Source organism: Astatotilapia calliptera, chromosome 7 (genome assembly GCF_900246225.1).
Source record: "Astatotilapia calliptera chromosome 7, fAstCal1.2, whole genome shotgun sequence".
In the NCBI taxonomy this organism is placed as follows: Eukaryota; Metazoa; Chordata; class Actinopteri; order Cichliformes; family Cichlidae; genus Astatotilapia; species Astatotilapia calliptera.
The window spans coordinates 13726222-14014579 of NC_039308.1; the positions used below are offsets into that span (position 1 = coordinate 13726222).

At 39.1% G+C, this 288358-nt stretch overlaps 2 protein-coding genes across 5 annotated transcripts; both read right to left on the bottom strand.

Annotated features, from left to right (window-relative positions):
• Nucleotides 1-4913: 4913 nt before the first annotated feature.
• tnfrsfa (tumor necrosis factor receptor superfamily, member a) lies at nt 4914-28739 on the bottom strand. The gene is made up of 10 exons (XM_026173233.1): nt 28432-28739; nt 17919-18102; nt 15291-15422; nt 10160-10271; nt 9902-10032; nt 9698-9796; nt 9563-9609; nt 8423-8698; nt 8292-8328; nt 4914-7213 (listed from the first exon to the last, which is right to left on the bottom strand). Exons 1-10 carry the CDS (start codon nt 28462-28464, stop codon nt 6912-6914), a joined length of 1353 nt encoding a protein of 450 aa, XP_026029018.1. The 5' UTR covers nt 28465-28739; the 3' UTR covers nt 4914-6911.
• Nucleotides 28740-45910: 17171 nt separating this feature from the next.
• On the bottom strand, nt 45911-227692 carry LOC113025470 (netrin receptor UNC5D-like). 4 transcript variants are annotated; one of them, XM_026173236.1, is made up of 19 exons: nt 227289-227692; nt 128729-128764; nt 115783-115989; nt 91732-91875; nt 91417-91520; nt 79986-80166; nt 78438-78605; nt 76584-76748; nt 76242-76274; nt 73136-73321; nt 68163-68312; nt 67053-67271; nt 66180-66264; nt 58434-58605; nt 55410-55640; nt 51200-51349; nt 49793-49957; nt 49383-49561; nt 45911-47249 (listed from the first exon to the last, which is right to left on the bottom strand). In XM_026173236.1, the coding sequence occupies exons 1-19, from the start codon at nt 227371-227373 to the stop codon at nt 47051-47053; spliced, it is 2859 nt and encodes a 952-aa protein (XP_026029021.1). In that variant the 5' UTR covers nt 227374-227692; the 3' UTR covers nt 45911-47050. The 4 variants fall into 4 exon arrangements, with proteins under 4 accessions (XP_026029021.1, XP_026029019.1, XP_026029023.1 ...); XM_026173234.1 differs by having other exon boundaries at nt 78438-78656; XM_026173238.1 differs by lacking the exon at nt 128729-128764.
• Nucleotides 227693-288358: the final 60666 nt, after the last annotated feature.

Genomic DNA, 288358 nt, shown 5'->3' on the forward strand with positions numbered 1-288358 from the left:
AACACTGCAAAGAGAGACTCGGAGGAACAAAGATGTTTGCTTCAAGGCATCCTATGGTTCCAGGTGAACTGCAGACAGACCCTATCAGAGACGATGACAACAGCCGACGTAATGATGAAGAAAACGAACACTTCTATTATTTTGATGGAGTTCTCAAAAGAGTTCAAAACAATTTTTACCCTCACTACAAGAGTGGCGTTCCCGCAGAGAGACAAAAAAGAGACACTCGTGAAAATCTTCTCAGTTATATTCTGCGACTTACGTTAAGGAATAGGGGTCAGTGACTTCAAAAGATTAGGTGCTGAAGATGATTTCTAGAGACATGATCAGTAGTGTCTGAAAATAAGTGAAATCCACAAGGTGACCAAAGGACCTGAACGAAAAAGTATGCAATAACAAGAGCTTTATCCACAGGACAACAAGTGGAAAGCAAGTATGCTGGATCATTCAAAACTTCTAACCAGAGGTGGGACCAAGTCATTGTTTTGCAAGTCTCAAGTAAGTCTCAAGTCTTTATCCTCAAGTCTCAAGTCAAGTCTCAAGTAATGTCAGGCAAGTCAGAGTCGAGTCTCAAGTCACTGGTGTAAAAGTCCGAGTCAAGTCACAAGTCTGAAACTTTGAATTTCAAGTCCTTTCGAGTCTTTAAAAAAAAAAAACGAAAAAATAATGTTGCAGTTATGCTAAATGTAAATGTTAGACCATGTAATTTTAAAATCTGTGTTTTTCTCAACACATGACAAAATAGTGAACTTAGAAAATATACACAAATTGTGAAATTGCACCTCTTTAAAATGCAGCTCAATTAAACCTAGCTCCAAGAATAATTTTCACCGACAGTTCTGAGATAAGCTGCATGTTATTCTTGGATGCGGTTGTAGGACCGGCTTTAAAATCGCATGACAAAAATATCATACACATTAAAAAAAACTGCATCACCAACGTAGCCTGGACAACATTTGCTAGTTAGATGAAGTCAGCTATCTCATCGTAGCATATTTATATGCATATTTATAATTATATGGTTCTTGGAGTGAGCGCATACACTCGTGAAGTTTAGTAACTTCAGGTCACTGCAACAAGCCCAGGTACAGTTTACCGACGGATGGGTGCAGGACCTTGAAATGCACCGTGTAGAAAGTAAAGACCATCGTACGTATCATAAGTTTACCAGTCTCACAAATCGTCTTCATAAATACACATTCGTTAACAGTTTATTAATATAACCTTTGAGCTCAAGGGTAATTAATTAGTAGTGGAAATAATTTCTGGTACGCGTTACAGAAATGTAGCAGTGACAACAATATTGTATGCTGTAATCGTACTGGGCAATTAGTGATACAAAACAACTGTTTTATCCTGTGAATAAAAGTATATGTTTTTGTCAATGTACCATAATAACAGAAGCGAAACGCAATATTGTGTCAGGACAATTCACTATTTATGCACAATAAATAAAGGAGCATAGCGCAACAATTTCTGTTCAGCGCCAGACTTGCTTGTAACCTATATCACCAATTATGTTATGAAAATGACGTATTAACTACTAAAAAACTCTGACCTTCGTGTAAATGCTTGGAGCAGACTAACCTGTGAGCTGGAGGGTTCTGGGACGTTATATTTGATCTTTGAATGGCTGCAATCCAGGCCATCTGTCGCCTCTTTGTTACTTCGGAAACATGGCTCGAACAATTTCTCTTCAACGACTAATCCGATAACAACCGATCTCTTTACCCGTCGGCTTCCCGTGGCTGTCATGCGACCGGCTATTGCAGTTAATAATACAACAGCTTCTTGACATTTTTGTGTTTCTTTTTATCGCTGTGTGACTGATTTCAATTGAAAGCCTGCGTGCGCTAGTACCGCTTGCCACGAGTTCCCAGAATCCTTTGCGGTTCTACCCGTGACTGACGTCACATTTTCAATCTCTATATATGCATGTTAAATTTTATATTTGGGGTAAAATATCAAGTCTTTTCAAGTAAACCGGTTCAAGTCCAATTCAAGTCCCAAGTCATTGGTGTAAAAGTCCAAGTCAAGTCACAAGTCTTAGAACATTTTTTCAAGTCAAGTCTAAAGTCATAAAATTAATGACTCGAGTCTGACTCGAGTCCAAGTCATGTGACTCGAGTCCACACCTCTGCTTCTAACTTCTCTTTATATCCAGTTAAATACTGACAGTCTGAGGAACTAACAGGACAGAAAGTGAAGTTCACAGTGAAGATACTGTGAACCTGAATTTTACTGGTTAAAAAATGTATTTCCTACCTCTGAATATAACTTATAAGAATGTAGAGAGATTTGCCTAAACGTGTTCACATTTTGACTTGATGCACTTAATTGTGCACAAGCCAAGAGGGCCTGAAGTTTGCACTATGTATTATAAAAGACTTCACAGAGTAATTCTAATTCATATAATATAATTAATCAGCCTTTCTGTTTAGCAGAACTAAACAGAGCATTTATTTTCACCACAGCCTTTGTACATGACTTGTGGTTTTGATATTTTACCTGTAGTGATTGAATGTACTGGGAAAGTGGGAACACAAAATAAAACAATTACTGTGTATAAATTGTCTAGACTGGATATTTCTAGTATTTGTTGGCTGAATTTGGAGATTTTTCTGTGAACTGCGAGTTTGTGAAACATGTACAGTTAGGTCCATATGTTTTTAGACAGTTTTGCCTCTGTACACCACCACAGTGGATTTCTATTGAAACACTCAAAATGTGTTTGTAGTGGGCTTAGTTTGTTTATTTATTTATTTTTTTAATTCTTGGAAGAAAATGCTTTTGGAGTCAGTGAAGCACCGAAGTTAGAATCCATGGGCATAACAAATTGTTCTTTCCTCCCTTAAGATGCTCTGCCAGGCCTTTACTGCAGCCAGGCCTTTGATTTGGCCACTCTCAAAGTTTTTGCTATCTTTGTGACACATTTATTTGAGTTTTTCAGCCTTTTGGGGATCTCCTTTGATGTCATCAACATCTCTTTGGGCCTCATATTGAGAGTTTCAATGAAGGCAAATTCAAGTTCAACTGGAATTAGTGCCACGTCTTTTATTTGCTTACTCTGTCATAGACTGACAAGAGAAAAGGCCTCATCTGTTAAACCTCTTCAGTCAAAATCTACATGAAAAACTGCACTTTAGTCACATCTTAATTGTTTGATAGTTTTATTTTAACCTCCTAAGACCCAAACTCTTCCACGGGATGCATTTTTAATGTCCTCGTAAGTGCATATCAGGCCCATGTAGAGCTAAATTGAGTATTTTAGTCTAAATAATCCAATATGTGATGTCCACATATGTGGACACAGGGTCCTAGGAGGTTAAAAGTGGTGTACAGAGACAAAAATTGTGTAATTTCCTGAAAACATCTGGATCTAACTGTTTGCACACAGTGAAACAGGTTTCCCTCACTATGAGGATTCCTTCTTTTCATATTGGCTATTACAAAATGCAAGAAACAAGTTAATTTAAAGCCATGAGTGTCAGCAATTTGACTACAATGAAGTAATTAAAAACTACAGCCTTTCTAATAATAATTTGCCCCCCCCCCCTTAACTGCTCACTCAGCTCGTAAACGCTGTCTTAGGATTCACAAATGTATTTGTAATGTTGCGTGTCCTTCATGTTTTTTACTGAAAGTGTGTTAAAGAAGATCTATGAACAGGAGGCGTGATTACAACAAGAAAAAGATTTAATATCGGCCTTAACATCTGTACATGACTAAGAAAACCTTAATGTCTTTTAAGTACTGTATTTCTATTTCACTCTCACCTGGTTGGCGAAATGAAACACCTTAATGGTCGGGCGTCTTTAATGGTGTTGTGTATCTCCTAGTCAAACTGTCCATAAAAAATAACTATCATGTTGTTTCACTGCTACATGATGACTACAAACATTTCTATTTTGGATTAATGAGTTAATGATAATGCATAAATTCAGGCTGATCATATTCAGTCAATGTAGTATTTAAAGAGGGCTACCTCCAGGGTCATGTCTAGCGCTTTATTTTAAAATAAAAGTGTTTAGGACTTACATGCATCACACTATTGATAAAATCCACATAACTAGATTGTACTAGATTTTAATTCTAACATAGTTTGAAATCAACACTTTTGACACTCAGCAGCTGCGTCTTGCTGCTAGGTCATCCTAAATTACAGACGTATAGACTCCAGAGGGCTAAAAGCCCACTTTCTTCTGATTGGCTGTCCTCTGGAAGCATGATGAGGGGGAAGCACACGATGCTTGTAAGCTGAAATACTGGTAATTGTTTGCCAGAGTGTGCTAGGTGACCATAGTCTGAAGCCAGGATTTATATGTAAATGCTGTATTATGACTTGAAAAATGTAACATAAAAATTTTAAGTTGTGACATTATGAGCCTGATTCACCAACATAGGGTGAATTTTGGGTTAAATAAAAAGGACTGAGGGTATTTACAAAAAGAGTGCAGTAAGAGGTGGGAACTTTTTGCCACTGACCCCGGTGCATACGTATTTCCTTTGTCAAGGCACAAAGTATGGCGCAGTATGGGGAAGATAATGTTTAAATCAAGTGCAAAAATGTATTTACTGTTTGTTACACACAGTTCGCTGCCGGTTACACCGATCTTTAACGCCAACAAATTCATGCCTTACTTTTTGAGCTTGTTAATGAAACGGCTTGCACTGGGTGTTTAGGAAACAGCACAACTTTAGTGAATGACCCGTGAGACTAGAGCTCTTTAAAGTAATGTATCGTCAGATCAGAAAAAGTAAAAATGATGAAGACAGAATTTACACAATCAATGAATGACTCATAATAAAAAAACAAAAATAAAAAAAAAAAAACATGCAGATCCCCGAAAGCCACACTGAGCCATTGCTGTAAAAACAAAACAAAACAATGAAAACATCATTTCAATGTCTGTACAAAACATTTATTTGAAATAGACATAAAAACAGCTTTGATGTATTTGCATCATTCATATCTGAAATCCACGACGAGCAAACAATAACTAAGGAGACATGGCTTAATGGAAATCATGAACAGAATGGTTTTTTATACAAGGAAGTTTTGTGAACAGCTTAGGAATTGCAATGAAATATGTAAAACCACAGAAATATTACAAAAACATGATTTGTCTTAGTAAACAGAACATCCACTGAAGCCTATTCACTGCTATACAACACCAGGAAAGGCTGAGGGGGATTAAAAAAAGAACTAAAATGTTATCAGGTGAAAAAACTGGATCCAAATGGAGCATGAAAAGGGCGTACAGGGTCCCTAGAAATTGATGCAGGCTGTATTTTCATTGTCTTTCAGTAGATGGCAGTGCCAGCACTGTAGCATCATTCTTTAGCAACAATATATAACTCTGTAACTCTTTTCTTTATACATGAGGAACTGCAGAAAAATGGGCGAAACAAAATCTAGTTAAAAATATTTTTTTTATCCTCAATAACTTCATACGTCACTATATTCATTTTAGTCTGTTAATATAGTTGCATATATACATATATATAGTTTGTGAGACTTCTATGCTCTCTACACATATACATGCGAGAAAATTGGGGGGGAGGAGTCTTCTTTTTGAAACCAGAAAAGGTTTCCTTCATCTTGTGAGACAAAACAATCCGTACCTGCACCCTGCGTCACTGCTGATATGAAGGGACTATTTGGTCAGTCGGCTCACTTTGAAAAGACGCATTCAGCGTTGGGCATCACGGACGCTTCGACAACGTGCCCAACGCGGTCTCGGTGGAAGAAATGGCACCGAATCACTGACACGCCCGCAGCCGAACGGATTCTAAGAAAACACTACGAGCTGAAACTACAACCTGAAACATTTGTTTTCAGTCCTTTTGCCCTGGTGCTACAAACCCCGACAGCACTAATACTGCGTGTGTATTCCAGGGGTCACTTTGGCAATGGCATTAAACAACAAGAGATAACTATTTATTTATTACAATAAATATATCAATAAATAAAATGACCTTTTGAAATTCTCCAAGTTACAAGGACACACTTTTTTTTTTTACTAAGCTACTCGTCGTCGTCCCAGCAGAAAGAGCTGGTGAAACTCCTTCTTCAGCGTTATGTGTGAGTAGTAACACCGAACAGGACTGAATGACGAGGAAGGCCATTTGTGATGTGACCAGGTCGTAGAAAACAATAACAAAAAGACACCTAAGTAAATGTAGGTATTCAAACAGCGCAGCAAAGGTCAAGCTTGTGATTAGTAAGGATGCAAGTTAACCTTTGTTATAACAAACGGAGGCTATCTTCCAATCATTAGTCGGAAAAGTGTTCATGGACTAATATACAGAAGTTGAAATCAGCACAACTGACAGAGCGTGACTTTTTTGCTTTAAATCCTACATGTGCCTGAGGTCAGTGCATCGATACGGCACAGTATTTGTGACATAGCTAATGCCACTCCTACAAACCAGTGTATATATCCTTGTCTCGCGCTAGTGTGTTAGCATCCGGGCGGATGACCAACACAAAGCCAGAAACGTCTTAGCTTTCAGTACTTGGCTACGCTTCTCTACAGCTTAAACCATGCAGCCGCAGCGCCTGCGGAAGATGACAACTTCATGTTCTTGTGCTCTTTTTAAAAAAAAGAAAAAATTTAAATTGTTACACCAGGCTTTTTGTTTCCATGGTTACGCTTCAGCATTTGGCAAGAGGTTAGCATCCTCAGACCGTTCATCAAAACAGCTTGACTTTCCCCTTTTTTGCTTTTATCTTTTTTGTCTTGTTTTTTTTTTTTTTTTTTTAAACTACTGGCTTTTGAATACGTGGCCGATCAGCCACAAAAGAGGTAAGCCTGTTCATGAGACACAACGTCCACTGGCAGTGTCTGTGTGCTGTCTTTTTGTATTAAGTACTTTGTGTTTACTTCATTTGAAGTCCCCGCTGCTTTTCAGGGCGTGTCTGCGTGTTTGTAGTAGCCCCTTCGGAGGGCTTCGGAGGCGATGCTCTCGGCTGAACGTCGCTGGTCCATAGTCAGCAAAGTGTTTAGCAGGTCGTTGATGTCGGCTCGGAGTCCCTGCCTCTGCATCCAGTTCTTCAGCAGTTCATACACTTTATCGCTGGAAGTGCCGCTCTCCGCAAGCCGAATGTGGTTGTCACTGACTCCAATCATTCTGAAGAACTTGTTGTGGATCCGCACGTCCAAGTACTCGTCGAACAAATCGAAGCTCTTCCTCAGGGATTTTTCAGAACCTTTTGGGGGAAAAAAACCAAACAAAACACACAGATGAGACAGGGAAGAATTTCGACTGTGAAAACAGAAAGCCACAACGTGTAAAATGCATGTGCATCTTGTTATTTTACAGACTGCTCCTAACAGACTGTGAACACTAGCGTGCAAATCATAACAGTATAGGCATTGTTCCAACAAAAGGAACAAGCAGCAAGTTTCAATACATTTTCTGTCAGGGGAGGCATGTATAATACTATTAACAGAGGATCAAACAAATCAGTTAAGCCGTGTCCTCTTTAATTCACCATGAGAACAAAACAACAGTAAAAAAGGCTGTATGTTCCGAAGCCCTAGAGGCTCAGATATGGCCTGACTATCATGAGATTATAAATCTATCAAGCAGCAAAGATGAGCTCTGGAGGAGATTTTGTGACTTCCCTTTGGATTGCCATGAACAGCATTAAACTGTACTGTTTTTATGTAAAGCTGTCTGGCTCTTAGGGTAAATCAAGTGGGGAAAAAAAAAGTACTGCAGAGGGTCATCAACACAGCCCAGAAGATCACTGGCTGCTCTCTGCTCAGTCTGGAGGCCATTGCAAACTCTCGGTACCTCAGCAGAGCTGGCAATATCATCAAGGACCACTCTCACCCCAGTAATCAACTGTTTGAACTATTACCGTCAGGCCGACGGTAATAGTTCATATAAAACCAGGACAAACAGATTCAGGGATAGCTTCTTTCCCAGAGCTATCACTGTAGTAAATAAGCACAAAACAATTGAACCTGCTTAACTATACCATACTTGCCATTGTCACTATATTATGCTGCTATTCATACTATCATTATATTAATGCTGCTATCCTGTATATATCGTACTTATTATTGTCTGAGTACTTTGGTTGTTTTATTGAACTTTTTATACTTACATTTATATTTATTATTGCATTTTGCACCAAGGGAGTGGCACTCCAATTTCGTTGTACTTTGTACAATGACAATAAAGGCTATTCAAATTCAAAAGAGCTCTGTGAAAATGTTTCTTAAAGTGGACACCCCCCTTCCCCCCTCCACACACACAAGACTCTGTGTGAATCTTACCTTGTAGTGGCACCAGTCGACATCGCAGAGGATCATCCTGCAACACGAGACAAAATAGAAAGTTTAAGGCGTGATGAAAATTTTAAAATACAGTGTGACCCATTTGAGCTCATTCTGACTCTACTCCTCACCAGATCTGCAGGCAGCTGTCTGAAGGTAGCGGGGCTCTGGTGTGGGGTGTTGGAAACCGCCGTGGGAAGGGCTGACAGGCTAGTTTGAGAGGAACTAGTGGTGTTGGGCAAGCTGTCCCCTAATCCTCGGTCTTCATCTTCGAGGGGCGGGGAGGCCTTGGTCATCCCAGCCTGGGTCTCCTGCAGGAGCGGCCTTGAGTCTGGACGGGACTCCTCGCCTTCTAGACCCGCGTTTTGATCATTCTGTCGCTCCTCTGCTGTGGCTCCACTCTCATCCTGAGCAGGAAAAAGGAAATGTATAGAAAACGTGAACACAACAATGGTATATGTTGTCCAAACAGTGTAATAAATGGACAGAGTTGAAGATTGACGCATCAAAGTTTTGATTAGTGGATGAAAAGCTCGACTGGTATTTAACTCCAATAAATGCTTTAAATCTCATTTCACTGACAGACACAGGGTGTACTATCGTATTATCAAATCTCCTTACATGAGGCGTGCCTCAGGGGTCCATGCTTGGCCCAGGCTTTATCATGCCATAATACTAATAATAATGACTCATTTTACTTTTCCATGAGTGTGTTCTGTAGATAGATTTCACAGGCAGAATTAAGCCCCCCCCCCCCAAATCTTTGATAAGTTTTGTGAAGTAAAAATCTGCTAATGTGAAACACTTGTGAATCTTGTTATGAAAACATATAAAACAGTGTTAAAGCATTTCTCTCTTTTTTCTTCACTGACTTTAAGACACAATTCATGCTTTTATTTTATGTCTATTTGATTACTTTATTGTTGTCATTTTTCAGGTGTCAGCCTGTCTTTACGTTCTTGACTGGAAATGGTCCAAATCACCCCCTCGCACTCTTAACAGGCACTTATAAGAGAGATCAACTACGTTAGCTTTTCCTTGTTGGCTCCCATTCAGTTTTAGAATTGATTTCAATATTTGTTTTTAAGTCACTGAGTGGAGTGGCACCACTTTAACTCCCTGATCTTGTAACCTGCTCTATTCATGCGAGATCACTGAGGTACACTGAGCAGATCCATCTGCTTTTTCTTCCTTCAGCAGCACAGCACTTTGTTCAATGTCCATTTGAAATGGTTTGAATTAAACATGTAAAATAACAACAAACAACTTACAATGGGAATCTTGACAATTTCACTGGACTCGCACTGGAGCTTCAAGCCTATTTTGGAAGCAGGAAAATAGCATTAGGAACACATCTGATGAGCAAAACATTAACTGCAGACGCACATTACTTGATATCAACTCACATGGTATTTCACATGAACGCTGCTTGAAAATGAACCACCACAGAGCCAGTGCGATAATGATGATGATAACGATGGCCAGGAAAATGCACAGAGGTACAACTGAAAGAAACAACAACAAATGCAACGAACACAAAAAATTTAATTTAAGCAATGATAGCTAAAAAACTTTCAGCAGCAGAATCTGAAACTGATAGTGAAACTTACCGATGCTCGCCGGAGGATCCAACGTGGGCGAAAGGGACGGAGTGATTCGTGTGGGGGACAGAGGGCGTTTTCGGCACACTGTGTTAGAAAACGGTGTGCACTTTTTTACCTCCTCCTCATGAGGTTTACACCTGCAGTTTTGAAGCACAGAAACATTTTAAGTAACAGTAAAACAGAGTCCCAAATTTTGACTGTAGGGTAAACGCAGACGCAAAAACAATCCAGAATAATTTCAGGAAACAGGTAAGTGACACTCACTTGACACAGCGCTTGCAGACTTCGCAGGCCTGGTCCGGAACACAGAAGGTATTCGGTTTGCACTGGCACTTGGTGTCTGCAGTTGTGGTGCAGGAAGCAATTTCCTCCTGATCTGTGGACAGTTAGGAAAGTTGTGAGACAAAGAGGCTTCTGTAGCACCTTTCAGAACAAAGTCAAAAAGTGCCTAACAGGACACGATGGGAAATAAACAGCTAAAAAAAAAACAATTAAAAAAAGAAATTCAAGACATGGCATCATGTCTGCTTTTATTTAGCAAAGCTCAACTCTGAATGTTGCAAACTGCGTAAACAGCTACAGACTTTAACAAGTGAACTTCTAAAAAAACGTATTCCCACGACCATCAGCATGCATTACATGATGGAACAAATAGAAGACCTTCAACTAATTGGTTGGACACTGGCAATTATGTGGCAATCTTTTGCAAAGAAAAAAAAAAGATATGTTAGATAATTAGGTTACTAATTTTATCTCCCTCTGAGACATATTTTGCTTCACTTTAACGGGATAATAAGGAACGGAGAATCTGCCACGGTTCATTTCTTAAAATGAGACCTAAATAGATGGTAGCCCTGGCCTTTAGGATACGATCAAAATTAATAATAATTAATAGCCAGCGGTCCAACTCCACAGGATGCCCTTTCATATAAAATCTCATGTTCATGCTTGCCAATTAAAGAAAAATGGCTTTGTTAGGTTGGTTTGCAAAATGTGTGCACACTGTCTTTCACACTAACCTTCCTATCGTTTTATACAGGCGATTAAGCTCATTCTATAGCAAGCTATGGATATTTTAAAGAGTTTTATAGAACTAAGTAAGGACGATTTTTTTTCGTATTCACTGCATATTTTAATGTGATCCAAATAAAGGCGACTTTCCCACAGGTGACAACTGCCACCTTCATCAGGTCACTGATGATGTTTCTGCTGGTGCATTTAGTTGCAGTTATTTAAATCACAGAATACTAAACAATCGTGACTAATCTAAGCTGGAGTTGAAATGGCACAATTATTTTCTGTTTGCTTCAACACTGCCCATAGAGGCAAATGTGCGTTCTGCCGTAAGTGTTAATGATGATCAGTGTAAAGATCATAATGATCTCCATGTGATTAGGCAAGAAAAAAAAATTACCTTACCCTGATGCAAGACTGCACTCATTTCCCATTTCATTAGTAATAACTTAGTAGTACTATTATTGTACGATCTACTGTACAATATTAAGCGCCTTGAGGCGACTACTGTCATGATTTGGCGCTATATAAATAAAACTGAATTTCATTGAATTACTAGTTTGGACCCTCTTTTGCTTTCAGAACTGACTTAATTCTTCATGGCATCGATTTAAGAAGGCGCTGGAAAGATTTCTCTGAGATTTTGGTCCATGTTGACATGACTGCATCACACAGTTACTGCAGAAACCCCTGTTTAATGATTGTATGAGTCCTTGTTTGAGCTACCCTTGCTTTCCTATCAGCTCGATGTAATCTGACAATGCAGGTTTGCATTGGGATTTTTTTTTGGGGGGGGGGGGGGCGTACTAGAGATGGTTGAGCGGGAAAATCACAGCAGATCAGCAGTTTCTGAAATACTCCAATCGGCTTTGTCTGGCAGTAACAACCATGACATGTTTAAAGTCACACAGATTTCATTTTTTCCCCCATTTAGATGCTCACTTTGACCTTCAACAGGTCTTATTGACCGTGTCTACATGCCTAAATGCACCAAGTTGCTGTCGTCGATGAGTCGATGGCTCAATGCAACAACTTGGATTGTTTGCTTCACGTATTTTTTTCCATTTATGCAAGACAAGTTGGAAAAGTAAAGCTGTCAGTCGAGGTTTGGATTTCCAAACCAACAAACAGCTTTTTTGTATTTTAAGCATTTCTCTGATTAGAGTCTGAACACAAACAGGCTGCTATTTTAGTTTAGTACATCTACTCTTACTTATTCCAAGTATGTGGGACAACAGGCTTCACTGTTATTATATTAATGACATGTAACAATCAAAATTAAATTACAATTTTCCAATACAGAGCGACACGGGTTCTGTTTCATTCCTTTCTAAAGGCAGGGCACGAAAAAGACACTGGTAGGATATCATTTGCTGCACGCTTGTTAAACACTAAACCCCACGGCACACTAGAAGCTTTGATTCTGGCAGAGCACACAAATATTTAAAAGGGATTAACTGTGAAATTATGTAGCATAAAAAGAACTATCAAAGATTTTTACGGTCTTAACCTTTTCCTGTTAAAGAAGAGAAGTTTTAAAATGAGTTGAAATACAAAAGCAGCTTAAAATGGTGAAAATTTATCTGTGTTTCTTGTCGGAGTGAAGTGTCATAATTGCACAAAGAGTGACACAACTATCAGCTGTGAAAGCCCAACTGCACAACCAAAACAAGGTATTAAAAAGCCTGTCTATTGCCACTTTACCAAAATTGACTTTGTTGCACTTTAAACAAGTTGGTGATGGGGATTTTATCTGATATTACACTTTATATGTGGCTGACAACAGAGCATTAGGGCTGCCACGATTAGTCGACTAGTCACGATTACGTCGACTATTAAAATCGCTGACGACTAATTTAATAGTCGACGTGTCGTTTGAAGCTTTATAAGATCCCAAAAGACGCAGGAATAAGTAGTAGGATTTAAGAGTGTAATAACGGACTGAAACAGAAGATGGCAGCACTGCATGTACAAGGATGCCAGCTGCCATTAAACCCCGAAGAAGAAGCTGTGTCCCAGAATTCATAGCGCGGCCCAGAGCAGTTGGCAACAATGGCGCACCTAGTTAGTTTTAATATTACTCTTATTATTCTTTTTGGGTCACAAAATAAAGTTTAACATATTTTCAGACGAGAATGTAGCTGTGTAAACCTCAAATATCTGCTCAGTTTATCAGGACACCACATATTTTCAAAAGCGCTCCGACGTTTTCAGAGACGTCTGTTACCCACTAGCTCGATAGTTAGCCAGGGTTCAAGGCTCACTAGAGCCGGTGAGAACACCGGACTCCCGGCAAATCGTCTTTCGCTAATCAGATTAAACATGTAATATAAGTCACTTAGATAAATTAAAAATGTTATTGTTTGGCTTTTTTTTTTTTGTATTTTATTTGTTCTTGAGTAAATCAGTTTGGCTGAGATTAAAGTTATAGTTTTTACACAGCTGAATAAACCTCAAACAGACAGCTGATTATCAAAAGTGTGAGATGCTCGAGAATATACTCCGGTGTCCTGTTATATTTTAGATAGCAAGGAGCAGACGAGACTGAGTTTATTAAACTCCACCGAAACAATCTGCAGATTTCATTAAACTTTAATAAACTATCAGCTTGTCTTTATTTTTAGTTAGCACATACCTTAAACACTTCAAGCTGTAAGCTAATGATAGTTATATAAGAGCAGATGCTGCTGGTGCAGTAAGCTGTACGTTTTACATCCAATAGATGCATGATCTGATTAGTCGACTAATGGCAAAAATAATCGGTGACTAGTTGACTATCAAAATAATCGTTTGTGGCAGCCTTACATAGCAGTCGCTGTTGCTGTGGCTAATTTTTTCCATACAACAATGGTGTTGTAGTACCTCGGCATAGTGACAGATCATCACATACAAAGGAGATACGAGGAGATATTCCAAGCCTAAAATAGACCAAGAGGCTGGTGATTTCTCGATTTTGGTTAATTCATTAAACTGGTAACCATTTGTGTGAGTCTGCGCCACAAAGTCAGATAGAGACATGGGTCCAAACTGACTATTAAAAGCTTACCCTACAAAGGGAAGGGTCAAGGACACACGGTCAATTTGCTATAAATTATAAAACGGTGCAAAAATGTGGCCATTTAAGCCATTTTTTGCCTGTAGAGGATGCTTGGCCCTATAAAAAAGTTTGATAACCCCTGATTTAAACGATTGCATAACATCTTTTACTTGTGCGATAACTTTTACAGACAAAAAACCAAACTGCGGCCTCCGCTCCAAGCAACTTAAGTTCCATCTTACTCCATAAATGATTCACTGAACCAACAGCAGCCTTGTCAATATGAAATATTTTCCGACCAGCAAGTTCTAAAGCGTTCCAGATAACACTGCAGTTCATTTTAAGTAAAAGTAGTCCAACAATAGGCATCTTTTAAAAATTTCATTCACATTTCCTTTGGCGTGTTCCTTTTAATTGTTACATGGTCATAAATAAGTTAAAACTAGAGCAAAACAAACCCATCCACACCCACACATATTAAAAAAACTCTCCTAAAACCGCAATGAATGAGCACAAAGCACATCCTATGTAACAGAAGTCTCTTTTCTGCAGCTCCTGCCTTTCATTGGACACAAAGACAGCAGTGTGGGAGACAATGAGATGCAGCCACACCCAGCTCAGTCAGGTAAGACAGACACACAGGCAAATCTCCTGAGACGTGGAACACACTCACATTCAGCCCACGAAAACAAAAACAACAAAGACACGCCCTGCCACTTGGTGTAACATCATAAGATCACATTGTCATGAGTGGCTCTGAAAGGCGGGGGCGCAGACAAAAAGGTATTAAATTTCCTAAAATGATATATCCGACCAACTGGATTACAGAACACTCGACTTTTATGTTTGTTTTAAGGTTAAAAAAAAAAGCCTTCTGTATTTATTTATAACCTCAGATTTATTGTCAGTACTCAGATTTGACTATTCCATTTCCTGGTACCCGACCTGACGTCATGACTGTGTGCAGCTGCTGATAAACATGTCTTAGATAAGCGGATAAACGGTCAAGCAAATGATTAGTAAAACGTCTCAGTCAATAATAGTTGAGTATTTTGTGATATTTACAGGTACATACAGACATATATATGCCCGTGTTGGTGTTGTTCCTATACCATCATAATAATGTTGGCCCAGGATCAATATTGTAGTTGACCAATAACATTGTCTAAGCATTCAGTATTATAATACTGCAATTAATATTATGAAATTTTTACAATATGTAAAACATCTATGTGGGAAAACAGTGTAGACCAAAAAAACCAATCTATATACAAAGTATACTTATAGTCTATATACAAGTAATGACCTCACTATTGATTTATCAGGGGAGGAGAGTCTCATTACCTGAGCGGCAGTGAGTACACGGCAAGCAGCGGAACATCCCATTGTTGTGCTCTGTGTGGGTCTGTCCATGTTCACATGGAAGACAGATCCCGAGTTCTAGGTCTCTTTCACAGGGCTGATGCACATATGTTCCTGCAAATAAAGGAGAAAAACATCACATAACTAGCCCAAAACATAAACGCTTTGCATGCCCATATAAACAGCATATTTAATATGTGAATGCCAACTTTTAGTGGCGCACTGCGTTTCCTGCCGACGTCAGAGCAGAACAAAGCAACGCGTTAGGTTCATAAAGCTGCAAACCAAAGGAGGCATCGTCTTAGAAAAAAACAAAAAGAGCTTGACCCAAGCCCCAGAGACTGATTATCACTATTTTACATTTCTGCATCATTTTTTCCTGGAATTCGGAGGAGAACAGATTTGCTGAACTGCAGCGAATCAAGTCGATCTCCTTTACTCGCACACTGTCACGCTTTGCAGTTTTAGACTTGATTCATGCACGCTATGAGTACGACCACTTGATTCTCATGTGTTTTCAGGATTTGTTTGCTGCATGAATGGCAAAAAAACAGCAGGAGGAAAAAAAATCAATTAAAAAAAAGTAAAAAACATCTGTGGTTGGACTTTCTAAGCATCTAGTAAATAAAGCCGTTGTATTGTGCTTAGGTTTAGAGACAGTGCAGTCCGTTTCACCCATACTTAACTGGATCCAAAACTAATTTTTGATTTAAAAAAAAATCTATTTGCTCGTAAATAGGGCTGCCACGATTTGTCGACTAGTCACGATTACGTCGACTATCAAAATCGTCGACGACTGATTTAATAGTCGACGTGTCGTTTGAAGCTTTGTAAGATCGCAAAAGACACAGGAATAATAGCAGGATTTAAGAGTGTAATAACGGACTGAAACAGAAGATGGCAGCACAGCATGTACAAGGATGCCAGCTGCCGTTAAACCCCGAAGAAGAAGAAGCAGCTGTGTCCCAGAATTCATAGCGCGGCCCAGCTTAGTTTCCAACAATGGCGGTAGCTAGTTAGTTTTAATATTACTCTTATTATTCTTTCTGGGTCACAAAATAAACGTTTAACATATTTTCAGGAGAGAATGTAGCTGTGTAAACCTCAAATATCGGCTCAGTTTATCAGGACACCACATATTTTCAAAAGCGCTCCGACGTTTTCGGAGACGTCTGTTACCCACTAGCTGATAGCTAGCCGGGGGCTAGGTCACAAGCGCCGTGAGAACACCGGACTCCCGGCAAATTGTTTTCAAACCCACCGCCGTCTTTCGCGACTCAGGTTAAATATATATGAGTCACTTAGATAAATTAAAAATGTTATTGTTTGGCTTTTTTTTAGTATTTTATTTGTTCCTGAGTAAATCGGTTTGGCTGAGATTAAAGTTATAGTTTTTACACAGCTGAATAAACGTCAAGCAGACAGCTGATTATCAGAAGTGTGAGATGCTGGAGAATATACTCCGGTGTCCTGTTATATTTTAGAAAGCAAGGAGTTTATTAAACTTTACCGAAACAATCTGCAAATTTCATTAAAATTGAATAAACTATCATCTTGTCTTTATTTTTAGTTAGCACCTTAAAAGCTTAAAGCTGTAAGCTAATGATAGTTATATAAGAGCAGATGCTGCTGGTGCAATAAGCTGTAGTTTTACGTCCAGTGGATGATGATCTGATTAGTCGACTAATCGCATAAATAATTGGTGACTAGTCGACTATCAAAATAATCGTTTGTGGCAGCCCTACTCGTAAATAAAAGTTTATACTGACAAGAAGAAGCAGAAAGCTATCATTCCACACCATTAAATGGTTACTGTGGCTTTAAAACATGTGGTAACAGCTGAGCAACTGGGATAAAGAGGAGAAAACACAATAATGCATGAGGAAGGAACATCACACATTATTGAACCAAACACAAGCAAGCCGAACAGTGTCAAACAATGACGACCTCTTATTACTATATTAATTAACTGTGAACTGATAATCTATTAACTCTTACTTCAAAGTGGCAGGCAGTGATGATTACATTTGCAGCTTTTTCACAAGTAATCATTTGTGAATCTCTAAGTTCATGTAAATAAACAAAAACTGGAGTTGATCGAATATTTAAAAAAAAAAAGGCATTTCTTAGAATCCACTGTGGCAAATAAAATAATTCAATCAGTTAGCAGAACCATGCGGTGCTTGTGTCTCAGCTAAACGCTCAGACTTAAAAAGAAACAAAAAAACGACAACAAAAAAAACGGCTTTATTGAATTTTTTTCATAATAAATTAAAAGGATTAGTGCTTTTAAGGACTACAGCTTTAAAAATAACCTCTGCGTCACACCCCGCACATTTCACTTCACGTTTTGCTTCACTCTCATCTGCTGAGACGGAGCGGTTCACACATTCTTTCCAGATCAGGCTGGGGGAATATTTTAAAAACTAGTTTGGGATCAAATTCAGCTTATGGCTTTGACATTTACCTTGAGTTAGAAACAAAAACAAAGAAGACACCATGCCAATCTAAACGTTGGCTACAAACTGCCCTCGTGTCAGTTTGTCTTATGTTTGTATCATTTTTGTAGATATAGTGACACGGGAGTGTAACTCCTCTTATCCGCCTTACCAGCATTGCAATTGAGGCAGCAGAGTCCCTGGTGCAAGTACTGTTCATTCTCCACGCAGGATTTGTGTAGTCGAAGTGTTCGGTTTACGTATGCTTCATTGGACCACTGAGCTGCTGGAGGTTCTGCTGCACGACACACAACCCAGATGAAGAGTGCTGCCACCTTCACCTGCATCGTCAAGGTCTGGGAGACAAACAGGGAGGAAGAAGAAAAGATGAGATTCGGGTTATTTTTGTGCATCCACAGTAGGCCGACTAACCCGCAATCAAACTCATAAGATAAAGGAAAGCAAAGAGGAGAATCTATCTTCATAGGAAACCTTGTGTGAGCAATCTACATCTTAATTTGAACCATCTGATCTCAACATCTGCCGTGGGAAGCAATTAAGGGAGCTGTGCAGCCGGTCAGAACTAGAGGCAACACAAACTCGTGTGTGCAGGATGCAGAGCTACACGTTAACTACATGCAGCGCAACAGGCAGCCAAACTTAATTAGGCCTTGATCTGGTTTTCCTCTAGTTCAAAAAAAAGGAGGGGAAAAAAAGGCAGAGAATCTGCTTCCTCTGCTGTGGATGTAAAAGACAGAGTTTGATAAGGTATCTTAACTAACAGCAGCATGATGCCCATATCAAATGCGGGTTCAGAAATCCATTCATGGGCTGGATAATAACAGGCTTGTATAGGTGGGGTACTGAGAAGAATACAGCCGAAACACTTTAGTGCGGCCCCCGGGCGATGGTGTTTATTCACACGCTTTTCACCGTGTCAACGTGAGAAGGCCCCATTCACTGGCAAACAACGCACTTTAGTGCCTCTACTTCAAATGACCCACATTCTTAAAGCCAGACTCTTTGAATGCCGGGACATGCGACACCGACATGAAGCGCCTCGAATGCAACACGACACCTCGTGGGTAAATGAAAGTCCTAGATTTGGAGGTTTTGTCTTCTCCCGTGTGCACACCCCCACAACCACCCCACCCCGACCTCTGTTAAAGCAGGAGAGAGAATATGGGACAGGCTGGGTGGAAAGGACTGAGTAGTGAAAGGGGGGGGGGGGGGGCAGAAACTGTAGACAGCAGGTTGAAGATGGGATGTTCTACAGGGAATAGGCACTCTAAAAAGGACAGTGTGGGAGAATGAGGGAAATAAAAGCTGAGAGCACATAGGCAGAGGTAGAGAAAGAGGAACGGGGAAGAGACCGACTCCTGACGCTAGACTTGACTCTCTGGAGGGCCGCCATGCCTTGTTGTTCAAAGGAACTTTCCTCCCTCTCTCTTTCCCTCTGCCTTTTCCCTTCTTCCTCTCCCTCTGCTCACGTCAGACTTTCCAAAGACGCTGAGAAGCAGACGTGGAGTTACAGACGGCCGGCAGAGCAGTCACAATCACACCATTTACATCTATCCAAACATTCTGGGGAACGGGGGAGGCAGAAGAGAGAGGGAGAGAAAGTGAGAGGGGGGGAACTAACAGCTTGCATGACACAGGGTGAGTCTTTAGACTTGAATATACTGTGTGTAAGACTGTGGGCTGGGTGGGGATGTGGAGAGACGGAGAAAATCTGTGCACAAGCGCACGCTACAGACAAAAACAGTGGAAAGAAAACAGGAAACTAAAGAAATGAAGGAGCTGCGCTAAAGGTAATCTTATACCCCACAACGCAGGCACAGACTGTGAAGCTGTGCTCGGTATTCAGGAATATCTTTAATAGAGTGTCTTTACAGAGCACAGCCCATTGAAGGGTGCCTCTCTGACAGTAAACATGAACGGACAGTGCTGATATTACATCATTTCCAGGCTTTGTTCGTTTCAAGGCCTGCGATTCCAAACACTCCCAGGTGCAGCCGTTCTCAGTAGCTAACCTGTTATGATCGGCAAGGTTACGACAAGAAAAGATGCAACATTTCTTTTTTTAAACTGTTGACTCTGCCACTTCATTTAATTTCACAGTCCAAACAAATGTCTTGCTTCTTTACCTTGCTTCTTTGTCTTACTGGTCTGATCGCAGTTGCGTAAAACCGAGAAAATAGCTAACTCTTACACTGAAGTAGCTCTAACAAATACATTTATTCACTGATTGTTGCTCAGCAAACCATAAAGGGTTTAAATGACGGAATCAAAAATATAATCTTTTCTCTAAAGTTGGATCTATGGCCCTGCACTGGTGCAATTGTGGGGTTTCAGATAATACAGAAGCTGCTAACATGCACTTACAGTACATGCGCAGTCCCAACAGTGATGGTGCAGTGCGTCAGTCAAATATTGACTGGTTTAAAAGTTAGCTTTACCAGGAAAGGAAACCATAGTGGAGTTCACCATGAGGAGGAAGAAATGCATAAAGGAACATCAAATACCAAAGAAAAGCAGTTTTTAGTGTTTAACACTTTTTTTTAGTCCACACTACAAAGATGTTCTTTGTCTATTATGACTGCTATCTTCTCTGCTGCAAGCTAAAGGACCGGCAACAACACAAACGCATAACTTTCATAGCAACCCAAGTGACAGCAGAAAGCTCCAACGTGCAAACATGGACCTACAGAGCGTTGCACCTACAGGACTACAAGCACAGCACCATGAGTCTTGTGGTATTTCTTGAACACAGCCTTACTTGCACACAAGGAAAAGAAACAAGGCCACACGTCCACACTAATATCCTAAGGCTTCTGAACTACGCTGGCACAAAAGTAGAGCATATACAAACACTATGGGCAGCCACAATGTGGCTTGGTTTAACCTCCACAAACCAAGTGAGGAGGAATAGTGGAGTGACCGTAACCTCAGCGTAGCAAGCCCTCCAAACCCTCCAATTCCTGGAAACACTCCAACTTCAGCAGAAGTGGCCCAGTCCTTCTCTCTCCCCTGCCAAATGAGAGAGCTTGGCTACAGATAATTTGCTAAAACAGTGTCCTATTGTTATACAGTCTGCATGTATGATAAGTTAATACTCTACATGGGTGGATGCAAGTTAAACTAATAAGTAGCAATACAATAATAAGGGACTTTCTGTGCATCGACAACAGGAGCAACACTCCACTTCCTCTAAGCACCCGGGTTCCTCCAAATTGCCTTGGCACAAACTCTGCACATGCCATGTACACTGAGAATGCGTTTGTGACTAAATGACAGGACATCCTTTCAGTTTTGACCCAGGTTATCAATGGGCCATTTAGACGGCTGTGATCACCCTGTATTCCTGAGGAAATTACAGTAAGCCCCTTTATTAAAGAAATAAAGATGGGCAGAAACAGAAAATGCGAGGGTCTCTCTCTCGCCCCGTCTCTCACGCAGACATGCACAATACGTACAAACAAACTAAGATAGCGTCTTCATTTCATATCGGACAGATGATTTCAATCATAGCCAACTGATAAGCAAAGACATCATGCACCTCATTATAGTCCTGCATCCAGAGCAGGACCTGATTTTCCATATCATGCTTTTCTTATTAGAAAATAAATTTCTTTCATCAATTAAGGGACAGCTTGGACACCGCGCAGCCGACGTCACACTACATGCACAAAATACGGCTGACGAGGAAAAGAGTTGAGATTAAAAAGCACAGTTATGTTGTTACTCATAAAACACACACCTTTAAGTCAGCCGCCTACACTTTTCTTTGGTGTAGTCTAAAGGAAACCAGTTGTAGTTGTCACTTCATATCACTTCAATCGAAAGTTGTTGTTGTTTTTTTTACAGTAACTTGCACTGATTTGTTGATCTGCTTTTTCTCCTTAGACTTTGACAGTTAACACCCCCCCCCCACACACACACACACCCCATGGCTGCCTGATGGTTTGAGTAATTCTCAGATCGAGTCTATCGCACTTCTTCCAAGCACTTTGCAACTTGTTCTCTATTGTGTTCTCTACTTGTTCTCCTGTTTGCCATTTATTTCTACTGTCATTCTATTTCTACTTTATTCCTGCACAGTTGGTGTGAAGCACCCACAACTTCGTTGTTCATGTAAAATGACAATAAAAGGTTATTCTATTCGATCTGATAGCAGCCTAATCATCTGATTGGATTATCGACGCTCAGCAGCCGGAGGCTCTGAGCAACTAAGTAAACCAACACTGATTATCAACCACCACTCCTTTATTTCCATGTTGAATGCAGGAATTTACTCATTTCACCCTGACAACGTTTGAGAACCTCAGCACGCGACAGCCGAGGCTCTGCAGCACATCAAAATTGACTCAAACATTAATTTAATTTCATATTTCAACACGTGGCTTCTTCTGCCCTTTACCATCATCCACTACTTAACAAGCCACTCCATTTACCACAAAGAATATCAGTCAGATTTATGATGATTCAACTACTTCTGGTTGTTTTTTCCCCAATTTATTCAAATTAAGTGATTAATTTTCCTAGCTCTGTAGTTGGTTTCAATATGACTGCAAAAGAAAAAAACAAACAACTAGAAAAAACCCCCAAAACAATAAAATGGGGTTAAGAGTTCAAGCTAACCAATTCACTGTCTCGTATGTTTTAAACATATTTCTGAAGGAATAATGTATTACAGTGGTGACCAAACCGGCCAAAAGATCATATGACAATTTTTGGGGGGATAGAACCACAATTTTCCCCACAGATTTAGCTGAACTCATGAGATCACATGATTAGCTGTGCATAGGGTTGCCTTACTAAAAAGCTTGTCATTTTGGCTCAAGGCTTAAGAGGACAAAGCTCCAGCTAGACTCGGAGCACAACATGGCGCATGTTTCGCCTTGTTGTTCTATATGGTGCGACTGTTGACCTCTTAAGGCTTTTTCTATCTGCTCAATTAACTTTGGAAGGAGTCAAATGTGTGCCAGAGACCTACTTCTGCTTTAGCTTCAGGCTTATTTTTGGCTCCGATTCCTGTCTTAATATTCTGACTGGAAGTGGAGGTCTCTGCATGTAGCTCGTTGCTTGTAGCTTTGTCCGTCAGTTGCCCTGCGATGCACCTCTGCTGCGTCTAGAGCGCTGTCCTTACTGTATGACGAGTTGCACTTTTGTTTAGCTCATGCAGAAGAACTTGAAAAGTGCTTTTATTTAGTTAATGGCGATGAACTCAAAAACATGTGATCTACCAGATCAAGAGATTGTGTAATTCATGATGTCTGGTGTTACTCTGTCATCATGTAGTCATTTAAGAACTGAAATACTGATTTCTTTTGTAATGTCATGAGTATATAATTGATAATTATCACTCAAAATATGTTTAATGTGATTTCATTTCCTAATTTAAGATGAATCTTCACGTATACTCTGTCCTAAATTAAACTTTATTTAATATGTTTTACATGTTACAATAAGGGGTTCTGGGTCTTAATGAAACTGTTTTGTATTGTACAGCTCAAATCCCCCACGACTGACCTTGACATGACAGTGAACGCTCTGTGCTTTACAGATAAATCCTGGCATTGCCTGGAGAAAGGGGGTTGATCATGCACAACTTTCCTTGAGTGATAAATTACGCTGACATTTTGGGTTAGATTATGAAGACAAGTACAGCCCAGCTTCTGTCAGGAGAAATAAGTCTGACACTCGCTGCATGGCTGTAAATAAATTCAAAGTTCAGCCAAGCTCGCACACATTCATCATTATAAAGCTGAATGATAGAAAATAAAGAGAATGGCTCCCGTGTCAGTGCAGTACAGTTAAGAACAAGAAGGCGCTAACAGTTTCAAAACCACATTGTTAGGTCGCATACGCAGTGCACGCACGCACGCACGCACGCACACACACACACACACACACACACACATATAATATAGCACACAAGCACACATAGAGTGCATGTGTGGGGAGCGTGTGAAAAGCGGCTGCCCCCTCCTCTCAGGGAGCACAGGAAGCTCGAGACAATACAGAGGCTTCATGCAGGGTTCAGCTCCAAACTGTTCCCTGCACAGCAGCCTGCCTTAGAGCAGGCCCAGCACCCGATTAGACCCACAGCATATCCGCTAGGTTGGATATTTATAACTCAGGGAAGCTGCTGCTCCATAGCACAAATTCTTGAGTTTCCTCAGGAGGTGCGCTCCACTGATTAGATGAGGGTGACAGTGTGTCACAAGCAGGTTTGGTGACATTTACCAGGGGAAAAAGAAAAAAAAAAAAAAGGAAAAAGAACGATGATCCGCGATGACGACAGCTGTATTGAATTTCCTGAGAGACTCTTGACCACAAGTTGTCAAAATTACTGATACCCTGACGTTGATGTTTACCGCAAAAGAATGGCTGCATTGTTTTGATGAGTGAAACAAAGTGGGTTGCTGAAAGTTCAAAAGGTTCCACGCAGTTGTAAGCAGGTGCAGCGTGGCGCTTCTTTAGTTTTTCGTTCGAATCATTTTGTTGCCAGGTCGATGTGGTCTCGGTGGTCTGTAAAGGTTGACTGCTCGTACGTGTACTCCACGTCATTGTAACTCATACAGAACGTTACGGACATCCAATTTGAATGTCAATCCACAAATCACATTTGTGTGCTGCCGGGCGATTAACTTGGCCTTTTCAAATCGTGATTAGGCCTGTCACAGGAAAGCTAAGCGGTGAATCACAAGACAACTCCTGCAGGGAGGGAATTAAAAAAAAAGAGAGCAAAGAAAGGATGACTAACAGATTTAAGAATGAGCAGGAATCCATCACCTCGCTTTAAAGACAATCACATTAGCTTCCCTAAAGCTCATCTTTGTGTAAAAGGGAGGGGGGCAGTTTGAAGTGCTGGCGGTTTATTGAGTTCTCTATAAACACACCGCTGCAAAAAATGTAGAATATGTGACTGGTGTAGCGGGTCAAGAAGGACTTAAGTGACCATCAATGGTTGGAATTTGCACCAGATTTATGTCTTTGTAAACAGACTTCCATTTTCTAGACAAAGGTTGAGCTTGTTCCGAGACTCAACACTTTTATTATAATCTGCTCATTCATTCCAGGAGAGCAGGAAATCAGAAGATACAGCACCGCTGCAAAACCTTTTCCTGATCTGGCTTCATGGTATGTCAGGTTTGAAAGGTGCCTTTAGGCCAGGACTGTACTTTTGACTACGTTAATCGATTATTATTGACTATTAAGGAAAGGAAATCATGGAATAATTCAATAATCAAAAGGAATGCTGTCAGCTGATATCAACCTTGATATTGGCTTATCGGCAAACAAGTAAAAGAAGTAAAGAAATAGCAACAGAAACATAGTAAACAAACAGAAATAAAAATATGAGTTAGATCAGTCGGGATTTTCTTTAAAAAAAATTAATAAATAATTTTACTCGGGGATTTCTCTGAAATTCAAAAAATAATTACAGTGTAAAAATTTTTAACACGAGACCAACAGTGGCACTATTAAAAAATAGAATAGTGCACAATGATTCTTTATACTCGGTGGAAGCCGAAAATTGAAAATAGAAGTATAGCAATTTTCGAGCTTTATTTAAACCAGTACAAAACCAAAAGGAATCACTAATCAGTAATACCAAACTGTCCGTCACGCCACAGAAGCTAGGATCAGGGACCATGTGGAGCTGTGTTTAAAAAGTGACTGAAAAGAGCAATAAAACAGTGGAGGAGTAACTGCATGACTGAGTTATCCATAATGAAAATTCCAAATTTGTGTTAGCAACATTTGGAGAGAGACACATCACAGTGCTGCTTTCACTTCATGATGTTCTTGTATATATGAACAGCTACTTATGTGCCATGTGCTCATACAACACACTCTACTCTTTTAGCTATTTTAAGCCATGTTCTCACTTGAACTCCAGACAGTTATTAGACTCAGATGAGGACATTGCCTTTTCTAATATGCAGCAGGACATAGCCCAGGGGTCCCCAATCCCAGTCCATGAGGGCCGGTGTCCTGCAGGTGTCCTGACATAGCCTTTTCCAGGGTTATCCTTACTAATGAAACACTGCGTTTTGTTTTGACTGCCTCCGTAGATGACACAGGTTATCCATAATAAAACTTTGTCTCTGTGCATTCATTGGGCCATTACATGTGCTATTCTCAAACAGGCATAACTAAACATCACATGGATATGGTGGCAAATAGCGGCCTGTCTCTGAGCCTGGTTCTGCTGGAGGTTTCGTCCTGTTAAAAAAATAGTTTGTCTTTCCCACCGTCACCAAGTGCGCGCTCGTCTGATTGCTGGGTTTTTCTCTGTATTATCTTAGGGTCTATTGTAGGGATCTGTTGTTGTGATTTCTTGCTATATAAATAAAAATGAACTGTTTTAATGGGCACCTATATCAGGTAAAGTCTAGAAACAGGCTTCTATGTCCACAACAATCCTTCGTAGCACTTTCTGACATGAAAAAAAGTGACTTCCAGTAAAGATTACCTTTTAGCACTCACAATGTGACACAGGGTTAGCCAAAGGAATGTTTTCCATGTATGAAAGATGTAATTAGTAGCTAACATAGCAAACTGAAACTAGATGAGGTTATTCTGTTTATCTTGATAGTGGGGATGTTTGACACGGAGTCAATTATCTCCACTTACTTCAATTCGGGACCAGATGTGAGCGGTGACTCGTCTCTGTTGGTATGCATCACGTGGGTAGGCAGCACCTGAACAGGTGGCACTCCCTCCATGAGTCAGCGAGTCCTTTGATAAGACTAGGGTGATTCACCTTAGCAACTGCAGGTCCACACAGGATAATCAATTGACTAACAATAAAACATCCTGGGCTCTCTGAAGAGCCCACACTAAAAGGCACAGACGCCACCTGGTATCAGACACTGAGTTGCGCTGCATTGCATCATTCGGCCTCTCTACAGCTTCTCTAAGCCACAGGCATGGTTATAACTGTTCACATGGTCACCGAGCAGAGCGGCAACAAGCAGTGTCTACAGTATTAGGAACACTAGCGTTGCCGACCACTGCTTGTCCCCAGTGTCATAGTTTGGCCTCCGCTTGTCCCAGATGCCTGTCCTGCCCTTGTCTGTGTAGTCCACAGAGACGGAGAGGACTATTTCCTGTGTGAACCAACACCCAGACACACAGTAAACAATCACAGATAAAAATCTAGTGTACATTTGCATGGGCATGACAATTCTAAGAAGTAAATTGATGCCACTAATATCAGCAAATCTGTATACTCAAGACAGGAAGTTTACTGGACGGCCAGGCACGTACACTCGGGCAATTTGGAGGGGTGGTGTGTGTGTGTGTGTGTGTGTGTGTGTAGGGGGGGATTAGAGAGGTGGGGAGGAGGAGATGAGGAGGGGCTGAAGTTTCCTCATAGTCCCTTAGCAACAAGGCCTGCTGGCGAGGCCTCCAGAATGTACTGTGGTTTACAAAAGAGATAAACATTGACTTTGCCACCCGGAGAAGTAAATCGGATTTCAGTAATGGAACACTGCATGACTTAAAACGCAGATCAGACAACTGGGAAAACAAACACTGGAGCTCCAGGCCCATCAGAAGATATTACATTTACTTTTAAACAGCTCCATGTACAGTGAGCAGAGCGACAGTGGGCATGTGTGATGAAATGCCACTGACAAACGCCACTACCCTCATCAGCTAAACAAGATGCCAACGCTTGATTTGTTCCGTCATTAGGAACTCATATCATTTTCCACATCTTATCTCGTGTAGCGTTATCCTGGTGTAATCCAGTAAACTGTGACAAAGGAAGTAGATCTCCTCTAATTCAAATGCGTATTTTGCATTAATCAAAGTACTTTTAATGCAGGACAAAGGCTTCCAGTCTGCTCACAGTGCTGGTAGTATAGGCGGCACAGTTGGAAAAAACAACAGGGGAGGAATGAAAAGACGTCTCTGTGAAGGTCTGAGTGGAATAAACTCTAAGAGAGAAATAGCTGAGAGTTGTTATGGACTAACTGATAAGGTGAATTCTTAGCTTTCTGATTACACATTCAGTCATGCTTCTCACATTCTACACAATTTGATTTAAAGCTCGTTTGAGGCAGCAGGCCCACGGCCGCACAGCTCTCATTAATAGCGGCTAGAGGGCCAGCTACATCCGCTGCGACAGACCGAGAGCCGTCATATGCTGAATGTCTGAGGAGTGTGACCGCATGATGTCCAACACAGATGGTGGCTGTAGTGTTGGAAGAGAGAGGGGGGCGAGCGAGTGAATGATCCAGCACATGCACTGAAGAGAGCAAAGACACAAAAACCAAAGTATTTCTGCATTTTCTCCAGAAATAAACACTTTAATAATTAACAACAATAAACACAGTGTTGCTTCCTGTGCCTGGGACAATGCACGGACTTGTTTCATCTTCAAGTTCACAGGCCTGGACGTGATTTCAGCTTCCACGACACTCTTATCTGTGTCGGCTCTTCGCTTTAACTTAATGAGACAGAAGCCTTTTCTTAAAAAATATATACTTTTAGATTATAAACGTTTAGCGGCAGCTTGAATTAAGAGGCTACTTTGGTAAATGATTTTTATAGAAACTATCAAGTTAGGAGCGTCAATGAATCAACAATCCACTGGACACACGCAAATAGAGTGGTAGGCATTCAACAAAGAGCGTATTTAGAAAGCAAGTGTCGTGTTTACTTACATGAAGTTTCCCGACCACCGGATCGAAGTTCATCTCGGGAGCTTCGCGTTGAGAGACAATCCCAGAGAGCTGGAAAGTCGCTTTACAAAACCCAAACTACTCTGAAGTCTTTAAAAAACCCCACACATACAGCGAAAAAGAAAACAGTGACACGAGTTCGACCTACGCTCGCTCCTTCGCCCGGTTTCTTTCATGAGTTTAACTCTTCTTTTTTCTTTTAGTGTTTAAACTTTACGGATTTTTCCTGAGAGAGGAGAAACAGACACGGTCTGAGCACCAGCGAGGAGCTTTTCCTTTTTTTCATGCTTCGAGCACTTCGCGTGACGTCAGACTGCGAGCCAATCACAACCCGTCCCTTAGAATAATAATGAAGGAGGAAATTGCGAAGCTTTGCAAAGCAAAGCAAAACAGCAACATTTTAACGCACTTCACTGCGTTGCTCGCTGAAGATCGTGTGTTGTTACTGGGTGAAGTGTGTAACACTGTTCCATGCAAGCAGAGGGAGTTTCTCAGAAGTCTGCAAATCATCACGCCACGAGACTTTGATCAGCGTGGAGTGGCATCACACTCCAGCTACATTAACCTGGGTATGTAATGTGTAACTCACTAGTAACAACCGGCTAATGTGCAACAAGTTGGAACTCAAGTGAAGAAATGAGTGATCCCAAAGTGTGACACCCTCCATGCGTGCAGAGCACTGAAGTGGACTCGCTCTTATTTCTGATGATTAATCAGAAGGTCTATTAAACCTACAGTTTAACGGTTGTTTACAAAAAGATCAGATGCACTGTCACATGGAAATTTTACTAGTAATTATTTATTTGCACATCATAATAGGATAAGGACTCAACGCTTGGAAAAGTTATGGAACGCTGAAGAAAACATCTGGTGGAATTCCCCCCCCCAACTAATTAGTAAAATGACTGGGAATAAAAGAGCATACCACAGAGGATGAATCTTTGAGAAGTAAAGCTGGGGAGGGGTTAACCAAAAGACTTGGCCAGCAAATAGTTTATTCTTACTCACCTCTTTTTGCCATGTGTGCATACACCACTTTGCATTTAATTGTTAGTTATTATTAAACTCTTGATGTCTTTCATAGTGTATCTTCAATCCTGCACACGCAGCCCCCCACCAGCTTGGTTCTTCCTGTTAAAAGGGAGCTTTTCCTTCCCACTGTTGCCAACTGCTTGCTTATGGGGGTCATCTGATTGTTGCTTTATACCTTACAATATAAAGCACCTTGAGGTGACTGTTGTCTGCTATATAAATAAAATCAAACTGAAATAGTTTTGTGGCAATTTTTGTCATGTAAAGTCAACCATAAGATTTAGAGAATGAAAAGAAATCCTTGTATGCGAGGGAAAAGGCTGAAAAGCAGACCTGCATAGCTCTGGGTGACTCTGCAGTCTGCATGGGCTCAGGAACAGTGGTGGAAATGAACAAATGCTGCGTCTGAGAATGCAAATTAGAACTCTGCAATATAAGAAGAGAAATAAAACACATTAAGTTAGCTCAAGAAGAGCTGGAGCCTTCTCTAAGCATCTTATTTTAAGTAGGCTGATGTCGAAAACTGTCCTGTGGACTGTGAAAATTTGAAATAGTTTTTAGATATCATGGACACTGCTTCCTATGGACAATCAGGTTTTTTTTTTTTATCAGCTTGTAGTTTAAAAGCAAGCATTTGTGAGGCAGTAAGGAAATATAGGCAAAGATAAGGTAAAGGAAACATTTAATACGGAGTTAATACGAAATGATACATACAGGTTTTGTAGCAGCATATGCTATTATCCATCATCTTTCTCAAAGACGGCTCGCTCATTTCAGCCAAAGCATGCTCTGCATGATGGACGGGACTCAAAGAACCCTGCTGCCCTCCTGAGAACATTTGGCACGTAAAATAAAGATGATCTTAGCGGTCTGAAAAACAGCAGCACAATCATAGAATAAACGAAGTACACAAAATACTCTTTTTTCAGAACTATGTCAATAGGTCCTGAGTTCCTACATGCTCCCAGAGAGCTGTTAAAAGAAAGTTTGATGGAAATAAAATGTGAACTATCAACATGTGTGACTTTGAAATGTTCAACTGGCATCCAAATCCATACGAGGATATGGAGTAATATATTATGGAAACAGGGATGTAATACAATGAGGCGAAAAGAAACCCAAACAGTGCTTCAGTTTATGGAGAAAGTCAGCTACTTTTTAATGACAACATAACATTTTTCCACCATTTAGACTACATCACAACAATAAACATCCTCTCAAATGTGGTTCCTGCTGACAACATCTTATCTGGAATGGGGTTGTGGTCTAAAGCCTGATGTCTAGGGAGCGGAGGGGGGGGGGGGGGGGGGGGAGCAGAAGATATCGAGGCGTACCTACATTAGACCTTGCCGGGTTAATTTGCAACACATACAAATAAAGAAACAGAGCCGAACAACTAGTATAAATAAATCACATGCCCTCCACTCACTCAGACAGGCATGTGACGAAAGAAAGATTGGGCAAGTTCTAGAGACATTTAGAGTGAATGCTGTGTGGCGTGTGTCTCACTTCTCATTCACCAGCGGACAGACCGATTGCTGTGTTTTGAAACATTACAGTGACTAATTAAATGTCTTGTGACCAACGGCGCACTCGTGAATTTTACAGGAAAGTAGGGAGCCGAAAGGAGATTTTTGGTTTAAAAACAAAAACAAAAACCGCTTGGGTAAATTAACTGCTGATTAAAAACTGAGCGATCTGGTCACAGATGAGTTCTCACGCCTGGCAGACCATCTGAGAAAAAAATACAGAATTCACAGTCCTCTCCCAGCTGTGTTGTTTATTCACAGGAAGCTGCTGAAAAGTGGTGAGACTTAAAGCTCCAAATGGAAGCATATTTCACTGTGTATAGACAGAAACATTAAATAAACACGAACTATCAAATAAACCGTGTAGTTTTCTCTAGAAGTTGATCGGACTTGAAACTCAATCACAGTAACAGGAACAAACAGCATAACACTCATCCAGTTGTCCAACAGATGCAACTTATCTGCTCCCCCAACGTTCAACATGTGTTTCAATTAAAACTGTCTAGGAAATCTCTATCTGTATCTTCCACTTGGAGCACATCCTGTGCTCCTCCTTCTGAGGTCACAGGCTACGTGCTGAAAAACAGGAAGTGTGTGATTGAGTTATTTGCAAGCTTATCCTGAGCGAGTCTGTATTAATGGCTACTGGGTTGATTAGTTCACATAGCAAACTTGTGGAAAAACAGCTTTTCTTTTCTTTACAGCTTGTCCAATTTGTCATCTTGAATTTAAGGGAGAATCTCTGACCTCTTCAGAAAGGGATCTTTGCTGGATAAAAAGACGTGCAGCTGAGGGATCATTTGCATAGCCTGTGTGGGAGTAGTGTGATATAGCACTTCTGTTTTTACAGTACCGCATAAAAGTCTTGAGCTACCCTTCATTTCTTTATATTTTGCTATAGGAAAATTGGAAATGGGTGGAGCAGATAAAACATCTGCAAACACAAATAAACATACAGGATATAAAGCAAAAACACCATTTGTACAAGTCTAATGAGCTTAAAAGTCAGTATTTGGTATGACCACCTTTATTTTTCAACACAGCCTTTAATTGGTCTTCAGAAATAGGTGTGTTGGAGCCAATCAGATGCTTTCCAGATGATATTACATGGTAGATTAAAAATTGACAATATTTTCAGCGTTCATAATTGCATCAATTTCAACAAAATCCTGAAAAGCAGTCCAAACCATGACAGAGCCTCCACCGTGTAACAGATGGCTGCAGACACCCACTGTTGTTGCTCTCTCCTGATCTCCTCTGTACATATTGATTTCAACCAAAAATTTCAACATTTTTCTTCCTGTTTCCCTTCCTTAAAAATACCTTCTTGGCTGCCATCCTTTCCATTGAGACCCTTTCTGATAAGGCTTTGGTAGATGGATCAGGTGAAGTGCATCCTCAAATTTTTTGAGGACGCACTGCAAGGCAAGTGACGTGCTTTTGTAACAAAGTGCCTAAAAATACAATTACAGTTGTTTCTTTGCTCAGTTGTCTGTTATGTGTACATACAACACTGATTCATCCCTTGAGTTATGTGTCTTTTTAAATGCTTGAATGACTCATAGGTCAGTGTTAAGTGGCTTAACAAAAAAAAACCCAAAAAAAAAAACAGCTCTGAAAATGGTCATGTACAAAGACTCGGTGAGTCAGTGTCCAAAATAAAACTTTGTAAGACCTTCAAAGCTAGGGATCACTTTAAAATGAGAAATTAAAGAAAATCTAACTTTTTAGAAGCAAAATATAAAGAAGTGAGCAATGCCCTGTGCACTGTATTGCATATCTGTAGGTGTACGTATGCAACAGATGAGGTTTGTTTTTTTCTTTTTAAGAGAAGTGACCTACGGGTGAAAAAAACGAAAAAAATAAATAAAGGGAAGGGAAACCTTCCTGAGCGTCAGTGACTTATCTTGTGACGCCATTGTTGTGCATTGTTTCAATTGTTGTTTATGAGGGATGAGCAAAAAAAAAAAAAGTGACAAGGAGCTGAAATAGAGGATGTAAGCCTTGTGAAGATGACTGAGATCAGATTATTTGAAAAGCAACAGAAGAGCTGTTATGTCACTGCAGCATGACTGTTGCCGTGTCCTGTAATTGTTTCTGATTTGATTTTGTTATAAACTTAAAAGAAAAAAAATGCATAGCAGCGACTTCTGGATACAGAATTGTCTAAAAATGTGATCCACATTCTTTGGAGAGCAGAGACATGCGGCCTTGCATCACTTCTTATTTGTTATACTGCACATTAGAACATCAAACTTAGTTTAATCATTTAATGGTGGACTTTAACCCCTGACGCCTGTTATATAGATTGAATTAAGACAAATAAAGCGTTCATATTTGTAAGAGAGGCTAGCATTATTAAGGACTGCACTCTAAACATACAGTGGTGTTCTTTAAGAGCTTTCAGCATGAGCAGCAACAGCCAGAGGGTGGTTACTGTGTTCAATCAAAGCTGAAAGTTTGTACTGTGAATGTTGTGTTTATGTTCCCATCATCTGTGTGGAGGATTGGAAAATGAACTTCATCTATTACAGTCCTCCTTCTCATTATAGACACAGCAGTGGAGAAGAAATGCATTCACACAAATGGTGTTATGTATTCAAAACACGTTAAGAAATGAACCTGCTATAATCTATGTTACACATAAGAAAACATACCAGGATTACTTTTTATATAAAAGGGTTGTTGTGGGGGAAGAACAGTCAACCAAAAGTGTGTTGAAGCAGCATATGGTGCTGTCTAATTGCATTTTAGGGACACATTATGCACGTTTTTTAAACAGCGTGGCTTCGTAGTACCAATATGACTGCAGTTCTGGATCGTAGCTCATTGATCATAGCTCATCAAAACCACGACATCTAGTTTGGGCATCCTCGTGAATTCAGACACTCAACAAATGAACTTGACTTACCGTTAGTCAATTATTTTGCGATAAGATGGCTAAACTATTTGCCACTTCAGCCTTGCTCGAGTCACACCGGACGAGTTAGGAGTAATAGAGCTAGATCGGGGTGTAAATTAGATGCCTACCTACCAAGTTTAATGGCAATCGACCTGCTAGTTTTCACCTAACCCTAGTCACAGACTGGAAACCAGGTAAAGAAAACCTACTGATTGCATGATTAAGGCAGAAGCTCGGCTGGTGATAAAACTGGTAGAAATAAACAGTTTATGTATCAAGAAATCAGCTGATTTATTAGTGCTGTTCCCAAGTCATCCAAAAAAATCAGTTGTCGCAAATTTAATTTAGATGAAAGCAGTGTGCTTTAAAAAGACTCAAGGTTTTTCCCCCACACATAAATGCTGGGCAATGGATATTTAGGCATATTTCAATGTCCAGCACAAGCATTCTTGAATGTGAGGTTTTTTGTTGTTGCTCAAAAAGTAGGGGTAAGGAAAAAGTTTCACCTTGAGAAACTACAGACAAAATGTGTGTAGGCCTTGACTCCAACACTGACACTGACAATGTGAGCTTTGCAGGAAGTATAGCACATCACACAACATATGGACGAAAAGTACTGGGCCACACTTTTAATTTTTGAATTTGGGTGTTTTCAGTCTTATTGCCTCAGATGCATGCTGCCCAGCGCCATTTGTGAAATAAGGGATCACGCTGAAGTGCTCAGTGAATTTGAGTGTGGCACTGTAACAGGAAGCCATCATTGCAACAAGTCTATTCATGAACTTTCTTCCCCCCGATATTCCACGATCAGGTGTAAAGTGGTATTATAAGCACTGAGGTGCACAGTCCGTAAATGTCTCCTGCAGTCTGTTGACTCAAAGAAACTCTTGGCATTGGTTTGCATGTATGACCACTTCCTGGATGTAATGTATGTCCCATGAAGTAGATTTACATAAAAAAGGACAATTTATTCTATTGCTAGTAATATTTGATACAAGATTAGACTGCAATAGTGAGGATAAGTAAGGACACGGGTCTTGTGAAAATTGCCTTTGTGAATCAATGTCCTCTTAGTAGTGCCGGAAAAAAAAAATCAACTCATGCCAAATTCCTAAAGTCATTTGACAAAAACAGAAGACACGTCGTGTGGGAGTTCCTGGCAAGATACACTGGAAATACAGTGTCAAGTGCCTTTGTGTCAAACCAATTAACACTTTGCTTGAGTTAGAGAAAAAAAGGGTTAATAGTGGTGCCGATGAGGGAGAGGGAGGGGGCGAAATAAAGGAGCTGTCACAGAGCAAAAAGGAGGTGTGAGAGAAAAGCGTCCGGACCGGTTTTGTCTGGTTAAAGACGAGCCGTATATGAAGGCCGCGGATTATGACTGAGTGAGGAATGCTCGTCTTTGTTGAAACCTTTGCCCATGATGTCATCAGTACTTTCCCTGGCACCACCTGTGGCAGGATCCACAGGAGGAGGCCAGTTTAAAGCAAAAGCAATCACGCTGTTGTAATGCGCCCCAAGTAGTCACCTGAGTCCGCTTTTGTTTTTACATTTTTATAATCGCATTTCGACAGAAGGCAGACTTCACTGTGTGCAAGGCCACGAAGATTAGCTGAGTGGTGAACCGTGTAAACCCTCCGACAAATGTGGGTGTTTGTCTGAGCCGCGTTATAGGAATGTGTGTGGGTGTCAGGGTCTGTGTGTCTGTTGTATATACTTTGCGATTTGAGAGAAAAACGGGGAAAAAAATGGCAGAGAGTGTGAAGTTGATTAAAAATAGAGGCATGGAGAAGAGCACGCAAAAATGAGACAGAGCGTCGAGAGAACTCCAGCAGACAGAAAAGGAGAGCACACTGGAAAAAGTGAGAGGGAATTAAAGTGGGACTCGTGGCAGAGCCCACAGTGCTGATGTTAGCTGTCTGATCCACTCAGAGACAGTTGGCAGCAGCCTGTCTACCAGCCGCAAATGTACAGTAATTCAAAGCATGCGACGTGACGCCGTTCCCTGCTAGCTGGAGCTGCAGTCACCCACCCACTCATGCACACACACACACACACACACACACACTGAAGCAGTACACCCTGTAAAAGTAACAAATGCACTGAGTGCTCCATTCCACGTGATGCAATTATTCACAGTTCCATAGCAAATTTTGGCTGAAGCTAATCTCATAACTAAAAGGCATGGCGCCTTTTGCAAAAAAAAAGAGAAGAAAAACCCAGATCTTCCAAACAACTGCGAGGAATTCATCTGGCTTCCTATCAACCAACGTTTAGGACAGTTCAATAAACTTAATATGTGATAATCGCTGTGCACTACATTTAGCAATGTCCAAATCAGTCTTTGACAACAACTTAACTGAAGCTTCTGTTTGAGGCTGTTTGAGATGAGAGAAACATTTTGTACCAAGTTGAAGCTCAAAGTTCAAAAAAATGTTCTTTAAAGTATAGATGGAGCTGGCATATTAGCAGCAAATAAACACATGTGAGATTAAGAGCCTGCGGAGGGTGAAAAGAGTTGGTAAAAGGAAAATAAGATTCCAACTTTTGTAGGTTAGTTCTCATGAGCTTCACATGACTTGCATTTAGCCCCCCCCCCCGCTCCTCTCTTCATTCCCTTCTTTCTCCCTCTGTGCTGAACGCTCACCCCCCTCCTCCCATCCCCTTTCCTCTGTCACTCCCCCCCTCCCCTCGCCCTCCCCTTCCCCTTCCCTAGCCCCTTCTCAGCGCAGCACATAGACTTCCTGTGTGTCCTGGCCTGAATGGTATGTGCATGGAGTGGGTGTCTGGGAGGCCTTTCATCCAGCATGGAAAGAAAAGAGAAGTGGAGAGAGGGGCTGAAAAAAAAAAAAAAAGAAAGTGCGAGAAGAGAGTCATCTTTAATGACTTTGAGTCAGAGCAGTTGTCCAGAGACACAGAGTGGGTGGGGCATGGTATAGAAGGGGTGAGAGGGCTATGGCTGTGCCAGGGATTTGTGTGCGCGTGTGTGTGTGTGTGTGTAGTGTCTGGAGGGGAAGAGAGGCCTGCTGGGAAGGCCTGCAGCCTGCCTGTTTGCCTTCCTGGGACAGATGACATCCGGCCGGGAGATCGCTTGCATGGCTGAGTGACGATACTCAACTAGAATAGATAAAAATTAACTTAGAATTCGAGCTCTGCTGTGGGAAAGTATAAAGTAATGCAGATCAAGCAGGATTTGCAAGGACAAAGTGACACTTGTGCTTCACAGAGTCTTGCAGTTACTGCAGCCTCTTGGGTGAATGTTCCACTGCTGGTGTTGGCAGACAGGGTGTAGCTGCCTGCTGACTGCCAGGCCTGAGCAGACCTTACCTACACTGTGAAGGGGCACATACAAGTGAGGCTGCCTCATGTCATGGAAACAAGCTACAGTTGTCTCTGTGTGCACATGCGCACACAGAGAATGTTGAGGCATGTCTAGACAAGATAACCTTTAATAGGAAGACGGCATACAGTGCCATCTGCTGATTGGACTGAGGTTTGATTGTTGCCATTGTTGGCATTGATTTAATTCATATAGATGGATCATTTTTTGGTTTTTTAATTTAACAGTGATATGTAATATTATAAAGAACCTAAAATATCAGAGAATGTCAATTATCTGATAATCCAGCTGTTGGCAATAATGGGGAGGAAGAACTTCTTTTTAATAAGAACAGACTTCCTGAAAGGAAGAGAGTTCATTCATCAATGGCAGTAGACAAATTTTAGTTCTAGTCCAGCGTTCCTTTATTTATTTATGTTATTGTTTATTGCAATTATGTAGATGCAGAACTAAAAGTAATGCATCACACTGAGCTCAGCTCTCAGCTTTCCCGTGTTTCATCCTACCTGGTGCTTGGCGGAGGCGTTAGAGCTTCCTGCAGCACAGTGAGCTGCGCATTGCTGCAAATTAATTTGCCACTAACTACTTTTTTATAAAGTGAAAGTTAGTGGGCTTATAACAGGGTATTCAATCATCAAACAGCCATTATTTGAACCAAGTAGTTATTAGAACAAACCTGTGTTTTAGAGTAAGGGGAAAATCATTAGCACCAAGATGCTTTTCATAAAACACAGTAAATCCTTTACATAACTAGGCTTCTATATTAAACAGCAGTGTTTAATGTTTAATATTAATGTTCACAGCAGAGGTATATAGGTTTTAAATGAATTCAGACTTTAATTTCAGTGTTATGGGAGCATGAGTTCTCATTCATTTACCATTTTCAGTATTAGAGCTATAAACTAGCATCAGTAGTCTCAACTCAGTATACTCAAGTGTTACTCATGGTTGTCTGCTGAAGCTCTCAATTTCAACACTTTATATTTATGTAACCGTTACAGTGCAGTACTGAGTGAAAATGATTTACTGGAATTACCCCTGAATTTCCATCTTGTGCTATTATACGGTCAAGGTTTATCCATCTGTTCATTTATTTCATAGTGATTAGCAAATGCTACCAAGCTATGAAGCTAAGCAAAGTTAGCGGCTATTTGTTCCAGAGGTGTGGACTCGAGTCACATGACTTGGACTCGAGTCAGACTCGAGTCATTAATTTTATGACTTCAGACTTGACTTGAAAAAATGTTCTAAGACTTGTGACTTGACTTGGACTTTTACACCAATGACTTGTGACTTGAATTGGACTTGAACCGGTTTACTTGAAAAGACTTGATATTTTACCCCAAATATAAAATTTAACATGCATATTATATAGAGATTGAAAATGTGACGTCATTCACGGGTAGAACCGCAAAGGATTCTGGGAACTCGTGGCAAGCGGTACTAGCGCACGCAGGCTTTCAATTAAAATCAGTTATACAGCGATAAAAAGAAACACAAAAATGGCAAGAAGCTGTTGTATTATTAACTGCAATAGCCGGTCGCATGACAGCCACGGGAAGCCGACGGGTAAAGAGATCGGTTGTTATCGGATTACGTCGTTGAAGAGAAATTGTTCGAGCCATGTTTCCGAAGTAACAAAGACGCGACGGATGGCCTGGATTGCAGCCATTCAAAGATCAAATATAACGTCCCAGAACCCTCCAGCTCACAGGTTAGTCTGCTCCAAGCATTTACACGAAGGTCAGTGTTTTTTAGTAGTTAATACGTCATTTTCATAACATAATTAGTGATATAGGTTACAAGCAAGTCTGGCGCTGAACAGAAATTGTCGCGCTATGCTCCTTTGTTTATTGTGCATAAATAGTGAATTGTCCTGACACAATATTGCGTTTCGCTTCTGTTATTATGGTACATTGACAAAAACATATACTTTTATTCACAGGATAAAACAGGTTTTTTGTATCACTAATTGCCCAGTACGATTACAGCATACAATATTGTTGTCACTGCTACATTTCTGTGATGGGTACCAGAAATTATTTCCACTACTAATTAATTACCGTTGAGCTCAAAGGTCCTATTAATAAACGGTTAACGATTGTGTATTTATGACGACAATTTGTGAGACTGGTAAACTTATGATACGTACGATGGTCTTTACTTTCTACACGGTGCATTTCAAGGTCCTGCACCCATCCGTCGGTAAACTGTACCTGGGCTTGTTGCAGTGACCTGAAGTTACTAAACTTCATGAGTGTATGCGCTCACTCCAAGAACCGTATGATTATAAATATGCATATAAATATGCTACAATGAGATAGCTGAATTCATCTAACTAGCAAATGTTGTCCAGGCTACGTTGGTGATACAGTTTTTTTTAATATGTATGATATTTTTGTCATGCGATTTTAAAGCTGGTCCTACAACCGCATCCAAGAATAACATGCAGCTTATCTCAGAACTGTCGGTGAAAATTATTCTTGGAGCTAGGTTTAATTGAGCTGCATTTTAAAGAGGTGCAATTTCACAATTTGTGTATATTTTCTAAGTTCACTATTTTGTCATGTGTTGAGAAAAACACAGATTTAAAAATTACATGGTCTAATATTTACATTTAGCATAACTGCAACATTATTTTTTCGTTTTTTTTTTTTTAAAGACTCGAAAGGACTTGAAATTCAAAGTTTCAGACTTGTGACTTTACTTGGACTTTTACACCAGTGACTTGAGACTCGACTCTGACTTGCCTGACATTACTTGAGACTTGACTTGAGACTTGAGGATAAAGACTTGAGACTTACTTGAGACTTGCAAAACAATGACTTGGTCCCACCTCTGATTTGTTCAGTAGTACTGCAGCAAAGTTTTTTCTTGCTGCTCTTGTTGTTGTGCATGTGAGGATCCAGACGTTAGGATGTAGCATGCAGCATTGCTGTGTCTATCAATAAGCTTGTTTACAAATGCCTCATACTTTTTTCTATGTTGACTATAAAATCCTTCAAAACAAGTTTAATTGTGAAAGAAAGCGAATTTCTCCTTCTCTGTAAGCTCTTCCTGTCATCGTCCTCAGGTTATTTGTTGTTTTGGCGGTTTTGAATTCTTTGCGAATTGCTTTATTGTTATGCCTGAAGTTTTGATTTTGTTGGATTTCTTGGTTCCTTTTTGGATTTCTTTTTTTTCAGGTGATCGCAAGCTTTATTTCCAGTGACACCTTTGAAGCTTTCATTTCTGTTTTTAACTTGTGATTATTCTAGTGATGAGTTTCAGTTTTGCTTATTTGAGTACAGTGAACTCAGAAACCAGTTTGACATGCCTGGAGTTCTGTGACATGACAAATAATTGTGCTGCAAGCAGCCATCAGGAGATGGTTATACTCAACACTGGTCATAAAGGGATGGCCTTGGCCAACAGAAATACTCGGCTAGGCTGTGATACATAGTTGGTGCTAAAGAGCCAAAGACTGCTGTTACAAGGTGGACTGGATCCATGCTTTCATATTATAGATGCCAAATTCTGACCAGGCAAAGTCTCCAATCATCTGTTGTCCAATAGCCTCAGCTTCCTGATGGTGCCCGGTGTGGTTTTCTGCTTCTGTAGCCAATCTGCTTCAAGATTTGATGTGCTATGTATTTAGAGATGCTCTTCTGCATAAATCGGTTGTAACAAGTGGTGATTTGAATTTCTATTTAACCCAAATCACAAATCTGCCTGGTCAGTCTGTGGCATCACCAGGGGATCTTTTACCCAGTGAACTGCCGCTCGCTGCATATTTCCTCTTTTTCAGAGCATTCTGTAAACTGTAGAGAGGTTTATGTGGAAGTAGATCAGCGTCTTCTGAAATACCCAGAGGAGTAGTAGCAGAAGTAGAGTTGCTGCTACATGATTGGCTGATTAGGTACCTAATAAATTGGCCAGATTTAGGGCAGTTTAGCTAATCTGAAAGGAAACTGATTGTATCCTAGAGCAACAACAAATAATACCGTTTCACTGCATATTTATTTCAACACAATACAGTATATACAGTTTGAAAATTTTTGCAAAACTTTGAAAAAAAATGGGAAAAAGGACAAAGAATTGGCCCATAGGAACATCACCAGTGACTGTTCTCAACATTAACATTCATATAGCACTTAACTCAACTGTTTAGCACAGAAAATGCATTGAAATGTTTCCAACTAAACATACAGAAAATGCAATAAATTATATACAGAACCTTCTGAATAGATACTGAACATACCCAGCTGTTCGATACAATAAATAGATTTGTAGGATGCTCGAATTTTTAAAGGCAGCAGCAGAAGTAAAAAAAACAACCGAAAGAAAAAACAGTAAAATGAGAAAGTTTTGATTGAAACTGTCACCACGTTTCATGAACTCAGATCATTTTACTTAAGTTAGCATCTGTTGTTTTTCTCCCAAAGTGTCGATCTTAAGATAGTAGGCAGTAAAAAAAACCCCAAACACTTTACATCACACTCTGAACAAACTGAGATGGTAGCACTACTATAGGCTGGATTCTCCAAGGACACGTTATACAGCTTTTTAAAGTATACACATAACTCTCTTTCACACTGTCGCACATGTACACTCTGAGTCATTGAGTTTATGGAAAGGACACTGATGGGCACAAAGCGCATCCTCAATCTCTAGCTAGCTTATCGCCACTGCACGTCTTAGCATCGGAGCTAGCAGGTTTGAATGTTTCAGTATTCTCTGGAAACACCTCTGCAGTGTATATAAGATGTATGCGCATGGCATCAAACAATACAGCTTGCATATAACAAATTGCAACTAACAAATTAGTTCCTTTGATATGATGTATTATAATAATAATAATAATAATAATAATAACAATAATAAAACATTCTGGACAGATTTTTCCTATGACACCAAACCCACACAAAGAGGCACAATTAGTTAGAAAACTCATTTTTGTGATGCACAACACGGGTAACTGTAAAGCTTCTCAGTTTTGTTGTGACTCCTGTATGCATGTGTATACGTGTGCATATGTAGGGCGAGAGGGAAGCTGGCTTGAAGTAGTAAAAGAAGATGGAAAAATTTGGCATTTGAACATTTTCACTAAAGAAAAATCTCCAAAGTTCAAGGTATGTGAGACACTGAGTGGACAATCTGGGAAAAGGGGAACATTTGGCAAAGCAACACCTTCTTGTCCAAATCTTGAGCCAAAAAAAGTCTGACAAGTTTCCTCCTTCTGCCAAAAAGAAAAAAAGAAAAAAAGAAATTCTGTTAATTTCCAGAAACAAAATCCAAATGTCCAAAGTCATTTTTAATTCAAGCAGTGTCCACAAAATCTTTGCGAGGTGGCATAAATCAGAGAGTTGTCACTGTTTGTTAGAGAGCTGCATAGCATCGTGTGGTTCCTTCCCTGACTAGAAAGCTCACTGAAAACTAGGGAGAGCAGAGTAATGCTGATTCCACATGGAGACAAAATGACTTAATAAAGTATCTTCCACTCTGATGTAGAAAAATGGATACTGCCCATTGGCAGGTGCTCGGTGGTTTTCTGTGCTGCCAGAAAATACTGGCTATATCCCGTCTTTGTGGGTCAACCTTTCAATCAAGACTCACAGTCCTTTTCTTTGAATACAATTTGGTTGCTCAGTAGACCATCAGCTTTCACCCATCCACTGCAGCATTCTCAAGATGCTCAGCTTGGAGAAATGGCCTTTTTCAGGCTGTTTGTATTACTGCTAGACTTTCTGATATTTCCATAATAATAATGTGTAGGGTGGAGCAGCAGTACCAGAGCGACTGACTGTTTTCTTTATAAAAAGGCTCATCTCTGGCTGTATTTCTCATCAATTCAAGCACACATATTTTTGCATGCCCTCCTTCCCTTTATGCATTCTTCTCAATGTGATGTTTTTCTCCCAGTACTTGCCCTATAGAAGGCTGTAGATGGCTGGAATGGTGTGTATTTCTTGAGATCTAAAAAGACCCGAGCTAAGATACATCTGTAAATACGGTAAAGAAAAAAAAAAATCATAAAAATTGAAAGCTAATAGAAATGATTTGCCACACAGCAGCTTGCAGAGGATGCAGGGCAGATCCAGCCTTTCATCAGAAGTCATTTTCAAGGAGTCAGCTCAGGGAATGATGATGTATCAGTGGGGTATGTGTTAGATTATTTTTTTTGCTCTTTGGTGAGCAACTGCAGAAAAATGTTTAGCAACGCAGGCCAACGGTGCAGCTCTGCTGGAGATCCCCTGCACCAAACTCTGAATAGGTAAGATTGTTCTTCCAGATGATTCCTGCACTCCCATATGTGAGCATGCTAAAAGTTGGCCCCGTTCGTGTGGCAATGGAAAGTATCTCCTGATGGCAAACAGAAGAAGCAAGTATGGGAATAATGCAGCTGCTGTAGAAAAACAGCACTGCACGGACCAATTTCTTTTCCTGTTCATACATCAGTTTCTATTACTTTACTTGTTCACTATTGGGACCTGATTCTAATTTTGAAACTCTTTATATTCCGTCGTAAGTTTGACAAAAATCTGCTCCATGTAGTTTTCTCACAATTGAGAAAACCTGTTTTGGAGTGAATGGAGTTCAGCTGTTGAGCTGTAGCTGATGAATCAAGAACTCCACTGCTGTTAGTCCTCATTCAGCAGATATGCAGGTAATAGATGTCAACAGCATTACAAAGACATGAAAAATACATTACGATCTGCCTTTAGTCAGCATGGTGCTGACTAAAGGCAGATCGTAATGTTATTTTGCTTTTCACACTTTTTATAAACTGGGAATGGGGGAATCTGAATGGGAAAACTGAAAAGACAGGAACGGACACTTTACACTCTTCAGAAGATACATCCAAGAGTAAAATATAGATATATAAATATATATCTTTACTGTACTGTGAGCTGTGTTTTTAAATGCTATGTTTAGATCCTGACTAAACGTAAGAGGTCTGACTCAGCATGCGACTACTAAGAGGGCGTCTGTCAATAAATTTCCTGCAGTCATGACTGCATTCCAAACTTTGGTCAGCAACTTTTTAGCTAATAGTGGAGAATCAGTCCAACTTATTCTGTGCTGTTCTTTGATGCAGACAGATAGAAAAACAAGGTTTGGATATGTTTGCTAACTGTGTACAGGTTTGCATTATTTTCAGTGAGCAGTCGTGGGTAACTGAAAACAGATTCCCAGCAGTTATTGAATGAACTGCATGTCTTTGTGCTATTTCCACGATGGCACGAATCAATAAGAAATAAATTTTTTAGTATGAAGCCAGCATGAGCACTTCAATCTGCATCTTTTTCTGCCAGCTTGACCACAAAGTTGGGAGGCTAAATAGAAGAACTGTTCCACATGTTGAGAAATTCACTAGATTGCACACTAGTTTGTCTGTGGAAGGATACAGCCAACGTGGATCAATAGCAGACCATGACAACTGGATGGTTGTCAACTTTGCCTCCTCCCAGCAGGGGGCTTTCGGCTCAAATCACTTCCCAAACACCCTATACATATTTGGAAGGATATATGCATAGTAGTAGGCATTTTCTCTTGGTGCCAAAGTGGATAAGTAAAATCACCACACAGTAGGAAAGCTGACTGTGAGCGTACAGTATTCTCAACACGTTTTCGTGTGTTTTTGCAATATTTGACTAGGCGCATGCTAGCTAAAACTAGCTGCACAAGCTGAAATGATCTCAATTTAGTTTCGGGACCTGACCTGACCTGACCTCCATAGGCCTGTGGGTTCAGTGTCCTCCTTAGTCATCCTGGTTACCACAAATGCGTTTTTCATTACCAAATTGGATGAATTAGTTGAGCAGTTGAAGTATAATTGTGGAATTCAGCTGAGGGGACACAGCGACTTTACTAGGTAAGCCTGGACTCCCAGAACCTAATGTTGATGCTGGCTACAGCTAGCAATAAACTTAGCCTTTAGCTTAAAGATACATGGTGAAGCGATGGCATATAGTCCTGCATGTAATCTAATGTTTTTATAATCAAATTTTACAGGTAGGTACTTGAGATTTAGAGGTACCTTTGGGCACATGCTGTTACTCCTATGCAAGCCTTGCTATTTCTCTCCATTTTCAGCTGTAATGCTAAGCTAAGCAACTACCGGCTGTAGTGTCAAATTTTCAACATTCTTGGCAAACTATGTGCGATGGCTGAATTTCTCAAAATGCCAAAGTATGCATCAAAGTAAGAAAGAAAGCAGTGCTCTTTCAACATGCTGCTTTTTAAAATGTTTAAACCATGTCAAACTTTGTGGAGTGCCGTGGAGCACAGGGTCTTACTGAGCAGACGAACTCTGCTGAAAGTCTTCATTAAGAATTTAAATCCATCAAGAGTTTTAGGCATTTAAAAATATTTGAGCCTTTCAAGGGGGGTTACTAATTTAGGCAAATTTGATGGGTTAGAACCAAGAGACTGTCAGATATTTCTCTTCAGATGGAGTTCAAACAGCTGCATGATGCAACACCAACATGGCAATGATCTGCTGTCCAAACTCAAATAGTGCATATGTATATATTTTACACCTTTCTGAAACTCTGCTTAATCTCTTATCTGAGTTTTTGAACATGGACTGATTTCTACCACTGTGCAGCATGTGGGCTGTCTGGCCTTTCAGAATTCAATTCATTAAGCACATGAAAAGAGAGTGCCAACGCAGAGTTCAACACAAAGTCACTTTATTAAGTTGAGGGGGCAGCTGGAGCAACCGAATGTGGGAGCTTCCTGATCAGGATATCTTTTTTTTTATCTTCTTTTTCAAGTGGATGCTGCCTCTGCTTGGGAAGATCAGACAGGAGTAGAGGGAGTAAGAGATGGCAAAGTGTCTCTGAATAACCATTTCCTGGTATTTGATCATCTCCATGCTCCAGAAATCTTTTTTGTTTTCGTTTTACACACTTCTGTCCCCACTGTCTGCCTGCTATGAGGTCACTCACAGTAAAACGTAATTTTCCTCCAAATTAAGAAAAGAGACACTCAGGGATGGACCTCTGGCTGCATTGCTATATGAGGCACAGATCAGTGGTGGGTGAGTTACCCTCCTCTGCTGTCGGTGCTTTGACAGTGGACTCTGTCTGTTGAGCTGAAAAAAGTGTGTAAAATGACTCTCAAAGGCATTTAAAAAGTAATTTCTCATAAATCTCCATCTCCTTAGGATGTGGACTCCAGGTCCTTTTATATACTGATCACTGTGGAATAAGATGTTCTGACAAAATAAAGAGCCAATATTCATTTTTTCTTTGTGTTTTTAAAAAGCTTCAGCAGAAATATGTGCAGAAAAGAAAAAAAAAGCATGAGGTGTCAGTGACATAAAGAAAATATGGCATTACACTAAACATTTTGACAGCCCAGATGACTGTTTGAGGGCAAGTACCGGCACATCCAATCCTGGGAGGTCACGGCACCAACCTGATTGGCAGCTTCCTTAAAACACACTTTGTCTTCTTTTCACAGGCTTCTGTAATCCTTCAACACAGGGTATCAAATTGGTCTTCAGAAGTATCAGAAGTTGACATTTCTCAATGAAAGATGAATGTGTGTGTGTTTGTGTGTCAATTTGATATGCCTTTCCAAAGTTTCTTGGTGCCTCCTAATAACACATCTCTTGGTCATTTCCTGATTTCCTTCTGCCTCTATGGTTCATTTGGTTTAACAGAGGTGTTCCTTTAGTAACAGTCAATAATTAAGTTGCCCTGCTGGCCTCTGTGCATCTCCTCCACCTCACTGTAGGTTAGCTACTACACCTGAACATAAATGTTCATGCAGTAAAGGTTCATCATTTTCATCTGATGTACAGCCACTCTACGCCAGTTTTGTGAATTCAGAGTCCCGTTCCTCTTTGCTGCAGCTCAGAGAGACCGCCTTAGGGGAATGAACCTTGCTGATTTCTTCCAGGGCACTGGCCAGAGAGTCCAGGTCCCCAGAATCCGGGTGCTGGGCTTCCCATAGAGTCAGAATCACTGATGACGGGCTCTCCTGACATGCAAAGTAGCACAAGTTCCTGCAGAACAGGAAAAATCGAACATTATAATATTGACGATGGATAACAACCAAGTGAAGTAGTAATGAGGCGATCACTTTGCAGTTATTATGCCAAAGATGCCAATGCAAATCACTGAGGTAATTTTGCTTGTTCTAAGTACATATTTTTTTAAAAAAGGCACGATGAACAAAAGATGAGACTAAAAAGAGGAGTCAAAGCTGCAGGAGCTGGGATATCCTGAACTTTGTGCCTGAAATTGGTACAGGGATTTGTGAATATTCAGTCTAATCTTTCAATAGACCCTTCTTGCCTTCGAAATGGCAAATTCCTTTAAGCTTGTGTTATTTACAATTGAACATATCAAACATATCAAGTGTTCAAACTGTGCATTTTACCATCCATTGATCCATCCATCCAATTCAGGGGCTGGCACATCTGAAAAGGCACCATCAGTGCTAAAAGGTATGTACAGCTTTTAGAGGAAAATATGCTCCCGTCTAGGTTACAACCTTTTCAGAAAAGGTCGTGCATACTGCATCTATACATCACAACTTTGTAGCCTGCTTGCATTTCAGACCTTTCACCAACTGAAAATATTTGGATTTGATAACTATTATAAATCCTCTATCAGACAAGAACAGATATTTAGATAGATATTTACAGACTGTTAAAAGAAGAGGGGATGCTACAAAATGGTAAACATGGCCCTGTCCACACTTTTTTGTCAAAGTGAGTCAAAATGAGTCAATATTTGTCTTAAAATGGCACATTTCATATGTTTTCTATGTTCCATTTTTAATAACACGGGCTTAAGAGAATCATTGCATTCTGTTTTGATTCACATGGGTTTGTACGATCCTTTAGGGGTCGCTACAGCAGATCATCTGCCTCCATCTCATCCTATTTCTAGCATCCTCTTTTGCCACACAAACCCTCTGCGTGTCTCCTTCAACAACTCCATGAATCTTCCTCTTCAAGTCCAGCCTGGCAGCTCCATATTTACCATCCTTGGATAAATATAACTCTTATTTTTTAAACAATGGTAACAATCAATAAAAAAAATAATACAACACACCAGTAGAAGAATAAAATTAAGCCACACTTTGTTGTGTGGTTCATGAGAAAACAGGCTTTAAATTCAATCTCCACTTATTTTCTTCCTCTGATGTTGTTACAGCACCTCTCCAAGAGAGTGCACTGTTTCATTACAATGGGATTTCATTTGTTGCCTTCTCCCTGTCTTTGCCAATCTACTTCCCACCTCTGTATGCTGATGTTCCCACACACTCAGAGAAATAATTACAAAAATCAGCTTAACTAGGTAGAGACATTCCCATTAGATGCTTCCTGGTGTGTTTGGCTGGGTAGAAAAAGCTCAGAAATCCTTTTCCCCATTTCTCAGTCACAGGTGTTTGTTTTCAGACTCAGCTGAAGCGAAATTCCATAATCACACAGTTTCCCGTCATAGCTTCTTAGTGAACTTTTTCCCTCTCATGTGTCTCCAACTGGCAAGATGGAGAGTGTACTCACTGTCAGTACTCTCTTCCTCAAGTACTTGATGGAGCTGGGTGCACAGATCTAAAGTCTTCGTGGCTATAAGCACTTGATTATTGACTTCTCCTTTGAAGCACAAATAGAGATCACCCCATCAACAAACAACTGAAATCCTGCACAGCCTACGCAAATAACTGACCTGGCACAACCTCTCGAGAGGCTGGAGGACGGAGCACATGCAGAGATGCTGCTAATGAGAAGTGCTAACATGAACACATTTTCTTGCCAGAGGCTGGCCTGTCAGCAGTCAGAGACCTTTCTTCAGATTTCTACAAAACACTGCATCTCTTCTCTACAGTATTCTGGCTGTGCCTAACATTTCTCCCTTTCTCTGCATGTGTTTTACGATCTATAATGAAACTGGCGGTGTGGCATGTTATTGAAGGCTGGAGAAGATAATTTCTGACGTGGTGTCTAAATTTCAGATTTAAACAAAAGTCTTCACAGTGGGAACAGTGTTTACATTATGGAACATTTTCCATTTTCTTCCTCGGACCTAAAGAAAACATACCTGCTCTTTTATTTGACTCAGCAGTATGTAAATGGCAGCTGAGGCACGAGAATGAAATGCAGCATTCAGAGTATTAAAACTCAGACCTGTCTATGTGGAGCTTTTGAGCCAGGAGCTGCCAGTCCTTCCCGTTGGCATTTGCGGTGTCAAAGGTGGTGCTGATCCGCTGACGGATGGACAGGGGGATTTTAAAGGCCCTTGACCCTGTCTGGGAGGTGATGGTACAGTCCGACTGCGTGAAAAAGGGAACCACTCCCTTTTCATTCTAGTAGCAAGACAAAAAGTAAGAGATGTCAGGGTGATTTGATGCAAAAAGTTTCTCCTCCTCAACGTGAAGACAAGGACAAGGACTTTGCAATCTATAGATGAAAAGCTCCCTGAGAGGCTCATTAAGCAAGCTCTTAAATCAAATCAAGAGTTATTCAGCGCAGTAAAAGAACCTATTAACAGGCCGCATGACTGCCCACACACCACGCCTTCTCTGAGTGCTACTCACCTCCACTACAGACGTGTAGACCTGTAGTATCTGCTCCTTGCCCGTGACCTGTCGGATGCTGATCTTGCAGGAGAGCTGAGACGAGGAGTGGCTGTATCGCTCCAAAGTGAAGGCACACTGCAGGGGATGCTGGTTACTGGCCCACACCTGAGAAAAGGAGAACTCCTGCGGAGCAAGGAGAGACGGGAGGGCGGACAGGATGAACATAATGATGAAAGGATTAGGCTGGTGGAGACAACACACTCATTAAATCCCCACTAAAGACATTTGTTATTTGAATCCTGCTTTGCCACCCGCTTTGCTGTTTACATGATTAATTAAGACTGAACGAGCGGCCTCTTTAGCCAATCGATGATGTTGCCTAATCAAGAAGTCTACCCATCAGAAGGAGCACCGGTGGGTGTTAGAGCCCTCAGGATGTAAATACATTCTGCTAACCACGTGTAAAGGCTACAATCATTAGTGCAAAAACTTAACTACTGCTTGAGAAAAAAATGGTTAAGTTACAAATGCACGAGCATTCTTAATAAAGCAACTAAATACCAAACTTACCTGAAAGTCCAGAGATGGTCAACATAACGACACTACTGACATCAAACACTTCATTAACTTATTTTTAATTTTCCACATTTTAATACTCCTAATACAAAACCCATACATGTAACTGCAACCTGTTGGATCAGGAGCTGTGCTGTGCTGATGGTATTAGGGCAGCTCGCACTACATTTCCTCCAAATAACTGAAAAAACTAAAAGTAACAGAGCTATGCAGTCTAAAAGGTCCATTTCACCTTCAATTACTAACTACTGTGTAACCCAGACAGTGGTGCAGTAAGAACAGGTCAAAAACACTGTTCTACAGATGAATCATCCTCTCTTCAGATCCATCAGACAGCGGGACAAACTCTTATAAAAGCCTCCTTTAGACAAGAGTAGTGTCTGAATGAAAGCCTGTCGTCGTCTTCCCTGCAGCACCCTCTCACAGCGGCTCTTCCCTGAGAAATCCTAGTTAGTATACTTGGGGCATTATAACAGGCTAATTCTGCTAATAGGATGTCACTGGTGGGATAAACATCACGGGGGAGAGCAGAACATGCAGCATGGAGACCCCAAGGAAGATAAGCATGATATGAGAGTGGGTGTGTGTGTGTGTATATGCCTTGCCTGGAAGTCATAATTAAGTTCGTAAGGGTGTGTGTGTGGGCGAGATAGCCAGCCATAGTGATCCCCTGCTGTGCCCTTGCTGCTGTCCTCTGGCTTTGATGTGACCAAATAAAAAAACAGGGAAGCTGATGAAGGTGCACAGCTTCCTTCATTGTGCATGACCGTGACAAACACTGAACATGCACACGCAGTTAACACATGTCCTGCTTTTGACTCGAAACGATAGAACACAGGAAGTGCCTACCTGGCAGGTGGTGAAAGGCTTGATGCTCCAGAGCAACTGTGGGACATCCTGGATGGATACCTGGAGGCTGAAAGTGTTCGCCTTAAACAGCATCATTTTAGGCTCCTCCAGCAGCCGCCCGCCCCTGCTGCGCTCGCCCACTGCCACCTCCTGATAAGGAAAGGTGTGACATGTTTTTTTTTCCAGTGGTGGGGTACGGGTTAGCAAAGTACAGGAAAAAAAGGTTGTTAAGTGTCAGTGTGTCAGGAAAAAGACATAAAGACAAAAGAGCACAGATTTGAAAACATGCACCAATGAATCAGAGCCAAAAGTTCAAGTTGAAAAAGGGAAGAATGAAAGAAACTGAGAACAGCTCAAACAATTAGTTGATTGAAATTAATCATCAGCTACATCAGCCTTAGTCTTTGTCTTTAACACTGAATTAAGTCACTGTGGATTTTGAACTGTTGGTTGGAGAAAATGAACAATTTAAAGAAATTTGTGAATATTTTCTGACAATTATTGACCAAACAGCAATGGTCTGATGAAAGTAATACCCAGCATTAACAGTCAGATTTGAACTAGAACTTTTCAGCTATTTCCCTAAAACCAGTCTGAAAAATGTGACCAAACATTATATTTATTTTTCAAATGGAAAAAAAAATGGAAGAAAAACTCTGTTTTTTCCCCCCCTGCCAGACGGGCTTGCACTCTTTTAGAGCAACTGTGACCATGAATGTAAAAACATCATTTTTATGCTTTCAAAATGTGCCCAGACTGAGTGGGTACTAAAAATACTAAAAGCTCCCTCAAAGCAGAGAGAAAATTCACAATAACAATATTAATATGCAGAGTGACAGGAACTTACTGTGCTCCACAAAAAAAAGAGAGAAAGACTGCGTAGGTTCCCCATTTATTTAGGTGTGGATAGGTAAGTTAACAAATGAATGGTCGAGGGAAATAACAGTGGGAATGTCTAGTGCATAGCCCTGAGACGCAATGACAGCCGCTGACATAACAAATGCTTTTCTAAGCTTTCAAAGCAACTGCCTTTAGCTGATGTTTGTTACAGCTGCTCTCTCTTCAATCTTCTTTCTCCAGGTAAAATGCCCAAAAGGGTTTCAATCTGGTGAGGTCTGAGTTGTCACTGATAAAAGCTTTGGTTTCACAGCCAGTGTGTTCGGTGGCCACAGTCTTGTGAGACTGGGAGAGCTCCTTTGTACGCAGCCAAACAAAATTTATCTTCAGATTTCCTCCTGCTGCTGCCGTCATCTGCTGCATCATCGATAAAGGCAAATGAGCCGCTTCCAGAGGCAGCCATGCTCTGACATGATCCGTGTTATATTGATGCAGTGAAATAGTTTGTCTTTCTCCATACTTTGGCTTTCCATCACTTTAGAAACAGTTAATTATTGATTGATTGATTGATTTTTGCAAGAGGCTCCTTGATGCTGCTTTCACAGTCTCCTCTGAGCAGATTGTGATGATGATGATTGTGCCACTGACCACTGTGTCGAGGTTTTCGTCCGCAATCGCTGTTTTTGTGGGCAACCTGTTTATTAAGTCCACCACAGCTTTCCTTTCCGTTTTTGTCTTAAGACCTTTCCACAATTGATCTATTGCATCTGCTGTACTCCTCAACATTTTTTTTGTTTTCTCTAGTTATAGTGTATTTTTTTAAAAGTCATGGAGCATTTTCTGGGTGCTCACATTGATGTATGCCTCCCAGCATTCTTAACAGATAAAAAGACAGAGTAAAATGAAGGGTACACAGCTGCTGCCACCTTTTACGTGTTAACGATGCATGTAGTTGGAAACATCCGGGGCAGCGACTCACAGCTGACTTTTGCACATATGAACAGAGAGACATTAGAATGGCTAATTGTATAAAATTACTAAAATATTCAGGAGCTTTCAGAGCCAGTCTCTGGAAATTTATTCGCCTAAAGCAGCAAAAGCATCAAATTTCACTCTGTTGTTGAAGGGCTCTGTATGCGTGCATGTGCTGGCGTGTGCTCGACTTGCATGTTTGTGTTTACATCTTCTGTATCTTGGATTTGCAGGGAAGGGTGGGAAAAAGAGCACAATGCAAACGACACAGGCTGCCTTGAACCTGATCGATTCCTGCTTCAAGCTCACAGGGGAAATTATTTGTCGTATGGAGCACAAACAAAGGCAAAAAAAAGAACAAATGAACAAATAACCAAGTCTGACTGATGGAGAGGTGGAGTAAATTGGCTCTTGGCACCTACATCCAATTTCTCTTTGTTCACTTGGAATTCTGCCTCTGGGGTGGAGCCAAAAAATTCAAGCAGGCCGAGCGGCTAAGGGACAGCTCTCAGCACAACTTCAGAATAATTGAATTAAAACAGCAAAGAAACAATCATTGAAAAAGTCGTGTTTTAAACTGCAGCATCTTTTAACAAAGAGGTACATTTGTACTTTTGAGTCTGGCTTTCGCTGCGAGGAGAAAGGCAAACTTTTCATCACTCAAGAGCACACCAGTGAACTTGTGCACCATCTCAGACTGTGTCTGATTCTAAGACTCGTCACATGGAATGCAATACTGAAACACATTTAATTAACAGAGAGCAAATTAAATTACTTAAAGAAAGGGCAGAGACGCAACCTTGAAGCATCTGTTGTCTTTGTAATTAAAAGTCCCTCTTTGTCTCTTCAGGCATCTCCCAGCGGCTATGTTACAGAACATATCTTCAGTGGAGCACAAAAAAACTCTTCCAGACAGCAAATCTTCTAGACAAAACCACCAGCAACTTTCCAACTTTAAAAATGGCACCTTCTTTTAACTTACAATTAAAATACATTTAATCTCCAGACCTGATCCTGCACCATTAGAAGATTTGAATTTCATCAAAGGGGGAAGATTTTTATTAGTGGGACACCAGAAGGCTAGGCTCATTAACTCTTTTTTTTATGAAGGGTACTATGCTGTCATGTGTGATCATGCTATAAAGATTCAGGCATTTTATTTGTTTAAAAGGCAGTGAGAGTTAGAGGTTTTTTAAAAATCATCTTTTGGGCTTTTTCTGTTATTACATAGTACATTGAAGAGGAAGCAATAAAGAGAGAGGGAGCCACCGAGGGCTAACAGGTCAAAGTGGAACCCAGGCTACTGCATTAGCTTTGCAGCATATTTTACATCTTACATAATCTATTCAGACTTCATTATACATCATAATTCTAAGGAAATAATATTGGTCACCAGGCTAGCAGCATAACTCTGTGAATGTAGGTGTAGAGGTGAATTCTCTGCTCTTGAACTTTTCCTGTAGTACTACCACTAACTTTACAAGGGAAATACTTTGAATTTGTTACTTTAGTTATAACTCTGCAGGTCACCTTTAATCTGGTCAAAATTTTTGATTCTCCAACGCTCTGTTTAGCTAAATATTAGCATATTGCAATGATGACATCAGCCTTAAGCTAAATCACAGCCGCAGTGATGTTCAGCAGCCTTTATATGACTTCATGTGTACCACTGAGACAAGTTTGGCCATTTCAAACAAAACAGAGTTTGTCCTTCCTTTGTGTTTTCTTTTTTTTGTGTGCTTCTCTTGATGTTGCATGAAGGGAAAATCATGAATCTATTTTGTTTTTGTGAAGTTAAGCAGTCTTTTTACCATTTGAATGCAGTTCAATGAGTATGTCAATGAATAAGTGAATACGTCACAGGTCAAAGCGACTTCAGTACGTACAACAGGAGGAAAATGAGTCAACCTTCAAAGGCACTTTCGCTTTTTTTTTTTTTTTTTTTTTAGCAATAAGTGAAGGCATCACTGTTCATTTTTGATGTGGTTTAGGCTGCCTTCAGATCAGTAACACATTCAGCCCTTTACTAGGTGGAACTGTCACTTTCAGTTCAGAACAAAACTAGCCTGCACCTGCACAGGAGCTTAATAACTCAGCAGCAGGCTGTTTACATCAGACTTATTAGATTGTTTCTGTCACTTTCACAGTCTTTAAATAGACAAAGAAGACAAAAATGGAGCATACTGTGTGTCTTTGTGGAGCATCCAATGGCGCTCTCAGCCAATAGTTAGTGGTGCTCCACTGATAAAATCAACTGAGTAATCAAGTGGCAAATGTAAGTATGTGAGTATGCTAGTACGAGTTGAGGTTTATTGATAAAATTATTAATGTAGGAAACACCTACATTCATATAATGACCAGGTATATTCCTGATCTTCATCATTTCTCTCTTCCCTCTTACCTGAAATGCATGGGGTGTGTCGTCCACACAGTAAACCCTGAGGGTGAAGCCCAGAGAGTTGCTGGCATCCGGACTACCAAACACAGCCAGCCTCAGACGCTTGCCTGCCTCCTGATTCAGCGGCTCCCCCACCAGAGCGTAGCGACCTGGATGCTCCAACAGCACATGGCACTTCTGGGCCTCCAGCAGACAGTAACAGGAGGTGCTCTCCTCGTTTACAGACATCACTTCCTTTGGTGGTAGGGACATAAAAGGAGACTAATTTAGGTCCAGGATTAAATGTAATATGCTTTTTCTTACTTTGGTTATATTATGCATATATGCACACATGATCCGCTGCATTGGTGAATACTCACATTAAACACGGCCAGAGTTTCAAACACTGATATTTGTATATCTTCAAGTAAGCCCTGTGAGCCAAATGCTCTGGCTACAGAATGTTTGAACACTCCAAGTCAGACAGGTTTTTTTTGACTCTTGGCTCCGTATGATGTCAATGAGAGCAGATAGCTCTGGCTGTGAGTAGAAGCCTCACCCACCTGCTGCTCAAACCCTCTGTTTGCAAGGGGCAGTCAGTCGGAAAAAAGCTTGCTTAAAGGAAAAGTGGAGGGAGCTAAAACAGCTTGTTTCAGACAGAGGATTAACTGAGGGGCTGCAACGAGGCACAGTATAAGTTAAATAAGTTTATTTTAAGCTGTCAGTCATGCACAGGAACTCTAGTAGAGTCCAAGGATAAAAATATGGAGGTGTTAAGTATAACGACTTCAGTGGCTTAGTAATTAATCATAAGAACACTGTAATATTGGAATTCTGTCATACTCGTGATTTTTGATGCATCCTGAGTGATACTGTTGTTGAAAACGGGTTTCAGGAGGTTGAAAAAATTCTAATGTGTCTGTCCAGTACAGTCTGCTTTTTATTTTTTCTCTCTGTTGGCAGGCACCTGCCTTCAGCGACGCATCTTTCGATAGCTTCATTTTGAACAATGTGTCTGCTGACAAATTAAATCTATATAAATGTCACAAGGCCTGAAAGGACCCGGCTGGTAGCGCGTCACAGACCCCCAAGGTCAAGCAAAGGTCTTAGTGGCTCCAGGGCATAGTGCTCTTAAATTACTCTCAGCTTTTCAGTAATGCATTTCACTTGTTAATATGAAGACACCACTTGACTCTGCATCACTGTGCTCAGCTGTGCTGCAATCATGCATGCTATATGTTCTTTAGTAGTGCTGACTGTAATGCACATAACTGCATTAAAAACCTGCTTTAAGTTTACAAACTAAAAGCTTAACCACATCCAGCCTGTATTGGCATGATTAAGGCAATAGTTTGTAAGCTGACTGCTTGGACATTATCTCATTGGCCACCATTTCCTGTAGAAAATAAAGACAAATAAAGACTTTGAATGGTCATGCAGTTAACCAACAATTCACGGGAGCCACTGATCAGCGTTTTTGCATTGCTGTTAGGCATTTTATTAAGACACTTTGCAGACAGTAACTTGGAATCTCTCCCTCGTACATAGACTTAAACAGGACCAGGAGCTGTGCAAAGCTGAATGACGGCCAAATGAATAATGACACATCTCACTAAACAGATGGGGATATAGTAACACTGACAAAACGGATTAGTGGGGCGCAGTTGTATCCAACGGCCAATTGCTACTCATCTTGTGCTCAATTCTCCCTAAATCACCTTTGGAACATAACTGTGACCCACAGGTTCCCTCTGCATATGGCCTGGCTGAGGCATATAAAGCAATGTAGGGTAATTTAGTGTCCCATAGCTTCCTAAACCTGCCCCATTAGCGCTGGAGCAGACATGAAGGATCTCCATGACATAGCTCATCCCCGCCAGGCAGCCAGGGAAAAATGATAGAGTCAAAATCTAGTGTACCAAAGTGCAGACTTTAATGGGAATGGCACTGAGAGGCAGACACAGTGAAATAGAAGCGGAGGTGGAAGAAGGAAAGAGAGAAAGAAAGAGTGGAAGAGGAACCTCCATCTCCCATTATATCACTAATTCCAGAGATTAGATTTTGAGTAAGCATCCTGTCTGAGATAAAGGCCTCATTATTTCTCAGTGACAGAGATGGTCCACAGCTTTACATTCAAAGAATCTCTCTGCCGTTCTGCCAGAGTCTACCTCCCCCTTTCTGTCTGTTGAGTCCTTACTCTTGTTTTCTCTCCTCTCTGCTGGCATATAGCTCCCACCAGTGATGGGTCTTTTGATAGCTTCCTTTTGAGAAATGCGTGTGCTGACAAATTACATCTGTGTAAATGTCACGCAGAGTGAAAGGACCCGGCTGGTAGAGAGTGACAGACCCCCAAGGTCAAGCAAACTCGGTGGCTCCGGGGGTCGCTCTGCCTCAATGAGGTTCTTAGAGGTCTTTGATGAGGTTAGTTAAACATTAAAAAGATCTTAGATAAGATCTCAGATGTGTGTACTCTGCCAAGAAAACACAAGAAAATGAATAGAGGGTGTTTGGAGTGGAGGTGGATGTCTGAGTGTTCTTCTGTGGGTTTGTGAAGTAGCTCTATAGGGTGGAGTGGAAGGGCTTTTCAGAGAGGTTATTACACTGAAAGACCTAAATAAATGGGAAAAAAAATCCAAAAAGTAGCTATCACAAGAATAACACATTTAGAGCAGCAACGTCTTAAATCTTTTAAAAAGCACCTTTGCTGGTTTTTATCTGGTTTTGACCTCATGTTGAGGTATCTGTCTTACATCCAAAAGAAATGTCAGACCAAATGCAAATGACGCATGAGGTAGAGCTTGAAAGGCTAAATTTTATGCAGAATGACAAATCTAAGCTGGCAACCCTGAAATCAGCTCCTTGCCTGCATGACTACAGTTCAGGAAGAAAATTTTCATCAAAGTAGGTCGAAGCAGTTTATCTGATCCTATTGATATTCTGGGCACTAGCGGGAGATGTGTGCTTGTATTTGTTAGCGTTCTGCACTTGTGCCACAGGAGGAAATTCAAACATGTTAACTACAGGTGAAGGGTAACAGAATTTGCTCACCTCCCACTTGTTGTCTTGGATGTGTCTCTTTAGGCGGATGGTCCAATTATCAGCAGCAACTTCTGCACAATGGGCTATGGTCATGGCTATTGGATAGGAGAGGTCAAGGCCTGGTGGGCCGTATGTCACTGCAGGGCTCAAAAAGATCTCTGACCCATCGTCGGACGCAGTACTGTAGAGGTAGAGAAACATATGATTAGAAAACATTTATGGTAAACTTCATGTTTGATCTGTGATCGTGTTAATGAAGCTGGATGGGTTCGTTACAAGTTTTTTAACAAAAACATGAATCACTGCTTCAACAAGCTTTCAGAGTGTGACCCTTGCCTATGAACAAAGTAAACTCAAATCCTTGGACACTCATAATGAATCAATTGCTGACTAGATGACACACATACACACAGATAGAAGGAGATTAAAGCACCAAGACTAATGGACAGTGAGGCTGGGGAGGACAGGCTTTAGCACAGTGCGTGTAAGCTTTGTGGGTCGATGGAGCTTATGAAGCCTGCTCAGGCCAGTCCAGTGACAGATGAGCCAGGCCAAGCTGCTCTTGGCCAGGAGCCCAATCTTGGCTGGAAGCCCCGAAGACTGAGAGTAATCAATGGGACCACCATCAGTCATGCAGCTGCCCTGGGTGGACACCTCACATACACAGGACACGATATTGGTGCTGTTGTCACAGGCACAGCGTGGATATTTCTCAGGGTCATTAATACAGCTGCAGCGAGGAATGACCATGACAAGCCAACACAGATGCATTACTAATGTGTAAGGCGTGAATGGGGCACCACACATCTGTACAAATATGGAAAACACCAACACACACTGAAAGTACAATTTCTATGGACGGCGCCTCTCATGTAAACACATGAGCTACAATGGCCCTCGAGTGCAAAACACTATGTCAAAAAAACAAAACAAAAAACACAACAATGGAACAGAAAACACAAGATACAGTGGGGCAAAAAAGTATTTAGTCAGCCACCGATTGTGCAAGTTCCCCCACCTAAAATGATGACAGAGGTCAGTAATTTGCACCAGAGGTACACTTCAACTGTGAGAGACAGAATGTGAAAAAAAAATCCATGAATCCACATGGTAGGATTTGTAAAGAATTTATTCGTAAATTAGGGTGGAAAATAAGTATTTGGTCACCTCAAACAAGGAAAATCTCTGGCTCTCACAGACCTGTAACGTCTTCTGTAAGAAGCTTTTCTGTCCCCCACTCGTTACCTGTATGAATGGCACCTGTTTGAACTCATCATCTGTATAAAAGACACCTGTCCACAGCCTCAAACAGTCAGACTCCAAACTCCGCCATGGCCAAGACCAAAGAGCTTTCGAAGGACACCAGGAAAAGTATTGTAGACCTGCACCAGACTGGGAAGAGTGAATCTACAATAGGCAAGCAGCTTGGTGTGAAAAAATCAACTGTGGGAGCAATCATCAGAAAATGGAAGACATACAAGACCACTGATAATCTCCCTCGATCTGGGGCTCCACGCAAGATCTCATCCCGTGGGGTCAAAATGATCATGAGAACGGTGAGCAAAGATCCCAGAACCACACGGGGGGACCTGGTGAATGACCTGCAGAGAGCTGGGACCAAAGTAACAAAGGTCACCATCAGTAACACACTACAACGGCAGGGAATCAAATCCCGCAGTGCCAGACGTGTTCCGCTGCTGAAGCCAGTGCATGTCCAGGCCCGTCTGAAGTTTGCCAGAGAGCACATGGATGATACAGCAGAGGATTGGGAGAATGTCATGTGGTCAGATGAAACCAAAGTAGAACTTTTTGGTATAAACTCAACTCGTCGTGTTTGGAGGAAGAAGAATACTGAGTTGCATCCCAAGAACACCATACCTACTGTGAAGCATGGGGGTGGAAACATCATGCTATGGGGCTGTTTTTCTGCCAAGGGGACAGGACGACTGATCCGTGTTAAGGACAGAATGAATGGGGCCATGTATGGTGAGATTTTGAGCCAAAACCTCCTTCCATCAGTGAGAACTTTGAAGATGAAACGAGGCTGGGTCTTCCAACATGACAATGATCCAAAACACACCGCCCGGGCAACAAAGGAGTGGCTCCGTAAGAAGCATTTGAAAGTCCTGGAGTGGCCTAGCCAGTCTCCAGACCTCAACCCCATAGAAAATCTGTGGCGGGAGTTGAAAGTCCGTGTTGCTCGGCGACAGCCCCAAAACATCACTGCTCTCGAGAAGATCTGCATGGAGGAATGGGCCAAAATACCAGCTACTGTGTGTGCAAACCTGGTAAAGACCTATAGTAAACGTTTGACCTCTGTTATTGCCAACAAAGGTTATGTTACAAAGTATTGAGTTGTATTTTTGTTATTGACCAAATACTTATTTTCCACCCTGATTTACGAATAAATTCTTTACAAATCCTACCATGTGGATTCATGGATTTTTTTTTTTCACATTCTGTCTCTCACAGTTGAAGTGTACCTCTGGTGCAAATTACTGACCTCTGTCATCATTTTAAGTGGGGGAACTTGCACAATCGGTGGCTGACTAAATACTTTTTTGCCCCACTGTACATGTGACAAAATATGGGTGCCTGTCAGTGTATACCCCTCAGTCTTTTAGTAGATGCATGTATGGTATACAGCTGAAACGCCTTTGTGATTCTCAGAAAAGCTAACCTCTGACCTTCACCTTGAGGTCATCTGGGATTTTTAGTAGCTGCATCTATGGAATGAATTTGAAAGTCTTTTGTCGCCTTGTTCTTGAGATATTCTCAGACTTGGGTGTCCACACAGCCCACCAGCCTGCCCGGCGACAATACCTACAACTTTTTGGCCAAAGGGTAAAAAATTATTTCGTTTTTGAATGCTGTTGAATTTTGTCAATTCTTTTGTTGTTATTGTGTTTTGTGTATTGTGTGTAATGTAGTTTTCGATCTTAGCAGCAACCGACTCGTGTATAACTAAGCAAAAAGCTACGCCCAAATTATATTCTGATTGTGAGCAAATATTTTTACAAAGTCTTTTTTAGAAGCAGGTCTGGGCACTTGGCAGGCTTCTTGAGGTATTTATTATTATCTAAATTTGAAGTGTAAATCTACTTTCATGCATGTTTGCTGTTTTTGGGGTTTTTTTTACACCAGATGCCTTCCTGACACAACCCCAAGGGATCTCCTCCTGGGATCAAACCTGTGACTTTTTGCTTGAGAGGCAAATTTGTCAACGACTACACTAACATAAGTTGTCCCCCCAGACAGCATGTAAATGATCATGAATCATATCTGAGGCTTTTTTGTTCCCACTCCCACTACCATCTCTACTGTCGTATAAATCTGCTACATTAATTCAGGATCCTCTGAGCGTCATGGCCCCCTCACACAGTGTCTCTGACTTTTAGGATGCAGCTCATAGTTTTGCTCACACAATCACAGTAAATGTCAGTGCAGCGTAGAAAAAAAACCCCTCACTAGATATCATACAGTCAGTCTTGTTTCCCAGTAACCAGATTTTCTCAACACAAAATGCACTTTTAATTTTCAAAGGGTGCTCTTGATTGTAGCGCCTGACACAGAAGATGATGATGTAATGGCACTTCAGAAAACATCTATTACTTTTTTTTTTGGAACATTTAACTGGCAGCGGCATTGCACAGTTTAAGCTGACTTCTCATCTTTAAGTGTTGAGCGTATGCACTGTTAGCAAGTAAAGTTATAATGAGCATAATTTAAGCCACAGAAACAACAAGTAAATTTAGTTTTCACAGATTTAATTCAAAAAACAGCACCTGAATTTTTGTTTCTTTTTTAGTTTTCCAGCCTGTCCAGCAAATTACCTGTAAGATCAACCTTTTTAGGTGGAGCATGGTGTAAGACGGTGTGTGTATGTGCCTGCATGCAGACAGGGTATGATGTGTGGTTGAGACTGTTCACCTCCTGTTATATTAACAGTTTCTGGTGCAGTGTGATGTGTGAAGCTTTTTTCAACCCTCTCCGTTATGCTGTTACCAATCAACACTAAAAAAATTAAAGAGGTTATGATCTGGGGTCTAAAAATAAAATCACACATCGCAGTAGCACCTTGGCCTGCAGCTGCACTTTCGTGCTAATCAGCCCTTAGCTATGAGGAAACCAAGGTTACCTACTGCTGAGACTAATTATCTGGATTGCCTGCGAGCAAAGATTAAAGATGGTTATTTAGCAACTCTGATTGTTTATATGCGAACAAAGAAATATCATTCCATGATGATGGTTGTGTGTATTTTAACAGTGGAGCCTTGTCTCATACTCACTCTTCTTTTCCTGTTTTGTTTTTTTTTGGTTTAAACAAAACAACATCCAGTGTAATGCATCTTTTTTTTTTTCTCAGGTCACACTTGCAAATCATATTTTCACAATTCCTTGTTAGTGTTTGACAGTCTTTCTTTCAAGCTGTCACAGCCGCATGCCGTTTGACGGAATTGCAGAAACAGAAGTGTCCTCATTAGCTGGAATTTTAGCTAAAGGAGGCACTCTGTGGAAAATACAAGCAAGTTGTTATCGGATCATGCAGATTATTTTTGTTATAGTCAGAAAAAGTATTTGTGGTAAAAATCTAAAATTAAAGCTATGCAATGGCTGCATGTATACCTAGTGTGCAGTGCTAGTGCAGTTTTACAAAATGGTTTTTATGTTTTTTTCCACATCTACTATAATATTCCTCACTATAAAACCATCAGATGTTAAAGGTAGGAAACCAAGTGAAAAGTCACAGGATAAGGAAAAGGATCTTAAAGTTTTATAGAAGAATATATAACAAAAGGCACTGCTGGAAGGAAGCAGGAAACTCCACGTTGAAGATTAGAAGAAGCAGGAACAAAGGTAAGTAACACAGTGATGTGACAAAAACACACAGACAAAATGCACAACATGAGAAAAGTGGTAACAAAGCACAGGTGAACTCAAGTAGGCACTAATGAGGGCGGAAAGAGATCTAAGGGAGGATGTGAAAATAATAAACCTAATGATGAAAAATTAAATGAAAATTAAATACAAGGATGTAATTTAGGCTAACAAACAAGATGAAGCAGAGAAAGAAAGGAAAAAGGAAAAAACTCAGAAACCAGAGAAAAGTCAACCAGAATGTCCGTGTGTAGTAGCTCATCCAGCTCATCATCCATCGCAGTTCATAGGTTACTGCACTAAAAAAATGACAAATATGTCATGTCTGTGTGAAGGTAGGCAGGAAAGGTGGAAAAGTAAAATAAAAATAAACAGCTTTATTGCAGGTTGCTGACCAAACAGAAGACTAACTATACTGGGGGAAACATAAACTAACGGGGAGGCAAACCAGGTAACAGAACACACAGCAACCTGAGGGTGCGCAGACGTTAATGACACAACAGACAGCAAAGGAAAACACAGGGCTTATATACACTGGGCGTAATCAGGGAATGGGAAACAGGAGGGAGACACAGCTGGGAGAAATTAGACTAACGAGACAGGGGAGAAGTAAAACTGAACACACTGACATCAGACTGGGACTATCAAAATCAAACAGGAAACAAATCACAAAGACGCAGACTTGACACTGAGAGGCAGACTGAAAGAATACAACACATGGAACCCAGAGACGACAGAGACTTAAGGAAGAATTAACATCAAACTGAACTCATGACCAGAACCCAACTGAAACCTAGAATAAAAATAAGCAAAACAGCGCATCTCAAGAATTAGAACATAAATCATAATCTAGAAAAACACCACAATATAAGAAACAGAAAATGCTGGGTCAAAATGACCCAGAACCGTGACAAAATATGACTCAGACCTCCACACAATCTTAGGCCTTCGATAAAAACCCTGTAGGTGACCATGGTTTGAAAGTTAGCCAGACTTGGACAATGACATCTTGCCAAGGCATCAAGTTCATCAGGATGTAAAATTAAGGTAACAACGGAAGCCATGACAAAGACTTCAAGATTTAAGGTAATGTGAATCTCCTTTAATATTTTGTGCAATGTAAGTGTATTAATGCCAGAAAATGTAAAAACTTAAAAAAATACTTATTTTTCTGACTCCCACTCTGATTAGAACGGTTTTCATCAGCTTTACCATAATTACTCATTGTCAGAGTCAGTGTGAAAAATAAAAAGGTTAAAATCCTAAAATCCACATTTCCATCTTGCATTAAAAATAGTAATGCATGATGGAAATGTGGATTTTAGGAAAGAAGGAAGAGGGAAGGATCATTAGGGAGGTCTGAGGGTGAGTTTTGTAGGTCGGGCTGTAGGTTGTAGATACGCACTGGTAGATCGACTCAACCAAAAACAAGTGCCAATCAATTTTAAAGTTTGCGTAGTCTGATGTAACTGACACCAGAGCAAAAACTGCCTGCCTCGTAAATATGCTTGAAACTTTTGCAAGATGCAGAGTATCAGGTGCATTTTGTCCTTGGACAACTCACTGTCCCCTGCTGAGCTGAAGAAGATCACACACAAAACAACCTCGTGAAGCCCAGAGGATGGATGGCAGCTCTCGCGAACACATGAAACTGAGCCCCAGCTGATCGATTCCTATTCTTTGCAGAGGAAAGCATCGTCTTATGTAGATGGCTAAGGTTTGAATGGGGAGAAAGCATCCAATTTCTCCCCTGGACTCTGTGGCTGTCAGAAGATAGGCTTTGAGTGACAGCTCAGTGGTGCACGGCTCCTGCAGCTTCTTAAGCGGCAGCCAGAGAAGTAAACAGCATCGGGCTTATCAGAGCAAAGCAGGAGCTTGGAGGGCAACAGTCTGGCTGAATTGGGGAGACTTAAGGCGGGGGAGTGTGCAACCAGTCTGCTAACTGAGCTCTGTGCCACAACCTATATGTGACCTTTGATATGCTCCCTCTCCCACGTGACCCCAGGCACTAAATGGGTGGGTGGAAGTAAGGTGAAAAGACAGCTGATATTTAGATGTCACTTATGATTCCCCCTTGGACGTAGAAATCCAATTTCATCGAGAATCACTGGTGGTTAGCGGTGTGGTTGGGGTGACAGCTAGCTAGCAGGGCTTCACGCAGTCATACTGACATGTTGATACTGTCTGCTGTGAATCAAGAACATGTCCAAACACTGACATCTGGTTGTCAGATAGCATCCAAAGCTCTGCTGCATGGAATCCAAAGGTATTACAGCCCTTTTGCACCGAGTTATTATCTATCAAGCCCTTTTTTTCCTCAAGTGATAGCTTTGCGAGAAATAAGAAAGTTACAGAAATAGATTTCTGCTTGCAGGTAATAGTCACCCAAATTCTGACACATGCCCATGACTCTATCTCTGTCTGCCTAATCAATATAACCCATCATCATGACTTCACTAAGTTCATCACTCTAACCAGTCAAAATGGAGAGAGATATTGTCACAGTTACGTATGCAAACACAAAACGGTCTACTAGAGTCACGGAGCGTATCTTCTTCTGCTATGACAGTTGCTTAAGGCAGTAATGCAATCTGTCTACAGCTGCCAATGTATTTTGTGACACACCATGTCCTCCCCTGTAGTGTCTGTGAGATAAGCAAGGACCGCATGCCGTGTGGGAACATGTGCATGTGCATGTGTACACTACATGTCACAGCGTAGCCTTCATAAGAAAGGTTTTGTGTTTGTGGCGCTCATTCGGCAAAGGGAGGAGGAGGAGACGAGGTGGCAGGATGAGGGATGAGGAATGTGTTGTTGAAGGATTAAAAGAGAGCAGACTAGGAAGCATACAGCACCACCTCAGTGAGAGTCCCTCACCTGCTGTCCTCCTGGTTGATGCTCATGTACATCTCCCAGGTAGTGTCTTCTGCAATCCCCCCGTGAGGCACCAGCAGGCTGATACCTGCAGAGAAGGAGGCATGCTGATCAACAAACAAGCAGACATGCACACTTATGACACACACCTGCTCAGCTGTCAGGTCTGTTTAGTGAAGGTGACAGCCAGAGGGGTGACGGGCCCCAGAAAAAGGTCGCCAGAGCAAGTCCCCTTGTGATTCGATGCTGGCAGCGATCTCTTATTCACAAGCATGCACAGAAGCAGGCATCACAGACATCCTTTCCTCTTAAACACAAAGACATATGCATAACATTCTACTGTATCATAAACAATTACTGCCAATCTAGCAGTACATAAAGCCCCTCAGGGGACACAATGATGAATGTAGGCCACGAGAAAGAGCTGCCTGCATAATGCAATAGACTGAGCAGCACATTAAATACACTTGTTTATATTTCTTCAGCACGCATTAGGTGCTTTAAAATGTTCCTAAAATGCTTTAAAAAAAGTAATTTATTTGAGGAAAAAGTTTAGTATTTTTTGTGATCAAAAACATTTTCCATACTTTGCAGGGTAGGAACCGATTGGCTAAAAATGCTAGTGCTTTTTAACTTCATCATTTTGTAAATAATATTTCCATAATCATGTTGCCTACTCAGTATGTGACTTTTTTCCTCATTTTTGCTACCGATCAACTCTGACAAGGTTAAACAACTTAAAAAGTGCAAATGAGAACAACTTGTTTTTATAGTTTCTATCCTCTGTGAATGCTAGCTGAATTTGGAGGAACTGAAGTCGACACATGCTCTTCAGCAGGAAGATATTGAATGATAATTGCCTCATCGTACACTCACCTGTGTTGGGTACCACGAGCCTGCCTCCAGCATGGCCAAACACTGCAGTTGCTCTGTGCAGAGGCAAGCGGGGAGTCAGAGAGACGTGTGGACTGAAAAGGTTTTTGCCTCTTCTGCCCAGTGTTGTCCCCACTGCAACCCCTCTATAGTCTGGAGCCAGTCCCCTTGGAAATGTCTGAGGGTGGGACATGACGTGGTACTCTGCCCTTTCCGTCACCCCTGAGGATACAGTGAAAGCTCTGTGACATTAGAATTTGTGTAGCTTTAACACATTTTTTCAGGTCCAACAGTCAAACATCCAACAGTAGGAAAACAGCCCTTTAAAGCTTTTTAAAAGCTTGCTCTTGACTGCAAAACCAATCACTCTGAAACTGTTTACTAAACCCCTGCTCTAAACAGTAACTGTCCAGCCAAAGCTTAGTGAAAACCCAACTAACAAGTCTCAAGAACCCTGTCACTGTCAAGCTTTTTGCCTCAAGGTAAAAAGTGTATGCCTGGGGCTGTAGTAATTGCAACACTCTGCACTTAAATGAGTTCGGGGGGTGGAGTCTTTCATTTATCCGGAACAAACCCATAAAGACAAGAGCAATGGGGTTTAAATTGTGTGTCTATCTGCTGTAATGTAAGCTGGCACAGTCTTCTGATCATCATTAGCAAATTCTGATAGTATGTAGGCAGCCAAATGGAGATATGACTTTAATAAGAATATTTTTCTTTATAAAATCACACTAAGTACAATAAAAAGGCTCTTGTTTTTCGACATTTCTGACAATGACTGTATTGGACTAAGCATCTACTTTTTTATACACTGTCTAAGTTAAGGACCAATTATTTCAAAGATCACCTTAATTTTGAATGCTAATCATGCCACCAAGGGAATAAAAGGCAGCAACCAGCACTAACAAACAACAACATGAAGTGTTGAGTGTCTAGTTCGTGATGCACTGAAAATTGACTTTCCTAGAGACTGCCTTAGGAAAAAACAGATCCAAAGTAAGATTATCTGCCCTAGTGCATCCACAGAGCCGTTCACTTCTCTGTGAGACTTGCCCTTTCAAAAGTAACTGAGTACCACAGACATGGACTTTCATAAGAGTTCTGTTTTCTAACCTTTAACCTTAAGATCAGGCAACGGGTCAAGGAGTGAGCGCTCAGCCATTAGCTCCTTGTCAATGGAGTCCTGAAAACACATGGGGCTGGTGTAGGTACGTGACACTGTCAGATCAGGTTGCATGGATGAATTAATAAGCAGAGGATTTGCTGAAACACACACAGAGAAAAAGCAAATGAATGTCAGCAATTACACATGAGAGCCCACATCATCAATAAAAAAACAAAACAACCTGAAGAGTATGTCATCACAAATATGTTTTCTCTGTCCGTGGCTGTTGCTGTAATACAATGAAAAAAAGACATATATCTTAGTGTGACTCACTTAGAAGTGACACTGTTATTGATTTTTTCTATTCATTTTCTACTGATAACCCAATTTACAGCTAGCTCCATAGATTTGTGGACAACACCTCAGTGAATTTTGAATCAAACAATTAAGATGTGACTGAAGTGCAGACTGTGAGCTTCAATTGAAGAATCAACTGTTTAGTTAAGTAATTACAATGATTTTTTTTTTTAAATACATATACTCCATTTTGAAAGGCTAAAGTAATTAGACCAAAGTAATTAGATAACTGACTGACAAACCAGGTCAAGTAAGACATGTCCCCTCAGTTTTTCCAAGACAAATTATGCAGATAATCATCTTAATTATGCAGAAGATGATTTCAAATGCTGAAATTATGTTTGGAACTTTCCAGATGAGGCCCCTAAAAGACTTTGATGTTATTTAAGGTTGTCATTAGGTTGAAAAAAAAAACCAATAAAAGAGAAGGATAAAATTTTTTTGTGGAATATTATTAAACACAGCAAAAGGCCTCAAAAAACACAGAAGACATTTAATGCGGATCGTAGAATTCTTTCTATGTTTAAGAAAAACATTGAACCAAATCAAGAATATTATCAAGAATATTATAGAGAAACCAGGCATCATTGTCCAGTTAAACCAGTTAAAACCACTGGTTCACTCAAGAACAGGAAGGCCAAAATAAAGCCAAAATTAACTTGCACAAGAATGATGGGATTAGTAAAGTTTGGAAAAGAAAGCAAGAGCTGGATGCAATTATGAAATGGGCACGTATACACATGCTTTAAAGCTACTGAAGACAAAACTGAAGTCACAGAGACCACAAACAAGCAGCAAGTAAATAACTTATTCAGAAATTCTTAAATCTGCCCCTAAAAAACACCCACCGTATTCTAATAGTTAGACTAAAACTGAAACCGATGGAATCTAAGCTAAAACTAAACTGACAACACTGATCTGACTCTACAATCTAACTGAAAAAAAGAATAAATAACAGAGATGTTCTCACACTGGTTACTTTTCAGTGCTGTATATAAACCGACTGATTAACACACATCACAGTTATATGGTACTGTGTAATATACCTGTATGTCCCAGTATTTGGGATAAAGGAAGTATGTCTTATTCTTCTTATGTCTATATAAGACATTAGAATATATTAGATACTTTAATAGCAATAACTGCTGCATCAAACAAAGCAGCATTTTTGATCAATACACGAGCAACAACAATAATACGATTTATCGGCTGTGTTAATGAGTTTAAATAAAGGCCTGTGTGAGAAGAATTTCTGTGGACATTTGAATCAGTCAGTGTGACAAGTGATCCAGCTGTGCAGCATGTTGCTGATGTAACTAACGCTGCTTAAAACTGACTCTAAAAGTACGGATTTCTCATATGACAGCTATGGCTCCTTCATTCTCACATCTTCTCTTCGCATCTCTCTCTCTCTCAGATCCTCGCTGGGAGGAACTAAGAGGAGAAGAGATGAAAGTAAAGAAAGGCGTGCAGAGACAATGCCATAATGAACAGCACCCATTGACAGCTGCTTCCAGCAAGCATTAAATAAGACCTGAAGACACTGAGTACACAGTGTGTGTATCTCCTGATGAGCAAAGTACTGTAAATTGGCCAATAATTTTAATGGGTGAGCTGTTATTACAGTTACTCATAATGAAAAACGTGACTGCAAAAAAGTATTGAAATGAAATGATCGTGATGAAATGATAACTGCAGCAGCATACAGCAGGGCGCAACGTGCAAGGAGGGGAGGACATGCAGAATGTTATGGAGGCTTGGCTGTTTTAGCGCCTCTAACACAGTGAACAGGGACCAAGATTAAAGCTTTCCCTGCCTCCTGCTGTGTTATCAAAATGAACTTTATTATGCCCTGCTGAGGGCTGCCGCTGTGGCGACCCATAATGCCAGCCTTGCAAAAATATGCCTCAATCTGCCGAGTAAAACAGCATGCTACGGCGCTCTGATGTTTCTTCGTTTAGTAACACGGGACCGCAAACGCTCCATTGTGGTGCTCAGCGAAAAAAAGAGATAGCGGTAATAAATTACATTTTTAATTTTGCAGACGTGAATTATTAATTGTGGTTTTGTAATAAAATACAATACCAAAAACTGAGACATTATCTGATAACTTTTCAACTTCCTTTCAACTAACTTTTCAAGTTATGGTACTTAAGAGGAGGCCTGAGTAATAATAGATAAGAGTGAAATTATACATTTGTTTAGAGTGCACAATCTGCTTGTTACCATAAGTTTATTGCTTGCTGAATATGGATGTTTGCAATAAAGTAATAAATGCAATGCATGTTTTATAGGTTAAGCTGTAAATTATTGGACATTTATTGCACTACAGCACAGACAGAAAAAAAGCTTGAGATGGCTAAAGCAAACAAACAGATAAACTCAGTTCTGGCCCCTAAAGCGTGTTAATAATTAATGCATATATATCGTACAAATAAATGTATTCATATTTCATAAAGATGAATAAATACAGATACATAGAAAACTGTATGGCTTGCATAGATCTTTGGTGTTATTTACATAGAACCTCATTATATAACTATTCTACTTGCTTTAGATGTAATTTTTTGCCTTTCTGTTGTTAGAATTTTTTCATAAAGCACTTTGCAGTATTTCTCTTACAAGGTGTACCAGAAACAACATTTTACATTATTTTTATTTATTACATTATTATTTATAATTAAATAATAAACTAATTCCTATTCCAGTTCATCACCATTGAACTTTTGGGGGTGTGTGTTCAGTTATAATAGCCAGCTAAAACGTTAGCAGCAGAGTAAAAAAGGAAATCAAGGGTCATCATCAATAGTTGTGTCCTAAGCAGCTCTAAAGATGAGGTAAATACAACCTGAGATAAGCAACAACTCATGACATATTACACAGTGTCATTATTAACAAAAATTAAACACCTTTTCTGCTCCTATAGGAATTACGAAGGTAAGGAACCACCCAGTGCTACTAATGAAAAGCATTTAATTGACTGACAATCAGGAAGGGTGATCTCCATAAAAGCAGCAGTTTTGGAAGTTTTCTGCTCTGCAGCTTTTAGGTGTTAATACACCTAAATGCTGCCCATGAATCTGGGAGAAAGATAAACAGTGAAAAAAGTGGAAAACAGACCACCCAACGACCAGAGCATGCAATGCTCATAGAAGCTACACAAAACCCAAGAGCTATGTCTAAGACTCCACGGGGCTCAGTTAACATATCAAATGTTAAAATACGTGACATTGTAATTGGCTTGTTTAGAAATGTTGCGAGGAGAAATCTTCTTCTCTAACTGGAGATATTTGACCAGAATATACAGTGCTATATCTGATAAAACCAAACACCGCAAAATAGCACAAATACCTCACACCAACTGTCAACCACGATGGTGGAGGGTGGATGATTTGGGCTTGTTTTGCAGCCACATGGAACTTTGCAGTTTTTGAGTCAACTTTGAAGTCCTCTGCAAACTAAAGTATTCTGGCTGGCCCAGTCAAGGTCCAGACCTCAAACCAACTGAAATGCTGCAACAGGACCTTGAGAAAGCTGTGTATATACAAGTACCTCCAACAACTAAAGTTAATGACATGGTGTAACATGTCATGTGTTGTTCATCAGAGGCTTTATCAACACAAATTTATAACCTGGTGAGGAACAGAGGACTCTGTATTATGTCCTAATATGTAAAATGTTAGAAATGAAAGAGGATGTACTTTCCTTTTTACATGATTGTATGTCTATGTCGTATTCTTTTTCTGTGTTTTGCTTTTATGTGTGTGTTAGAATGGCTATTAATGTCAAAGACAATGCCAGCTCTCTGCACTAGCAGGCAACAATTGCAGCTTTAATTTTTAGGGCTTTCTTTGTGGTCTTTTAAACAGCCAAACTGAAATAAAAAATAAAAGTTAAAAGCAATAAAAGCACATGCAAAATAAAAACATAAAAACAAGCTATTTTGACGCTCTGGTTTATAATGTGATGCACTTTTAATTGCACATCATATTTAACTGTTGTGCATGTTAGCTCCATCTGTGGCAGGGTGGGTGTAGAGGTGTCACAGAGATTTTGTCAGTTGTTATAAACTGCCTTTTTAAGATCTTACTGCAAAGTCCAACAAACAATTTTTTAAAAATATCTTTACATGGAGATAAGGCTCTTCAAGAGCAAATAAACAGTGTTTACATATTGGAGTTTCTCTGAGTTTCCAATTGCATTGTGTACAATTTGTCTGTGCTTTTAAATGACAAGTTAAAGACTGTGCATATCTTGTGTAGTCTTTAAATTCTTCTTTAAATAATCATAGCTGCAATAGACTTCAACAAATTAACTTCTGCACACTGTTAAGCTAGTTCACATAATGTGCATACAGTGAAATGTCAAAACGCCAAAAAAGATTTCCAACACAACATGAATCCTCAATTTTTACAAGGAGCTTTATAAAGGATGCATACTTGGATTTAAAACCAAATTCAGTTGCCTTTTGCAGGAAAACCCCCAAATCCATCCATTCTTTGCTGCTTTTGAAAATTTCACGTTTAGATTTTTGTACAAAGTTCTCATTTGGATTCAGTGTTTTATGACACAATTTCGAGGGCAAATTGTCTCTGATATTTGAGAGCCACAGTTAATGACTCACCTTGACGAGAGGTCTTGAAGCTGAAGGACTGAAAGCCTCCGGTGAGGGCGGAGGAGTCAATGACATCCACACCGTACTCACTCTGGCTCCTTCGGTAAAGAGTGACAGCGACGATGAGCAGTACAACTGTCACCACCCCTGCAGCCAGGCCTGAATACAGGGCAACATCACTGCTGTTCTCCACACCTTGAAATGTCAGAATGAGTGAAAAAAACAAACAAACATGATTTTGAATGTCCATATGAACACAATCAACTTTTTGGGATTTCCTTATCTGGATGATTGAGCATGCATCAAGACTTCTTATATTTGCTTTCGGAGTCTCTGTGGTTAATTAGGATGCTTGGAGACATTCTCTCCCAAAATAAACTGGAAATCTGTGTTGCTTAGTAGCGCTTTTATGGAAGTCTACCTTGGTTTCATGCTACTTTAGTGCATTTTTTATTTTCTGTTCTTTCCATGATGCACAGCTTCATTGTTCCATTCCTCAGTGTTAAAGTTACTAATGAGGAACCTTGGAAGGAAGGCGATTATAATCAACCCAGCACCTGACTGTCATTTCAAACACTGCTTGGCTCTGGTGTTGGAGGCACTCTGTGTTCCACTGGGATAATGTGACAAAACCAATTCATTAAATTAGCTCATCGGCAGCGATTATGCTCTATCTGGTCCCACCAGTATTGCGGCGTCCAACTCCACAAAGCAAACGAATGAGTGGGGAAATAAAGGAGCTGCTAGCTTGTTCTTGAAAGATAATGAGATCTGCACTAAAACAGGACATGCTGAGAAATCCTCTAAGTAGCCTGAAGCTCAAATCAGGAGAAATTGACAAAATATGCAAAGCGGTATTAACAGCTACAGTAGCAGGTTAATTGAGGGCTTGGGAAGTTTTTGGCAGCCTGGTCGCATTCTTTTTCCCATTCCTGACAAACAAGAAGACATAACTATGTGAAAGGACAAGTCAGGAAAACATGGGCAAATTGATTTTTCTCTGTGCAAGCTACGCAGTAGCATTTCCCTACACAGCAATAATGCATAAAGCAGTGGATTTACAGTGGTCAACCGCAAAGAGCTCAAACTGAAACACAATGCCCGATATAATCAAAAATAAGTAGAAGTGTACAGCATCATTAATGTAGGAGTGAAACTGAGATAATAATGGCAATAAAAGCTGGGACGTTTGATACAGCTTGTGTTATTTTTACAGAGACTTGGTAACAATCCAAGTCAAACAACATACAGCATGTGGAAACGGATGCAGAGTGTAAAGAACACAGCAAAAGTCACAATGCACTTTATTTAAATATTTCAGGAAATGAGATAAGAAGCATCAATGACAAATGTTTGGTTAGGGAAACAAACGGCTAAGCCAAACAACCTTTAGAAATGAATTTAATTTGCCATTTGTTAATATTAATCATCATTATTCATTCACGTGTCATTTGATGTGCTGTCTGTTCGTCAAAACATATGTATTTAAATAAGCTAATTCACAGTGAGTCATACAGCGTTATTCTCTATGGCCACACCTGTGATTTACCACTTGGCAGCTTATTGTTCCTATTTCAGGGCAATTCCCTCTCTGAGGGCAACATTAGTAATTTGTTAAGCTTAACCAGTGCCAGAACCAAATGGCTGCTGATGAGCGTGGTGTTTTCTTGTAACTATTCTTGTCAGCTAGAGAATTTCTGTCACTCCAACAGTGGGATTATGCAGCCAGAGCCAGTCTCTTCCTATAAATGCCATTAATGACATCGCACCAGTTTGCTGCTATCAGCCCAGAAGGTGTTTACAAGACAAAACTCAACTAGGTGTGAATGGAACTACCCTCTGAAAATAACTTATTATACCTGCATTTAACAAAAAAAGCCTAAATTATACTTTAGTTTTAGAAAACATATTGGGCTTCGTAATACCATCAGTACATGTAATCAGTACATCAGTACATTAAAATTACATGTAAAACTGAGTAAACATATTGAATACTTACTGTAATAGCAATGCAATGGTAATGATATTAATAATGTTCCATAATCAGCAGTGTTATAATTGATATTCATCCATGTTATTGGTTTAAGTATGAACAATTGGCGTCTCAGAGATACTCACAATGTTTCCTGCATGAATGGCACATAATAATGTGTCAGGTCTTACCCATAACTCACTGTATTTTAATCTAAACTATCATTTGCCTTCTACCTAACACATTAGTATTGGTGCTATAACCTAAACAAACAGTTAAAACAAAACTGAAAACTGAGTGAAACATCAGTTTTAACCTTATAATAGACATTCAAATGATATTTAAAGGTACACTGCATATTATAGTCGGAAAATGTTTTTAGAAACAAACTCTTAACCAATATGTAAACAAACAACCACTTTGCTTACTGGTAATCATATATGTGTTGGTGTAAAATAAAGATGTGGTTGTTTTTCTTTTTTTTAAATAAATCTTTCCATTTTTTCTAAACTTCCACTTTTATTTAAAACAAAATAATTGGGAGTGTAGATTTTTTTGCTACCTCGTGAAGCTCTACCCATCTATCCTTCAAGCTCTTGCTTTCAGTTTTCCTTTGTACTACCCAATCATATTTACATTTTGCCAATTAACCTAATTAGTTGAAAATTTGTCTCTTCGTTGTTCAGCTCACTTTTCCAGCCTTTTGTTAGCCTCAATTTAAACTTTTGATATGTGCATATAAAATTTGAAAATCATTGTATTGTGTGTTCATTTACATTTTACACGGCTTCAAAACTTTTTGGTTAAAGTGAGGATGCTGTCTGGGTAGAGCAGACAGATAATTAGGATGTTGGACTTGCTAATGTAAATTCAGCAATTCTTATTATTGTAGTATATGTGGACTTTGTGTCAGGGAGGTTCAGGTTAAAGGGTGTTTAAAAATGCCTAGTTTGAGTTGTTATATACTCCTCTGTTGGGTTTTGTTTACAAAAGTTCAGAGTTGCAAAATGTGTGAAAAAAACTTTTGGTCACACCTTTTTCTAATCCCAATCCCTAATCTTGCAATCGTCCAGGTCACGGCTGGAGAGAGTGATATCTTTTAAATAAAACATCAGCAAGAAATGAAACTAAACAGAAGCTCACCTTGTGGCTTGGCATCATGCAGCAACTTCCGATCTGCAGAAACACACAATATCATTTAAGCGTTAGCTGATTCAATCACTGCCTGCGTGCAAATCCACGCTGGTGCACACTGTGTGTGATGTATGTGAAACAAAGTGTTTGAATAATGAAGACGGATGAGGGCGTTGCTAATGAGCATGATTATCATGACGATCATGATCTAGCCCACACTGCCAAAAATTATGAACAGTAAGTCTATGATGACACAGTCAATGAACACAATGGGACTGACAGTAATGGTGCTAAACCACTATATCTTTTTCTCCTTTTTAACCAGTGAAGTGTGGAGCTGATGTTACCCACTCTGTGTACAGAGGCCGCCTGTGCAGTTTTCTGTAGCCACTGCCACCCCGTCACACAGTCGCCCCCCATGCTTGGGCTCCGGAGCCGTACACTCTCTGCTGCGCTGCCTCTCGCAGTCCGAACTACACGCTGACCACTCACTCCACTCTCCCCAGCCGCCATCCACTGCAGGGGCAAACACAAAGATAGAGCCATTGAATGTGAATACATGCACATGTTACTGTATAAAGAAATGCAATGAAACACAACAGGAACTAAAAAATGCATGCTACTCATACTCCAGGTTTAAGTGTATTTTTTTAATAGCGCTGTGGAACTTTACAGCAAAACACTTTCAAGGTAACAGTTGCGCAACTAAAAATAATGTCCCACTTAAAGTGTCAAAAACATGTACAAAGCTGGTGTTTCTGATCTGGAGCATAAAGAGACTCCATCAATTCGCCTTTCCCCCTCCATATGGTCTAAAAGATCCCCTCTTCCTGCTAATCTGAAAGCAAATGCATCCTGTTTATGCTCAAACCCAGATGCAGAGAAAGAATCCGTCAGAAGGAGACATTTTTGCAAAGAGGAGATAATGTTTGGAGGAGTGCACTGTACTCGACTGATAAATTTTTTTTAAACTTAAACCTGATGAGCGTTTTTCTTTATACTCCACTGTGGTTGAAATCATAAATTTGGGCTTGTCTATAAAAGAAAAAAAAAAACACACGGGTAGAGGCACAATTTTGATAACTCCTACTTCCTCTTACAACCTGAGATTCTACTCTTAGCTTCTCTCTCATGTTATCTTCACCCCTCTCCATTTGTGCATCTTTCTCCTCTTGCCAGACATTTCCCCTTCATTAGTTGTTTCACAGGTGCACTGCATTTGATTTCAGATAGCAACCCACTGTCACCAGTGCATTGCAGATGCTTTCACAGTAAAATCTCTGAGGTTGAAAGAAGACTAGTGCTAACTATAAAACCTACCCAAAGCTTTTAAGACAAGTGTCATGGCATATGTTATATCTAATTTCTGTAGAAAGATTGAAGGATAGCAGCAACAATTTGTGGTTAAATAGTGGGTCTTGTGCTGCACAAAAATTATTCAACTGTGTAGCTCCTGCAAAAACACAAATAATAGTATTTAGACTGAGCTTTCTGGACCAATTAAACAATGTTTATGGTTCATCACTGAGTTTTTGGTTATAATTTTTATTTATTTATTACAAAACACAAAGTTTCAGTTTTCTCCAAACAGAGACTGAAAAAGTAAGCCAACTATTTTTTACATTTAGACCAAATAATGAAAAAGAAGTGAAATAAAGACAGTATTACTAAACTATTTATGCTATTATATGCAATCTTGTGTATTTGTGCTAATGATATTTACATATTACTTAGGTATATTATATTCACAAGGATGTTATACAAATAGTACGTAAATATAAATACATTTTGTACAATGACAGATGAAGAGTTTTGTTAGCTTCTTGTTTTGCTAGCTGTCAGTCCAGCAATTATTCCAGTTTCTATTCTTTGTGCAACGTAAAGTAAAGCTAACCATCTACAGAAATCTAGATTTTGTTGCAAAGACACAGGTGCTGTATTGTATTGATCTTATGCAAATATTCTCATGAATGCAAATAAGTGCATTTTCACAATAAGAAGTGATTTCTGCAGAAAAAACTACTTGAACAATACAGACTTTCAACTGTCATAAATCTAAAATTTGCACATCTTATCTGGCAACTGTAAATCTTTTATTTAACCCATAGCTGTAAGATGCAAGGGAAGCTTCAAAAGGTCAAAATTAGTAACACTAAAACATGCTCTTTATCACTAAGAGTGAAAAGAACATGCTATTGCTCTTACCTGGACACACTGTGTTGCAAGTACTCTTCTGTACTGACATGCCCTCACAGAAGGCTCCACCATTGAGAGGCGCCGGATTTGTGCAAGTGCGAGAGCGTTTTTGCACACCTCGACCGCAGCGCACGTTACAGGGAGACCAGTCCGTCCAGGATGACCAGCCGCCATTCACTGCACGTGTCAGAAGAGGAGGGTATGAAGAACCACTAAAGGAATTCTGGCCTGCATCACAGTCAGAGGATTCACTCAAAGACGGTAATGAACATCAGAAAAAAAAGATCAATAGTGTCTTCCCTTCTGTCAATGTACACTTATTCCTCGGATATGTCTCCTAAAGTAATGTAGGATGATTGACTAATGAGCTCATTTGCTGTCATAGGAAAGGAAGAAATACTACTGTTCCATTATTGTACATCTGTTGGAGGCTATCGGGAATAGTAAGCTTGTCAGGGACTTCATTAGCATTATGGAAATTAATGATTGATGGACCGGAGCAATGGGATGTCAGAAAGAATGAGATGTATTCCTGCAGCAGTTAAATGCCTTCTTTAAAAGAATAAAAATAACAGGATGAAAGGTCAGCAAAATGAACAATGAGACACTTCATTTAAGGCTGCCCTTCAGTCTAAAAGGAGTTTTTACTAGTATGACACTATTTCACTCTCTACAGCCCTGATATTTAGTGCAATTCACAACAAAAGTCACCTCAAGGCACTTTATATTGTAAAGTAAGGACCCTACAACACTACCAAGAAACAACAACAATCACATGACCTCCTATGAGCAAGCACTTGGTGACAGTAGGGAAGAAAAACTCCCTTTTAACAGGAAGAAACCTAATTAAACTATACTTAGACTTTTTTGAGCAGTTTTGAAGGAATAGGGTATAAAAGGCACATTGATGGTTCAGAAGGATAAATTACTGTGACCTTAACTCAACAAGGTTTATTGGGGAGAAATAAATAAGAGGTAAATATTAGCAGTTAAGTGTTAAGTTGCTGTGGCATAACTGCGGGACAGCTGTGAATCTATTTTTTTCTCTCTAATTTTTAAAATCTTGTCTCTGAAGAAAGTCATTTCTAGTTAAGGTTAAAAGAATGAGCTCTGACTATTTGTCAGCTTGGCTACAGCGCTGAAAAGAAGTGTGTGGTTGTTCCCATTTTTCTCAATCAGTGACAAACAGTGAGGTGTCCTAGCTTTAAGGAGGACTTACAAAATGAAGTAACAAACCATTTTTCCAGCCCAAAAGAATGCAGCACTATTTCCTTTCTGACTTGCATGTTATCTGCTTTAAGGCAGATTTTACTATCTAACGAGCCACAATTTCCAGGGTCTTATGCACTGAGGATCTAACACTATTAACAAGATAATCAACCTCGGTGGGAGTAAAGCTTAGTTAGCCGCTAACTGAATACCATACTAGTGAAAACTGATATTCTGATGTAGGCAAGACTATTCTTCAACACTACTGTAATAAGTTACCAGGCAAATCTACTCTCATGATTTTTTGTCAGAGATAAAATTGCAAAATTAAAAGAACTGTAATCTTACCATAGACTATAACAGTAGCAGTGGCACTGCGTCGCTTGGCCACAATGTTGCTGGCAACACAGGTGTAGTTTCCAGAGTCAGACAGCCGGGCCTCTGAGATGATGAGGTTGTGGTCACCTTTTTTCTCCATGATATTACCATCATCAAAGCTCAGGTTTTCCTCATTTTTCAGCCAATCCACCTGAAAACAAAAGTATGTCAATTTCATTCAGGCAGACAAACATCTGACAACCGGACAGGTGTGAGTGATAAAAAAGCAAATACACTTAACAACATCTGGTGGAATGTTTCAAAACATATCAGAGTAATTTAAAAAAGGTCAGTAGTTTGATAGAGTATCACAAAAGGCTTTCAGAGATAAAGTGAACTTCACCCAAAGTTACATGAGAAAAGTTCAACAATTTGAACTGAATATAACGGCAAAGGCTCTCTTTCATCATCTATGGTACACAAAGCGTTAAAGAGACTGTACTCAGTGCAGGAGAGGCAGGGTAAAAACTAGTAATGGCCGTATTCTTGAGGGCATCAGGTGGAAGTGCATTAAAATTATTTTATTTCTAAGTGCTGTCAGTCAACGGTCTTGTTGCTCACCAATGAAAATTAGTCTTTAGAAATCATGGACACTTTGTCCCGTGGGCAAAAGAGAGATCGTCGGGTTTGTTAACGACTGTACTATAAAAAGCCAGTATTTGTGATATGCACAAATGGCATATGGCATTAGTAAGAGAGCCTTTGAAGGCACCATCAATAGTAAATGATGTGATACATGAAGCGTTTTTCTATCTACCTGTTTAATTAAACATTACAAGAACATTTTTAAGAGTCCCTAATATTTGAGGGAGAAAATTTAAGACAACAATTCATTACCTTTAAAAGTTATATTATTCCCATTTAGTACCGGTAATTTAATTAAAACTGAATATATTTCCCCACACTCACATGCCTGGTAACTGGTTCAAAATCCAGTTAGTTATGTGCAGGTCACTGTAGTATAACAGTAGAAAAATTTTGCTACAATTGTTCCTTTGAGGATTGCGTACAGTTCAGTATTTGCTAACAAATGCTTCACAGTCGTGCTGATTGAAGCGTGCATTTTGCATTTCATCATGTAAAGAAGTCTCTGTTCTCTCTTCTTGGCAAAAAAGGAGAGGACAAAAATTGAAACACGTCCCTCACTACATTTATGAAGATATGTAAGGGGACACATTTTGATTGCAAGATTAGGGGGTTGGGAAGCACAACACATCTGACAACAGCTCAGAGTAAAGTGATGTAGTAGGTAGGTCACATCCTCCAGCGTTACCAATTCAGTGGCCATGTAGTGAGCGAAACCAATAAGGAATTACAAAATAAAAGACGCTCAGTTGATGCTCCTCTCCTCGCATGACTGGCCCTGTAAATTGCTATTAATGTGCCAGTAGCTTGAGCTTTTCATTCAGAGAGACGAGCTAGGGCACTTGGATTGCGTTTTGATTTATGGCAGTGTATTTGAGGATTAAAAACTCCGCCCCACTGGGAGAGCCATGTGTTTGTGCATGGGGTTGTACTCCAGTGTGTGAGTAGCATGTGTGTTTGTGGATAGTGTCCATTTGCCAAGGGAATGTAACTACAGCCAACAAACTCAGAGATTGCTTTGCTCTGTCAAAGCACTCTAGATGAAAAAAAAAAAGAGCTAGGAAATCAATAAATCTGGAGTCATGTTGTCACAAGCGTTTTTTGCTCCTTTTGATGGCCCAAGAAGTCTTTCATCATGTAGCTTTTTTTCATGAATTGGCTCCGCTGCTTTCAAGACATACAGTACCAAGTGCTCATACTAGTGTGCAACATTGCGCCTTCATCAGTTCTTTCTTTATAATTCACTCTTTCACAGCCAGTGTCTAATCAACCCCAGTGTTTGTCATGGCTGGTCAGTCTTGTCAGTTATGAAAGCAGTCAGTTTTGACCTTCTACAAAATGGAGCAAATATAATTGAATAATTTCATACAAAATGAGCCCATTTTACAAGCTTATTCATGTAATCACAGTATTTTCTTGTAGTCTGCTTTATGCAAGGATTGACAGCAAATAGTGACCCTTACTTCTCAAACAGTAATAAATGAGTTGAAGTGATTGATTGGTGAGCTTTGTTGTTTTTGCTGGGGTTAAAAAACAAAGCCACCGTGGAGTTGCAAAAACGGCAGTTCTTCAAATGGTCACTTGACACTGGCTTGCACCCATCTTTCAATTAGTCTGCAAGCCTACAGTAAATGAAAGACAGGTACTTAGATAGCTGCTAAGCTTCACATCAGCTAATTCAAACTGAAATGGAAGACTCGACCATGTTTGTAGTGTTGATGCCTAACTAACTAAATGACTTGTTGCTTGTTAAACTGTAATGAGATCCCATCTCAAAGACCAATACTGTATGTCACCATGAGACATTAGGTTTATAAGATATGCACTTATCTCACCCCTTATTTCAGAAAATAGCTGAACTAAAAACGGTCTACATTATATTACTCACTTAATGTATATTATAGTCATATAGTGTGGAATATATGACTATATCGAAGCTTAACCTCCAGTGCTTTGTTCTCATATTCAGATGGGATGAATATTTAGAGCAAAGTGTTGAAACTGAGTTTGACAGGTACCAAGATGTAACTATTACACTGTGTAAATTAAATATATTTCAATATTAAGTGGATAATATGTCACCACTGGAAACACCGAGCAAAACAAATTGCATTGTTTAAAATAAGAACTCACATCTGCATCTTTTACATAACACAATGACAAACCTAATTTCTTCCACATGCAGGTAGAAATTTTTCATAAATTAGATATCAAAACGATGGAGGAAAGCATTTTTCCCATTTACACCACATTTAAGTAAAAAAAACAATACAAAGGTAAATCACTGCGGTGCTATAACTGGACTAAATGACAGGACTATATGACAACATGATACATTTAAAACAGAACCACATTCCTCTTGCGTTCAACTCAAATGTAAGATCCAAAATCTGAAATAAAAACGCAACTCAACATTAAAAGCTCCAAAATTTGCATTTTTTGGCACAGAAATGACACTGTATTATATGATACTATATGTTACCCTTCCCCACCTTTCCCTGTGTTTATTGTAGCTCTCTACCTATGCAGATGATAAATTATACATTACAGTTAAAACAAAAAATCTATGAAAGATATCCATGAAATGCCAGAAGATTTGCTGTTTAAGATCAGGGTAATTGAAATGATGCTATCTTTCCTAAGTAGAGTGAGCTATCAAACATTCATGACTTTTTATTTCTTCTACTCTAACCACTGGGAAATCGGGAATTATTGAAAATGTAGGTCCGATGGGATTAGCCCCTTGCCAGTAAAGAAGCACTTTGATGCCAGAGTCGTCCTGGAGAACATTTCAAATCGACTCTTGGGGCTTTTTACTCAGCAGCGTTTCATTTAACCTAATTTGTTCAACTTGACAATGAAAACTTAATTACTTATTAGGGTTTCCAGGACACACTGTAGGTATGTATTTGTAGATATAGATGGCTAGTTAGCTGGTTGAGGTGTTCTGTGACATAGACTGTAGGTAAAAGTCACTGTGACATTAACAGTTCATCTGCTATAAAACTTTGAGGTTAGCATTTAGGCTTTCCCAAACTTGGTGTGTTGAAATTGGTCGTAAAAAAATCCTGTCCTAAGACAAATCCTAGCTAATCAGTCCTTTAGAGATCAATTTAAAACCAGGAAATGCAGAGGAACCAAATATTCAGTAGCTGAAAAAAGAAGCCAAAATGTATTCTCATAATGACATTGGCAAAGAAACTATTTATTTACTATTTATTACGCATTAGTCATGCAATGGTACCAGTACATGTTAAAAACAGAGTTGCATTTGATGCTTTTCTGTTCTAGCTTTACTTCTCTCACACACAAAGAAGGACAATTTTAAAACTGTTAAATTTACATCACCAGTTGAAACTGAGAAGGCACTGCTTGCCAACTAAGACAGCAAACGTCAGAGAAACTGGCACACATGCAAACCCATTGTGCCACTCCACAGTAACTAGAGATTAAACATTTCAGTTGTACACTCCAGAATGTGTTATACAAACAATAAGCACTGACTCCGGAAGACAGAAGTTGTCAAGTATGTGGAGACTCATTAGACGGCTCATTTTATGTTCACTGAACTAAGGCTGTTATTACATGAATTTTACATGTTCTAATCAACTCTTTTTAGGTGGTATTGATAGAAAGTAAGCCAAGTTTGAGTGGTAAAGTATGGATTGCTGGTGTATAGATCTCTCTCATCCTTTCTGCAATGCCGTTGAATTAGTTAGGTCGCTGTTTGTCTCAGAAAATGATTCCAAGTTTCGTACTGTTTTGCTGTAAGGCATGTGCTTTCCTTTTGAATCAGTGTGTTGTATTATATATGTTAGTTTCTTACACTTAAGATTTTTTAAAGTTATATGTGATTTAAAAAAGATGCACGTGTACACTTTTAGAAGTAGTGTGGGTGTTTGTGTTTGTGGATAGAATTTAACAGGCAACCAAAACAGAAAAGAAGCAGACTGAGAGATTAATGTAATGATTTTTTTTTTCATGCTAACATTATCCTAATTTCTAAACTGTGATGGTGTTTGATTCTCATTCACATCGTGGTAAAGGCCATCTGAGATTTAAAAAAAGGATTTGTGAAAGTACATAATAAGAAGAGAAAGATGAAACTTAATTAAACCATTAAACAGCAGTACTATTCAATAAAACTGACCAATAATTATCTCTTTATCCTCTCTGTGATCAGACAAATCCTCTTTGGTGGTGACTTTTCATTTTTTGGGACCTTTATCTCAGGAAATTCTTACAGTGAAGTAAATTAAAATAATCTCTTTGTTCTCTGGTTGGTTTTTCCTCTTGTGATTTTGCTTTGATTAATCTGTGTCATTCTGACCCTCCCTCACTTCCAGAGAAGAGTATAATCCTGGAGTGCGAGACACTCTCTGTTGGTCCTAGAGTCAAAAACTATGGAGAGATGCACATGCTGATGAGATGGCAGGGATGCTCAAATGAGCCTGATAAGCCAGCGCCCGGGGACGACAGGAAACATATTTGCTTAATTGGCAAATGTGTCCCACTTCGATAGCAGCAACTAGTGTTGCACTACAGAACACCTGACCTAGCAGCGCTGGCAGTCTATTGGCATGGTGTCAAGGCCACCGTACTGACCTCTACATGTCACTCATACGTACCAGTATATTTTGCTCTTTTTCACTCTTGGTTGAGAAAGCAAATAAAATAAAGCCAGGAAAGCAGCATCACATCATCAGCAGAGTGTCTATGAAGCATGCAGCAGGGCTTCATTTTCTGATAAATTCAAGCTGTGTAAAGCTGTTGAGGTGAGAGAGCCGGCAAGTCTGGAGAGCCGTGTTTATTTGCAGAAAGGTATCATCTTAAACTTAACAGAGAAGTCATTTCAATTCCCCTCAGCATCTGGCCTAAACACTTGATTATTCTGAAAGCAGATGTAATGACCTACATTTACAATCATTTAAATGGGAAGTGAAAGCGACATGAAGACAATTACAAAGCATTGCAGTAAGTTTTGTACCATCTGATTCAATTAAGATTGCGCTTCATTAACCGCCCCCTCCCCTCCTTCCCTTCACTCATGCCTGCACCCTCTCAGCCTCCCCTCAGTCATGTTTGGCCTTTTCTCAGTGCAACAACAGCTTTCATGAAATCACATTAAACAAATTAATCCACCAAATCTGACGCACGCCTGTTCTGGAGGCAGGAGTGGCTAAACTTTCAGGGCGTTCTTGGATTATCTCTTCACCATCTCTGGAAACGTTATGCTTATCACTTAATAATTATATTTCAAGCAATCTAAATGTCTCGGGGTGAGTGGCTTGATGATTGGAATGCTTGGGAATACTTGGGTGGGTAATAATTGAAAGCATTTATTCCTTTAGTTAGCTGCTAACCTTTTAATCTCTCCAGCATGATTTCTGCTGTTCATTCTCTGCATGTCAAACATGTACGATACAGGCCCTGATTACATAATTACTCACTTGCCCTTTTTTTCTGAAATTGGAAACTCTTTCATAAATCTATAAATCGGAACACTGGGTATAGCAATGTTGAAAATTTTTTGTATATTTTCTTGACATTTTAAGAGTTTAAAGATTTCACAGAGAAGATTTTGGAAATCTTTGTTGTCTCTCTACTTTTAACAGGTAGAAAAAGTGTTGTCTATGAGTGATACGAACAATCCCTTTGTAAAACACTGAGTTGAACCTTCAGGGATTGACAACATTGTGAAAAAAGTAGAAATGCAGAAAAATGGTACAATTGAGAATCTAACTTACATGGGAACAAAGCTGGTTGGGATTTGCGTGACACTTTTTATAGATTTGCTGTATTTTAAATGACAACATGTTTTAGATCTAGCTGACTTCCGTAAAGCTGAACAAATGGCTAAGTTATAAAAGCAGTCCAGTCTATGTGTTTTTCCAGTATCTAAAGTTTATAATGTGAACAGTGCACAAATTAAGTAAGTTAATGCTTTGCTGAACAAGTGGTTATTTTGCCATGTGGTCAGGTTGTTTAAAGATGTTAGTCTTTAATTTTTGTTCCCCTGCAAAGCTCTTCAGTTGTGTTCGCAGTGTGTTCCCAGCAGCAACGGCATCATATATTTACTCATCAATAAATGTAAACAACCTTCAGGCATCACATATATATTAGATTATATGTATTAGATGTTTACTTTAATATGTGGCATCCTTAATTTTATTAAAATCCCAGATCCCAGTGGTGCCACTGTACTTTAAAACTGCCACAGTATTCATGCTTAACTCATGAATATTACACTGAAAGTGACTATTTAGCTTTGTATTTCCAATTTTAGGCAATGTTATCATGAAATGAAACAGAAAAAGGGAGGTTTATATTTTAAAGACATGGTTAAGTTCATAGTTTTAAACAGAGATGAAAAGGACAAGTATATCTGAGACGTCACAATATTTTTAGACCTGTTATATAGTATAACCTTACTAGAGAATTTTAATGTGATATTGAAGGTTTTAGGTTGATATCAGCTTGTAAAGTGAAAGAATCCAGTTTTTATTCCTTTAGGATAATGTCTATGACCCAGCATTTGGAGTTTATGTTTGTATTTTTGATTTCTTATATTGTATTTGGAGATATGTTAAGTTCTTCTGTTGCTATTATTAGTTGTCATGTCTACATCTCTCCTTGTTTCCTGTTTTATTTTGAAAGTCTTGTTTGCTATGTTCAGTGTGCTTAGTTTTGCTCTTGTCCTGTATGTCATTATGTTGATTTGTGTCAGCTGTTTCCCCACGTGTTTCCACTTCCTCTGATCACCTCCAATGTGTGTTTATTCTGTGTGTTTTCTTTCAGTCTTTGTCATCTGTTCCATGTATTCCATGATTCTGCTCAGGTCGTGTTTATGTTTCTTGTTCTTGTTTTTCCCCATCACAGTTGCTCACATGTTCCTTGGTAGAACAGTGTTCATGTCTGTTTTCATAGTTACCACAGTTTAGTTTTCCCAGTTTAGGTTTCAGTTTAGTGTCGCTCCTGTTCACTTTTGCTTGATTTTTGTATTCACGTTTACCAGCCATAATAAACGGCTCGCTTTTTGTTTAACCTTAGTCCTGTCTCCTTCCATGTCTGCTATTGGGTCCTCCAGCTCACTCTATGACTGTGACCCAAACAACCTCACAAAGACTGAAAGAAAACACCCAGACTAAATACACACTGGAGGTGATCAGAGGAAGTGGAAACACATGGGGAAACAGCTGACACAAATCAACATAACGATGTCAAAGAGGAAGAGCAAAACTAAACGCATTGAACATAGCAACACAAGACTTTCAAAATAAAGCAGGAAACAAGGCCAGACGTAGAAATTGTAACACAGCTAAACAACAGAAAGGACAATAAAAGACTCAAAATGAAAAAAACTCCAAATGCGTCTGACAGATAATTTCTTAAATCCAAATATTGCACTGAAAAATACCAGCTGTCTTGTAAGCAGGTTACCATACTGCTATCAAAAACAAAATAAACTATTGCATTGTTACTTAAGTGTTGACTTTTCTCTGAGATTACCCCACATTTACCATGTTATCACTGAGCTGTAAAGCGCTATTAATAGTTTAACTAAATAACTACTAATTCAAAACAAGATTGTTTTTATTGAGAAAAAGTGACATTTAATTACAAAAATATTATGTAAGGACACAGTTGAGTATAATATGTACTGGTAACTGTTCTGTCTCTAAAAAGCAGAGCCAGTTAAAACTCTTGTCACCAATAAACTGAAGCAGACTTAAGCTGTTTTACTATGATCCATTCTCTGTGGTCTGACTTGCATTGTGCACAGATTATTGCCTCTGTCACTGCTGGGACAGATAATATGGCGTTCTCTGGTTTTCATTAACATCCTACACAGCAGCCCAGTAAACTCCCGGGTGGCTTAGTTACAGCAAGATGCAGATAAAGTTCCCTCTCCCTCACTGATGGCATTGCCTCTGAGATCATGAACAGAGCAGTGACATAAAGGGATTTCAAGCTTTACAGTCAGATGTAAAGCATTAATGTATTAAAACAGCCTAGAAAGTTGGAGCGTATTAAATCCGCATTTCGTCAACTGTGCATTTAATATCAGCTCCAAAAAATTAACTGTTCACATTTCTTCAACATCACAAGTATTAATTTCCAGCTGAATGTGGGAGTATGGACGTTCAGATAAATGTCATGGCCAAAATAAATATCCCTCAGAATACAAACAGGGTTTAACAGATCATGCTGCATGACCTCAATTCCTTAAAACTCAAACTTTAGCTGAGCTTGAGCTTCTCTCCTTCACAGTGCTGGATACAAAAAAGGCTCTCAGCAATGTCTAAAGTCATAAAAAGAAAAAAAAAATTACTGCCACATCTCCAACTCTGGATGTCAGTAGTTTTTTTTCTTCCCTCAGTGCAAGTCATACTAGAGGGAGCTGGATTTGTCACTGCATTATTTACTATAACCATTCTCTTTGTTAGCCGGAGTCACATTAATGAATGCATGAGGAGTTTGATGACCACAATGCATCGGGGAGACTCGTGGTACACCGATGCTCCATTTGTGTGAGCTGAATCATTCATCACACACACACACACACGGGCACACACACACAATTTGAACTGGAGTCCATTTTCACCTTTAAGGAATTCTAAAGCATCGATTTGGATTCTGAAAAAACAAATGGCTTTAGAACAGTTTGTTAATATGACAGATCACAACATGACAGACATAACAATGAAGCACACCAAAGAAAATGTTTGAGCAATACAAATTCTCAAATATCCGTAAACAATATTCAGTACGGCAGACAGTGCTTAACCCCTGTTCTTTTCATTTCATTTCACTGAACTTTATTAATTCATACATGTGGTCAGTTGCTTTGATAAAACTGACGAAATAAAAATAATACAAATAAAAAGTCTGTTGATTAAAAAATAAATACAAAATATATTAATAAATAATAACTTTGAAAGATTTAAAATATAATAATTGAAAATACCCCCGTTACATCATCGTATACTATGTTGCTGCTTTGGCATTCCAGAAATCACTGATATAACATCAGTGACGACATTTTGCTTTACTATAAACCAAAACACTGCCTCAAGCCTACAGACATCAGAAAACATGGTGTCATCTTTACTTATTACTTTTTTGGACTTAGGACACTTGTAAAAAATGATTTTTCTAATCCCAGTGAGACCCTATCCTTATTAAATAGTACTGTAGCTGATGGTTGGACCCTACTGGTATTTATTAACCCCTATCAGCAGTGTTTCTCACTTCCATTGATATTCATTTTAATTGGGTCCCTCAAAGTGGAAAAAGAATACATTGGAGAGGGGCTCACTTTGCCTTTCCACATTTAATTGACACCCCATGGTCTGTGGTAACTGCAGATGTTATGGACATTGATGTGAACTTTTACCAGTTCTTCTAAGCAATTAATTAATGACTCATTACTATGAGTGGAAATATAAAAGGTGATTTGGTTGTAATGTTAATGTTATATATTTTACAGAGCTACCAGAAGCAATGAATAAGCTCTACAATTAAATATGACTTAATGAGAACATATATAACTATGAAATAAACAAATACTATCTGATATAAAACTTAATGTTATCCTGCTATGTAGCATATTTTCTCAAGTTAAATCCTGTAAAGAGGAATGAGTGAATAATTTAGTGAATAATTAATATTAAGTGGATCTGTTTCTGAAAGGTGCTGCTCCCTGTAATGGAGACAGATAACTCCTAAGTTTAACAAGACTAACAATGAGTGAGAAGGACAAACAGATTAAGAACAGCTCTGTTCAAACAGCCAAGTCTGGATATTTTGACAGGAATTGTATTTGCTCTATTTTCTGTTTTGTTTTTTGTTTTTTTTGCTGGGATGAGGAATTTTGTGTCCAAAATCACACATGATGAAATATTTTCTTTTCTTTTTAGTATGTACAAAATCTCAGTGCTATTTACACTACACTATACTAAAACTGAGAATTAGACAGCTGTGGCTCAGAAAAGACAAAAACTAAACAAATAGTTATATATACTATATAATCCTGGGAATATACATACCAGTGACCCTGCCAGTATAGATGCATACTGTAAATAAAATGTCAACTCTTAACTGTTCTGTTGTTTCATATAAAAGAGCTGGAAGACATGCAAACAGAAGTTATGATTAAAAAACAAGTCAGTGTGTTTGCAAACATTACTGACCTCCACAAAGCTTTATCCATTAGCATCAGAAAACGTATCGGTCGGTTTATGCAAAGGCACGTCAATCAGTTTGGGAGTAATGGTAGGGTTCGAGTCCTGTGCTTAGAAATTTGCTGTCATCTTGTTTACATAGATCACAGACTGCCCCTTTAAGTAAATGCAAAGCTTCAGATGCTTGGTTACGCAGGCTTTGATATCTATCGACACATCACCCTACTGAGTTTCCACACGAAGGCGCGCAGCATCACAGCACAGAAGCACCACTCAGCAGGACTGTCCACAAGAGCCTCATTTTATATTCATAGTAAAAATTAAAATAGCAGTGACGGGTACTCTCTATCAGACATGCTCATACAGAAATACTCACCCTCAGAAAACAGACAAAGATAGCAAAAGTGAAAGGAATACATTAATTGTGTCAGCTCATCAAGTATTAGTCTTGTTTACACTGAAATGAAGAGAAAAAATTACAGATGTGTCCTGGATTTGCTGTGGCTGGAGAGAAACAAAACAACATGTCACGTAAACAGAGCTATACTGTGAGTAAAGCAGATGGATGACGGCTTCTCTCCAAGCAACACAGGAGAAAACGTTACTTGTTTGAAGTGCAAGAAAGCCCTCACCTCAGCCACAGGCACTCCCTCTGGGGGACGACAGTGCAACACAATCATGCCATTCAGAGGCACCTCGGTGCCTTGGGGGTCCTGCTCAAAGTTCTTCCGCAGGTCTAGGCAAGAGAATAAACAGCCCTGCTTTATAGAAGAATAGCACGAAGGAGCAAACAAACATATATGCACAATTGTTTCATGTGTGACCTTCTCTGTTTATGTATGTACAATGAATGCTTTCTATATAATCCCCTCACTGGTTTAAAGTCAAATAACCTTCGCAGACACAGTAAGGTCAGGCTGGTATCAAAGTGACATGGTTTCGCTTACAGGCAATCCGGACTGTTGCCTTGCGGCTCTTGGAAGTTCCCAGGTGACTCCAGGCGACACACAAACACCAGTAGTCCTCTGGGCCATGAAAGTCCTCCACCTGCTGACGCGACACGTTGATCATCACTTCACGGATCTTCAACCCTGCAGGCGAAACGCATGATTGTTTAGATTAGCTTTCATTATATTGCAGGAATGATCAATCAAAGAGATGAAGATTTGCAGGGACAAGATGATGAGTGAAATTTGAATCTGATAAGATTATCAGCAGTAAACAGATCTGCCATTTGCCAGGAGGAGATGGAGGACAGTCTGCTTGTCAAATCAAATCAATTTCAGGGATTTTTGTTTAGACAACAATTTAAAATGTTGTCCGGATGAAAGTGTAGCCGGATGTTATGCTTTCATCTGGCTAAGTCACAGAGCAGACCATTTCATTATTGACACAAATATATATATGCCACCAGCAGCACTTTAACAAAGCCTTGTTCAAGTTTTAGCCCGGCAAACAGATGGGCAGCAGTGCAAAGTTCTTGTTGTGGTAGATATATTTGGTTTTGAGCCTTCATATCCTCTCTCACACAGCCTGCAAACCATAATCCATTTATAATGAAGTGACACTAAATGCTTTCCAGCGGAAGCATTAACTGAGAGAGGGGGAACACATGAGCTTCTTATTGTTGTGAAGAACAGCATGATTTTTTTTTCTTTAAAAACATTTAAAGGTCCATTTCTGGTCATTCTTTATGGATGTGTATTGTCTGTGATGCACCCATAATGAGATAAGTTTCTGAGACTACAGATGAGAATATAAAAGTGCTGTATATCAAGTATGCCAGACCATGCACGCAAGATGACAAGCTTGGACCATTAATGCATAATAGGGTAGCTTCATCGGGTATCAAGGAAATTGTAGCTTTCACCCAACACGTGTGATGTCTGTCTAGCCTTGCAGAAAGCTCAATTTCAGCCATCCAGGTTGAACAGACTTATTAATATGTGTACGCAGAGTAACGGGGAGCTAATGTTCAGTTTCTAGTGACCAAAGTTGTCATTCCCAGCAGCATGCAATTAAACCTGAACACTGTGGAATAAGATAATAACAAAGACCCACCCCTGGAAAGAAACTAGTATTAGAGCCTGGAGCAGCAATGACCTACAACAGAAATGTAAATGAAGTGCAGTAACTATATGCACTCATGTCATCATTTCTTGAGTTTGACTTCTAATAGTAGTGTTAAAATGAACAATGTGCTGGAGCACAGGCTTAAAATTTTCTGGTCAGCTGAGACCTTTCTGTTTGTTTTTTTCTGGGTGCTCTACATCTGGTAGTATGAATACCAGCATGGCTGGTTGTCTGTCTCTCTGTGGTAACCTTGTGATGAACGGCAACCTGACACAACTGCACTGTCTCTTGCCCAGTGGCTGCTTGGATAGAAGTACACCAAAGGAGTGAATTCTGTTGTCAAATGAAGCCAACAAACTAACAATGGACTAATTGGACTTTTTCCACCATAGGCAGTTTTTTCGCTGACAAACCTCCATCTGGAGCTGGTTCTTCTCGGTCTATTATGTCTTAGAATGATAAAAACTGCAAAAGACAGCTGTAAAAATTGCCAAAAGTTGGATGCTCAGTGCCGCATTAATACTCTGTTTCCTCTGGCTTCTGGTGTTTTGCTAGAAAAATAATTGGGTCTCCATTTAGTAGTATTTTAATACAACTCTGATATGACTCTCGGAGAGATAATTGCAAACTGTGAGGCTGTTATCAATGACATTACACTGACAGCAATAACACTGGGATGTATGGATGCATTGTTTTCAATTACTTATCTGTAGGCATGCAGAATCCAGCATGGGGATGGGTGACTTCCCCACATACAAGAATATTTTCTCTATAGAAATGTAATTACTGATGTATACACTCAATCAACAATGGTTTGATTTCCATATAAGTAAAACTTTTTAAAAAACGTCCTAAAGCCAGATCGTCTTTGATTTATGGGACAGCTACCAAATCTTACTTAACAGCATATCTCATAACAGCTGTTCAAAAATCACCATAAAGCTTGGCCTCATGTGGCTTATTGCTTAATTACACAGACCTACACTTGTAGAGGAGTCGTCTCTCCACAGGCGTTTGCCATCATTCCGTACATAGACGGCAGCTTAGACATGGGCTGGGATTAAATGAAAACTAATAATGGGAAATGAAAGGTTATCAAAGGGAGCCTAATGAAGTAATGTTAAACAGAAATGTTCTCTGAAGACACTGTAATCCTCTGCAATGACTGGCTGATATTATGTACAATAAGCCCCCACACTCAGTGCACTCCTCCCTTCCACTGTAACAAATTAGAGACGTAATCAAGAGTCCTGATTAAGTGAGAGTGAAGAACATTTAACTGCAGGAAAATAAAAAAACACATGATTGCACCCTTGAGAGGGACAATTTTGTCAAATCAAATCATGAGAAATTTGCAGGGGTGGTGTGCCACTGAAATTCAGCTATTTTAATATGGACAGGTGGATTTGTTTCCCTTTGACCCTCTCATTTTCTTTTGACACTGAGAACTCAGGAAACACACATACACCATTCATACACTACTACTATTACTTTTACACGGCCTTTACAGCAGGCACTTTAACACCACACAGTTCTGTTAAATTTTTCACTGTTATTTATATAGCGCAAAATCACAACAACACCTGCCTGAAGGCTCTTTATACTGTGAGGTAAAGATCCTTCAATAATACAGAAAAAAACCCAACAATCAGAAAACCTTCCTCAAGGAAGCACTTGGCGACAGTAGGAAGGAAAAACTCAATTTTAACAGGAAGAAACTTCCAGCAGCCATCTGCTTTGATGGGTTGGGGTTAAGTTGAGGGAGGCAGGGCAAAAGGCACACTGTGGAAGAGAGCCAGAGATGAATAAAAACTAATTATTAAATGCATTCGTTCTGGGGAATCTCTGAGAAGGACTGCTCACCACATACCTTTAAGGGTTTTATTTTCTATTAGCATTTACAGCAGCCAGATGTAACAGTAATGTGATGTTGGCAGTTGGCAGAGCAGCAAAAACTCCAAAAACAAGATGAAGGATGTCATCTCAGCTCTGTGTTTTGTGGGTTCATGATTATAACAAAGTTGAAAAGACAGACAGAAAAAGTTGTTGATCCCAGCGGCTGCAACCAGGCTGAAAGGGGGGATGGGTTCAATTTAATATTTAGTGCTATAACACTGTAGCACAAAAACACTAAAATGCTGCATGTGGCACAGATGGCACAGCAGAGCTCGTCACACATGCAGTCAGTGTTGTTTTTTACTTCTTTATACAGGGAGTGCAGAATTATTAGGCAAGTTGTATTTTTGAGGAATAATTTTATTATTGAACAACAACCATGTTCTCAATGAACCCAAAAAACTCAGCTGAATGTTTTTGGAAGTAGTTTTTAGTTTGTTTTTAGTTTTAGCTATTTTAGGGGGATATCTGTGTGTGCAGGTGACTATTACTGTGCATAATTATTAGGCAACTTAACAAAAAACAAATATATACCCATTTCAATTATTTACTTTTACCAGTGAAACCAATATAACATCTCCACATTCACAAATATACATTTCTGACATTCAAAAACAAAACAAAAACAAATCAGCGACCAATATAGCCACCTTTCTTTGCAAGGACACTCAAAAGCCTGCCATCCATGGATTCTGTCAGTGTTTTGATCTGTTCACCATCAACATTGCGTGCAGCAGCAACCACAGCCTCCCAGACACTGTTCAGAGAGGTGTACTGTTTTCCCTCCTTGTAAATCTCACATTTGATGATGGACCACAGGTTCTCAATGGGGTTCAGATCAGGTGAACAAGGTGGCCATGTCATTAGTTTTTCTTCTTTTATACCCCTTCTTGCCAGCCACGCTGTGGAGTACTTGGACGCGTGTGATGGAGCATTGTCCTGCATGAAAATCATGTTTTTCTTGAAGGATGCAGACTTCTTCCTGTACCACTGCTTGAAGAAGGTGTCTTCCAGAAACTGGCAGTAGGACTGGGAGTTGAGCTTGACTCCATCCTCAACCCGAAAAGGCCCCACAAGCTCATCTTTGATGATACCAGCCCAAACCAGTACTCCACCTCCACCTTGCTGGCGTCTGAGTCGGACTGGAGCTCTCTGCCCTTTACCAATCCAGCCACGGGCCCATCCATCTGGCCCATCAAGACTCACTCTCATTTCATCAGTCCATAAAACCTTAGAAGAATCAGTCTTGAGATATTTCTATACAGCTTGGAGTAAGACAACATGCATGAAGAGGATGATGTGGACAAAATACTCATTTGCCTAATAATTCTGCACTCCCTGTAATCCAGTTTCATCCTTTTCTCTCAGCATTACATTCCTGTGTAAACGTCCCAGTAGCAGGTTAAGAATCGGGCAAGTCAGTATTTTCTCATTCGCATACAGCATTAATAAAGCCTGGACTTCACCAGCGGTCCACTTCTCAGCATATTCGTCTATTTTTAGAGCTAAATGTTGTTTACACAGCTGATGTTTACATGGACTTTTTTTTATCAGGCTGGTTGCCAGGTCTGCGGCGCCATAAAACATACGCCTCGCCAAATGACTGTACACCCTGAACCTAAGAGTAAGATATGCAATTGTCAATACAGAGAAAATACGAGCTGCTAAAATAGTAGTAGTTTTTTAAGTACACTACAGTGCATGGACAATAGAAAACTGGTCCAGTTGATCCACTGGGCTTATGAGTATGAAAATAATTTAAAGGTAAGGAGACTAGTTAATGGGGTGGTCATATTGCCTCTTTATTGAGGCAACATGATGATGATCAGTTTCTTTATCTGTTGGATAACCAAATCACAATGGTGAATTTAATGAAACTTGATGGGAAGGTGGAACATGGGGAAGGAAAGAACTCATTAAATTTTGGGGCAGATCGGGATTATAATAGGTCACTTCTCTCGGTGGAGGATGTGAGCTCCAAATGCAGAGCTTCTCATCATTATTAATGATGAGGGAAGCAGAAAAAAAACAACAAAAAACCACCAGTTTGCTGTCCCTGATGCCAAATTTTAAGCTGAAAGCAGGCGAAATTTATTCTGAGGTGAAGGGAGCTACAGCTCTGCAGACTTAGTGCAAAAACACCTTTCTCTGGCACACAGTCACCATTAAACAAAAATTAAAAGGAAGAAAATAAAAGTGACGTCTTCCCTGTCAAGCTGTTTATAATTATGCAAAAGCAAACTTACAAAAAATAATCTCAGTATTCTTATATGTCTTTCCCTCACAAATGTGTACAAATCCTTGAGAAACTGGTAATAAAAGCCCAAATTGGAAGGGTGGGTATTGTCTCTCTGGCTGTTCTTTTGAAAGTTATTCCGAGTACAAGCTTCCACCACATTAGGCAGAGATCAAAGGGTCTATTCCCTTTTTTCAAGTGTCCTGAAATGCCACTAAGTGACACCATGTTAGAGAAATTATCCAATAACTGCTCAGTCATGCTGGTCCTGATGGTGCATTCAGGAATACTAACATCCATTCACTTCCTTGCACGCGCCTGTCCCTAGGTGCCCGTTTATTTCTGTTTTACCACTTTTTCCCTCCTGTGCTCATTCTGCTTTCCCTTCAGGCTCATGCCAATAGCTTTTGACAGTGCACCACAAAGCCCTGACAACAGACCTCAATGAAGAGTAAGCTTCTCTTGCCTCTTTAATCATGTACACTAATATATCTCTAATCTAGCCTTCACAAGAGACATACCAATCCTGATGCTCACGTACCGTTCTGGGTTGCTCTCATTCTCTCTTTCCTTCACTGTCTCTCTTTTAGTGCATTTGGCATGAGGCCTGTGGTGTCTTCCTACTAGCTTTAGTCTATTGTTTCGCCTTGGCTGAGTTGATGAAGAGGCCCTAGGAGAGCCAGGCAGCGCCAACTACAAGTGGCTTGATCCGACAGGGCCTGACTAGTCCGGCTCAGCTCAGTCCACAGGATGTCTCTGTCGTACTTAACGCCACAGCAAAAGGGGATTTTCAGCATTCTGTTTGTCGGAGGGATCCTTCTGAGGCAGCTGTGTACATAGTTAGTGGGTGACACGGCGTGGGCTGAGGGTTGAGGTGGATGGATATAGCTTTAGGAAAGCGTCTGTCTGATGTGAACCCAGCTTTGGGGAAATGTTTGTGTGATGTGACATTGCGGCATGCATCTCAGCATGTGGGGGCTATGAGGGTTGGCTGAAGGCCAGACACAGACGAACCCTGCTAGACAAGCGGAACATGCTCCCAGCAACATCTTCAGTCTGGTCCCAGCTGTGTGTGTCATACTTAATCCTGGAACCAAAGGGACGCATTACTTCATGCATAAAAAAATCATGATAATTCAGCCATTAAAATGCTGCGAGTCCTTATTTGTGTCATTCCCCCAGTTGCCTTGTTTATGTTTATCCAAAAACCGCATGGATGCTTATTAGGAACCACTTCTGCATACATAAGTAGTTTTCACTCTGTGGGCCACTTCATTTGTTTCACTTACATTTCTTTAACTAATAGTTTGCGACACTTAGAGACTCGAAGGCACCTCGCTTTCCTCTCACCAGTCCGCACCTTCCTTTCTTTGTTGTGACTTTATGCATGGCTGATGGTATCACGCCGACTTCTAGGAACACAATGCACAGCAGTGGGGTCAGTCTGCTGACAGGACATCAACAGGAATGGATATCCATACTTCCTGTGTGCAGTGGGTACTCACACACTCTCCTTTAATCAGTTCATCACTAGATCTGCATGAGCTGCTATCCTCTCCTTCTCGAGACAACCAATGTAGTATCCATTTTCAGCCTCTCATTCGCTCCACAATCATCCTCTCTATTTCCAATGTCCTCTTTCTCCTATTATCCCCTCTTTCTCTTATCTCTCAATCAGAGTATCATGCTTTCAGCTGAAGTCTATTGGCACAGATATCCCCTCTGTTCCACCTTCCTATCTCCTCTTCTTTCACTCTGTCCTTCAATTATCTTTTGAGTTCTATCACTCATTTCCATCTCTCAAGCTCTCTTACAGCACTTCAGAAGAGACAGAAATAAAGTCATCGTACTCGGGTCAGAGCATGTGGTGCGCTGTCTTGTCTTTAGAATCTTAAGCCAAGCCCATTTCCAACCAAAAAGCAGAAACTCATAGATTTAACGCGCACACAGATTTGATGCTACTCCCTAAAAACATAGTTTATCTGTGTGTGTTGTTTTCCTGAAGGGAGGCTAGAATGTGGGTAGTGATGATTACATGGAATATCCAGCGTAGCTCTGTCTGCCTCAGGTTTAGAAAAATGAGCAATCACAAAGGGATAAGTAAATAGATTACGTTGTTGTACCGTTCAGCAGTAATTGTGCTTTCCTATATGCCGGTCAGTGATGCCTTTATTTTTCTTACAAAATCCAAACTATAGGTTTGTACTCAGAGTGAATATGAAGATGCCTTCCGATCAAATTTCCAGCAATTTAAAAATCATTTAAGCCTTCGGGGTGCTAAACTTTCTATGCCATAATTTAGTTTGTCTCTTCTTTTCTTTTCTCCCACAGTAAATTTCACTTTCTCCGTATCTTGTCTAATGTTTCATCCATTAGACAAGACAACCCCTCAGAGTTTCAGGAACTGCATAACAATGTATGAATATGGATATGAATATGTTCCCTACAGAAAGCTCTCTGTTTGTGTTTATGTCAGACTCCCATTACTGTCAGTGCCGATCATTCTCATGTTTCAAAGTTGCCTTTAGTGCTAAAGCTAAGGCATGCATACATTAATGGCCCATTTAGCAAAGTCGGTCTATTTGGTTAATACCAACCACCCATTTTTGATGCGTCAAACACAGTATGCAGTTACACTTCTCAAACAGTCATAGATACCCACAGGGAAATTGACTTATTGCATAAATATACAAATACAACATGCATTTAGATTTTGGTAAGATGCTGTAAATTCAGTCAGGCTACGCCACCTATTCCTCGCCAAGACTTACATTATGGTTCCTTCCACCCTTGCTTTTTGACTTCTGTTATTGCTTTCCTGCATTAATTAACAGTGTGCTGACCAAACTACTGAAAACCTGTACTACACTAAAAGTTAACTATCTCATTGATAACTCTAAGAACTCTAATGATAAACCCTTTCACTGGGTGGTGAATGAACTGAACTTTAGTCATTTGCAGTCTTGTCAAAACACATCATCTAAGGGTGTTATGTTTATCATCTCATATTAAATGTGTCAAAAAAAAGAATCATGTGTGACATCATATATACCATGGTGTGATACAGCACAAGCTATATGCAAAGGTGTTACCATAGTCAGATAAGCAGCTAAGGAAAGGATTTGCTGCTCTGTCATGTTGGACAGGTTGTGTTAGGATTATTGGAAGAAAGGGATACAATTCAATGTAGTTTTTAAAGCAGTGTGTGCTTAGCAACAATATATCAAGTGATCTAACTCACTCTCTCTTCCGACATCAACTGAAAATATAAACTAAACCTCTACCAAACTCATTGTTTCCAGTCTCTATCAAGACACTAAAGAGTAGCATTTGAGTGCTTGGATGGACTGATGAAGCATTTGTTGAAACATCTGTGTGTGTGTGAGTGTTGATTTTTCAAAATTGTTTTTTAGTTATTAAATTATTAAATAGTTGTTTTTACTGCACTTTAATGGTTAAAGTGAAACAAATTACAAATAATTAATAATTCGTTTGAAAATTTCATCTTTAATCGTTAATAAACAGCCTGCCAATACCCCTGTCTATTTTTTCAAACATTTGCTGGTTTATAATGTGTTTTGTTGATTGTGAGGATAAGAATTTCTGCCCTTTAAGTCTTACTTTTTATAAGGATGCAAGACATGCATGCTTGGTGATTACTAGGGACGGGTACCGGTATCCGGTGCCATTAGAAGTGCCCTCACTTCTAAAAACTGCGCACAGACACACCACTCACTTCTAAAAACTGCGCACAGACACACCCCTCACTTCTAAAAACTGCGCACAGACACACCCCTCACTTCTAAAAACTGCGCACAGACACACCCCTCACTTCTAAAAACTGCGCACAGACACACCCCTCACTTCTAAAAACTGCGCACAGACACACCCCTCACTTCTAAAAACTGCGCACAGACACACCCCTCACTTCTAAAAACTGCGCACAGACACACCCCTCACTTCTAAAAACTGCGCACAGACACACCCCTCACTTCTAAACCTGCCTACAGACACACCCCTCACTTCTAAAAACTGCGCACAGACACACCACAGTTCTTTTTTTTCCTGAAATGTCATACACTTTGGATTCTAGCCAATTATTTTACCTTTGCAAGCGTAGTAGGCAATTTTGTGTTCTCCATTCTTTAAGCACCGTTTAAGCACCGGCACCGTGTCAAAAGTACTGGTTTGGTACTGGTATTGGATAAAACCTAAACAATACCCATCCCTAGTGATTACAGTCCTGTGTAGCCTTAACCCTCTGATGTCTAATTTTTGTTTTTGTTAAATTATTCTCCGAGCTCTTTGCAATCAGGAGGGAGCATAATCATTATAACTGACACACAGCAATAATTACTTACATTTTGTTTTCTAAAAAAGTCAAATTTTGCCTTTCCCTAAAATACAGGGACACCATATTGATCCCAGAATAAAATATGGTTTGATCACAGACCCTTTGTGGCACATAAAAATTGGCTGATTGTGAAGATCTAACGCACAGAGTGCACACACAATAAAGAGCACGTTCATTGCTACATTTATGTATTATTATTCACTCCAGTGCTATTGAAAATGAGGGTTCTCCCTCAATGTATTTTCTAGGATTTTAAATAAATGAAATGATTACAAGTGTTAATCTGACAGGGTCATGTTCTCTATATTAGTAGTTTCAATATCAATTTGCCCATTCATATCTCTCCAACCTGGATGGTGAAACACGGTTTCCCTCTGCAGTCTGCCAGATACTGTTAGGTCCATAATTTGTTGGACAAAGGCACAATTTTTGAAGTTTTGCCTCTCTACACCACCATAGTGTTGAGTTTAAATCAAACAGCCAAGGTTTGAAGTGGATACTTTCAGCTTTAATTCAAGGGATTTTGCACAAAAAAACGAAAGAAAGAAAGAATAGAGGGTCCCCCATTCTCAAAGGCTCAAAATTAACTGGATAACTGACTGACAAGAAGTTACATGGACAGGTGGGGTCCATTCCCTTCTTATTTCAGGACAAATGAAGTAGACTTAATATCTGAAGTTTATTATTAGTGTTACATCTATGCTTTCTAACTTTCTAATAATATCATTTTAAATGTGAAAGCTAAAAAGACATTTTAGTGCAAATGATGGAGGTGGTCTTTCAGCTGAAAAACCAAAATGAACCTATAGGAAAGACAGTAAAAACTTCAGGAGTTGCCGAGTCACCAATCTGGACCAACTCGGCAAAACAAAAAGGCCTGAAAGACCACAGAAAACAACTAAAGCACATGAATGAACTATTTTCATGGTTCAGAAAAGAAACTTCACAAAATGCAGACAAGTCAAAAACTTTTGTTAGTGTATCATTGCCAATGTATCATTGCCTGGATCTACAACTGTGCTTTCCATATATGTAAAACATGGTGGATGTATGGTTACCAATGGAACTGGGACACAAATGTTTATTGATAAAACTGTGACCGAAGTAGCAGTATGAGTTTGTCCTGTGAATCAAAAACAAACAGGCTCTGCTCATATTCAACCAAATGCTGCAAAACTGACAGGATCCCAAATAGATAAAGATTCACACCATACTGCAAAGTAAGTCACCTGATCTCACCTATAAAGAACATGCCTTTCAGGAACAGAAGACAAAAATAAAGGCAGAGAGAACCACAAACAAGCAGCAACTGAAAGTGTCAACTGTAAATTCTCATCTCAAGGGAGCAAAAAGCATCTGTGATGTCCATGGGTTGTTGACTTCAGGGAGTCATAGCCTGCAAACGATTTACATGAATGATTGTCCAATTACTTTTGTACCTCTGACCAATGTGTTTTGTTTCTTAAGCCCTTCAAAATGCCTAAAAGATTAAACTACTTACTCATAATTGATCTTAGGTAGCTTATTAGCATTAATTAATTAGCTCCAACCTTTTAATTGTCAACAGAATATCTTGAATAATCAGAGTATCTTGTTCCCAGACAGAATTTCTGGCTCATCCAGATGAAATATATATGAATGTCAGGGACTCTTTTTACTCATTGAAATACAGAAACAGCAGGAGCAGAATGGATTGCATGCATTGCCCAAAACTTGCCACTTCTGAGAGGCGATCTAAATATTTGTGGCCGAAGACAGAAAATGAACACGTCTGGGCTGTAGCTCTGGCTGTTCAGTATGTTGGAACGTTTTGCCCTCTAGGAATAAGTCAGTCAAGTAAAAATTATGCGCTTTTTTAACCACTTGTGATATCATTAATGTAATTTTTACAATAACTGAACAAGAACCCGCCTAGAAGGCAAATAAAAATCTAGAAAATTCTTTTCTCTGATAGGGAGAGAAAAAAATAATACTGCAGTTTAGCCTCAAGAAGGAGATTTTGGTCGTCTCTTATTCCTTGTGGGCTGCTGACTTGGACTCTGTGACTGCAATTACATATTTCACTCTCATGCCTTTGACTGGATGCAGATGCCAAGTAAGTGACACATTATTTTTACTGTCTTGCCAATTATGAGTCAACCGAGTGGTCATTTTCTGCTTTGTGTTTGTTATAAAGTAAAGCATCCTCCCTTTGGATACCTCACCAACAGCTTACTTTTTATGACAGGCCACAAGTAGCACTTTTAAATGTTGGTGTTTTTCTCTTTGGTATTTTCATTTATTGCATAGTGTGTTTGGCACAAATGTGTGAGAAGAGGCACAGAGAGTAGTTGTAGTTTCATTCAAATGAGGTTGCACAAAAGCAAAGTGTTGGTATTTTGGTGAAAGCTGGATCATAAGCATGCTGGGAATACACGCAGAAAAGAACCAGGTTCTGTCAGTTCTCACTGAGCCACAACTCCAGGAATAATGCTAAAAATTAAAATAATACATTTGAGTTAGCATTTACAAATGAGGAGACGAAAGTTCAGAAAAGATAATTCAACGAGTTGGAAATTAATAGGTGATACTAAGCACACACAGGTGCTTTATACTAAAAGAAATACGACAACCTTTTCCTTTAGTTACTTTAATTAAACATGCCTGTCTAAAGGAAGCAGGACAGCTTGGTGATAAATCTGCAGCCTCTAATTTGAAAAGTAGAGCACTGGGCAGAGCCATTGTGTGCAGTGATTCACTGTGTTTACATTGATTAAATCATGTGCAAACAGAAGTAGGCTGCTGCAGAATAACCACACAGACTTCTGCACACATCAGACTGCTCAATTAGATCTTTGTTGTTGTGCCAGTGTATGTGACATCCCGTGGCTGCAACGGACACAAGCAGTTTAGGGTTAAAAAAGAAAAAAGAAATCAGACATGATTAAAAGTTCACACTGCTCTCATGACCATTAGTTCTCTTCTCACCCCCCCTCCTATCTGAAAACACCAGATTACCAGCAGGCAATATTCCCATGTGTCATGGCCTCCTTTTTTGTCTGGCAAAGTGGTGTTTTACTTTCAATTTTTGAAAAGCATTTTAGCTTTTATGTGATAAAAATACAAAAATGCCAAATGTAGTAATGGCATTAATAAATTATTCCTATTGTGTTTTTTGATTTCTATAGTTAATGTACAGCCCAAACATTAGTTTAAGTACATCACTAGAAAATCTAACTGGGCTATATCACACATCTCCACTATTTGTTATTGAATGCCACAGCATCTGTTTTCAGCTGCGGATTGTTTTGCCTTATTACATTCACGTCAAACTCTGCATTATTCAGACAACATGCTTGGAGAAACTCTTTTTTTAGTGAGTTGTTTTCAAAACGCCACTCTGATTGCCAGATCTGTTCAAAAGGTATGAGAGCAGTAATGAGACTGTCGGAGAAGTTTAATGTTTGTCCCCACAGCCCTCCATCTTGTTGTCTGCTTTAGCTCTTCCCTCACTGATTCATGATTTTGATTAGCCCATCCAAAGCGTCTCCCCTTCATCCAACAATGCCTGGCGTCACGCAAGAAACTTTGCTTTTTGTAACAGCTCAAAAAACTGTATCTAAATGGGAGAGCTTGGAATTTGGGGGTTAGGAGTAATTCACCTTTGTGATGAGAGCAAAAAAATAAGACTGATGCTGATCTCATGTCTCATGGGATGAACAGCTAGCCTGACTCTGTAACAAAAGGCCATCTTCCAGCATCTCTAAACTGCAGGTGCACAGCAGCTATATATATACGCCCCCCATATATATATATATAGCTGCCTCATTTTGTTTTATATTTGCAAACATCTTAGTTCTCCGGGCTTCTTGAAGGACTTCTTTGGATGTTGGCTGCCTTTTGCTCTGTTCTCTGTCAAGGTGATCCCACACTGCTTCAATAGTGTTGAGGAAAACCAGTTCATGACCGATAGTCTTCATTGTGTGTATTTTTCTATCCAGGTATCTATCCAGGCTTCTACTACATTGGCAGTGTGTTTGGAATTGTTGCTATGCTAAAAAAAATGTAGCAATTTCCAGTTAGGTGCATTCCAGATGGTATTACATAGTGGGTCAAAATACTGATGACACTTTTAAAGAATCCCCAACACCAGTGTCTGAAAGGCAACCATGATAAAGCCTTCACCAAGTTTTACAGATGGCTGTTGGCACTCACTGTTTATGCCTCTCTCCTGACCTCCTCTCTACATATTGACACATATTTGAACCAGAAATCTCAGATTTGGATTCATCACTCCATAAGACCCGATGACACTTCAATTCAGTTCCTGTGTAATTGGCAGACTTCAGCCTTTTCACCCTATTTTCTTTTTGTTAGGAATGGCAGCCACCATTTCTGATGAAACTTCGGTGAACAGTAGATAGATAAACTGAAGGTCCTGTGTTTGGTCTTTGCTGGATTATTTTCTTAAGAGCATTATTTCAGATACTTTTGATCTGCTGTAGATAGTTTTTCAGGCCTGAACCTTTATATTTTGTCCTCAAGTTGTCCATTTTTTCAAATTGAGAGGATTCAGTGTGCTTGAATGATTCCTAGGTCAATGTTACGGAGCTTACCAAATAAGTAACAGTTACTTTGAAGCAAGTAATATACAAAGTCTGAGTGAAAAAGCAAAGAATGTCCAAAGAAAAACTCTAAAAACTTTCAGAAATAAACTACTGGTGGCTCGAGACGTTTGCACAGTAAAGTGAATAAAACGTGGTCAGTTGCAAAGCACTCATTCCCAAAGTTTAACCTATACAATCAAAAATCACCTCACTCAAATGCAAGAAAACCTATAAAACTCAAATGGTTTCCACAATGCTTGGAAATTCAGCATTCAGTGTCATCATTTATCTCAGCAAACATTTCTGTATTGATAGAGGAAATATATTTCAGGGTGACAGCGCACCATTGCCCACTTAATGGTTTGAATAGCACAACAACGTTATTATTCATGGATAATGATAACAAATGGACATTCATTAGAGGTTCTACAACCTACACTATATATCTCAGTGACATGGTTTGATTCTTCAGAAAACAAGAAATTATACCTTTGACTCTTTCAGCACTTTGGCTGTTTACCACTTAGTAACTAAATGCCAATGAAAAGGCACTTCTATCTTTCTGTAGACACACTTTGTCAAGAAGAAAATACATAACCTCAAGTGAAGAAAGACAGTGACCCTGTTGCTCAGTGCTGTCTCAGAGAAGTGGTAAGAGTTCAGTTACATACACAGCAGCATCCTGGAATAAATAGATATGATCTGCACAAAAATTTAAAAAAAAACCTCAGTATTTTTTGTGTTAAAGTTTAAGCTGAGTCACGATTAGCTCCCAGAGGACATGAATTAGAGGTATAAAACACATATTTAGCCATTACATGCTGTTAAAAATATTTTACTGTGCTACACATCTTAAAAGTTGTGAAACTCATGATTCATCAATGCTCTGCTTATTGCACTTAATCTGTTGATGGACTCACATTTGTACAGCGCTCTTCTAATCTTACTGTCCATTCAAGGTACTTTCACACTGTAAGTCAAATTTACACACCCATAGGCATACGGTGGTTTTATCTATCACTCACTCACATACCGCAATTTGAGGTTCAGTATCTTATCTCTACTCAAGCTCCTCTAGTTCCTGAGCCAAAGCCACCACTTTACACATCTACATTTCTTTTCCTTTTTTACAGCGTTGCCTCCTGGGAGGGACATATATAAGGCTAAATCTGAGGAAAACAGAACAACACAATGGTAAATGTATATCTGCCTTGCTGAGTTACCTGCCTCTGGAAAGATACAGTCCATCCTGTGCCTTAAACCCCCTGGGCAGACAGTGTTATGGCATGTGTTGCTGAGTCTGTCTGCATTTAATTCACAGCTTACTGCTTTAATAGCTACAGCACCCTGCTCTCTCCTGAACCCAGTGGCCATTCTACCACCTGAGTCAGACTATAATAGGTTGTCCAGAGATATAGCTGTTCAACTGCCTCCTACAGATGAAGCTTGATGGGGAGCCAGTGTCTAAGGCAAGATGCTCATTTTCTCAACATGGGCTTCGTTGGCTCAGCTCTGTCTGTGTGTAACATAGATATGGCTGGTAACGGATACTGTTCGAAAAGGCCCACGAAATCTTTGGTCAGGTTGAAAGAAATCCTCTGTGTTTATGAAGTCTCAGTACTAAAGCATGGCCAAGAAGCAAAGCCACATATCACTATGGTAACCAAACAGCTTGGGGTTTCAACAGGTCATACTGTCTTATTACATGCATGCATTAGAGCTTAGGTTTAGTAACTAGGTAAGACAAAAAAGTGAGAAAAAGAGCAGAAGTCATCAAAATACATTAATGTGAGAGAAAGGGAAAAAATATAAATCAGATCAATTCTATTATATTTACACAGCAATGATGACATACATAGTAAGGCCAAGACCTTATAGTACTCAACTGTTTCGCAGTGGGAAGGAAAAACACAATTTTAAATAGGAAGAAACCTCAGACAGAACCAGGCTCAGTAAGAGTGACCATCTGCTGAGACCCGAGAAGAAGAAAACACACATTACTTTCCAAGCATGCAGCATATGTGAGTGAAAAAGTGTCTGTGAAAGAGAAGCTGTCATTTCACCCCCCTGAGAGTCAGTGTGATGTGCAGTCTGACTGTCTTAGCCATGCTAAGGGCTCTGTGAGCAATAGCTTTAAGGTAGATTCTCATATAAACAAAGAGGACGGGTCAGTAATTGACAGGTAATGTTCAATATATAGGAAGAAAAATGAAAAACACCCGACCCAAAAATAGAGAAGAACCAAAGTCCTCCATCAAAGCAAGCTGGGCTTCAATAACACCTCAGCAGTGCCGCAAGCTGATCATCTCCATGCCAGTCCACTCTCAGGCAGTAATTTGTGACAAAGGAGCCTGAAGCAAGTATGTAATGTATAAAAAAGTTGAGCATTTCTGGATTCAAAAACATGCTTTTCATCGTTATAAACATGATTCTGAGTAAAATTCAGCTGAGGTATTTAAAATTAAAGGTTTATTAATCCAAATAATTAATCATTAAAGAAAAAAGTGCTTGTTACTAACAGTAAATTTCACATGGTACTTACATAGAATTTACATGTATTCAAATGATTTAAGTCAGCATTTTGAGCACAGTTCATTTTTTTAAGCGTTTATTGTGAATCATTCTTTGATTGAGTTTAGGAAATGAGCTAATAATTTGAGATACTGGTTTCTGCTTTTAATGAGTCATACATAATACGTACATAATCATCATCATCAGAATGTCAGAAAATCATAATACGTGAATAGAATATCTTTTAGACATAAACTCAGACACAAAATGTAATGTTTTTTATCCTTTCTTTGTCATTGAAAGAAAGGGTTACTTCTGAAAAGTAAACCTGGTATTGAGTTGCTAAACTAAATGATTAAGATGCAGTCTTATTTTCTCTCACCCCGTAGCAATAACGAATAGTTTTTCTATTTTGCTTGCAAATTGTGCTTTTATATAAAAAAGATCAAAGAATGCAAGTGGAAAAGGCATATTATTTTTCCTCAGTACAAAAAAAAGGAGAAATTCACTTAAAAGTACTGTAGGGTATTAGAGAGCCACAAAGTGATGGGTAATAATGCTGCTGGCTATTATTTTTTCCATTTTAGTTGCAAAAGCTCATTACAATTTAACTGAACAAAACAAATAAATATGGAATGGGGTGATATCTGAAAAAAATGGTATAGGAGAAAAAATTATGCTGCGCTCGAAAGAACAACTCCACAGTGCACAACTGATGTGTTAAGAAATGATAATTTCAAGATTTGAAGCGATTTACTGCCTTCAAAGGGAGACTGTCAGAGTATGCAGTCACATCCAAGTGTGGGCTGTCACAAATGTCCAGGTCCAGTGTTTTTTAAAATCTAATGATACTGGCATTAATGTCGAAACATTTTGTTCTGTACTATTTCAGCCATCATCCAATCAAGTAGCTTTATGAGTTTGTAGACACTTAACGTAACGCCAGAGGGTCACAGCTTCATGCTTGTTCTCCCCAGCTCCACACCAAACTGCTCCATTTATTTTCAGTTTCTCTCTGCAGTGTCGGGTAACATGGTTGTGCACTGAGATGGTCAATAATGAGACAAATGTCCTCTTAACGAATACAAAATCCTTTTGAGACATTCTGACAAGTAGGATATATTTAGTGTTGTGTTTCTGCCCATCCAGTAAATCCAGTATTCAGTTGCTAGTGTGCGAGCGGGAAACTTTTCTTTTCTTTTTCCCCCAGAGGGCCACACTGGCTAAGATAAATTAAGGGCCACACATTGAATAATTGGATTTAAACATGAAGTGCAGAGCTGAATTATTTTAAACTCAATCAATCTGGTAGCTATGGCAGATCATTTTACAGTGAGCTATTTTTCAACACAGAAATGCTGATCCCTTGTTTCAAAATAGAAAATATAAACTTTTTAAAAAACTTTAAGATTACTTACATAAAACAATCCATTTACCCTCATGCAAACTTTTTAATTTACCATACATTTTACATGAACCACTGCAATTGTCCATGATAAAACACACTGCACTATGTTATGAATATATAATAGGTTGGGCATGAATGACATATGTTGAATGTGAAACATGCAAATGTAGAATGTAGCATTGCATTTTCTCAATCAAAAGAATTTATAATAAATGTTTTTTCAAACCATGTAGTATTAATAATCGCTGTATATCTGATAATGTTTGTGCAAAGTGTTGCTGAGATATAACACATACAGACATATATACACTACAGTCATTACAGTAAGGTAAGCAGATTATTTTATAATCATGAAAATGTACAATTTACCATTAGGGTGCATTGACCAAAGAAAGTATCAATAACAGACACTTATAATGAATACATTAAACTCAAATGATTTCTTCTCTCTAATTACTTTTACTGTTTTCACTGGTGTATCTACCTCAGAGTTTAATACTACTTCAGCATGGACTAATGTGCCTGAATGAAGAACTTAATAGGCTAGTATTTATTGTTTCTGAACATGCATAGGATCCAAACGCAGGCACTTATAAAGGTGTGAGGGTGGTTTATTAAACACAAAAATATAGATGGACAAACGGTAAATGGAGAACTAAACTATACTGGGACAACTAAACTACTGAGCCTGAACAAGAACACGAACCTGAACGTGAAGGAAGATATGACCGTGACAGCAGGGAGAACACACGAACAGAACATGGTAGATACACAGACGGACCAGCAACTACAATAACAGAAGACACGACTTAAATACACACAGAGAAACACAGGGAGATTACACACAGGTGGTGGACACAGCTGGGAGCAATTAACGAGACGAGACAAGAGGTAAAACTGAACACATTCACAAGAGACGCAGACCTTCACAATAAAACAGGAAACAAGACCTCACTACACAAAGACGCAGACTCGACATTGAGACACTGACAGAAAATGACACACGGAACTAAACCCACACAAAACATGAGAACGCAAATCACAAGTAAACAGAAACATGGAGCTCTAATAATACGCATCTCAAACAATAGGCAACAATTCCTTAAACCTGAATAAACAGAACATAGAATTCAAATAGTAACTAACAAATCACAAATAATCAAGAAACACCAGACAACCCCAAAGCACTCCAAGATGCAGAATAAACCAAAACATAAGGAACTCAAAATGCTGGGTCGAACGGACCCAGAACCGTGACATATACAATACACGAGTAATGAAACAACTCTGGCATGGGTTAGATGTTGAAATATGCAGCAGAGGTCAGATGTCTATCTATCAGTCGGGATCTGTAATATGTGTTTGTTTGCACACGTGTGTTTGTTTGCACACGTGTGTTTGCTTGCACATGTGTGTTTGCTTACACACATAAGAGGAGGGAATATCAGTAACTAGCAGTACAGACTCGCTGTGTTTTTCTTAACCTCAAGAAGCGAGCAAATATTTTTTAGTGACTGTTTTGTCTTCCTGAATATGTGCCACATGCGTGTGTTTAGTGACTCTGAGGCCTTCTAGTCACTATAAACTCCTCTACGTTCATCAGCTTGTCACTGACTTTGCCCTTATGTCCTTCAGTGTTCAGGTCAACCAGCAAGCTCTGGGTCTAAAAATATGTCACACAGAAGTACCAAAAACAGCACTTCCAGAAATGCCCACTTGAATCTGGCTTCCAAACACAGACTGTATAAAATATGGAAATACCCCACTGAATCATTAAGGCTATTTAATGCCATCTATCCATTCTATGGTTGACGCCTGAGCCACAAAAACTGGGTCCATTTGACACGAGCCCCTCACCAAATACTGAGCACCTCACCCTCCCACTCCCACTCTTCAGAGGGAGATCATTTGTCCTGCGTGAATCCACAGTTTCATTCTTTGGACACTACCCATAGCTAGTGGCGGGTGAGGATGTTGACTTCACTTTCACGTTCAGTTCTCTCTTCATCCTAACAGACCACTACACCTATTACATTACTGCAAACACTGCACCAATCCATCTGTCAATCTCCTGTGTCCTCACTTGTAAGCAGACCCTGAAATGAGGATGATGATGGACCCCTTGTAGCTCCCAAATATGACATCTCCAAAAATGGTTTTCTAAGCTGAAATGAACCAATACGCAGCCAGGTGCCTAAACTGACAGAGAAACTGTGTAAACGCTATCCCGCGACCATCACAGGCAACAGTTCTAGCTGCAATGCTGTCTTCTCTCCCAGTTCTCAAATACTTATAAAAGTTATAATAGTTGGCTAACAACAATGGCTACCCCTTTTACCAAGATGGTGACAATGAAAATAAAACAGACTTCACACAGCAGTCGATGACATCACTGTGGCTAGATCCATATTTTCCACCTTCTGTGCTTTTCAAGTATAATTAACCCATTTCGAAACTCTTGTTGCAACATAGTTTAAGCACTTTATCAGGAAAAGGGAAATATAATTTGGTTTTTAGGAAAAAAGCAAAACATAAACAAACAAACAAAAGCTGGCTTTAAAATAGCAGTGTAGAGTAGTAGTGTAACAATAAGACCAGACTCAAAAGCCAGTGTGTAGTATGTTTTCATGCATGGTCCGGCTGTGTGTAGGCAGGAATGGAGGACCCAAATGTAGACTCAAACACGGAGACAGAAACTTAAGCTCAAAAATTTAAGACAGTTTTCAGTGGGAGAAATGTTTTCGTCACTCATCCAAGTGACTTCTCAGCTGACTGCAGATTTTCCCAACCTTATAAACAGTACTTTTGCACAATGACTGAAACTAGCACCGCTGATCAACAATGGGCTGTCAGGTCAGTTTCTTGATCATGCTGTGTGTAGTATAATAATAATAATAAAATGAACCTCATCAGAGCTGAGAAAGACAGCAGAGTGGCATTATGCTAAATGTAAATATTAGACCATGTAATTTTTAAATCTGTGTTTTTCTCAACACATGACAAAATAGTGAACTTAGAAAATATACACAAATTGTGAAATTGCACCTCTTTAAAATGCAGCTCAATTAAACCTAGCTCCAAGAATAATTTTCACCGACAGTTCTGAGATAAGCTGCATGTTATTCTTGGATGCGGTTGTAGGACCAGCTTTAAAATCGCATGACAAAAATATCATACACATAAAAAAAACTGTATCACCAACGTAGCCTGGAAAACATTTGCTAGTTAGATGAAGTCAGCTATCTCATTGTAGCATATTTATATGCATATTTATAATCATACGGTTCTTGGAGTGAGTGCATACACTCATGAAGTTTAGTAACTTCAGGTCACTGCAACAAGCCCAGGTACAGTTTACCGACGGATGGGTGCAGGACCTTGAAATGCACCGTGTAGAACGAAAGACCATCGTACGTATCATAAGTTTACCAGTCTCACAAATTGTCGTCATAAATACACATTCATTAACTGTTTATTAATAGGACCTTTGAGCTCAACGGTAATTAATTAGTAGTGGAAATAATTTCTGGTACGAGTTACAGAAATGTAGCAGTGACAATAATACTGTATGCTGTAATCGTACTGGGCAATTAGTGATACAAAAAACCTGTTTTATCCTGTGAATAAAAGTATATGTTTTTGTCAGTGTACCACAATAACAGAAGCGAAACGCAATATTGTGTCAGGATAATTTACTATTTATGCACAATAAACAAAGGAGCATAGCGCGACAATTTCTGTTCAGCGCCAGACTTGCTTGTAACCTATATCACTAATTATGTTATGAAAATGACGTATTAACTACTAAAAGACACTGACCTTCGTGTAAATGCTTGGAGCAGACTAACCTGTGAGCTGGAGGGTTCTGGGACGTTATATTTGATCTTTGAATGGCTGCAAACCAGGCCATCCGTCGCGTCTTACTTCGGAAACATGGCTCGAACAATTTCTCTTCAACGACGTAATCCGATAACAACCGATCTCTTTACCCGTCGGCTTCCCGTGGCTGTCATGCGACCGGCTATTGCAGTTAATAATACAACAGCTTCTTGACATTTTTGTGTTTCTTTTTATCGCTGTATAACTGATTTCAATTGAAAGCCTGCGTGCGCTACTACCGCTTGCCACGAGTTCCCAGAATCCTTTGCGGTTCTACCCGTGAATGACGTCACATTTTCAATCTCTATATAATATGCATGTTAAATTTTATATTTGGGGTAAAATATCAAGTCTTTTCAAGTAAACCGGTTCAAGTCCAATTCAAGTCCCAAGTCATTGGTGTAAAAGTCCAAGTCAAGTCACAAGTCTTAGAACATTTTTTCAAGTCAAGTCTAAAGTCATAAAATTAATGACTCGAGTCTGACTCGAGTCCAAGTCATGTGACTCGAGTCCACACCTCTGGGTTTTGGCTCCTTTAATAACATTCATCTGATCCTACTGCTTTAATAAACTTAAACTTAATTTATTAAGTTCAAGTAAAAAATGCATTATGCTTAACAGAACTGTTCCAAAGAGTCTGCAGTATAACTGTAATAAACAAAATATAAATCCTACTTGTAGGAGGATCAAGCTGTCACTTTATGGGGGTGGTTTCTACCAGTTTCTCTATATATAGGTACATATGTGTATATGTTTGATCAAATATTTTATTAAATTACTTTGCAAGAGCTTCTTATCTTTACTGTCACCACATCTTTGGTGCTATAACAACAGTTGGAGGACAGAAAACAGTCCTCAGAATAGCATTAAAAATCTGAGTGAGTTTAACAATTCATCTAAATACAGATGTACATGGAAAACTTAAGTTTTTCTGTGTTCTGCCTCTGTTTTGCAAAAGTTCCTCAAAAGTTCAGAATAAACTATTACGATACATCTTCCAGCAGCCAGCGTTTAGAACATCCTGACACAGTCCAGGTCAGAAAAAACTATTTTACTTGAGGAGATACTATTCTGTCTCTGGAAACCCTTTGCCTTCTGTACATCCCTTTCCTTATGACCGTCCTACTGGAGACGGATATGAGTGGTGATAAAAAGCCAGATGGGAGCAGAGCTATGAATCCAGACTAGAGGCAGTAAAAATTTAGAGGTCCGTTGTTAGCAGTGAGAGGAATTAATGCATGCTACTGTGTGTTAAGTGAAGCACCAACCATCATTCAACTAATACATTTTTTTTTACAGTTTTAATTTTTGAGTACGGGTGATTATGTGTATTGTGAACAAATGGATACAAGACCACAAATAAAACGAACGTTTTTTGAAATAAAAACAGGAGCTGCTTGCAAGATATGCTTGTAAAAAGTTAATTACAATACAAGCACATTATGAGGAAAAAGGGAAGTATAATTATTTTTGTTTTACAGCTAAATTCGCTGTATAAACACAAGTGCAATCATGAGATATTTATACCCATCGTGAGGTGATGCAACAAAAACTGACAAGAGTATTAGAAAAGAGGGAAAAATGCCTCTGTGGTCTGAATGGATTTATTTTGAAGTTAAAACAACAACTGGATTTCAGTAAGTTGCATCAGTAAAAGACACCATTCAGAGTTCAAAGTCTAATCCCAAAATTGAACAAGTTGATGCGTTTCATGCTCTAACAGTTGTCATTTCTGCTCAGATCAAATGTGACACAGAGTGTAGTCTGTAGAAGTGAGGCAAATACATTTACAGGGTTGGATGTAGCCGTAGGCATTGTCACAAAGCCCCATTAGCAAAGTTCCTGCTTGAGACTTTCAGTGCTTGCTGTCTGCGATATGAGTGATATTCACATAATGTAAAATGCCAGATACGGTTTGACAGGGAGGATGGAATTGAGTATTATGTGTACATTTACACATCATGTGTGTATACAACTCTTTTAATACACCATACACTATCGCTATACACACATCCTACACATGTTATGTATGTTAAAAAAAACAACTTTCTGTACCTGTTGTGAGGTCAGTGTGCTCTTGAGACATGTGCTGGCTCTGGTGGACCCATTCACCATTGCACTTGAAGAAGATCTGGAGCGCAGGCCGAGCTTGACACCGGAGCTTGATGGGATTACTTTTGACAATGTAGGCATCGACAGGCTCCTCCAGGAAGTGAGGCAGGGTCCCAGATTGTCCATGTTGGAGGGCTTCACCTCGTTGACCTAAAGGATTAAATGAGAACGAAATTCAGACTGATGAAACAATAATGCAAGCTCATGTCTGATCATACCTTATCATTGTCATAGCAACCCCGAGCTCCTGCGCTCCCTAGTGCACGTATAACAAGACTAATTCAGGCAGATTTTGCAGCAAGAGCTGACACACAAGTGTGAGCATCCAGTGACATTGTAGTACATATAAAAAGAGCTACTTCAATAATTTTAACAAAGCACAGTGCTGTGCAACAAACACAATAAAACTTTTCTCACTAAAGGTCAAAACAAACTTGCTTCACCACAGGCAAAGACACACCGTCGACTACAACCGTCTGCAAACCTGGAGATACTAGCAGCTGGTGATGTGCCACCCAAATGTAAACAAATTACTTGACCCTAAATGCAATATCCCAGTTAGAAAACATTTTTCTGTTAACTACGCAATAATGTTGTGCAGGCACAAGGTTTACTTGTAGTCTGAACTAATTTACTTGAGTTACTGTTGATTGATTGATTGATTGAATCTTTATTTTGAACATGTTGAAAAAGTATAAAAAAATAGAATTAAAAGAGACAAATGAACAAAGCAAACAAAAGGAAAACGAGCAACCACAACTCCAAATAACGTCCATGTTCAAAAAGGAGCAGGAAGAAGCATAAGCTTATTTAATCCCACCCCTTTTCCACTATCTAGTATCAATAGACTACAGAAATTTAAAGTAAAAGTTAAAGTAAAATGCTAATCAGTTATGTTACTTTTCCTTAAAATGTCCAGGGAAAACTCTACTTTGGCTACTTGCTTGGCCACATCACCTACTAAACAATAATCTATCATTATTAATTAGAGTATGCAGTATTTCCATAATATTGGCTATTACTCAGGTGGTAGAGTGTGTTGTATAATAATAATAATAATAATAATAATAATGATCATAAGGTCAGGGTCTTGATTCCCAGTTTCAATAGTCAGTGTTTGAAGTATCGTTGGGCCAGACACTGAACCCCAGGATCTACAATGTGAATTTTAGATAATAGTGCTTGGGTGTAGAAAAAGTGACTGTGTTTGGGTGAATGTAGTACAAAGTGCTCTGAGTGCTCAAAAGTGATTAGAAAGGTGCTATATAAATCCATATATCATATAAAGCTAACTTAGCTGTCTCTCTGCATTCCCTCATTTCATCCTCTTCCTCTGGATTTCTGCAACCAGCCCAGCTTGTGGTCTTTACTACCTCAGTCACATTAAGTTGGTGCACAGTTGTGCAAAAACAACAAGAGAGTGTCAACACCTGAGCTTCAGTTAGCATCAATAGTTGACTCAACATATATATTATTTTCTTAAGTTTAAAAAAAAAAAAAAGGTAACAAAAAACAGCAGCGAAACAGCTTTGCTAGAAAGTGAAGAATGCCAATTTTACGGGAATTTCTCGGGATAACTGAGATATGAGGTAAACCTGCTATAGTGCTAAACATGAAATATAAACACTACTTCACAACCAGGTAGAATTTGAGTGATGAGACACAATTTTCAATGAACAAACCGAATTTATGGACAGCACTCCCACAAAGTAAAAATAGCTATTATAAAAAAGTTTAAGTGTAATTACTCCAATAAATATCTCACTGAAATTGATCAAGATACAGACATCCTAATGTTGATCAGGAAGATGAATGATAGTCCTATAAAAGCAGCTTTGGAGTCAGTTGTTGGTGTTCACTAAAGACAGCTAATTCAGTTTAAGAATTCACTGAACAGACACTGGCAACACATTAACAGGCATTACTCCCTTCTTCCTTTGCCCGTCTGAGATGTGTTCCAGTCGGCACACGTTTTGCTTCTTCTGAGGCCCACAAGTGTAATTACACTCTGACTAATCCCCTAGTTTGCTGGAACCTCTTTCATGCAAGTGTGAAGGGTTTAGTGAGGCAAACCGTCCCGCACACCTCCCCTCCTGATACCAACTCCCCACTGCACACTGCACTCCATAGTGATGTGTGTACCTCTGAAAAATCCCATCAGGATTAGAGAACCCACTCTCCCCTTTTCTCTTCCTCTCTCTAGCTAATCTAATCCTCCTACCTTTCCTGCCGGATGTCTCCTGATCGAGGGAAATAGATAAAAAGTGTCTGTGTGATTCCTTGGCTGTGAAAATCACAGCACTTGCCTGGTGTTCTCCCCACCGTGCGACACATTCACATTCACATTCTCTCCCTCATTCCTGGAATTGAAGCTGAACAAAGAGACATGCTTTTAATTTCAAAATGACTAGCCGCAGGCAAGCTTTTCTTGTACAGAGTGCTCCAATTTGTTTTGCGAACGGCACATTGACATGGCATGTTTGTGTTTGGATAGATGCAAAACATAGACGTGAGAGCGCATCCAGAAAATGATAGATGGGAGCAAGAATACGCAAACAAATCGCTGTCAAATAAAGCAACAGCACTCAGAGTAATGACTCTTCTGGTAATAGATCAGGTATTATACTAATGCTTACCAACATGGCAGTTTAATGCCTCTGCTATTAATACCTGTACCATCAACATCTGCATTAGTAAAGTATTACAGGTTTATTTCACTAAGTAGTCTGTTCAGGTTTTCAGTTTTTATTCAGCTGTTTGGAACATAATAAGACAGATACAGGAAAAGAACCTGCTCTGATTTAAAATGCTGGGTAATTTCGGTGTATAACTGGAAACATAAGGACTTAAGTGTTTAGGCAGCAAGATTATGTTATTTGCTCTTGAAACTACTGATCATATATCACAAACATCAAGCAAAGCCTATACTGTAGGATGCTTCTTTGCTTGTTAACGCTGTTTTAGAGAAGATGGGTTGAAGTGCTTCTAGATCCTGGTACAGTCTTTAAAATGTAGGTGTTCCTCAGGGAGCAGTCCTCGGTTCCCTTATGTTTAAAATGTGTCATCCAAATGCAATGACCACATTAACAATACATCTCTCAAAATTTCTAAAGATTTTTAAAATCCTGGGTGTCTTAAACCTTACTGTCGTGCAAAAGTGATAATAAAATCAGCATTGTTTCATCTTATAAACACAGCCAAAGAAACTTGAAAACTAAGTTTTAGAAAAACCTACATCACCCCCGCTCCTAAATCTTTACACTCACTGCCAGTAAGCTATAGGATTTAAAGTCTTGTAGCATTTCTTTACATGGAGCTGGCCCTAAATATATTTTTGATAGGTCTGAGCAACACAAGCCTACTACACACCTTACATCATTCAGTACTGAACTGGTAGTGGTTGTAAAATCAAAGCAAGGTGAAGTAACCTTTAGTCCAGTCCACACACACATACATAAAATCTTGGCTTGAGGTATGCACACATTACTTCCTGCAAGTATTCTGCAATTTGGCTCAAATGACGTTATACTTTTTAACATTCTAGCAACATGCACTCTTTCAGTTTGTGGCCAGATTTTATACTGGTTCATCTGCATGTTCACAGGACAGGCTGAATCTTCTCCTATCAATATTTCTCGCCGCTGTCATTCAGGGAACCGTTGCACCTTGTGCTTTCACGGTTTTCACAGTGATCTACAACCAATGCCTTCGCCTGGCAATAACACATAAGGGGCACCAACACATCTAGCCCACTCTGAGAGGAAAACAAGATATCACTGCCAAAGGGCTGAGTGATGGCTCTATTAAACACCCTCTTTTTCTTTTCCTCTCCCTGCCTCTCTATCAGCATCACAAGCAAACAAACTTTTGTACCATAAACACAAACAGTCTGCTAATATAACATTAGCTCTAAGGCATCTTTAAAGGACACCTGTTAATGTTTCAATTTAACACGCCATCTCCTCATATGCAAAATTACAAGCAATGTGTGGTCTCTTTTGTCAGTTCAATATATTCCTCGCTTTTGCTATCTAAAGAAAATGAGGGGGAGAAGCCGCTCGCTGACTGGACTAATTCGGTAAATCTTTTGGGTGGTAGACTGTTTCCCAAAGAGAAAGATGACAGCTGTGATTCAGAAAGACAAGCTGGTGTTTGCCAAATTCTACTCTACATTCAGCACACTCAAATGTCCCATCGCTCTCCTGTATCCATGTCAAACATCAGCTGAAGCTATGGAAAACTGACATCTTGACACACAAACTGCTGAAGATCATGTAGGTACTCTGACTGTGCCAGCACAAACACAGGGCTCCAACAACATGTCCTCTTCCTGCTGTTTCTTGTTTTATGCCTATCAAATTCTTGGCACCTGATCAAGATGCCTCTAGGACAGCTCCCTTTGAAAGGTTTTCTGGGTGAGCCAAACTGGGAAAGACCCAAGAGCTCACTGGAGAGCTTTTGTATCTTGTCTGGCCTGTCAATGCCTTGGGATCCCACAGGAGGAGCTGTAACATGTTGCTGGGAAAAAGGACATCTGAAATACCTTCCATAGCCTGCTGCCACGGTGACCTGACTTCGATAAATTGATGAAAATGGATGGATGGAAATTTATCAAATTCAGACATTATATGGACTTCCACCCCAACCTTAGAGTTCAGACTACAGATCATGACCCAGATGTTACGTGTGCACTTCTTCTGCTGTTTTCCCTGCCAGTAGCCTCTTGTGTCTCTATGCCAAACCTTTAAACTTCTCCTCGCCCTACAGTTACCTTGATATCCCCACCACCTGCATCACTTGACCTTCCAGCCTCCCTTCACATCTGGTGCTCATTCCTTTATCATCAGTTTAAATATATCAGTTTTTTTCCCAGATAGTCTTCAGTAGGCTTATAGCATCCCACAGAGCTAGGCTAGTTTGTGCCCGCTTTATTGTGACCTTTGCCTGAATCTGATATTTGTTTGTCTGGTCTTTGTCTGTGTTGTCTGCTTCTACCTGCATGCTACTGACATTGGCCGATTTAAGCAGAGCCTTTTTGACCTTTACTTACTTAGTCTTCTGTTTTGGCTCCCGGGGATTCACTGATGCAATAACCCATGTCTCTATATCAAAATGTCACGAAAGAGGAGAAACTATACTGTTTTTGGTCACAGCTTTCATAGCGAGCTATCAATATGGAAACGAAAAGTTAACAACAAGACCTCTTCTCACCCAGCATCTAGTGCAAAAAGGCTTACCATGATCCACATTGCCTTTATAGATATTTTCCCCAATGTCACACAAAATCACACAACCCACATTCCACACAAAGCCTGTGAATGGCTCACAAATGGCATGTATATTCCATTTCCTGGCAGAACTGATTGCAGAAGGATCCTCTTTGTTAAGGAGCCAATTGCCTTCAGAACCTAAAGCCCTGCTCTTAACAGGAAGTGGTTGTAACACTTTATGAACACACAGACCCAACACAAAAAATTTGTTTTTTTTTAAAGTCTTGATCTTAACGCAAGTCTATGACACAATTAGGAGGAATGGCACAAAATTTCTCCTCATTATTGAGCTGAAGCTTCTTGCTGTATAGGTGGCTTTATAATGTACTGTTTTCCAGGATGTGCTGTGTGTGATTGCTCAGTTTTTTTCAAAAAAGAAAAAGTTTGAGTGTTATTTGTTAAGTCAGATGGGCTTATAATTTTTATGTAATGCATTTTTTGTTTTTTCTCTCTGCATCAAAATAAAACTACAATAAAAGTTAGAGATTCTTAATTTTATTGTAAATGACCAAACATTCAAACTTGACAATCTGCAGTAAATATTTTCTTCTGGGTTAACTGATCATTGCTGTCTTTGCAGTATGGTTTTGGGCACCACTGATATAAGAATTTAAAGACTGATATCAACAATTGTGATGATTTTAAAAATCTGACATTCTTATATGTTGGTCATTTAATTATTGTTTTGTTTTTCAGACACACAAAACATTAATGTCTACTTGTTTAGTTACTTGTTTATACTCGTGTCTGCTTGGATCAGCTGGTTGTTAAGTCTGTGGTGTAACAAACATGCATGTTGCCAACAGGGAAATTGCAAAGTGCAGCATCAGCACTCATAACATGGTTGAGGGGAGTATTCCATACCTCTTCTTTACTTTACTTTTTATTTATTGGCTGTTGTAAATACTGATACCAATAGCTAATATAGCCCGTTAATTTTGGTCACCCTGAAAAGCTGCTTGCTGCAACAAGCACTTTTTATTCCTGCTGTAGTGAGAGGAACTGAATATACAGCAAGGCATGAAGTGCCACATAGACGGGTTTGATAATTTCTGTTCCTTCATTCACACAAAGCATGCTTACTTCAGTTTGAAAGAGTCATAATGGATGAAAAAGAACTTACATTTGCGGTTTCTGTCACCACATCACCACTCTCTACACTTTGAAGCTTTTTTTTAAATGCACATTTACTCACTTGTGTCCCTTTTGTGGCTCCTGGGTCTCTTGTCTCATGCATAATGTTCACTGTAGCGAATTGAATTAGATTGCTTTCTGTCACAGAGGCACATGTGTGACCTCTGATTTCAAACTTCCAACAGGTGTAAGGCACCAAAAACAATTCTCCAGCGTATACCATTCAGTACAGAGATTATAAGCACGACAACAGTGCAAAGACGAGAAAAATGTGTTTGACTGTGTGGGCGTTTGCAGGAAACAAAGGGAGAAAAACAAAGAAAGGAGGAGAATGTATGGCTTTAATAAAATGCAACATTCCCTTAATGTGTTGTCCAATATTCGAAGCCTGAAACATTTTACAGCACGTCTCATGTTTTGTATTATTCTTACATATGAGTAACTGGACCTCATTTAATGTTCTGTAGATGGAGCATTGGTAACATAATTACAACTAAAACATATCTTGCATCTCCAGTTCTCTTTTAATTAGCCTGGGAAACCAAATAAATGACACAACAAACTGGAGAGAAACACAGGAAATGGTATTAACTCACACGAGAGGTTTCAGGATAAAAATAAGTAGAAGCAGCTGTATGTACACGGGTTAACAAAAAAACATACTAATTAATTCTAAATTTGTTGATTAAGGGTCAGTGGCATAATTATTTGTTAATTATTTCACTGTGCTGCCATTTCAGTCACAGTTTGAAAAAAGAAGGTGCAAAGTTTCTTGGCGAACCAGAGACACATTTGTGGATTTGCTGCTATTTGCCTTTGTGTAAACACTGACTTTCAGGCTAATGTGTCTTTGTAAATACATGAATAAATACAGCTTGGCAATGGTCAACGCTGCATTAATTATATATGCCCAGTGTGAGGTGTCTTCATAGGCACTATTGACGCAAATCGGTGCAGCAGATGGATGGTCTAGTTTGAGGATCAGAGGTGAAGCTAGCAGAGGAGATGGGGGTGGAAGGAGATTGGTGAAGCAGATGATAGGTGGGTGTTGAAGATCGTGAGAAGCACTGGGGGAGCATCTGCTGAGATCACCGAGTGTACAGGAGGAAGACAAAAAAAAAAATGTTTAGCATTTTCAGGAAATGCACATAAGCCATGAGTCTGAACTAAAATGCGCTAGTTTTATGCTCCTCAGCCAACTATAGCTGACTGCATAATTGCAACCTTTGCAGTTATGACTCTTTACTGTTATTGACACCCCCCCCCCCCAAACCCCCCCCCCCCCCCCCACTCCCACTCAAGATTTTTGAATGACAAGTATGCCACAGGAGAAAGATAGATATGGAACAATAGGATTTCTTGATCTCCTGGTACAATGGCAAATGAGGCGCAGAACATGTGAAATTTTGATTATGTTTAGTATCTGTGATTCAACCACATCAAAACCCATCAGCCTCTAGCAAGAGGTGTCCTGCTGACAAGATGACAGGTAATGAACTGTTAAACTCAATGTGTTATGCGCACCAGCAGGATGCACACAAATACTATGCCCCAAAACAGACTCCACTATGCACAACCCATTGATAGCTTTGGCAATAACTTGCCAAACTAAAGTTTGATTAACAACGCTGGTCCACAGATAATAGATGGATTTTATACCATTATTTTAAGTCACACTTCTGTTTCCTCCCTACAGTTTTTCTCCTCCCTATCCCCAGGCAAGTCTCACAGTGACTTCAGTCAGACTGCAGTAATGCCCGGAGCGCTAGATCTACTCTCCAACTTGTAATTTCTTTGCACTGTGAGTCACACAAGCAATATGTTTCTGCTCTGCCTCTCAGAGTCTTAAAACCAGCATGGCCTCAGCCGAAAGAGATGCCAGAGCGCTTTGTTCAAATATTGATGCAAACCTCTCATCTGTCATCTTAGGACACAACGCTCTCACACATACACGCACTCAGATAATGTGCTCTGTGCAACTGAAGCACTGACAAAGACACGCATGCCAGATGTTGTCCAATCAAAACAACAACAGACAAATGTTGACTCTTTACTGTTATTGACTACTTTAGCCTCCGAAGACCACTTCTTTTTACTTCTTTTAGGTGCTAGTATTCCTGAGCTCATTCAATTCACATTTACATGAACAAAGCAAGAGAAAATGTGCTTGTTCCTCTTTATCAGCAATACCCTGCTTCACATGGGAGCTGCTCAGTATGACCAAACTCTTATCTTTTGGACAACAGCCCAACTGTAGCAGTAGGGGGTTGGACGCCTGGATGGTGAAAAATAAAGGAGGGAGAAAGCACTACTCATCCCAATGAAGATTTTTCCCACATATGTTAGTGAGTGACTGGTCAGGTGTTAGCACTGGTGCACTTGAGTTTAATGACTTTAAACAACAAGCTCACAAGTTAGAATTTACTTTCTATCCTGACAGGCTCAAATATGATAGTGCTGAAGGTGCTACAGTGTCTTTTAACTTGACACGTCAAATCTTATTGGGCAATAAAGAAGTCCTTGCTCCAAAATCAACACCTTCAAAGTTGACTGAAACTTGCAGCTGCCCACATCAAAAAGCTAAACGCTTTCTAGAGAAAAGTTTTATGGTTTTATGGTCAGACGAGACAAAAACTAGGCTAACTGGTCCCAGTGATAAGAGGTACACCGTAAAAATCCTAAAAAAACACTAATATTCTGGCAGCCGGGCGCCAAAATAATACCAGAAAATAACTTTCTCATGAAAATACGGTTAGTAATGACAATATAGTTTGTTGCCCTAATTTTACATGGGATTGTGCCTTTTTCAAGTGCTTTTAAACATTAAATTAGGAACATTTTAATGTGATTAAACAATGAAATTACCTATAAACAAGGTCAATGACTGCGGTAATAGGAATAATAATAATAATCCACTTTATAATTCCCCTCTGGACATCACCAGTCGGTGGTAGGTGAAGTGTCTTGCCCAAGGACACAACGACTGAGACTGTCCGAGCTCGAAACGGCAACCTTCTGATTACAAGGCGAACTGCCAACTCTTGAGCCACGATCGCCCTAAATGACAATAATAATAATTATTATTTGATGTAAAAGTTTATAAGAATCATTTTATATATTTTTTCCATAGCATTACATTTGAATTTAACAGTTCAATCTTTCAAATAACGGACAGATATTTGTGAAATTATGATACATTTGTGAATGTATTTTAACAATCTAAATATGCATATGTACAGACAAAACAAACAACAAACAAAAGAATTATGTTTTATTACATTTACAGTGATTTTACGTTAATTTACATTTGAAATGTATAATCAGTCTATTTATGTGAATTTAATGATATTCTACAAGAACAGTACAAAACTGTAAAATACACAGTAAAATACTTTTATATTACATTTTTTTACAGTGTATGTTAGGAGTATTAACGAACACAAAACACTGTACAAGATGTCAAGCATGGTGTTGGTGGCATCATGCTCTGGACCTGTTTTGCTGCCAGTGGTCCTAGCACACTGCACAAAGTGGACTGAATTATGAGGATGGAGGACTGCTTCCAAATTCTTTGTATTCACCTCAAATCAACAGCTAGATGGTGTCTATGTCTATTTCCCCCGTCTATGTTCTCACTTTATTTTGGCACTCCTTCGCCTCTTGTGCTTTGTATTTAGTTTTATTTCCTGCTTGACTCGTTACCTAGATTCTGTTCACGTCCTGTAGCTGTGTTCACTTCCTCTAATTCCCCTCTTGTGTATATATAGTTGTGTATTCCCCCCAGTCGTTCTCACAGCATCCTGTTTTTGCTGCTTGTGTCTTCCTTGCCTGAACTATAAGATCACTGCAAGGACCTTGTTATTTGGAGTTTGGACTTTTCTACCAGCTTAAATAAAGATGCACTTTCAGTTTATTCTCCTGCCTTAAGAGTCTGCATTTGGGTCCTCCTCCTGCAAACCCATGACACTTTTGAGTGTGTTTGGTTTAGAGAAAATCTAAAATAAATTCACACCTGTGCACACAATTATTGTTTTTTAAATTTATGAAAGTTAATAAAGTTTGCCAGAATATTAATATCTAGATGGGAGGCATTTCAAAGCAGCTTCAGGAAATTTGGTACGTTTGTGTAGAAACTGTGGCCTGCTTTTTGCTGTTATGATTTCTTAATACCTTCAGACATATAATGTTTTTCTAAAGCACCACAGGAATAGTTTGTTGTCAAAACAAAACTATGTGCACTTCAACATAACAAAGCAGTGCATGTGTGCGTACAGTTGCAGTTTTGCATGAATGTGTGTCACCTACAAACACCCAGGTGGTATATGTGTCTTCATTGCTATTGTGACAGCTTGCCAGGCTGATTTTGGCAGGTGGGAGATAGTGCTTCCCTCAGCTCTCCCGATAATCAAAGAGTAAACAGGCTGAAGCAAAAGTGGGTTACCTGGATGTCAAACTGACAGAAAAAGTCTCCAATCTCCATCCCATCAACAATTTCTGTATAAGATTTTGCTTTTATACAGATTAATATAGGAAGGGGGGACAAACCTATCCAAATAAATGCCACACACATTCTCATATGCCTTTCATCAAGGATCCCACTAGAAGGCTTTTTATTCCACCAAAGAAATGAGAAGTGTAAACTAAAAATATAACAAATAAGCTCCAGACTTGTATCTGCACAGAGTGCAGGGATAATCCTAGAAAATCGAGTCAGAGTTGTGACTTGACTTTTTAAAACTTCTAATGACCAGGTCTCAGTGATGGACAGTTCCAATTTACTCATTATGGTGTCTTGATATGTGAGCATTTTAATTTAATATTTTGTTGGACTCAAGTATTTCACTTTAAATTTGCTCACCAAACAACAAACAAACCTCTGTCCTAGAAACTGTGACATAATCACTGGCATCATGTCCAACTAATATCACGCACACATATGGACACTGTTCTCTTGGGAACCAGATGAGAGGCAGCCAATCAGAAGTCTTGTCACGGCGGGGTGCGCCGATGTGTGTGGAAACAGGACCCAAAAGCAGATGATGACGAGTAGTTGAAAGTTTGAGCAGAAAAGTGATCCTTTATTAGATGACGGCAGGAGTAAACCAGGAAACCAAAGTAAACTGACAAAACACTAAGAAACAAAACACTAAACGGTACTGAGACCAAAACCTAAACTATGCCTGTGATGGAAAATAACCAGCAAATACTATGACTAAGACTAATGATGAATAACAGATGAAAACCATAACTAAGACCGAGGTCAAAATAAACAGAACCAGGCTAGAACTAGGGCAGAATAAACAGACGACCCGACAATGGCATGAAGAAAACAAAAGGCTTAAATACAGACATGAGGTGATCAGGGGAAGTGGAAACATATGGGGAAACAGCTGACAGCCATAAACCTAATGACAGGACCAGGAGAGAAAAGCTAAATACAATTAACAGAGAACACATGACATTGTCAGAATAAAACAGGAAATACTAAAACTAAACATGACAACACAACTTAACAGACCTAATACGTGATGAATAAATACCAAACCCCAAAACATAGAAAACCCAGGAACAATAACCAATAACTGCCTAAACTAAAGGCAAAATAGGAAATAACACAAAAACTAATAACATATCAAAAAATACAAAGAAAACTCAGAGTGCTGGGTCGGAGACCCAGCCTGTGACAAGTCTTTTAACATGGGGATCCTTCCAGATACAGGAACTTTCGTTTTCCTTTTCTGGATGGAGGATGAACTGATGGGCTGAGCTTAGAAGCCAGCATCAGGTAAAAATGGATCTTTATTTTATTTAATTTTTTAAAAATTATGAATCATACACATGGAAATGAGCACAAGAGGTAAATTATACATCCCATTTATTTCCATTGTATGGAATAGATTATTCGATGTAAGAGTTGCTGATGAACGAGTAATTGCTTTGATACAATTCTTGCTCAGCAGTAGCAAGCTACTAATGCATTTTTATTCAGCAAATAAATTCTCATGCAGTATTCCCATTTTCTACCTACAGTAGGAGGAAGGGAGAGAAACTAAAGTGAGGTGTTACATGAAGAGTTGCAATCAACAAGCTGCAAAGCCAAGATGACCAACTGTTCTCTGTTGTGTGGAAAATTACTTGCACTGTGTGGGAGATCAGCAAGCCTTTGCTCATAGCATGAGCTTTTGTAATGCCTATTCTTCTACAGCTGCACACCTGATTTAATTAACTGCACCTCTGGAGGAAATATATGAAGGCCTCCAGATTACTTGATGACTTGGATGTCTTAGTTTCACAAGACAAATCAAGTCACTTTTGAGAAATGACAAATGGAGATATGGAGTGTCTTTATTAAAATGTTGTGTGCAGCACTATTATTACATCATCTATCAGAGCTCAGGTTCCACTTTTGCATTGGTGTCGTTTAGAATCCAAGCCTCCACTGACTGACAGCAATAGCAGACAAGAGAAGATAATTGCTTACTTACTTTTTCCCTTATGGCCTCTGATCCATTTTGTGTTTTCTGACAGGGAAGAGACGGCGACATAATTAAAGGCATTGTGTGGCATATACAATCTCGTCTGCATTCATACCAGCAACCTGACAGCTCACTCTATTGTGAGTGTACTTCGTAAGAGGGCGCGATAAATAAGTCAAACCCCAGCTACTGACCCGCTCGTGCTCTTTTTCACACATTTTTTTGTTCATGTCTTCCTGAGAGCTTTAATGCTGACCACAAATGAGAGTGGTGGTACTTCAATATTGAACAAATTTATCAATAAATTATTGCCATGTGGCCACATGTGAGCCAAGGCTAAGAATTGTTTTCTTCCATTTTAAATGTTTGAGACTGGAAAAATTACACTCAGATTTTTTTAAAAGTTATTTGCTGCACTTATTTCTTATTATCATTGATTAGCCTGTCATAAAGTACAAGGTGGTTAATGGACCGCAGCTTTTTAAAAGCTTTTCTTCTTCTTTCTGTGTGGTTCTAAATAGGCTCATTTCAAATGTCATTGTATTAAAGTAATGACGATTATAACCTAACATTTATTTACTTTGTCAGCCTGCTTACATTTGTCAGTTGCTACTTAACAAAAATTAATGTTTTGGACTCTAAATTAGTTTTAAAGATTTGGGGCATAAAATTCTGACTTCATTTAGCATTAATTAAGTAATAAATCATTACAGTTCATCCTGACAGAAACATGAAAAACTGCACCAAACTGCACCATATTGCTCTCCACTATGTGACAGGACTTACAAATCGTTACACATAATCAATATCTTAAATTAAAACACTTCTATTGGATTGGTAATAGTATTTTTTTCATTTTATTGTTAGATTTTATCATTTGAAGCTACAGTCTGTCAGTGAAATACTGGTACTGGTGCCTGGTTTGCAACTAAAAGACTTACAGTAGAATTTTTTAAGTCAAAACAATACCAAAATGGGATCCTTTAGTACTGTAATATATTACTTCAAGATGTATCTCAGGAAAAACAGTCTTCCTGTCATTTTGATTATCAGCCTTGGATCATTCAGTGAAATTTACTTCTTTTTACTTTTCCTGCTGGAGAATTGAGTCATACCCACAGCCCATAACTGCTTACTTTTGGTGTTAATCCCAAATATATGGCAATATAGACAAATAAAAGGTAAAAGAATCTATGACAACAGTAGAGAGCTGACCCAAGAAACCCAAAGTAGTCTGATTTCTTCATATTTAAAATTTATAACAATCAAACATCTGTACAGTGCTTTTCCATGTCAGCCAGAGTCTTTGCTTATATCAAAAGGAAAGATCTCTGATGGCCCCTTAAAAATTTAAGAAAGGAAGTAATGTTATCCTGCAACCCTTCTCTTACCAAGCGTTGTTCTCTCACCTTCTCTCTGATTTTCTTTTGTGAGCATAGACCAGTGGTTCAAAGCACTGCATTGGAGTCCATTCTGGCCTGCATTTTATGTCCCAGTGGAGGCCTTCAAACATTACTTTTAACTACCCCAGTAATGCAGTCTGTGTGGATGGCAAATATGTGATTCAGCCAAAAAGCTCTTCAGTAAATGGCATTCATGTGATCAAGGTAACATGAATAATAAACAAGGGAAATTCAACAAGGGATGTTTTCAAATCATATAGTATACAGACAGCTGTCAGGCATGTTATCTACTGATTTTTTTAATACGACAAGTCACATTCAGATGCACAAAAAATATCATAAACCAGGATTTATTTCATTTTTGAAAACCAAAGCAGCTGAAAAGGCCTGCTTCATTGTGTAACACATGCCAAATGGACTATTTCCTGCTTTGCTTCCAAGTAACATAAGGACCTCAGTGTAATATGCCAAAGACTCCTAATGAATTTTTAAAGAAACAGAGAAAAAGTTGAAAAAACCCCAACAAGAACTGAAATCTTTTAAGGCTGAATACCCAAATTTGTCAAGCTTAGCTGGACATGGCAAAAGTATGTCAACATAATCTCTTTGCTGTTTTCACACAAATGATGCTTCACTTCGAGTAACCAACCAAATGAGCAAGTGAGCAAGGGAGCAGGGCACGCTCAGCACCTTGTGGCATATCCTCTGCACATAGTGTCCCAGATTCCACCTTATGCAACCTGATTATCTGTGCACACCATACAAATACGCATGACAAACAAAAAATAAGAACGCACATTCATTGCTCAGTGTCTCAGGTATTGCAGGCTACCTCGCTGAGCACGAACTATACACTGGGCTTGCTATCTCAGCATAACAATGTGTGAGATTCACAAAAGGGAATGCTGAGTAAAGCCAGCTGAAATTCTAAAGCGGCCATAAGGAGGTTGCTGCGCCATCAGCTGTCCAGATGAATATTGTGAAAATAACATCTACCACTACCTTAGGCAGAAGGGTATCTCTTATTTAGACTTTAATTAACAGGTTATGGCAACTATAAACCCACTGCAACAACCAACCGTCAGAGGCAGTAAGGTTCTGATACATTGATAACTAGTAGCTTTTAGCCTTCAGTCAAAATCACTGCATCTTGGTTTCTTTATCACACACACATAAAGGCCTCATTAAGGAATCTGTTACAACCTAGTATCTCGCCAAAGCATGCAGTAGAGAAATAACTATTGAATGGTTATTAACCCATTACTTTTAAAGGGTACTGTCTCTATTTACCAATGTTGTCGAGATAACCAAACAAAAAAACAAAATGAAAAAAAGATGCCTCGATTCTATTTTTCTCTTTTCTTTCATTAATTGCAGTGTTTTTACTGTGCATGTTCAAACTGAGACGATGATGACAGTAATGTCTACGGAGCTCTGAGCACCCTGTATGAACTACTGGCAATTTAGAACAGCTCATTGTGGATGCAGCTACAGGCTAAAGTTTGGAGTTTTGGTCATTGTTTGCCTAAAACTGGTGACAAAGCAGTTTTCTGTTGCCTGTTAATCATTTTTCACCTGACTCAAAGTCAGTGTCAGAAAAAAGCACTCCAAGAAAAACCACTTTGGATTTCTCTTTGATTTCTTGGAGGAAACTTGGTGACATGTGTGTTACACACTTCGGCTTGATACTGTGCTGTCAGCTGTGTTGCCTTTGGGCAAAACAAAAGGCAAAAGGCTCCCAGTTGCTCTGGTATTCTGGTCAGTGGACAGCAGGAAAAAAACTGGGGTTGAATCTACTGGTCAGCTCCCTCATGTGTTTGTAGCTATATGAATACAAGCAGTTTTGCTGAAGGTGCAACTGTGTACCGTTCCCCTTATAAATCATGTGTAAGCAATGCTTAAATAATGCCATATAAGCATGCAAATCTTTGCTGATCGCAGGCAACACCCAATTTAGAATTGAGAAACAAATAACTTGCAAACAGGGATTTCTTATAGATGCCGGGAAATGCTGGTTTTGGTCATGCATCTAATGTTGCAGTTATATAACTCTACACTATCTGACTACTGAGGAATGGTTTTGTTTGCTTACAAGTTTGATGAGAAATGCTCTGAGGATACTGAGCAGATCAATAAGCAATCATGATTAAATGTGGCAGTCATTATCTACATGAAAATAGAAGCCTGTTATGACCATAGCACTAAAATTAATATTGTTTTGATTGTCCCAGACAATTCATTTAATGGGATCCCAGAGTGCAGCGATGGCATTCATAACAACAGTGAGGTCACGGGGGGTCAAGGTGAGGCTGCCACTTAATCTTAAAAACATGCGAGAGGTCCACGGTGTGTCGACCTGTGAGGTTCCTGCTTATGCAGCTTGTCAAGTGTGTGTCTGCACGCCTACTTGCATGTGCACCAGTGCATAATGTGCAGGCAGAGAGGAGAGGTGAAGAAGAACCGATGCCTGGTTTATTGAGCGGAGTGACTGGGGCAGAACGCATGTGCGCATGTTCAAGTATTTTCCAAAACTACATAAGTCAGCAAAAGTGTCCACAGTTGACACATTTCTCCATTAATGAATGTGTTCACCAAATACCCAGGATTACAACTAATCCTGAACATCGACCGATCCCACAATGCAATGTGAGCAGACTAAATGTCAAAATGTGATCATTTACATTTAATGCTATTCGTGAACAACTTCTCTTTAAATGAAAGATTACTTTGTGACATTTGAACGCCTATACTGGAGGCTGCAGAGGGTCAGCAAAAATCAAAGAAGCAGTGCCATGTAGCACAGAAACCATGGATGGTTGTGGGATCAATATCAATTTCCCTCTGCTATACATAAACAGACCACAGGATAGTCCTCATGCTTTATTAGAATCCATCAAACTTATTCAAAACACACATGCTTCACGGTTAGCACACCATTTAGAATATTCATTAGATAACCTCTTTTAAGCCCAATCAATAGTTTTAGAGCCAGAGGGATCTCTGTAGATATCTGAGTCAAAATCCATTGGATACGCAAGATCCAATTGCATAAGCTTTGTGACTTCTCCAACCCCGGTATAAATCGATAGAGCGGCCCCTCTAGTGGATTTAGCTGCTTGTTAGCAGGCCTGAAACAACTGTCTTACCCTGTGTCTTGTGATGTTCTACCCCCATTGTTTTTCGGCCAGTGTTTCAGCCTGCTTCTAGCTTCATTGTGCTCTTATCAGTGCTGTGTGCTCAGGTGAGTGAACAGAGGCCCACATCCACTTAGGCTTTTCAATCTCTCTGTAACGCGGTCAAATCAGGAGAGTGCACAAGATTAAATCGATGCCTGGCCAGTTGACTGCTTGACGCAGCATTCTCTTCCAGACCATTTCCCTGGCCATGCCATCTATCACTCACATCCCAAACAGGCCTCCTCTTTTGTCTCCATTCTCCTCTCTGCCTTAATGCTGTCACGCCATCCACAACTTCAACTGGTCCCAGGAGATGCAGCACACTCACTGTCATAGAGTTCATAATATCTGTATATCAAATGATTCCTTTGCTGATGGTGGTAGAGAGATGACAAACAGGCGACACAGCACCACAGTCTGTGCTGGATGAAAAAAAAAAAAATCTAATTTACAGTTTGCCCCAGAGGTCAGGCCTTCAGGTCAGGTCCAAACATCTATCAGCAAAATCAGCTTTAGGGCTCCAGCAATCCACTTACCAACTCCACCTTCTGCTTGCTGGACTGCCAGTTTAGTGACTAAATTGTTCTGGAGTTGAAACAGACAGGACACATGGCAGATCTTCAGAAGTTCAAAATGTGCAGCAGTGAAAGGAAGACCCCAACGAGATGGGGTGAGATGATCAAAATTAGTTTCACTGCACGAAACTGGTTTTGCTCTTTTTTTTTGGTGAAAATTTTAATATCTCCTAAAGTAGTTTGATCGAAACCTTGTTAGGGAGAGAGCAGGTGTCATGTTGCAAGTGTCACACTAGTGTGTGTCTGTGTGTGCATGTGTCTATGCAGACACAGTGTAACTGTAACTGATTTACCTTGATTTTTTCAAAGTAAAAAGCGTGAAAAGAAATGAGATTAACAAAAACAAAACAACTTAAAATGTATTAACATAGCATGCAAAATGTCCCTGAGGTGATGCATTGTGATTAAAAGCTGTTTTCTTTGTGTTGGTTTATGATGTAGAAAACATCACGGGCCATCAACGGGCAAAAATTGGAACAAAGATTGACCACAGGCTGCGGTCACTTAAACTTTTGTTCACATTGTTGTGAAAGTTGGATGTGTTTTATGGCTGAGAACATTATATTAGTTTAGCTACTGATGGGACATGAATGAGACTTCTGTAGCAATAACAGAGAGTTTTCATGCATGGTGTGTGTTCTTTTAAAATTAAGCAGCTATCCTGCTTAATTTTCTGCTCTTGTACTTTGCATGAAATTTAAGCATGTAGCAGAGAAAGATGCATGCACTTCTGGGGGAATATTAACCATACTGTTTAAAAGAGAACTCTTGATGACTGATTGGTTTCTTAGCTCACCTACATGTACTTTTATATTCTCTCTGGTCTGTCTGCTGTTGAAAGCCTACAAGTGTCAGCAAGTCTCATCCTCCTAACAAGGATTCTCAGTTTATTAATGTCCAAAAGATGAATCGCAGCTTCTTTGAAAAGATCTAAGAGTCATGTACCTTCCTTGTCAGTGAACACAGCACCCCTGTTGCAGTAGCAGAGTAATTGCCAAAGCTGAGGTTTCAATGTTGGTGAAAATTGCTCTTGTTTTTGCTGTTGGCCATTTCTTTCTAATGGGAATCAATTGAACAGCTGCTTAATGGGTTGTTCCTGAAATCCTGATATCAGCAAGTGAGGAATGCTGACTGTTTAAAAGAGTACTGAAATTATTTGAAAAAGTCTTAGAGACCTGTAGCAGCTTTTCAAATTCACAGTAGTATCAGTAAACACATGTTGGAGACACTTCAGGAAACTATTTGTGTTTTCACAGATGCACAACAGCCCTGAACGTTTACAATTTACCCTTTAGAGAAGCATGCAAGACCAAAACTGGACATTATCCGGTCTTTAACTCTTTAACTCCCTAGTTCAACATCTGTCTGATGTCACATTGCAGTGTCACACGAACTAACATTTAGGTGCATACACAGAAATACACACAAAAATTGGCTGCAGTGTGTGCTGCCTCCTGCATGCCAAGTACGACATCATCAGCATAAATATTTCTCTCACCCCTTGTGTGGACATTACCCTCACAACCAATTACACTATAATGACAGCCAATCTCAGTTTATACTGAGGCACTAAGGTGTCATTTATCACAAGAGTGTTATGTGTGGGTCACTGTACAATAATAAGAAAATATCCATCAGCACATTCAGTGAATGCTACCCGCAAAACAGATTTTCTACAGTTCTTATTAACAAATAACAACATCTGGCAATGACAGCAGCACAACACACACACACACACACACACACACACACACACACACACACACACACACACACACACACACACACACACACACACACACACACCATACTGCAACAAACAGAGTAGGAACATGTCATATCCCCATGTTTCCCCCAATACAGCAATTAGAAACTCTGAGCTGAGTGTCACTTCAGCTGCCTTACTGACCCTTCTTTGGCTCCCGTTCACCACCTGCTCACACTCCTCTGCAATAGCTTCATTAGTGTAGCCTTACCAATGATGGTAGGTGTGTCTGAGCCTGCACTGTACTGATGTGCAGATGGTGTCATCTGTTACATGCAGTGGCAGTTTAGATATAATTAATCTGCAAGAGGTCGATTTGCATGGCATGAGTTGTCTAAAGCATTTCTGGTTTTGTAGACACATAGGCATGATCTAGTCAGCACTGTTTAGCTTTAATTGTAACAGCTCCTGAACCACAGCGTATCTGCCTTCCTCCTATCTTTCAGTGGCCAGAAAGACAGGAGGCAGGCACTAAGTCTTCCAGGGATCAGAGAGTCCCTAGTTATGTAGGGAAAAAAGTCTGAACAAAGAAAGAAGTTATGTATATTTGATTATAACTTCTGGCCAAAAGGCAGGAGTTAGTGTGAAACTGACTCACTAATAAGAAAGTACAGGCATCTGCCATTCTGTATGTATTATGCATATTACATTAAAGTGTTTGGGGGTACTTCACTCATTCTTTTATGTTTACTTATTGTCTTCTGTGGTTTCAAAGAAGAGTTAGTGTTGAAAAAGATGATAGTGAAAAATATTAGTCTTGATTGTCGGTAAAGAAAATACAGCATAATTATCCAATTAGTGGCCCTAATTTATGAAAAAATATTGGAAAAGCAACAGAGCACAAGCAGCATCTGCCACAAATTTGAAATATGTCATTAGAGGATTTAAATGACTTCACTTAGCATAAATGACTACTATATTATGTAGGTAGCAGCAAAGAAAAGCTAAGATGTACCTAGAGACAATTTAATAGGGATGTTCCTGTTTGATTAAACAGGAGACTAACTGCCTATTCTAAAACTAAGAAAACACTCACACAACAGTCAGACCTGTGCACAATAACAGACAGGTTTAAAGTGTTTTAAGTATATTTCGGGGTTTTTTTTAAACCTTTAATAACATTCTTTAATAACTGTGTACTGTTTTAATTGTTGCTGTGTACCACTTGCACTGTGCATAAAATTGCACACAAACCGTCACGTCTAGGCAAAAATGTGAATTCCCCGACCGCATGGGGTTTAGTTACTGACTGTTGCCAGCTGAAACTGTTTGCAAAGAGTGCAGTCCACCAAAGCTGTTGCCACGTTTGGCCATAGTTTGCATGGAAGATGCTGACTTTTTTGCAAAGACTTACCATTAACTCTCAGGCTGCAGTGAAACTTGAGAAAGTATGACACCAACCGCAAAGAGTAAAAGCAGCTTTGCTGCTGCAATACACATTTCAAAAGGCACGACTTTAACACCAAATGCTAACGTTCCCTGTTTCACATCACACCTCTCACAGTTTCACTAACACTTTCTGAGTAGTTTGCAAATGTTTGCTAGTGACCAGAGCAATCACAGGGAGAAGTTTGACTGTGTGAAAAATGTAATGCTAGCATCTGCAAGCAAACACTTGCCAACCAGTTGTGGATGCACATTTCCCCCCAGCAACCAGTATTTACAAGGAAATCACAGAGATTTGCTAAGCTAGCATAAAAGGGACTTCAACTGATTTGACAGTGACTGCCGGCAACAAGTTGCAACTGATGGGGAATACACTTTTCAGTCAGATACATTTTTTCATACGCTCACTTCTTATTGGCTGAAAAATTACCCACGAAAGAAAACACCTGTTCACATAAATTTCTTCAATGGTTATTCTGTTTCTGCCGCTCCTGCTCCAAAAGAAAATATGAAGGGGAACCAGTGTCCCTGTAATACGCGACAAACCCAAAGAAAAAATGTTGGCAAATAAACCCAAGCGAGATGTTAATGCATTAGTGCGCCTTTAGTGTCTGAGTCTTGGTGTGCGTGTCTCACACCTCTATTTGTGGGTTTCAGCCGGTATGCTGTGACAGTACGCAGAATAAGGGAGTGTTTTATGGCATCTTACTTGGACACCCTTGACGATGACACCTCCTCTATACTATTCCTGTCACCGGCTCCTTAGCTTGTCTCCATTCCTTTCACTGCTTTTTGGCCCTATTTCTTTCTTGCGCTCTCCTGCTGTCTCTAAATCATCCACCCTCTTATTCTCTCTCTCATCTTTCCCTGTCCATCTTTCTCAATCATCTTCTTCCATATTGCTCTCTGTCTACACAAATCTTCCACTCTACCCATCCAAGCACTGTGTCCCTCACTTCATATCCCTCCCTCTCCCACTTTACCCCCTGCTTCTCTCCCTCTTTTTCTATCTTAGCACTTGGTACAGTAATGGTGCACTCTGCCACCGTGTTCATTTCAGCATCATCCCCAGAGTGGCTCTGTTTATATCTGAATATCAGAAATACATTTCTTTTGAAAAGATATACAACAAAAAAAAAGGAAAAGGAAAAAAGAGGCACTTTTAAAGATGAGCAAGGCTGTATTCATCCTGTCTGCCTGAGCTTTGCATTTAGACAAACAGCATGTACATTTACCAAACAATACGCCCTGTGACTGCTCAAGAGGAAAACAAGGGGGGAAACACTCTTTTTGTGCTGATTTGCTGCAAACAAAAAGCAAAAAAATGTACCTCTTTAACCAGAAGTTTAAAATGAGCGTAAAGAATTAAATTAGCTTTTGAAACGATAAAATTAAATCACTTATGAAAAGATGATCAGTTGAATAGTTTGCATGTGTGCACAGCAGCAAGGCAATGAGATAATTTTCTCATATTTCTGCTTTTTTCTCTGCTTTTTTTTTTAACCACTTTCCTGCTAGTATACCTTACACGAAGCAATGGCTTTGGATTCAGGCCACTTATTGATCAGCACAGCAACTGGAGGGGGAGGCTGCTGCTATGACTTGTCTGACTATAGTGTAATTAAAGCTGAGGAAAAAGATATGTAGCACTGAATACAGGTTACCCCGCTTGGAGAAATATGTGTGAGGAAATGCTATAGCTCAGTATGGTCAACCTGGAAGTTTGAGTGCTCAATGCACAAGCCTCAGGTTTTAATGCCACATTTAGTGCCAAGCGGGGGAAACATGTTTTAAAACACACACCCAATATTGGAAGAGCATTAGGATGTAAAAGTGTGTTTTTGAATAACAGCAGAACTGAATTTAAAGTCCTTCTAGTGTATCTTTTTCTCTCCATAAGTCGTGTTAAAGTTTATAAGACCATCTGTTACAGGAAGCAGAGAAAGGAAAAACTAATTCAGCAACCCACAGAATACACAGAACCCACTGGAGTGTGTGTTTTTATGACTAGCTCCAATTCTCTTCCCTCCTCAAAAGCCTGTGAAGAGAGTCAAAGTGTGGTGAGACGCAGAATAAAATCCCGCTTAGGGATCACGACTATCAAGGAGCAGTGCATGCAGGATTTATATGTATTTTACTGGCTTACAAAAAATGCTGACTTCACCGCGAGAGGAATGCAGCTCCAATCAAGAGTGCAAGTGAATAGTTGGGAGTAATGGTGATGGGAAAATGAGCAGACCAGGACGACCCTCCTTCTGTTCCACTACATTAGCTCTGACTGCATCTGAGGGCGATTCACTCAGAAACTCTGATACAAATGCACTGTACTGGGCAGATGTCATACACTGTTAGAAGTACAGCAGAGCAAATAAGCACAGTACACTGCGTCATACACACATTTGAGCGCGCGCACACACACACACAGGGCTGCACACTAGCATACGTCGGCTTTTTCCATGGGCCATTTCATTTCACTTGATCTTGTGACATGATGATGATCTCCATTTTGTCATTTTAAATTGTAATTGCCCTGAGTAGTCTGGAACACTCTCAGAGAGGAAGGAGGGAGGGAAAGGCGGACAGACCAGTGTGGAGAGTGCAAATGATAGAAAAGTCAAAGAGTCGAGGGGGGAAAAAAATGCCAGAGAAGGAGACAAAAGGAGAGGAAAATATCAGAACAGCTCAAGAAGAGAGAGAGAGAAGAAAGAATAGTCTTTGCTCTCTTTCTTTTTTATTTTGAACACAGGAAGAAAATGTAGTAATGTTCCACTTTTCTTTCGTCCCTCCTCTTTGAGAGGTTGATGATATCTCTGATTTTCATTTTCTCCACCTACCCCTCATTCACTGATAGAGCTTACATAATTATTCCCTGGCTCTCTTGGCTGTAATTACAAGCCTCTAGAACAAAAACACTTCAAGTGCATCAGTATCCCTTCATCATAATTCTCCTCTGACACTGTTACCCTGGCCTGATGTTCTCCTCTGGGAGCCTCGTTGTTTTTCCACACCCCAGGTCACGCGTGTCACTGGACTTCTTTAATGACGGTGCCAGTGCTTTGTCCATCAAAATCTATTCATAATGGCACATCTTTAATATACAAAGCATGTTTTAGCTGGCTGGCTGGCTTAATTGAGACAATGTTGTCACAAAAGCTCCACCCCCTCCTCCAATTCCTGACTATTAACTAGGGTGACATGATCAGTAAGCAGCGCTAAATCTTATATAGGTCATGCATGTTATTACACTGTAAGAACATCTTGACCTTACAGGTAGCAATATGTGCAATAAAACTTGCACAAATCTCAAGTATTTATAATGTAAATACTTGAGATTTACATTTATAATGTAAATCTCAAGTATTTACATTATAAATGTACTCGTTTTCCACATATCCAATTAAAAACCTTACAAATTGGTATCTGGCATGCAGGTAAGTGACGCTAAGAGCCAGACTTGCTGCAGTACATATTAAATTAGCAGTGTGGCTTTTGTCAAGCTGATGCCAACAGATGCTAAAATTCCTAGCTGTGTCTTTAATGTTGACAATTTTACATATGAAAGTTAATGTTACAATTCATTCAGCAAAAAGCATGCTCCATTTCTTTTGCATCTTCCCTGCTGTTATTGTGCAATCTCTCTTTATGGACAAAGCTAACAATATTTACCTAAATCAATATGTTTGAAGGGAAAACTGCAAGGCAGCCTTGGTGTTTAAGTGTGACTCTTGGTGTCATATAATTCACGTTTCAGAAATTTCCAAACATAATAAAATAACATAGAGAGTTACATTAACGTTGAAAGAACTTTTGTAACTGCAGATTGTATATTAATGATAGTTGTTGCCACCTTAACCTTATTCACATAACAATTCACACAACAAAACTAGAGCACAGACTTTCTGGATGATATGTTAGCGAAATTATACACAGAGCAAAGTATAGACATAGCATAGACTGATCTCCCTGTTGGAGCTCAGTCTGGGGGGAGTTCTTTTTTCTCCTCGTCTTTCCTCATGTTGTGCATTTTCCATTGTTATACCTCTCTGACCTGTCTTCCCCATGTGATGTTTGTGTAATGTATGTATGGTCGGAAGGGTAAGATGGTGCTGGCACGGCCGTTAGCCTTAACCCATTTTCCCTCGGGATGAATAAAGTATTATCAATCAATCAATCAATAGTATTTGCCAGATGACAACAATAAAAATAATAATAATAATAATATACATTCAAAAAGTACCAACAATAGCACGAGCAGAGTTGTTTGCTACAGTTCAGTGACTGGAATTAATGGGCGTGATGTCCAGCAGTTAGCTAGTAGCTGTAACTGCCTGTGTCTGTATCCAGTTTTCATTCAAAGCAGCCAAATCCTTAATCTTGCATAACTTTAAGTCTCTGTAAAAGTTAAATGGTTAAGTTATTAAACCCCCACCCCCACACCGTGCAATTTTGATGCAGTTGGAAATTAGCTATAGAGTCACAAACCTTAATTCAGTTTGCCAATTTAACACGGGGCCCTGTGAGGATTTTATTGGACCAAGTGGATATTTCAAAACTGCAGTTTGTGGCACAGCTTGATTGTATTGTGCCATCAAAGCTGTCTAAAAATGTATTCAAGTATTTTGAGAGTTTCAAAAAAAGCATGGGATAGGATGCCAAGAGAGGGACTGCGGTACTGCATGACGAAGTAATGGCAGAGAAGGATTTAAGGTGGGGGTGTGATTAAAACAGGGGGCTGCTCTGATCCCCTTCTTGTTTGTACTTTTGATGGACAGGTTGAGAGATGACGTTGTGTAGGTGTATGCATGTGGTATGATGTTTGCAAAAGACACTGCGATCTGTAGTGTGAGTAAGGAGCAGGTAGAAGAGAACCTAGAGAGGTAGAGGTATGCACTGGAGAGAAGAGGAATGAAAGTCATTAGAAGTAAGACACAATACTTGTGTGCATGAGAAGTAGTGACCAACACAGACAGAATTAGAAATGAGTACATCAGAGGGACAGCTCACGTTGAGGGTGTTCGAGACAAAGCTAAGGCTGTGATGGTTAGAACATGTGCAGAGGAGGGATAGTGGAGATACTGAACAACAGATGGCAAATATGGAGCTGACAGACAGGACGAAAAGTGTAAGACCACAGGGAGAGGTGATGGAGGAGGACATCCAGAGGATTGGTGTGACAGAAGAAGATGCTTGAATAGGCTGAGATGGAGACAGATATCGCAGCAGCCGAAACACGAAGACTTTGAGAGTTGCAAATAGTTTCACAGTAGATAAGGATGGCCACCGAGTAACAGTAGAGTCAAAGCTAATCAAAGACAGCTGTCATGCTCCACTTGTATGTTTCTGACTCCATAAGAATTGCTATAATTTTAGTTTAATGGTTCTGCCTGAAGAGTGTTTCTTTGAACAGTATAGTGTATTTAGAGATAAACTGTGAGGAATCCAATTATCTGAACGGTTTAGAGTTTCACAATGTAGACTCTGTAATGCACATTCTGAGCGTGATGCAGCTGATCTGCAACAGCGAGCTGATTTGATGAAGCTTTTGATCATCACAGGTTGCATGTTGCAGAAAAACAGCAAGGTACAACATCAACATCACTGCATACCTACTGAGATGAAGCTACAAATGCATAAAACTCAGATTAACACACACAAACTGTGAATTCAAGAAGGATAATAGCAGAAAGATTTCTCTTCCTAACACTGTCTGACAGCATTAGGAAGAAACAGAAAGGTGGTTAATGGCCACACTGATACAGTTTTCAAAACATATTGACATTTGAATAATGCTGTCAATAACTTTGTCAGTTAACGCCGCTATTAGAGTTCAACCACATCGAGTACTTACAAATCACGACCTAACTGAATTACAGCTTATCCATTAATATTCTTGCTGTTGCAGTAGGTTTAGATTGCAATCAGTAGAGGAATATAGGCCATCATTCACTGGAGGGAAAGCACAAAACAAAAGGATTTTATGGAAACATTTATGCAAATGTATGCATAATTTCTAATTGTATCACCAAAGTGAATTCCTGATGTGTCGATATGGTTTGTCAAGAAGATGAGTAACAGTTTGATTGCTTGAAAATGTCAGAGAAAATTGTTTTGTGTGTGTCCCAGCTCCTAAAAATATCTCTGCAGATCGCAAGGTTACAACCTGAACCTTCAAGTATTTTCACTGTGATTGCATAATTACTTTGCAGTGTGATGCTGATCTGATCTTAGTGGTACAGTGCATAATGCAGACATAGCAAGGATCTTATTATTGGAAAAATTATAAAGAAAAATTATACTCTTTAAATTGAATCCGAATTTTGTGTTCTGACCAAGTAACAAATCTGAAATGAATAACATCTGCAAGCATCGGCGCTATTGAAAGCTAGCACATTTTTTATATGTAATCAAGTCTGAGTAACAGAACGAGGCAGTTCATTAACTGCCAGGATTAATGCATCTGTCTGCTGTGACTAATGAAGTTGCAGGAAAATACTTTAAATTGTAGAGGAGCTTTCCAATATCACGTTAATACCAAGGTTGAAACTGAATAGCCCAAAGTAAAGAAGAAGCAATCACACACAGAACAGAAGCAGTGCGTTCTAGTTATTTGTCAAGTGGCAGTAATTATAGTTTTGCTTTGACCTCGCTTAATGCTGGTGTTTATGTTTTGAATATTGAACATTTTGCTGCTTGTGCCTTAAAAACTTCTTTGTCACTTCAACAAGCTATCATTTGCAAAAAGTCTAAGGCTGTTACTGGAAGAAAAAAGACTAGCAGCAGAAACATCATTTGCTAATCTACAGAAAAAGGAATTTCTGCTGTGAACTAAAACTCAGGCTGTGTGCTACTAGCCGATCTCCATGGAAATATTTTAGGGTGTTCCCTGTGAATACTACAAATTAGGAGGAGGGCAACACATAGGATCTAACTAAGAATCTGGAAAGTACTAAATGCATAGAGGGCAATGAATGCTGATGCAGTTAAGTGGTAATACTGGAGCTACAGAAGCAATGTCACCTCCACTTGGCAATCACCAGTCTGAAAATTCAACTGAAATCAGTTTATGTTCAGCTAATAATAATTATTATTACAATCCAGTCCTGCACATGCCAGGTTTCTTTAACATTCATTAACTTTCTATCTGTCTATCATGTAACAAAGGTCGACTCATGCCTTAAATTACCTTTTTGATGTCAGCACCGAAAAGATATGTTCAGCTTATAATATAAGAGCATTAAAAGACAAGATCTTTACATGTCTAGTATAGCTCTTCACAGCAGATGCTATAGGTTCCCTTAAGACTTTTCTTTTATCTCCAGCTAATTAGACTTAAAATTGAAGAAAACCTGATAGCGAAATCCGTACCTTCAAATAAAGTAGTCAATATTAGTGCTATCCAATATGCACTGGTACTTTTAGGGAATATAAAGATGCTAGAGGTTATTACAATATGGTGTCCTAGCATAGTTTGTCCATCAGTGCAGGTACAACTCCAGGGTGTCAGATAATGCTGTTTTGTCAAAGCTGGGTGCCACACTAATGCACAAAAATGTCCTTTGAAGGTGGTTTGTGAAAGGGCCTGTTACTCCCAGCATGTAATGTCTTCCGTTTGCAGGGTTCCGTGATCTTTTCCCAAACCTATTAAAGTAGTTTTAGTCCCTAATCCTAACTACTAATTATTTTGCAAGGTAAAAAGTGAGTTAAAGTGAAATAGAACAGAGAATGAACCTGAACAAATCACCACAACCTCCTAACGCAGAGTTTGCAGGTCTCTAATGGGACTATTATCTCTCAGTGGCCAACAATGCTGTGGCCAGTGTGTCAAGGACCACCGCCAAAGGATACCTTGTGAGTAATGCTACAATGCAGGCAGCATCTGGCAAAACTGCATTAGAGCGTCTGCCAGTGTTTTCATGCAAAGTAGTTTACGAAAAACATTACTGCAATATTAAGAAACAATGGCTACATCACTTTCCTTTTCAGTACAATTTCGGCATTTTATATATGTATGTACTTTTGTAAACAATACAGGCTAATAAGTCGATAATAGAATTGTTTTACTCCCTAAATTGAGTTTTTCGGTCATTCCCAAAAGCCCAGTATATATCTTTCTTTTAAAATACATTTGTTAGTGCTGTTCATCTTTGATTTGCTTCTGCATTCAGGAATGTGTTTTTCCCAGTCTTTTGTTATACTTTTAAATGCTTAGGTGCTTCCTGTACGTCTATATAGTTCCATGCAAAGCAGAGATGAGTTCACTTGTACTGCATAACTTGCCCTTTGGGTGATTTTCCTTCCTCTGAGTGGTGTTAGAAGTTGAGCTGTGTGGTTTGACATATGTAGTTGCACTTACACTTGACTAACCTCTAGACACAGTACATCTTAAACCCTGCAGAAAGATGGTTTGAATGGTCAAATCAATATCCTACTGTACACCAATGCTTTAAACATCTTGCTGTACAAATGATCGCAGCAGTGCCTTTGGCTAAGAACCACTGTTTACTCTGCGTCTTGTTCACAAGACAGGGGAACTGCTTTTGCAATTCTTTTACAAGTGTGAGGGTGTACTTTATATACATAATTCTTTGGATAATCTGTTATTTTCAAGTCAATTTATGGCAGGATTTCACATCTCACTTTACTCTGTAAACAACCTGAGGGAGTGGAAAGTTAAAAGAGAGATGTAGAATAATTAATGCACAATGAGCTGCAGCTTGCTTACTGTCTAAGCTTGGCTGTCGACCTCATGTCTCCCCGGCCCAGAAGCCCGGAGGTCCCCAACTAAAGCCGAACCGTGGCTGCACTGTCAGGACCAGGGGATTGTGAGAAGCCAACATAATAGCCTCACAAGTGGCCAAGATGGCATCTGTAAAGTGTCATAATGAGGTTGTTTAGTGTGCCAATGAGGTCCCTTAGTAGCTGAGAGAGTGATGCCCACAGCTGGTCATTATCTGCTCCAGTCACTGCAGAATCATAAAAAAGCCCCTCAAATATCAGTTAGGTAGTCCTCTGCTGTGTTCAGGTTAAAGGTTGATGAAACTCCCATTTATTCATATTAAGAACTTGTCTCTTTCAACTTCTGCTCTGTGAGTGCTGCTTGAAAGAACACTTGCTTTATTTACAAGGACTTTTACGATGTACTTCATAACGCTGCTGCTGATCCAGCCTGTGACCTGACATGGCTGTACAGATACAGCCTTGAGGGTATCTGTATCATTACAAACTGCTGCTCATTTCTGCATGGACCTGTGGTCATCAGTCATCAGGAGTGACTTTATCTCTCAGGTGCCAAGGATAACAATGGCAAAGAGGCATTGCATGGTGACCCACGGGATGACGGTGGGAGGGCTGACGAGGGCAAAGACACAAACAGAGTGGAAAAAAAAGAGTGAATGTGTGTGATGGTGAGAAAAGGAGAAAGGGAGATGTGACAGAGTGAAGGAGGAAATACTATTAAAGGTAATGAATGTCAGTCTGTCATTCCTGCTGTATGATCCAGGTGCCTTTGCCAATTATCCTGACATCCAGAGGTCTGATCCCGCTCGCCTTCCCACTGGGTAAATGCTCGGTTCCAGTGCCAAATGTTGGCCTTGTTATAGTATTCACCAGGGACAATGTCTCTAACTAGAGGTCATAATTTTTTAGATCGAGTTATTGCTTCTTCACACCAGTAAGACCGGCGATCAAGATAGCTGTTGATTTGGAAAGTGAATTTGATAGTTGTCCTCAGAGCCCAGATGTTTACAGAGTGAGAGGAGGACAAATACAATATTCTGGGCTCGTTTACTTTAATGTTTTGAATAATGAACTGAATATGGCCATAACTCTGAACACACTTTTTCACAGCATTGTTCGAATACACTGGGAGATAATTAAAACATGATCTCACCCCTGTAATTTAGTGAAATGTTTCATCGACACTGTAAGGCATGTTAATTGCACAGAAAATATTCATAAATGTCTGGCCTCCCCACAGTTAAAATGGAAGTAAATGAATCCACCTATACATCAAAATGCTGATGAATATTATGAGCCTCAGGCAATGAAAATAAATAAATGATTAAGGTTGCGCGACCCTTTGCAAAATTAATCTCCGGTGCTTTTGCACCTCAAACAAACAATAAATTTGACTCCTACTAAAGCACAGGAAAGGTGTGCTGCATAATGAACAAATGTGAACATACATACAGTCAAACCAGTCTACTATATTCAATATGGCACTGACATAGAATTTTGATAATACATTACACTTTAAAAATAGAAAGGTGTGTAACTGTTGTTTTCACGGCAAATATTGCCACTGTAATTAAAGCTGTTATTCTGAGCTATAGTGTTTATTAATATCTACATACTCTATCTACATATAACATACTCACGCTTTCAATCATACCAGCCCAGAATTAGAACGATGACTATAGAGCAGCCCAAAGTACCATTTTCTGAGTTCTGGAGATTAGGTAGAAATTAATTTAATAATCAGAACTTCATAGGTTTGGGATCTTTTATAATTTACTGCTGCTCACGAGCATGTCCTGAAGACATGGCTTACAACATGATTTGTGATTACATGTAAAAATTGATTTAATTGTAATATAAGCTGGAGCTACTTGAAAGCTACATTTCTCTTAAACTAATGAAAGAATATTATCTACTGTAGATCATTTATGTAGGCAAAGAAGATCCAGGCTCAGCTAAATTGTTTCTTTAAGAGTTTTTTTTTCTTCTTCAAAATCTAAAATTTGTACTGGAGAATGATATTCTATACATTCACATCTGAATCAATCATATAATTACTGTCCAGCATAACAGCATAAGCTACTGTATGTGGTACATAAGGCCTGGAAAAGAATGTAGGGAGAGCACTGGCCTTCCCTGCCCTCTTTCTGGTCGCTTTCAACTATTTGGGAGATAAAGTCAATGCTTTGATCTTCAAACAGTCTGTCTGAGATGGAATTGGATCCCCTTGGTTATTATCACCACACAAGAGCTGAAAGTTTAATATATTTTCTACTTTTCTAATCTTTTATCTTTTTAATTTTTCAGTGCCACCATGCAATACAAAATCACGAGGGCTTGATAATTCCCTTTACCAACCTCACTGGAGGGCAACAAATCTTGTTGTGGACTCATTTTATTAAATACATGTATGTTAAATAACTGGAAGTACGAGGAACGTTTCTTATAGTGTTGTGTCTTATACAGCTGTGCATGTATGTGGATGATAATCATACTGAACTGTAATGTGTATCTTTTCAAATGGTTGTTGTGTAACATCATCATATAGAAAGCACTACTTTCTATGGATGAATGCTAGCTGAATAAACTAGCACTGGGCACTAATTAATCTGAAAAATATACAACCAGAGCAAATATATGAGGCTAAGGAAAATTTGCATTTTAATAATTTCATTGCTAACGGATAAATCAAAAGTCTTCCTGATGTGACTCTGTGATGTGCTGCCATTCTGTGAGGGACATTAGGAAACAGGAGGCTGGTGTGTCAGCCAGGCTGGCTCTGGAGCCCCACTGTGTCCATCTGTGTGTCCATCCTGAAGGGATCCATATGGGACCCGCTGATAGCAGAAAGAGGACAACTACATGTGGCCAAACATGTGGTCAATAAATCAATGAGGATGCTCTGCACATAAAAGAAACCAATGAATAAAGTCCCACCACTTTGAATTAAGAAGTATGCAACATGAACAGATGAAGACAAGACAGAGGACATAATAATGCTACAGGATGTTTAGAACGGGTATTGTTACAAACATAAAACAAGTGACAACGAATATAATAACATATAAACGAATATAAACTATTGCTGCAGATTTGTCAGGGGAGTGAAATAAAAAAAAGATATAGCTTAATCATTTAAGGTGATTATCATGCAAATTTAAGTTCTCAAGTGTTAGACTTGTTCTTGGCGTAACAAAAATACTCTGTGCATTTTTAACTGTTGGTATTACAAGAAAACACAGACATCAAACCTAATGATTAATCAATATTTAAAAAACAACTCATATAAGTATATAAATTTGTGCTTAGTTTAAAATGCAGATCCCTACCAATTAACTTAACAATTATTATATAAAGCCTGACAATGTATTTCTATTAAGGATATATACGATGGTCCTGAGAGGTCAAACACACTGCAATTTAAGAAAACACTAGCAAAAAGAAAAATGCTGCAAAAGCACACAAAACACAATGGAAGTTGTGTTTGACCTCTCAGCGTCACCTCAGATACAAAGATTTACTCCAAACATCTCACGTCAATAGAAATCTACAACTTCTTGTCTTACCTTTTGCTTTTTGGTCGACACGTCTACCTAAATAAGGGGTTTTAAGACAGTATACATACACAATATCCAGAATACCAGTCACAAAAACTGATCAACTGTAATTGTTATGTTTGCATATAAACAATAGACCCTCTGAAAATTCCCCATCAGCATCCTCTCATGGGAGCATAATTTCCATCATATGCACCATTTATTTGGGATCCCTATAATGATTAAACTGAACAGCAGTTATCAGTTGGCTGACTCTGGTGGGCTTTTAACATTCCTGACAAGTGGTTTGAGATCACCACTGGGTCCAACTACTATTTTCCCTGTAAGCAGCATCAATTCATTTCAATTAAACTCAATTTAATTTTATTTACATAGTGCCAAATTACAACAAGTCATCTCAAGGTGCAAGCCTAGTTCCACATTTTAATATCATTATTACTATTTGCAATTAATTTTGCAATCATATAATTGATGTGAGGGCTCCACAGGTGGAGGACCCAAACACAGGAGACATGCAGAACCGAATGAAAGTTCAATAATCCAAATATTTAATCCAAAATCATTCGGCAGTTATAAATGTAAAAGCAGGCAGGAATCAAAAGCAAAATCCAAACACACTCCATAAGATTATACACAAGAAGCTCAAAAGTCAACATAAGGAAAAAAATAAAAATAAAACACATGACACACTATGAATGCTGGGATGCTTGATTAATTGAGAGTACAAGACAAGCTGACAGGAAGCAAGAAGAAGCACGGCTGTATATATACTGGCTTAGATATCAGGACAAGGGAAACAGAAAATGGCCAGAAAGCATAAATAAAAGAAGGAAAATAAAGGACCAAGAACTGAAACAATAAAACCAAAGAGAGCAATTTAAAAATATGACAAGAACAAAGCAAGGTGATGCCCTGCCTGATGCAACCCTCAAAGTGGATTTGTGCCTCTGGCTAGAAGTGAAACAGTAACCTTTGCTTTCTAAGCAGGAAGTGACTAAACAAAAATTAAACATCATCACAATGGATGGTCCCTGTTGCCTTAACTGTATAGCCCTTTTCATTAGTATCTACTCGCACTCGCCATGGCTCACCACAACTCGACTCAGATTGACTGTTTTTTCATTACAATTGACCACCATCTAATTTACGTGGCCGTTGTCATAGCAATGTGGCCAAGCATCCCATGACATAACTATTATGCGACATGAATGCTACAACAAAGGTGGATGGCAAGAATATACCTGCTGCTCGGTCTGTAGCTTTTTGTCAGACTCAGGGACCACTGCGTTGTTTTTGTCGCCATGTCTTTTGTTGCCAGGTTTCCAAAATGGTAGTTTTGATTTTTGTGAAGGAGATGCTCTCATGACTCATCGCACAATGCCACCAACCAGCCAATCAATGGCATGCAGTCTCACAATGTCACATTTGCTTTTGAACGTTGTTGAACCATGGTGAGTTTATCCAAGTAGGTACTCATAGGTACTCCAGAGAAAAAGGGCTTTTTTTCTTTTTTTTAAAAAAACCTGTATTTTGTTTTAAAAATATTCTTAAAAAATTTCAACTGGATGTTTTTTGTACCAGTTATTTAGTTAAAGAATTAATATAGGATTTTTGCTACTTGCTACAAATATGAGCCCAACAAAATCCTACATTACATACAGGTAAGTATATTTAGAATATAAAAGTCAGGAGCAACAGGTAGATATAAAAATACAGCTGCCTCACTGGCTTTCTGAAATTCCCCTATGTGACAAACAACTGCAGAAATCATGATGCTGGAGTCAATAAAAAAAATGTGAACACTTCAGGGAAATGAGACTAATGCACTGATGATGGCAAACAATTTCTCTAACCTATCTTTAATAATCTTTTCCTGTCTGTATCAGCTGTATTAGAAAACAAGCACTTCCTCAGGCCCTAGGTCAGTACCTCAGAGCCGAAAAAATAACCATAGCTAAATAACCAACAAGGAAAAACAGATGTCAGAAGCACTCCTTCTCTGAGTGTTCAGTAATAGAATAAAAGCCTTGCCTTAGATGGTGTACAACATAAAATACGACATGCAGAGCCAGGCCAATTTTTTTGTAAGAGAAAACCTTGAAACAAGTTAAAGCAGATAAAATTCTTGAATCACCTGGCTATATTTAATAAACACGAAATACAACTTTTCCGGTTACGTCGGTGCTGAGGCGTAAAAATGAAGAAACTGATAAATATTGACCTCACAGTTAAACCACAACAGTATCTACTATGTTTTGTTACCCCTGCTGATCAAGGATTGAAGATCAAGCATATCTTTATTATCCCCAAGAGGCAATCTGTTGTATAGTCAGCACAAATCACACACCCATTAAGGAAAATTTAATAAATAGCCAATAAATTAAAAAAAAGCAACATTAAAATTATAGTAAGTTATTCAAAAGACCAATGAGATCTGGAACAAATTAGTTTTTGAGTCTATTTCTCGTGCATACAGTACCTGCATCCAGACAGAAAAAACTTCAAATCCTTTGACAAAGGGTGGCGAGGATCAGCCAGAACAGTCGGAGATTTTTAGTCCTGACCTTAAACGTGAGAAACGTCATTCAGTGTAACACCTATCATTTTGCTGCACACTGTGACTATACTTGTATTTTTTTTTCAGTGACCCATACCAGCTGACAAAAGATAATGTATGAATAGATTCAACAAAACAGACATAAAACTTCTTGGTGTTGAAAAACTGTGTTGCACTTTGTGGTGGTCTACTATAAGGCGATGAAGAGAATGCTTAGAAGAGACTGTCAATGACAGTCTTGTCTGCAAACTTCAGAATATTGAACTCCTTTATTTATTCCAACTTGCTCTTCTAGTAATTCTGCCTTTCCGATGCTGTGCCTATGCCAGTATTAGATTTCTGTGCTAAGCCTTGTGTCTACATTGCTTGCCAGCTGTAAGGGACTTAATGCAGGGGGAGGAGATGTTGCTGTTTCAGGGGCCTGGTGGCCTAGAGTGACACAGGGCAGGTATTAGTTGTGTACACTGGCAGCAGATTTCCACATGCCTCTGCCAAGTAAATCTGGATTCACTCCTACCACTGTCCAGAGTAATTATTCCTCCTGCGAGCAGCAACTAATGCCGTCCACCCAGCTTGTCATACAAAGCATGCTGTAAGCCATGAAGTGTGCGCGACCATATTTTCATGCAGGTGAGAGAATGTACATAATGTCAGCTAGTCAGCGCTTGCGCGCGTATAAATGTACGCGTTTGTTGTTGATTTCAGTTTGTGCTGACTTCGCAAAACCATTCAACTGCTTAGCCTGCTGTGGAGCACTTCATATTACTTTATGGAGGCAATTAGGATGTTTTTGTTTTCTGCTCTTTTATGTAACCGCCACAGTTTAAAGGAGTCAAAGCTAAATTAATAGAGTAAATGCTCAAACGGTATGATCAAGTGTCTTATTATGCTGGACTAAATTAGTTGTGTGTGGCTTTTTTTCTTTCAAGCTCAGTTCACTTTTAATGAGCAGTTCTTTTCTAATTTCAGTTGGCATGTCATACAATAACAATTGTCTTAAACTAAGACAGCTGCTTCACTCCATAAATTGCTCAGTGTAGAAATATACTACCAATGTCTCAGGATCATCAGAACTTCAGAAAATTTCCTCTGGCCTTCAGCATTATTTATCTGTCTCAATTATTATTATTATTATTATTATTATTATTATTTGGATAACCACTGTAGAGACGTCTGCCTTCTCTTGAATATAATGGAACTAAATGGCTACTCCTTAGTTGCAGTCTAATCGCCCCCCCAAAAAGATATTTCAGTAGAAATGTCTGCTTCCAGAAATTGTAACCAAGTTACTCAAAAAAATAAAATAAAATAAAAAATATCCACCAAACTTGTTGTGAGCAATTTCAGGAAGGAACTATTTTCTTTTTGCCAAACTACACCTTCCAACCATATCATTCTCCAGAGCCATGGATGTATTCATACCTATCTCCATCCATCACAACAGTCACACTAGTAACATTGTGACTGGATGTAAACACTAATAGCATCCGCCCCATTAGCTCAGCTGTAATGTTAGCTAGCTGCCCACTTCTTTTGGCTGGGGAAGGCAAATAGTAAAATGAAACTGCCCAATAACTGGGCCATAATTTCTGGTAACAGACACTAATGCTTACTTTTCCAAATGTAATTTCTGTAGCAATTTGAGCAATATAAAAGGATTGCCATCTGGTTCCACTTTATTTAAAGAGACAAGAGCCAATATCTCCAAAACCAGACAATTCACCCCAAACAATCTAGATGGATGAATAGCACTGCAGGCCAGAAAAAAAGATGCCTAACTCTAGTTTGGGGACGAACTGTCTTTTAACTGAATTACTGCTTGGGTGTGAAAAACAAATGAAACACATACTAACTTATAATCCTGCATTCAGAATGTTCATATGAAAGGTGAGCTGCTGCTCCTGAACTAAAGCACGTCTCATCCAACAGAATGATTAAGGACGGGAAAAGTGTGTGCACATACACAGAAAGCTCCAAGCAGTGGAAAAAATGCAAAAGGAGCATTGACCCAGCAGTGTGCACAATGTGAACTACTGTCAGTCACTTCGCATCTTTCCCCCTTTTCTCTCTACCCCCGAGGCTATTTTGCATCACAGGAGGAAACGGGGAGTTCCTCTATGCAAATGAACTGTAGCGAGGAAGAGGAGCTTGCCGCACCTTCACAGGTTCACTTTCACGACCCTCATACATCAGTGAACAGAAGAAATGTATATGAGAAAAGACGAGTCAAAGGGCAAGTCGCTACTGAGTACCTCCTGTTGTCTGTGCTGTTTTTGCTAAACTTGACAGAAGTGTGGCTGGTAGGGCCGGGTACTGGCAAGGTCTTACTTCTGTCTCTCCCTCTCTCCCTCTCTCCCTCTCTGAACTGAGGCCAGGGCCCTCTTGGGCCTGCTCTATTGTGCCGGAGGAAAATTGCCAATCCGGGCTACTCTGATTGAACAGTGAAAGCAGGAGTTTTATAAAGGAGCTGATTTGCTATTCATTACCTCTCACTCACTCCCTCTCTTTCTCCCACACGCTTCCATTTTCCACTGGCTCACTATGCAACACTCCAACTTCCTTTCTTGGTCTTTTCAGCAGCTCCCTTTATACTGTGTTCACTCTTTCCTTCTCTGCTGAAATCCACCCCCCTCCTTGGAGACTCCCATGGTTAGACTGGGATATAATGTGGCTTTCTCTGTTTCTTTTTCCAAGACTGTGTGAGTAAAATCACTGTTGGTTAGTCTGTCGATACGGCAAATAGTGTAATTACCTCCTGGTTTACTAAAGGATCAGCCCACACCTGTCTAGATTATCAAGTGATTGCTGTGTTAGAATATTCAGAGGGGTCTCAATGCCGCAATGGCAAAAATAAATAACTGGGAATACACAGATGGAGAACAAAATGTAATTACATATACTATTAATATTACCTCAAACAGGTTCAGATTTGAAGACATTTCATTACAATTCCTTTCAGAAGATAAGGGAAAACATTTTTTAGTGATCACTGATTCAGCTGATAGGTGAACAAAAGACTTTACTTTTCTCTCTAAGGCACAGAGTGCAGCTCTGTTCTCAGGGTTCAGGGTATTTCCTGACTATTGACTTGTGGATGCGGTTTTAGTTTCCAACCCGAACTCCGCACAAGCCTTAAAAGGATAAGTATGAATAGAAAGTCGATGGATGAGCAAACAAAATACAATCTAAACAGTAAATCTCACCTCACAGCTAAGATATTCCTCAAGACACACACACACACACAAAATGTTGAACTATTGTGGCCTTTAGTTGTTTCTTTTTTCACAAGAGTCATGGCAAGGTCATAGGAGAAAAGTGCGCAGACAACAACACAGCTCCTCTTAATTTCATGGCATTTACTTGCTTCTGAAATTAAAGCCATCAATAATAAATATTTTATACCAATGATGCATAAAATTATGTTATAAAAGAATATTACACTGTGCTTATGTTGATGAACTTAAAAAAGAATTATCAGTTAAATTATGCAGCCCCCCACATCCGTCTTTATAAAGCTTTGTAGTGAATCGTTTTTGCTCAGTGTTGTCTCTCTCTGTCTCCTTCTCCAGTGTGTTGCTTTTAGCTGTAGTGAACAAAGTGGAGCATTATGGGGCAGAGCACACCACTCAACAGTTGACCAAAGACTGCAACAATGAATACAAAGAAAGGCAAATATTGCAGAGGCAACATGAGAAGCACAGTCTCAGATTTTGGGGGTTTTGTTTTTTAGCCAGACATGCTATAGTGGAGGGTTTATGACTCTTTAAGGGTTCAGAAACATCTTACAATTATAAAATCTACATAAAGACTAATAATCAACCCTGTCCATAAGGTATCAGCTTCCGTAATACATTTCCTCAAAGGTCATTGCTGTCAAGACAACTTGTCACAGGTGTGAATCCATGGCTCTGTCCCCCAGAGTTAACTTCTCACAAACTGATTCAACAACCTACAAAGTAACTCACTAAAAACCGTAATTTCACGGGTATTAATGGATTTTACAGAAGATTTTTTTTCTTATGTTAAAGGTTTTGTAATCTTCTCCTTTGCAATGACAATTTATCCATAAAACATCATTTCATATCTTCACCTAAACAGAGCATTGTGACTAATCCCTGTTGCCAAGGAACCTTGCCTAGTCGAAGTTAAATGCTTGGAAGTGGAGCTCTCCCTGAACTGCCCTCAATCCAATGTTACAATAATGTTTTTTTCTATTTTATCTTCCCTGTCCACAGCTGTGCTACTAGAGATTCATTCAGACTGATGGATTGACTTTCAACTCGCCACCTTAGGTTTGTCATTCCTCTTCAGAAAAGCTTTGGGGCCCAAGTCCCTCTGAGCACTGTCCAGAGCAGTAAGAGCGCCCGTGTCAGGTGTCCATATAAAGCTACCACTAAACAGACAGAGGCACAATCGGAGTCGAGATAAATGTAACTGTCTAGTTTCACCGTTTTCAGCTGGGCTACAGGATTTCCTTATGGCTTCTTGGTGGGCAAGAACAGTTTGGTTGGCTGAAGCAGCTTTTCAACCATCACAAGCTGAAAGAATGGGATAAGCTCATTTGATATAATAATTTGTTTGGGAAAAGGTAGCATTTTGTGTACTATGGAAATATCTTCATTTTTTATGAAATGCTCTGCAGTGTGTGCTGTTGCCTGTCTTTTTATCTAATTTCAATGAAGTTTGTAACTCATTTCTTATTAATTAAATAAAAATAAAATAATATGAACACTGCGAGTAATGGCCCTCCAGAGTTCCAGCAACTCACTCGCTGATTATTTCAAGTCACGCTGTTTTCTCTTTTTCATTAAAGACTGATTGCTCTTGAGCACATACTATTGAGTACAATGTGATCGTTTCCCAAACTTGTGGGAAACCAAGCTGATCAGCGTTATAAAGCTGCAAATCTGTTTCAGTGTGATTAAGTTTTCAGTCAGAATGCCATGTCTTGGCAAAAATAATTACAAGCAAAGCACATTAAAAGGAATTTAATGCAAATCAAAAGTTTAAACCACACCACTAATGAGAGTTTGCCACCTGCCCCTGTTGGCACTTTCTTAGAAAATCTAGATTAAAGCAACCGCAGAAATGAAATCGAACATAATTTAACAATTTTTGTAATAATATTGCTCTTATTAATCTTTTCAATATACTTTCAAGTTTTAAGTGCATTTCATAGAATACTTAGTGTAATTCGGGTAATCTGGTCAAGAGACAACCTGTAAGCAGAAACATAACTGAGGGCATTTTCACATTTTCTCTGAGCCCTGGAAAATATTTTTTTTCTTGATAAAAAGAAAAGGGGGGCAAATCTCAAAGCCATAAACTGCACCAAAACAACAAACTTTCATGTTACAGTCAGTTACACAAGGGAAAACATTGGCTGGAGACTGCAGTACAACCTAAATTATTTCTCCCATGTGCAATAAACTAGCTGCTACAATGGTTGCTTCAAACACAGGAAAAAGGTCTGCAACCACTCACAGCCAGTTCACTTCAAAGTGACTTTGATATGTCCAGATAAAACAGCAATAAGTTGGAGTCAGTCTGCTATCTGTTTGCAACTGAATGGAGTCAAGTTGGCAATTGCTCAGTTTGGGATAATATTGTGATTAATTGTAATAAATCTATGAAAATGTTGCTGTTTATTGCAAATCTGCTTCCATCTACATACACAGAAATTCCCATTTACTATTTCCATTCACAATCCAGCCAGAACCTCACAGGAATTCAGAAATTCTTCCATAAATAGTTACAGAGTTAATATAGGACAGAATCTTGGACTTTTAATGAATTATTTGCACTTTTCTTTTCACATTGTGGAATAATTGCATATCACACATCTTTAATGACTTTCCAAAACAAGAATTGGGTTCAAAAGTCAGAACGTTGTGGGTCAAACACTGGTTGCTCCAGTCTGCATCCCACAGTATCCTAATGCATTGGAAAGCAGTATCCTAAGCTGCTCTCCAATGTGTTTGAATGTGTGTGAATGTTAGATAGAAATCACTTGGGTGTAGAAAAAAGTGCTGTCTATGAATGGACTTGAATGGGTGATGTTGTATAGAGCACTTGAGTGCTCAAGTGGGAAACCCCCCCACTATATATTTACTATTTTATCCAATACTCACACAGAACCCCTCCAATAAGTCCCTTAGCAAGTTGCACCTCATCCAAGGGCTTTTGGTACCCATCAACAAGCTTTTAGCATAATTCTAATTCTAATTAGTTCTGTCAAAAAAATCCTTTTTATGCTGGAAAATTTTAACAGTTGTCGTTGATAAATAAAAAATTAACAACCCTCAGCCTCGTCGAGTTAAAAGATATTGTAGAACCTTCAGCACTTTATAAGATTATAAGATATATGCGAGTCTGTATGTATACTTGAAATATAAGAAATATAAAATAAATTCAAATTCTTGTTTTAGTCATTGAAGATATATGTTGTGGAATCATGCCACCCCAAAGAGCAGTTCAAGTAAAAAAATAAAAAAGCCCAAATTACCATGACATTCAAATACATGATGAATGTTTACGAACAAACCATGAATATAATCAGAATAAAACCAGTTGGCAACCAGCATTGCAGACTTTGGTTGATTGCTACATTCTGTCAACATGTCTACATTTATAAGTTAGTGATTATTTGCAAATATTTGCCAAGACAAACACCGAAACTCCTTTTTTGTATGTGTTCTTTTACCCATTTCCTAAATTTCAAAGTGTCAATAACTGCATTCGGCTAACCTGTTTAACACAACTACTTATATTTATAATTGCTTTTTGCATAAGTAATAATTTACCTGTTAGCAGCTTCATTTTCTCTCATGGGTTTGTCCATTATTGTAGTGAAAGAATCTTATAATAGACTTTACTTTTCCACTTGTGTACTGCTCCTGTGGAGTATTTTCAGTTCTGACATTGGTCACCGTGATGTAAATATAATGTATTGTATTTAGCTAATAATAATTTCTTGTGGTTGATGTAAATGGCAGAATGCTGACTTGCTTACTTTAAAAACAAACTTCAAAATTGTTATTATTTCTTATAGTTAAATGCTCAGAAATCTAAGGTAATGACTCTAGATTCTGATTTTATTAGTAGACAAAATGACTCTACCTCTAATCCCTAAACGACATCTTTCATGTCTTCTCATGGGATGATAAGGTGTGTGCTGGTTCATGAAAGCGATGCTGCAGCTCAGGGAACATAATGACTGAGAGAGAGCAAGTTTTCTCTCCTAGGTCCCATATTCAGGTCAGAAAGCTGTCATTATTTTGTTCATGTGTTTTTTCGTTTTGTTTGTTAAATTTTCTCTCTTATTTTTGTCATGTCATATTTTAATCTGTTCCCATTTTAGAATGTCTTCCCCTTTTTTAGATTAATAAATTATAGTTGACAGAGGTGTGTATTCAGCACCACTTGCTGGTTTGCTGTTCCCAGTAAATTTAGTGCAGATCTGGATCTCGTTCCATTAAATAAACTACGAGATAGGGCATTAGCCTTGGTGGAGGACTGCAATCTCAGTGACCTTCTTGTTAGTACTTGTTAGTATAATGAACTTCTTTTTTAACCAATCCACATGCCTTATACAGTGCAGTACCACTAATGGCCTTCACCATACATTCTGAAACACAAATTCTGACTTCTGATGGCAAAAGTCAACACATTTAATTGCTTAATTAATTAATTAATTAAATACTTCTCACCACCAACGTTGGTAAATAAATATAAAATACCACATGATCTGTGGGTGAGATAATTACCTTGGTCCAACAGCCTACCTAAAGCTAGCATTTGTGAATGTGCAGAAAAGCTGAATAAGTTATAATGATCAAAAATCCCTCAAGACCTTTAGCCTGTCGAGCATTATTTGAAGTGCCGTCCTTTCCATTTTAGTGTTAAATGCATACAATTCAACTTCATACAACGGTTATAGAAATGGTCTATAGACAAGCAAAACAACACCTTAAATAAAATCCTTCGCCTATGTGTGGCTGTGTACACTATGTGTGAAATAAAATGTTGAAGATTAAATTGATATCATATGAAATCTCTGGAAAAAATGGGTAAGGTAAATTACGATGCCCAGAAGGCCTCCTGCTCCCATTCCCCTTGTATCATACGGACCATAGATCCATTGAATTAAAATTCAATAAGATCTAGGCTGTTTCCCAGAATGTTTTGCACCACTGAGCTGTGATATCACCTCAATTCTCCAATCAAATCCCGGTACCACTTTCACACTGCTACATCAACCAATCAAAACAGCTAAAAATTAATTTGTTGATTTCCAATGTGACACGCTCATAACTGAACCCTGCAGAATAAAATCTTTCTCAGAGAAAAGAACATCTTTCATTTCTACAGCCAAAAGAGCATATATACATATATATATACATATACATATATATATATATATATATATATACATATATATATATATATATATATATATATATATATATATTTTCTTTTGGATTTAGCAGTAAAGGATTTAATGAATATTCTATTAAATAAACAGCAAGAGAAATATGTATGGTAAAGGCTTTCTTTTTCATGAGCTGCCTCGTCTCCTGGTCTTTAGCCCACACTAACATAATTTTAAATGAGATGCAGTGAATGACTTTGTTCCAGACTCTCGTTATGCAGTCAGCAGAGATATGCTGTCTTTGTCCCATGAAAACTATTAGATTAATTAATGGGTGAACATATTTCCCCCTCTCCGTTCAGTCCTTGCAATCAGCTTTCTAGGTCCATTCTCTGCTCAGTGAACTCATTCATCCTCTCTATCATGACAAGCCTGTACTTCTTTTTACAAAAAGGACCTGCAGCTAATTCTGATCGACTTGATAGATTCGTACAATTCAAATGCTGGCAGCCTAATGAGTGTGTGCTATAATCAAAAGCACAAAGAAAAGGGGGAGGAAGCACCAAGAGCCTTCTTTGCCTTTAGAAAGTTTCACTCAAGAAACTAGTCCAGATCATTTTTCGCCCTGCATATGTGGAAGTGAGCAATTACAGAGAATGTACAGCGAGCGATGCACCATCAATTCCTGCATGCTGATGGTTGGTGAAAAAGAGGAGTGTTTACTGAGAAGGCGTGCCATTTACCATGGTAAATATGTGCATCCCAGGCCAGTAAAGGGTTGATGGTTTTGCAGCAGTGTGACATCTGATATATGGCCGTGCGTGGGGAGAGAGCTGATCAAGGCCACCTCTATCACTCAACCAGATAATCTTTGGACCCGGGAAAAACAAATGATGGTTGCGAGCTAGCCTCAATAGCCTGTCTCACATCTTCATCCTCTACATTTACTGTGAAGCTATTCTCGCTCTCACTCTACTCTGCATTATAGCATCCTTTCACAATTTGCCAATAACATTCTCTAATAACATATTTTAGTGCAATTCCTGACTTTAAATCACTCCAGTAATGTCTATACCATTATTATCTGCATGGTGAAGTATATATTGTGTGGATATTTGTGTGTCTGTGTGTGTGGGCTTGTATGGGGGTTATCAAAGCTGTTTTGTGATAACTTTATGAGGCGTATCTGAATTGTGCCACATAGACACAGGTGTCAGAGAGGGTGAGACAGTGATTTAGGCAGACGTACCTTGAAAAGCAGAAAACACAAGAGGTCAAGAATAGTTCCCCAGGGCAATTTATTGGACTCTGTTGAGGTTGGGAAATAAGAAGTGGGGAGTAAATTGCTAGCTGATGCACCCAAGGATAAGAAAGAGTCTCACATTCTGCTCATACACAGAATGACAAACATAAGCCAGAGCCTGTTTTGGTTATGTTTCAGTTGGGTGACCAGAGGCTGCAATGCTGAATAGATTGAGATGGATAGGACAAAGCCATTTGCTGACCAGGGTAGCTGAATGTCCATTCTGCAATACAGAGTGTATCAGTGGATTTGCTATTCATGAAGTGGAATGGGAAGGGAATCGGGTGAGATCTTTCATATATGATGGAGGTGCGGTGTGGAGCTGGAAAATATTTGGTTAAGAGAGAATTCTGGGAATAAAGAGGCCATAGAGGGAATGAACAAAGGAAAATACTCCAAGTTTATCTGTTTCTGTCATATACATGTATAAGGCACACGCGTACATATTTACTTAAACATGGTGCAAAAAGTCAAACTTTGCTAGTCTAGTTTGTGAATCATACATAAACCACGCAGGAAAACCCAGACTTCCTGAATCAAGCTGTCACATAACATAGTCATTAGATCCCACATACTGAGACCGCTTGTGTTGCAGGGGGCTATGTTTATAAGATGTAATGAGTCAGAGAAAAGGAAAAATAGAACAACACAGAAAAAAACTGACTGAGGAAAAGCGACAGAGTGAGTAAGCGAGCGAGCGAGAGACTCCCGAGTTCCCCGCTGGCAGGGTTTTTCATGTAATCTGAGCAACCATGGGGCCAGAAAGAAACTTTGATCAGAAATATTTTCTCCAGTCCATTTGGAGCTCAGACTCTGTTGTGTGAGTGTGTGCCTGTGTGTGTACGTTTTTGTGTAATGTAATGTGGAGGACATAAGCAGGTCACACAGACACATGCCTCATTCCACTTGCAGCAGACCCAAAGGATTAATTTAACGAGCTGTCGGACGCTTGTCCTATGCGGCCCTCGTTAAGACCATCATGCAGAATCTCCATTTGACTGCTGCCTGCCGTGACTAATTGACTTATTTTGCAGGCATAAGCAGTACTGAAAGCTCTCATATTTCATATTTATCTCTTTTTGGAGCAACGTCAGGAATCTTCAGTGAGAGTGGGACACTGCATCCTCCTTTGAATACGACTGAATCCAAGTGACGAATACTTCTCAAACTGCTTCTTAGTTACTCATTTAAATTATTGTTATTATGAATTTTATTATTTTTTCATATTTACAAACAGAAAATGAATGTTTTGTTAAAAATTCAGTCACATGGGTCGCATTCCACTCGTGACAGCTATTAATTCATCATTTCTTTTTCTTGTTAAACTGTATTTATATATTGAGTTTAAATATGTTCAAATGCCAGGCATCTGCACGAGAACAGAAACGACTTTATCAAACACGTTTCATCCAAGCAGCAATCTCCCGGGCTGAAATATAATTGTTAGCGTCAAAAATGCAGTTCCTTGAGAGGCCACTTGAGGCTGGTTGCACAAGCAGGTAAAACTCAAAGACTGTCATGTTTAAAAATCCAGCTTAACACAGTAAGTCCACAGTAATGAAATAAACTACTATAAAATGTGATAACATTAGTGTCTATAGTTTTACACATATTTATCTAGATATAAATGTCATAACTATATACAATCCTTTTTATAAACTGTACCAGAAGTAAAAAATAAAATGCTTATTTATTTCACAGTTTGCAAAAAGACAACATGTGCATCAAGATAAACCCAAAAGAGTTCCAATAATGCAGTCAAAGTTCTAAATCTACCAGGAACTGTTTACAGGCCTGCATGTGAAGTTCATGCTGAGAATGTGATGACAAATACTCTTGACTTGTAAGCGCTGGGTTTCTGGATTATAATGTTTTTTTCTTGAGTGTTGCTTTGACTTGATTATTGTAAACCTGTAAGTGGAAGGAAAAAGCATTCTGGGACATATTTGGTTGGAATTCTCTTGCAATCAATGATTCACGTCACAGTGGACAGCCATGTCCATCTTTTATTTGCAGTCCATGACTTTACTGTGTATTGGACTAATACCAACAACAAATGGCTTGTTAGCTTTTCCAATGTCAACTCATTGTCAACACCGGCCTCATTTCCTCCTCATGTGATCCCGGCAGAGTATATACATTTAGGTTGTAAGTGCCAACACATACAAAGCTCCCCGGGGCACAGAGGCAGGCTTGTAAAGGCTATGTTATTGACTTAAGTACAGTTTCATTTGTCTGCTGCATTTGAAAGGTGGTGCTCTTTCATATTTAACTTTATTTTGATGTGAAACTTTAGCAACTTGTCTTTGTTAACAGGTGAAAAAGGAGTCACTCAGTGCTGTCACAAGCTCTCACCCACACAAAACACACACATCACCTCCAGTGCCATAACATCTCTCCTACCCGCACATACAAATGCAAACAAAATGCCCAAGGCTGCTGTGTTTTAGACTGCCGTACTGCTCTATAGTTCCAACAGGAATAGGCCAATACATTTCTGTTCGCTGGTGGCGAATAGCAAGAATGGATCTCAGACTGTCTTTTATTAGATCAACATTGGGTCTGTGAACATAAAATTTGACAAGTAAATGGAAAAACATGTATCATGTCTACGAAAAATCAATATTAAAGACAAGGATGTAGGACCAAGTGTGCAAGTAGTGGGCTTTGTGTCTTGTCTCTCTTGGCAGATTATCACTACAAATATCTTATTGCTTTAATAGAGCAGTGATCCAACATGTGTAAAATACACAACACACACACACACACACACACACACACCAAAACTCATTGCTTCTGCCGTGGCCCTTTTCTCTACTTACAGATAAACTGCCAGTCAAACTGGATAGAAGCCTATTCCCTATAGTACAGACAGATGATGCAAGGTAATCAAGTACAACACTGAGTAGAGAGCAAAAGTGCTATCTCCACACCCACTCACGCACCAAACTGACCTGAAGAAAAACAGAAGTGGTAGAAGATGAAGAACAGGAGTAGGATGGAAAAGTTACTACGGAGTCTGAGTGGGAGTTTCAATGTTGGAGAAGAGAGAAACTGTAAATGAGAGGAGTGACAGATGCCAGGAGAAGAAGAAACTTTTTAGCTGTTCTCTTGCCACAAGGGGTCACCACAGCAGTTAGCTCTGCATGTTTCATTTGGCAGAGTTTTACTTTCATTTAAGACTAAAGAAAAAATAGCCATGAAGTGAAAACCCTGAAATGGTAGTGGTAATGACAGCTTGACTGAAAAATATATTTTTTCTGCTAATATTAAAAATGTATTACGAAACAGCACTACCATACCAAGCAGTAAAGTGATGCTGCGCTTGTTGTGGTTGTCATTGGCTGTTCCTTTCATTTTATCTGGTGTATGTGACGTATCACAGTGAATAGTGTTGGCAAGAAAGCTATAAAGTGAATGGGCTTTTGTTTGCAGAATTACCGTGGTTTACTCCCAAGGGCAAGGACTACCATCACGGCTAATGTATTTTCTGTTTCTTTAAGAGGTGTTTTCTCTACGAGTTCCACTCTGTTCTTCTCAGTCAGCTGGACAGCTCCAATACTAAAACAAACCACGCAACATTCATCTACTGCTGTTGTTTTGTTGCAACCACTTGCAGCTATGCTACTTATTGTCCCAGCTTTCTGTGCTGAAACAAATCTCAATACAAGGAGCCATATAGTTCACCTGCCAGACAAGCCCAGCTCTCACATAAATGTAACATCAGTATGATTTCTGACACTTAAATTCACTCAAATTAAAAATGTGAAAATAATCAGCTACAAATAGATTGCAATTGCTGCTCAAAAATTCCAAGTATGGACCGTTTAGAGTGTGACGAAAAACATCAACCAACTTCAATTATCAGGGGGGCGACATAGTGGTGTCAAAAGCAGTAGCTGAAATAAGCAGAATTAAAATAGACAAGGATTTCATTAGTGCCTTTGAACATGACATGCTCTGGACTTTCCCGCTCACCATTTTTGTCTATGTATCCAGTTTAGTGGCACGACTCTTTTTTTGTGTATCTAAAAATGTCTGCTTCAACAAATAGTCCCACAGGCAAAGGTCTACAACATGTTCAGACATTCTTGCCTCAGGGTAACCAAATGACTCACTGTGCTGCTGTGCTTCCTGTTTGATCTGTTATAAACAGGCTCATCAAAAAGCAATTTTCTTTGTTATTGTGCTTGTGTTTGTGGCCAGATCATGCACTGATGGATCTATCCTTTAATTTTCTACAATGACATGAACTGCTAGATACCACAAATGGTGTATCTATCTTTCCTGTCAAGTGTCTTGAAAACAATGGGACAGCCACAACATGGATAGGATTTCATTGAATATGTATTCCTGTCTCAGGCTTTTCGCTGAGGATCCTTACCATTGATCTCATACAGGCTCAATTGTACAGCTCTCCTTCACTCTTTTCCTTTAAGTGTTTTTCCCTTCTGTTTGTGAGCCACTCTTTGTCGCTTTAACCTCTCTTCCTCTTGGTTTCAGCCCTCGTTTCCTCTCCTCTTGTGCTATCTTTAAGTGGTGACTGGTAGCTCTGGTGATTGTAGTATGTGTCCCCTCGGACTAAAGCAGATGCTGCCTTTGCTCCAGGAGGGGAAACTCATTTAGGCTCTTCACTCATGAGGGAACAGTATTCTGCCCTATTTGTGTGTGTGTGTGTGGATATAACAGATGAGATCTACAGTTAAAAGCACAGAGACATTAGCACAGACAGATTAAGCACAGGTGGTACAAGAGCCATTTTTATTTCTTCTGGCATCCTGCTCATGAGGAAGAGAACATGTCAGTTTAAACACTTGCTGTGTTAGAGAGAGCAGAGAGAAACTAGAAAGACTGAGACTAGAAACGGACTAGCAAAGGCTGGTAAAGGATTGCACTCCCCAGCATGTTGACAGTGAGTCTGACAGTTCATTAATCCAACCAAATCCCTCCAAAGTTACTCAAGTGTGGATTCTATTTTCAAATTTCCTATTAGTTCCTCTTTGTGGATTAAGCACTGCAGTTCACGAGTGAGTGCCCAGCCCCAGCCCTGGCCCAGCACATATAATTGGCTTGTAATGGATTTGGGGGTCGTCTTTGCATCAGTGATATGGATAGATCTGAGGCAAAACGTCTGCTTTCTAGTTTCTCCCCACATGCAGCCCATGCTGAGGTTTTGTTTAATTTCTTTCTTTGCTGCACATTGTCATTTCTATACCATTGCGTAGCTGCAGCATCCTTAGCTTGAGGACTGTGGCAGGGAGACGTGACATGGCTAGAGATGAAAGATGCCAGGTGTCACGCAGCCTTAGGGCCCCTGTCACCGTCAAGACCCCTGATTCATTTCTCTGAAACTACCTCCTTCCCCCTACTCTTTAACCTCGTGCCTCTCCTTTTCCATCTTGTTCTGACTTTAATTCTTAGTTCATCTTTTTCTCCTTTGTCCCGTAAAATTACTAATATCATCCCATCAGTATTAAATAGTCCAACTCAACAAACAGAGTTTAATAAGAAAACGACACCAGCTGGAAGACCATAAAGATGCTTTTCATTCAGATATTTTGCTAGACAGAATTAAATAAATGTGTAATTAGCTATGGGGGGCAGACTTAAAATAGATGGCATGTTCTGCCGATAATTATACTCAGATGTAGTTTGTTATTCTAAAATCATTGTGAATGGAAATGTTTATTCGCACTTTAATTGAGTGTTAATGAAGAAATTATTTTTAAAATTTTGCACAAAGTTTTGATAACTGACACTTTTGTTTAAAAAAAAGATTCATTTAATGCATCATTTATTGCTGAGAGGGATAATTACAGGAAAGACTGATGCACACTTGTGTGTAATCAGTTCAGGTTAAGGATGCACCACTCAAAATTAATGCGATAATCAAACAAACTTTATCACATCCATATTGGTGTCATCAATATTTTAATATGTCTCAAGCATTTTGCTTAGACTGGTTTTTCTCATCAAGGCACAACTGATATTAGCTCAGAATTGTCGAGAGGAAGGCATCAATAACTGCTGGTAAAGTGATCTAGTAGGATAGAGAAAACCAGTTGAATACGCATGCAATTTTCCGGTCAAGTACAATAACGTCCTGTAAGTTAAAAAAACAAGGACTTCTTTCAAAGTTGAAATCAGATGGACATCATGATGTGAAACCAAGATTTGAAAGTCTTTGGGAAGCCTTTAATGTCCATTAAATATATTACCACAACAACTTACAAGACATAATTGAACCATTATTGTTATGTTCTGTGAGGCTGGTTAGTTTACCCAGGGGAACAGGCAGAGGCTTTGTTGTAAACAGAAGCACACTACAATTCACTCTATATTACACTTGCACACATGCACCAAACTAACAAGATTGGAGCCCATCATCTCACAGTCTGATGGTCCGGAGCCAATTATCACGTCATAATGAGCTGGTCAACTAAAATGCTTGTTACATTCATTTAGGGTGCGCAGCCAACGTGGCTATGACCCCTTTGTACTAAGGATGTGTATACGTGTGTTTGTGTGTGCTGTATGTGCGGTTTTTCACACTTAGAAACTCAGTTATACAAAACCAGGCTGCAGATAGGAGTGAAGTAATAAACTGCTGCATTGTGAAGTGTGTTTATTTGCATGCAGAAATACGTAACGTAGCAGAAGTGGGAGTGTACGTTTCCAGAGACGGTTGCAGATGAAGATTTTCTACAAAGACATCTGTGATAAAAGCATGCCAGAGGGCCTTTAAATAACCCTGCATTGATAACTGGTGCTATTTGCCACTACACTGCATATCCCAGGGGATCTAATTCCTATAATTCACCAATTTAGCTAGTGTTTGTAATTAAGATGGCCTTACCATGAATAACAGTTAAAAGCAGTTTATTCACTACTAATGTTTATTATTGGCTGTTCTGCCTGCAGTGTTAGATGCACTGCAGTAAGCTTCACCCTAAACCATTTTTAAGGAGTACAAATCGTTCTTTGTTGTGTTATCATCTTGGATTCTGTTAATCTAGCCAAACAAACATTAGTTAATCAAAATAATTGAATGTATAGAGGAAAATCATCAATATCCATGTACATGTACTTGGAGTTAATTTGGCCATTTTGTTGCCTTGTGTTTTTAACCTTGTCTATTTTTTACCTTGAAATATACTCACTGCATCATGTTCTTTAATATGGAAATGACTTACTGGTCTTAGAGAACTGCACAGGGAACTTTAATGATATTCAAGGGACAAAATAAACATCCTTCAATGAGATGCACAAGTGTGATAGGGATCTATGCAAATTATGGAATGTTAAACAAAATACAGATAAGCAAATTCCAACCTTCAAAGTCATTGAAGTCAACGAAAAAGCTGGTAACATGTGAATAAGTGAATAAGTTTCTAACTTACAGGTAAACGAATGAATGAAGTGGTTAACCCTCTTAGGCTAAAGTTAAACTTTTTGTTGCTAATGCACAACCAAGTCCTGCAGTGGTACTTCTGAGTAAAAATCAGGTTATTAGTTTTTAACTGTTGCAAACTGGCAACGCCTGCCTCGAGAGGGTTAAATCCCAAACGTGTATAGAGGCTGCCAATATTCTTGTTTGTGTTGTCCAAAATGTTATCCTTAAATGTGTTTACAATATATATGTCAGAGGTTACAAATTATACTGCACTGGTACGGAAATCATGCTAACTACATCACCAGACTTTTCTGTTGTTTCGCCTAAAAGAATGTGGTCTGATTATAAAAAGAGACAAGACTGTTTCCTTTTCTTTTTCCTCACTACTTTTTAGTAAAACTGAAAATGCATTTACCTTTACAATCATAAAAAATGACACCAGTGATGTAGTAGCTCATCTTGCTCACAATCCATCACAATTCACAAGTTATTGCCAGTAAAACAACAAATGTGACCCTGACCTTGAGCACCGTCTGGGTAAAGAGCTATAAGGTGATCATTGCGCGCACGTTTCAAAAAAATCTGACCAATGCTCTAGGAGCAGTAGGGATTCTTGTGAACTGTGGACGGACATATAGATGGAGGAAAGAGGCCTTGCCATGGCTTAAGCTCATCGGCCCAGATGCGCTGAAATTGAGCCAACACGCACACACAGGTAAACTCCCCAAGGACGGACAAATTTCTCATTTTTAAAATCCCATCAACTCAAGACTAAAAGCTGCCAGCAAACAAACTGACTACAACAAATATTATCATGTTTCAAGGTGAAACTGCCTGATGCTGACAAAATAAATGATTTCCTTAGATTTTTAACACAAACCAGTGTACATTCGAATGAATTGAGATTGGGATTTCTGTTCAACACTCACGCTTTTAGCTGGTGGTATCTTTGTTGTTTCTGTTTATCTGTCTGTCCAACAATTCTTGGAAAAAAGCATTTTTAACTTCCTTATCCATGGTTTGTGTCAGGCATGGAGTGGGTTTATCAGAGGGTTTTCCTCTAAAAACATTTGAGTTGATGAGAATGAGTGAACTGTAGTAAATGTGCAAGCTGTAAATCCAGAACAATGAGCATAAGACATAAAAAGCTGTGTAGCATGAGGCGTTTTTTCTCCACCAATTTGGCACTACGCCGGCATCCTTCACGTAACAAACCATTTGAATTTACATCATTTTCAGACATACTGTGAATGAAATTTATTGGAAAACTGAACGGCTTATCCAGTGTGTATGTGTTAAAAGGGTCACATACCAGGACAACAGGTGAGAAAGTAAGAGGAAAATGAGGAAAATGACCCTAGGGGGCCCCTCGCTCCTCACCAGTGGTGACTATTGAATCAGATTTTGTCTAAGCACTGGATTTTAATGATGTGGTGGATGCCTTTGCCCAGAGATGATGAGCTGAAAACACTCATATTTCAAGGTCAGGCAGCGTTGTTTCCAGGTGCTACAGTGATGTTTACTCCTCGCTTAATGACTAGTTTAAGAGTTTCACTGACCCAGTGGTTAATGTTTTGCTGGTCAAGATTCACTGTTAGTTTGTGGGACCATTTTCAAAACGCGATTTGGTAGTGGCTGCTACCAGTTATTCAAAATTCAGTTTTAATAGAGGATGTAGAGTTACAGCTTTAGAAATAAAAGCAAAGCCACAAACACATCTGAACAAATGATTCACTTAGTTTTCCATTAAGGATTTTATTAAAATCCAGCTTTGATATATGAGAATGCTAATGACTCAAGCTATACACCTTGTCAACATTATTTATGCACCCCACATTTCTGTCTGCATTCAGGGAATGTGTGTTCACACAAAAAGGGGATCCAATTATGTGTTGACATAGTCCTCAATTTTCTTAATACACTCTATCAATCCAATTCATTCACTTCAATACATTTATTTTCGCTTTTGTAATTTGTTCTTATAACCACTTCCCCTGTTATTTGTGGCCAAAGCAAAATGTCCGACAATCAAAAGTCTTATTGTTCACTTTTTTTCAGAAGTAACTGAATCCATCAATCCAGGAAAAATATGTCTGGGCTCAATATATGGCAGAAGAAAAAGAATCTGACTTTAGCTCTGTTTGGCATAAAAAACAAGCAAAAAAGAAAATGGTTGAAAATGGAGCTTTATGGACACTCTTAGCAGATCAGTGCAGCTATGGTCAGAAAAGCTGGCACAACAAATACAGGTAGAAAGTAGCTTTTCAGCATCGTTTCTAGATAATTCTGGTCAAGAACATTTACATTAGGAAGTAATTCCTGAGAGGCAGGAACATTTAGAAGTAAGATAGTATGTAATGTAACCTGCAGAAGTACAAATCACTTCCACTATCTTTCTCAGTTTGGACCTACATAATGCGTTCATTATTTTTAACTCAAGGTTAAAAGTTAAATAGCACTCTTTTGGTTCATCACAATTTGATTTAACTTGACAAGCTGCTAATTGAGGGTTGGTCTGCAGTAGGTTTAAAATATCTCCTAGAGATAATTGTTTCTCCATGAGTTAGAAATGTACTGTAATATCATACTGGTCATTAAAGGTCCCTTTGTCATTCTACTGTAAATATGCCTTTTTACCTGTAGTACTTCCAAATGCATCATGAAGCATTTAGTCAGTCTTTTGACTAAAATATCATTCAGTTGTTCAACATCCATGTTAAATTACGTTAGTTTTCATGTGGTTTTGATCGACTAAATATCAGTTTGCTGTGTTTTTCCCGATGAGAGTTGCTTAACACTGTTTACAAAGTGTCTTATATTCCTTGATGTGTCAATATGTCTCTTTCTCCTAAGTGCTGACATTTTCTCATCTTTTAATGAGAAACAGGGAGCACGGAAGCCCAAACATAATTGGTAATTAATCATAGATTAACAGAACCTAAATAAAATGAACGACCTTCCTTAGAAAAAAACCCTGCATGCCCCTGTTGTGTAACATTTTGTGTTTCGTTGTAAGGCTTGGGTTCACTGGGCATTGAGCCATTTCTATTTACTGTGCTTAGCCTCAGCAGCAGTCTCTCACGGTCCACTGGGTTAGCATTCGTATGTTTATTTGTCTGCAAGTATGTGTGTATATTTGTGTTGGGCTGCACATGTAAGGCCAGTGTGACCGATGCCGGCACAGACAGAGCTGTGGCATTATTGTTTATCTTGGCTCATCTCTTCTTTCTCTTATTGACCCATCACTGCAGACCTTCCCTCACTCCATGGCATCACACAAATAATAGCTTTTCTGGAAACCCACAGCGTTAGGCTTCTCCACTGAGCTGCAATTATACCATTAATGTGCCAACTTCCACCACTTTTCTCTAAGGTATTCATTTATACTGTTTCAGCTGTATTGTGTTTTGACCAGCAGAAAAGTTACTGTGGAAAATAAAAAGCTTATATAATTTCCCCATTTATTCCCCTGTGTAATTTTACCCTGCTGAAAAGTAATGGGAAAATATGTCATAGCAGATATCAGAGTGATGTGTATTCTGTTCAAAACCAGTCACACAGCTTGTCCTTGTAACCATGGAGATGGAGTTATAAAACGCCTCGGATGTCCTTGCCCTTGATATTTTTAATTTTCCAAAAATTAATGATATTCACTCCGTGGCTGTATATTCATTCTTTTAGAGTGGCTCTAGTAATGCAATGTCTCTGTGGCTTTGATTAGTATTTGAAGACATAATTTGCTCTTGAGTGTTTAAAGACAGGCAAGAAAACATACTAATAAACCTGCACTACAAATCTCTAACACTTAAAAAGACGAAGAAAAGAGAAAGAAACTTGAACAAAGCATGGACAAACCTAAAGTGGCATTCAAAATGTCTCTGTGCCCGTTTCTGATTCTCAAATTACTGCTTGCATACTTGTGATTTTGGATGGAATAAATTTAGATTCCACTATGTTCTCCCGTTTGCCAGTCCCTGTGGTGGCGCTAATGCAGTCCTCATACCCTGCATCAGAGGAAGAAAATTGTGATGAACGGCGCATTTGTTAACACCTAAACGCTGTCCGTAAGATGGCAACTGATCAGTTATTCATGCTTCGTATGTCATATGTTAGAAACAGTCACCTCTTGCTCTGTTGCTTTTTTCTTTCTTGCACTTTCCTTCCCAGCTCTTGACTAATTGCATTCCACCTACATATTTTCCTTCTTATAAAACTCCTGCACTCTTCATTACTGTCTTTTTCTGCCGTTTTAACTTTTATCACCGCCTTTCTCGCTCTTTTTTTTCTTACTGAAGAGGAGAGTGCACTTTAAAGAGTAAACGACTGTAACTCCCCAGTGCAGGTTATTGCGGTGGTTATTACCATATGATTATTAGTGATGGACAATTGGCCTCAAAGATGTTTCATTATGAAAGAGCTTGCTGGGCTCTCATTAGCACTCTCATTCCAAGAGCTACTGCTCAAGCCAGCGCTGCTCTGGGGAATTACATTTCGATCACTGAGTCGAGAGTTAACAAGGCAACATTAAAGGAATGCGAAGGTGCAACCACCAAAAAGAAACAAATTAGCAACCTCTAAGAGTGTCAGAGACACGCTAGTCATAGACATGAATAATAATAACTATGACAGATCTAAGGGCTTTTACATTAACTTACAGTATAGTTTGGTTTACCTGCACAGTCCTTGCTTGGAAAGGATAGCAGGACCTATGATGCTGCAGGCATTTGTTTTTCTTTCTCTATGACAGGAGCATCCATCAAAAATGTAATTTCATTTCTTTTTAGCTCCTGATGAAGTTGCTGACTTGTGCCAGTCCCTCCTATAGGATCAATAGCTGTTTATACAAATAACGTAGGGAAGCACAGCACACCAGTCGCATTGCTGGAGGTGACTCTGTCCAAGGGCAGCAACACGAGTTTACCGTGGCAGCCTTCTGGTAGGCCGTTTACGTTCGGTACTGTGGATACTCTTCTATTAACCACATAAAGCTTGAAGAATTACAAGCTGGTACAAGCGGGCTGACGACAGAGGTTATTACATACACCGACTCAATAATTGAATGCAGTAATTGTTTACACATAAACCCGGCAGAATTACAGGACTTTTAAGGTGCCACCTAAACAATTTATCAAGGTAGTACAAGGCGACTGAGAAAATTACAAGTCAGTTAAACACTTATTGACCTTTACTCTTTGATACTCTCTTTGCATTATGTCACACGTCAGAGCTATCAGTGATGGAGGCTAATTACTTCTGGAATGTCAACATTTCAGTCTAACATATCACTTATATTCATTACAAAACATCAGAAACAAAGCAAAAAATACTCCGTCATGTGCTAAGAGAATCTACAGTTTCAGCAGCCCAATGTCACAACTTCATCTCATCCTTTCCTTGAATAAAGGCACCTTATTTCTTGCTGTTCAAACAGTGCTATAATTACCACAAATATGTCGCATTAAAACATTTGAAGAGACAAACAGAGCATAAAAGAGAAATACTTCCAACATGAGAAAAAAACATAAAACAAACAGAGAAGGGCAGGGTGAGGAGAGACAGCATTTAAAACTGTGAGGTGAAAGCGATGGTGACAGAACAAAAAGAAAAAGGACAAGTAAACAAACCAAAGACTTTACACACGTTACTATAAGCTTTATTTTATCTGCATTATCAAAGCTGCTCTTCAGTGTAAGAGCGACTGTGGGGTTTTGAATAGAAGTGCTATATAGCTCACCTGAGAACACTGAAGTGCCAAACAGCCACTTGGAACTTCAGTGTTCAGTTTTCATTTTTGGGGCATTAAATGTTGGAGGTTTTCTTTTCTTAATTCTTGTGGAGTTTACATTATTTTAATCAGTCTCATTTTCTTCTCTCTTGAAACCATCTGACTAATCATAATATCTATTGATGCTATCACAATTCCAGCTACTTAGCTATCATGTTCTACACTGATGGACTGTGAATTGCAGGAACCAAAGTTCTTCTCGGATTCTCAGAGGCAGACCTTCCTTCTTTTTATATTTGCACTACAGAAATGAGAGACCCTTGAAGTTTCAGAAACCTCCTTTTTCTTTAGCTCAAAGGTAAGTACTCAATGACACAAGAAAAAGATTTCATTTTATGGCCCAAATAGGATGTGTTGACCCCTGGCGGTTTTTATTTCCACAAAGTAAGTCATTTTCTTTTTTCTCTAATGTACATCATTCATATAGTAGAATAGACTATTTCTTCATTGATCAGAATCTTCTCCCCTTAGTCAAGAATAGTGAATATTTAACCATTGTAGAGTCAGATCATGCCCTGTACTTTTAGACCTCGCCTTTCCTCTCTACCAATCAGAACGCCCGCCCTGGAAATTAGACAGGACTCTCCTGGCAGAGGAGGGTTTCTGTGAAATGATATAAACAAAATAGATGACTTTCTAATTTTTAACCAGAAAGATAATGTTTCACCTTCTCTCTTATGGGAGACACTAAAGGCTGTAATCAGGGGAGAAATCATCTCATATTCGTTTAGAAAAAACAAAATTAATCGAATTAGGCAAGAGGAACTAATTAAAACCATTTCTATGGTAGATGCTCTGTCTCTCCCTCTCCTGAGCTTTATAAAAGGAAGCTAGGCCTCCAAATACAATATAATTTGCTATCAACCAAAAAAACTGAACGTCTGTTAAAGTCACGAGGTTATGTATATGAGCATGGCGACAAAGCCGGACGTTTATTAGCACATTAGCTGCTCAGCCGCACAACAAATCCCACAAATGCGAAAAGATGATGGTGAGTTAACGATTGACCCCGAAGAAATTAAAGAAACTTTCACTGTGTTTTATTCAAATCTTTATACATCTGAGATTACAAATGACTGCTCTGATATGGAGCATTTCTTTGGTGATCTTCAGGTTCCTCTTGTAACAGCGGCCCATAGGAATGAAGCTGAACTTCCTCTCAAGCATGCAGAAGTGACTACTGCACTAAGGGAGATGCAAAATGGCAAGGCACCGGGCCCTGATCCTATTGAGTTCTTTAAAAAATTCTCTGACCAACTAACGACAATCTTACTTAATGTGTTTAATGATTCTTTGTCTTGTGGGTCACTTCCATAGACAATGACTGAAGCATCTACTTTCCTCCTGCTGAAATCAGGTAAAGACAGCACAGAGCCTGGTTCATACCGTCCCATCTCACTCCTAAACTGTGATGTAAAAATCTTGGCTAAGGCTCTTGCCCTACATCTAGAAACTACAATCCACGACGTAATATCTGCTGACCAAACCGGTTTTATTCCAGGACGTCACTCATTTACGAATGGCCGTCGGCTCCTAAGTGCTATCCACCCTCCTGTGTCCGGCGTGGTGCCTGAGGTGGTTATCACGCTGGATGCAGAGAAAGCATTTGATAGGGTGGAATGGGGGCTATCTATTTGCTTGTTTAAAGAAATTTGGCTATGGCCCTAATTTTATCTCATGGATAAGACTTTTATATTCATCACCCAAAGCTTCTATAATCATTAATGGTAAGCGTTCATGATATTTTAAGTTGACAAGAGGTACCCGTCAGGGCTGTCCAATCAGCCCATTGTTATTTGCACTGGCCATGGAGCCCCTCTCTATTACACTCAAAACCTTGCCATCAATTGCAGGTATTCATAGGGTGGATGAAGAGCATAGAGTGTCTCTCTATGCAGATGATCTGTTAATGTATGTATCTGATCCCGTCTCAAGTGTCCCCCATATCATCCACACCCTAAGCAGCTTTGGCTCCTTCTCTGGGTATAAACTGAACTTCAGTAAAAGCAAATGCTATCCTGTTAATGACCTGGCTCTTCAAATACAGAGCAGTGCTATACCTTTCAAAACAGCCAAAAACGGCTTTAAGTATTTAGGCATAAATATAACAAGAGATTTGCACAATCTTTATGAAGAAAATTTCTGCCCGCTACTTGAAAAGGTCAAATCGGAAGCCAAATGGAAGCCACTTCATCTATCGTTGGCAAGGAAGGTAAATTGTATAAAAATGAATGTACTCCCCAAGTTTCTTTATCTATTTCAGTGTATCAGAATCAGAATCAGAATCAGAATACTTTATTGATCCCTGGGGGAAATTATTTTTTGTTACAGTGCTCCATTTTAAACCAACATTAAGACAAGACAGACAATACACTAACTAAGAATAGTACAATATATACATATATATACATACATACATACATAAGTCACTTATAAATAAATATTTGGAAAAGAAACATGTGTAGTTGTAGCAGCAAACAGTGTGTTAAGTGGATGCGTTGTACAGGGAGATGGCCACAGGCAGGAATGATTTCCTGTGTCGTTCAGTGGTGCTTTTCGGTAATCTCAGTCTCTCACTGAACGAGCTCCTGTGACTGACCAACATGTCATGGAGTGGGTGGGAGGTGTTATCCAACATTGTCTTTATCTTGGACAGCATCCGCCTCTCCGACACCACCTTGAGGGAGTCCAGCTCCATCCCCACAACATTGCTGGCCTTACGGATCAGTTTATTAAGTCTGTTGGCATCTGCGACCCTCAGCCTGCTCCCCCAGCATGCAACAGCATAGAGGATCGCACTGGCCACCACAGACTCATAGAAAATCCTCAGCATTTTCTGGCAGATGTTGAAGGACCTCAGTCGCCTCAAAAAATAGAGACGACTCTGGCCCTTCCTGTAAAGTGCTGTGGTGTTTTTAGCCCAGTCCAGTTTATTGTCAATGTGTACTCCAAGGTATTTATAGTCCTCCACAATGTCAACACTGACCCCCTGGATTGAAACAGGGGTCAAGTGTTTCCTGGTCTTCCTGAAGTCCACGATCAGTTCCTTGGTCTTTGCCACGTTGAGCTGCAGATGATTCTGCTCACACCACGTGACAAAGGAGTCGACCACAGCCCGGTACTCTGTCTCATCATCCCTGCTGATGCATCCAACCACCGCAGAGTCATCAGAAAACTTCTGAAGATGGCAGGTCTCTGTGCAGTGGCTGAAGTCTGTGGTGTAGAGGGTGAAGAGGAAGGGGGAGAGGACAGTCCCCTGTGGTGCCCCTGTGTTGCTAATCACCTTGTCAGACACACACTGTGGGAGACGTACATATTGTGGTCTTCCTGTCAGGTAATCAACAATCCAGGACACCAGAGAAGCATCCACCTGCATCGCTGCTAACTTATCACCCAGGAGGGTCGGCCTGATGGTGTTGAAAGCACTGGAAAAGTCAAAAAACATGACCCTCACAGTGCTCGCCGGCTGGTCCAGATGGGTGTAGACACGATTGAGCAGGTAGATGATGGCGTCCTCTGTTCCGAGACGAGGCTGATAAGCGAACTGAAGGGGATCCAGATGTGGTCTTACTATGGGTCGCAGCTGGTCCAGGATGAGCCTTTCCAGGGTCTTCATGATGTGGGAGGTCAGTGCCACGGGCCTGTAATCCTGGGGGCCACTGGGACGAGGCGTCTTTGGTACAGGGACGAGGCATGATGTCTTCCACATCACCGGGACCCTCTGCAGACTCAGACTCAGCATAAACAGTTTATGAAAGACTCCACACAGCTGGGGGGCACAGGCCTTGAGGACAAGGGGACTCACTCCGTCTGGTCCAGCAGACTTGCCTGAGTGAAGTCTCCTCATTTGCATCTCAACCTGGTATTGAGTGAAGGTGATGGGTGGGGGAGGGGTGTCAGGAATCTCACAGGAGGCAACATGTGAAGAGAGAGGCTGGCACAGTGGTGTGGCTCTGGATTCCAGGCTGACTGCAGGTGAGGTTGTGGGGGTGGGAGCAGACACTGTGGTGTCGAATCTATTGAAAAACAGATTCAACTCGTCGGCTCTATTCTCACCTCCCTCAGCTCCCCTGCTGTTGGTTGGCCTGAATCCAGTGATGGTCTTCATGCCCCTCCACACCTCTCTCATGCTGTTCTGCTGGAGTTTCCACTCCAGCTTCCTCCTGTAATTGTCCTTAGCCTCTCTGATCTTGTCCTTTAGTAACACCTGGACCTTCCTCACCTCCTCTTTGTTGCCCCCTCTGAAAGCCCTCTTCTTCTTGTTGAGGAGGGCTTTGATGTCCTTAGTCACCCACGGCTTGTTATTTGGGTAACAATGAACAGTCTGAGCTGGAACAATGGAGTCGGTGCAGAAAGTTATGTAGTCTGTGATACACTCAGTAAGCCCATTGATGTCCTCGGCGTGAGGCTCACAGAGTGTTTCCCAGTCGGTCACCTCGAAACAGCCCTGTAGTTCCGCTATTGCCTCCTCTGACCACCTCCTAACAGTCCTGGTGGTCACAGGTTCCCTCCTCACAATTGGCACATAGCGGGGGGTGAGGTGAATCAGGTTATGATCTGACCTACCAAGTGGGGGGAGGGAGGAGGAGCTGTATGCATCCTTGACGTTAGCATACAGTAAGTCTAAAGTTTTCTCTCCCCTGGTGGGACAGTCCACATATTGTTTGAATGTTGGTAGTGTATTGTCCAGTGATACATGGTTGAAGTCACCCGAGATCACAATAAAGGCACTCGGGTGCTGAGTCTGTAGCCAAGCTATGGCAGAGTGGATAGTGTCACATGCAGCTGTGGGGTTAGCAGAGGGGGGGGGGAAGAGGTATCCCACTTTACCTTCCAAAATCATTTTTTAAATCTATTGATAAAGCTTTGGTCTCATTTATATGGGATGGGAAAAATCCTAGAATACGGCTGGATTTGTTACAGAGGCCTAAAAACCTCGGTGGCTTAGCCCTTCCAAATTTTGGCCATTACTACTGGGCCTCAAATGTTCAAAAAATCATTTATTGGCTCCACACCCCAGATGAAGATTGGTGCCAAATTGAAGTGGCATCTTGCATTCCACCTCCCTTAGAGCCTTGGTCACCTCCAGCCTTCCATATTTCTTAAAATATGGGCTCAATTTCGAAAGAACTTTGGGTTTAAAAATCTTTTCCGTTTGAGCTCTATTCATAATAATCACCTTGTCCCTCCCGCCCGACTAGACTCTGAATTTGCTCTTTGGCAGAGACGAGGCATCCACAATTTTTCTGACATGAACATAGACGGTGTCTTGGCAAGTTTTCAGGATTTGTCACAAAAATTGGACCTCCCTCGGTCCAGCTTATTCAGATACTTTCAAGTTCGCCACTTCCTTCAGCATTATAACCCCAACTTTCCAAATATAACACCATTTGCTGGTGTTGATGATCTGTTGAAACTCACATCTAAGCCTAAAGGTCTTATCTCAAGAATTAGCAATTGTATAGCCTCCTTTAAGAATATAACAATGGCAAAGATCAGAGCGGACTGGGAGAATGAGCTGGGGGTGGACTTAGAGGAGGAGACCTGGGAGAGTGCTCTTTTAACAGTAAACAACAGCACTTCTTGTGCCAAATTAAACATCATACAGTTCAAGATTCTTCACCGCATTCATTACTCTAAGACGAGACTGGCCAAAATATTTCCAAACATAGATGCAAGCTGTGGGAGATGTAGAAATTCTTCTGCAGATTTAACACATATGTTTTGGTCATGTCCAACTTTAAAAGCCTACCGGTCAACAATTTTCAAAACACTGTCTGAAGCATTCAATGTTGAACTTCAACCCAATGTAGTTATGGGTATATTTGGTGCTACAGACAGAGGACATAGAACATTAAGGAAAAGCTACAAAAACATAACTGCTTTCACTACACTGCTTGCACGCAGAAGGATATTATTGCACTGGAAGTCAAAAAAGCCACCCAAAGTGGCAAAATAAAGTATACTGTCAAGGGGTCGAAGGAGAGATTCTTTGCAGTTTGGGATACATTGCTAAAACATTTAGAGAAAATTCAAACCATACCCATCTGATACTCGCTTGGCAGCTACTGTATACCCTTACTGTTGTGATGGCGATTAATTTTGTGCAAACTATTGCCTTTTAAGTGCACATCTTTAAATATGGTGAATTTTGATGTGCCTCATTTAAATTCATTGATTAATTAATTTTTTCTTTTTCTTTCTCTCTGGATTGGTGTCCAATATGTTCTTGGGGTGGGGTACACATATAAAAAGGAGCATTGTGACTTCGTTACATGTATATCTTTGTATTACATTCTTGACGTCTTCTACGTATACAGAGATGGATCTAAATACAGGAATATATTACTGCAGTCTGGCAATCCAGCATGTTAAAAAAATATATGTGTGAACATTAGCTGTGTTTATGTAATGGAGAAAGCAATGTGATACAGAATCACATGACCATATGTGAAAAGTTGTCTGGTGTAACAGCAAAATAGTATGACAGTGTTACACTCAATGGTCGGCACTAAACAAAACATAGCAAATCCCTTTTCCACATTCATTTATGTATGGCTTAATAAGGTTTTCTGTCTGTTACCCTGCCTTTCCACCTCTTTGTCATGATCAAATCAAGGCAATCTCTAAAGTGTTGGAGCTGATGTTAAGAAATGCTAACATTGGCAATGTAAATGGAAAGAAAAGAAAAATTCCTAGGAGGCATGTAGTTCGCAGGGTTTTTCCCTAAGGGAGGACATTTAGATGATCACAGTTAAACATGGCAACAGATTTTCTTGAGACTTGGATCAACAAAATCACCCTTTTTTACTTTTCATTCAAATGTTTTTGCAAGTAGAGAAAAAAAATCTGTACTATGTGAATATGTCATGAAAACAGCGTCACTACTGTACTGTACGCTCACTTTCCTCATTGCGATCACAATAAACGGTAAAAGTAAAAAGGTAAAGTATGTTTCATTTAAGAGCTGTATTTTCAAGCTTTACTATTCACCACAGCAGTTTGGCACTCCTCTACAAAACCTCCCACATATTTTCTCTGAAATGTTTTCCAGTTCAGCAGATAGAAAACAATTCCACCTGCAAGAGAACTCTATGCCCCCTCTCCCACCTTTACCACAACACCATCATCACCCCTGCTTCTGTTCTCCTTCCTCCCCCTCTCTCCTTTTCACAGTTCAAGCACATCGGCAAGCTGCTGAGAAACAACCCTGGGGTTTGTGGTTCTCCACTCAATATTTCCTCATCAGAAAAAAATGGCAAACCGACAAAAATGTGATTAAAGCGCAGCGGCAGACATTAAGCACTAGGTTGGTTGAGGGGCCAAAGAATATATTAATATATTTCCACCTTAAAACCTCAGCCTATTGCCTACCCATCAGGTACAGTAGTATACAAGGGTGCTTGTATTTACCCACTACCTTTCTCCAGAATTTCTATCACAGACTACAAGGATGTGTGATTAATTAATAGCATTGATTGAGTTGAGATTCTTTGCACCTTAGCAAGGTCACGATGCACAGTTGGCACACAACACACTTCTGCGCTTCTGGAGAATCGTGGATGACTCAATATACTGTAAGGGTATAGCAGCTGGATGAAAACATAATATCACAAGGCAGGGAACACAGGGGGAAAAAAACAGTGTCATGAAGAGAAAACATGCAGCACAAAGCCTGGAAACTTGGACTGACGCACAGCACAAGCTCACGGACAACACAAGATGTAGCAAAGAAAAGTAATGCAAAAAGCAACACACAACTGCATATTATACAGCTACACTAATCAGCTCACCTGATAAGTAAGCAAGCATGCTCACATTTTAACAAGGCCTTACAGCAAGAATCCGTTTGCACATCTACATTCATAATACATTAAGCCTGCTTTTATTCATTTCATTATTGAGCCTGTTCCCTTTAACAAGAAAGGCATGCAGAACCTCGAGGAATTTATGGAGCAGTTTTAAGCTTTGTTGAGGACAATAAAAGAAAGCAAGAGAACAGAACCCAATGAAAGAGAGAGGGCAGCTGAAGCTAAAATGACACGTCTAGAAAATTCTTGACTCTGCTCTTCTGGTGCTGTGATGAACCAATTTCACTGTCTTATTCAGCTCTGAGTCCTTATCCAAACCCAGACACGGTGTCTGTAAGGTATTGAACACGCAACACTGAATGAAACCCCATTTTACCCCGTATGTGTCATTTCATATTCCATACAAAGCTACTGATTTTGTTCAGAAGTTAAAGCAACCATCGAAATTGTCTCTCATGCTTTATTGATTCGATAACATGCTAAAAAATGAATAATTAGTTAAGCACACGACATGCACATTAACATGCCAGCAACAGCTTCACATTAACCTCTTGTCAGTTGCTACATTCTGCATGTAGACCCTTACATAAGAACTGTCTTCAACTGCCGCTGATCGCGTAAGTGACCTCATGCAATGGCTCGATAATTGTACAGGCTGCAGTGTGTCTGCTAGGTCCAGTTAGGGAGATGGCGTCCCACTTTCAGTAAGTGATGAGAGTGGGAAAATAGAATGCTTGATTACCCCTGACACCACTCAAACTGCGCTCCTACCAGCGAAGGGCACTGGGGCCCTGTGGTCGAATATAGGACACAATTATGATCTAATTTTGAAGTCTTCGTCTTACCTCTGAAATGATGGACATGTAAATAATTATATACATATATGGTCAGGCTGGAAATGTGAATGAGCCCCTCTGACCTCAAGCACCTGTCCCATCAGCCCCATCATAGCCCGTGGAACATCACCATTAGCATCGGTGTCATCAATGCCTTTAATCATTATCATTACTGTCAATCTTCAATACTGCACAGTCTACATTCCCAACATCATTAGCATTATCTCAAGCCCTGAATGTTAGTTTTCATTTTAGATTATTTTTCTTCTGTGAATTGGTAAATCACAATTACTCTAACAATGACTATTTACTCTCACTACTTTGCTATTCAGATGGAAGTGCTAGACATACAGTGAAGGCCATAGCAGCCCTGAACAAAACACTCTCTGGAGGACACACTACTGATGGTTTTTCTAATGTGTAATGAATAAAATACACTGAGTGCTACAGTTGTCCCCGAGGCCATTGAAACCCTCTAAGAAGCCCCGCTTCCTCCCTACTGCTGCAATCTCAGACCCAAAAAGAGACGCATACGTTTTATAACTAACAGCACCTGTCTAAGTCGGTAGCCATGACAATGCATCACCCAAATGAAATTCGCTATAATTGAAAACATTGCCTTTGTTCTGTGAAGCGTAAAGACTCCTGTCAACAAACAATATGCAAACACAAATAAACAGTGCTGTTTCCTGACCCGCAGTGAACACATGAATACGTACAGAGAGACAAGCACGCACAAGAAATGAAAAAGAACCATTACACCCCCGTCCTCTGAAAAAAAAGGAGGAATAGGTCGGACTAGATGTTTTGGGGCTTTAAGCTTTAAGTGCTTTCTGTTCTTTGATATCAAAATGTAATTACCTTTTGAAGCTTTGCTTCCCTCTTCTCACTGATGGATGGTAGAGAAACAGACTCAAATGTGTGTTTCATGTTTTTTTCTTTCTGTACTGACACGCCAATTATCAAGGAAGTTTGTATAAAAAATCTCAAACACCTGAGCACTTATTCCTACGGAACTGATTTTACCTCCAAACACTTTGACATCTAACATTTTTCTTCAACTTAAAATATAACTGAAACTCCATTAATGCAATAACTTCATTCCACTTTAGCTTCACAAAAGTGGCACATCTGCTGCACTTTAGCACTAGATATGAAGCCAGAAAGAAATATCCACTCACAAAGTACTAAAGACATGTTTGTTGTCTGCAGAAATATTTATCTTTCTGTCATTTGTTTTAAAATTTATCTTTCTCTAAAAACTGTGGTGAAATATATCTCCAATGCTTTATAGCAAAGATTTAAACTTTTTTTGTGCTGGGCAATTGTGGGCAATTCATGGTTCAGGTTGAATGGGCTGCTTATTAAGCCTGTTAGTTCGATGTGAGTTCATTATGAACTGTGTTTCATCTTTAATAACACAACAACAAGGTTCACATTGCTAAGAATTGCTTAATATCACATTTTAAACTTACGAGATTAGAATTTACAGTACCCCAAACACCAACGCTATTACTCTCATTGCCATAGATCTGCTGCCTTCAAGCTTTTCAAGTTTTTTTTTAAAATCAAATTTAAGATATGATAATATTTATTGCTGTTTAATTCCAGTGATTTCTTTGCTTTTTGTTTGCAGACTTTTTAAGGATAATATTTAATGTAGAGATGGACCGATCCGATATTACGTATCGGTATCGGTCCGATACTGACCTAAATTACTGGATCGGATATCGGAGAAAAATAAAAAATGTAATCCGATCCATTAAATATCACGAAAGCACCTCACAACTCGTAACTCACCTCAGAACGTTAGCACGTCGAGCAGTATGCATCACGTGATAGAGCGGCTGTGGCATGCGGGACCTGTCGGTGGTCTGGATAGCATGTGGAGCTTCGCTAGCAACCCGGCATTTCATCTCGGACAAAGTTATCCCCGAGAGAAGTAAAGCAAGTGTGTAAGTCCATCTCTGAATGTTTGTAAAGCATTCCTGCGTTAAGCTTAACAAGCGATATATGGAGCGACTGCCTCTCGCTCTCCGGCTGCTACTTCAATCATGAAACTGCTTAACGATCAGCTGATCGACTTTTCTGTCGCGAGTCCGTCTCTCTTGTTTGCTTTTGGCCCACTTTGCACCAGAAAGAGGAAACCAGCGGCTGAACAACAGCAGCACGTTTAAGCTTGATAAGCTGTTGTTAGAATGTATTTAATATTACTTTCTACTCGAGGATCTTTATCTACGTAGCTGACAGCTGGTAACTGTGCAGGGGCGGATCTAGCAAAGTTTAGCCAGGGGGGCCGATAGGGCATGAACAGGGAAAAGGGGCACAAAGACACACTTTTCTTTATTCTCATTTAAAATGTCTAGCTTTTAATAAATAATTATCCGAATCTTACACCCAAAGTTTTAATTTGATGTAAAAGGAATAGAAGTCCATTACTGTATATAGTAACTATTAAGTCTACGGTAATATATATACCCTAGTAAGCTATAGTACTTTTTCCTTTGGGAAGGTACCATCTGTGCAGTCTGCAATTTTGCTGAAGAAAGATGTTGAATCTATTTAATATTTCTTGAAAAATAATTGATTTCTGTGCATTTTTTTTCACACTGCATCAAATTAAGGTTGATTACGTCGATTAAGCATCATGAGGTGGAGCGTGAGGGGTGGTTCCCTATTTTTTATTTATTTATTTTTGTTGTTGCTGGGAGTTGGAACCCTATTAGTTAGGTTGCTTAATATTTACGCTAAGTACTCTTTAAAATACCAGAATAGGGAGGATGGTGTAGGTTTAAGTTTATTAGATTGATCAGTATTGCTGAACTATGAAACATTTTTTTTTGCATACAGGTATAACAGAATAGCTTTAGTGTAGTTGTTGTTTTAAACTTGAGTATGAACTTATACAAAATTCAGCAAGATATTTAAAAAAAAACAGTTTTGTTGATTAAAAAACACTATATCGGATTCATATCGGTATCGGCAGATATCCAAATTTATGATATCGGTATCGGTATCGGACATAAAAAAGTGGTATCGTGCCATCTCTAATTTAATGAATGTAAAAACAAAGCATTTGAGAGAGTCCGTTTAAAATTAATGTGAGTTAGGATCTAAATTTTAGATTTGAGGCTAAATATTTTAGACTAAATCTAAAGCTGATTCAGTGTAAAAGTTTACAAAGCCTCATACTTTCCTTGATATCAAATGTGAAATGTGTCCATTTGTCTATTCTTCTCTTCCTCTAAAGCACTGACAGGTTTTCATGAGAAACAGGGAACATGGGAGCTTCTTTCTCATCCTGTTTGTCGGGGGCAGATCAACCTTTTGCCACAAGAAGATTACTTCTGATTGGATCACTTCCTTTGGTCCCACCTTTTTTACACAATTTAGTTGGTATTCTGAATTTCATCCTCATGCATTAGTTTTTAGTTAGTTTAGTTATTTATTTTTCTTTTAAATACACATAACTACCTCACTGGCAAACTAGGAATGGCGGTTTCTTTAACAATTTGCTCATTCGCCAAACAGCTCAACTGGAATATTCCAGCAACTATGGAAAGGATTGCAACATCTTTGACAGACATTCATCTTCCCCCTCTGTACTCTACTATAGATTTTAGTTCTAGCACCAGCACGCATTAAAAAGTTTAATCTATCCAATAAGTTAGTTTTAAATTATCGTGCTAAGGTTACTTAAAAGCCTAATTAAACCCGCTACCAGCTGCTAGCATGCCTAGCACCAGATCCAAGAAAGTTACTAAGTATAGGAGGTTTCAGTAGTCCTTGACTTAAACTCACTTTGACTTAAAGTTAAAAAAAATAAAAAATCAATTTCTAAAACTTTCCAGCATGCATAAGTGCAGCTGGTATCAGCATAAGATCTCCACTGGTTCAAAGGTATGACCAATGTGGGCGAATGAATTTATTAAAAAATATGCATTTCAAGTTGACAAATATGAGAGTCCAACTCATAGATGGTGGAGTTTGTGGTGATGCAGATGAAAGGCCACGACACCCCCTTAGGCACAGCAAGAACAAAAAACCATTAGGAGTTTATCCCATCTAGTTTATGATGTTTTCTCTGTTTAAGGGGTGGTTGAACAACAAGGGTAAAGGCCAAGGAAGGTTAATGTGATATGCAACAACAGAGGATAATTTCCTTGATAGTGAAGGCCAAATTTTAATACTTGCAGCACTGTTAAACTATAAACTGTTAAGTTTTCATGGTTCTGACAGCTGTGGTTGTAAATACTGTGGAGAGAATATTTTTTGTATAATGCACAAAAACACACAGAGGAACACATCTGAGAATAAAGTAATTAAAAGCATGAAAAAACTGTTTAATACAAGCACATTCCAATAAGAAAACATAAAGCATACCCTAAAACACTGTGACATGTTAAATGATATTAAATTCAATGAGCTGAAGATCAGGGGACTTGGCATGCTCTTGCTTGCATTTTGCAAAGCATTTCTGGAGAAATTCGTTCACCTTGGCATGCATTTTATTGGGAGCACTCAAGACTCATGAACAAGATTAGTGAAAAATGAAACGAAAGCAACATTTCCTGCTCATAAAGTGCGTCTGCTGTAATCAGCATTTTGTGAGAGTTTAAACATGAAAGAAGTTCTATGTAGGCTTAATAAGAAGCCACGTAAGAAAAGGTTTTAACCAATCATCAACTGTGTAACTAGTAAAGATAAGCAGATTTAACCAAATGAGTTTTTGACCGACTGAGTTTTTCTTGAGCTTGTGCAAAATAATTACTGCAAGCCAGTGTTTTCCAAGGCTGAACATTTTCTTGTTGTCATAATTAATCACTTAAATGAACTCTTAGAGATTTTCTGGAGCAGAACTAATGGTTACACAAAGGGGTTATTGAATTTTCATTCCATTTTAAGACTTGGCATTTCCCCTATTCTGATTAACTGTAATTACAACATATTCTCATTCATCTACCGTAAAAGCAACAAAGAACAGTGGCAACACTAAGAGATAAGGATTGGAATTGTACCATTTAAGGCTAAATGTACCACAGCTTTGGTATCGATTAATCCCTTAATTATCATAATTAATAATGAATGATATTTGATTTCTTTGTACTCATTAAATGAATGTTGTTACACCCCGGCCTAGGCAACCGGCGTGCAACTCAGGAAAAATTTAAAAAAAGGGAAAAAAGGGCCCCCAAGCTCACTGCTCTTAAGGAGGGCGAACTCATAAAAAAAAACTAATACGGGCTTCCACAAAAATAATCCCAAAACGAAAGTATCGACCACTATTTTCTTTAAAGCAAAATATGATATTTATTTACATCACAACACAAGGCGCCAAACTATTTACAACGGGGGGGAAGATCGCGACCATGACATACAGAAACACAGGGCTTAAATACATAGAAGGAGCAATTAGGGAATGGATCACAGGAGGGAAACACAGCTGGGGCAAATTAGACCTGACGAGACAAGGAAACGTAAACTGAACACACTAAGATAACACAGACTTTCAAAGTAAAACAGGAAACACATAACAGTCACGCCAAACCAAAAACACCTAAAACAATACACTACCAACGCCGAACCGTAACAATGTCTTTGATTTGACTCCTTCCAATTCTCCATTTAAAGGTAATCTATATATATGGAAATTTGGCAGATTCTTAAAATTGTTTGCGGTGGTTTTTTTATGTTAATATCAAGCAATATTTGTGGTTTCAGTAGAGTCAACCTCTGGTCATTAGGCAAAAAAAAAAACTGCCGGAGGCTGCTGGCTGTTGCTGGGTGAAATCAGTTGCAAAAAAGATGCCGAACCAAAAACCTCCTTGTGATTCCTCTTGTCACTAGGTTTTGCATCCCACTTTTGCCAAGTTTCACTGCAGCTCACTGGTTAGTTAGTGAGTGTTTGACTGGGGTTTAGCAATCAATTGCAAAGTTGCCTTTGCTATAGAAACTAGTCACAACCAGCTAATTTTTCTCTAGCGACTGGTAATTGCCAAGAGGTCACCAGCTGGTCTCTAGGCTTGTGTAACTTGGCTCTCACACACAGGTTAAATAGCAAACTCGAAACAGATGTGATTATTATAAGATCGTCTTTGTAAAAGGTTAGGTAGCAGTAGTAACGGTCTTCAAAAGTAGGAGGAAAAATTGTGGCTTTATTTTATGCTGACAGAAAACTTATAATTAAAACATATACTTAAGAAAGGTAGAATCGAAGATAAAATGTTACAAGTGGATTTAGAAAAGAATTTAAGTTAAATGGTTAAATTGTGAGTGGGTAAACCCCTTCAGATTTGTAGTCAGAAGGGACCAGCAGGATGACAGGACTCAACTTTTAGTGTGGACAACAGCACAGTAGGGATTTTGACAGTTTCAGCCAGCTGTGCGGTACTTATCAACTATTCAATACCAGTCCTTGACAGCCCTACATCCCCTGCACACAAATACAGATAACATACACATAGCACACACAAAACAGCAATCACCTGTAACAACATCTCCTTGAACAGAAAGCAACCCAGTGCTGCAGCAAAACCACAAAGCATTTTCTGACTCTTACACCGCATGACTTTTATTTCCCTATATTTCAAGATGCTATAGTGCAGTTACTCACCATGATTTCTCTCACTACAGTCCTCTATTGCTTAAGTTCACCGAGACTTTGTTTTACAGGCCTTTTCCTATGCCAACTTTATGATGAGAACATAATTAAACTCTCAATCAGCATGTTTTAAATGCCACAGAACCACTGACAGTGCCAGGATATTAATGAAATGTGAGCATCTACTATCTAAGAACAGTGACCAACTACTTTAATCGCTTTAATTCCAGTCTGCTGATAGAAAACTTTGTACAAACTTCATTCTCAGTCTTTATCCACAAGATCATCTAACAGCTATAACCAACAGACCAGACTTCAAACAACAAGAATTAGTAGTTCTGTAGTGTAGGTGTGGGGCACAGAAATCTACAAAGCTGCTCTTTGCTTTCTGCACTTCCTAAAAGGGTAGGATGAAAACAACACTGCCCAAATTAAGACAAAGTGCAAACCTGCCTATAGAGGAAAGATGAGAACTTTGACACTTGAGTTTTTAAAAAAAGAACAGCTCCAGAGAAGCAGGCAGGAAGAACAAGCAGAGAAGCAGAGAGGGCTGCGAGTAAGATGCCTCCAGGACAGAGCCCTTACTCATCCTTGCAACACTAAGACAAAAAGCATACGAGTTGGAAAACCGAAGAACGGCAAGATGAGCGGAAGAGGGCACCTCGTGGTCTCCCACACCCATCAGCTAGCAGTGGGAAGTGGGGTTGCATGTGGTTAGTCCAGGGGGACCATCATGCACAGGTCAGATCGATGTATGCCCTTGCTGCAGATCAGAGCTTGACAACTCCCCTTGGTGATGGCATTTCTGAGTGAATAGCAATTTCCCACCTCCACACAAGTGAATAACATCAAAAGTGGTAGAACTCAAAAGCTTTGTTGTAAATGTGGATGAGCAGACAATAATAATAATAAAAAAGGAAAAAAACAACAACAACAAAGAAGTAAATGAACTGCAATTTGTGAATTTGCCTGCTGAGAGAAAATCAGACAAACACATCACATATTTTCCTCATTTCTAACTTCACGACGCTATCATGTCACACACATGTATTTGCCCAGGTGGACAATATTGTCACTGCAGTGTACAGTTGTGTGCTTGTGGTTGAACAAGGCTACAAAAATTTGTTTTTGAGCAAGTAACAAACAGTCCTGTATTGTGGCTTGGTACAAAGTATCAAAGACATCATAAGTTTGTAATCAACTATTAATCAAATACACACACACACACACACACACACACACACACACACACACACACACACACACACACACACACTGAACATAGGGAAGAAGTATATAACGTTCAAACATAACTAACTTAACAAATATAACCTTCTGTTCAATCTCTGATTCCAAGGCCACATCTGTTGCTATGTTTAGAGACCACTATGACTCAAATACGATGGCCTTCTCATTTGACAACAGGAAATCATTCACTTTACAAACAGAAGAAGCCCCCACTAATGTCCCGACTTTGAACTAAAAGGAAGTTTTCTCAGAACTGACTCAGAAAAAACCCCAAAACACAGCATGCGATGCCATCTGTCAGACACATTCAGTCATTGTATAATTATTCTATTACAACTTAAAGTTCTTCTCTACTCGATGACATTCTTTTGTATCCTGTGTCATCTGAAATTAAACCCTTGTGAGTTTTGAAAAAAAAAATTTTCACAAAAATTTATGGTGGACCAATTTATTCATCTTACAGTTTCCAAGCCACCTCTATAGTCTGCATTAAAATTAAATTACACCTAATATTTGATGGAGTAGATGGGGTTGTAGTCACAACTAAAGCAATGTGATTATCATAATAGAAATATCTGCTCTCACAGTCATCATACAGGGCTAAGATTTTTTGTTAAACTGTCTGAAACTAAGCAGCAATCCGAAGTAGGTGTAGAAAATATTGCCTCAAAATTTTATCTTAATATTTCAAAGAAATTTGCTATCATGATAGAAAAGACAATACCGAATGTTTTATTGATGACTGCAGCTTGCAGAAAGCAATTCAAACACTGAGCTACTGTCATTGATGACAGACTACCTAATTCAAAGTGTGAATCTATTTCCACATGCTCCCAGCAACAGCAGCATTACAGTGCAATCACAGTGACATGGCATAACAACTTAGATGTAAGAACAAATGTAGTCTGGGTAGTTTTTTCTTTAACTTTTAAGTAAAAGTGTAACATCATAACCCAAAAAAGTAACTTAACCATGTAACACAGCCTTTGTAAAATTATAGTGCAGCAATTCAATTCAATTTTATTTATAGACTGCCAAATCACAACAACAGTGATATAAAATATATAAAGTAAGTGCACTTTAGATTGTAAGGTAGGCCCTACAATAAAACATTCAAACCTACATACATTCAATACATTCAAGTCATGGGACACAGAGTTACTGTGGGTTGAGAGTGAAATCGGGGCGATCGTGGCTCAAAGAGTTGGCAGTTCGTCTTGTAACCGGAAGGTTGCCGGTTTGAGCCCCGGCTCGGATAGTCTCGGTCGTTGTGTCCTTGGGCAAGACACTTCACCTACCGCCTACTGGTGATGGCCAGAGGGGCCGATGGCGCGATATGGCAGCCTCGCTTCTGTCAGTCTGCCCCAGGGCAGCTGTGGCTACAACTGTAGCTTGCCTCCACCAGTGTGTGAATGAATAGTGGAATTGTACAGCGCTTTGAGGGCCCTGAAAAGCGCTATATAAATGCAATCCATTATTATTATTAAATGAATGTGAATTAATATGATTTTCATAGAGAATATATATATATATATATATATATATATATATATATATATATATATATATATATATATATATATATATATATATATATATATATAAAAGACCTTTTACTTAAATTAAATATCTGATATTTTTTTTATGTTAATCACTGATAAAAAAAAATGTGGGCTGGAGGCATGAAGTGTTGCTGGCTTCTGAAGAAGCACGTTATTAACTGAAACTTGGATCAAAACCACATCTTGCTCATCACCAACAATTATAGTCCATAAAAAGACATGACGGAAATGGCTTTAATCTAGCATCAAATACTTTACCCTGAGAATTTCTAGGAAATGATCCACTAAACTTGACATACATGAATTGAACTATGTCTTATGTGGATTGACAGAACATGAATGCCTTTCCATATGGTACAAGGTATAATAGGATGTCTGTAAAGGTTGAAAGAATACAGGACGCCTTGTGAGAAGAAAACATGCCAGGTGGTATTTTAGGCCCAATTATCCATATGTTTGGGACAGGTGACCTTTCCAAAACAGTACAGTGTCTGAATGTCCAGGTAACAACAGCTACCAGCCATCAAAAACAGTTTATTGAAGTGTTTATTCTTAGCCTTTCTCCAAAGGTTAGACTGAGCTGTCATACTCACTGGCAATCAGATTTCAATTTGTGTCAAAAATAGGCCCACAAAGAAAGAAAATGTATCAAAAAATGCAGTTGGGTCATGAGCTTAAGCAATAATTTCATTACACTCTTTGTATGTCAGAAAAAATATTGACTTATCATTATCTCCCCATGATATAGCTGCAATCCCAGTTTTTTCGCTTCTATTCCAAACCAGACTTTTGCGACATTTAATACTGTGGTGGTTCATCTGGGTTACAGTGACAATTACCTCGCAATGGGACACCAGTCCTAAAACTGAACAGAGCTACCTGTCATTAAATAGCATATGGCGCCTTTTGGCAAGTAAAATACCATACAACTGAACTCCAGTATCACAGTACAGTGGCACAGTACAACCTGATAGTTTGGAGATTCTATGTATCTGTAGAGAGACAAACAGGTAGGAAAAAAAAGGGCATTTCCAGTGGAAATTGGCCGACATATCCTCAGCATAACCATGTATAATATCCACAAAACTTAAAAAGAGGTTATACACACACAGTACTGTAATATTATGTTGAAGCACAGTACGTATCACTCCGCGAGGCTCCTGCCTACAATAGCCGTAATGCTCTGACAATCCATCAAACTGTGCGGGTTCGTAGCTTATCAAAGTCGTACTGAAACATTTGATAGATTTTCGAGCGCCGTGTACGACATAAAATTGTTTCGAGGTCAGTAAACACAACCAGAATTCATACATAAGGCACACGGGATTATAAGGGGCACTGTTGATTTTCAGAAAAATCAAAGGATTGATTTTAAGTGTGCCGTATTTTCCAAACAACACGGTAATAACGATGGCCCGCTAGCATGCTCTACCAAAAATAGTGCTTTGTTGTGTATCTGACAGACGAAAGCCAAACCAGCTCCACACCACTGAAGTCTTCGCATTTTTACAAACCAATTCTAGTTCATCCGTTTCTTTTAACCATCCGCTTTCGCCCTCCTCATTCTCCATCGCCGCCATGCTTTTTCTGCCATGTGTGTATGAAAACAAAGGCACTGCACATGCGCCTTTTACCCATATTCTATCGCAATATATCATTTTCTTATCGTTGCCCAACATTATACATACAATGAATGAACGGTATGATATGGTCCAGCCCTAATGTTAATGATACACAGATGAAGTGATTCCACAACTTGAAATAACAACTGCCTAAAAGCCTAATAGACAAAAACATACATTTACACAAAATTACCTTTCTTTTTTCTACAGCACCAGTTCCACATCTCCAACAGAACAAAAAGATAAAGTGTAAATGACTTTAAATCAGAGGAAAAATGGTTTTAGCAACTGGAATGCATTTGACTGCTTTCAGAACCTCAGTTTCCAATGAAATTAAAATGTGTAGAAAACTCCACTTATAGTTAATACTATAAGTTATGTTTCTATTTAAAGCCTCCCAAGTTTTTATTGAGATTAGCTGGAATTGGTGTCTAGAGAAAAAAAAGGCTGGATCAGCGCATCCTTTAGGCGTAAAATCATAGAAGGAGATGGAACTGTAAAGCATAGCTAGATAAAACAGCCTATTACATATATCAGTTTCAACAACGACAAAGGATGCCTCAGGGTTAAAACCATAAAGGCACGACACTTTCCCTATCCCAAGCTACAGTAGTTAGAAGTCTACAGCTGAGATTCAGAAAAAACTGTTCAGAAAACACAGTTTGTCTTGCTTAATTAAACCATCTGGAATGCAAAGGGAAAAAACTTATCACAAGACTGTAAGCATTTATTTTACTTAGCAATTCATAATTTTAAAAGAAATTAAACTTTGAGAAGTCAAACAGTCAGAGAACACTGTATAAAAACAGCTGGACTTCATTTGATGCCCCTGATCACGTTTCTTTAACTCAGCTTTCAGGTTACACATTCTCTGATGTGCTCACACAGGTTTTTTTTGTCTTGTGTAAGCTATATGGAGAGAGGGCTAACTTGATCAAAGCTTACCACCTTTGCTGAGCCCTCATTTTTGAATGAATAAGGAAGGGTCACAGGGGTAAAAAGCAGAGATTTTGGAGATTGGTAGCGTACTGTTAGGGTACCAGACTCCCTTCGCCCCAGCCCTCATTTTAGAAGCATTGGCTAAAGGTTAATGCTCCACTACCTGTAGAGGAGGGGGAGGGGGAAGAAAATAAAACAGGGAGATCACAACTTTCATGTCTGCCCTCTCACTGCCCCTATTCTGTTTTCCCACCATGACAGTCAAATCAAATTCAGCCACCTGCTTCACACCTGTTCCTCTTATCCGTAACAGGTTTCTATTAGCTTTGGATGCTGGCTGCCAAGACCACTGACTGCAGACCTTTAACAGTGTGTTGTTTCCTTTTAAATTACCATTAAAACATTTCTGTGTCAGTATGAGCCCTTCTTTCCACCACAGACTGTAAATAAAAGAGAAAATAGCTACAATGATTTAACCCACTGGCTAATAGTTTCACCGTGAAACCTCAAGCTGAGTCTCTTTGCTAAATGGACTGGTACTGATATAGCACTTTTCTACTCTATTTGAGCACTCAAGGCGTTTTCTTACCAGAAACCTCATTCAACCATTCACACATTCATGCAAATGCTTTTCTATTCTTAACATTAACTATCTAACTTAAATAGTTATTTTAAATTAGGAATATTATAGGAATTTCTGAATTTCTTTTTGCCAGAACCTCAAAGAAATTCAGAAATTCCTTCACAAATATTGACAAACTTTCTGCAGAACACAGATTTCACTGTAAAATGAGAAAGGCGTGTTGTAACCTTGGTTTTATAACAATATATATTTATAATACAACCAGCTGGCAACCATTTGAGACATTTTCCACACGAGTTGCTCTCATCAGCGCAGCTTGACTGCATTTATAAATTTAACACCAAACATTCGCCAACTGTCCTGTGAGTGCTTCCTGTCAGTCTGAGCTGGGCCACAATTACTTGGAGACAGGTTGAATACCATCAACTTATGTAATCACCTTATGATTGAAACTGGTCATCCAGAGGTTGCTTGAGCAACATTTACATATTCAGTGCCATGATATTAACAATGTCAAAGGTTTTCCAAATATATTTAATGACTAATCCTTAGTGCACTCAGTGGATATGGGCACTAAAATACTGAAGTCTGGCAAAATTTGTTAATTATCTTTGAAAAAGGACATCAAGTTTTATAGGTAATAAAACTGTCAAGGAACAAACAATGCAATGTGTGGTCAGTGATGAAGAAGAATGTCTAATGACTGCCTTGGCTCTGTCCTTTGTTGCTTAATATCAATGCTTCTCCCATAATTCAACAGTAAAGCCTCCATTAAGGAAGTACAATGAGGAGAGAGTCAGTTAGTTCAGAAACAGACTGATTTCCCATCTGGGTTGATAATCACCAGCTACACTGTACTGTAGTTCAAAGCTGGAGGATAACCCCACCAATACAGCAGCCTTAGCTATGTCTGAAGAAAAATGACAAATTTGATGTTGAACACCTTGCGTTATGCAACAACTGCTTGCAGAGATCTGAAGGCAGACAGGGAAAAGACGGCAGTTGCAGGCATGTTGACTTTATATCAAAAAGTTTCAATTCGCAAGTGCCAGTTTATCGTCTAGGGAATAAATGACGATGATGACAAAGGGTTTTTTTTTCTGGAAAACATAATGATGATTGTTTCAGTTCATTTTATTTATGCTAGCATTCACTACACAGCATTGCTGGTGTCTTATTAATCTGCTTTAAAGTAATGCTACATTTTTAGCAGAACTGTATTTTAAACTGTTCTCTCTAACAAAAACAGGCAAACAAATTAAATTAAATTATCTGCAATAGGATGTTAAGTAGAAAGAAAAAGCACTGAAAATAAAGGACCGTAAAAGGACCCAACACAAAGATGTCTTGTCTTGGGTCTTGGGTGACAATTTGTGTCTGCAACATTATTATTCCAAGAAGACTGTGGTAACTAGAAAAATCGAAGCACCGGTGATTTGTTCGAATACTATTATTTCTATATGACAGGCCTTTTTTTAAAAAATGACAGTGCTCTCCCAGTAGAAAAGGTATATGTAACACAATGTTTATTTGCTTCAATTTAGTCATTCTTGTATGACAGGAGCAGTGGGTCAGAAAACTCTAATGAGCATATTTTGGTGAACACCCATGTAGGGAATTTGAATGGAACTGGTTCATAATTTATGCCTGAAAGTGCAAAGTGACCACTGTAATGGTGAGTTAGAAAGGATCTTTCTAACTTACGTGTCTCTGTGTGTCATTACTGATTGGCTAGGTTTGTGTGATTGATTGAGCGAATGGTGAATGTGTGTGTGTCGGGTCTTGGGTGTCGGAAGTCCTGGGACCCTGATCTTGGCTCGAACCAGGGTGGTTGACCTCTAGTGGGGTCGGCTGCCCATTGGCGCTGGTCATCTGGGACTCCCACCTCTTGACTGTAGGCACCCCATCTAGGGCCTATTTCCTTCTCCTGTTGGGATGGTTTGTGCAGATATTGCTGAGATGTGTGGCCTTAGGTCTCCAGTACTCTTGGGGGCCTGTGAATGGTCCGGTTCTCCTAGGTCCATCTCTGTCTGCCTCTGGCTCCTGGGGGCATCATTGCGGTTTGCCACCCTCATTTTTACAGTACATTTCGTGACAAAGACACACACTTGACACACTCTCTCTTTCTTTTTCTCACACTCATACTCACGCAAACACACACACACCACAAGAAGACTGTAATGTGTGTGGTGTAGGGCTGGGCCATATTATACCGTTCACGGTAATACCGGTACAATGTTAGGCAACGATAAGAAAATAAAATATCGCGATAGAATATGGGTAAAACGCGCATGTGCAGTGACTTTGTTTTCATACGCACATATTTATCTGTTAGATACCCACCAAAGCACATTTTTTTTAGTAGAACATGCAAGCGGGCCGTAGTTATTGCCGTATTTGTTGGACTAAGGTGCTCGTAAAATGGGAGTAATCTGGGTCCAAAACTCCGTCCCCTTCAGGTCCCAAAGTCAAACGAACACTGCGGCATCACTGAGAGTTAAAAACTGTCTAAATTCTTTCATCTTTAATAAAACAATCAGCATTGCTGCTTTACCAGGTGTGACAATTAAGTTTAACATCCAGGCATCCATGAAAACAGAATTTATTACATTTAACAGAGTTAGCAGGAAGTTAGCTCGCTAGTTTCGCTAGTTACCTAAGCATGATATAGCATGTTCTAACTGAGAGATTTCTGACAAAATTTTAACGTACAGCTCTGCTATCACTTCAACATAAATGAAGACAGAAAACTAAACAGCAGTGACGTTTGTAGGGTTACTGAAGTTGGGCTAGCTGGTATATAATGATGTGCTACGTGATCGCTTGCGACCAGTGTTGGTCAAGTTACTTGAAAAAAGTAATCAGTAACTAATTATTGATTACTTCCCCAAAAAAGTAATCCCGTTACTTTACTGATTACTTGTTTTCAAAAGTAATTAATTACTTAGTTACTTAGTTACTTTTTAAAAACATGATTTACAACCTGAATAGGTGATAAAGCGATAGATCTTTCAGCCCAATTCTACTTTTTCTGCATAAGCTATCATACAAAATGTAATCAAATGGAAAAGTCCCTTTTTAAAACTAGTTTTATTAGTTTTAATCTTTTAACTTTATGCATCAAGCAAAAATTGAATTATATGCAACATTCTCTAACTGGAAGAAATTTGTTTAATATTTCAACCTATTTTCTGCACATTCCAGAACATAAAATAAATTATTTTTTGTGTTTACACTCAGTCTTTCAAATAGATGCAAGTAAATAACAGCAGAAAATAAATAAAGTCAAAGACTAGCGGTCCTTTGGCTCTATTTTCACCTGTAAAGCAGGAGTTGGGTAGGCGGAGGTTTACCCTGGTGCAGGTGTGCCGCAGCGGTCAGTTGAAGAATCCGTGAGTTTCTCTGTGAATTTCCCATTACCTCGTAGCGCACTCGGTGCTTGCTTGGAAGTTTAGGGGTTTTTTTCGCTGAAAAAAGGAGTTTTCTTCCCACGCACAATGGATGCTAATGTTTTTGTCACTTTTTATGGAATCAAACTTAAAGTAAGGTCAGTACTTCCACGCTTTAAACGCTGCACGCTCATACTCTCTCCCGCACTCGTTATATTATCCATTGTTGATCTGCACACAGCTGTTGTCACGAACGTCGCACTTGCTTACGTCACTGTCATGAGACATTCTCGCAAAAAAATCACAGTTTTAGTAACGCAGTAACGCAGCGTTCCTACGGGAAAGTAACGGTAATCTAATTACCGTTTTTGCAATAGTAATCCCTTACTTTACTCGTTACTTGAAAAAAGTAATCGGATTACAGTCCCTGCTTGCGACACAGCTATGTTAGCATAACATAAACAGTGAAGCTACAGGATGAACGCTAACACTTTTCCACTTGATGAAGTTAACGTGAGGGTTCCTGATGGTTAGAGACAAATGCAATCGCATGGCAGGATGCTGTAAACAGACAAAACTTCAGTCAGGAGAACAACTGAGATAGTCCATCCACAATAGAAGGTTAGTCATTAATATACTGCAACAACATGGGAATAGAGCAGCTGTGACAGAATACAGCATTAATGAATCAATGGTACAGAAGTGGAGGAAGAAAGAAGAATGAGTTGAATAAAGCTTGATTTATCTGACTGCTTTGTTTTGCTTCATGTGCCTTATAATCCCGTGCACCTTGTGGTCCGAAAAATACATATTTGACTTTTTTATTTGGCACACTGCAGTTTAATGTTGCAAAGCACCTCTTTTTAACTTCAGTGGATATTATACATGGTTATGCTCAGGATATGTCAGCCCATTTCTACTGGAAATGTTTTTTGGTTAAACTTTCAGCAAGGAAGTTGCATTTGCACTGTTAAATTTTTATATAGCTTTAATGCACATAAAAAAACAGCTGCTTGTTTAAGTGAAAATAAATGGATGGTTTTTTTGCGCTAGTAAAGTTGAAGTTGTATTTTGCAGAGGTGGGACCAAGTCATTGTTTTGCAAGTCTCAAGTAAGTCTCAAGTCTTTATCCTCAAGTCTCAAGTCAAGTCTCAAGTAATGTCAGGCAAGTCAGAGTCGAGTCTCAAGTCACTGGTGTAAAAGTCCAAGTAAAGTCACAAGTCTGAAATTTTGAATTTCAAGTCCTTTCGAGTCTTTAAAAAAAAAAAAAAGCATGTTGCAGTTATGCTAAATGTAAATATTAGACCATGTAATTTTTAAATCTGTGTTTTTCTCAACACATGACAAAATAGTGAACTTAGAAAATATACACAAATTGTGAAATTGCACCTCTTTAAAATGCAGCTCAATTAAACCTAGCTCCAAGAATAATTTTCACCGACAGTTCTGAGATAAGCTGCATGTTATTCTTGGATGCGGTTGTAGGACCGGCTTTAAAATCGCATGACAAAAATATCATACACATTAAAAAAAACTGCATCACCAACGTAGCCTGGACAACATTTGCTAGTTAGATGAAGTCAGCTATCTCATCGTAGCATATTTATATGCATATTTATAATTATATGGTTCTTGGAGTGAGTGCATACACTCATGAAGTTTAGTAACTTCCGGTCACTGCAACAAGCCCAGGTACAGTTTACCGACGGACGGGTGCAGACCCTTGAAATGCACCGTGTAGAAAGTAAAGGCCATCGTAGATATCATAAGTTTACCAGTCTCACAAATCGTCTTCATAAATACACATTCGTTAACCGTTTATTAATAGGACCTTTGAGCTCAACGGTAATTAATTAGTAGTGGAAATTTCTGGTACGCGTTGCAGAAATGTAGCAGTGACAATAATACTGTATGCTGTAATCGTACTGGGCAATTAGTGATACAAAAAAACTGTTTTATCCTGTGAATAAAAGTATATGTTTTTGTCAATGTACCATAATAACAGAAGCGAAACGCAATATTGTGTCAGGACAATTCACTATTTATGCACAATAAATAAAGGAGCATAGCGCGACCATTTCTGTTCAGCGCCAGACTTGCTTGTAACCTATATCATCAATTATGTTAAGAAAAATGACGCATTAACTACAACAGCAGACTGACCTTTGTGGAAATGCTTGGAGCAGACTAACCTGTGAGCTGGAGTGTTCTGGGACGTTATATTTTGTCTTTGAATGGCTGCAATCCAGGCCATCCGTCGCGTCTTTGTTACTTCGGAAACATGGCTCGAACAATTTCTCTTCAACGACGTAATCCGATAACAACCGATCTCTTTACCCGTCGGCTTCCCGTGGCTGTCATGCGACCGGCTATTGCAGTTAATAATACAACAGCTTCTTGCCATTTTTTGTGTTTCTTTTTATCGCTGTGTGACTGATTTCAATTGAAAGCCTGCGTGCGCTAGTACCTCTTGCCACGAGTTCCCAGAATCCTTTGCGGTTCTACCCGTGAATGACGTCACATTTTCAATCTCTATATAATATGTATGTTAAATTTTATATTTGGGGTGAAATATCAAGTCTAAAGTCATAAAATTAATGACTCGAGTCTGACTCGAGTCCAAGTCATGTGACTCGAGTCCACACCTCTGGTATTTTGTCTCGCATCAATTATATCGTCAATTATATCGTTATCGCAAATTTTCAAATGCTGTATTTTCACGACCATAAGACGCACTGTACTAAAAGGCGCAGTCTCAGTTATGTGTGCCATTACTGTATTTAACACACACATAAGGCGCACCGGATTATAGGGCGCATACAAGTACTGTATGCGTATTTAAAAATAAAGCGGGAGCAAACCTGAGTTCGGTACCTTACTCACATTTCTATTGTGTCATCATTAACAACACACAAGCATACAAGTGTGCATATTTAAAAATAAAGCAGGAGCAAAACTGAGTTTGGTACTCACATTTTTATTACCAGTAATCGTCATCATCAACAACACACAAGCATACAAGTGTGCGTATATAAAAATAAAGCAGGAGCAAAACAAAGTTTGGTACTCACATTTTTATCATCAATCAAACCCATCGGAGTCCTCATCCTCTGTGTCTGAATTGAACAGCTGCGCTAAATCTCCATCAAACATGCCAAGTTCACTTTCTTCACTGTCAGAGTCACTTTCCGTGCCGTGCGGCTCCTCGGAAATGATGCCGGCTTTTGTGAAAGCTCGAACAACAGTGCCAGCAGACATGTTAGCCCAAGCATCTACAATCCATTGGCAAATTGTGGCGTAACTCGCCCGGCGCTGCCTTCCACTCTTGGTGAAACTGTGGTCTCCATCGGTCATCCATCGCTCCCAGGCCGTTCGCAGCCTTACTTTGAACGGGCAGTTCACACCGATGCCCAGCGGTTGGAGCTCCTTTGTCAGGCCTCCCGGAATGACAGCAAGCTCACAGTTCATTTGTTTCACTAGTTTTTTCACATCGGCTGTGAGATGGGCACGCATAGAGTCACAGATTAAGAGCAATGGTGATGCGTGGAAAAAACCACCTGGTCTCCTTACATACACCTCCCTCAGCCACTCTTTCATCATTTCCTCATCCATCCAGCCCTTTTCATTTGCCTTAATGATGATTCCTGCTGGAAACTTCTCTTTAGGCAAAGTCTTTCGCTTAAAAATCACCATAGGTGGCAGTTTCTGTCCATTAGCATGGCAGCCAAGCACAACAGTAAAAGAAGACTTTTCATACCCCGTTGTGCGTATCGCTACCGTGCTGGTCCCCTTCTTCTCCACAGTGTGACTCACCGGGATGTCAAAAGTGAGCGGGACCTCGTCCATGTTTGTGATGTGGCTGGGCTGGATGTGTTTGTCACCGATGTGTTTGCTGCAGTAGGAGCGGAAGATGGCCAGCTTTTCCTTATAATCCGCTGGAAGTTGCTGCGCTACCGTAGTCCTGGTCCGGATGGAAAAATGGCACCGTTTCATAAAACGAAAGCACCAAGACGGACCTCCTTGGAAATGTTCAATGTTCATCTCTTCAGCTAGTGAAACTGCTTTTAGCCGAATGGTGACCGTCGAAACGCTTCTCCCGCTCGTTCTTTGCTCGATGATCCACCGCTCGAGTCTTTCCTCCAACTCGGGCCACCTCGCCTTATGTCCGCGGAAACTCAGCTGCGTCTTCCTTCAAATGGAGGAAGCTTGTTTTCTAGCTTCCTCCATTTGCGAACCATCGATTCGTTAATCTTAAATTCTCTCGCCGCTGCTCGATTTCCATGTTCCTCCGCATAGCTGATGGCCTTCAGTTTAAACTGTGCTTCATAAGCGTGTCTCTTTGCCATTTTCAGGGTTGTTTTAAAACAACGATGTTCCACATAATCGCACAAACCTGTCCTTTTATACAGGTATGTGCGATTGTCCAGTATATACGATCAACGCCCACACTTCACCCTTTAGCGTTCTCATGGTGTTCTCTACTACGTCCTCCTTACAACACACAGGGCGCACTGCGCTATAGGGCGCACCGTACTTTTTGAAGAAAATCTAAGACTTTTAAGTGCGCCTTATGGTCGTGAAAATACGGTATATATCGTGATAAATATTTTTGGCCATATCGCCCTGCTCTAGTGTGGTGCTAGATTCAAATTTTTGTGTTCCAGGTTTTGTATGTTTTTCTTACAGGTGGAGTAGTTGGCGATACATTATGCATTTCTATTTGTACTCTGTCCTTTTATTACATCCCCCCCCCCCTTTTTCTCTCGCCCACCTGTCCTGCCTTATACATTGTTATACTGTTTAACACATATAATGTAATAACTTTAAATAACACAAACAGAAATGAAGAAATAAACAGATAAACCCTGAACAAGAGGAGCCTATAGAGAATTTATAGAGCCGACCTTGGAAAAGCAAAATGTGTTTGGCACAACAGTGTATTCAGATCATAATTCTAATTGCAAAAGCTGCCTGACAGGACAGACTACAAAAAAGAAAAAAAATAGCAACTTACTTAGATGTCCCATTTTAATATAGTTAGTATTTGGCAATTGCTAAATCCTAACAGCTTAAATATTAACATCACTTTTTCCAGGTAAAGACTGTTACTTGACTCATCGAGTAACTTGAATAACTTTATTATCAAAAATCCTCAAATTAATCCACAACACCATAGCGCTAAGTGATCACCATTGAAACATTAACGTTTCCACACATTCGAGATTAAAAGTAGACCTGCTGTAGAAGCATATCTAGGAGCAAACATGTGACTAAAAAGTATTACAAAACTTTTCAGTCCAAAGAATGGCCTCTACTTCTTTTCCTCTTCATTGGTCCTTGACCTCGATGGAAAATGTCATGAGGTGAGTGCTCATAAAGAAGAGTGAACTTCAGTGCTCACAGAATCTAAGTGCCACAGATCTGGATACAGCTAATAATGTGACAGGGGATGTTGTTGACTTGGGTCTGCTGTGGTGAAACTACAATGTTCTCTAAACTGTGAAAATAATAACTTTTCAACCACAGCTAGTTTTTTTTTAAAAGACAAAATTAATGTATTAGCTTGTGAAATGAAATCTTTGCCACACTGAGACTACTTGCTCCCACTGTTCACTCTTATATTTGCTTCCTGGCAAAGAGCTGAGCCACTGTAATTCGTGCCTTTTTTTAAGGTTTCTGTGACGGAGATTTTCCGTTTTCGTTTTTTTTAAAAATCCCGTCCACACGTAAAAGTCAAAAACGAAGGAAAACGCTGCTAGGAACATGCCAAAGCAGCAGGTGGCGCTATATTCCTATCCGTGTAGAAATGTTGGCCAAATAGAAGTCAGCCTGGGTGGGAAAGAGTAAACAAAGATGGCGCATAGAAGTAGAACTGAGTCCTATGTGTGGAGGGGCAGTAACTGTGTGTGTATATGTAAGCATTGCAGAGAGTAAAATAAACAGTATGGTATTTTGTGTAAGTCCGCCATTGTAGAAATTCATTTGACCGAAACAATAACCTGGCACACAGTATGACGTCAAAAAATGCGCACACTTTTGACGCTGCGTTTTCTCCGTTTTTTCGTCCACACGTAAACGCAAAAACTGAGTTTTCAAAAATATCCACCCTGGCAGGAGCTTTTAAAAATCTCAGTTTTCACTGACCGAAAACGCAGTTTACGTGTGGACAAAAGGCGCAAACGCATAGAAAAATCTGCGTTTTCAAAAATACCCGGGTACGTGTGGACGTAGCCTGACACAGAGAAATACATGGCTTAAATACACTGGAGAAAAAACGAGGGGAATGAGGCACAGAAGAAGAGCACAGCTGGGGGAAATCAGAACTGACGAGACAAGGAAGCAAAGTACGATACACTCACATGAGACACAGACCTTCAAAGTAAAACAGGAAGTAGCACAGATGCAGACTTGACTAGTGGAGACAGAGAAACTAAGAAACACAGAAACAAACAACAAAGAGACACAGAGGGCAGCTACTAAATACTCAGAAAACTAAACAGAATACAAGAAAGCCAAACTAAGACGCTAGACTATAGAATAAACTGGGGCAACAAAGAGAACTAAGATCATAATACAAAAACTCAGAGACACAAGAAACTCAAAGCACTGGGTCACCGACCCAGGACCGTGACATGTTCATTGTTCACCTGTGGGTTTACCTTGGTTATTATTGAAGGCTGAGTGCATAATATCAAGTTAACCCATGAAACTCAAAACTTAATATTAGTATTTACATTATCTGCACCACTTAACAGTTATGTTCATTTGTCATCATTTGCTTTCATGAACAGTATGATAGTGTGTCACAATGAACTGCAGGACAGAAATATCTGCCATAAAGGATGGTCCAGTGTGCTGTATGCTTAAAGAGTTAATAAAGCAGTGAAACACTTTTCCTTACTATTTGTTATAAAAATTGAACAGCTCTTAATATCACTAATATCACTTCACTCTTATTTTGCTTAGCTATCTTCTCAAGCAAAACTGACTTCACCTTTGAATTGAAGGAATGAGGTGCAAATGCTTTTGAAATCAGTGGCACCTATAGCCACATTAGGTCTGCAAACTTCACCTGTCTCTTGGCTTCCTTCACTAGAAGAACCACAAAATACAATCAATACCTTATTCCTATGTAAATATATTCATTTTAGATTAATGTTAATTTTATATGGCAATGGACATGCAGTATTAGGTTATAGCAAATACAGATGTGAGGATGAGTACAAAATATATTCAATTACTCACAGCATTTAGCAATTTATCTCACTTCAATGAAGAATTAGAATAAAGCATATTAAGCACAAAGAGAAGGATTCCTGGGCATTACAGTACTTGCACAGCTTTAACGCCAACAACAAGGCTGTCTTGTAAAATATGCATTTCTGTCCATCCCACTTTCAGATATTTCCCAGAAGCAGTTAATGGGCGGCATTAATGAAACAACACAATAGAAAGAACAATGGACATGCAAAAATGCCTTTATCTGTCAGGTTGAAAAGAGAAGAGTGGAAATAATATGAAATGACAGGATGTCAAAGCAGGTTTTTCACCAGCATAATGAAACTTACACTTCTAAGTGTATATTATATTATATTATATTATATTATATTATATTATATTATGCAGTCCAAGAGCTGATTTGGAGTATGCCCAACCTTGGAACAAGATCTTTTTGGAGAAGCAACTGAATTAAACCACAACAGAGGCCGGAGTTACTGAGTCAGCCAACAGGGAATACATAAGACCAAGATGGTTGGAGCTAGCTGGTCAACTTTCCAAGAAAAACAATAAAGCAAAGGGATTGTCCACTAACAAATCAATCACAGATGGTTGCACAGATGAGTTGCTGTATATATGGGTGGCTGTACCTGGGCAGCCCAACCAAGTAATATCTCTCTGTGTGTGTCTATAATATACTATATTACATTATATTGAGTGCTGGGCCATATACCAGACGTACCAGTATATTGGTTATGATTTCATTTGTAGTGAGAACTTTTCAGATATCTCTATACCAGTATACAGGCGAAATGCTTGCCCCGATCGTCCAAGGAGTTTAAATGTATTATTAAATGCATTATATTTATCACAATGCAATTGGGTTACCCAAGTCTGCACATATCATGCAGCTCAACACAAAGGAACCCACTTAGTGCAGTAATTCAAAGTATACTTTGTTACTATAATGTGGTAAACGATAGCTATGGTTATCGATTAGATTAAAGCAGTCACATTAGATTATGGGCTGTATACCATCTAGGTGAAATTGCAAAGAGTGAACAAAATCCCTTTGAGATGGGCTATAACATCACCCACTTCTGTTCTGTCTTGGGAGTGTTCTCCATTAGCCTTGAAAACAAACCCACTGTTCCTGTAGGTTATCATATACCTTGTAGGTCAGCAGAGAGAGCTGAATGTCAGGAGCATATCACTCCACTATGTACGGGATACAACAAACACAGTACTCAGCTGGCAGTGAAGAAACAGACCAAATCCAACCTAAAAGAATACACATACACTTGCACTCAGATGATGAGCTTAAAGCTTAAAAAGATCTTAGATTGTAGGATCTTTTCTAAAGGTCAAAATCATTCTGTGGTTTGTCTCACACTTGCTTGGGGGTTCAAATATCTTTTCGGCTCAATTTATTTTCAGCCATGACCTGGGTTTACTGTGCAAAACATCTTACATCTTGTGGTGCCAAAAGGGGGGGAAAAGGACGTTTTGTCACATTCACATTCTGGCTTTTATTTTTCTTTGCTGTATTGAATCTGATTGTTGGCATTCATTGGTTGAGACTAGGGAGGCTCGTGTTATCGACTGACTATGGATCAGGACCACTCCAGCCTGTAGGCTATTAGGAGAGCCACCAGTTCAGACTCCTGCTCCGTCGTTCCTTAATTGGTCCCCTCAGAAGCTTGGCGCACACAAACTTCACAATCACGCTGGAAGATTACACTAAAGAAAAAGAGATTCCCTGTGTGCAAGCTGCTTGGCATCGATTAGCTCATTCGCACTTCTGTTTTTTCAGAATTTCTTTTTTATCTCGTTTCTTTTCACCTAAGATTACAATCAGCTGGTCTGGTCTTTGAGTAAACCATACAAATCGAGATAAAGAGTAGTAGAGAAGACAATGGTTGGAACAAATGGGAGATGACTCAGGACTGCTTACTTGGTAATTGGGTTTTATCTCTTCATTTTATCAGGCCTTGTTTTGGATTACAAGTATACAACACACACATACACAGGAAAAGAGAAGTATACCTAGACATTAGCAAATCTCAAGATAACAAGTGGGAGAATGTGGCCATTGCTGGACTCTCATTATAGTACTTCACAGAGGACAAGCTCGACTGTTTTCTGTTGAAAAATGCAGTTTTTATCCACTGTGGTCTCTAAGTATTGGCTACAGTCAGTAAACACTATGCACAGAAAAAATATCAAGAGAAGATGCTACTGCACAATAGCTCATCTTTTCCATTTCCCTCATTCTAATTCGCGGCATGTCGGTTTCAACCTGACATTTCAATTTCGAATGCTTCTACAATTCAGTGCTTTGAATATGGCTGTTGTCAGTACATGTGTATGCACAGGCTGAAGACCATGACAGGCTGACAATTCCAAGAGTCATTCAGCAGAAACACTGTAGATATCTCACCTTCTAAGACGGAGGGTTCCACATCTATTTCGAATGTGACTTTTGACAACAAAGTTGTCAAAAAGTAATATACACAAACACAAAGAGGCGTTATTGAATATGCAGCCACTTTACAAAACACCTGAATCACCACATTTAATGTGGACAACACAATAAATGTGGTGACATATTTTTTTTATGTTTTCCAATAGGTTATTGAAAAATTTGTATTTAAGCAAACCTCTGTTGGACCTTTATCCCTCTCAGATGATGCAAAACAGTTTAAATGTGGAAGTGAGTGCCGCAGGATGATGTGTGTCCATCACCAAGCTATACTGTGGAAAATATCAGGAAACAACAGCATCCATTATTCTAAGGAATTGTAGGATAATAAGGTTATTTTTTAATACTTTGGGGAGGAATGTGGGGTTTTATAGGTGAAGGCATACAATAAGATGTTCTTGGTGTCTTCAGGGAAATGCTGTGACTTGGTCTTAAATTAATAATAATTATTTAATCTGAGATGCTTTATGCTAAATGCTATATAAAGGCACTGTGGCTTTATACTATATGTTCTGTTTTGTCTTCAGCTTTGGGGCTAAGTTGGTCTAAACCGGCTAAGGTGAAATGAAGCAGAAACTGGTAACACGATTTATTGATTCTGCTGTCTGTGAGCTGAAACAAAAGTAGCTTTTAAACGAATGTAACCACATCGATGCACAGAATAGACGTTATCTGTCTTAATGACAAAGGGGAGTCCTTGGCTGAAGGGGAACCTCATCAAAGTTACACATGCATAACCTTGCAACCACATTGACGGCGCAGAGGAAAACACACACCCTTCATGTATGAATGAACATTTAAGTGGTTCAAGTCATTCACCAATGTAAAGAACTCATATTTTGTTTCAAAATTCTTAATGACTTTCAATTTAAATAATAATCAAACAGCACAAGCTTCACATTTAAATTAATTATAAATATAACATATTCAATATGACCGCAGGAGGTCATGTGGCTTTGAATTCACTACGAAGACTATGTTACTGTAATGCTATTTGTCCATGGTATGTTGTGAAAACAATTATTATCAAGAAAATAAGAGCAAGACTCTTGTTCACAGAACAACACCAACACAAGTGCTACTTTGAATGCTGATGGTTGAAAGAGAAGTGGATAAAGAGCATAAAGAGTGCCATTTTACCTCAGAACAGATGAGGATAAAAAGGAGCAAGAACGGACAGTGTCTGCCATGGAAGTCATGAACAGCTGACTATTATTTTGTGTTTATTCCATAATTTCATTGTACATGTACAATGACAATAAAGGCCTATTCTATTCTATTCTATTCTATTCTATTCTATTCTATTCTTCTAAGACAGTGCTAGTCTAAATGATTTTAGAGTCCATGGTAAGAGTAGGACTAATTTCAAGATCCGTATACAGTGAGTGCAGAATTATTAGATAAGTTGTATTTTTGAGGAATAATTTTATTATTGAACAACAACCATGTTCTCAATGAACCCAAAAAACTCATATCAAAGCTGAATGTTTTTGGAAGTAGTTTTTAGTTTGTTTTTAGTTTTAGCTATTTTAGAGGGATATCTGTGTGTGCAGGTGACTATTACTGTGCATAATTATGTGCAACTTAACAAAAAACAAATATATACCCATTTCAATTATTTATTTTTACCGGTGAAACCAATATAACATCTCCACATTCACAAATATACATTTCTGACATTCAAAAACAAAACAAAAACAAATCAGCGACCAATATAGCCACCTTTCTTTGCAAGGACACTCAAAAGCCTGCCATCCATGGATTCTGTCAGTGTTTTGATCTGTTCACCATCAACATTGCGTGCAGCAGCAACCACAGCCTCCCAGACACTGTTCAGAGAGGTGTACTGTTTTCCCTCCTTGTAAATCTCACATTTGATGATGGACCACAGGTTCTCAATGGGGTTCAGATCAGGTGAACAAGGAGGCCATGTCATTAGTTTTTCTTCTTTTATACCCTTTCTTGCCAGCCACGCTGTGGAGTACTTGGACGCGTGTGATGGAGCATTGTCCTGCATGAAAATCAGCTTGTGTGTCTTGTTCAGTGGTGGTCGTCTTTCAGCCTTTCTTACCTTGGCCATGTCTCTGAGTATTGCACACCTTGTGCTTTTGGGCACTCCCGTGATGTTGCAGCTCTGAAATATGGCCAAACTGGTGGCAAGTGGCATCTTGGCAGCTGCACGCTTGACTTTCCTCAGTTCATGGGCAGTTATTTGGCGCCTTGGTTTTTCCACACGCTTCTTGCGACTCTGTTGACTATTTTGAATAAGACGCTTGATTGTTCGATGATCACGCTACAGAAGCTTTGCAATTTTGAGACTGCTGCATCCCTCTGCAAGATATCTCACTATTTTTGACTTTTCTGAGCCTGTCAAGTCCTTCTTTTGACCCATTTTGCCAAAGGAAAGGAAGTTGCCTAATAATTATGCACACCTGATATAGGGTGTTGATGTCATTAGACCACACCCCTTCTCATTACAGAGATGCACATCACCTAATATGCTTAATTGGTAGTAGGCTTTCGAGCCTATACAGCTTGGAGTAAGACAACATGCATGAAGAGGATGATGTGGACAAAATACTCATTTGCCTAATAATTCTGCACTCCCTGTATAGTCATATATCGTTTGGCTGATGCTTCCCCTTACACATGCTTCCCCTTTTACATGTGTGACTATTCTGATTAAACTATTAGCATTTACTTCCATTTTTCCTTTCACTGGGTTCCTCACCGGTTGATATAGATTTACATTTTTACCTAGCAGCTCATGTTTGCATGCCATCTGCTTTATATCTATGAAACACAAGAGCAAATGCAGTTATGCATTATCCTGTTTTATGTTTAGTTATTCAGTTATGAATGATCAATGAATTTCCTAAATACCTTTACGTTAGTGATGGTCACATGGATCTTCAAGGTAACCCTTTTAAGCCACATTTAATAAAGAGTCACAGTCATCTCAACAGCACATTGTGGTAACTTAAACGCACAGAGCATGAATCTTGCAATGACTGCAAAGAAAGCTAGTTTTTTTTCATAACAAAAAGGCTATGAGGAGTCCCCTTACTTGGTCTGACGTTTGCTTGAGTAGTGCTGATAATGTGTGTGCTCACTGTTGGGTATAATCCATTCCAGGTATACTGTATTCGCATTACATTTCTCTGTATTGTAGTATTGTAATGCAACACATTACTGTACTAAACTCAGTAATCATATTACAGTTACAATATGTTATTACTTGTGTTACAAAGATTACAAAAGTAATAACATCAGATTATCTGCCTGACGTGCAGATAATACTATGCTACCTGCACGTCAGGCAGATAGAATAAAAAAAAAGATAAACAATGCATTTTTCTTCTTGAGCTTTTTGCTACAATATGCTGATTTCAGTATGTCTGCATGGAAGAGGAAAATGGTGGTGCGAACTGGAGATGGACATTACCTTTATTTGTATTGCAAGGACAGGATTGCTATGGTATGGTATTGCTAGCTTCATCTGTATTTATTTCTTCTTACATCGCTTTGAAGTCTCCATGGACTGATTTTCAACTGCTTTGTGTTGTTGGTTTTGTGTTCATAAACAAGATCTTATGCATGTCCTTTTTAGGATAGGGAAATATCAGTGTGTGGGCCTGTCGTCTCAGGTTTATACTGGTTCTTTTTTATTATTTTATTTTTGCTTTTAAATTATTAGGCTTATATTGTTAAAATGTAATTATGTGGCATTACATTTCAGGTCATTTTACAGAGTTACAGAGTGATGCAGTTGTGTAACAAAATTACATTTTCCAGTGAGTAATTAAGTAACGTAGAGTGTTACTTTTAAGAAAACTAGCAAGTAATATGTAATTCATCACTTTTTTTGACTAATTACCTCAACCTATTGGTTACATGGTTCAAATCATGCTTGTGAATGAAACTGGTTTTGTGTCTTTATTTACTTTTTTGTTATTTTTTAAAACGGTAATGCTGTTACTGTAATATTATCCAAAAACATACACCCAAAATGTTCTGCCCTAGATAACTGCCAACATCAATTATGTTGCTTATCTCACAGCTAGCACAGCTGTAAGAGTCTAAGAGGAGAGAGAGAGACATCAACGTCACAGAAGGTTTGGTGAACTCTGAACTTATAATTACTGAAGCTGTGGATAAACCTGCTTTTCATTGCTATAAATAAATAAAAACAAAACAGTAAGCCAAGATAAACAGTTAAATAAAAAGCAGATGTAATGAGGCACAGTGTGGTTTTAAATATCTCCTCTACATCCTCCGCTTAGGGTTTCTCTGTATTATTGTAGGGTCTTTACCTTACAATCTAAAGTGGCTTGAGGCAACTGCTGTTGTGATTTGGCACTATATAAATAAAATTGAATTGAATTGAATAGCAGTTTGCGTGCCTCCTGTCTGAACCAATAAAACCTTCTGACCCAATGCATGTCCAAAGATGAACTGCAGACCAACTGCACTTCAACACATTGAAATCGATATTCAAGATAAGATAGCAGCAGTGGATCTGTCTTGAACATATGGATGGATGGAACACAATATGTTCAAAAATGAATAAAAAAAATGGAAAGAACAAATGTACAGTGGGGCAAAAAAGTATTTAGTCAGCCACCGATTGTGCAAGTTCCCCCACTTAAAATGATGACAGAGGTCAGTAATTTGCACCAGAGGTACACTTCAACTGTGAGAGACAGAATGTGAAAAAAAAATCCATGAATTCACATGGTAGGATTTGTAAAGAATTTATTCGTAAATCAGGGTGGAAAATAAGTATTTGGTCAATAACAAAAATACAACTCAATACTTTGTAACATAACCTTTGTTGGCAATAACAGAGCTCAAACGTTTACTATAGGTCTTTACCAGGTTTGCACACACAGTAGCTGGTATTTTGGCCCATTCCTCCATGCAGATCTTCTCGAGAGCAGTGATGTTTTGGGGCTGTCGCCGAGCAACACGGACTTTCAACTCCCGCCACAGATTTTCTATGGGGTTGAGGTCTGGAGACTGGCTAGGCCACTCCAGGACTTTCAAATGCTTCTTACGGAGCCACTCCTTTGTTGCCCGGGCGGTGTGTTTTGGATCATTGTCATGTTGGAAGACCCAGCCTCGTTTCATCTTCAAAGTTCTCACTGATGGAAGGAGGTTTTGGCTCAAAATCTCACCATACATGGCCCCATTCATTCTGTCCTTAACACGGATCAGTCGTCCTGTCCCCTTGGCAGAAAAACAGCCCCATAGCATGATGTTTCCACCCCCATGCTTCACAGTAGGTATGGTGTCCTTGGGATGCAACTCAGTATTTTTCTTCCTCCAAACACGACGAGTGGAGTTTATACCAAAAAGTTCTACTTTGGTTTCATCTGACCACATGACATTCTCCCAATCCTCTGCTGTATCATCCATGTGCTCTCTGGCAAACTTCAGACGGGCCTGGACATGCACTGGCTTCAGCAGCGGAACACGTCTGGCACTGCGGGATTTGATTCCCTGCCGTTGTAGTGTGTTACTGTCATGATCCTGGGTCCTTTTGACCCAGCGTTTTGTGTTTTCTCTTCGCGATTTTGGTTCTATTCTTCCTCTGGTTAGTGTTTACTCTGTTCTGCCCGTGTGCTCCTGTTTCTAGTCCGCGTTTCTTAGTTTGTGTCCTTTCATGTGTAAGTTCCTGTTTTATTGTGAAGGTCTGTGTCTTATGTGAGTGTTTTCAGTTTGCCTCCCTAGTCTCGTCATGTTAATTACTCCCAGCTGTGTCCCCACCTGTATGTAATCCCCCTGTGTTCTCTGAGTGTATTTAAGTTGTGTCTTCTGTCATAGTAGTTGCTGGTTCGTCTGTGTTGTTTCCCCTCGGTCTCCCTGTATGTATTTCCCCGGACCTCCCTGCACCGTCATTCTTGGTTTGTGTTGTTAGTTTACCCAGTTTAGGTTTCAGTTTCATGTTCCTAGCGCCTTTGTTGTTTGCATTTTTGTTGTTAATAAACACTCACCTGCACCAGAGCTGCCGCCTTTTGGTCCTATATATATTCCACACGGCTTGCCCCCGCAAACCGTGACAGTTACTGATGGTGACCTTTGGTCCCAGCTCTCTGCAGGTCATTCACCAGGTCCCCCCGTGTGGTTCTGGGATCTTTGCTCACCGTTCTCATGATCATTTTGACCCCACGGGATGAGATCTTGCGTGGAGCCCCAGATCGAGGGAGATTATCAGTGGTCTTGTATGTCTTCCATTTTCTGATGATTGCTCCCACAGTTGATTTTTTTCACACCAAGCTGCTTGCCTATTGTAGATTCACTCTTCCCAGTCTGGTGCAGGTCTACAATACTTTTCCTGGTGTCCTTCGAAAGCTCTTTGGTCTTGGCCATGGCAGAGTTTGGAGTCTGACTGTTTGAGGCTGTGGACAGGTGTCTTTTATACAGATGATGAGTTCAAACAGGTGCCATTCATACAGGTAACGAGTGGGGGACAGAAAAGCTTCTTACAGAAGACGTTACAGGTCTGTGAGAGCCAGAGATTTTCCTTGTTTGAGGTGACCAAATACTTATTTTCCACCCTGATTTACGAATAAATTCTTTACAAATCCTACCATGTGAATTCATGGATTTTTTTTTCACATTCTGTCTCTCACAGTTGAAGTGTACCTCTGGTGCAAATTACTGACCTCTGTCATCATTTTAAGTGGGGGAACTTGCACAATCGGTGGCTGACTAAATACTTTTTTGCCCCACTGTATAGGAACAGTCTCAAGTGACTAATGTTAGGGGCAAGTTTGAACCAAGAAAGGGCTTTTTTCTGTAGAGAGATGTTCTCCAGGAGCTCTGGGTTCTCCATCAAAAACACAGGCATCTATTTGAGGATCCAGAGCCATCAAATTAATCAGAAGCTTCATTTATTTTGTTTTATGTTTGTTTGATGTTAAATTTTTACAAACAACTGACACATGCATACACATGTTTCTTAAGTCTCGCTACTACACTAATGTTGTTGTTATTATTGCTTTGGGAAACAGAGTTAGAGTTGTTTAAAAGCTTACTTTGCTTAAGAAATAATTATCTCTTACTATTTTGGGAACAGAAGTTACCAATTATAGGTTATCATAGCAATAAGCTGCGATTTTGAGTTGTAGTTGCTATTCATTGTTTGTTTTTTTTGACCGATGAGACAGTCTGTTTGCACAGTTCACTATAATTTTCGGTTTCATACATTTTAGATTAGCAATTGTCAAAGAGTGTTTGATAATCTTCTCTTTTGTCTCCAGAAATGAAAAACATAAAGGCACAAAGGCAGTTGTCATCCAGCTTTGCGTTTTATTTTATCAATGACAGAGCTTTGTTGGTTTTAAAACATACAGTCACACATGACTTCAGAGAGGTATTATGTCAGCTTCATATGCTCAGAGGGACTCTTAAACCCCATCCTGTTTCTGTGACACTCATAAAAGCACCAAATGGCCCTTGAGGATGCATATGAATTCAAAAAGGCAATACTAGACATAAGAAATGTGGATGAACCAGCCTGTCTCGCAACAGTCAACCAACTTTTCAAAAAGTACTGTGTTCATAAAAGAGAAGGGACAAAGACAAAACAAAAAACAAGATCCAGAACATTTAAACATAGTTCATCTTGAATGCCATCAATTTGGAAAAAGCATGGCATTTAAGAACTCTTTCATCTCGCAAACTTTGATTTTTGTCTACGCAAGTGCATAACTGTGGTTCAGTTGTGCATTACGCAACCTCCCCCACACACCACCACCAACAAACCACCACCAACAAAAAAAGACAAACATACTGGTCTAAAGCACAACCATTTAATATAATGGGGGGCAAGATATCTTTTGTGAGGAACAAAGGAGCCTTAATTGGTTGTGATCCGCAAGTTTATCTCTATGGAATTCCTACAATTTCCTTTTTTTTGGATACGTTTCCAGTATGTTTCACATCAATCAGTTATGTCCTTCATAATATGATAGACTATGGTGAGGGTCCTTTTTAGACTGGGGTGCCTTTCAAAAACTGCTGATGTGATGGTTAAAATCATAATGACTTCTGCATGTAAAAAAAATGTACACATACCAAGCAGACATTCTGTAAACACACACTATACCAGTACTTTACTACCCAGTCATTAAATATGTATTTGCTTCTGATTATGCTTGAAATTAATTTATCATGGAGAGCAGAGATAGGCGCTCGGTGTTACTGACAAACTGATGTGGCAGTTACTGATAACATGAGATACTCAGATATTCTGCACTGTAAACCTCGCGTCTGTGTTTCTCTCTCCCTCTGCTTTTTTCATCTTACATGCCCTGCTCTCTTACATTACCTCTGCAGTCCTGGCTCCTTCCTCCTTCAGTCAGGTGAGTTGAGAAATGATAGCAGAACCAAAACATTTGTCACAGCTATAAACAACTGAAACTAAATTACACCGAAAGGAATTGCAAGGGAGGTGTGGACAACAAGAAAACGATGAAGGGTCTGGGCATTTACAAAAACACAAGCACTTTAGAGGAAACAACAGTGCTACCCATAGGTATAAACTGTGAGCTACAAGGGAGAGAAAGAGAAAGAGAGGTTAAGAGAGAGTGTTTGGCATTGAAGTGAATGGTGTACGCTATGAATCTAACATTTGTGCCAGTGCCCTTGAGTTAAACAGTGAGACATTCAATGGTGCATTGTGGATGGGCAGTTATCTCCAAGGCCTCCTTTTCAGTATTATTTCAAAACACAAGGAAGCAATACGCGCTTTTATCGAAGAGTAAGTGAAAAGGTTGTGGATACAAGGCTGAGGGCAAACCTGCAGGAGGGAAGTGAAATAGCAATATTTGGCACCATGTTATTCTTCCCACCTGTGAGCACATAGAACTTACATATGGGCATAATGCAGTGGGTTTATGGGAAAACACAAGCTGTATAAGCTATGCTTGAGGATTCAACACCTATCAGTACCTGTCAGTACTGGGTTTATCTAGGTTAATGGATAAATAGTGGTTTGGCTGACTTTTACAAATCTATTTTTTAGTCTGTCCTAGGGCTGCTCAATTAATCGAATTTTAATCACGATTACGATCTGGGCTTTCAACGATCATTAAAAATGACTGAGCCGATTATTAGCCCCTCCCTCATTTATCCGCGACACCTTAAAGGCCGGTCCGTGAAAATATTGTCGGGCATAAACCGGTCCGTGGCGCAAAAAAGGTTGGAGACCGCTGATTAAGAGGACCCGAGGGAAGCTCGGAAAGCTAAGCAGAAGTTATTTGGAGAGTGACTGCCGTTGGTTGAAAAGAGAGTTTAAAAAAAAAAACTTCAGTGGTGTTGCACACTATTTTATATTATTTTTTTAAAGTCATTGTTAACCCTTTAAAGCCGGTCAGAGCAGCACGCTCCGTTTTGCGTAACTATTGTTAAATCCCTGTAGAACCTGAACCGTGTAAGCTAGCGCAATAATTTGTTTTGCATATGAAACCGGAGGAGTTGTACTTACATCTTATGCCATCAGCTTGTCCTCGGTCACGGTTTCGTTCCACATATAGCTTTGCAAAAATTGCATAAAAAGCGCTTGCAGGAACAAAAACATAATATTCCAGAAACACGCTTTGCCGTTCCTATCAGCTGTTCGTAACACTTCCCACAGTGAAATGATGCACATGCTGTTTTCTTTGCAAATTTGCATCATAGGATTGTTTTTTGTTTTTCCTGCAGTATATAAAAATTGCTGTATCTCCAAAATAAAACTATGAAGACACTCAAAATAAATTTCCTGTTGTTGTAAACTATTTTTTGCAACTTTATTGTATTTAAAGTTTTGAGGGATAAACCTCTTAAATTTCTCCAAGTAGAAATATATGTAAACAAAACAAAAGCGATTTTCAATTTTTTTTGTAGATTATTGCACTTTTTTTCAATTTATGTAATTACTATGGACTTAATGCATACATATTATTAAAATATGGGCTATAACAGTTGTATTGATGTATAGCAACTTGAAATGCTCCCACAAATGGCACTACAGCATGTAAAAAAATAATATAAGCTCTGGTGGACTTGGTTCTATAGTAGGTCTTAAAGGGTTAAATAAATATCGTCAAATAATCGTGATCTCAATTTCAGTGAAAATAATCGTGATTATCATTTTTGCCATAATCGAGCAGCCCTAGTCTGTCCTCTCTTTTTACTATTACACCACAAAAACTGAGAAGCCGTACAAAATGTAAATAAAAATATACAAAAATGCTTTTCATGCTGTCAAATTTATAAACCTTAATATGTTAAAACAGTATAAAGAAAAAATATGGCAACTATTCCAGAAAAATTTGGGGTGTCACTCTAGATTAAAATTAATAGGGATTCATTTGTTCTTCTCGGGATCTCTGTGGCTATTGGTGTTTTTGTCCACAGTTCTTTATTCCTAAACCTCTCTGGTCACTGGATAACATAAGTAACAATACTGTTTAATAAATAATGATTATAAAAATATATAAGCTCACATAAGCCGACTAGACACTTAAGTAGACCTCAACCAGTATATAGCCAAGCAAATATTATCATCTGACATTAACTGTAAAGCAATCCCTCTGTAGCCGCATTTGTAATCTGTCCAGTCTGTCCAGCAGAGAGCATTCTGCAACTTTCCTGTTGCATTTGGAGCACCATAAACACAACTAGCAGATGACTGAAATAGGGCAGAGCATAAACTAAATGAGTAAATGCACAACTACACATAATAAATATCAGGGAAATCTGTTCATGTTTTGTGTGTTTAAAAATAAAATCCCAAACAATAAATTGAAATCTTTGCTGAGACAATTAGTGGTCTTTGTACTCTACTGTAGTAACTGTAGTAAGGAAGAGCTCTACACAACCATGCTTGAATTGAATAGATATATAATGTTCCAGCAACCAGTTTATAATATAGTGGTTTTTTTATTGGTTTTTTATTTATTTATTTATTTTTGGCTTTTTTTAGCCAACAAAAAGGACTCTGTTCCAATCAAAGATCTGCAGGAAATATTATATCTAAAAGTTTTCAAAATCCCAGGATCCCATAAAAAAAGAATAGCTATCTTACAGTTAGGGCTTTGTCCAAGCAGCCAAAACACGGTCAATATTTCCACATATTTGATTTTGCAGCTTTCTATATTCCCTGTAGAGAATATTTCTTTTGGCTCTTTGACTGCATGAGCTCAGCTCCTTCGGAATGTGGAGAATAAATGACAGAAGATGGGGTTGATAGGTTGGGGAGAGAAATGGGTTCCCCTTAAATAATGCAGTAGTGAAACTGGGAATATGACCACCATGCGATCTCCAGCAGAATAAAAACAACAGTGGATACTAGCCCAGCTGGGCTCGTGAATTCATATCATGTGTAATGTCAGTTACGTGAAAGCCAGAGCTTGAGCAAGATTCTGGCAGTCATTTTTGTGATAAATTAAACATGGCAGAGATGACTCCATTGCCTTTTATCCACCTCCCCATTTCAATTCCCCTCCCTCTCTGTATCTCTGTTTCTCTCTTAAGTTTTTTCACTTACTCCATGCTCAAGCCCAGATGCATTTTTAGTAGCACAAGGAGTTGCATGGTCAACTCACAGAAGCTTGATCAATGAATTTATGAAAGACAACAAACATGGTCCTAATATTATACATATAGCATAAGCTTTTTGTTGCACAAAGGTTATAACAGCACTGTAGTTATCCAACCAACCTGATTAGTCTTGCTTTGGGTTGACAATTTACGGTCCAATGCACATTTACGACCCTACCTAATATAGCCCATTTGGACCTGAGATGTTGAGAGATGTTTTAAAAGAAGCTGCTGAATCTTGTCCAATTCATTCACATCCTTAGGTCATGCCTTTCACAGAAACCTGCCTTTCTGCTGTTTGTTTTTGTTTTAATGTCTTACCTTGTCACACAGTTACAAGAAAAGGTTTGTGAACCTTCTGGAATTATCAGGTTCTTTGATTACTTAAATTTTGTCTACATGTTAGCCTAGACAAAATAGGCTTGTAACACAATTGTCAACTATTCCAGTTTTCATTTGTTAGGTAGATATTCATTTTTCACTTTTAGAATTCAATCTTTTTTTTCAATGCAGACTGTGCCAGCTTGTACACCTAACATCCCTCTCCCCCACAGAATCCATCATCACGCTTCAGATCCCATCACTGTTGCCAACTAAACGACTCTGTTACTAGATGTAGCCACTTTTCACAGCCCTTCAGCAAAAATCTATGGACAGTACTGCCATGCAAATGATGGTCTTCTCTCACTGTATGCAGTGATATGAATTCAAAAGCTCAGCTAGGCTGGTATCTCTCTCTCTGTTCTTCTGCTTTGTTAAGAGACTAAGAGAATTGAAAGACTTTAAATGCAAATACAAACTGATTGAACTAATAGTGGCATCAAGATAGTGGTGTTTTACAGCTTTGATACAATACTTATCATCATCAGTGTTATCAACAATTGTTTATGTAGTCTTTTTTTAAGAAAAACATTTAGTAGAAGTTACATAAAATGATATTTATTTTCCAGAGATGCAGTAATTGCTATTTATTGTTGCTGTTTTTGGCGGCAATTTCAATATATAAAATTAATACTTCACTGAAAACAGATGTTAAATGACAAACTAAATAATATTCCTGAAATAAAAATACTGACTGAATTTTAAAAATAATACACAGGGGTTAGGGGTGCATGAATATGCCCAAAAGGGCTATCACAATTACTGAGATCACAATCATTTGTCACTGATACATAATTGATTTTGGTGACATCAACATTTTATTGCAGAGTCCCAACAGCTGTGAGATCCCTCTCTACTTTCCCTGCTTTTTGCATAAAGCACAGGTTTTGCCACAGTGGAAAAAAATATCCGCGAGGGCATAGCACATCTTTTGTCCAGTATGTTATTTGAACAAATATATTTAGCCAAATTGAATGTGATTCCTGTGGTGATTTCAGTGTGTCTTTGTGAGCTGGATGAATACACTCACCCGCTTTACAGGCTCATTCTCAGTTATACAATTTATGTTAGCAACCACTGTATTGTTCTTCTTTGCTTTCATGCAATCATCATATTGCAAGTTGTGGTGTATTTTCAGATAGCTGAATAAGTTTGTTGTGATGGTTTACAGTGCACACAGCTCTACAGCATTCTTTGCATATGAGTTGTTCTTGGTGAACATCACTTCCCTAAATTTGAAGTCTCTCTAAAGAACTGATGATGATCTGCTTCAAGAGACAAGCTCTTTGCCTTCCCCAGTGACAGACAGCTGATTTTTGTTTTGATGGTCTGTAGTATATCAGTGCGGTCAAGTGCACTCAGGAAAGTTCTCGCTGAGTGGTGCAGGGAACAGCTGTGATTGGCACATGTAGACATGGTTATTATGCAATGATTTTAGGGAGCACTTGATTGCTTTGTGTTCTACTGGCAGAAAATGCATTTTCAATATCTTTCAATCATGTTCGTTTAATTTTGAGAAGCCAAAATCACAATACTAGCAGTATTAGTAAAAAATTAGAGGTGCCATTACCAACTATTGACTTAATATTTGAATGTTAGCCTAAATAATACGTTTACAGTAACATGGGAATTTTGACTCAAAATTAAGACTAACAGAAACTTTTCTTCTGAAAAACTGAAATTAGTTGTTGCCAAACGGTGTACCTACTGATGGGCTGTGAGGCAAGGACAGGCAGGGATACGTTTTTATTGCAAACTGTAAGCTATACACCTACACAAAAAGCTATGAATAGACTGTTTTACTGTATGTATGGGTGCCCTAAAATAATAATTTAAAGAACTTCTGTAACAGAGAAAACCAGTGTATTTGTAGAGCATTACAGATTAAAGCAATTTGATTGACAGCAAAGAGGTTAACAAGGGAGGAAATGGATCAGTTTCATTTGTATAGAAAATCATACATACCCATCACACCACATGACTGACCACAGAAAAAAGGAGGGGAAAGGCTGTCAGTAGACAGTGCTGTTAAAGCTACCTGTCTTATGACTTCAGTTGCACCTGAGTAAATCACCTGTCAGGAGAAGTTGACCACTGCTAATATAGTGGGCAGCAAGCTAAAGCAGAAGTAGGACTGGCCTTTTTCACCAGTGTACTGTAAGCCAGGTTTTAAATACAAAAGCTAAAATCATTAACCTAGCTAGTGCAACTTAATATTTTATTAGCCTGCTGATGTTATTCTATGCATAAGAAAACAGCTAAAAACACAGACAAAAATAAATGCTATGACTGAAAAGTCATGACTATGGATTATTATGGAGGAACTGGTGGAACATCATGTGCAATAAATACACCTTGAAATTTTGACTCGCCCACTGGTGTGACAGTAAAAAAAATTCCAAAACCACTAATTCAGATGTTATGCATAAAGATTTGACAATCGTGAACCCGTTATTTAAAACTAGGCTACTTCATTATTAATAGCTATACATAAAGTGCATTATGCTATAGCCTAAAGTAATTGCAATACCAATGGTTTGCTAATTGGCTGTGTTCAGGTGGTTTTCTATGCTTTATTTAATGCTTTTATATGCCATAGTATGTGTCATTGTTATACTATTTGTATGCATGTATATGCTATTGTATGTTGTCCACTTTGTGCTCTGTAAATCTGTCATATTTACGTGATTTTTCTTTAACAAATTGATGCTGTTTTTGTTGGGGAGCAATTTTCAGCCGCAAATATATTCGATGCATCTAGAGTACAGAAATATATATCTAGAGTGCCCATGTTCATCATAATGAAGAACCCACTCCAACCCACTGCAGCCATGTCGCACAGATATGATATTAATTCTTCTTAGACAACAATAGAGCTCTTATTCACAGGGGAATAAGCTTGTTATGGCCACTAACTTTCTTCTGGCCTCTTTTTAAAAGAGATCTCTCTCTTATTATATTTCACGCCTGTCTGCTACGCCCCTCTCTGAGCGCCTGAATCATCCACACCTGAAATCCATCTGATCATCAGTGGAGGTGGATATCAAGCCACAGAACCAGCCTTCCTTGGCACTTGACCACTGAACCTCTTGTTCAAGTGGTGTTGTTTGGCACTGCTGGAATTGTTTTTGATAGTATCTTTGTGCGACCCTGCTCAGCTCACCCTTTGTCTTCCTTACTAGCTGTCAGAAGTGTTTTCCTCAATTAGACTTGATAAGGTTAAAGAAGCTTTGTGGGGGTTATCACTCCCACAGCCTACCTGTCCCCCAAAGCAGTCAACCTAGGAGAAACACTGAACACGTCTGTAATGTTCACTGGTGCTGCTCAACATTTTATCAGCAGCATTTCCTCGCTGAATCCCCCTGCAGGCACTGACTGCAAGGTTCCTCTTTTGGGTTAAGGTCTTTTTTTTGTTGTCACTTGGTGTTCTCGGCACATTAAGAATAAAATTGCTTGTTGAACACAAGTGATTTATCCCATCATTGAATGCATTTGGATGACCGTGTTTTAACTTGGCATCTAACTGATAAATAATATTTACTTATAGGGGACTCTCTACATGTATGTGGCTATGGAAGTGAAATTTAGTGTCAACACGTGTGAGTAACGTGCCATTTATATTTTATCATGTGCAAAGTAATCTTGCTTTTACATTATTTAACCAGTTGTGTGTGTGTGTGTGTGTGTGTGTGTGTGTGTGTGTGTGTGTGTGTGTGTGTGTGTGTGTGTGTGTGTGTGTGTGTGTGTGTGGAGACTACCTTTCCATAGCACTTAATTTCATGTCTGAATAAAGTATTTAACTGCAGACATCAGTATTATTGTATGTTATAAATATTTTTAAAGCCCAAGTGAAAGCCATTTCAAATCCGAAAGATATATTACAAAATACGTCCATGCAGCCTTTAAAAAATGTGTAGGGCAGACAAGCACATTTTCCTTTCATGCACTAACATTATTATTGTTTTTCTATCCAAGCATATTAGGTCAAGCCTTTGAAAAAATCATGTAACACTTCACATGGAAATGTAGCCATGGTAGCTGGTTCTATAAATACAATTTACAGTCAGTCTTGAAAGGTTATCTCAAACACATTTCTGCCTTAGTTTAAACCTACTTTTCTTTAAAAGATCGGTAAAACCCCCTGATCCTTACATGCAAAGTTGCCCTTAAGATACTTTGGCTTAATATAATATTTATGCTATGTAAATTTCCAAGTTGAAGCTGATTTCAAAACTTGGGATGCAAAAATAAAAACCTTGGGGCTAGTTAACTAATTGACTTGCAAATGCACCTTTGTTACGCTACCATATGAGATAAATGGATGTCAATAGGTCAGGATGGATTTGGCGGAAGCAAAAAAGATTCTCTGATTATCTATTCTCTGACAAAAGACAGCATATAACATGTGCATAACCACAGGTTTCATTAGTGTTGTCAGTTAAGTAAAACAGTTTTCTGTATTATCATTAAGTCAATGAACATTCAAATCTGCTGGCTAAATAGAACACGTCACATCATGAGTAACCAGCTTACTGATGATCAGACATTCTGAATCTGGTAGTGACACATAACTGATAAATTCAGATGTTTACTTTCATGTGATATAATGTCATAAAAGACGGGCCTGTCTTATGTAGGGGAAACACCAAAAACACATGTAATCTAGATTTGACAAAATGTTCAAAGGAGCTGAAGCTGCATCTGTTGTTTACAGCTTTTTGCAGGAGTCTACTTGCAACCTCATAAGGTTAAAAAAAAAAACCCAACCCTCTGATCATCCAGTTGCAGAGGAGTGGACATAAAAATGGCTAGAGCAAGCCCCAAATTGGGTTTTTGAAGTACAGTACTTTTTCCCAGTTACATTGTATGCGCACAAATAATGAGCCTTTTAGCCTTTTTTTTTTTTTTTTTTGCATGCCTGTCAACATTCGAACAAAAAGCAGCTACTGTCAGAAGATATGCATGTGCGTGCATATTTGGCGAAGGGGGGGAGGTATTTTATTGTTTAAAGTAAAGCAAGAAAAATGAGGAAGGCCACCAAGCTATCAGCTTCTCTAGTTTTACCAGTATGCTATCAACATAGCATCACAATTTGCACACTGCGAAACATAACCCCCCCCACCTCACCAGCAATCATAATTAAACAAAATGCCATGATTTAACAAATAATGTTAAACATTGTCCTGGCTCTCAATTTCAGTACGACAAAGCATAGGAGTGGAAAACTACATTCAAAGCATGTTTCACTAGTTTGCTCCATTACCATACAATCACCCAGCAACCAACAATGATGCACATGGGCACCAATGTTAATATATTCAAAAGCATATAATTGCTAGAAAGCCCACTTGAAATGTGAATAATGTGTCATTTATACCATACCTTGTGCATAATTTAGTCACTAAACAGCACGTTTGTATATTATAGACGATATAATCAGTATTTAAAGTGTGAGCAGTTTTATTACAGTCTGCTTTCATTCACAGTGAGTGTCATCATGAGCAACAGAAAGAATGAATGAATGGTAAGCTTTTTTGAGAAGCCTCAGAAGAAGAAAAGTAAGATGAGAGCAGTAAGAAAATGAGTGACAGGACAGGACTATGCCGTGCTAAAGGATATGAATCGGTGTTCTTGAGGTAAAAGTCACTGCCATTGAATTAAGACATTGTTATTAATTGCTATTAAACCACTTATAACTGGTCCATCACAATACTGACTTTGTCTAACTGAGATGGGTTTAACATTGAAAATATAACAAATTTCCCACGCGTGGAACTAATAAAGGTTATGTTATCTTATAAATAAAATAAACAAAAAACACGAGGAGACTCTCAAACATTTCTTGAGTGAAATCAAAGTCAACCAGAACCTAGTCATTTTAACTGTACTCCAGAGAGAATATCCTTAAGGAAGCAAATTTAGATTAGTAATAAGCATTTTGTTGCACTAGAAGAAACTGACGTTAAACCTATTAAAGCAGCATTTATAAACAAATCTTAGCCAGTCTGTTGCGCACGACAAAAAAAGAAGAAAAAACTCGTCCTAATTTAATTTGAATTTATGTGATTTATAAAGGTGTCTGAAGCTTTATTGTTTGTTTGTTTGTCAAGCAAACATAAATTGCTAACACTACCTGGACATGAAAAAAGATTACTTTAAAAAAATCCTAAACAAGTAGAGTCAGCATCAGAAACACAGTCTGTCGGGGCATACACCTTTTTATTGAGTTTATTCGGGAGGACTGAGACGCCCCCAAAAGCACTGAGCTCTTCAAAAAGTGTCTCGGTGTTGAGCTTACCTCTCGCTAATGTGGTCGGCGCCTGCGAACCAAGAAGCACAAAGATGAAAAAACTCAGGTAGCATCCTCCCGAGAACTGTCCCATCACTGCTCTGCTTGTCTCCCTCCCCGTCGGGTCTGGGGGCACCGGCCTCGGGTCGCGTGCATTTGTCGTTTGCACGAGCCTCCTTTTAACACGTTTCCGTGTCCTGATGAAAACCTCTGTCCAGGTGGGCTAGTACGTGTCCGCCAAAGAGGACCGTCTCCTAACGGAATCGCAGTGCGGAAGGAAGAGATGGAAAGCGGTGCGGAGCTTTCAGCACTCGCCACTCAGCTGCGCGAGAGTGGAATAATTAGACTGAGCGCGCGCGAGCCAACAGCTTTCGCTGTTTCAGAGCGCGAGAGAGGGCGAGAGAGAGAGAGAGAGGGAGATTAAAAAAAAAAAAGTGAGTACGAGGTCTTGTTGAAACCCCGGTGGACCTGTTAGGGCTTGACAAAACGTGTGCGTGTGTGCACGTGCACACAGACAGTTGTTTGTGCTCGCGCCTGTATTGATCAGATGTAATGACCAATTACCTCTGTCCTGTTTCTGACGTTTCCAGAGGCATTCGAACCTGTAGTTCTGGACGACAGTGTGGTCATTAAAATCGACACCGGTGTGTTGCATCTCTTGCCAATGGCATTGTCTGGAAAATTACGATTTTCTAATTACTGCCGTTAACATATGACCATATGGCTTACAATTGGTGTCAATTAAGTGGGCGTTTTCTCACTTTACTCTCATTCCACCCAAGTTCTATTGGAGCGATAGTTCTCACTTTTCAAAATGAGATGTGGAATGGGGCGCGAAATATTTAAGTAATGTAAATAATATACCCGCTCTAATTTTCAGAGAACACTTGCAAAGCATTGCTTTTGATATTGCACTATTACTGCAGGCTTTCATCCGTACTGTAAGTAGCCATTCAGCTGGGATATGGTTGTAATGGAAATACTCTGATCCATTTGTAAGCAAAAGTAGTGCTGTTCTCTAAGAAAATACTCCAACTGTGGATCTTGAATTAAACACTACTTAAGTGAAAGTGCATATCATCAGCAAATTCTACAATAAATATAGAAGTACCGACTAATTGGCTTTTGTCAGAGTTGTATTATTTTTGTGTTATACAATTACAGAAACATTAGCATTTAAATAGGATTTTAATGGTATAGTTGGCCGAGGTGAAAATAATTCTTGCTATTGGATAGATATTCTCATTAAAGGTTTTTGAAATTTGAATTTGTAAAGTAAGTCATTATAGCTGTCAGATAAATGTAGTGGAGAACAATGTAGGCAATTTCTCATTGAAATGGTTCTGCAGAAGTATAAAGTAGCATGAAATTAAAACAGTAAAGTGCCTCAGAACTTCTCAATTACAATTCTCTAATATGCATAGCTACTTTTCATCACTCTACATTATATGCAGTTGGGTAGTTTAACTGATATCAGTCCATAATGATTTGATACATCTTCAAAGAATATTTAACTGAGAAGTATGTCTTGAAGTTGTATGTAAGATGAATTTAATGGCATAAGAGTATACTAAAGTGCAATAAATCCATAAGAAAAGTACTGAAGTAGAAGTATAAAGTAATCAAAAGTTAATATTCATTTATTAAGTTGCCTTAAATTTGTGTCTAAATACAGGATTATATAAAAACCCACATTCACAAACTACTGCTGGCGTTTACTGAGAATACTGTGAGAATATGGTGATGAGCCTGTCTATTGTCACTGCATTTGAAATGTCACGAGATGATGGCAGCCTTCTAATCACTTAAAAAAAGTCTGAAATATTCTGTTTCGCAATATCAGTTTCAATTTGGAGCAAATACTGGGATCTCTCATTCAAACTGTGTATCTGTTTTTATTTAAATCACCACAGGTTGACCTCGGCTGTTACCCTATTGAACCTAAATGTAGTGGCTAATTTCCCCAAGTCATAGCCAGAGGTCAGCCAGTCAAGCAAGGTTAACTACTTGATAATATAAAGAGCTATAAACTGTGCATTAAATATTTGATGTGGCTTTAAGAGTACTGAGTAATCAGAAAGCCCAAGAAAAAAAAAAGAAACAGAAAAAAGAAAACATAGACAATAGAAATGCTCTAACTGAATGGATATGTCTGGTTTACAGTTTTGAAAACAGCTGTTGTAAAATGACACACTGACTTGCTGCACTGTAACGCTTCCATATAATATGTTGTTGTAATTACTCATTGAGAGATGACAGAAGTGCTAAAATCCTGAGAAGCTTGTTGGTGATTGACAATAAAATAATAACATAACTGGATGTCCCTTGACAGCTCTATCAGGCTTTGAACTGTGCTATATTGTCCCTAAAGTGTTCATAGGAAATAAAGAATGCTCAATGCTCTTTGTGGGTAATATTATTTTGGGTGGCATTTTGTGACCACTAAAACGACAGCGTTTGTCTATTGCGAACTAAGAGATATCCAGAAGCTATAGACATGGACAGTTTCTGTGTAGTACAGATACGTGTCCCACTATCAAAAACAGTTAATAGCTCATAACAAAGTAATTTAAAAACTCAATAAATAATCAAACTGTCTTCCACGATGAAAAGATGCTGTTTTAACTTTCTTAAAAAAAAAAAAAATTCAGTGTACAAATCGGGCAGATTCAAACAGTTGTCCTCGGGTTAGTTACAATTTGGCACTGTTTGATTTGCACTTTGCAATTAAGGAATCTGTTACCCTGCTTCAAAGTGTGTTACAAAAATAAAATAAAGTGCATAATTTTTTACCAAAACATTCCAGTTTTGTTCTGACAGAAAAAGGAAAATAAGACATATGCTTTACTTATATTGTTAACTTGTAAAGTCATATAAAATGCCTCTGTTCATGTGAAAATGACCCAATTATGCAACATTATTGTTACAATTAGTAATTATTACATAATTACAAGAGCTTACTATAAATCAAGTAAATATTATCCTCCCCCTGAGGGTAGACAGTATGTCTGTCTGTTTGTTACACAGCATCCACAGTTTTCAAGATATAATTTTAAAATTTTGTCTGATACCAATAACAGCTCGAGCTGATTTATTTTTGGTGAAAAGTGGGTGAGGGTCAAGGTCCATGGCAAATGTGTAAATCAGTAAAAACTACACTGCCCCAATTTTTTTATGGATTGGTTCAAACTACACAACAATACTGGGTCAGGCCTTGTGGGTCCAAGGTCAATTTTGAATGGTAAAATGGTAAATGGCCTGCATTTGTATAGCGCTTTACTTGAAACATTTTTTTAAGAAACCATAATGAGTAATATATCAAATGAAAGAGTATGGAGAGAGCTGTAGAATATACTCAATTTTTCCCAATGCAACACCCTATGGCATCACAGTGATACCACACAATTTAGCAAAATCACACACTGCATGAATATATTTAAAATCTCAAGTTTTTACAACTTATAGAAACCAAAGATTTCTGCCAGTTCTGCTCCAGTCATTTGGGTAAAGACAAAAAAATACAGCATTTTAGTATGTATTGCTTAAAGGTCATAGGTCAAAGATTAGGGTTATAAGAATGAGGTATACCACTGTAAGAGATGGTTGAAGATGCTTTGTTCAGTCTTTGAGCAGGAGTGTCTGTAGAGAAATGCTTTCAACCTTCAGTCATAACCGTACATGTCCGACATTCCTGAAGCTCAACAGCTCTGCTTGAACCACGCTGTACAATGTGTGAGCCAATACTGAAATAATAGCCTTGACTTTTCAATTCACCACTGCCTTTTGTTATTTAGAGGCTATAAGGACGTGGATGGCTAAAAGGTTCAATAATGTTACAAAAGCAAAGGGAGAAAACCAAAGTATTTGGTCTGTTTTTCTATCCAATTCAACAGAAAAGTGCTTAGTATTCATAAATCAGTCACTGCGGTCTATAATGGAAAAGCCGAGATAAAAGCATAGCATTATTTATTGAACAAATCACTCATATGGTGAATGGTGACACTAAATACATTTTGTCCTTTTTCGTTTAGTGCTAAATGTTTATACAGCATTTTGCTCAATCAAAGACAGAATTATTGAATATTTCATTTGAGTGGAAAAAGCAAGTTGCATGTTAAGGTGAATTACTTATCCATATACTGAACAATATATATCAGCAGCATATTGCAAATATAGATGCTAAATAATGCAAATCTAATGTAAAGCCAAAACAACTCAGTTTTTTTTTTTAAGGGATTTTCTTATGGTTTCCCCTCATTCGTGAGAGAGAAGCAGACATGTACAATATCAGAAGATTAGACAGGTAACAGATCGCCTTATATCCGGATACAGTCTCAGGAACAAGTGCATGCTCATAAAGCCCTGTTTGGGCAGCGTAAAGAAGCTGTTATTAATTTTGTGAGCAGATGCACGGGATGAACACACTCAGTGAAGTTGTGTAAAAAGGTATACATTACTGCTATATATGTTGCAGGAAGATGACCAAGAAAATCTGGCCTCCCCTCATAACAACAGTATGATTTTCAACAGGACATGATGGTATGGAAAAAAGAATTGAGATGACCTTATGGTGGATAAATCATGTTCTTCAATGCGAATATATTCCCAAAATGTATGTTACTCCAAACATGTTGGAGTGCCATATAACTGAGGCTGCATTAACATTTTTTAGGGCATTTAAAATTGAACCTACCACTTTAATCACTCGACTAACTGAAAGACTCTGGGTGCTTTTCATTAGTCTAACCGATGCTTCCTCTCGTCTTCTCTCCTCCTGCGACCCGGAAATTGTTCCCTCTGTGCTATGTAGGATTTTCCAGTTCCCTAATTACACTTTGAGGAGACCCGGAGCAAGAAGAGAGGAGCCCTCTGCAGTAGCTTATTAAGTCAAGTCAGTGTTAGTTCCCATTTTTTTCAGAACTATGTGGTGGTTTACTATGTGCCCAGAAAAGTGCCACATAGTGCCCAGGTCTGAGCACATAGTGCTCAGACCTGGGCACTATGGTCTGGACCTGAATGGGCTGCCCACATTCAGGTCCAGACCAAAAAGGCTAAGCAGCGCCTGTATCACCTACGACAACTGAGGAAGTTCAGGGTCTCTCCAAAGATCCTCAGGATTTTCTATACAGGCGCTGTGGAGAGCATCCTCACACAGAACATGACATCGTGGTTTGGGAACAGCTGTGTGAAGGACTAAAAAGCTCTCCAGAGAGTGATCCGTACAGCAGAACGCTGCTGCAGGATTGCTCTCCCCCCGCTTCAGGACACCTACACCAGGAGATGCCGGACTAGAGCAGCGCAGATACTGAAGGACCTGTCCCATCCAGGCAACAAACTGTTCCAACTTCTGCAATCTGGTAGAAGGTTCCGCATCTTCCGGGCAAGGACAGAGAGACTGTCCTTGCCCGGAAGGCTTCTATCCCCAAGCCATCCGTGCCCTAAACACACACACCCGCCCTCTCACATCATCTATAATTGACTGAGACAGGACTCTCTTCCAGACACTAAACCAAGGCACAATGTACATTTCAATTCCTTTTAAATATGTTTATATTGTCTATCCTGTAAAATAGTCAGATGTCTATTCATATTAATGTACAGAATTCACCTGCTTGCTGCTACTACTGCACATTCACCCAGTGTATATATATATATATATATATATATATATATATATAATGTTCTTCCTCTACCCCCCCCCCCCCAATTTTTGCACATGTCGAGGAGCGTGTCAGGCTACATTTCACTGTGTGTTATACTTGTATAACTATGCATGTGACAAATAAAGAACCTTGAACCTTGAAAATCATGACACATAACATTAATCCTTATATAAATTAGAAAATTCACAAGAAATGTTAAATGATGGTAAAAATCCCAACAATAAGCGTATAGAAAAAAGGTCTGTTAGTTTGAACGTCTACATGATGTTATTGATTGGAAGAGATGCAAAAAAAAAAAGGAAGAGACGCAAGTGAAGGAATCAAGAAGACATTTTTGCATAATCAAAGTACCCTTGATATGTGGCAGTGATGTGTGAATTTCTTTCACTACAAGTATGTTTTTTTGTTCACAAAATAACTGATACGTTACGTTTGTTATGACAAATTTGCAGTTTAAGGTTTTTCCACTTTTTAAGCTATGGATCAGTTCATAGGCTCATAGATTACAGCCTAGTGCCAAATCTGTAGACTAATGTTTGTGTCGATTAATTAAATCATCATTATGCTCAAGAAGCCAGTTTAAAAACTATGAAGCCTTTTCAGAAAGCTAGGCTAAGAGAAATTCAGGGTTATCATTCATCTTTATTATTATACCATGTTGATTTTTCCTGACTTGACTAATGAGTTGACAACACAGTCACACACAGCAAAAGTGTGTAGATGCCATTTGCATTAGAGGATTACGGCGTCATAATTAGTCTTCTTGAAACTAGAGAAAGATTAGGCTTAATAAGGTTTCTAACACCTAAGATATCATTGCTAAAGCCTGATTTAGACTTGTATGTCCTAACGTAACCGTAACCCCTCTTGACCCTACACTTTAACTTTCATTGCATTAACCTGACAAGTAATTTTCTCGGGAGGTGCATGTCGAAGGTTTTAGTTACTTTATAAGCTATGATGTAAATTTCCTGCAGAACTCAGTACGTTTCATCTTCTGTGGCACAGCAAGGCTAAAATGACCCTTCTTTTTCTGTCCTATGTGCCACTGAGTGTAAAATGTAGAAGATCTAACATGGCCAGCATGTTTATTTATTAAAAAAAACCACAAAAATTAAAAAAAACAACAACAAGTAGTATACTACGAATAAAATAATCTAGCTGATGCTTGTTTCTTCTTAACATAATGAAGAAATATTAAAGTATCTCACGTCTCAAAAAGGCAGATATAAAAATTTAGTGGTCAACATAAAGTGTTTAGCCCAAAGTAGCAATCACAACATTATTTTATTTGTATATTAAAAAAAACACAAGCTTCGTTCTTTACATTATATTTCACATATGTTGCTAATAAAGTGCTCAGTGAGTGTCCGAATATATGAACGCAGAGAACAATAAAAACTATTATAATTTATATTATTTTTATCAGTCTGGTAAACAGTTCTGTTCTGTTCTATCCACATTAAGTTTTGAAAAATATAACTTTTAAAGTCTGCATTAGTGTTGCATAGCCGACCCTCTTTGCACCTACAGCTTAGAGAACAAAACTTTCTTAACGTTAATCCTCCCACTCAGCGACTTTGTGTAGTTTGTTTTATTTTTCAAGTTTCTTTTGCCTGAAGGCCAGTGCTGCAAAAAGAAGCAAGGACGTATTGGTTAAATGTTTCTATCATGTCTTCTTCGTAATCACTTTGTGTTTCGAAAGACACGGTGGTCACATTAACCTGCTGCGCATTTGGCGTTTGCTGTCTCATCAAAACAAATTTCTATCCCTATTCTCACCCTTCAGGACAAAAAAGAAATGTCTGTGTTATTTTATTAGTGACAAATATTTACATCAGCTATGTCAACTGTTATTTTATTAAAAAAGGGTCCCCAAGTTTGAGGAAACTATTGCCATTTTGGGTTAGATAGTAAGGCTCTTTACACCCATGCTATATAAATGTAAATGACAGAAGCATGATGATTAAAGTGGTTATCTTTCTCTTTGCAATATTCTTGAGACTAATTTAAAGCTTGGATGGAATAAAAGTTCCTTGGTGAGGCTGGCTTTAACCTCGCTGGTAAGCTGCTGGTTGCTGAATCAAATCCCTGTCAAGATACTGGCATCACTTCTCTCTAAGGTGGCTTTTTAATATATTATCCAAAACTAAGCACAACTCGACAAAAGTAAAACAAACAAACACCGACAACAAATTTGTCCCAGTCCATATGCAGCACATGTAGGACAGCCTGCAGAGAAATGTGAAATGTTGTGATAAAAGCAATATGTTTGTTCACGTCTACTGCGAGAAGAATTCACATTATTTTATGACCAGTTTGCAGATAATATATTTCAATAGGAACTTTTGTTTCAGCAGCACTTGAAACTCATCACCTTGGCAACCAAAAAGCAAAGCTTTGAAATTAATGGCAAGGAGGAGGCAAGATGGATGTAACACAGTTAAAAAAGCTCTTTTCAGCTGCCACCTTATTCACAGCAGGTCCACATGTTTGATTTGGCAGATTTTACCATGGATGCCCTTCCTGATGCAACCCCCAAGGGCTTTGAGCCTCCACCCAGAACTGAAAAAGGGATCTTTTGCATGTTAGCTGAATGTGTAAACCACAACCATATGGAATCAATGGATTTAACACAGGTAACAACCTTCTACTTCTTTTTTTTTCAAAAACAAGTCATGCAATTAGCACTGATCTATATTTAGGTTAACCAAGTGAGAGCACAAATTACAGGTGAACCAGAGCTATACAGGGATTTAGAGAATGACAATAACAAAAACAACATATAGAATCATTTGGGCATCAAGTGAGGATGTACGCTTGGGACCGTGTGTGTGTGTTGTTTAAACATCTTTGTGAGGACCAAATAATTGGCATGCCACTATACTTGTAGGGACCAAATGCCAGTCCTCACAAATCTGAAGCCATTTTTGAGGCTCAAAATGTGGTTTTCAGGTTAGGGTTACAATTAGCTTATGGTTAGGTTTAGGGTAATGGTTTAAGTCAGGGTAAGGGGCTACGAAGTATTATGTCAATTTAATGTCTTCACTAACATGTGAAAATGAGTGTGTGTGTATGTGTGTGTTTGTGTGTGTTGCCTACCCCTACGTCACAGTTGAGACAAAGACAAAAGTCAAACATTGTTCATTGGAAGAACAAAAACTCAAACTTTTTTTTGCCTCTGCCCATAGCTAAATGTGACCGAAGTGCTGGATGATGCTAAACTGCTAGAACATCTAGTCAAAACCCTTCACAATAAGATGCAACATAGTCTACCAGCTGCGTGGCAAGCTATCAAGGACAAACAGAGAGCTACTGTTAACTGAAGAGGCTGGCATACTATAAATATACATATATGAAGCAGCTGGTCTGCACTTTGTAAAATACCAACAGTATTATGAAAATACATAACAAAAGTTACTTTTTCAAAAGTGAATATATATATTTAAACCCATTTGCTATAAGGCACTTGGTGTGATAAAGAGAATAACTCTATTTTATGTTTATTATTTAGGTCACTGTGCAGGCCATGTGCCAGACTGGTTAATGTTAATTGTTGCAGCGGTCCTTTCATGGCTATAGCAATTATCACCATGGCAATAGAGGAAGTGAAGTAACAATTGCTGCAGTTACAGTTGCGCACATTTCTTTTTAAACTCTAATTTAAATCATGAAGACTTCTGGTGGTCTGTTTAGATATATTGGGATTTCATACAGTATGCATGTGCCATACTTAATTGGATGTAGTGTAACTTCACAAAGGTCATTAAGATGTCAAGGATTTTTCTTCCTCAACAGCAAACAGCACACTTTGACAAGGGCTTAATCAGCTTCCTGAAGATGGATATGTGCACGTTTTTCCTCATCACTGTGTAGCTCTTCCTTCTCATACACAATATTATATACAAACGTGGAAATATTTGTATGTAAAATAAACTCTCCTCAGAGCTGCCTGTTTTTTTTTTATTTTGGCAAGACAAAAAACATTCACTTCAATGCATTGAACATCAAGAGGACTTGCAGTAATCAGAAGGAAAAAAACAAAAACGCATTTGGCTTATGAGTTTATGACAATGTTATTTCACTTTCACACTCTTTTTGATGCTGATGTCTCCCTGAACCTATTTCCTGTAAATGGTAGGATGGTAGTTTAGGAATCAGTCCTGTAGGTATTATGGGATAGACAGTATATGTGGAATTCAGGTCTTGTTTAGAAAATGAGTTAAATAAAAACAAAGATTGTGTTCTTCCACTGAGTTTAGAGGTACAAACCTTTGTTCTCCTTTTAAGCATAAACAAGTAGGTACATGCCACTTACTAAGAGGCAGGATTCATGTGCACAAGGAGCAGACTCGAGTCTTCTGTGTGCATGAGTGTCTGTGTTTGTGGTTGTGGTTGTGTGTGGTAAATGAAGCAGGACACACCAGAGACAACAAAGAGTCACTGCCCTCAAGCTGTGGGCTCAAACTTTAGAGAGCCATTCCAGTGGCAGTACCAGGGGCCCATGGAGCTAATCAGACCCCTGGGACAAACTCTCAGGCAACAATTTTTTGTTGTTGATACTTGGAGATTCTCTGTGCAAAAGGACAAAGAGGGATATGACTGAAGGTCTCTTCCTCCCCCTGCTAATCATTCGCCTTTGGCTGGATCTTAGGTCCAGGACAGGGCTGAATTAATTAATTGGTGTATGTGAGAATCTGACTAAAACTGGATTTTTATTGCCAGTAACTTCTGTGAATTCAGTGCGTTATCAAATGCAAAATGCAACTGTATGAAATCCAGACACAGTTAGGCGCCTACGTTTTTGAATGATGACATAATGGGGTTAACAAAAGTATTGCAAGATTTCCCAGCTTTTTTTGTACATGGCTAATAACGGGATGAAAATCCTTTGCAGCCAATGGCTGCCTGAAGTCTAGAACCCATGGACATCACCAAGTACTATGTTTCCTCCTTTGAGATGGTCTACTAGGCCTTTAGTGCAGTCTCCTTCAGTGATTCTGGGGTTCTCTGCCGGTTTTGTCTTCAGTAAATAAAAAACATGCTCTGTTGGTTTGAGATCAGGTGACTGACTTAAAGATTGGAGAATATCCCATTTCTTTGCCTTGAGAAGCTACTGAGTTGCTTTTCCAGTTTGCTTTTAGTGACTATCCTTTTGCAGTATGAAACAGTAAAGCAGCATTTGGCTGAATCTGAGCAGAGCGTTTAGCCCTGTATACTTACTGCTGAAGACATGGATATGCCATAAGATTACCTCCACCATATCTGACAGATGATATGTTGATATGCTATGGTTCATATCATGAGCTGTCATCACTTAATTCTGGTACAAGTTGACCTTAGTTTCAAGATACTTTTTCCGAAATTGTGCAGACTCTTTTAGATCATTTCTGGTAGTTTGTCTTAGTCTTCCTGTTTTTTTAGTATAAAGGTTTGCTTCTTGTTGTAAACACAAAGGCATTGATTTGATTGTAGATTTTAACAATGATATCCCCACCTCCCTAAGAGCAATTATCTACTTCACTGTCTTCCACGGTTTTCTGGGCTTTCTGGTGTTGTTGATCTGGGCATTGCATAGGGTTTCTTTTCAAGAATCATCTAAAGTGATGATTTATTTCAGTGTTTCAGTCTTTGGTGACCTCCTTTAGTTACATTAACATCTCTTTAACCCTCTTTTTTAAGATATTGTAGTGAAAAGCTGCCAAATGCAAATTCGCCACTTGGAATCAATTCCAGATCTTTTATCTGCTTAATTTTTCACAGAATAATGAGGATACAGGTCTCACTCAACCATGAAACTGATTTTCAGTCAATTGAAAATGGGGGACTATGTATAAAAATAGCCATAATACTAAAACACTTAATGCACTCCTTTTGTTAAACCTTGAATTGAAGTTGAAAAGCTTCTCTCCAATCACTTCTTGAATACTTAATTTAGGATACACTGTTGTGATGTACAAATGCAAAATTACAAACCTATGTCAAATACTTACAGAACGTGCACAACTGTAAGTGCCTGCTATGTCCAGGAAAGACAGTACTAAAAAAAAAAAATCTAGAAATTGTCTTTATTCAGTGTTTGTGCTCAGAAACTGCACAACTATACAAAAAGACCCAGGCTCCTGAGACATGGACTTTGAGGGGCGTGTTCCAGCTAAACATGTCAGGGCTGAGGGCACAAGGGCATAAAAAGGCACAAGGGCTTTAAATTGGTCTTTCCAAACTTTTTTCTTCACTCAATTTCTAGGTCTGCATATCTGCAGACATTCTCATCCTTAGGGACTTGTTCATAATAAAATTACTAGCCTTCTATACTGACCCATAATGTATAATGTATGCACAAGAATAGGTTAGGGAATAAAACTGTTGAGAAATGCATCTGTACATGACAGTATGTGGCTATTTGCTGACGTGGTTATTTATAATATGTGGTTATTTATGGCGAGTTTAACCATTAGCTTAGCATTCTTGCAAATGTTTATTTCTCTCCTGACATGATAATTTTGGCAGTGACTCTAAAACATTCTGGTGTTGTGTCTCTATAGCTATTTTTTTTCTTTCTTTCTTTTCCTAATGGTAATTCGCCGTTTCCAAGTAATGTGTATTGTGATATGACAATATTATTTCCCATTCCTCCCTTTGTTATACAATTTTGGGGCTTTTGTGAAGTCACACAGCTGTGACTTCCATTAAGTCTGTAAGGGTTCAGCGATTAGACCTTAGGGTGGAGATTGGGATTGCACCGTGCTCTCAAGCAACAATTTCTACTGTTGATACTTAGAGATTCTTGACACAGAAGGGCACAGTGATATAGTCGATTTCAAGGTCTTTCTCTTCCTTGCTTTTCAACTATATTTGAGTGTCGAGTGAAGCAGTACATCATTATAGAGTATATATATGCTAATATATTGCCATAAACTGCTTCTGGAATGAGGCTTAGGATTTTATGAATGTAGGTCTAATAGAAAGAAAAGAAAGAAATGCAACAAGGGTAATCAAGTACATGCTGGATATCATATTTAATATTTATCAATATGTAGACCACCGCACTCCCATATGATTTCATAACAAAGTAATGACCCTGGTAGCGCTGGTTTACATGAACCAAACCCTGATTTTGACACATTTAGTACTGCTGAAATGTAATTTGACCGTTTTGTAGACGAATTTGTCAGAATAAACTGGGGATATTTAATCTTGATTTTATATCATATTGTATTATTATTATTATTATTAATATATTATTGAATTAGATGTGACTTTTGAAAAAATTATTTGAATACTAGTCATGAAAAACAGCTAAGTCTATTTTCATTAATCGTGCAAATTACCTTATAGATCAAAGCACCCTATCATTTTGATGCAGATATCCTATAAAAAATTCTGAATTAATAAAGATTGAAATTAGTCATGAATATGCAATTCAGCCACAAACATGTTGAAATTCCAAAAGCTACGATGCCTGAAAAATGTACATAATCTCTTAGTTTGTATCACTGTAAGATCACCTCTAAATAAGACGAATATAGCTTAATTTCTATTTGCCTTAAAAGTCGGCATTCAGAAAATTCAAAGTGCACAGTATATCAAGCCCACTGTGAGAGAAAAACCATGTTCTCTCAACAGAGTAATGCTTCTCACACTAGGATGTGATTGGGAAAAAAAATCTATTCAAGTCAGATGTGCAGAGATATGTTGCTTCTTATGTTTTATGGAAATCAAATTGACTAACTGAATTCCCGCAAAGCCCCTCCAGTAATCTTGCCCTGAAGCTTCTGACATTCATGCAAAGGTGAAGACAAACTGTCTTTGGTGATTGGTGCAATATTGCCCCAGGGTTTAGAGCTACAGCCAATCAGCATGCTTGAAATATAGGTAGGCTCCAGAGCCAGATTTTTTTCTCTCTGTCAAGTGTCTGTCAAGGTTCACAGGAAGCAAGAGAAGAGTAAATAGAAGAGGTTTAAACCAGAACGTGAATCATGTCCAAATCTTATAATCAATGATTTTCTGTCCTTAGGAGCAGTCTTACAAAATATATCAATATAGTCTATCCATATAAGTACAAATATTAAAAAATGTGTGGTTATTAATGCAGGTCTGTTTGACCATTTCTTTGAGGAGTCGCTACAGTGAATCATCTGCCTCCATCTCACACTGTTCCTATCCTCTTTTGCCACACACTGCATGTCGTCCTTCACTACATACAAGAATGTTAACTCATTTGTCTCTACCCAACATCAGCATAGTTTCCACCAGCACCCTGCTGGTTAACAGCACTGGCCCAGTCATTGTTAACCCAGGGGCTCCACTGAACTGATATGGAAATCTCATTTTTGATGATCCTCGTATGTGATTTGCACAGACTTTTTGAAGAATGTCTTTCCTGGCGAAACCCTTCCGATTTATCTGGACTTGGGAATAGTGCTAGGAGTACACTTGTGTCCCACCCTGTGGCTGGATAGTGATAATACAGGTTAATGTAAGGCTATAATGCAGTAAGTGAAACATAGTACTTTATATATTTATATTTAATATTGTGCAATACATGTGTTTTCTTTCAAGTGGTATTAAAGTTGGGACCTTAATTAAATACTTGTATATACCTGTGCTCACTGAGTTCAAATACATCTCAGCAATGAAAGGCTATTTTAAACGACTTTAGTTTGTTTAAGATAATAATGTAATAATGGAAGTACACATGTGCATGTATATGGCAAAACTTGCATCTAAAACTGCTATTTTTTAATATTTTTATGATGCTCTTTGTACATTGATGTACTTTGAACACTGATGTACTTTGATGCACATTGTTAGATTTGGGTAGTTTTAAGTTTAACTTTGTTAGCTGAAGTGCTATTAAAGTAGTTTAAAAAATCTGGGAAAACTGCCAACTGTGCTACTGGCAGTGTACATGTTGAAACAGCATAATGATACTCAGAACAAAGTTCAGATTATGTATCACATCCTCTGAGACCAATTATCTGTTTCTCCTTCTTAACCACAAAGCTTTAAATTTCCTCTCATTTCAAAACAAGCACAATAAATTGTGTGCGGTTATGATTTAATATGTGTGTCAGCATGTAAGATTCAGTTTTTGAAATGGAAAACCTATAAATGGTGGCAGTAAATTATCAAAGAACAAAATATTCATCATGGTATGCTTCACTCCCTTAAAGTCAGATGAACATGTGACTGTGTAGCTTGTTGACTTAACATTTCTACCATCGGCACTCACAACAAAGAACGTGCTATTCACAAAGAGCCTCTGACTCTTCAAAATCACTGAGTGAATCACTGAAGTATGCATACTTCTTGTCTTTGCCATTTTTTGTTGATGTCAACGAGTCATAATTTAAAAAATGGCTTTCCAACCGGCAGTTTGTAACAATCATTCCTGAGTTGTGAAAAGTTGTGAAAAAGTAAGGCAAGTATATTGCAAGGTCTTAAATTGGTGCTTGACAGCTCAGGTGTTTTGCTTGTCTGCCACTGTGAATTGTACCTCTGGGAGGCCGAATGACACCCTTTACCCTTGTTCCACCATCGACCTTGAGTGGAAAACCAGAGGAAGGATTGGGATTGGCTCTAGCCTAAACTTGAATAGTCATCTGTCCTACTCAATCAGTCAGCCGTTCTCACTTAAAAGAAGGGCAAAATGCTGCTTGAAAACATGCTGCGGTAAAACACAGGTGTCAGTGTATGACAAGAGAAGCTGATCTGGGTGAAAATACCAGAGAGTAACAAAAAGCCTCTGCCCTTGTTAGACGCACTATCCCTGGAGAGATAAATGGAGGGCCATTTGTTTTGAGCACAAGTTGAGATTTGAAGTTATGGTTATGTTGGCCAACAATGACAGTGGGTGATAGGTTTTACAAAGAAGTATTCAGTAATGCAGAGATGAAGGTGGCAATTTAAGACTGAACAAGAATATATCAGCACAGCAGTGATGTTCAAGTCTGGTCTGTACTCTTTTAAAACCACATGTCACAGCCACAGTGATGCAGCAGCTTTTACTATTAATATGAATATAAAGCCAATGGTAATAAGACTGGTGGTTATTACACATAACCTACAGGGTTTTTTTTTCACCTGTATAATAAAAATCACCAATAACACGTGCAAATTTAAAGCCACAAATTTTTCGTTTTGCCTTTAACTCTTTTGTCTTGATTTTACAGCCTAGAAATTATTATTTTTTCTATTTAATCTAATCGCTCATGTCCTTTAGAGTCACTTATGTATTAGACCACAGTAGAGACTTTCTTACCCTTGCCTGCACAGAGATCATTCATATTGTATTTCTATTTCTTTCAACAATATAGTAATGCAAATTATCAACATCCATAGCTGGGTAAAGAAAGGCCAAAAACAAATTGCAGAATAAAAGCTAGGCTTTAGCACTCTTAAATGTATTACATTTCAAAGACACTTAATTAGCTGAAACAGGTTTGCCACTTTAATTACTTTAGCTGATTTTTTTTCAACTGAGTGTAAGTAGTTTTATCTAGGAGCAAAAACGCATAAGTATTCTCCAACTGTATGCATGTGATTAAGGTTTGCACAGCTGTAATTGCAACATAGCGACTACCTGGATGGATATGAAACACACCTTCTTGGTTGAAAGTACAAATTACTCTTCAGATGATGATCAGCAATTCCCTGATAGGTTTATGAAACAAAAGTTTCGTTTTCAGAAAATTAGAATCACATGCAGTCCTGTGGTCTGCTCGAAAGCAAATGAGAATTGAGGAAAATATCTAGACTAGTATGAGGGCCCCAAACCAGTACCCACCTTAGAGGCAGATACACTGTATAACAGCGGGCAATAGACCAGTGTTATCATGGCGGGTTGTGACTGTGATAGTGGAGATACCTTTGATCATGGTCCAATGTCCCATAGAGGTCAGTGTGTTTGAGATTCCATCAAAAAGGAAATATCTAGCTGAGTTGTGTAAGCAGAGGCCTTCTTTTTATGATGTGTCCTCCTGCTTCTATAATGAGTCACTCTGTAGGCACCTTTAGCCCTAATGACTAAACGTCCACAGGCTTAACAGACGTCACCTACAAGGGGCATTTACTGTGCTATGGCCTGAAATGGTATGACTATGAATGGCAAAGAATGTTGATGGCATCAAAACAGGCTTTGTGCTAGTTGAGTCTCTCAGTCTATACGTTCAAGGATAAGATGTGTTTAATAAAGCCTTTTCTATTTCTTGCAAATATCTTTTTTTCTGTTACCTCAGGGCTGGTTGCGCCCTCCATGCTTATTTGAGTAGGTTTAAAACAACAAAAAGAAGTTGTAAATGCTGTTGGTCGCATGCTTGTAACCCTTTGTTTAACACTGCTCTCCAATGTGGGTAATTTCCTCAGGCAAAGTCTACAGAAATGCACATGCAAAGCGTGCCTCAAAAAGTCTGTCAGCAAGCTGTGCACTTCACAATTTGACATAAGGACAAGATTAAGCCATCACAGTGTCTCAGCAGGAATGCTCATCAAAGTCCTTGAAGCTACGCGTGTGGACATTGGGAGTGGGCCCAGATGCAACATATCTTGTGGATCTAGGGCTCACAGTTGTTTGTTTGCACATTTCCAGATTTTCCCAACCAGTGTTAATCTCTTTGACTCTCGATGGCCATGGGACATGTGGCTCTGTGTGCAAATAACACTGAATCATAATGATTCACTTCCTTTCTGTGATGATGAGCAGCACAGTAGTCTTCTGTGTGTGCTTGTTGAAAAACAGGAAAAAAAGGAATTAAGGAGTAAAGAGAATAAAACCAAGACGTCTATTATCTTTTACTTGACATACTGTACTGTGATAATGAAGCTCCTTTAATTTTCTCGCCAAATTGTCACATGTCTAAGGAGTAATTAACATAAATTTCTGCTCATAAACACACTTGGCTTGATCCACATGCTTCCAGCTGAGCACCTGTATGTTTAATTCATTGAGTCTTCTAGATGTCTCAGAAGTCTTTTATTTTTTCGACTGCAGTTGGTTATACAAAGACAATGATCCCACATTTTCTCAGCAGACTGGAAATATGCAGAACAAAAGCAAGGCTGTCTGGATTTATGAAAGCTTTATCAGAGTCTAAACCACCAGATCCACAAATTAGCAGCTGAATGATGCAGGTGACACGTTGTTTTTGATTTCTATGTGTCATTTTCCCTTTAATAGAAAGAAATAAAAACCAGGCAGGCAAAGGTAGACAGAAAATCGTAAATGGAATAATTCACAGCATGAACACACATATAAATGAAACGTCAGCTACAGAAATATTCATTATTAAACTCGCTCTCTGCAAAGTGTGAAGAAGTGCTCATACATGAATAAACAAAATTGTATTAAAATGCTAGCAAAAATGAATATATTATAGATTCTTTAGTTTGGTGAACAAAGCACTGCTACTTTTTACTACAGCAAACTGTATGGGATTATCTGCTGTATGATTTATGAAACTAATGACTAATAGATATTTGTTTTACCTAAAAATAAATAAAAAATTTTTTAATATGCTCCTTAATTTGAATATAATTTTATTGTCAGGTAACTGGTAATTAGAGTATGTAAGAATCCAATCTGTAATATAATCCCAACTGACATAATGTATAGCTTCCTAATCAGTCACTCCAAGAAGGCCCAGGGTAAAAAATAATCTTTTTGGTATTAAAGTAAACATAAACAAAGTGATCTAGTAATGCTGGTGTCAAACCACCTCCTTATTAAGAAATAATAATGCATACAGAATAACCTTGAGAAAGCCTAACATGACAATCAGCCAGAGTGATGGATGAACTGAGCCGGATGAGCTGTTGAGGAAGTGCACGGTATAAATGCATTCCCCACCAGCTGAAGTTATTTGCTCTCGCATTCACTCAGTTATACAGTGAGCCAGTACGGGGAGCTGAGTCTTAAATCAATCCATTAGATCCATCCATCATCTCCGTATCTCAGTGGGAGACGAACACTGATGGATCTGCTCACATCGACTGGCATTCCACCTTAAAAATGGGGCTTGCTCCTGTGGCTTGCATATACTCCGGAGTGAACATTGCACTGTGTGTGTGTGGGAGACAGATGGAAAAAGGAGAGAAAGCAGCATGTGTAGTTTTCAAAGTGTGTGCCTCTATCAGTCACTTTTCTACTTAGTCAGAACAAGAAAAGGTATGATCAAAACAATGCTGACATACTGTTCATACAGCAGTGGAAGCAAATCCCTAATCACTCCTTATCATTATGTTTCTTTGACTTGTTGACAGAGACTACATGACTTTTTGCCAGATCCTGTTAGTATTTCCTTGAAGTGAGAAACTTTTGGCAGGTTGGATTAAGTGCACGTCATTTGCAGTACTGTTTGTGAACAACTCTATTTACAAGCTGAATTTACTCATTCAGACATTTCAGTGTATGGATATTTACCAGCTTCTGTAATATACTGTAGCATTCAGTTTTTTTTGGTATGTGTCAATGTTATTCAACAGCTAAGTGCATTCATCCATCCATCCTTTTCCATTTAGTCACAATAGTGTGTTTTTCTCTGGAGGATCCTGAGAAGCTTCCAGATGTATAGCTGTTTCTGGATCTGCCCCAAGGTGTTCTCCCAGCTGGTTGTGTTCAGTAAACGTCAAAAGAATGCACAGAGGAGGTATTCTGATCAGTGCCAAAACCTTCTTTCCATCTTTTTCAACACACAAGGACCAGTGACATTACAAATGCCCCACCTCATTGGCTTAAGACGGTGTGTATATATAATTTTTTTTGCACCTAAGCAGTGTACAACAAAAGTAGAGCACTACAGCACAAGGCTTGTTTTGTTTTGGGTGTTTTTAGCTTAAAACTACTGCTGCAGCATAATCATAGAGAGAGCTTGGTCAGTGCGCTGCATATGGGTTATCTAGTGAATCACAAATACACAGTACTGACAGTGCAGTGTTTACATGTTGGATTGTTCAGTCAGTTGGTGGGGATGCTCTGACTTTCGAGTTGATCTGGCATTCCAGTTGAATATTGTAAACTTGGAATTTGTAAATCCTGATTTCTGGCCTCAAATTGAACGGACCATCAGACTGATCCAACTTCATAAAAACATACAGTACGTACAAAAGAAACCTTCTAACTATAGTGATGTGACATTCTGTGGAAGATTTCCTGGTTAGCTGGTACCCACCACTAACCAAAAAAAGGGACCTACTCCATTTGAGCATCCAAAATGTTTTCTACGTTCTACTAAGCTTCATTCCCCCAATCACACATTGATATTTATCTATACAGCAGCTAACCACTTTTAATCTAACATTCACATGGACAGGAGGAGTCAGGCGATTGAGCCACTGACCTTCCAATTCATAGACCTCTACCACCTGAGCCACAGCCACCTTATGTTCCTCTTACTTGAACCAAGTTAAAGGATTACGTTAGCAACGGCAGCTAACATCATCATGTTAGCTGTGAGATGTTTAGCACAGAATGCTAACTTGGTTAACATAGGACTGAGGAAACCACACTTTTCCCTTTGTGTGGAAGTCAAAAGACAGCAAATGAATTTGACCACCAAACTTCCCTGTTTGGACTAAACCATTCTACTCTGATCAACAACTGGAAAATTGACTTGAAGTGTTGTTAGATCATACCTTTTACTTACTTTTACTTTACTTAAACATCACTGGACATTGTAAGGAAATTTAAAGTTCTTTGTTTCCAGCCAACTACATGTAGAAGAACAAAGAGGCACACACATTCCTATGGCAGACACTCCGTCTCCTTCACACATATAGTCTTCTCTTTGTTAGTTAAATAGTCTTAATTGGATCTTTGTGTATTTTTCTAGTTCATGCATTTATTACTTCTAGGCCGGACTACTGTAATTCATTATTATCAGGATGTCCTTAAAACTCTCTGAAAAGCCTTCAGCTAATCCAAAATGCTGCAGCAAGAGACAGGGACTAGAAAGAGAGAGCATATTTCCCCTGTGTTGGCTTCCCTTCATCGGCATCCTGCTAAATCCAGAATTGAATTCAAAATCCTGCTCCTCACATACAAGGTCTTAAATAATCAGGCCCCATCTTATCTTAATGACCTTGTAGTATCATATCACCCTATTAGAGCACTTTGCTCTCGCACTGCAGGCTTACTTGTTGTTCCTAGTGTGCTTAAAAGTAGAATGGGAGGGAGAGCCTTTACTTTTCAGGCATATTTATCCTGTCTTCCTCCCATCTCACCAACCGGTCACAGCAGAGTGCCGTCTCTCCCTGAGCCTAGTTCTGCCGAAGGTTTCTTCCGGTTTTTCCTTCCCACTGTCGCCAAAGTGCTTGCTCATAGGGGGTCATATGATTGTTGGGTTTTTCTCTGTATGTATCATTGTAGGGTCTACCTTACAATATAAAGCGCCTTGAGAAGGCTGTTGTTGTGATTTGGTGCTATATAAATAAAATTGAATTGAATTGAATTTTTCCTCATGAGTTTTGTAAATAAATTATCATATATATATACCATGGTGTAATTATTGGTGCTTAGGTGTGAATCCTGCCAACCTGTGCTATCCAGAACTTTCAAATCCTTCAACATCACTGACTACTGAGATGTACCTTTGATTGCAGTTACTTAATTATTAGTTCCAAATCAACAGTCTAGGGTATTTTATGAAACTTATTGAACTATGAACTTGTCTAGATTTCCCATGGATTTTGCTGATTCTAACTCTTAGTTGATTGTTTTATTGTTTTCCTCCATTCAAAGGTGATGCCAGATTATTAAGTTAACTTCTATTCACAAAGCTGATAAACAGATCCAACAGAAGTCTCAATATTAATGTTGGTGCTGCCCTTATGAGCCACAGTAACAACTTACAGTAAGTCATGGAAGTCAATACCCTTTACACGGGGTAGCTAAGAAGTATTTAAAAAGGTAAAGTACCAAAAGGGACTTGTATGAGAATTGGAGCAAAGCGCTTCTGGTGAATTCTATTTATTTCAGGTCTGCAACCTCCTTGAAGACTTGATTTAAGCTTGACAGAGGGAGTGTGTTTGTGTGTCAGCAAATGCACTGGGTTTACACTTTAAGCATGAGCGCTTTCCCTTTGTCGCTGCAGTATAGGAGTGTTTTGATTGCTTACTACACACCAGCCCTGAAAATCCATCATTGTATTTCCTGTCTGTAGCCCTGCATGAGAAAATAATCAGCAGCTATCACCTGTCACTGACTTTAATCTATGCACTGTAGTGAAGTATCAGAAGAAGTACCAAGGATTTAACTTGGACTGACATGTAACTCTAGTATACTGAGTCTGTACAGGGTGTGAATCTACTTGCCATGCAGTCGTAGGCTTTTCTGCCACACTTTGTGACATTAAAGCCTTGTATGGTTTAATGGTTTAAATGTGTTTTCTCCATGTCAATCAGCACTGAATCCCACATAATGACAAAGCAAAACCAAAATGTAATTTTTTTTTGCCTGACAGCACACTAGTATTCACTGCTGCTATTTCACTAACAAAAACTGAATAGAAGCTACCAATGTAGCCTGCTGAGAGTGTGAAATGGGATGATGAGACAGCGATGAGATTTGTGATGTTTTACAATTGAAAGACACTCTAAGAGTAGTTTTTGGGTACTAGCAGATGCCCAAATACCACCGCTGGTTGAAATCTTGATAAAAATAATCTTTAAATAAAACAAAATAATATAAAGTGAAATTTAATAGATGAGTTGAGGGACTGTTTTATGTAGATTCCTCAGCGAGTCTTGATTCAGTTCACTACCTCACCATTTTCTTTTGCGATTTCATTTGTCTCCAAAAGGTTCATGCACATTTCTTAGGGTTTCAATTTAGGTCCACACGTTTTCCCACCAAGTTTGGTTTTTATAGGTCCCAACCTCTGCATTGGAAGTCAGATATCTTTTTTGAACACTGATTTGTGTATGCAATGACCACTTTAAGAATAAAATCCAGGAACATTTGGTAAAGCTGTTACTTATTTATATGAAATCTGACACCTGAGAGTGGATATAAGGCTAAACCCAGCAATGAAGTTGAAGTGCAGGCTGTACAAAAAGGCTTGCATAGCCACAACAACCTTTGGTATTAGTATTTTGAAGCCTCACATTTAGCATTGGATTTGGGTGAGGTTAGCATTAGAGACCACACACTCCATACACTGAAGCCATTACTGAAGTTAGAAGTTGGATCTTCACACAGGCTTTTATAAAGACTTGTATTATTGTCGAGTATACCTCACAATATAAAGCGCCTTGAGGCAACTGTTGTTGTGATTTGGCGCTATATAAATAATATTGAATTGAATTGAATTATAAAGCCGGACTTACTTTTTTCAACTGAACATTTCCCCCCTGCAGGCCATTGAAATAAAGCAAGTTTAGGGTTTTTCCACAAGATGCTCTGCAGTGACTAACTTTGAAAACTACATAGAAATCTTCTGCTGCACTAAAGGATCCCAGGAACACTAAGACAGAAGAAGGAGTTTAAAAATACAAAACAAATCCGGACTCTTAACAGCTACCTGCCTATCTGATCATCAGGGATCTTGTTAAAAGATGTAACTAAAGCTGGGCAAACACTGTGCGATTTTTGGCCCATTTTGAGACGATTTTTTAGTCGTGCGACCGATTTGGTGATCGGCCCGATTTTGGCCTTCATCGTGCATCGTGTAGTATACGTGGGGTAACGAGAAGCGATTGACACCTCACAACCAGCTCCCGATCATCAATCGCTTGGTCGTGAGGATTTCAAACCGGTTTGAAATCCTCGCGACCGTCATGAGGGTGTCACCGCAGTTTCTCACACTGCGCACGCGCAAACACAAATGTCAGCGAAAAAGACTGCGCAGCACGGCAGTGCAGCGTGTGATCTGGACACAAGCGATGGAGGTACAACTTGTAGAACTATGGCAAGCTCATCCGAGCCTTTTCGATGTGGCCTCACAAAATTATCACGACCACAACAACCGCAAAAATAGTTGGATCTACATTGCTGCTCAATCACAGCTGCCTGGTCAATGTTTTTCATTAGCAATTTAGCAAAGTTGATGATGGTGGTGTGTCTGTGTGAGTGAAAGACAGAGAGGGAGAGCGAGCGACAGAATTTCTGTTATAACCTTCATTTTATGGATGCACAGTGTGAGCACTCGGGTCGCATCAGAGCATCGGGTCGTATAGTGTGAGACCCTATGAACTTCTAACCCCTGCGAGTCAATCGTACAGTTTGAGCAGGAGCTGAATCGCGCGACTGAAAAAATCGCACAGTGTCTGCCCAGCTTAAGAACCAAAGATCCTATGTGGAGACACAAGACACTTTCACTAGAACATCGCTGCAGAAATCAACACTCATACAGTATGGAATCTCCTCCCATGAAACTCATATAACCCATGAAAATAGGTTTGCAATTGGCTGGGAAAATTAAACGGACCTAGAGGAGACTTATACTTTGAGAAACAGTAATTTTCTAAGAATATAGCCTAGACAATGGCAAAGAAACAACTCTGAGAGTGTCCATGAGTGGCCCATCCAGGGCCCTTACTGGAAGCAAACATCTCTGGAGAGACCCTGAAATGGCTTTTCAATGATTGTCCTCATCTAATTTAACAGAAGATAAGTAGTTGTTCATGTGTGCAAACCTCATCCTGTCAAGGCAAGGACAGGCAAATCTGGGATTGCTGCCAAGGTGCTTCAACCAAGGACCAACTAAAGGATCTGAATTAATATTATGCTTCAGGTTTTTTTTTTACTTTGCAAGTATGAGCCATTGTATGGCAACTGAATTGAGACTGCATTAATTGAAATGAAATGAAATTAGAGTTTAGACTGCATGCAGCACTTTCCCATCACCAAATAGACTAACCAGAGCTAGATTTTGCAAATTTTGAGTAATTTCTAAATTACATGAATGTTGGAGAGAGGACTCACAGGCAGGACTGAGAGGCATATTTAATGATCAAAAGGTGAGCCATCAATGCCCATGCAAGCAAAAAGAATCAAAGGTACACAAAATGTGAATAGGGAAAGTAAAACAGAATATGAAGTAAAAATATATGCACAAAGAATAACGTGAGAATAAATTTATAACTAGGGGAAACCCAGGGATATTTCAAAACACACAGGGGTGATTGGGGATTAGGTACAGGTGGAAATAAGATCGACGTGAAAACAAGTAGGCAAGGCAGACAATCACAAAGGAGAGAAAGCAGGAAGTTTTAGAAAACTAACTAGGGAGTAAAACAGAAAGTAATCAGAGGGAAGTAACTAACGTTAAGACTGACACTAAACATGATGACACAGAAGGGAAGATAACTTAGAAACACAATGAAGCACAATGAAATCAACAAATGTAAGAAGGAAAAGCCACCAAATATACCACATATACTCAGGCTTGTTGTTTCACAAGTGCTAATGATCGTGGCATTTTTGAACTTTAGTTCAGCACACTGGGAAAATACATACATGTTATTTAAATGAGAACTGGAATCTATGAAAAAGCAGTGCAAAATGTAAATAGTGTATTTTTATTTTATTTTATTTTATTTTTTTAAGCATTTTACAGCATCTCATTTAATGTCACAAAATGGAAACATGCCACCTGGCTGTGGAGATGGCATAATTTGCAAAGGTTAGTCTATTACTGTATGCTTGATCTGCCTACTGGAACATAAATGTGATCAGCTTAGAAATTCTATTGCTAACCAAAAATAAAATCAAATAAAACAAAATAAATTTCTTCAAAAAAGCCTTTCTCTGTCCAGCACTATACACTGCAGATTAAAAGGCTTAAATGGCTCAGTAGTATCAGTGATGTGTGGCGCCTCCTCAGGCTAATTAAGAAATACTTACACTTTAGTATTATATTAAACAAATTAAGATAGCAAATTTTCTGCTAAGGTTCTTCCACATGTCCCGTGGGCTCTATAAAGTTGGCTGCATCAAATGCTGCATTGGTCTCCATGTTACTTAACACTTAACTGATGGGGTTAAGTGGTAAACTTTCTCTCCTGATGTACTTTATGAAGGAGCTAGGAAAGGAACCAGCTGTCCTGTGAGCAGTGGAGCATCTGCTTTACCAGCTACTGTAAGCACTCAATCTCAAATTAAAACTTCCACTTTTTCTATCATTTAAATCCAAAATATGTCGATTTATCAATTCAGGTAACAACACCATTTCGTCATCGCTTGCAGTGCTGCAGCAACATATGACATTATCGCTGCTTGCTTGTAATGCTATTAGAAAAGTAGCTGAGTCCAAGATGTATGATAAGCCAGCTGCTAGTAGGAGCTGTACAGTAAGTGACCCACAGAGCTGAAGCTCAGGCTAAGGACAAAAGATAATGATCAGTCAGCACAGAGACCGCTCCCTGTTGCCTCAGCAGATCTAACTTTCATCAGTCTTTGTTGGGCACCAGCTGTAATGGAAAAATTGAATTGGTGCTCGCTTTAAATCAATACATGACACTGGAAACCAGTGCTGCTACCAGGTCCAGTGAGGGCCACATTACTACATGTATATAGTTTAAAAAACAATAATGCTGCAAAATTGTAATACCTACAGTAAGTGCATAAATTAATGCATGAAATAGCATCTAATACTTATGCTGTCAGCCAATCTATATTAATGGGTGGCTATGTTAAAAAGAACTAGTTTTAAAACTTGCAGCGTCAAACCGGTTTAGTGAGTTCAAGCCATGCGCACTAAGTCATTCAGGCACCAATTGCATAGTTTTGAAGAATGTAGCAACCTTTCACAACAAGCCTTTTGGCAAAAACAGAGATCCCAAACTTCATGTAATTGAAGTAGAAGTACTTTTACATTACTGCAAATGTTACTCAACACTTGTGTTAAAAGTAAAGACTTGTGTTAGTATAAAAGTAGACAATGTATAAATCCACTGATTTCTCAAAGCTTGTCCTAACAACCAACAGCCATGAGACAGCCATCCTCTTTTATGAGGATACCCATCACTCTGAAAATGAAAGCACCTGATGTCCATGAAATAGAAGCAGACGATTTTATGAATGTAGACCATCAGTGGCACTTCACAGAAACAGTGGAGGTTAATTTAAGATCATCAAAACTTTTAAAGACAACACTGGGATTACTAGAATGGTACATTTAAAAGGCGGAGGGAGAATTAGCAGAGTACTGGTCCTTATGCAGTGAAACTTTACCCGCAATGTGCAAAGCCATGTTTAGAGGGATGAAAAGTAAGACCCTCTCCAACTGTCAAGCACGGGGGTGGATCACTTGCTGTATACTTTGTGTTTGTATTTCAGTGGCATACAGAGTATTTCAGTGTTAGAGAGAAAAATAGAGTCAATTAAATTACGGCAAATTCTGAAAGCAAACACGTTCATTTTTGATGAAAAAACACATTAGTTCCACAGTGTACTACCATAAGAGGCACAAGTGGAAATGTTTGAGTTGGCCCTTACAGTCCCCTGACCTAAACTGAAAATCTGTGGATGCTCTTCAAAAGAACAGTGCATGCAGGACAGCCGGAGAATCTCACAGGAGCAAAAAAGCTTTTTGCAGAGAGAATTGGTGAAAATCCCTTAAAAGACAACTGAATTTTCTCAGAGGCTTTAAAGAGCATTCACAAATTGTACTTGAAAAAGGGGATGTAGGATGCCCAAACCTCTGCTTTTCTGTTATTATGAGGCTATAAAGTGTGCAAATGCCCAAGTAAGATTGTTTAAAATATATTTCAAAAGAAATATGTCCCCTTTAAGATTACTCCTCATCTTTTACTCTCTCAGCTATTCTCAGAAATTTTGCCCCAAGTGTACAATCGTTTGCATGTCACTGTAATAGTATGCTGGCTTGTTCTTTCCTGCTTCCTTGCATATTGCTCCCTCTTGACTCTATGCATTCAGAGGTCATTCAGCCAGTCCCCTGCTGCTTGGCCTTGTATCTTGCCAAGCTCCACTCTCAGCGTCCTTGGCAATGCACCTTTCCCAGGAGATTGTACCCGCTCACCCAGCTTATATACTGCCAGAGCAGAAGCTGGAATGGGAATGTAAGAGTCAGTGTACTATCAAAATGATTTTGAAGCAGTTATTTTAATGTATTCGAAGGATTTGGCATCTAATAAAAACATAATCTTACAGCTTTTATTTTTGTATGTCATGCTTTTAATTGACCCAATAGCTTTATAGGCCACAAAAAATGCACATGAAAAGCTTGTATGTTTAAAATTAAAAACGAACGCCTTCTCTGTGGCAGATTATTTTTTTAAAAAGCAGGACTGTGGATTACATATCTCAATAAGAGTAAAATTATGTGTGTAAAAAAACACCCAGCTGCAACTCAGTGATCTCAGATGTACACAAAACTCTAGACTTATTATAATATATGTGTAATCTTGTAGACATTAGACAGAGTTTAACTGAATAAAGAAGTAAAATACTTCAAAATCACATAAGCTATAGCCTAAATAAGTACATAATGAGAACAGTAAACAAGCTAGAGCCTATTCAAAATTGAATCATAATGGTATGCAGACAGGAATGCCACAGGCTTGAAAGATAATTGTAGACACATGGAAGATTGCCTGCTTCCCAAGGTAAGATATGTGGGTGAGTTGAATTTTTCCACTCAAGATAGTGGGAGCGAGTGAAAGAGAATCTTCTTTCCTGCGTGTTCATAAATGAGGACAACTTTTTAAAAGTCAAGTGGCAACCTGAGGGTAAAAAAAACTGTACTTTACTCAGACTTTCATGCAGCAAGTGCAAGTTAGGCTTAAAGCCTTTGGGGATTGTTACAAGTTTTAGACATTTTTATTTAACCCCAAAAACACTCCACAGTGCACTGCCTTTACCTTCTCTAATGACTCCCTGTTCGCCCTGCCATTACTTTCTGTCATCAGATAAACTTGGCAGGTCTCAGTGGTAAGTGAGGAATGCTTTGCTCAAACGACCAAAAGGTGCACTAGTGAAACATCTGTTGAGATGGTTTGGAGCTATACTTTGTGTCAGATCATGTCATTGGCAATTATAGCAAATTGCATCAGTACGCTACTGTGCAGTGGCTTATATAAGCTACAGCACTTGACTGCTACAGTGCTTAGAGGCTCCGATGAACATGAACAGCAAGAAATGGCATGATTGGCTGCTGATGGCTAATGCCATAGAATTTCATGGAGGAGACACATTTCTGGATGAACTGAGACCATTACCTGGCTTTAGTTTCTGGGTAGCAGTTAGCTTTCTAAAAGTATAACTGCAATCCCAATAATAAGTGTGGGTGGATTTCTAGTCAGCTTGAGCTATTGACAGCACAATCTTTTCCTTAATCCAAACCAGTGGTTTTTAGGCCCCAAATTACAGTGGCCCTGAGTGGTCAAACACACTGCAACGTCAGAAAAGAGCAGCAAATAGAAAAACATCACAACAACTAAATCAAACATGTATCTACCAGAGGTGTGGACTCGAGTCACATGACTTGGACTCGAGTCAGACTCGAGTCATTAATTTTATGACTTTAGACTTGACTTGAAAAAATGTTCTAAGACTTGTGACTTGACTTGGACTTTTACACCAATGACTTGGGACTTGAATTGGACTTGAACCGGTTTACTTGAAAAGACTTGATATTTTACCCCAAATATAAAATTTAACATGCATATTATATAGAGATTGAAAATGTGACGTCATTCACGGGTAGAACCGCAAAGGATTCTGGGAACTCGTGGCAAGCGGTACTAGCGCACGCAGGCTTTCAATTGAAATCAGTCACACAGCGATAAAAAGAAACACAAAAATGTCAAGAAGCTGTTGTATTATTAACTGCAATAGCCGGTCGCATGACAGCCACGGGAAGCCGACGGGTAAAGAGATCGGTTGTTATCGGATTACGTCGTTGAAGAGAAATTGTTCGAGCCATGTTTCCGAAGTAACAAAGAGGCGACAGATGGCCTGGATTGCAGCCATTCAAAGATCAAATATAACGTCCCAGAACACTCCAGCTCACAGGTTAGTCTGCTCCAAGCATTTACACGAAGGTCAGTGTTTTTTAGTAGTTAATACGTCATTTTCATAACATAATTGGTGATATAGGTTACAAGCAAGTCTGGCGCTGAACAGAAATTGTTGCGCTATGCTCCTTTATTTATTGTGCATAAATAGTAAATTATCCTGACACAATATTGCGTTTCGCTTCTGTTATTATGGTACACTGACAAAAACATATACTTTTATTCACAGGATAAAACAGTTGTTTTGTATCACTAATTGCCCAGTACGATTACAGCATACAATATTGTTGTCACTGCTACATTTCTGTGATGGGTACCAGAAATTATTTCCACTACTAATTAATTACCGTTGAGCTCAAAGGTCCTATTAATAAACGGTTAACGATTGTGTATTTATGACGACAATTTGTGAGACTGGTAAACTTATGATACGTACGATGGTCTTTACTTTCTACACGGTGCATTTCAAGGTCCTGCACCCATCCGTCGGTAAACTGTACCTGGGCTTGTTGCAGTGACCTGAAGTTACTAAACTTCATGAGTGTATGCACTCACTCCAAGAAGCGTATAATTATAAATATGCATATAAATATGCTACAATGAGATAGCTGACTTCATCTAACTAGCAAATGTTGTCCAGGCTACGTTGGTGATGCAGTTTTTTTTAATGTGTATGATATTTTTGTCATGCGATTTTAAAGCCGGTCCTACAACCGCATCCAAGAATAACATGCAGCTTATCTCAGAACTGTCGGTGAAAATTATTCTTGGAGCTAGGTTTAATTGAGCTGCATTTTAAAGAGGTGCAATTTCACAATTTGTGTATATTTTCTAAGTTCACTATTTTGTCATGTGTTGAGAAAAACACAGATTTTAAAATTACATGGTCTAACATTTACATTTAGCATAACTGCAACATTATTTTTTCGTTTTTTTTTTTTAAAGACTCGAAAGGACTTGAAATTCAAAGTTTCAGACTTGTGACTTGACTCGGACTTTTACACCAGTGACTTGAGACTCGACTCTGACTTGCCTGACATTACTTGAGACTTGACTTGAGACTTGAGGATAAAGACTTGAGACTTACTTGAGACTTGCAAAACAATGACTTGGTCCCACCTCTGGTATCTACAGTATTATATGATTCATGTGATTACAGCACACGTTACCTTGCATCTTTTTCTAAAAACACGACACAAGCGAATCCTGCACAGCTCTTAAGTGCAATCCTTTGCATCTTTCGGTTCCTGTCATTTACGCAGCTCTCCCGTCACATTAGTGATTTTGTATGTTGAACTTTTACTTTACTCAACTTCTGTTGTGTTTTGTGTGCTTTTGCAGCAATTTTCTATTTGTCAAGTTTAAGTTTGTTTGACCTCTCAGGGCCACTGTACAAAACTTGAAGAATGAAGAATGAATGAAGTTTGAAAATGAGACAAATCTGTGTGTTAAAATTTAAGGAATCAAAAAAAGGACACCAACAGCAAATCTTCCAAAGGATAAAATCATCAGCATGACCCCTCCTGACATCTTGCATTGATTTATTCGCTTTATAAAAGAGGACAACTGTTATAGCTCACCAGGTTGAGCAGGTGACCCATGTGCCAAAAGGCTACCACGGGGGCCTGGGTTTGATTCTGCCCTGTGTTGTGCAGTGCAATGTCCCAAAAAGAAATCTAAAAAGTAAAAATAAAAGAAGAAAATTGTCTCTCTGCAACTAATAATACCGTAGTGCTGGTATTAATGTTGTTGGATTGGTTCCCTTATGTGAATTTGCACCGCTACTCATCAACCAGTCATACCACTGCACATAGCTCTAAGCAGCCTGACCTGGTGCAGCATGAAGCTTGTTCACCAGGGGGGAAAATGCTTCCAATTTTTAAGAAATCGTGCTTGAAGTCAAATTCTTCTGACTTACTTCTTTTCAGTTTTAAAGATTTTTTGTAAGCTAATCTAACAGTAATCCAGTAAATTGCTTAATTTGTTGACTGCGTTATCAAAATAGTTACATTCCTGCTTGGTGCTAGCTTTAGTAATTAGTCGCCTTATCAACTGTGTATGGTTAGTGTGACAGACAATTGAATGTTTCACTGGGAGAGACAGATATACGCACAAAATATCTTGTCATTTCGCCACTGCTCCAACAATGTTTTTATTATTGTTTTCGTAGCAATGCAGTCCCTGCTGTTGTGACCTCCCAGTTTGCCTTTGCTTGTTCCACAGCACTGCATTAACCAATGCAGTTTGCCACTGCGCCTGAATTGGTTTAATTAAATCCAGGAGCTTTAACACCGTCATGAATTTCAAAGAGCGAAGGGATACGTGTACACATATGCTGAAAACCTGCACTAGCCTGATCCTGCTAACTAAATGTTTGATCGTCATTGGTATTCAAGCAGCACACACCAGAGGTCCTGAAATTGAATTTTACATTCTTTAATATTGCTATGTTCATCAGCATGCATATTAATCATAAAGTCTGAATCATTGGATGATTTGTCTCTAATGAACTGTACTACACATCTTTTCATCAGCTTTCCTCATTCCTTTTCTCATCTCAGGTGCTCATAAGCTGACATGAGACTACATAATTAATTCACTTAGTGTATAGATGACAAGGCAATCAGTCAATGTGAGAGACACAGTAAGATTAATTCAGCCTTTTTATATTGATGACTGCTAGCGGAATATTGGATACATTAATGAAATTGTTCATAAGCACTGTGGAAGCTACAGTATAATAAATGACCGCAGCACAAGGGAGTGCATATATTATTTCAAAACAGCAGGGAGGAACATATATATGCATTTTTTATTGAAACCAAAGCTTGACTTAAAGCTGTGTAGTCTTGCATGCATCTCCTTCATCACTTCAGTTTTATCCCTCCGCATTCTGAAGTAAAGAAAGAAAGAAAAAAAAAGCAAATTGCTGCTGAGCTGACACCTAGTGAGGCCACACACGGTTATAGTTTTGCTAGCTTACATAACATTTTGCGGCAACCAAAGCAATATAAGGAAAATTGAATTTCATCTGATTGATCTTTGATGCAAGAAAGCACTTCTGTTCATCAAAGCTATATATTGGCCTGTATATGTCACCCTGTAATGTAAACAGAAAGCTGCTGCTGGCATTTTTGAAATTCCATCAAATCCAGGCAGTAGCGAGTGCAATAGGACATACTGGTTTTCTGCTGTGACAAACAGTAAGGCTTTCGTGATCGGTGGTGAAAGGGGTGTCTGTAGAAAAAAAACAACATTGTCGTTGATATATGATATGTGCTAAGAACCACCATGAATCACCCATGTGATCATATGAAGCTTTCCTGTAAGATCCAGCCTTTGATGTTTGCTCTAATTAATCTACTTCCTGTCTTTGATGTGCAATTTTCATTAAGACCACATATGTTCTTTTTTCGTTTTCTTATGAAGACTGTTGATACCCTGAGAACGGTATAGGGTCTGTTATTAGTCTTGCCACTAACCCATGTTTGCTTCCTTTTTAATGTAATAGATTATATTAACAGGACGAGTCTTGAGGGAAAGGTTATTGTGAACACCTTTCAGTCAGTAAAATATGAATCATTTTTACTATACTCAAACGACTTCAGGCAAGACTGGATAAGCTTACTGTAACTTTAGTTCTCCCTTGACCTTTCCTGTCTGCCATGTTGGTCAACTTGAACTAATGACAATAACTGAAATCTTGCCTCTTGTGGCTTTGATCTCATCTGGAATGTAAACATATGGCATGTTAAGTAATGTGAGTAAGTAATAATGGGCAGGCAATTAGTATTTGCGTAAATACAGAGTTTCAGTTGTTCTTGGATAGATTACCAGTAGTGTGCATGTCTTGAACAACCCATTCATCTTCTAAACAGACTCTCCTTAATCTGCTGCACATCCTTTCTAGCGTGATCTCTCTGTCTAGCCCATCGATAGTATAGAAGTTCATTTCTACTTCTTTATTGCCCAGCCTCACATACAAATCACTGTAAACATTCTCCTTTGAGTTTTAAATCTCACTATACACCAAGCCTCCCAATACTCCTGTCTACTTTCTTAAGCTCCCCTAGCTATCTCACTTTTTCTTTGCTAACCTCTTCCTTTGACTACTTTCCTGTGACTCCTTTTTGCACCCTCAGATCTCATTGTCTTCTTTCCTCTGTCCAGAGGATACATCAAATATCTTCTTCTCTTCCTCACAACTTCAGCTGTACTTTCACAATCATCTGGTGACCACTCCCTACCACCTAGAGTCAGTCTCAACTCCTCATGAATACTGCATAATGTTCTTCCATCTTCAGCTTCCATCATTTAATCCTTCTTTATTTCCAAAGTCATCTGACACACTACAATCTGATGCTTACTAGCTCTATTTTCCCCTACCTTGTAGTCTCCTATCTCTTTCAGCCTGTGACCCTATGTTCCTCAGTTATTGAAGTATGTATTCACTAAAGTCATTTCAATTCTTTCTGCAAGATCCACTATCACCTCCCTTTCTGTGTCCCTCTCCTTACCACCATACCAAGCGCCTCCTTATCACCTCTGTTCCCTTTACCTACATCATCCTTGAAGTCCTTTCCAAGCACCACTCCTTACCCCTTAGGGATACTTTCTACTACTTAATCAAACTTACTCTAGAATTCTTCTTTGTCTTCTAACTGTCATCTCTTTTGGGGCATATGCACTGACAGCATTTAACATCACACCCCCGTTTTTCCAGCGTCAACTCATGATTCTATCTCACACTCCCTTTTCACCTCTACAACACTACTGACATGTTGTTTCTTCAAGTTTACCACTATTCCATTTGGCTTCTTCTCTACACTGGGATCAAACAGTCTTGTATCCACCCCCTGGCCTTACTTCTTTTTAACTTGATCTCTCACACGCACAATACATCTTCTTTCCGGCTCTCCGTCATATGAGTGACGTCTCTCACATTATTAGTCGCTACATTTAAAGTCCCTACTCTCACCTCTGCACTCCTGCCTTTTGTTCTCTTTCACTGCTCCCAAACATCCCTTCCACTTCTTCTCTTCCCTTGTCTTAGGCCAGCAGTAGCACAGTTTCCATTGTGGATCAGTTGGGGAACAGGTTAATAATGGCCAGATTAACAATGACAGTAGGTGTCATTGTTAATCTGGACAGCCAGACTGGTATAGCCAACCAATCCATTTTTATTCTCATCTGAAATCTTATTCTTGATGATCTTCATGAGCATGTTTGATTTGGCAAAGAGTTTATGCCAGATGGTATTCCATACTCAACTCTCCACATTTAGCCAGAGCACTGGCTTGTGGCCTTACTCATGGCTGGATTGTTACCTCAAAAGACCAAATGCACCTCTCACTGTGCCCAGTCTGTGCCCAGTCTTTGCTGCCCCCCCCCCCCCCCCCCCCCACTATTATAATTTATATTTAATTCTGTTGTGGTTTGCAGTGTTTTGTGTTGTTTCACTTTAAATTTGTAAAAGGAAAAAGCTGAAAATGTAAATAGTTAAAAGTTGAAATGTAAATAGTTGGTTTTTGTATTATATGATTTATTTATTACATTTTATGTAGAGTGAATAAATAAAAGTATATTTACAGTGGCCCCTACAGACAAAGCACGTACAAACTCCAAAACACGTACAAACTCCGAAGCACGTACAAAACACAACAGAAGTGCTCCAGGATGCTAGGCGCAGTGTTGAGCTTTTGTTACCTAGTGGCTACACAAGCCAGCAAGTACCAACGTAAATAACAGTAACAGGTAAATGAACTTTTTTTTTTTAATTATTTGAATATATATGAATGTTTGTGTATAAATACACAAACAATACACATATGCTTTCATGCTTTCAATTGCGCAATTTAAGTGATCTAGTAGCTCTGTTTTGGAAGTTCAGTTCATGCTAGAAATGTGTTTTGGCGTTTGTATGTGTTTTGTCTCTAGGGGCCACCGCATATATTTATATATAAACATATATAAATAAAGCCACTTTTTTCCTTTTGTGCATAATTTTATATTGTTGTGAATAATAGATTAATTAAAGCAACAAAACAACCTGAAGAGCCGGTTCGGAGCCAAAAGAGCCGGTTCTCCAAAACAGAACCGGAAATCCCATCACTACAACTTTACTGCACCTCAGCATTGATTAACAGATATTCCCTCCCTTGGTGGTTGGATAGCACTGCCTAACAAATCTTTCCAAAATCTGACATGGGTGTTCATTTAAAATTTTATTGACCGTAAAAATGTACATATGAGTCACATCATACATACTGTGCTGTCATTTTGAAAGAGATTACTCCCTACTCTGGGGAGAAATGTTTCCTGTTTTCATTTATAATGAACAAACATTGCATTGATTTTGCATGACAAATCAAGGCAGCAAAATGCTTCCCACAACATGACACATGCTGCAGTTTTCAGATTCAAGGGTTTATTTTTTCTTGCATTTCTAACTCATTCTTAAATCTCCAGTATAATATGTTGGAATTTGGTCCTAGTGTCATATAGGGTACCTATAGCTTGACATTTTATGTGCAAGACTATATATGAGAACCAAAATGTTCAGGGCTTGACCTATAACATTTTGTAGCTAAGCTGTAGTCTTTGCTTTACTGGCCCCCCTGGTGGGCCAAAAAGGATACTTACAGTGCAGTGCAGTGATAAGAGAAACTAGCTTTGAAATTATTTACAAGTATGTTAAGAGACATATTTATATAACTTTATTTATTTTTATAAAGATTCAATTAAAACTGGTAATCGAAGGTAGTTAGTTTGTGATATTATTCATGACTCTGACCTAAATTGACTGATATATATGCTTTAACACTTTGCATATGAATGGGTAGCATAAGCAGTTTACAGCCATTAATTTGTGTGGTTTATGATTTTTGAATAAGAATTTTAAGAAAATACACTTTCTGTTGTATTTTGATTAGAATGAACACTTGAGATTTGGCCTCATGAAATGTTCCCGTTTTTAAGTGGGCAACAGCAGTCGTGACTTTGGGAATGTCTGTTTTATTTTATTTATATTTAAAGCATTACATTATTATGTTATGATATGCAGCAATTTGTAATTTACTTTCAACTAATTTGAGTTTTTTCCTAACTGGGTCCTAAATATGCTAATGGTAACTTTGTATTAACAATAACTAGCAGCTTAGCTTCATGCAAAGAAAGACGGTTTTGATGCTCATCTTTTTAGTTATTCATGTGTGGGTGTGGACGTTAGCAATCTTTACACTATATTCAAAAACTCCTGGCAAATAGGATCAAAAATGAACAGTAGTTGTTCTTGGAGTAAGCTCTGTAAAGGGTTAAATTCGATTTTTTTCTACAGGGAATTTTACTAGCTGTCACTGCATATTACATGGCAGCTGTAAAATTTACCAGTTATCATATTTTTGCCCACTTGATACAAGTTGTTACTGCGGAAAAACTTCACACAAAGGATTCTGTCTTTCTGTTTCTCAGTATTACTTATACATCACATATTGTGGCGCCCTGCTGTGTAGGGCTTCAGAACATGAGGAGTGTATCCTTTGGGATCTGGGAGTTGCAAATGGTTTGTGGCTGGTCAACACCTTGGGCTCTTTGTTGTATCCTTCAAGCTGTTCCTGAACAGTTTTTGTAGTGTGTGAGGCACATTGTTGCTTGGTCTGCAACAATGCCAAGGCTACACATTGCATTTTAATGAGAGATCCAATTCACCTGTCAGTATTTTTTTTTTCTTACTGACTTTATAAGTCTTAAGTGTATAAGAAGAGGATAACAAAAATAAGCAGGGATTCATATTGTTTTACTGAAAATGTAATATTTGAAAGAAAGTTACAATAAAATATTATTAAGATATTATTGACGTAATGTTTTATTATTTGATTTTATTACTGTGGTCAGTAGCTGAACTCGTATGCACTTCTGTGGAAGAGAGGAAATTCAAAAGAAAATAGAATATCCAATCATTGTGATTAGCCTTTATCTTATTGTAGACACAAATAGCAGCATAGCAGTATGATACTTCATATTGAATAGATTCACAATTTACAGCATCTCTGGGGATTTTTGCTGATCTGAACAATGCAAAACCCTTATAGAGCCGACTACTGTTGACCATACTTGTTAATAGAGACTCACCTAAACTACTTGCCTTGAGCTGTTATTTCTCTAATATGTGATGCTATGTGCCAAGTGAAAGACAATGTGGATGATGGCATTGCATGCATGCATGTTTTACGTGAGTACATATCCCAGCAATTTAAACATACATGGACAAACCTTTCTGGGTTAATTGCTGCATTCTTAGTAGTACAGCTATTTCACACAAGAAACTGCAAACATCAGAGTGGTGGTCCTAGCCTGATGCATTTCACAAGATGATGTATGTATAGTTTATGCTCAGAGGCTTCGCTGCATATATTAAGTCACTGGTGTAATATGTGATATGTGCATCTTGTTTTGATGTGTACACTGCGTGATGTTGATGTTAGTCATTAATAAAAAATGGCACCATCTGTTTCCTGCCTGTGCCAATTCTCTGAGCAGGATATCTGTCTACTACAGTAACGAAGTGATGGACAGCTATTCAATAATCAACCTTAGAATAAGCATGTGTTGGCCCGCAGCAGGAAAAACTTTCTCCCACCATAAGCAGTATATTTACAAATTATGTACCTGCAAGATATAGCTGACCTTCATACAGTCAATAGTATAACAGGAGCAGACCTCAACCATACATACACAACTCCGGTCTGCTTGTTTTAACTTCGACTTCAACTCCTTAACACACCCATGAATCGATTGGTCATGATATGCTAAACAGACTGCCTGTGCTGTTGCTTTAGAAGATTGGGGCAGCAGGGTGGGGGAGATATATAGCACTTATCACTATATCAGCAAAGGCATTGCCACAGTAAAAATTTTTTTGAAATAATGTCAAAACTGGTGGCTTTAGTCAAGATAAATGTGTTTATCTCAGCCTTAAAAACACTCAAGTCAAAAAATGTAAATTCATGATTTATGCATACAATGTGTCCATAATAAGCATTTTTCTCACCAGTGACAGTGTATATATTTTCAGTTTTACTCGGTGCGGAAAACGTATTTTTCTCAATTGCCTTCACAAAAGATCTGATAAAAATGCAGCCGGAGTCTTGATAAAACTGTTAGCGTTAAACTCTCCATATCATAAAATCTTTTCAAAGATGATGCTATTTATTTAGTGCTAAATAGCTGATCGATCTTATAAATAAATAGTTAGAGTTTAAAACCAAGTTTCTATGTTTTAAAAGTCCCTCATCTAATGAAAATTATGTTTTACAGTCGCAATATGGCCTGAAGTTCATGTTATTTATGTGCACTTGACTATATTTAAGTGTGTTTTGCTCTCTCTACTCTCCTTACCTTTCCTCTCCTGGACTCTGTGTGTGTGTGTGTGTGTGTGTGTGTGTGTGTGTGTGTGTGTGTGTGTGTGTGTATTAGGACACATGTTAGTAAAAACAATGTCATGAAAATAACTAATTGCAGTTCAAAACAAAATATTTTAGGATATCAAAACCCTGTTAAAAACTATGACAACATTTCTGTTCAAGGAGTTAATATCTGGCTACATTTCAGGGGAGCGCAAGAGAGCGCTGTTGGAGAAGAGAGTGAGTGTTGACGCTGATTGGTGGTTTGAAGTTGGCACAGAGTCTTTTGGATATTCATTGTCTTGCTTTTTGCATAAGCGAATGAGATCTCAGGAGCATTACTAGGGTGGGGTGGGTGCAGGGGGGAACAGAAGTTTCAAGGCAACACAAGTAAAGTGCAGGCAGGCAGGTTGCAAGCAGGTGAGTTCCTTCTTTTGCAGTATTCGAACTCAATGGAGCAGTGGTGGTGGTATACGCAGACCAGAAGTAAGTAGCGACCTGAACAAACAAGTTTCAAGAACAAGTTTCGAGGTAAGGCTCCATGCAGACTGCACAGTGAGGAGGACAGAAATTGAGCAAACAGACGAATGACTCCGAGATTAAGCAAAAACCGCAGAGGTTACCTTAGTGACAATGACGATCTGGCAAAGAACTGTGGCACAACCCTGCCCTGACACATATCACCTGATTGCTTCATACCAAACATGGGTGGAGCGGGGAATGCCAAGCCAGCCCAGCAACTACACCTGAGAGTGATGACAGAAATTAAAAAAATATAAAAGGCGAAAAGTAAGCAAAACCCAGCACAATCTCGTTGAACCATAAGAATGTGATCATAAGCATTCAATATGGAGTGCTCAAAAAAGGTTCAGGTAACATTTGACGATCACAGTATAACTCCAAGTATTTTAAACTTCAGGGGTATCAATATGTTTAGCAAGGGGGGAATAAATTCCACCAGCTTTTGTGGCAAATGAAAGTGGCAACAGGTGCACTGGAAAGCCACAAAAGAAATATCTCCAAAAAGGTAATTGTTTTGGGCGTGGTAGCCACAGAACATTACTTTCACGTTATTTGTTTTGACTACTGTCTAGTTTTTCTTTTTGTTAATGTCCTTGTCACTGCTGAAAGCATGAAACAGTAATTACTCCCATTCTGCTTGCACAGGAAATCCAATCCAGTTTGGCACATCACTATGTGATATTGTAAAAAAGGTTCACCTTGTGTCTCAGAACAGTCTCAAGAATGCGGAACAGATACTAGAAGATGAGCCAATATGGAAGGAGCGCTCATCAGGGTCATAGAGGAGGGGCACAATACACGATACCTTTCTTAAAAGTATGTTAGTTAATTGCTGTACATTACTCATTACATTACTTTTGTGTTACTCCATAAAATGACCTGAATTGCACTGTCACATAATTACCCATTAGCAATATAAAACTTAATGTGTAACTCCTTAGCAGGAGTTACACATTTCACCATTGCACTCTTGTCCTTTTGTTTCAATAAAAAATAAAAAGTTTGTATTTTCCCTCTAAAAAAGCAAAATCAAATCAGCTGATTGTAGCCAATGCTTATTCACCTGGCGTAATTACATAATTACCTTAACGATTATTAAAGTATTCTGATTCTGTTTCAAATAACTGAAGAACCTTTGCAACACTTTGGATTCCCGCTGGTGCAAGATAGTGTGTTGGAAGTTCCTGCATAGCAAAGGTATTCATGTCACTGACTGACCCTCACTCGCCCCAGACCTGACTCTGAGAACATCTGATGTCTCTGTGAGGAGATCCTGCAGGACACATCTTGTCTCTCATCAGCAGACATTGTCAAGAGTTCATATAAGCATGTTGGAGACATATATTTTACTGAGTGTTGTTTTATCACTAAACCAAGTGACTTCTTCAGTCTCAGCTGACTGCTGGTTTCCTTGGCCTTATGAACAGTACAGTTGCAGTATGCAAATTATCATGATCGCTAATGTGATTGAAGCCTTTCCCCTGCTCTCTGTGAATGGTTCTTTCTAAATGGTCATGACATTCAGATTAACGTTGTAGCATTTCCTTACCTGGATGCATCAAGACATCAGTGAACCACACTATGACATAAGCTAGACCAGCCTGTAATTTCAATTTCCTTTGAATTTTTGGTATGACTTTTGAATCCAGGCCTCAAAACTTAACCATTGTTTTTGTCCTTTTGTTCTCAGCAAATGACACAGTGCATATCAATAAAGATTTTCTCCCCTTATTGTTTTTTGAGTAGTGCATAACTAAACGAATACTTTGTCAGTTATTGCAAAATGTCTATACAGAGGCACATAAAGGACATTTAATGTTCACGTCATCCACGTATCCATGTCAGACAGGGTAGAGAAAGGGGGGTATGACTTTTTACTTTCCTCTAGTCTGTATTCCTCCCTCCAGTCTTTATTCCAGGCTAATGACACATGGAGGTTAAGGACCATTAGTCTGCTCTTTGGACTATAGCTGCACCTATTTTAGTGCTACAGCATAGCTTTCTTCAATGGGCCAACCCCACTTTATCACTGCTCACCCAAGACCTTTCCCAGAAGGTCAGGCTTTTCTAATGACTCGTGACTTGAGTCATGAGGAGGAGAAAAAAAGTGAATGGGTAAAATTGCCTGCTGAGAGAGACAGAGCAAGAATGAAAAGAAGGAATGGAAGAAAAAAGAAGGCAAGCAAGGAAAGAGTTTTTGGAGAAGGATATACTGTAGCAGCAATTTTATGTCTCGTATGGATCGATGGTTCGACTGATGGTTCGACTGATTTAACTGGGGTCCCATTCAGAAAATGTTTTAAATAATCCTAAATAAATATTGACTTGTGACATATTTTATTGTTGACTTACATAAACTCCATCACTGACTACAGACGGGAAATTGTACATTCAACTCGGGAATTCTTAATCCAGAAATATAAATTAAATATGTTTTAGTTTTGCTCAGTCTAAATCCCTCACCTTTATTAAATCTAGTTGACTTGTGAGTTTATTGCAAATTACTCTTTAATGAGCCAAATGTTTAGTACAATTTAAACTTACTGACCCCCTTAAAGTGTTTTCCCAATGTAGTCTGAGGAATGGACAAAGGGCAATTCTTATAATTCTAAAAAAGTGAGGAATAATGAGTAACACACATAATCTGGCTAAGCTAACAATAACTCCTTTCCATTTTTATAAAGCTATAAAACACACTCCTGCTGAAATGTAGCAGACCTTGCTACATTTCAATTTCACTGACCAGTGGTTGATTTTTCTTTCTTACAAACATCCCGTAGGGTGTCCACGATACAGCTGAGCCGAGACTCAATTTAATGAGCAGTAAAGTGATTTCACAGCATCAGCTCTTCCTATTAGAACAGCATGGTTTAGTTTTAATTGTCAACAAGTAAGCAGGACAAGCAACACTATCTCCATAATTTTTTGTCATATCTATCTATCTCTAGATAGATAGATAGATAGATAGATAGATAGATAGATAGATAGATAGATAGATAGATAGATAGATAGATAGATAAGGAGTAAGTGGTGTGTTTGCTAGCTCCACCAAAACAGGAAAATCCACCTGTTAGCTATAAAGTTGGGGGTTGTAAAACACCTTACGAATGACTTTTTTCACAGTTTGTCATCGTGAGTGCATTTCATCATGTGTATTAATTAATACTTTCAATTATTTTTCTATGTACTATACAAGAGTAAGTTACAATATTAAAAACAGATGACAAAACGAAGTGAACAGGGTGTGAGATATAGTAGGGAGCTAGTCAACCATCAGCTCTTTGTGTTGATGTGTTGGAAGGGGCTAATATGTTAATATGTCTAATTTAGGTTCTAGAAGTATTGTGACAGCAAGACGAGGCGACAGAGACAGGTGAGCAAGGCACAGACAGGGAGGAGCACAGAAGAAGGTTAAATCATTTATTTTACCATAACTTTATGCATTTTTTTAAATATTAAAAAAGCATATTGTCACATTCTACCACTTTTTAAGATAGTGAATCAGTATACATCTTTATGTTTTAAAATATAATTCATTAATGTTAAAAGATCATCATATGATCATATCATCTGTGCTCTGTTAAAAAGAAAAGCAAAGGAAAAATTGAATCAGTAGAAAAGACACAAAATGTCTCGATAACTTTCTGCCAGTACATTATCTGTTTGTTATAGTAATAATGAATGGTAAAAAGAAAAAGAATAGAAAAAGAATAAAATAAAATGCCACCTTATAAAATCCCTTTATTTTAAAAGTATATATATTTCTGTATCTTTAAGGATTTTTTGTTCTTTTTCCATTTTGGCCCGAGGAGTTGCTTACGAAGCTCCTGTTGCCTTCTCTTTTAAAAGTTTTTCAGACAGGCTTCATAGAGAAGCGACGTCAGGCAGAAACAAAAAACTGAAAGGAATACGTATCCTTACTGAGCCTAAAGAAGCTGGATGGCATAGCTGGGGAGAAGGATGTGTGGTCCTAGCATGCTGCTACCACGAGACAGACCCAGCTAATCAGTGGGAAACTGAAGGATGGATGGAAAACAGGAACTGTTACACAGAAAATAAGTAATGCTGGCCAGGTTTAGCTTATCAGCCATGAGACATTGGACCACAATGTCTCATGGCTGATGCATTTGGGTACAAATGGTTGAACAAATGAAAGATAGATAAGACAAAGAAAAAAAGCGTAAAAGGGAAAAGATACAGAGTCATTGCTGGAATATTGCCTTCAGAGGTATAGTATGTAGCAGCTTGATAATGTCAGGCTGTGACTGGAAAGTAATTGCTTTCTAATGAATTTCAGTTTTTCCATGAAATATCACCTGTTGCCTTTCTGGAAATGATAGCCATTTGATGTGAAGACATGGTTTCACTGAAATAATGCAAAAGTATTGCATACAATTTAAGTAGTGTGTTGTTATGCAGTAAAACAGTAAAAGAGTGAAACCACCGACTCAAATTATTTTTCCATCTTACTCCAGCATGCTGCAGTTTTCAAGCATTATCATCAGAACAGTGGGATACGTATAGATAGATGTCTTGAGGGCAAATAAAAATTGTGCATGTTGAGAAAGTTATATATTATATTTCTAAACACTCTGCTGTAGTTACCTTTTCTGCTTAAAACAAGTTTTGAAACAACTGGCTGTCTGCCAGTGTGCTGATGACTGCACACAAACATTATGGCTCTGGATTGGGGCTAAGCTTAGCTTCAAGTCATTTAAAGTTTTAATGTTTGTAATTGTACCACAAATCAGCATTCGGTGCTTGATGAAAAACCTTCAGGTCTAGCAATGTTTTCAGTTTTACAAAGGTGATACACTTCTAATTGCTAACTTATTGCATTGCTGCATACCTAAGCTGCTCTGGAACTGGTTGGGGTTGATAGAGAAGATCAGCATGTAGGAACCCACTGCCTACAGTCTTGTCTTAAACAAATCAGTTCTCTGTAAAATAGTGTTACCATTCTTGGAAGGGCTCTCATCTCTGTGGGGAGATAGAAAGGGCATCTCGCCTACTTTGCATGTTATCAGTCCATTCAGCGAAGTCTTTTTCTTTCCCTGACAAGCATCCATGAAAAGTATAGATCCTTTGAAAGTCTTTTTGTCTTGTGGCAGTGACCACATTCAAAGCAGTTTTACTGTTATAAGTACTGCTAGAGCTCTTAACATTAGGATAGACCTTCCACTCTGTAGAGCACTTTTCCTATCACACACTCACACACTGCTGCTTTGACTCAACAGCTTGTTTTTAATCTTTTTGCATTTAAAAAAAATAAATAAAAAATGATAGTTTGCCCTTCCTCTCTAAAATATGTTGCTCTGCAGCTTGTAACCTGTCCCTGTTTGTGATCGACTTGTGACTTCTTTGTTTAAATGCTGCCAGCACCACCTCTCTCATGTGTATGTGCTCATAGCTAAATTTGGAAACCCAAGGCTGGCGTATCAAGTTAATAACCAAACCTTCTGTGACAGCTTCGCAGGGTTGCTGATGTTGTGTAAACGGGTAAGAAAATGATTTCTTGGACACTTTGTTAAACCTACTTCACAGTACCCATCGCCAGCCTCTGTACATTGTCGTTAGTTTAACTGCCTCCCTTTGTCCCTTTGTTGGTTTCTCGACAACTTTCTGCACCACCTGTTCCCAATGGCCTAATCACTCTCCCCAGAATATACTCCCCTGTTTCTCTCCATCACTTCCCAGATTGTCTTTGTACTGTGTTATCCAGCTTTTCCACTAGTCCCTTGTGTTCCCACAGTGTTGCTGGTATTTTGTTTGAATTCTTACATGTATCCCCCGCCCCCTTGGTTCCCTTTTTGATGACATCTTGTCTATTTTTGGGTTTTTGCCTCCTACCTGACTGGATTTGTCTATTACAATGACGGCCCTTGTGCATGATGGTTAGGGTTCTGCATACGGTTTTTTCTTTTTCTTTTAGCAAGTGTTGCAGCGCGTGCATCTCTGCAGTCCCAGCTATGGTTTAATTCCCATAGTCATGTTGTCTGTGTATCAGAAAAGCTATGCAAACGGTGACACACACAGCCCCATAAACTGTACAGTTGCTAGATGCTACAGCTGAAGTTTTTGCTTTGCCCCTATTTGCAGTATTGATGCTATGCTGTTGGTTGTATCACGTTCACTGTACCTCTAGATTTACTGGAAGAATACACATTTTTCTAAAAAAAAAAAAAAAAAAGAAAACAAAAGAAAAAAGTCAGACTGCTCATTCAAAACCAGTATAAACATATAAAAGTGTCATTTACCCTGTAGCCAACAAAGATCATTTTAAGACTTTATTCTTTAGTGTAATATAAGAACAATGCAAATATGTTAACAGCTTTTCAAGAAAGTTCATGACACCAAAATTAAAAATGTCTATTAGGTATTAAGTCGCTCTTCATTCTGGCCAACCTGGCTGACTTTTAGGGAATTCTGTGTCTTGCAGCAACACAGGTGTTACTCGGGTGGTCCGACTGGAATTGTTTATTTATTTCCCTTTTCTCATAAACAGCTCTGCAGAGTGAGAATCACTGATGCCTTAAACTCCAAAAATTAAAACCAGCAGTTCATGAAAGCATCAAATTGAAATCTAAAACTCGAATGGGAGACTTTGAGGTAGCAGTAGAAACAACATGAATTTTCACATGACATCGAAAAGCATTATATTTGAAAAATGGTTATGGGTAAATGAGGAGGATTTTTTTTTTTTTAATGACAAAACTAGCAAAACTTTTTAAGGAAACTTTAAAGCCTTGGAACACCCTGCCTGTCCTTGTGGAGTCATGTTTACAACAACAATGATGATGCTGAAAAGGTTTTTTGTGTGTGGGTGTGCGCATGTACTGAACACACATCATTTTATGCAATGCTTCGGAAGAAAGCTGATTAAAGAGTGAATGAGGAAGCTGATTTCCGCCCCACAGCGGGCCAACAATGTGCGGGATTAATCAGGCCCGGCTCCTATCCATGCAGGTTAATTAGGGTTAAATGATAATTAGGACACCATTAAAAAGGCAAACAACCACCGAGGACCCTTAATCCGCACAATGCTGTGCTGTTGCAGTGAGGGTTTGTTTGTGGAGGCCTGTGTGTACGAATGAAAAGGTGTTTTTGTGCATTTTATCGCTGATGTTTGTGTAGAAATTTATGAACAAGAATTCGGCCTGCGAATGATTTCACCTGTGAAAATGTACGTGTAATGCATTTGATTTTCTGTGTATCCCTTGCAGTATTTCTGGCTTTTGTGGAGCCATGAACAACGAGTTCAAGTGGAAAAGATAACGTCACAGTGTAATTCTGCTCAGTAGGTTTTTAAAATATGATATAAAGTATCTTGAAGTCAAAAGTGCATTTAAAATATTGCATGGGGCTCAAATTTAAATAAAAAAAATCGAATGATATTGTTCTTTACACATTATATGAAGTACTACAGCACTGAACTGCTCCTGAAATGCTCACCACTGAGAAAATAGAATTATGGATAATACCCAGAATGCTTAGCTCCACAACTGATGGGATGCAAATGTGTCTGGGATGACCTGGAACATCCTCTTTGTCCCTACTCAGATACAACAATTTGCTCCCATTTTGTGCTTGCAAATATGACACAAGATGCTGTGGTGAAAAAATTGGAATTGATTGGAGACTTGGCTAAAATGTCTCAGGTTATGACCCCTGAAGCTTAAAAGCATTTTTCTATATTAGTATTCTGCACCTCACACCTCCTACCTCACAGACGATGTAGACTGCAAATAGAATCAACCTGTGTTACTGTCTTTACAGGTTGCTTTTCTTCAAATTACTCTTTTACTATGATATTAATGATAGTATTTGCACCAGAAGAAGTGAACTAAGCTACTTCCCTAATCAAGACAGAGCTCATGTTTGCATATTTTGCGATCAGTTAAAATTGCCGCTCTGAATGTCCTTCTTGCGATTGCCTTCATTGTCCCCCTGTATGTATTTTTTCACATTCATTGCACTTAATGATTAATGTCACCATCGTGCAGCCCGTGGCAGATAGGGGTAGTATTGGCAGTTGTGGTGTGTTAGTCCCGTGTAGGGTCTCCCGATCTCTCGGGCTGGCAACGAACTCTTTCCCTCTGCAGCACTCAGATGTACACTAGGTAAATTTATCAGCGCAAAACACCCTCGGCATGGCTGAGTGAAAGCGGGAGCTTAGCACTGATAGGGTGGTTGTAAAGTAGCTGTGGGCATTTTATTTCAGCGTATTTTTTTATTTTATTTTATTCCTTTCTTGGAAGGTTATATCTGGCGGCCTCCTGTGATCTGACTGCAGCCGGACTGAGTAATTCCTGAGCTGCGATAAGGGCTTGGATAAGCATAATGACGTTTGGAAGTGTGAAGTTTTTGCTCCCTTTAAATGGAGATGGTGATTTTCTCCTCACACCTCTGTGCTTATTTAGAGCCTAGACTATGGCCAGGAATTTCAATAGAGGCTCTTATTCACAGACAGGTTTTTCCTGTGTGTGTGTCAGTGTGCGAGTGCATGCGTGCCTGTGTGTGACCTGCATGCGTTTCTGGTTTTACCACCCATAAGGTGCACATCCTTCCTGACAAGAGCTGAACAGGCATACCTGTTGTTCTTTGCTGTAGTTGAAGAGTCCTCTTATCTGATTCAGTACTGGAGTATGCATATCTATATATGTTTATGTGTGTCTGTGCATCTGCAAACACATATGTGGCTGAAGGAATCATAATAACAGAAATATTACACAACTCTTTTCGTGTATAAATGCTTTTTATTGCCAGCGTTAACACTTTACTGTAATATAACTTAAAAATTATACCTTTCCTGGTGTTCTTGGTTACCTCTCACAGCTGGTGATGGGATTTCTAATGTGTATGAAGGATGGATTTCTTCAAGATCGATGTAGCTTCTGAAAAATGAAGCCAATCTGGAAATACTTTAAACCTGTATAGTTTTTTTTTTTTAAAGGCCACTGGGGTATGATCCCTCTGATAGCAAGACGCCTTGTCCTGTAGAGGTATATGGGAAAGGTTCAACCCTGACCTCCATAAATGCTTTTCTGGATGACTTTATGATCTTGGTTACTCATTTTGCACTATATTAACTAAAAAGCAAATCTGTTTTGTAAATCTTGATCCACACAGGATTTGCTCATTTGTGATTCATAAGTTGTTGGCCAATGATCATGCACTCTCTGAGTCAAATTCACCCCTTCGTTGTCGCATCTAGTTTTATAACAGGGTCTCACCAACCTATGTGGTTATTTCCATCATTTATAATGTCTATGGGTAAAAAATTAGGTAACTTGGGTTAAATATCTGCTGGTCCAATTCTATGAGTATAGAAAAGCCAACAGCACTTAGCTCACCTGTGAAAGTTTGGACCACAATCTGAACATGAAAAAAAAAAGAAAAAAAGACAAGTGCAGCTATTGGATTGTGCAATACAGCCTATTCATGGAATTGTGTTTTTACTGTCATGGAATGCACCGGAAAACACAGACCACACCCACTCTTTTGTTAAACTTTATGCAATTTCTAATTGTACCTCACCATTATAATTTTGTAATTGCCTGTGGGTGTATAATCATAGCTAATGATATGCTATACACTTTGTCTGTTTTTATGGGGAAACATTGCCATTGTAGCCTAAATAGTGTTATCTGCTGGGTCTTCAGTTCCTTAAATTCTGGGAGTGCATGAAGACTCACCTTTCCAGCCAACAGAACATTTGGCCTACTTTACTCATGGGTAAGACGAGGCCAAATTCCAATCTGGTCCCTAAATCCTCCCACACCATGATGAGAGTGACCCCAAGTAAAGTTTGCATCTGCACAAGAGTCACTTAACTTAGGGAGAGGCTAAAAATACAGTGGCAAACTCTGGAACACCTTTCACCTTTCTCTTCATGCTTATATCCTCTTCATCCCATAGTGAGACATATGACCACAAAAAGTGCCTTCCATTTAACCTCGTTCCTTGCCAGATGCTGAGCTTTCCCCCCAGGAGTAGTCCGTTTCCGGCACCTTTGTCACAACAATTCTCCTTCAGGTGGTATTGACTCTGAACAGCTTTTACATTCGTCTTGGTGTTCAGTTGAGTGGTATCCTCTGGAATTCTGTGGAATTCTGTCAGCTCTCACATGGCATCTCATTTGGCAATCCCAGCCCATGATCTAATCTTCTAAAGTGCACTGAAAAAATTAATCAGTAATGCTCCTGCATTTATTATTTATCAGAAGGGTTTCTGTTTGGAGCTTTGTTTAACCAATATATTGTATGAATTTTTTGTAAGCAGCCCTTGTAAAAAAAAAAATTGTAACTCATTGTTTGAAGTGTGTAGAGTGTTGTCCATGTCAGACTCAAATCAGTTGCAACATCTGTGTAACGTTTAAAGTGGACATGATACACTCCACTAAAGACTAATGTAAACTGTGGAGCCCTGCTCTTATGAACGCTCATAGATTTAAAACTGTCTGTAAGGCTGGATGTAAGAAACAAGTGTTTAAAGTTTAAGTTTATAGAACATGTTCAGTGCCCTTTTCTGCCAGAACAGAATGTGACATCATGTGGTTGGTTGGTTGATTTTGGCTAATACTTAGATTAGATTATGTTAGCTAACTAGTGACAAAACCATTAACTCACTGGAACAGTTTTGGGGATCCGTTTTGTACTGCACCTGGCTGCAGCAATGATTTTTCTGTGAGAAACAAAGGTTGTACTATCTGTTTATCCTTTCACTGTCTTTCTCTTAAGCAGATTGTTGTTTGGCTAACTGCCTTTATATATGTAAGGTTTCATGTCTACTTTAAAGGTAATTGTTTATATTCTAACTTTTCTGCCATTGACGCATAATCAAGTAAGGGATTAGCATTACTTGTGAAGAAAAGCGACTTTTGCAATGCAAAAAAGCAAAACAAAAGATCCATTTATAAATTTAGGTTTTGATAGGTTTATTGGGGATTTTCCACAGTGTGTGGAGCCTGTTCTACACCTGTCTCTTAATGCAGTGATAGTGCATCATTGTTATAGTGTTATAGTGTGTTAATATGGACCTTTTTCACTCTGTGAGCTGCAACAACATTGTTTATTTCCCTCCAAGTGACAGCTTTAGCAAAACACTAACCATTAGATTTTCACAGGAGCAGCAGTGGTGTCATTCTCTTCTTCAGTTAGCCTTACGACTAGGGTTGTGGAGGTGTGCTTAGCTTGCTTCTGTGAAATATGAAGTGGAACTCAGAGCACCATAACAGCTTCAACACTTATCAGCCTGACACAGAGTCATGTGAAATCTTCAATAACGTGCTCTTTGAAATTCTGCTAGCTGACCTGACTGATACAACTGAACTGAGTATTCAAGTAGTAAGCAGCTGTATGCCGACTCTTTATTACTATTATTAATGTTTTGCTTGTTTAGTCAGAACAATAGGAACAGGGAAATATTTGCCAGTAATGACTCGCTTATTAGAGAAAGCAACAAGCTAACCTTTAAATATAAGAGTTACATTATTTGTGAAACAAAGACAGTAATCTGATTAGTTCACAACAAGTTAGAGTTACACTGCTAGTACTGTCTTTGGTGAGTGTGTTTAGTAAGTCTGCACTGATGCAGACTTGACTTTGAATGGTTTTATAACCCACTCCCACTTAAGGGTCACTGATTTGAAGCTGCACTTAACCCTTGACGTTAAGCTGCAATCAGAGTGGGAGTGTATATGAAGAGGATGCTGGGGTTATATTGGAACTGGGCCTTAAAGTTCACAGTGTGCCTCAGCCAAGAAATTAAAAACAAAACAAAAACAGAGAAAGTTGCTCATTCCTTGTTTGAGGGCATTCCAAACTAGCTGCAAGGCAGGCATTATGCAAATATTTCACACAGTGACATAAGTAATGGAAGAAAAGCCTAGACTACACACAATGTGTTTAAGTCAGTTCAGCTGCAGTGTTTTCTGTAAGAGAGTATAACTTGCTTTAGAATGGACTTTGTTACTTTATAGACCTTTCAAACATACACACAAGCTATATAAGAAGTTGAAGGAAAGGAGAAAACTGAACTACAAACTAAACCAAACCAGTTATTCCATCAGAAGAATGTGAATATACAAAAGAATGAACTTTCTCATCATTTGGGTATTCATTTTAATTAATTACTGAAAACTGTGGCACAGCAGAGATCAAAGACAAATGCGGGGCTTCCTTTTTTTGGCACCTTTGCATTTTGCCTATGGAAACCCAATAAATGGCATTTTCTACTTCAAAGTCTTTGGGTGGATGCTGTGTTAGTCTGACGAGTCCTAATGGTTCTCTCAAGAACCAGGAAACGGGCAGGGAAAATCATCACAGACCCCTCACACCCTGCACACAGACTTTTTGATCTGCTGCCCTCTGGCAGACGGTACAGAAGCCTGCAGACCAGGACCACCCGAAACAGGAACAGTTTCTTTCCCCTCGCCATCTCCCTTCTTAACAGTTGACCTGTCACACTGCTCCCACTGCCAGACTGCAACTGCACCTTATGTACATTTTGTAGTATTCATTCCACCTCATTCATTTCTGTATTTTATGTATATAAGTTTAGATTCGTTATTTATAGTTGGTTTACATAGCTTTGTGTATGTATGTGTAATGTGTATATATAGACACTTGTGTGTGTGAGATTTACATTGCTGTGCTTGAGAGCCACCATCTACCGGAACCAAATTCCCTGTATGTGTCTGCACATATACTTGGCCAATAAACACGATTCTGATTCTGATTCTGATTCTGATACAGCTGCAGCAGCAGTTAGCCATAAAAGCATCAACATGACTCATAAAAGGTTTTTTTTCTAATATGTAAGTCTATTACAGTCATTCGTACAAACATGCTATTTACCTAAGTGCAGTGGATCACATTCTGACTGTCATGTTGTGCAGCAATATGGCAATCCTAGACCATAAAAAGTAAATAATATTTGATTACTTCAAGCAGTTATGAGCAAAACAATAGAAGAAGAAGGTAATTGTAGAATACTGATGACTGACATGTGACCTGATAGGAAATACATTCGAGTGGCAACCAGGAACATCCAGTGACCAGCTGTTCAGCTTCAAAGCAACGTGTAACAAATGAATCACTACCATTGTGTATACAGCTTAAGAATCACCAGTTAACCTAACCCCATCCATGTCTTTTGGAGGAAGCCAGAGTTTACAGAGAGATCGTTCAAATTCCACACAGAAAGATCCCTGGCTTAGAGTCAAACCCCGGACCTTCTTACTGTGATGTGACCGTGCTAACCACCATGGCGCACCACAATCCATTATTTCCTTAAAAAAAACATAAAACAAACAGAAAAAAATTAGAGAAAGAAACACCCCTTCAATTTAAAGTAGTTTTCTGCCTTGTGCCTTTTTGCAGAGCATTGTGCCTCTCTGGAAAAGTTGCACCAGAGAAATCACTTGACTTTGATAAAATATGTGGGGCAGTGAAAGAGGAAAAGCAGGGGAGAGGAAACAGAAGCAATTTTATGGTTTAAGTGGGGGGAGGAGAGCTGGAGAACAGCTGAGTGATGTGCACGACTGTGGATGTTTTGCCCCATGTGCACTGATTGAGGTTGAGGTCAAAACACACAGGAATGATTACCAACACGGAAAATAAATCAAACGCCCCTTTCACAGCAACAACTGAGAGTTGCTGGCATTTTGCTCTGTTATTATAATTGCCAGGTCTACTTTAGGTGCACGATCATGCTAAATGACGTTAGGCCTTTAGTGACTCGGAAGCCCCTGGTCAGAGGTAATGAGTCCTTGCTTGGAATGATACTGAGCTTCAAACCATGAATCTGCAACAGGGTGGTGGGGGATACACTAGTGCCAGATATCACTACATGTCTATAAATGAATCCTTTATTGCATCTGCATCTTACAAAATCCGACCCGTTTCTGCTCATTTTTGTGTAGCCCAGTTATCCTATGCTTGTTAGATTGTTTATTTCAGGATGTGGAGAGGCTTTGGATTTATATTTCATTCATAATAACTACATGAATATTAGATTTGCTGTTTTAGAATATATACCATTAAAGATCATATTAAAGATGTGATCTTTTAGATGGTCTTAGTTTGAACCTTTGGGCAGCTGTCATTCATCCCTGTCAACTATTTGTGTTACATGACTTGGGAAATTAATTGGAGTTGGGGAGGGTTCAAAAGGTTGCTAGAAAACATTGTAGCAGCTGACCCTTAGTGGACCTTAATCCTCAGCCTTCTCAGTGAAGGACATGGGGCATTCTCTTCCATCACACATGAAAGTCAGCTTTTCATTTCGTTGTAATAAGTAAGTAAGTGTGAGTTTCTGATCTAAATCTCAAAGTTTCTGCTGTTCTTGGCAGCGGGTTATTTTTCTTTTTACCGCCTGTAATCTCCGGAAGGACGTTTTGTTTTTGGTAGCACTTCAATGCATGTGTGTCATTCTGTCTGTAAAGGAGATAGCTGGAAAAGTTTTGAATTAATTCCGATAAAACTTTGCAGGGGTGTAAGGTGTCGTTACTTAACAATCCATTAAAATTTGGCTTACATCCACCAATGTCTTTATGGTCTTCAGTGATTTGATGGGAGAAAACTGACAAAAAGCCTTATAAACTACAATTGTTACAAGTGTGCTGTCAGCATATAGAAAGTACAGTGTACACATTTGACCCCTGACTTCTCATCAAGGTCAATAGATTGATCTGAAGGTCAAAGTGATAATAATGCATGGAGAGTTATTTAAAACTATGTTTCTCACTTCCATTATTTGTACTGACAACATATAAGCATATAGGGAGTGACATATCATGTTAGTTTGGACCTCTGACCTTTTTTTCAAAGTCATATAAGGTCAAATGTTCATAAAATGTCTATTATTATTAACATTTAGGGAATGATACTGGCATATGGGGATTCAAACTAGCACATTATAGTTTCCATCCAAATATCATGTCACACCTGATCTCTGATTTCACTTTTATATTTCACATCTGCCTTTCTTTCCAGTTGACCCCAAAATGTATGATGTATTGCCTAGAGAAAGGGAATGAGCTGCCTAGTTAGTTAGAAATACAATGCAGTTTAAGATATAATAAGCTCAAGTTATTTCTGTCCAGTTATTTACAAATCAATACCTATTATCCATTACCTTTGTATATAATTTTTATATACAAAATACAATATTATTCCCTTTAAAGTAAATACTGCCCAGAGAGTTAGCTGCTTTGGGGTAGGTTTGCATTCTCTGAGTGCTTCCTCTTTTCTGATATAGATTCTTTTTTTTCCTGGAAATTTTGTTGTCGTATGAACCATTTGGCATGGCTCTTTAGAACAAAGCATTGCAGCATTTTCTGCCTTTTCACTAAATTGGACCATAGGTCAAACTGGCTGCATTTGCTGTCTGAATTGGTTTGCTTTGATTCACCTCATTCAGAGCATCCACTCAGAGTGCATTGAATGCCCTGAAGTATTGATTGAATTAGACAAAGAACCCTCATGAGGAGAAAAAAGACAGAATGCAATCATATTCCCATTAGTGGCAGACTGAATGGGAGAAGCGTGTGCTGGCCTTTTCTTCTAGCCTTCCTTGTTCAGCATTAATTACTGTTCATTTCACACATTCTGTTCTTTCTTCCCCACTTTCCTGCAGCCCCCCACCCCACTCATCAGGTTGGTTTTGCTGAGCTACTTACTGAATGATACTGAATGAGGTGTAAATGGTCAGAATTATTTAATATTGGGCTTCTTGAACCCTTCACTTCAATTTGAAGCAGATTTTAAATTCAAAAGGTTGAGATTAATTTGATGGCTGATGTGCACATAAATCAAGCCATGCAGAATAAGAGTGGCTTCAGAAAGCTACTGTAGAGAACTACGATGAGAATTGTGTTCCATGAGTGCTTACGTAAGGCAAGGGAGAATTGCATCCTTTTATTCTGCCAGTGGCACTTTAAGCTTTTGCCTCAGAGCAAACGTCTTTTTGCGTTTTCATCACTGTCACAAATGCTGCAGATTTCACTTAAGCTTAAGTCTTCCCATTTGACTCATATTCCAAATGTTGTAACAGAAGTCTTTGGTTCTCCAGCGTAACCTTGATCGAGCACTGATGTGCTTGAGATTTATTTAGCTTAGAGTGTTGAGGTGGAAACCTGCCTGGCAAGGACTAAAGCAGACTGTAAGAAAATTGCTCATTCCTTGTCTTTAAGGCATTTAAAAAGGAGTCTGTCCACAAATGTGTGGCTTCTATTAAAGAAGAACTTGTGTTGTGTTGCGCACAGCTTGACTCTGAGTAACTCTGGCACTGGGGGGGCGGAGGATAGGTTAGATAACCAGGGAATTTTCATTATGCCAAGTTTGATCCATAAAGGGTTTACATACACTGGTATGTTCTGTCAGCAGGAAATAATGATATGCACGCATATTTAGTCTGAATTGTCAGTGCTTTCATGTCCTTGGCTTTTATATATTGCAAAACTAACTGCCAGCTGGCAGCTAGCAAGTACATATATAGAACCTTAAATAGAAATGTTTAGCTTCCTTTAACAATCAGCACGGTGAAGGAGACCTGATTGTCCCTCTGTACCATTTATTGCAGCTGTACTTACTGTTATTTTAAAGCAAATAAGTGTAATGCAGTTTTGCTAAATTACCACAAAATAAAAATCCACCACTAGGTGGCGATATTTATTAGAAAGTCTGAGATTAGGCCGCTGCAGTGGAAGGCATTGTTAAATTTCAACAAGGTTCTGGGTTCAGATGTATATCTGTAAAATTTCTCCCACAGTGGCATCCTTATTATCTAAATGTAACCATATTTAATATTCGCATACAGAGATGAGTTGGAGAGCAACTTGGGGTTAGTATCCTGCCCAAGGATAATTGACTTGAAGACTGGAGCAGACAGGGATTGAACCACCAACCTTCTAATGAGTAGGTGCCCTGCCACCCCTATGTCTGTGAGGTTCTGTGTCTCGGTGCACCCATCCCGCATCAGAGTATAGCAGGTGGCACTAGCCAATGCCACTCTAAATTGGACAAACAGATACAGATCCTACTGTAAGTGGCTCCAGTGAGATTATTGTTTTCACACAATCATGAACTACTCAGATGCTGGTTTAACAAACAGCTTTAAAACCATATATCAAGATCAGTTAGAAAGTAAGACAAACCACACACTGTATACACAGCACAGCCAAAACTAGCTCTCTATAGACATTACTCAAAGGATATAAACTTAAGTCATCTAAACAGAGGCCAAATCATTTCAAACAAAGTACATAAATGGCAGCCTGGTCTCAGACAAAGGAACTGAACTAAACATACCCAGGCACCAGGGCTGGACTGGGACAAAAAATCGGCTCAGGCATTTTGACTAGAGACTGGCCCCCCAGGTATTAAAGCCATAAAGCCTTTGAATGAAAACAAAGGCTGTTGTGACAGTGATGCACGCTGTCTTGTTGGTATATGTATGATTTCTATACATTTTACGTCAGATAAAAACTTTGGTTGTAAGATTCAGATAATTATTTAATAACAGCGAGACATTTTAAATTAGAATAAGAAAGAAAAGTATTTCTTTGTGCCCCCCTTTCCCTGTTAATGCCCTACCTGGCCCCCTGGCAAGACTTTGCTAGATCCACCCCTGCACAGTTACAAGCTGTCAGCTACTTAGGATCCTGGTGTTATTTGTCTCTCAGAAACAGTTCATAACTTCCCTTCAACTCATTCATGTAACCTAAAAGGTAAACCTGTTTCTCCATCACCTGTTCAGCTCTGATGATTCAGTAAGGACATCTCCTGGTTTCATCTTCATGTTTCCCTCTCACCAGATAACCAAACCGATATCAGGACCAGCAGCTTTTACAGCTGTGGCTCCAGCAAACATCAGCTGATACTAGAAATTGATATTAAATAAATTCTAACAACAGCTGATCAAGCTTAAACGTGCTGCTGTTGTTTAGCGCGACATCTGCTGGTTTCCTCTTTCTGGCGCAAAGTGGGCGATAAACAAACAAGAGAGAAAAGTTGATCAGCTGATCATTGATCAGTTTCATGATTGAAGTAGCAACAGGAGAGGCATGGGGAGAAAATTAGAGAAGAAGCAGCAGCTGTGCGGCGTAAACACAGAATAACTCCAGCTTTGTGTCTTTTTCTATTCTAGCTGAAGTCCGGGACAAACTGTGTTCCTTTTCGTCTCAAACAAAACGCGTAATATTTTCTCTGAATGCTAGACGATTCCGTTTTTTACGGGATGGTTGGCAACTCTACTAACTAACCTTATGAATAAAATAAGGTTCACTATCAGTAACATCATAGCACCCACCCAGCTGTATAGAAACTGTACGAGTTATTGTAACTGACTGTAAAAAGTCAGCACAACGAAGATAAACTCCACCTAAACTTGGTTTCTATCTGACCCGGATAGACTGCAGGTCATAACTTCTTACCGGAAGTTCAGTTCACCTGACACTCGGACCGGCGGCCGCCTCGGGTCTCTCCTCCTCCTGCCTCCCCTTCCCTCATCCACCTGTTGCCTCTGTGGAAGCTCCGCCATAGCCACCACCAAACCACTGAGTTATTTTTACACATCGACCAGCATCTGACCAATCCACCACCTCTCATTGTTTATGCCGTTACAAAAACAAACAAACAAAAAAAAAACCATCGGCCCATAAAAACGAAAAATCACCATCGGCCCACTGGGCAAAAGGCCAGTCCAGCTATGCCAGGCACTATATGAACTTATGACTTTCCCTCTCTTCACTGCATTGACAGGTGCATGTCTTCTAACTCTCCTGGTCTCATATACTACATGGAATATTTAAAATGAAATAATAGCGTAGGATAGGAATGTTGTACTTTAGGTTGGGACAGATAGAATAAAAAAAAGAAAAAAGAAAGATGCAATCTAACATTGCGAGTTTCTGATTTTTTTCACTCAGTGCACTACTTAAAGTTTTCCGTCACGAGCATACGTGTGTGTAAGGCACTAATGATGTGCAGCACTCTGATACCACATGATGCTAGGAATGTAACTCAACCAGGCACACTGACTTTCATCAAAGTCTTCAAACATCAACACTGCAGCAGCTATGTACACGACTGTGGTGACTGTTGATCATGGTTACTGTCTGAAAATCTTGCTCTTGACAGGTTGCAAAAACAGAACTCCTGATGGACCGCTGCTTGTTATGGTAATTTTGCAAGCACTCAACTCCATCTATAACCCCTCCTCAACAACTAGAAGACGCTAACGCATCCAGAATAGATTCTTTTTTGACCATCTTTGTGTATCCGTTTTTGTATTTTTGTTTTTAATGAGGTTTACCTTCATTATCATTGCCATGAGGCTTTCCATCTCGGGAATGGAACATCTGCTGTTTGGGCTTTTTGTTTAGCTGACAATTATACACGCAAAGCTGTTTTGTACAAACATTTCTCATGCTAATCCTTTTACCCATGATCGCACATGTATCATTCTTAGTCTATTGGTGCAATATTTTAGTCAGACGCCAAAAATGCCAGTAATAAAATATATGTACGATTTTATGTTGTTTTCTTTGTTTTTTCTATTTTTGTGTGAATTATTTGACAATCTTCCATAACTTTAACTGTCCGGATGTCTTGTGTGACATTTTTATTGCAAACAACAGCACGATTTGTGACAGACTTTGATAACTGAGGCCTCCATAACAGTAAACTGAGACTTGCATAAGCAAAAGGATGACAGACTTACGATTGCATCATTATTTTGTGAGAGTAGAGAAATGAGAAAAAGCACTAATCTGTGATGTGTCCCGGTTTTACTTTATTTTCTGTAAGACATGCCACTGATGTTTAAATGAAGATGTACAATATGCTAGAAATGAGAAACACTTTCTAAATAATTTAATGTAGTTGTACATTTTTGAAGCCGTGCCATGATGCTGATCAAGATGCATGTGCAACACACAGACACACCAAGCGTATCTCACAAAAGCAGTCAATAAGTGATATTGAATTTTGGGGTGGGAAACAATTACTTCTGGAACCTTTGATAGAAAGTGAATGTATTTTCTTTTGTCAGTTCATAAGCAAAGAGTGTGACCGGCTCATGAATTCACATAGCTTATGCCCAACACAGCAGGGTGGTATAGGGCAAACAGTCTTTGAAGAGATTTTTAGTTAAGAAAACTAAAAACTTCTTCAAATGATGCAATGATGCAAGCATCATTGTCTTGCCTACAGCCTGCTAAGCTAATATTAAACAGTGAATTCCACGAGAGAGGACAAATAACACACTGGCAAAAAGGAAGATTACTCTTTCCAGCGCTTGAACATACACTGAGAAGCTCAGAAGACAAATGTGTGTCCGGTGGGCTCTAGAAAATGCAACACAAATCAATTCTCTGAACTTATTTATTCCAATCTGTACTTTAAGTAATTCAGAATTAAAAATATGACTTGCATTTCCATTTTAGTAAATGCACCTTGCTAGTACTTTCTTGGACATGTGCTTTGCTTTCTTGCCAGCTACAGATCCATGATGCAAATCTCCAGTTCCGTCACATCTGAAAGGTGCTGTGTTTCACTGAAACCTGGTGAGTGTGTAGGCCATTTGAATACATTGAACTGATGATGATATTCAAACCAGCCTACCTGTTCAAAGTCACTGAAATCACATTTTTATCCTCATTTAGATGCTTGGCTTGAACTTCAGCAGTCATCTTGAACATGTATATAACCCTAAATGCATTCATTTGACTCTATATTTGTGTCAATGAGCAGCTGAACAGGTGTACATAGTGAAGCGCCCATTGAGTGAACAGAACTCATTTGGAAGCTGAATCACAGTTAAAATATACAGGGACACTTAGAGGGTGAACAGAGCTACTGTTAGTTTTATTAGTTACACCTGTGTTTAAACTGATATATGGTAAAGTGAGTGCAGCTAAAGCTGTGTGATTAACTGCACGAATAACACAAGCAGTAGGCAGGAAGTGTTCACCATTATGAGACAAATACAGTTGGGGAAAATAGAAAATAAAAACATGATCATGCACAGTAGACAAATAACATGGATTACCACAGTATTGAATTGTGATGTGGTCCTACTGGCGTCATTGATTCGTGTCCTGTAGCTTGCTCTTCTTTTAGCACTTTGCAGATGAATTTTAATCAGAAAAGTTAGCATCCAGTTTGAAGCTGTTGTTTCTAACCAGAAATGAGTGGGATTCTTCAAGTGGGGGAGTTCAAGTAACTTGGGATACAAACGCATTTCATGAGCTTTTTCTGAAGGTTTTTTTTTTTTTTTGAGGAAGCTTTTTTGGTGAGGAAGCTCACCCAAGTGATAGAGGTAAGTTGAGGAACTCAGTCATTTGGGAGGGGCTCAGAGTAGAGTAGCAGGAGTAGCTGAGGAGGTTCTGGCATTTGTCTACAAAGCCTCCGAGGCACATCTTAGTTGAGGAGTTAGGTTCACGCCCCTGAAGCAGACATAATAGTGAGGCAGCTTTAGAGGGAAGTTGTTTCATCTTTATACTACAGATTCTTTA

What these genes read in the sequence shown, in the direction of transcription:
- LOC113025470 (XM_026173234.1), bottom strand. Translation starts at nt 227,373, where the DNA reads ATGGGACAGTTCTCGGGAGGATGCTACCTGAGTTTTTTCATCTTTGTG. An exon ending in TGCTACTGTTATAGTCTATG is followed by an intron (nt 78,657 to 79,985) that starts GTAAGATTACAG and finishes ACTGTGATGCAG; the next exon opens with GCCAGAATTCCTTTAGTGGT. An exon ending in TCCAAGACAACAAGTGGGAG is followed by an intron (nt 55,641 to 58,433) that starts GTGAGCAAATTC and finishes CTACCACCAAAG; the next exon opens with GAAGTGATGTCTGTAAACGA.
- tnfrsfa (XM_026173233.1), bottom strand. Translation starts at nt 28,464, where the DNA reads ATGAACTTCGATCCGGTGGTCGGGAAACTTCAT. An exon ending in GTGTACTCACTGCCGCTCAG is followed by an intron (nt 10,272 to 15,290) that starts GTAATGAGACTC and finishes AACTGTCCACAG; the next exon opens with ATCAGGAGGAAATTGCTTCC. An exon ending in GGATCCTCCGGCGAGCATCG is followed by an intron (nt 9,797 to 9,901) that starts GTAAGTTTCACT and finishes TGTTTCTTTCAG; the next exon opens with TTGTACCTCTGTGCATTTTC.